The 215,160-nt window shown below is 37.8% G+C and overlaps 17 protein-coding genes and 3 long non-coding RNA genes across 25 annotated transcripts; 11 read left to right on the top strand and 9 right to left on the bottom strand.

Annotated features, from left to right (window-relative positions):
- The first annotated feature begins 6,526 nt into the window (after positions 1 to 6,526).
- Positions 6,527 to 8,405, top strand: LOC147865690 (E3 ubiquitin-protein ligase SPL2-like). The gene is made up of 5 exons (XM_087318561.1): positions 6,527 to 6,568; positions 6,663 to 6,833; positions 6,924 to 7,048; positions 7,783 to 7,902; positions 8,074 to 8,405. Exons 2-5 carry the CDS (start codon positions 6,723 to 6,725, stop codon positions 8,330 to 8,332), a joined length of 615 nt encoding a protein of 204 aa, XP_087174687.1. The 5' UTR covers positions 6,527 to 6,568; positions 6,663 to 6,722; the 3' UTR covers positions 8,333 to 8,405.
- Positions 8,406 to 14,767: 6,362 nt separating this feature from the next.
- On the top strand, positions 14,768 to 26,534 carry AUG3 (HAUS augmin-like complex subunit). 2 transcript variants are annotated; one of them, XM_087318559.1, is made up of 18 exons: positions 14,768 to 15,031; positions 15,888 to 15,924; positions 16,641 to 16,744; positions 17,151 to 17,346; positions 18,326 to 18,392; positions 18,839 to 18,942; positions 21,738 to 21,822; positions 22,783 to 22,840; positions 23,011 to 23,142; positions 23,363 to 23,432; positions 23,516 to 23,573; positions 23,656 to 23,711; positions 25,189 to 25,341; positions 25,424 to 25,535; positions 25,640 to 25,778; positions 25,856 to 25,931; positions 26,105 to 26,200; positions 26,290 to 26,534. In XM_087318559.1, the coding sequence occupies exons 1-18, from the start codon at positions 14,826 to 14,828 to the stop codon at positions 26,416 to 26,418; spliced, it is 1,878 nt and encodes a 625-aa protein (XP_087174685.1). In that variant the 5' UTR covers positions 14,768 to 14,825; the 3' UTR covers positions 26,419 to 26,534. The 2 variants fall into 2 exon arrangements, with proteins under 2 accessions (XP_087174685.1, XP_087174686.1); XM_087318560.1 differs by lacking the exons at positions 14,768 to 15,031; positions 15,888 to 15,924; positions 16,641 to 16,744 and adding an exon at positions 16,966 to 17,079.
- On the top strand, positions 23,724 to 24,034 carry LOC147865689 (uncharacterized). The gene is made up of 2 exons (XR_015529677.1): positions 23,724 to 23,878; positions 23,922 to 24,034. It is a non-coding gene; the product is annotated as an uncharacterized LOC147865689 (long non-coding RNA).
- Positions 26,535 to 28,683: 2,149 nt separating the features above from the next.
- On the top strand, positions 28,684 to 33,658 carry LOC147865687 (uncharacterized). Of its 2 annotated transcripts, XM_087318557.1 has the most exons (9): positions 28,684 to 29,555; positions 29,655 to 29,744; positions 31,400 to 31,528; positions 31,655 to 31,783; positions 31,950 to 32,045; positions 32,270 to 32,365; positions 32,595 to 32,707; positions 32,816 to 33,128; positions 33,305 to 33,658. In XM_087318557.1, the coding sequence occupies exons 1-9, from the start codon at positions 28,872 to 28,874 to the stop codon at positions 33,467 to 33,469; spliced, it is 1,815 nt and encodes a 604-aa protein (XP_087174683.1). In that variant the 5' UTR covers positions 28,684 to 28,871; the 3' UTR covers positions 33,470 to 33,658. The 2 variants fall into 2 exon arrangements, with proteins under 2 accessions (XP_087174683.1, XP_087174684.1); XM_087318558.1 differs by lacking the exon at positions 29,655 to 29,744.
- A 938-nt stretch (positions 33,659 to 34,596) lies between these two features.
- On the bottom strand, positions 34,597 to 39,626 carry LOC147865686 (uncharacterized). 2 transcript variants are annotated; one of them, XM_087318555.1, is made up of 7 exons: positions 39,456 to 39,626; positions 38,816 to 39,140; positions 37,886 to 38,009; positions 37,660 to 37,789; positions 37,380 to 37,564; positions 36,706 to 37,090; positions 34,597 to 36,360 (listed from the first exon to the last, which is right to left on the bottom strand). In XM_087318555.1, exons 1-7 carry the CDS (start codon positions 39,543 to 39,545, stop codon positions 35,074 to 35,076), a joined length of 2,526 nt encoding a protein of 841 aa, XP_087174681.1. In that variant the 5' UTR covers positions 39,546 to 39,626; the 3' UTR covers positions 34,597 to 35,073. The 2 variants fall into 2 exon arrangements, with proteins under 2 accessions (XP_087174681.1, XP_087174682.1); XM_087318556.1 differs by having other exon boundaries at positions 38,816 to 39,148; positions 39,456 to 39,619.
- Positions 39,627 to 64,530: 24,904 nt separating this feature from the next.
- On the top strand, positions 64,531 to 82,967 carry DEK1 (calpain-type cysteine protease family). 2 transcript variants are annotated; one of them, XM_087318554.1, is made up of 34 exons: positions 64,531 to 65,269; positions 68,637 to 68,890; positions 69,116 to 69,298; positions 69,398 to 69,533; positions 70,008 to 70,138; positions 70,238 to 70,352; positions 70,435 to 71,428; positions 71,583 to 71,693; positions 71,776 to 71,834; positions 71,913 to 72,084; positions 72,275 to 72,548; positions 72,635 to 72,785; positions 74,154 to 74,265; positions 74,347 to 74,512; positions 74,606 to 74,676; positions 74,821 to 74,912; positions 75,006 to 75,168; positions 75,257 to 75,328; positions 76,193 to 76,552; positions 76,634 to 76,749; positions 76,835 to 77,132; positions 77,445 to 77,764; positions 78,488 to 78,839; positions 78,926 to 79,234; positions 79,355 to 79,459; positions 79,819 to 79,947; positions 80,108 to 80,488; positions 80,574 to 80,711; positions 80,788 to 81,024; positions 81,097 to 81,836; positions 81,952 to 82,068; positions 82,155 to 82,218; positions 82,318 to 82,379; positions 82,626 to 82,967. In XM_087318554.1, the coding sequence occupies exons 1-30, from the start codon at positions 65,151 to 65,153 to the stop codon at positions 81,406 to 81,408; spliced, it is 6,432 nt and encodes a 2,143-aa protein (XP_087174680.1). In that variant the 5' UTR covers positions 64,531 to 65,150; the 3' UTR covers positions 81,409 to 81,836; positions 81,952 to 82,068; positions 82,155 to 82,218; positions 82,318 to 82,379; positions 82,626 to 82,967. The 2 variants fall into 2 exon arrangements, with proteins under 2 accessions (XP_087174680.1, XP_087174679.1); XM_087318553.1 differs by having other exon boundaries at positions 82,298 to 82,379.
- Positions 82,968 to 83,736: 769 nt separating this feature from the next.
- On the top strand, positions 83,737 to 86,788 carry LOC147865684 (RNA pseudouridine synthase 2, chloroplastic-like). Its single transcript, XM_087318552.1, has 7 exons — positions 83,737 to 84,103; positions 84,555 to 84,698; positions 84,822 to 85,103; positions 85,189 to 85,391; positions 86,064 to 86,142; positions 86,312 to 86,487; positions 86,597 to 86,788. Exons 1-7 carry the CDS (start codon positions 83,801 to 83,803, stop codon positions 86,691 to 86,693), a joined length of 1,284 nt encoding a protein of 427 aa, XP_087174678.1. The 5' UTR covers positions 83,737 to 83,800; the 3' UTR covers positions 86,694 to 86,788.
- Positions 86,789 to 88,213: 1,425 nt separating this feature from the next.
- On the bottom strand, positions 88,214 to 96,735 carry LOC147865683 (7-dehydrocholesterol reductase-like). Its single transcript, XM_087318550.1, has 13 exons — positions 96,560 to 96,735; positions 94,306 to 94,531; positions 94,167 to 94,222; positions 93,961 to 94,063; positions 93,793 to 93,858; positions 93,504 to 93,617; positions 90,524 to 90,650; positions 90,113 to 90,213; positions 89,841 to 89,966; positions 88,881 to 88,945; positions 88,727 to 88,808; positions 88,554 to 88,636; positions 88,214 to 88,468 (listed from the first exon to the last, which is right to left on the bottom strand). Exons 1-13 carry the CDS (start codon positions 96,718 to 96,720, stop codon positions 88,402 to 88,404), a joined length of 1,377 nt encoding a protein of 458 aa, XP_087174676.1. The 5' UTR covers positions 96,721 to 96,735; the 3' UTR covers positions 88,214 to 88,401.
- Positions 96,736 to 101,791: 5,056 nt separating this feature from the next.
- On the bottom strand, positions 101,792 to 106,978 carry LOC147865681 (NEP1-interacting protein 1-like). The gene is made up of 5 exons (XM_087318549.1): positions 106,161 to 106,978; positions 104,367 to 104,530; positions 104,033 to 104,116; positions 102,679 to 102,852; positions 101,792 to 102,336 (listed from the first exon to the last, which is right to left on the bottom strand). Exons 1-5 carry the CDS (start codon positions 106,489 to 106,491, stop codon positions 102,214 to 102,216), a joined length of 876 nt encoding a protein of 291 aa, XP_087174675.1. The 5' UTR covers positions 106,492 to 106,978; the 3' UTR covers positions 101,792 to 102,213.
- LOC147865682 (uncharacterized) lies at positions 103,503 to 104,026 on the bottom strand. The gene is made up of 2 exons (XR_015529674.1): positions 103,696 to 104,026; positions 103,503 to 103,643 (listed from the first exon to the last, which is right to left on the bottom strand). It is a non-coding gene; the product is annotated as an uncharacterized LOC147865682 (long non-coding RNA).
- A 163-nt stretch (positions 106,979 to 107,141) lies between the features above and the next one.
- LOC147865680 (uncharacterized) lies at positions 107,142 to 107,376 on the top strand. Its single transcript, XR_015529675.1, has 2 exons — positions 107,142 to 107,219; positions 107,287 to 107,376. It is a non-coding gene; the product is annotated as an uncharacterized LOC147865680 (long non-coding RNA).
- A 5,819-nt stretch (positions 107,377 to 113,195) lies between these two features.
- On the top strand, positions 113,196 to 117,604 carry LOC147865679 (pentatricopeptide repeat-containing protein At5g27110-like). The gene is made up of 2 exons (XM_087318548.1): positions 113,196 to 114,487; positions 114,578 to 117,604. Exons 1-2 carry the CDS (start codon positions 114,331 to 114,333, stop codon positions 117,316 to 117,318), a joined length of 2,898 nt encoding a protein of 965 aa, XP_087174674.1. The 5' UTR covers positions 113,196 to 114,330; the 3' UTR covers positions 117,319 to 117,604.
- A 1,188-nt stretch (positions 117,605 to 118,792) lies between these two features.
- LOC147865678 (pentatricopeptide repeat-containing protein At2g33680-like) lies at positions 118,793 to 120,727 on the bottom strand. Its single transcript, XM_087318676.1, has one exon. It carries the CDS (start codon positions 120,725 to 120,727, stop codon positions 118,793 to 118,795), a length of 1,935 nt encoding a protein of 644 aa, XP_087174802.1.
- Positions 120,728 to 123,040: 2,313 nt separating this feature from the next.
- Positions 123,041 to 126,120, top strand: LOC147865677 (transmembrane emp24 domain-containing protein p24delta3-like). The gene is made up of 4 exons (XM_087318547.1): positions 123,041 to 123,711; positions 125,316 to 125,525; positions 125,604 to 125,680; positions 125,796 to 126,120. The coding sequence occupies exons 1-4, from the start codon at positions 123,508 to 123,510 to the stop codon at positions 125,938 to 125,940; spliced, it is 636 nt and encodes a 211-aa protein (XP_087174673.1). The 5' UTR covers positions 123,041 to 123,507; the 3' UTR covers positions 125,941 to 126,120.
- A 2,533-nt stretch (positions 126,121 to 128,653) lies between these two features.
- On the bottom strand, positions 128,654 to 134,292 carry LOC147865676 (rhamnogalacturonan I rhamnosyltransferase 4-like). Its single transcript, XM_087318546.1, has 8 exons — positions 133,909 to 134,292; positions 133,577 to 133,644; positions 131,176 to 131,264; positions 130,897 to 131,062; positions 130,243 to 130,535; positions 129,753 to 129,957; positions 129,312 to 129,469; positions 128,654 to 129,151 (listed from the first exon to the last, which is right to left on the bottom strand). The coding sequence occupies exons 1-8, from the start codon at positions 134,228 to 134,230 to the stop codon at positions 128,920 to 128,922; spliced, it is 1,533 nt and encodes a 510-aa protein (XP_087174672.1). The 5' UTR covers positions 134,231 to 134,292; the 3' UTR covers positions 128,654 to 128,919.
- A 7,570-nt stretch (positions 134,293 to 141,862) lies between these two features.
- LOC147865675 (20 kDa chaperonin, chloroplastic-like) lies at positions 141,863 to 144,718 on the bottom strand. Its single transcript, XM_087318545.1, has 5 exons — positions 144,502 to 144,718; positions 143,582 to 143,761; positions 143,159 to 143,314; positions 142,997 to 143,074; positions 141,863 to 142,231 (listed from the first exon to the last, which is right to left on the bottom strand). Exons 1-5 carry the CDS (start codon positions 144,676 to 144,678, stop codon positions 142,058 to 142,060), a joined length of 765 nt encoding a protein of 254 aa, XP_087174671.1. The 5' UTR covers positions 144,679 to 144,718; the 3' UTR covers positions 141,863 to 142,057.
- A 1,420-nt stretch (positions 144,719 to 146,138) lies between these two features.
- Positions 146,139 to 151,054, bottom strand: LOC147865674 (calreticulin-like). The gene is made up of 14 exons (XM_087318544.1): positions 150,918 to 151,054; positions 149,457 to 149,564; positions 149,151 to 149,343; positions 148,554 to 148,812; positions 148,404 to 148,460; positions 148,249 to 148,296; positions 148,078 to 148,164; positions 147,676 to 147,733; positions 147,487 to 147,554; positions 147,169 to 147,264; positions 147,030 to 147,074; positions 146,563 to 146,604; positions 146,426 to 146,464; positions 146,139 to 146,334 (listed from the first exon to the last, which is right to left on the bottom strand). Exons 1-14 carry the CDS (start codon positions 151,021 to 151,023, stop codon positions 146,323 to 146,325), a joined length of 1,218 nt encoding a protein of 405 aa, XP_087174670.1. The 5' UTR covers positions 151,024 to 151,054; the 3' UTR covers positions 146,139 to 146,322.
- Positions 151,055 to 169,035: 17,981 nt separating this feature from the next.
- Positions 169,036 to 174,291, bottom strand: COP9 (COP9 signalosome, subunit CSN8). The gene is made up of 5 exons (XM_087318543.1): positions 174,140 to 174,291; positions 173,465 to 173,544; positions 173,093 to 173,274; positions 169,670 to 169,777; positions 169,036 to 169,565 (listed from the first exon to the last, which is right to left on the bottom strand). Exons 1-5 carry the CDS (start codon positions 174,248 to 174,250, stop codon positions 169,426 to 169,428), a joined length of 621 nt encoding a protein of 206 aa, XP_087174669.1. The 5' UTR covers positions 174,251 to 174,291; the 3' UTR covers positions 169,036 to 169,425.
- Positions 174,292 to 179,895: 5,604 nt separating this feature from the next.
- Positions 179,896 to 184,010, top strand: LOC147865672 (uncharacterized). The gene is made up of 2 exons (XM_087318541.1): positions 179,896 to 180,376; positions 183,662 to 184,010. The coding sequence occupies exons 1-2, from the start codon at positions 180,210 to 180,212 to the stop codon at positions 183,723 to 183,725; spliced, it is 231 nt and encodes a 76-aa protein (XP_087174667.1). The 5' UTR covers positions 179,896 to 180,209; the 3' UTR covers positions 183,726 to 184,010.
- A 19,585-nt stretch (positions 184,011 to 203,595) lies between these two features.
- On the top strand, positions 203,596 to 210,079 carry LOC147865671 (zinc finger CCCH domain-containing protein 53-like). 2 transcript variants are annotated; one of them, XM_087318539.1, is made up of 10 exons: positions 203,596 to 203,810; positions 203,970 to 205,678; positions 205,858 to 206,070; positions 206,670 to 206,849; positions 206,966 to 207,051; positions 207,167 to 207,412; positions 207,904 to 208,015; positions 208,116 to 208,312; positions 208,429 to 208,493; positions 208,944 to 210,079. In XM_087318539.1, the coding sequence occupies exons 2-10, from the start codon at positions 204,201 to 204,203 to the stop codon at positions 209,100 to 209,102; spliced, it is 2,736 nt and encodes a 911-aa protein (XP_087174665.1). In that variant the 5' UTR covers positions 203,596 to 203,810; positions 203,970 to 204,200; the 3' UTR covers positions 209,103 to 210,079. The 2 variants fall into 2 exon arrangements, with proteins under 2 accessions (XP_087174665.1, XP_087174666.1); XM_087318540.1 differs by having other exon boundaries at positions 203,597 to 205,678; positions 205,891 to 206,070.
- The last annotated feature ends 5,081 nt before the right edge of the window (positions 210,080 to 215,160 follow it).

The following is a 215,160-nucleotide window of genomic DNA, read 5'->3' as shown; positions in this document are numbered from 1 at the left end:
AGCCCCGCACACCATCGAAGGTCAAGGTGGGGCTATTAGATAGTGAAACAACTAATGTTTCCCACGAATCCGGTAAAGTCATAAGTAGGAAGATAGCTTTGAGCTTGTCATCAAAAGCTGGTAATCCTGAATCTTGTAGTTGGGAGAGAGTACCTGTGAATAAAGATAGATGCTCTGTTGCACCTTTCGACTCATCAAGCCTCATACTGACAAGTTTTCTCATCAAATGCACCTGATTCACAGGAGTAGTATTCTCGTAAGTTTTCTTAAGTTTCTCCCAAACTTGATGGGCAGTAGTCAAGCCCTTTACATCTACAAGAATTTCATCAGAAACAGCCATTTTAATATATGTAATGGCTTTCTTATTTAGAGTGTTCCAAGCATCATTTTCCATGCTCTCTGGTTTCTTTTCTACGAGAGCATCTTCACAATCTCTTAGAAAGAGGATGCCCAGCATACGCTCTTTCCACAATTCGAAACCTTTTCCATCAAATCTCTTGATTTCAAAGAGGTTTTTCACTTCAGCTGAAGTGGAGGCCATTGCTCCCAAAATTTTAGACAGATGCCTTCAGAAATTGAGCAGAATACCAATAGGAAAGGGTCTGACAGATTTTTATTTTTATTTTTATTTTTATTTTTTTTTAAATCTGTGTTTTCTGCTGATTCTGAATCTGAAGAAAAACAGCAAAGTAGAGGAAAGAGATTTGGCTCTGATACCAATTAAAGGTAAAGAGGGATGTTTGACGGATCAGCTATTGAGAGATGACGTTCAGCAAACAGGACTGTAGTAGAGATGAGATTAGAGACACACAGATCTTTGGTGTACCCAACCGCCTTGATTGGTACACAAGAAAAAAGAAGGTTATTATATTAGTTAACCTTACATAGAAAGTGGTGTGTTCACATTATAAAAGGAGCGAGTACAGTGCATGCTGTCCACAGCTAATCTCCCTCATGAATTTTGGGGAGAAGCATTAAAAACTGTGGTTCATATATGTAATCGTTCTCCCTGAAAGAATGGAATCCCTGAGGAGGTTTGGTCTGGCAAACCAACCTCATATGACCATTTACGAATTTTCGGTTGTGATGCATTTGTACACATTAGAAGTGAGCTGAGAAATAAGCTCGATGCTAAGTCCACCAGGGGCATTTTTATGGGCTATGGTGATGAAGGTGAAATGAGCTATAGGATTTGGTTACCTCAGTCCAGAAAAATTGTATGCAGCCGGGATGTTGTTTTTAATGAAGAAAAATTACTGAAAAATGCTTGTTCCTCTGTTGGGAACTCTAAGAGCGTTACATTTCAGCAATTACAACCATCAACAAAATCTGAAAATAAACTTCATGATGCTATACCAAAGGTTGAATATGATGGTCAACCGGTTATCTTTGAGCCAGAAGAAGTTGGACAGCAAAGAGATGCTCATGAAGATATTGGTCAACGAGATGAAGGTACTGAAGAACAAAATATAGATGTCGAACAACATACTGGACATGGTTCGCAACAGCCAGAAAGTGCTGAAAATGATTTTCCTCCAGATTTAGAACCAATCCCAGAAAATACTGATCATTGGGTACGTAGGTCTAATCGTTCAAGGAGGCAGGTATATAGATATGACCCCTCTTTGCATTACGTCATGCTGTCAGATGAGGGTGAACCTCTTACTTATAAGGAGGCAATGTCATGTGAACTTAGCAGTAAGTGGGAGCTTGCAATGCAAGAAGAAATAAAATCTTTATATGCAAATGATACATGGGATCTTGTGTCCTTACCTCAAGGAAGGAAAGCTCTTCCAAATAAGTGGGTTTATAAGGTAAAGGAAATTGAAGGGAAACCAAAATACAAGGCAAGATTAGTTGCCAAGGGTTATGCACAGAAGGAAGGTATTGACTTCCAAGAGGTCTTCTCTCCTGTTGTGAAGATGACCACACTTCGTGTGCTATTTGCTCTCACTGCAATGCTTAATTTGGAGTTGTACCAAATGGATGTAAAGACCGCTTTTTTGCATGGTGATATTGATGAAGAGATCTACATGAAACAACCTGAGGGTTTTGTAGTCTCTAACAAGGAGCATTTGGTATGCAAACTAAAACGTAGCTTGTATGGCCTAAAACAAGCACCACGACAGTGGTATAAGAAGTTTGATACTTTTATGCTTTCTCAAGGCTTTGATCATAGCTATGCAGATCATTGTTTATACACGAAAAAGGATATCGATGACAGTCCTATCATACTTGTTCTATATGTGGATGATATGTTGCTAGCTGGGAAAAGAAAGACTAGTCTTGATGCTCTAAAAGATCAACTGAAATTGGTCTTCTCTATGAAAGATTTGGGAAATGCAGAGCATATTTTGGGCATGAGAATCAATAGAAACAGAAAAGACAAATTGTTGTTTTTGTCACAAGAAAAGTACATTGAAAAAGTGCTTAACAGATTTAATATGGCAGAAGCAAAGTCTCTTGGAGTTCCTTTGCCGTCATATCTTAAACTCAGCAAGGCTGATTGTCCAAAGGATGAGATGGAAATCAATGCTATGAAGGGAATTCCTTATGCATCAGCATGTGGTTCTCTAATGTATGCTATGGTAGCTACTCGTCCAGATATTGCTTATGCAGTGGGCGTTGTTAGTCGCTATATGTCTAATCCCGGGAAAGCACATTGGGAGGCTGTCAAGTGTGTTTTCAGGTATCTTAAAGGTACACAGAGAAAATGTTTATGCTATGGGAAGGGTGCATTAAATTTGCAGGGATATTGTGATGCAGACATGGCAGGTGACTTGGATACACGTAAGTCTACTAGCGGGTATATATTTACAGTTGCTGGTGGAGCAGTGTCTTGGTGCTCCAAATTGCAAAAGATTGTAGCACTGAGTACTACTGAAGCTGAATATATTTCAGCTACAGAAGCTTCAAAGGAAGCTATATGGCTCAGCAGACTTGGTGAAGATCTTGGCATGTCTGTTAGTACTCCTGTGTTAGGATGTGATAGCCAGAGTGCTGTGTATCTGGCTAAGAATGCCATGTTTCATTCGCGCACCAAACACATTGATGTGCGACATCACTTTATCAGACAAGTTTTGGAGGATGGTCTAGTCACATTGACCAAGATCAAAACACAGGATAATCCTGCAGATATTCTCACTAAAAGTCTTGGCAAAGCTCAACATGAGCATTGCATACAGTTAGTGGGAGTTACTTGAATGTTCACATCGGACCTTTAAGTGGGAGGTTGTTAGGTGTAAAGGCCCGTAGTTCACAAATTAGGTAATTATTCGTATATGTGAACACATTGTTCACTTGGACAGGACACCTCTTTTTATAATGTGAACACACCACTTTCTATGTAAGGTTAACTAATATAATAACCTTCTTTTTTCTTGTGTACCAATCAAGGCGGTTGGGTACACCAAAGATCTGTGTGTCTCTACTCTCATCTCTACTACAGTCCTGTTTGCTGAACGTCATCTCTCAATAGCTGATCCGTCAAACATCCCTCTTTACCTTTACTACCTTCTTTGCTAGATTGTCTTCTAATCTCTTCATTGAGAATAGAGCCCCGCACACCATCGAAGGTCAAGGTGGGGCTATTAGATAGTGAAACAACTAATGTTTCCCACAAATCAGGTAAAGTCATAAGTAAGAAAAGAGCTTTGAGCTTGTCATCAAAAGCTGGTAATCCTGAATCTTTTAGTTGAGAGAGAGTACCTGTGAATAACAATAGATGCTCTGTTGCACCTTTCGACTCATCAAGCCTCATATTGACAAGTTTTCTCATCAAATGCACCTGATTCACAGGAGTAGTATTCTCGTAAGTTTTCTTAAGTTTCTCCCAAACTTGATGGGCAGTAATCAAGGCCTTTATATCTACAAGAACTTGAATGACTTTCTTATTCAGAGGGTTCCAAGCATCATTTTCCATGCTCTCTGGTTTTTTTTCCACGAGAGCATCTTCACAATCTCTCAGAAAGAGAATGCCCAGCATACGCTCTTTCCATAATTCAAAACCTTTTCCATCAAATCTCTTGATTTCAAGAGGTTTTTTATTTCAGTTGAAGTGGAGGCCATTGCTCCTAAGATTTATGACAGATTCCTTCAGAAAATTGAGCAGAATACCAATAGGAAAGGGTCTGACAGAATTTTTTTTATTTTAAAAAAAAATTGTGTTTGCTGCTGATTCTAAATCTAAAAAAAACAGCAAAGCAGAGGAAAGAGATTTGGCTCTGGTACCAGTTAAAGGTAAAGAGGGATGTTTGAGGGAGCAGCTATTGATTGATGATGTTCAGCAAACAAGACTGTAGTAGAGATGAGAGTAGAGGCACAGATTTTTGGGTGTACCCAACCGCCTTGATTGGTACACAAGAAAAAAAAGGTTATTATATTAGTTAGCCCTACAAAGAAAGAGGTGTGTTCACATTACAAAAAAGAGGTGTCTTGTCCAGGTGAACAATGTGTTCACATATACGAATAATTATCTAATTTGTGAACTACAGGCCTTTACACCTAACAAACAGTGTAGAAAATGGAGAGGAGCCCCTAGCCACCAAAGTCCCCTATCTCATTATGAGAGGTTTGGGACCAATTATTATTCATAAGTAACTTTTAGGTCATTTTGGCATGTTGAAACGCAACCAATGACCAATTGATATAAAAATAATGTAAATGCCTGTAACCCCTTATATTGGGGCCAAATATATAAGGAAAGTATCTCTAGAAAGCTCTTGAAGGGTCAAAATATACTAAAATAGGAGGGTCCTTGGGGCATTTAAACCAAACAGAATTCAATGGAATGGAACACTTTGTGTGCAAATGCCCAGGTTACAAGCACATCGGATGGAAGTATGACGCACTCCTTACAGAGCACACCATTTGGCAGATCATTTATAAGGTTGACCCTTGTAACCTTGGCCAAGTATTGCTTGAGGTTCAGAGGCAGAGGCAATTGCATATTGCTGTCTTCTTCTCTAGGCTTGCACCACCATTGACAATATACAAAGGAGCCCCCATTGAATGAGCAGAGAATGTCAACAGTAACAAACTTGGCAAGTACTAAGATACAAAGTTAATGGGCCATACCAACAGCAGCAGATCATGGAGATGTTTGCTTGGCATGTCCAGTTTGCCAGAGGACACCCATATAGAATTGATGAACTTTGTCATAGCCTCTTCCATGCATTGTAGTTATGCACTTTATGCTCATGCAATCATCTCGAGAATCTTGACTGACCATAAAGCTACATCATGCATTTAGATCACTTTTATTTTTGTATCCATTGATAAGTTGACTTCGCCCATTTTTGCAATCATGATTTGCCTCACTGATTGATTTCGTCCTGTAGCATATGTTATAATAGATCAGTCAATAATATAGATGATGCTCCTCATTCAACTTCTTGATTGCAGTGCTGGCAGTTTCTGTCCCCTAAAGCTATGGGTATATTGTCCAATCTCTACTCTCAGTTGATGAGATCATGTCTGGACTTGCTCTATCATTGTGTGAAGAACGTGTGACGTGTGTCTCCATATACGTCCTTTGAATAATGAAACCATATACGTCCTTTGAATCATGTCACCTAGAGGAGTTACCTACGAACAAGTTACAGTGTTGTCTTGCAAAATAGCTATGAGCTCAAGGACCTCCTCCACCCTTATTATCTCGAGCTGATAAATGCCATTGGGTATCATGGAAGTCATAGGTCACGCTATTGTAACTGTTCTGATTTGGAATATCTAATGATATGTCATTTTGGTTCATACGCTATTTCAATATAGAATATCCAATGTTTGATTGATATGTCATTTTGGCCTTTTGTTAATAGTAGTATTGGCTAATTACATAATTGAAGCAAGAGACAATGTGGATGCTGATATCTAGGTGATTCCCAGATTCGATGGATTCAGGTGATGACCTGGAAAATTGGTTCTGTGACTATTGTGGTCACTCCCAACTCAGCTTTAACTATCTAGTATGGTACTGATGTTTTCCTCCTTATCATGCAGGCAATCATCATAACCGATGGCCTTTTGATCACAAAATAGAGTTGATGGTAAAGGTTCATTCACTTCTAGGGGCTCAAACCATTCATGATGCCAACTTATGGAGCATAAATCCCCATAGCATATCCTTTGGTATCTCAATAGTTTTCAATGGTGGCACTAGTTGAGCTTGCGGTGTCACCAAGAGACATTATTTTTGTTTTAATTTATAATTTTATTTTTACTTCCTTGAACACTTCAAGTCAAGTAAGACTCGATTAGCCACGGTTGTAAGGCCCTCGGATCAGCATGTGATTGGTCCAGTTAACATTAAATTGTGATGTTTGTGGAGGTGTGTGCATCCAATTGTTAATCTTGTGCCTTATAAAGTCACATTAAGTGAGACCGCATAAATTCAGTTTAGAGTTTCAAGTGACAGATATATGCGAGGGTCCTCCCTATGATAGAAACTGGGTAGGCATAAAACAATGTAGATTGCATTCAAAGGCCCATTAACAGGTCACAGTTCTTTACTCCAGTTTGCATTAAACGGTAGAAGTTTGTGGATGGGTTATTTAATGGAAATGAACTGGCAATGTGAAAGCTATTTCAGGGTCACATATTTTGATTTTTTCATCATGCCCACAAATATAACTTGAAAGCTCAAAACACTCTTTGAGTTGCAGATTCCATTTGTGCTTACTGATGGTTATGGGCTTCATGGCAATTCCTTTGCCCATATAGACATGGATCAATCAAAACACGAACTTCCATTAACTACTGTCTATCATCAGCTGATCCCTGTACAAGGCTCGCCATACACTTTGCTGCAAACATTATTTGGAAGAGGATATCCTGTGAGTGCCGTTGCATGAATTTTAGTTTTCATACAGTATGAATGAATTCATTAATATCTCAAGGATCTAGTTCCAATGCTCCATTTGCAGGTTGCAATTTTGGATAAGGAACAAATTCTTCCTCTAGGCAAGGAGATAACAGCTGTTGGAATTATGGATAGAAATGTAGATGGTCAACCAATTATCAAATCATCTACGCAGCTGCCCTATTTCTTGTATGTTCATAAACATTGTACTCAAATGGGTCGTAGCTATGCATATGCAGATATTCATATTTGTGTATATATATTCTAGTTCTAGTCTCCATCTTGTAGATAACAGGTGCCTCTGTGTAAAGTAAGTGAAATTTTGAGATGCTTTGAGATCTGATCTAGTCTCCGTTAGTGAACATAGGTGCCCATATAGTGAGATTCCTCTCCATAACGCTGCCTTAAGTGGGTCACTTTGATTGAGTTCTTGGTGGAATGGTAAGTTCCCATTGAGAAAAGATAACATGAGAGGCTTGGTTTTTGGAAGGTTCTTTGTTTATTGAACCTAAAATGATTGGTAAGGTTCACACCCAAAACATTCATTCAGAAACTTTGGAAGTGCTGAGCTGATGTAGAAAATAATCGAGAAATCAGGCTGGACGATGCTTCCAATGATTTCTCCAGTTTTATTCTATTGAGATATTCAGGGATAAAAAGTGCTTCTTTCTGCTAATTATATCCCAAAAATGACATCTTGATTGAATACTGGTGATCACCACTCAGGTATTCTTGTTCGCTGCATTTTATCCTCTTGAATTGTAACAGTCAATTTAGATGCAGGTTTTTAATGTACAATAACCTACCTATTGAGTGGTTTGTTGTATTTTTTACTTAACTTTGACCACTCCTTTCATATATGTATGTGTGTAAGAGATTCCAATATTGTTCTGGCAAGACATTATCTCTTTATCTCTTTATAGAACTGAATTAACGAGGGAACAAATGGTGATTGAGTTGGCAACAAATACAAAGGTTCTTCTCTGGACTGGCATCATAATAAGCTCATGTGCTGCAGGTGTGCTCAGTTATGTATTCTACAGGTAAATATTTAGAGCTGAAAACACTACAATTTTCATTTCTTCACAACATGTCTCATGTCAATTATGTAGAAGAAACAGGAGAGGCTCTCCCACATTTGTAAATTTGTCTTGTGCTGGAAATAGTCATTGCAAAGAAATTTAGTGAAATAATCAGTAAGCTCTTTTATGCAGGAACTGGTGTCGATACAATAATTGGAAGCTCAACCAAGAGAGAAGGCATGAACAAGAGAGAAGGCATGAACAAGACAGAAGTTTTGAAGATGGAGAACTTTGTATAATTTGTCTACAAAGTCGTAGAGGATCAGCATTTGTGCCATGTGGACACTTGGTTTGCTGTGGTAGCTGTGCACAAAATGTTCAAGATATTAATTCGAAATGCCCTATGTGTCGACATGATATCGATGATATACTTCGTATATATGAGACTTGAACTGTATCTGGTGCTTTATGCCTTACTAATATTCATTCCCCGAGTAAGGTGAGTTTGGACATACTACATCAAATTTGAAGTCTTGACTTCCATTTATGTCACTCTGCACATGCAGTGAAACTTGTATCTCAGAAATTGGCCTTGTACATTGTAAATTTCCGTTCCTCAGTGAGTTCTTGACTCTTTCGAAATGATGGAGGTGAGAATCGTTCAAGGTTCCCAATGCTCCAAAGCCTGTGAAAGGAAAGGACAAATTTCAGGGCGTCTGCATATGATGGAAGTGTTGATATGTGAAATCTAATAAGCGCCAAGTTACGTCAATTACAAAAATGCAGTACTGTTGATCCATACAAAGGCATGTTTGAAAGTGTGTAAAATGTAACAAACATTAGTTGTGTCTATTATACATAGCCAAATATAAAATGATTTACAGAAATACAATACTGTCAGATCTACTATAAATCCCTATAACAAATACCTGTAGCCATGGGATTTAATAGCACCAAATATATATATATATGAACGCTTGTAGCCAAACACAAAACATTAAGTTTCTTGACAATAAAGGTGCTTTCATATTAAGTACTTCTGCATATAGATTGTTGCTTAGGTGTGGTACTTGGGTTTCAATCAAAAGTAGTTCGGATGTGTCATAAATGGCATTCACTTAAAATATGTAGAACCAGTAATGTCACCATGCTTGATTTTATCTTTTCTATTAACAGCATAAAAGAACATGCAACATACCAAAGTACAACCAAACTCGAAAAGGACTGAAGATTGTCTGATATTCAATGATGGATAACTATATACTTTGTATTTTATGCTGTGGGTCATAATACAGAAATTATGTCCAAGGAAAACGTTTTTGTGCTATTGTAGCAATTAGATGTACAGCATAAGAGTAAAGCTTTCCTATATTTTCTGACTATGAGATTTTAAATAATCAAAACAAATATCATATAATGTCCTCGCTACATAGGAAAATGTGTGAGATGAGGTTTTTTCGGTTACATTAACAATACTCTTCATTTACCCCCTACTTGCACTGAATCGCTTTGCTTGTTTGGCACTTAGAAAATAGTGCATTAGTTACTTCCCGGCTTATACAATGCCTCCGCATGCTATAGCTTTTGCATAATCATTTTTAGGCTCCAACCATACCATTCAGACTCCATATGTCTAAGGAAAATGTTTTTGTGCTATTGTAGTAATTAGATGTACCGCATAAGAGTAAAGCTTCCCTATATTTTTTGATAATGAGATTTTAAATAATCAAAACAAATATTATATAATGTCCTTGCTATAGAGGAAAATGTGTGAGACGAGCTTTTTTCAGTTACATTAACAATAATCTTCATTTACCCCCTACCTGCACTGAATCGCTTTGCTTGTTTGGAATTGAGAAAATAATGCATCAATTACTTCATCGACGTTCATCGACGACTTCTCCAAGCACACCTGGATCTACCCTATGTGGGAGAAGAGCAAAGTGTTCGGATGCTTCCAAAAATTTAAGAATGAAGTCGAAAAAACCACAAGTTGGCATGTCTAATGCCTTCGATCGGACGGAGGCAAGTACTTCTCGGATGATTTTTAAGCTTATCTCTGAAAGGAAGGAATTCGACGAGAATTCTCCTGCTGACACACACCTCCACAAAACAGACCTGCCGAACGAAAGAATCAGCACATAGTAGAGGTGGCAAGGGCAATGATGAATGAGAAGAACTTGCCAAAGTCATATTGGGCAGAAGCAGCTAACACAATCGTCTACCTCATGAACAAGTGTACAACCTCTAGGGTACACGACGTCACCCTTCACGAGAAGTTCTTCGGGAAGAAGCTGGATTTATTCCACGTTATGATATTCGGCTCAATTGCTTATATGCATGTTCTCGATCAGAAGCGACAAAAGCTTGATCCAAATTCAGAGAAATGTATCCTTGTAGGGTACTCACTTGAACAAAAGGGGTACAAATGTTACAATCCATCTACCTGAAAAGTTCGAGTGAGTTGTGATGTCGTTTTCGACGAATTGGCATCCTGGTACGAACCAGAGATGATTTTGACGACAACCCCAGTCAACCAAGAGATAGAAGACAAAGATCGACTTAGGCACATGTTTGAAGAAAGTCCGATTACAACCAAACTGAGTGGACCTCAAGAGACGTCGAGTGATCAAAGCACATCTCAGCCGAATTCAAATTTGCACAAAGGGAAGGACAAAATGCCAGAATATGAAGATCTTGTCAACAACAACTCAACTCACTCCTGCGATAGTGAGTTCGAAGGCCTTGATGTCCCGGTTATCCGGACAAATGGAGTTAAGAAAGCCATAATTGCTGCAAACGAGAAGCTTTGTCACTCCACCGGAGAGAAAACCCGGTCAACCGATTTGGTTACAACAACTATATGGCATATCATTATGCCTTTATGATGAAGGTGGCAACAGTCTGAGAACTAGAATTTTTTAAGAGGCAACCAATCCACGATGGATTGAAGCCATGAACAAAGAAATGCAAGCTCTATGCAAAACGAGACATGGGATCTCGTCCCCCATTCCCCGCACAAGAAAGTGGTCGGTTGCAGATGGATATATAAAGTGAAATATAATGTTGACGGCTTGGTCAACCACTACAAGGCATAACTCGTAGCTAAGGGATACCATCAAACGCACAGAGTCGATTATGAGGAGACCCTTGCCTCGGTGGCAAATATGACAACAGTTCGGACAGTAATTGCTCTTGCAATTGCTAAAGGGTGGCACTTCCATCAAATGGATGTAAAGAACACCTTCCTTCAAGGTGAATTAGAAGAGGAGGTCTCCATAATTCAACCACTTGGTTTCGAATCAACCAAGCATCCGACCGCAATCTGCTGACTCAAGAAGCCATTATATGGACTCAAGTAAGCATCGCGTGCTTGTCACTCGAAGATCACTTGGTATCTTCATCAAATCGGTTTCCGCATGTCAAAATCGGATAACTCCCTCTACGCCAAAAGTGAGACGGACAACCCGATTGTCATCATCCTTTACGTGGATGATTTGGTCATTAGAGGAAAGAATCTAACCGACATTAGTAAGGTCAAATCACTCCTATCCAGCAGATTTGAAATGAAAGACATGCATGAGCTCCATTACTTCCTCAGTATAGAAGTAATTAGGACACTAGTCGGGATTATTATATCTCACCGGCACTACATCCTCAATTTGCTCTACAAGTTCGAGATGATTGAGTGTAAACTTGTCTCGACCCCTCTCGATCGAAACCTCAAGCTTGATGCCAGCTCTGGAAGAGAACAATGTGAGTCAACTTAGTATCGTCAACTGATTAGTAAGTTAATCTATCTTACCATCACACAACCCGACCTCAACTATCCAGTCGGTCTACTCGGCCAATTCATGCAGAAACCTCGGGATGTTCATCTGGATTGCGCTAAGAGAGTACTCAAGTACGTATGTGGGACGATGGATTACGTCATCATGTATAAGTCGGACACAATCGTTTGACTCGAAGGGTACACCGATGCCGATTGGGCAGGCTATAAGGTCGACAAACGATTGACCTCAGGGTTTGTTTTCTTCATCAGCAACGGAGCAATATCCAGGAGCTGTAAAAACCAGCCTACAATCGCACTATCGAGCACAGATGTCGAATAAAGGGGTGCAGCCGTCGCTGCATGTGAAGCCGTTTGTCTAAAAAGGATATTGAAGGATATGGGCTTTCCCGTCAAGGATCTGATTCTCTATTACTGTGACAACATGAGCAGTATTCATATGGCTCGAAACCTAGTGTTCCATGCATGCACGAAGCATATCGAACTGCACTATCACTTCATTCGAGAGCGCGTCCAGGTTGGAGATGTCGATTTGCACCACATTTGCACGAATCTTCAGGTTGTCAACATCTTCACGAAAGCCTTAGGAGTGGACAAGCTCTAGCAATTTACATCGAACCTAGGTCTAATGACATCTGCATTATCGAGCTTGAGGAGGGAGTACAATAATCGACGAGTACAATGCATCAACCGAATAATAGTCAATCAGTTGATCAATGGACACAAGCCAACCAAGGGAAGTCAAAGACGAGCCACCATTCGGCCATCGAGCCGAGAAACCCAAAAACATTTTTAAGCCTAATTCTTACATTTTAGAAAAATCTTTAAAATCTAGAAATTTTGAAATTTGAAATAATGAAAATTTTAAAATTTTAAAATTTGAATTTAAACATAAGTTGAAAATCGAAACCACAGTTTTAACGAGTTATTGGTATATCGGTTTGGATTTGTTCTAAACAGTTTCATGGTTTTTTTCGGTTCAAGTTTCAAACATTTTTAACGGTTCAGTTTTGACACTCTCGAACCAAACCGAACCGTTGCCGATCGTCACCGACAAAGAAATTTGGCTTCTAATATATTCTACTACCGTGTAATTAGGAAGTAACCAATTAAATACACGCGTTTTGAATGTATAATTTCTAATCATAGCTACAAGTAATTGTAGTCATGAATGATTTATCGCACCTAATCTAGCCAAATGGTTGATTCAAGATTATATGCTCAAGGGATCTTTTTTTAAACTAAGTTCCTAATAATAAATGGATCAACATGTTGGTATAGTTCTTAACCTTATGATTTGTAACATACCAACCATTATGGTTTGAAGTATCAAGTAAGAGTTTTGATGTTGCATAAGTTATAATGCGAGAATGCTCGAGTTATCTAGTGGTGTCGAAGCATATGGATTTAAAACTTCAGTCTTTGTAACCCAAAGGTTGAAAATAGTGCCTAATACAAGTTCACTAAACCTAGGGTTCCCAACACATTAAGATTTGGGGGTGTGAACGACTAGACAAAGTCATGGAATCTTTGTCGTCAAGCGCATGGACACGATTAGAAATATTGATCTCTCAAAAAACTTGTATCCCAACAAGTATTAGAGCAAGGTTGAATGATCAATCATTGACAATCAAGCTTACACCCCTAGTAACAACAACATTAGGCCAACACCCATTGTGTAGGAGGGCCAAATTGGCAATGTGTATGATTATGATCATGTCACATTGCAAGAGTATTAAAATTTACTCCGGGGGGGGGGGGGGGGGGGGAGGGGTCGTAAGACAATGCCAAGTTATGAGGATGCTTTCAACTCGCTTAAATTGAATGTCTCTCAACATTTACAATTTTTGGGCACGAATGGTGGGATTTAACAAATAAGGGAACTTTGTGTGTTAAGTTTGCAAGCACGTGAAGGGTATCATGATGGGTGTTCCCTCTAAAATTTTATCTTCCAACACAAAGAATATTGTTGAATGGAACTAGTTGCATCGTCAAACATCATCAACTTAATTTCAAGATCCAATCAAATTGCTCGATGACACCATGCCAATGTCATACCTTGAGAGGATGTATGATTATCGATCACATATCCGTTTGCATCACAACCATAACTTGGTCCTTCCCTTCTTAATCTTATAAATGAATCACAACTTTATAGTATAATCAAAACATATATGCACACTTTCGAGTAGGTTGCACATAATAATCTCACAATATATGCATACCTAGAATTCATATGCACTTCCATACACATGGTCACCCATGGAAAGCACCCCAATCTTATATAATACACACACACACACACACACACGTGCACATTTGCTTGGGAATAATCATTCCATAAAAAGCTCATCATCATGTGAAAATTTATCATTACATATGAGAACATTCCATGAACAATAATATAACACTGTCAATGTTGAATCCTCTTAAAAATTATGGCGTAATTAAAAATCTTTGTGTGGCTTGAGATTATATCAATGTTTACAACATGTACATAGGACGGCTTCTCACGAGGGGCATGTTTGTGTGGGTAGTAATTGACCATGACATGACCATGTCTCCAAGGGGGAAGCATGTATACATGCACATCAAGCAATGCATTGCATGATCATTTTTTTAACACACCCTATACTTACCCAACAGGTTTATCTCTTATGATTGATTTATTCATTCTTGTTTTATGATTTACAACTTCCTATAGTTTCCATGGTTTTCACTTGTACTAAAGAAATTTTGAAAAGCTATAGTGGTAGTGTTAACATCCATAACAAAATTCTCACGTCTACATTATTTATATGGAGTCTACGAATTCGGTGCTAGGCATTCGGTTTCGGCTTAAGTGGTTTAGCCAAGTTGATTAAGCCTTAACCGGCTCGGTAACCGGGTTGGCCCAAATCCGTTCAGTGTGAGCCATCCCAAACCGAGCTCCAAACGGTTAAGGAAGCTCAAGCCTAAAGCTCAAGCCTAAAGGAAATAAAGAAACGCTTTAAATTTTTGGATGTTCCTGTTTTTCTGTTTGAAGCCTTGCTTCGCTCAGAAGCTTCGATTCCCCACACACACACACACACACACACACAGAAGCCGCTCTCTGTCTCTCTGTCTCTGTCTCTCTGTGTTTTCTGGTCCCTGCGCGTCTGTCTCTCTTTCTTTGATGGCAGCTGCAGCGATGAGCAGCGGTGCGAGGCTGTGCGATGTTCTGGTGGAGGTGGGGTATGGGAAAGAGAAGGAGAGATGGCAGGACCTGGATCCTGACAGCTTCGAGTGGCCTTTCCAGTACGAAGAGACCCGCCCCCTGCTCCAATGGCTCTGCTCCAACCTCCGCCCTTCCAACGTCCTTTCGGCCACCGAAGCCCTACAGTTAAGAAAAAGAAAACAAGAGGACCAAAATCTCTTTCTGTCTCTCACTGTCTTACTTTTCGTTTCAGAGAGAGAGAGAGAGAGAGAGAGAGAGAGAGAGAGAGAGAGAGCTAATGTCTGTGTGAATGAGGATTTTAGAGAGAAAGAGTATGTCTAATCGAAAAATTGAGAGAGAGGTGATAGTGTAGGTGCGTGATGAATATTTGAGAATGAGAGAGGAGATATATATATATATAGTGTGTGTGTGTGATGAGGATTTGAGAGAGAGAGAGAGAGAGATTGAGGTCTCTTAAGAGGCCAGAATGTTTTATGAAACCCAGCCAAAGACATCACCTTAAAAAATTATATACGTCTGATCTCTTAGATGGACCCAAACTTCAGACTTTGAATGATCTCCTCCATTACGGGCTATCGAAGATGGAGACTGTGTGTATGAGCAGAGATGGATGTAGCTCAGCTGGAAAGGTTGCATCTGATAGAGACTGTGTATTTGAGTGGAGACGGATATAGCTTAGCTGGTGGACCCCCTTATATTCCACAGACGCTTCTAGTAAAGCATTGATATTTGTGAGATTTGACCCCAGTTGCTTAATAAAATTAAGTCTGATGAGACATGAGTTGTTTATATTTTAACATCCTAGGGAATTCAGAAATAGGACCTATGGGCCTATGAAATAGATTGTTTATTGACATATGTTAAACAGTGTCTAAACTAGCTTCCTATAACTAAATGGTTTGAAATTGATAGTTAATATCTGTGACCTTAATTAATATTGTTAATGTTGCATTTTACAGTTCTTTATAAATCTCTATATACCCCATAGTTACTGTATTAAATAGCTCGTTCCTGTCACAGGTACCAAGATCTTTTAGTGGATGGTAAACTACTCGAGGTATGTTTGATACTGGTGCTTAGGAATGTTTGTTGTATATGTATGGATTCTAGATAAATAACAGACAGGAGGAATCTGCTAGGATTTGTGTGGATGCTGGTCAGTTGATTCAAGCTAACTATGTTCTTATGAGGACATGAAGTCAGTGATTATTGAATAACCACGGGGTAAACTTAGGTGAATAGTTAGCTATTGATGGATAGTTGTCATTCCACAAAGCATCTATTGAATCTTCTAGAACATGAAATTAGTCATAATTGAATGGCTCTTGGGTCGAGCTAGATGGAGAATATTGTATAGTTCTCATTCTATACAGTAATAACTGAACTCCTTACATAAGTCAAAGGTCCAAGATAATCATTTTGTAAGCTGACCGAGTATGCACATCCTTTATAGAAGATTGCAATGAATGATACATCTGCCTGCACAGAGCAAAAGTCAAAGGTGCGATATATGCGTGACATTACTCACAAACTGCATTTTAGCTGGTTGTAGGTTACTAGGGACTCTGATATTTTATAATACATACACCCTTAAGGTCTGTTGCTGATCAGTTAGCTTTCTTGTTGCATTCTTTGCATAAACGTAATATTCAAAAGCACACATTACCTCCAGAAAAGGAAGAACATTCATTGGCATTTATGAACATTTATGGATTTGTTTTAAAATTATAAGAAGGTAGGTAGACTTGTTGATTATACTTTAACTTTATTCAGGGGGATGATCTGGATTTTGCATATCACAGTGTCTCAGCATTTTCGAACCGCCGAAGTAATCAAGAGGCTGTCTTGGGTACAGAAGAATCGGTGAAAGAAATTAGGTGAGTTGAAGTCTTCTTTTGATTTTGATTTCATTCAACATGGTCCTATAATAGGAAACTCTCTAGTACCATAATCTCTCATCCTGGCCAGTGTTTTCCTTATCTAGTCAAGGGCAATTTGGGCTTGTGGTATGACAAAGTTACTTCCCTATGGTAGATGTAAAGGATTTTCCCTTGAATTTCTTTGTATTCACAAGCTGATATTGCTTTCACCTCTGTGATCATTATCCTTGACATTTACGTGGTGCTGGGCAATCTCATCAGAATGTTGCTCTTCCAATGTAGCATAATGAGTACACTAAGTAGATCTATGGACATTACCATATTTATCAGATGTAAGTGCACTGCATGAGTTCATATGACTATAATTTGTGCCCTTATTCCCTTTCAAACAATATTTGGTCAGGGATGCAACTTCATCGTTGAAATCTGAGGCTGCAGAATTGCACAAACAGATTCAGCGGTTACAGGCACAATTGGATGTGCTATCAGGACAAGCGTCTACTTTGATTCAAGGGAGGAGAACTAGAAGTGCTGCTGCTTTATCTGCAAATGAACAATTGCTTTTAGTAGAGGAAAAGCTTGCCAATAGGAATGTGGAGGTAAGAACGCATTGGAGAACCCTCTTACTCACTTCATTGTATGTGATTTTTATGCCACTGACATGGATTTGTCTGCTGGTGATGTGATTCTAATGCTAAAAAGCATGAGTGCTCGTATGTTCATGGCAAGATTGAAGCTCTTAATCACAATGATAATACATATATGTATATAAATATTCTTTTTCTGTATTATGTGTGTATGGAACTCAGACTTCGTGATGATATCACACTATATCAATATAGGTATTATGTTAATGTATTATATGTGTATGTGATGCATAGGTGATTATGTATGATAGTGCATTGGTGTTTGTGCCATATATGCTATATGCAAATACAACATAAATGTTCCAGTTCGGCCTCTCAACAATTTTGATATCATATTGTGGACTTTGGCCTCACGTACAATGTGAGATGATGGTGTAGGGTGAGAATAGCTTAGCATTACACGTGTGTTTTAGTTAACAATTTCTTGAGAGTATTTTTTGGTTCTCTAATTTGGGTTGGTATCAAATCTGAAATGGCGTTTTTGATTCTCCAACGTGTGTTACGGCAATTTCTCAAAGGTGTTTTTGGTTCCTTCAGTTGGGCTGGGACCCAACCTTCAAGTAGGGTTCTTGGTTTGTATTTGTGGATGCATATATTTGAGTATATGGTACAAAAACCAATACACATGTATCTATGTACACATGTAAGCATGCACATATATATGTGTGCATACACATAGCTACATCTACATATGCATGTAAGCACAACAGTGTCGCTAGTATCTGTATGTACTTGTAGATGTTTGTATGCAAACATCTAGTGGGTGTACTTGTAAACTGTGAAAATATTTGTGCACAGAACAAACAAAAGAACAAATCTCCACTTTTTTTGAACAAAATGGTGGTAGATATTTGTGTCTTATTCATTTCTGATTGACTTCTGAAGCGTTAACTATCTCTGTGCAGTTCCTTATGTATTTTTTCAACTACAGGTAAATTCAGTTCTGGAAAAGATTTCTTCTTCTTCTCAAGAGCTTGCTCATTATCATTCTGGGGAAGGTAAAGTGCATGTAATTTCCTACTACTAGGAATCTATATATATTGGTAAAGTTTTTTGGGAAGTATGACAGCTGAGCCATAAAATAAAATTTGTGGATCCATAGCCCCCAGCAGTGAGTTCATATTCAGACACCAACCTCTGGATGCCAACTTCTTGACTAGTGATTTTATTTGCATTTTCTTGATGAGGAACATCCAAAATGTGCGCTGTCAGATATGAAGAGTACAGATAGTGTAACAGCAGATGTGACATCTAAATTTTATAATAGCATTTATATTTTCTGATGCATTTATTGCATTGAACATTGAGTCAAGTTTTGATTATAAAAACAAGTGTAGCTGCTTATTTAATTTGATTCTTTTTGCAATATATGATGGCTTTAGTTTTCTGGCTTTTCTGTGAATATATTAATGATGGTTGAATGTATGTTTGATTGTTTTTTCAGAGGATGGGATATATATCTCTTTCATGGACTTGCAGTCATACACAGTTCAAGATTCAGTATGCACAAGGGAACTCAATCAGTGGTTTGTGAAACAATTTGATATAGTGAGTGCTGCTGACTTACAAATCCGTAATTCGTTTTGATGTTTCCTCACAAAATGTGGGGAATTGTGTTATAATCATGCTATACTTGCATAGAGGAGTATTCAAGGAGAGGAAAGAAAGAAAGATATATTGACGTTTTTTAAGAGGCCAAAATGGCCAATAAGACCAAATAAGAGATTACATATTAAGTGTTATCTCGTCTCTGAGAACAACAAATCAAAATAAATTCATGCTACTAAGTAAAAAAAGGATATAAGATTAAAAGAGACTAAGGAATATTTTTATGGGTACATGTAAGTATTTGCCGATGCCAAGGGTGGTGAGATTGTGGTCCATGGGGCCGGGGCTTATGTGCATGATAACTTTCTATTGCCTGATCTATTATAACCCCTTTGTTATGACCTTGTAGGGAGCCCACTTGTGTAGCCCTTGATTGACTTGTAGAATGAGTAGGAGTGATGGGGCTAAAGAAAGTTGTGATTGCTCTTTGTTGATGAGCTTGTGTGGTTGTATTGTTGTCCTTCACAACAACTTTTCCTTGTGTCTCTTGAGTTCTAGCAAGAAAAGCCCTAAGACTGTTGGTCCTCATATTTTATTACCTATGTAGTGGGCCAAAGCCTTACTTAAAGAGGCTATATTGTTGCATTTCCACTCAGACAATCCAAGCTATATTGTTGCATTTCAGGATACCAACTTTGAATATTTGCATGTTCAGCAAGTTGTTTTGATGACATAAATGCGAACCTTGAGTATCTTCTTCTAGGGAGCTCCCAAAACTGTTGGATATAGGTAAGTGATAGAAATAATGCCTTGATGATTATACAGGCTGCTCCCATCTTTGCACAGATTATATCATAGGGCACTGATGCTTTACTCCTTATCATGCGGACAATCAATTAGGCGAAAGTTCTCTTTAAATCTTTCCAATTATTTGCCTTGTTAAGAGTTGGTCCCCATGTTTCTACTCGATATAGAAGAGTTGGTGTCCAAGTATATCAAATAGCTACAATTAGTTATTGTCTCTTGGAATTGCAAATGTGCACGTTGTCTTTTGAGAGCACCAAGGGTGGCATATGCACGAGAAAGTAGGGCACAAGAAGCCTCCCGTAAGGAGAACTTATGTCCTGTATATGTTAATTCTAGGTATGTGAAGGAACACCGTAAGGAGAACTTATGTCCTGTATATGTTAATTCTAGGTATGTGAAGGAACATTTGTATGCCATCTTTTCCCCCCTAAGAAGAATTCTGGTTCTGATCTTGTTACCCATGCTTGAGTGATGTTAAACACTCTCACTTAAGTTTTATCCATGTTTAACAACAATCCTTTGTCCGTACAAAATACCTTTAAGGCGTTTAGATGTCTTTGTAGTTCCTCTGGAGAGTCAGAAATCAGCACAATATCATCAGCATATAGTAGTATTTGTATGGCTAAAGCTGCTAGGCATGCTCCCATGCTCCCGAACCCTTGAATCTCTCTATGTAATGTGATCGGTGGCTAGGACAATCAGAGTAAAACAAGGATGCCTACTATCACCCACACACTTCAGTCTCTATATTTGACAAACCATTGGGAGATCACACTTTTCTTGACACGGGTTCATACAATGCATGAACTCCTAAGTTACATATCTATAGGGACACCAAGGGCTTCTAGCCATTGCCTAAACCGAGCATGTCGCACAGTGTCAAAGGATTTTCAGAAATCCACAAATAAGCAATAAATCCTCTTATTTATGGGCTCTGCCCTCCTCGAAAAGGATATCACCCTTCTGTGTTGGCCAGGACTTGAACTCTGCCCCCTTTTTCCTTACATTGTGTAGCGTTAACTTTTTGATTATAAACCTTTCCTTAACGGATGGTTTCCTTATGCACTGGCTAGGACTTCTCTGCCCCCTTTTCCCCAATTTATAGCCGTAAGGTGGAGAGTGAGTAGTAACATCATTAGGGATGAGGAGGTCCAAAATTGGGCAGAGGGTGGAGTAGACTATCCTGAGTGAACCGAATGACCCCCTTCCCACCAAGATGGCCTGGTTATTGCTGACTTGCATAGCTGTAATTTAATTCTTTTCGATGATTCCTTACAAAAGATAGGAAATTGTCTTATTTATAGTCATTAAATAATTGCATTGAGGAGTATACAAGGAGAGGGAGGTGTAACATCATCAGGAATGCGGAGGTACAAAAGTGGGCAGAGGGTGGAGAAGAGGAGCATCCTGAATGAACCAAATGACCCCCTTCCCACCAAGATGTCCTGAGTACTGCTGACTTACAAAGCAGCAATTTAATTCTTTCTGATGATTCCTTGCAAAGCGTAGGGCATTGTCTTATAATCATGCTATAATCTGCCAGCTTACTCTAGATCTCTGACTCATCTTGTGGAGAAGGATGCCAAGTCAAGCATGGATGCTTGTACCATTGTTTCTTTGTCACATTAATACTCGAGTATTATCTTGCTGCAGAATGGCACTTTTACAAAGATGGCCTGAGGTTCATTATAGATCAAAACACAGCCCCTCATTATAGATTGAAACACAGCCCCCCTGTCACATACATACCTAAAGGTGCTAAATGTCTCTAACTCAACGTCCACGCTCAATTCACTTCCATTTGCTACGGTTCAGTCGTAAACAAAGACGATGAGTAGGTGCACATACAAATACATAAATTCTATCTTTCTGTGGTCTTCCAGTATTGCAAGACAAATGGTTGTTTTTATCTGACATTTATATCTTCTTGGTAGAAGCTGAGGGTGATAAGTTTATCCTCATGTTGATAATGATTTTTGAGCTTCCAGGGTCCCTCACGATTAGTGGCAGAGGAGGGAAAGTCAAAGTGCTCTTGGGTGAGTCTTGATGATGTGACAAATCGTTATGCACGTGGTAAGATTTAAACCTCATTATTATTAGCTGTATTTTTCCAGATATCATAAGTGTTAACTTTGGTTATTGAGATGGACATGATGTTCTCTGCACATTTCTGTCATCATTTCTTAGTCTGCATGCTACATTTTCCCTAGGATGCGCAAGCAAAAGTTTTTTTCATTCATTTTTGAGAGCTGTAGGTGGCTATGAGGACCTATTTTTTAAATGCAGAAGCATTGCTGAAAAACTAGAGCAGATGAAAATTTAGAACACACTAGGCTTATAACCTGTTTTAGTACTCAAGGCTAGCGGCATTAGTATATAAAATAATGGTGTAAGTTCCGACAAATCTGCAAATTTGGATGTAGGAAAAGTACAGTCACAATAGGAGGGGACATTTTTGCGCAGCCAGCCTCTACACAGAAGCAGTATCTGGCTCATAGAACATTCCAGCCTTTAGTGTCCAGTAAAAGGCATTTTGGAAACATTGGAATGACGTTTCTGCTATAAGATATGTCTGCAAAGGTTGGATGATTATTTGGAAGAAATACGAGTTGTAACTTGTTTTCATGCCTAAGTCTAGTGGGCATTGATTTATAAAATTAAGAAAATCTCTCCGCAAATTTGGATTTGGGGAATGAAAGTTACAATAATAAAGTGGACATTCTTGCCTAACCTCGTATAATGCATACCTTGAAGTTCCTCCCAAAAATTTAGACAGAAAATGCTTGCAATTGTGATTGCAACTGTACAAATATGCATTTACGCTCCGCTCCGTATTGCATCCAGATGCTCTGTAGACAATTTTTTTGAGAAGGAATATTAGAAGCCATCTTACCTTTGGGGATACAGTTTAGGAATGCATATTTTGGTTTTGAATGGACATGCTGAAAATCCCATTTCACACAAGATTTATGTTGGAACTAAAAATCTTCTTTTCTTTTTTTGACCATCTTGTTGTTTCTGTGGTTTCACTAGGGGACTTAGAGAAAATGTATCACCATCGAGTTGTGGAGCTCCAACGATTACGATCAATGTGTGTATTCAATGACACTAAAATGATCACTCATTAACTTTTCATGTAATATTCAAGCGTATTAACATTGGAGAACTGTGTCTATCATGCTTGAAAAGGAAATGTTTTGTTAAGATCTCTGTGAGCGAGCAAATGGCTTCCCATCTGGCTAAGTTCTTTTACTTTTACAGCTTCGGAATCAGTGAGAGACAGTGGGTAGAAGCACAGGTTGAAAATGCAAAGCAACAAGCTGTGCTTGCAACGATAAAAATGCAAGCTTCAGCAGATGAAGCTCATGTACACTCTGATCTTCATTTCCTTAGGTAATTTCAGTGCAAAGGTTGTCTTCTGCTTTATCAATTGATAGACCTTTCCAATGAGGAAGTTTAATAGCTTATATATATTGTTTAGAATAAAATATTTATGTGTGCTCTGGAGTGTTAAATGTCTATGCTCCAGTTAAGCAAATGAGGTCAAAGTTTGCGATAGAGCAAGAGAGACATAGGAAAGGAGAGATGTTATAATAAATTATTTTATGCACAGGCGGAGGCATTCTGAAATTGGAAATGAAATGTATACCCTGATTCAGAAAGAAGAGAAGTTTTTATCAGAGGTGAACATAGAGGCTATTTGCAAACTATAGGGTGGCGTGATAGTGCCAAAAAGAACTCTATAATTATTTATATATATTTTCAGGTCATTCCAAAATTGTGCTCAGAGCTTGCTCAACTTCAAGACACATACATTTTACAAGGTTCTGTTTTCCTACCTGAGCTAATATTTTATGAAAATTTGGCCCTATTTATGATTTGGAGAGTAATAAAGTATTTATGCAGGTGACTATGATTTAAAAGTCATGCGCCAAGAGTATTATATATCACAACAGAAACATGTGAGTACTTCAAATATACATTGCAAATGTGTGTGCATAGATATACAAATATGTCTGAACAATGTGAAGAGTAGTCTTTTAAGCCAACAAAACATATGATTTTGCTCTCCAGACATATGATTATGCAAGTTCATTGATAAAATTCTCATTTAAAGCCTTAGACAAGTGTGGTATTGAATGTGTGCCAACTGATGTATTTTGGAAACCAAGAATTTACTGATTGGAAATCTGTATGAATCCATAGGATCCCCATTAATCTTTTCTCTGATAAATTTATTTGGACAAATAAAGTATCTATATTGAAATATATTTGGTGAAATCGTGTTGATCAAACCTGAACTTTCAAATATCTAGTTTTCTTTTTTAGAATAATTTTTGTCCTTCCAAATTTTTTTTTTTTTTCTGGCTCAAAAAATAAGATTTCCAACGGATTTTGCTACACCAACATTCCTGCATTCCTACCTGCAAACACTCCAGATTGCATGTCTGTTCCTGTCACCACTCAGACAATATTCTGCACTGGAGGCCAAAGAAGGAAATTAAAAAAGAATGCTCCGGTGATGTGGCACTAGGTGCTATTACTCACATTTTCGCAAAGATGTCGTCTTCAGTAGCTTCCTGTAGATTAGTTCTAGTTTTTCATAGGCAGCAACCTCTCATATATCAGTGCCCCATCAAAATAGTCTTTCAAACTTCCACTCAATTTCAACAGCTTCATAAGACATTCAGACAGTCTGAATCTCCACGTTTTTTTTCATATTTTCTTGTTCTTGTATGCTGTTTCAGTTCTTTTGCATTCTACTTCTATGACTTCATTTTATTTCCATCTCTATGCATGAGAGGTAGAAGGCATATGCTCATACATATAAAGAAAAAATTCATAGATACATTGCAGTTCCTTAAGCTGGAAGTTTGTGAGGATCTCCTGGAATTGAGATTTTACATTTGATGAGTTTCTGTGAGCTTCAAGAACTATGAGTATGATCTCAAGAATTATAAGGCACTCTGTTAGAAGCTGAATTATATGGCATCGTTCAAAGCCTTCACCTGCCATCATATCAACAAAAGGAGAGCTTCACTGGGCTTCGAATCTCCAGAGATTGGGGTCACACATGCATATTTATTTTCTGGTACAATCATGTGGAAGTTTGCACTTCAGTACACTGCAGTTCGGTGATTATGATGTACAAGTCTGAAGCACACAATTTATGCTAATATAAACTTCAGTTTAGGAAAGCCAATAAAGGAGCCATAGATATGAGATGTCATAACGGTAACGTCAGGTTGCGTTGTTGTTTTCCATGTTCCCTATAAAGCATTTTTCACTCCCGTGATGATGAATTTGTATATTGCACACTCTTGTCGTCATGTATGTTTATAATATTCAGTGTAGCTATCATACATGCTTGATTCATCATATTAATTGTATGTAGTACTGAACCTTGTTTGCCTTCACGTATTTGCTCTTTATTTTCAGTTTATAAGTCATCTTGTGAATCAATTGGCTCGCCATCGCTTTCTACAAATCGCATGCCATCTAGAACGAAAGACAATGAATGGAGCAAATGAACTTTTGAGGGTTATTGAGGCTGAGCTATCATTGTTCACTCAATCAATTTTGGGTCGATTGGTAAGTGGTATCCTTCTCTCTGCAACTTTCGGAAATCAATGGATTGTTAATAAAGATAACTTTTTTGCTGATTTTCTGACAGGAAAGGTGCTCTGCCTTGATCCAAGCTGGTGCAGAGGTTCAAGAGCAAGGTGCAGTTGATGATCGAGACACACTTCTACATAGAGTCAGGGATCTGCTCAACATTCATGCAAGTAAGTCGTAGATCTTGAAGGTTGAATATTCAGAAAAGCTATAGAATAACTGTTCTATATTTTAAGCTGGCGAGTTTTTGTAAACTGTTCTGTTGTGTGTTTAGATGATCAGGGTGCCCCAATTTATGTATCAGCACCAGGACTCGTTCAGCAGATCAACAGCTTACAGACAGAATTACAATACCTGAAAACTGAACTTGACAGTTCTGTACTAGATGAGAAGAACAAGTGTATAAATGAACTGTAAGTGAAATCATAGGATGCACTCATTAAGACCAAGGTTACATGTGCTCACATTAGATGCTCTGTTTTGCTTTCAGTTGTGAGATAATACATAGACTGCAGCAGCTTCTTTTTGCTTCGTCCACCACTGCTCAGCCTGTTCTAAGTCCCTGGGTAACAGTTGTGGTTCTGTTATTTCTTATTTTGTACTAGGAAGTTTTGTAGATACATGCTGTTTATTAATTGCTGACAACAAATCCAGAAGTTAAAACAATGTGATGTTTTCTTCACATTGTACAATCATTTCCTTATCACTACTGTTGAATGAAATGCTGGTTTTCTCACAGCCACTATTAAAAGAGCTAGCAGAGATGGAGAAGGTAAATTCCCAGCTGTCAATTGCTTTAGAAGAGGTTACACGGGAACATCGGGAGAAAGCAGAGGTACATTTGAATTTTTATCATTTTTCAGAGAAAACTGTGCTAAACTTAAATTAACTTCAACTTGTGTGTGATATGATATCATTTTTCAGATTGTAAAACATCACCCTCATGAGGTAGGTCGTGAAAGGCAAGTTTTTGTAGATTTCTTTTGTGCACCAGACCGACTCCGAAACCAAGTCAGAGAGCTGACATCTCGTGTTAAGGCATTGCAAATCTAAGTCCTGCTTCTATTTCTGGTCAAATCTAAATCAGATCATGTACAAGCTATTAAAACCCAAGAACCTCTGGTTGAGCCCCTCTTGTTTGTGTTATAAAGTGCCATGTTCTAATACCATTTTTTGTGTCATTTTTTGTAATACACTAGTAAACACTTTAGTTGTATTGTTACATATTTTTGTTACATTGTATTAATCTCTTTTATGTTAGTTGTAATATCTCCTTTGATTGACTATGGGTTAATATTCTTCATATCCCCTTGTTTCTTGTTTAGCCCTTACACTTCCTAGTTAAGAGAGACCCTTTGCAAGTACAATCAACAAAATCTAAATTGTGGAACCTATTGCATGATATATAGCAAAGAAGAGCAACCCATTTAAACCATGATGAATTGCTCCATGTACAATAGAGGAGTTTGATCTGTGTCTTTTAACCACGGTAAGTTAATCTCAATCCTTGTTAACGTTGACCCTATTGTTGCAACTTGAGCACCATACTTGTTGTTGAAGCAATGCCAATTGTTTCTTCAATGGTGGTGAACACCATGGTTGTGTAATCAATTAATAAATTGTAATGACCCTGGAAGCACCAACCTCAGAGGATGCTCAACAATGTACTATGGTTAATCAGTTTGCAACATCTAGACCACTAATGTCTTATATTAATGATTGAGTGCAAATGAATCATTCTTAAATGCTCTTGTTTATCTTGTGAGAACTACACTGTATGAAGTTGAGATCATTTATGCTCCATTTGAAGACATATTTCCATGCAACCACAAGTTGAAGATGGCCCAATGGAAAGGTGCCATACTTAACTGATGGTGATGTGTTCACCACCGAGTGGAATCATAGTTGTGGTCAAATTATCAAAGTTCTCATACAATGTGCATATTCCACGTTATCACTGGTGGGACAAATTTTAATCCTACCACTATTGTTGATCATAGTTATGGTTAGCTTAGCAAAGTTGTTCTCTGTGCAATGTGTAGATCCACATGATACCTTGTGAGACACAATTCATCCTACCACATGTCAAACTTGAAATCTTTTATGCTGTAGATCAATGCCTTGTCCAGAAAATCTGCATTTCATAATGTGGGACCATAGGTCGAGATGAATGTTGCAAGCCTTGGGTGAGTGTATAACTTTGGGAAATTTAGGTAGGCTCAATCATTTGAAGAATTTTGACACATCTACAAACTCAAGATTCAGAATCTCACAAAGCCTATCACATGGAAGTGAATCATGCATTAGAGATAAGTTGAATTCATTGCAACAAATTCAGTAACATTTGAAGTTTTCGGTGAAGATAGAAAGAACGAGGCATCGTGGGTCAATGTCAACAAGGTTTTGCAACAATGGGGATGAAACGTGACATAGAGGGTAGAAGGATTTCAGCACATCTACAAGACAAGGATAAACATCAAGTGAATTTGCAATATGGAGGTTTATTATTTGTCTCTTCCGGTCAAGGATCCATGGGCCAAGGAGGGTACAATGTGGTGGTGGGGTGGGGTAGCAAGTATTACATACATATACATATACATAGCAATGGGCATTGTTTCGTCTCAAGCCGAATCGAACCTTTAATCCATTTTTTAACAGTTTTATTGGTTCCAAAAATTTTTAATAGTTTGGTTTGGTTTGAATTTTTAATAAACGGTTCGGTTTTGCTCTAAAACTCGGCTTTGTCGGTTTGTAGGTAAAAAAGGTTTGGTTTAAAGGTTTTTTGTAATAAAAAAAAAATCACATTAATGGTTTTTTATTGTTTTAATAAATTTAACTTAAATGTTTTTTAAATTTAATGTATTTTTGTTTATTTAGATTTTTAATTAGTTTGACTTAAATAGTTAGGTTTAAATTTTTTATTAAATGGCTCGGTTTGCAACTTTTCCCTAAATGGTTTGGTTTACCTTTTCTTAAATGGTTTAGTTTAAATGGCTTGAGAGTTCATAAACGGTTTGGTTTGGTTTGGTTTTTTTATTTATATAAATGGTTCGGTTCGGTTTCAAGGCAAAGCAACCGAACCCCATTTGCTACACATACATACACGTGCTCGGTTTTATATAAATGGTTTGGTTTTTGTTTTATATAAATGATTCGGTTCGGTTTAAAGGCAAAGAAACCGAACCGTGCCATTTGCTACATATACATACACGTTTACGTATACATAATACATCTTCATAAATTAGAGAAGGCAGAGTTGTCTGTATGTAATTTTATGTAAATAAACAAAACAAAACAAAACGTCACATCTTTTCTCTGTCTCTATTCGACGAGCCTCTTCATTCATCACTCACTCTGTTCATCCCTCGCTCTGTTGTTTTCCTGTCTCTTTCTTTCTCTTCTTCTTCTTCTTCTTCTTCTTCTCCCCTCCTCCCCCCTCTTTCCGTCTGTGTACAATGCATGTCTAATGCGCCAGGAGAGAAACAGAAGCAGGGGCCAGTGCTTGGATGAAGCTGTTACATCAGCATCAAAGCCCTCGTTCTTCTTCCTCTTCCTTAGCTCTCGAATCATGCGATGGAGGAGGAGGAGGAGGAGGAGGAGGATCCAGCAGCGCCCGCCATTACAGCCACAGACACAACCATAACCATAGCCATAGCCATAGCCATAGCCATAGCCATAGCCATAGCCATAATCACAACCTCAACCAACATAAAAACACCCTCGATTATGACCTCCGAAATGCCCCCTCGTATCATGCTGCTATCATGCACCTCCTCCCTCACACGTCCACCAATCTTCTTCATCACCAGCACCAAATCAATCCTGAACATGGTGGAACCGCTGCCATAAGACCTATGCCACATCAGCATCATGTTGTAGGGCATCGTGAATGCCTTTGCCACAAAGAGCGGAAGCACTACCGCAAAGACTGGCGCCCCGATGACCCGAATGCTGAACGCATTGTGTGCATCCAACCGCCTCATGTGAAGCCACCGCCACCTGCCAATGGCAAATGGCTCCTTTCATTCCACTACAATCATGTGACTATTCCCCAGTGTGAACAGGATGTAATCGTGGAAGAGGAGCCCTTGGCTGATGATGAATCTGAGGCTCTCGAGCCTCAAGATTTGTTTTATTCCCATAAAACATTTGATCCTGGACATTTCAAGTCGTCCACCCTCTATCTCGAGGTATTTAATTACTAGCTTTATATGAACCCATTTTGTGAGCTTCTTTCAGTTTGATCGTGATTCTGAGGTCAGTTTTTGTCATGTGTGGTGGGATTTAAGGTAAAGTTGGCTGAAATGTTGAGTAGGCATAAGCATTCACTCCATGATCCTGCAGTACCAGATGTGCATGACTTTAGAGTGTGTTGGAAGGTAATTCTATGCATATGCATTTCTTCTTTTACTTACGTATGCACACATACATAAATGCACGCGCAGACACACACATGTATGTGTATGAATGTGTGTGTACATCTGTGTTGCATGCTTTGGTTGGCACTGTTTTGCTTACTAAAAGGAATGATCGTGATCTTTTTAACTTTGTTTCCAGTAATTTGATGTACAGTAAGTATGAGTGTGAGATCTGCTCTCATGCAAGTTAATTCCACCTATAAATATTCTTTGTCTGACCTTATTTCTTCATCTAAATGAATATAATATCCCAAATCATCTGTGTATGACAAAAGCATGATAATTGCTCTCCGAAAAGTAACTTCTTAGATGCCTCCTTGTTTTACACATCTTTAACCTTTTGTCACAACTCATCAATTGCCTATGAAACTTAACAAGAGATTACATCTTTAAATGGTTTCTCATATTTGAGAAACAGAGACCTCAATAAATTTACCTAGATTAATAAAACTGACTAAGGTACCAGAGAAGCTTGTTAGTTGAACTGGATCTTCTGCCTTTCATTGACGTGGAGCAAAAATCAACCCGGCCACAAGAAACAACAGAGCAGAAACTAACAAAGCTTTTGCCCATTTCTGACAGTAATAAGAGACTGAAAGATGAGGCCCAGAGGCCCATGTCCTTGTTTCTTGATGAAGAGCAGAACGTTACAATTACCAGATCTATTATAACCCCCTTTTGAATTTTTTGGTCAAGACCTTGTAACACAAAAGAGAGATTGAGAGATTAACATCTACTAGAGCTTATAGTCGACTTATGAGACTAATCATGATTACAAATATGGGTGAATTATTGTTATCCATGCTGAAACAAAAATAAAAGCTCTATGATCATGATTTTAGCGCGCATGAGAAATGATTCTGGAGATTGTATACAATCATGAAGTACGTAACTAATATATATGGGTCGAGTAGTGATGATTGGACATCGTATCCAAGGTTGGTTATTGCAGTGGAACAAGGCTGTGAAAATGTTCAGCAACTGCATTTGGGTGTCCTCATGTGGATCAAAAATAGCAAGCAATGAACTTTGCAATCTGGTGATGGTATGACCCATGTGACTTCTATTCTAGTCTTGCAGTCTACATTGTGGTTGGCAGTACTGTGCTCGCTTTATGGTGATTCCATGGCATGTTGTCAGTCGAGTTGTGGAGCTATGGAAGAAATCAATAACGTCCGATTGCCGGTCCATTCCAGCTGGTAATGAAGTGTTGATTCCTATTTATTTGAAGCTTGGGCAAGATTTGGCCAAATGTGTCATGGGTCAGCCTTCTCCATCATTTTTCAATTGTTATGGAATTGCAGTAGAGGGTGAAAGGCTTCTTTCTGATGTGCTTTTAAGCTGGGCTCGTACACAAAATGTTCCTCGCTTTTGATCTCTCCTTCAAATAATTTGCAATTTCTTTCAGCTCTAGGTATGCAAAGCAGTCATCCTACTTCTCTATAGTTGGTGGGAGGAAACTCTGAGTTGGCCATTTGCTTTGTGAGCACTATATGACAGAGAGAGAGAGGGTCACATTGAACAAAGGCACCACAATTTGCAATGAATAATCTTCTTGTTTCTATTGACTGTAATACAACTGATCGTTTGTATCTTTTCTTTACTTTTGGTTTCAGCTGTTTGGAGAGCTGTCAAAGCAGAAGACTCCTTTTGCCCAAGTGCTTTCAAATATCCACCAAGAGCTTGACAAATCTGTATATAGTACCAATGTCTCTGTCAAGCATGGAGAATCGACTTTTCAACGTGTAAGAGCTGCATATACCCCCTTCCACATTGAGACTTGAGGAAAGAAGTTAAATATTTTTTACTTTTGCATCACCATGCATGAAAATTGAGATTGAACATGTGTATGTTGATCAATGTTTTTTTAGGTGCCATATTTTGAGTTGGTTGGCAAGCTACAGGACCGTAAATTAGAGATTGCAAGTGAAAAAGACAGCATAAAAGTTGAAATTCTATCTCGTCAAGCTGAAATTTTAAATGTTAAAAACGAGATCAAGGTATTATAGATGTTTTTCTTCCCTTAAATACTCTTATCATGAAACATTTGTTATATATCAGTCTACTAATTGTATCTCCTCTTTATGCACTTGATGATGTACGAATTGATAATCTTTTATCTTAGTTTACTAATTGTATCTCCTCTTTATACACTTGATGAAGTAGGAATTAATGGATGACCTAACAACCAAAGAAACTGCGAGAGATATGGAAAGAAAGCTGACTACAGTTGTTGTATCTCTTGAAACTACTATTTCTGAGGTATTCTTTTTTCTTCTCAAAACTCTTAGCTTTTTTTTTACTTATAATGCATTGCTGACATTAAAACAAAAAAAATACTCAAATGGGCATCAAGGTATATATGATGTCCAAAATGTGGAACCTGAACTATTTGACACTGAATTTGAAAGAGTGTTTTTTTTATAATGGATGATGATTATGATTGCACATAAATAGGATGTTCATGTGTATGACTGCTTTGTAAGGTAAGGACTTTGCAAGAAGAGGTGCAGAAGTTAAAAATTAAATTGCAAAAAGCAAGAATGGACCAGATCCTAGCTCATCAGATACAATGTGATCAGGTAGAGTGGTCAATCCACTTCAAAATTTTAGCTTTTATGAAATAAGGAAGAATACTAGATAAAAATAAGCTAACTTTTTCTGGAATCTGAGATGCAAGTCCTTGGGGTCCTCAGAGATGCAAGAGTTGAAGTCTTGACCTATAGATTTTAGGGCAAGGGATCAACCACTTAGCCAACAACACCCTTGATATTGTTTTAACTCTTTGATATTGTTTTAACTCTTTCGCAGATGGCAAGGCATGAGCGACATGCGAAGCTTGAAGAGAATTACAATATCACCCAACAAAACTTGCAAGAAGCTCGTGCACTGATGGACGTACTGCGACATGAAGCTTCGGACAGGTCTATCTTGTAACGAACAAATTCATATCACTTATCCTAAATTTTTCCTGCAGAAAGGTATTAACAATCACTAGTGATTTATATACATGGATAAAACCCTTATTCCAGAGTTCCAAATAAAGAACTAGAAGCTGAAAAGGCAAAGGTGATGGACTTAAAGAAAACCTTGAAAGATTTAGAAACTGAAGGTGCAGCGCAGATTGACAGTTTCGGTCAATTAACACCACGCCCACGTTGGGACGAGCTTCTTGATCTCAAGGGTTTGTCAGGCCATAATCGACATTTGTTGCAATCAGCTACAAGTGGCCACATGTCCACAGCTGAACTCTTGGCCCATGTTTGCAAGCAAAATGCTTCTCTAACACACACCATCTCCAGCTTGCAAGAAGATTGTGCCACTGCCCGAGCTATCGCCTTTGAGGTATAAAAATAGGCATATAAATTACGTTTAGTAATGTTTGTAATGGAAAACTTTGATGTTATATATAACTTTTGTGTTTGGACCTGTCTTAGTATGTAACAGCCTTTAATACCACATATATTATTGCTTGTATTAATAATAATTATATTTTGAAAGCACACTTGTTGGATGAACAGAAGCAACTCAAGGACAAACAACCAACAAAAGGCCGCAAGGGTGGTGTCATACAAAGTCCCAAGCAACCTTTATTGAAATTAAATGAAACCAATGGAGGAAAGAATGACAAAAAAGATGACAAAAAAGGCAAGAACAATACAAAGAGAAGTAGGAAGTTAAAATAGATTAGGAAAGGCTGCATATCCCTGACATTAGGGAAGCTATCAACATCATTGTAACCAACTCGAAGTCTCAGAGACTTGATCAGTGTAATTCATGAGGATGTGATCCCTGTACATATGAGACATCTCGTCTGTATACACCATGTAATACCACATTATATTTTGAATGAAATTTTCGGTTACTACTTGAAACGTGAAGTGCAACCAGAAAACATAACGATGATCCAATGCAATTTTACAAACTTTATTCAATTGTCATACAAGCCAATCACATTGAGCTAACTATGGTGAAACCAACTTCAGATCAAGCTAATTAATTTATGATGTAGGTATAATTAGATCAAATTAGATTTACCTAGCCAGGTTGCATCATACTCTGATTAGGTTGCTTGAAATTTGATAGTTTCACTTAGCTATTACTCCATAGCCAAGAGATAGACCCCTTCCAATTGGGCAACCATCAAACTATCATAATGGGCTACCCTTGGAAATCATTATGGAGCATGCTAGAAGCATAACTTTCCAAGTAAGATTTAGGAGACCTCTACAAGTGAACACATCCTTGCATTACAAATGAAGGCACAAAATAAGTAGGTGTACATATGTTACACAGAGTTTGGCAATGTTACAAAGGATCATAAAAAACATTTTACTACAAAAGAATCATTAAGGAAAGAATCACTACTTAAGCAAAAGCCCAAGATGGTTTGTTCTTAAAGCTCATGGATGTGACTCAATCAAGAAAGATTAGTGTCAAATGCATAACCTCAATCATCAACCTCTTTGATATATCAAAAACACATGGTTCTCACATTTAATTTTATACCACAAAGGCATGCACTTCTTCACTTTCACAACTCGTTCCATAGTATATCATTAGTTGTACCATATGTAGTAATTTGTGTTATAGCCTACACAATCACCTTTCATATGTCATAGGTACTGATAAGTTAAGAGACAAAATCTCACTCAACACCAGGATCTAAAGCTGTACCTTTGATTGACTAAGCCCATGTCACATGCATATGTAGTGAATGAGCATCTTTTCACACCCTTCTATTATAAATACAATAATAGAGACTTCTCGCAGTTCTCTAGCATACATTGTTTTGACTCCAGACTTCATATAAATTTGAAAGATAAAATACCCAGAATATTACATTTAAATTATTGAATTTACAATCTAGAGTAACCATTTACATGTACATTTTATGTATAACTTGGAGCATAAATTTGGAAGTCCCATAAATAATGGGTGTTCACCTACATGTATACATACCTCCTCAATAAATTTCCTTGTACAGACATGCGTTTTTTGTATCTACATGTGCCAATTTCACAAGCAATGCATGATGGAAAGGTATTAAGGGTAGATGAGGGGAGACCCCGGAGATTGACATTCCAAAACATCAGGGCAATGTGCCATTCCTTTATACAATCGCAATCCAATGGTTTCAAATGTAAGAACCCAGCCCCATTCTTGAATAACTCCTAGCATTAATGACCGCAGTATCACCTTGAGCACCAAAAACAGATCATTGATATTGACCAACTTGGATCAAAGGCTAAAGCCCACTTCTCCAACTTCCATTTCAATGAAAATTCTTTTATTTACTCCCGGCATGCCTCGGCCACATCCGTCCATTGCTCTTCAAGCCACCCCTAACGTTCGCACTCATGCTCAGAGCTCGAAAAGGAGATGGGTATCCGTCATCACATGCAAACAAATCTCTGCCCTCAGCTAAGAAAGCATTAGAAAAGTGAAATGGAGATTTTAATCCATGACAATCTGTGGCACTCACAAAAGAGGCATTCCTTTTAGCCAAGTTCTCTCTTCTGAGCTCCAGCAATGTCCTCGAAGAGAAGTGTGGTTGAGCTGGGACATTCTCTGAAACAAGTTGTTTCTTGCCATGGTGCAAAACTTGAGAATAGGAAGACTTCCAAGTACGATGTCGGTATACTGAATGAGGTACAATGCAAGGCAGAGAAGAAACTCTCGGGGAGCAAATTGTGGGAATGTCATTATTAGGGTTACGATTACATTGAACAGATAGCTGGACTGGCATCGACCCAGAATCAAAGTCCCCACTTGTGCCAGTATCTGACATAAAATTTCTCCCCATAGAGTTTGTCGAAGCTTCGTGCTGCAAATTACTTTTAATTACCTCTAAAGCTCCCCTTTTTGCGGCAATATGAATAGGTTTAGCTTCGGCATGTTGAGCTAGTCCTCTGCTCTCTGGCACGGTATTTAATGTATTAAAGGCCCTTTCCCAACCTGTAGGTGTCTCCACACTAGAGCGCGGACTAGCCATGTCAAGGATGAGGGCTTCTTTGATATCAGACAAATCCACACTACTGGTTGCCAAGGAAATCCTTTGTTTTTGGGACAACGCAGCTAGTTGCGCAGCTTCCTGAGCTTTCTTTCTCATGTTCTGCAGCTTCTTCTGCTTCTTCTTCTCCGCTGCCTCCTTCTCCATCTCCTCCCTCTTTCGATGCTCTTGGGCTTTGAGAATTGCACTCTTCACTTTCATGTCAAATGACTGCTTGAAAATATCCTCTGCGCCTGCCAAAAATATATCATAGGCTTTCTGCAAATGTGGATCATCTGGAGGATATATACGATCATAATTCCCGAGGTTCTTGCGTTCGAATTCATCATATTCAGTGATTTTACTATTTTGGTGACTTGGGGCATTTAGAGATGACTCTTCTAGGTCATCCTTACTCTGACGAACACCATATAAGCGCAATTTGGACCCTTTCTTATCTTGGAGCTTGTACCTTGAGACACCTGAAGGGTCCACGTTGAGTAACCTGAGAGTGTCGCTTAGCAAAGACTCCTTGACTTTGAAATCTAGGGGTGTGTCAATCGCAAACGAAGGAGAATGATTGACCTGTAGAGCATAATAACTGAGTTGGTTATGTGTCTCAGCATTCAATACATTGTGCTAAATTTACTTGTGGATGCTCATCAAAAGTTATTTTTTACAACTGTTTATCATGTAGGTCCTAGAAAATACATTTTAAGAAGTTTAATACACATATAGTTCCTTCACAAAGTCAATTTTTACCACTCCAAAAAGTGCATCAAGATTCTAAATGAGAAAATCTGAAATCAGATGGTTTTCCTTCACAAGCAAAACATAGAAATGACAAGCTTGATGAGCTTTACCACATGGAGGTTATACTCAAATATATGAACAAGAAGCAAATATAACTAATAAGATGAGGCTGCATACCTCCAGGAGCCATGGCCTGCATTTTTCATCAAGTAAAACATCCATCCCAAGTAACTCAAAGCATGATCTTCCATTGTCATCCTCGTTTAAACAGTTCCTATAGTTATGAATCAGATGGGGAACAATGGATATGATTGTCATCACAACCATTTTGCGCATCTGCCTTTTGAGCCTTCCAATATCATACCCTTTTGCGGCCAATGCTTTAAATAATGAACTTAATGTCCACTTGCTTCCTTTGTCTGTCTCTGACGAGCTTGAATTGAACTCAAATTTTGTATTATTTTTGTTTACCGCATAGTTTGTTAAGTGCATGCAACTTCGCTTCAAATTAGCTTTCTCTGGCTTCATGTACTTCTCCGTGCAAAATCGGACGAGCCCTTCCCTGTCCATCCAATCATGAACATCATGACAACTTTGAAGATGCGATATAAATTGTACCACAGAACACTAGCAAATCAAACTGAACATATGAACACAAAAAGGAAATCTCCAGAATGAGCTGTCATAGTACATTAATGAGGAGTATATTAGAGAGACGGAATGAAGTGCAGCATTAACATCTGCCAAAGGACTTATGAGATCAGAAAGTTACAGCCCCCATCAGATACATGATATAAGCTTTTGATATAAACTATAGAGAGTGTGTGAGTGAGAGAGAGAGAGAGAGATGCCTGTAAAGAAAGAGCCTCAGAGGATCGCATGATAGAATCAACACATAAATGCGCAGATCAAACTTGAATCCATTGAGCAGCATTGGGTTTGTCAGATATTTCTGTGCAAGCATATTTGAACCAGCCATTCCTCCGATGGCTTGTTTCAAGTCAGCCACATTTTGTACTAGCACCACTCCACGACCCTACAAGATCATTCAAAAACTATATGAAAAATGCAAACGGAGGAATTATGTGAAAGGCCAAGCAAATTAACCACGTTTTTTGCATGCCAAGGTACCTGGCATCCATTGTCCGGTTTGAGAATGTATGTTCGTATCCTATCAGTATTGAGCCTCATAACAAGATCTTGGATGTGGTTGGGGAGGATAAAAGCCCGTGGAAAGAACTTATACTCTGCAGGGAAGATCCTAGTTGCACAAGCCTTTGCTGATTATATAGAGCTTAAAAATTCTAGATGTGAAAAAAAACTGAGTACAAAAAGTTCGTTAGAGAAATTAACTTACCGGCGCATGTTTGAGAGATGTCGTGCAAGAGATTTTTTACGGCAGATTTGAAGCATACCGAGAAAATGATTGACCTTCTGTCCCCGCCTTAAGGTCATCAATCTTTCTGGCCCTATTGATGTGTCTATTAAGAAAAAGAAAGAAATGCATAGCATCAAACAACCTTATATATATGATTTCCAGGCTGCTTACAAGGTCAATAATCAAAAAGATATGGCACCACAATATGTAAAATGGTAACAGCCAGACTGCTTACAAGAATATAGTCTACTTATGTGTCTACTAGAGCAGAGAGTGCACCATACATGATTACACAGCTATATCCAGAGAGTCTAAGAGACTATGGCCTATTGTTTGCCAAATGTATTGCACGAAAGAATTTTGAAAAGCCATAGATCATTGATTGTCCACTAAGAGCAGAAAATGTGCACCGCCAGATCTCCAACAAGTCCATTGCCTATTGGTGTGTCTCTGAAAACCAAGAAGGTGTATAGGTTGTATCCTATTTGTGTGCCAATATGGCATGAAACTGTCTTGGAATGCGGTAGCCTATTGATGTGCCAATATGATGACATGAAACAATCTTGCAAGTTGAAATGGTATAGCCTATGGATATGTCATTATGGCATCAACCAAGCTTACAATAGAATAGCCTATTGATGTCCAAATATAGCATCGTACAAGCTCAGAAGCCTAATGGCCACATACTGCTTACAAGGCCCTAGAATCAAACATGCTTACCAATCCATAGCCTATTGATGCCTCGGATAGATGGTATCAAACCAGAGTAAACAGTCATGGTCTATTGATATGTGAAAATGTTTGGCATCAAACAGCTTACAAGGCCATAGCAAATGGTTCTCGTTATCTTAAGAATGGTTCTCATCATAGACAAGGATAAACATTATCTGAAGTGGAAGAAGAGAATACCCGTCCAGAAGACATGCCACCCCTTGTCATCCACAGCCTCCTGCCATCCCATTTTCTGGATCGCAATCCGCAAAACCTCATACTTACAGCAAGACAGATCAACCCTAACGTCATCTGACCACTTTTTCTTCCTTCTTTTCTTCCCAGCGGACCCTAAACCATCATCTCCCTCCTGCCCAACTTTCTCACTTCTGCTCGTTGATGCTTGCTCTGTGTCGGTATGCATTTTGTTTGATGAAGAGATGCGAGAAATAGATGAAGTGCTGCAATTGCTGGCCGGCACACTTGACGAGCCTCGGCTCCGCGCAGACAACTTCTTCCCTTCCTGGGGAACTTACAGAAAAAGCACCACAAGGGTTTTAAATGTGTTCCTTGCAGGGAAAGGTAATGCAACACAATGCACAACCCTAATCCTAAACCAACATTAATGCAAAACCCTAATCCTAAAACAACCGTAATGCAAAGACTTAACCCTATTCCTAAACCCAAAACAGCAGTAATGCAAAACCCCGATCCTAGAGCAATTGCCTCTCTCTAATCCTACAAAGACATCAATGCAAAAACTTAATTAATTCCTAATCCTAGAAGAAGAAAAACGAGAACCCTAATCTTAACCCTACACGGCAATGTAAAACCCTACCTGCGCAGCAGAGGCATTCTTCGAATAGGGAGGGGGCAACAATCCGAGCGATGGAGGCTTCATAGACTCTGTAGGGCGATTCTTTTTCATTGCAACGATGGGCGGGCGATGGGCGGAATCGAAGTCAGAAATCAATAGAAGATGAGAAAGACGACCCTTCAAGGAAAACAGTTTGGCGCCCTTTCACTAGATTTGAAGGTAGTTGGAAAAGCCTCTAAATATAGAGAGAGTCAGTCCATCATGTATGTATGTACGTATTTTGTACATTCATGTATGTATGTACGTATTTTGTACATTCATGTATGTATGTACGTATTTTGCACATGTATGTATGTATGTATGTATGTACGTATGTATGTATGTGACCATACTTGGTATTGTCCTATTTCTTATGTATCCTTGCATGTTTCATCTCCCTTGTGTAGTAACCCTCCCCCAAATCCTTGCTTGCGGTGACATGGAAGGCCACAATATGTTTGGACCGCATTCTTGTCGAACAAACGTACAAAGACACGAATGAGTGGGGACTATTACTAACATGTCAGATAACCCATATATTGCTTAACATAAAAAGAAGCATTGGAATTAGTTATGTTTCATGCATCCTTCACTCATTCTACCAATCACAATCCTCACTCCAAACTCTTGTATTTTTTGCCTCTCTCTAGTTGTCCTCCTTTGGTTACACTTAAAATGAAGGCCAAATTTTTAGGGGGCTCCATGGTGGTATACTACGACTTATTGCGACTCTATATCAAACTTCACGTGGAACTTTGGGCGAATAGGACCATGTATGCTTGTACTTCCATTGTATGGTTACACCTAAAAGGAGTAATGTGTGTCATTCTCCACTATTTTACATCTATTGGCACGACAATTTGTTTATGGAGCCTACTTTGTCTTCCACCACCATTTCAAAGTGAGTCCTCTTTCAAAATCCGTTATTTTGTGAGGCTTTGCAGCATTTCCCACCATTTTGCAAGAGGAATAGTGTTAAATTGTTTTCAATTCAAAATTATGGAATTCGTTGTAACAAATGAATTTATGAGTGGGCAACTATGGACAACAATATTGAAATTTTGTTCTTTGATGAGGTTCCATAGCATTTGCCACCATTTGTCAAGAGGAACAACGTTGAATCAATTTTCAATCCAAATGTATGCAATTCATTGAAATAAATAAAGTTATAAGCGGGGGACTGCGAACAACAATATTGGAAACTGATTTAAGAAACTCCCCACTACATACTTGTGCAATAAGATCATATCCAAATCCTATGCATGTGGATCAATGTTCTTCCAAGTGGAAGTGTTTTATGCGTTGTCTTCATTCTCATCATGTATAACTTCCATATATAATAATAGGTGAACCTTCATGAGTGAACAAGTGTAAGCTTTGTTGCTCGACAATATCTAGTATTGACCACACTGAGGGACAAGCCATAAACACTAGTAGAAGACTTACATTCTTATTGTTACAGGCATGACCATAATTTATCCCTTAGTAGTTTGTACCGTAGTATTCTACACACGAGGATAAAAGTGTGAGGGTTAACCGAGAGTGTAAAGAAGGGAGAATTACTTTTAATACTAGGCATTGAGATAACCCATAAGGGCAAAGTGTGAACTTGCTTGGGGGCCTTAGGTATGACTATAAATACGAGGCATAACTACCCTCATTAGACGCATCATTCGACTACACCGAGATTGCAATCTCGTGGTGAACAAACTCTTGTAGAAAGTGTGACAATACCAGGTATGACTCGATGCCATGGTGGTGGTATGAGACGTCAATCAAGGCTCAAGTATGTCTCGATGCCTTCGCTTGGGGGTGATCGGGTGGATCGACACCCTTCTTTCTCTCTTTTTCTTTACTGTCTACCATTTATTTCCTTATTTCACGCTTACATTAGAAATAATTTGTAACACTTATATCATCTATATATTTTTCCTTGCCAAAAAAACACTACTTTGCAAATAGAATGCAACAAAGTTCAACTTGAATCCACTATGGGATCAATTTATAAAACATAGAGGAACAACTCCAAAACCAACAAAAAAAACCTAGCAAAACTCATGCGGCCCTTATCCCCAACAAAATTGAAACAAACCCCGACGTCTCTCCGATGTTTGTTACAGATGGTGGATGGCAATGCAAAGTGGATATATCAACCAAACCGATGGTTGTTCCCTCCTATGGTACCAAACATAAAGGTAGGTGCTGAATTGTGAAGTGATTGGAGGGTGTCTTTGTTGAATGTGGGTTGTGTGAGGCTCATGTTGATGGGAGTCAGTCGAGTAATTATGTGACGAGGCTTTGCTGCTTCATTTATACATGATGTTTTCTTGTAGCCTTTTGCAAAGTGGCTTGTAACACATGAGTTGTATATTATTCTATCTACTTTTTCTTAACTAATGGAAGTAGAATTTTTTGGAAAAAAAAAAACTGAAACAAACCCCATTTTCCAGCATATCTGCTCATCCAAACGTACTCTTTTATCAACTATACCTACATATTTTTAAATTTTAAGATATGGAGAAAAAGAATGGTCATGTTGTATGATGTATCTTGGAAAAACAACAATTCAAATGTACATATTTGAATATGATAATTTTATGCTATATTTTTTAGAATTTGAAACTCCATCATGTCATTTATATCACTGTAACTTCCATGTAATAATAAAATATAACACTAGTAGAACACTTCCAATCCCTTGTAATTCGAAATATGGCAAAATGGAATGGATCACATTTATGTTCAAGAAGAACACTTGAAATGTATTTGAAAAAATAAAACCTTATGTGTTCATTTAGTGTTGAAATATACAAGTTATTGCATTTGGGCAGATTTATCTACCAATGAGGGGTTTCGATTAGATGGATCAAATTCCATGAACAATTCTCATTTCACTGGGAGAAAAATGTCAGTGATACAACACATTTAATAGGACCATAGTTTCTTTTGATGTGACATTTAGTTGTATTTAATGGGAGCAAGACAAGCATACGGGGATTTAATGCATTATTTCTTAAAAAATAGCCAATTGTCATTCATATAGAGATGGCAATATTACCTTATGGTCGATGTTAGGGGATCCAACTACTTCATACTTTGTACCTACCAACAAGATGTTGTCTCCTTTTGCTGGATCAAATGATGAATCCCATGCTTTAGACAAAAGACAAATAATTTGAGTTATATCGAGGATACAAAGACTTATTCATTTGTAAATTTATAGGATGTCATTATTTGATTGTAATATATAGAGTTGGCCTAACCATGAAATATCTCAAACATTGTATTTTGCAAGAGTCGACCCTCTTTCAAGCATCATTTCTCTTAGCTTAGAGCATGCATGATTGCTTGCATTTCATTACCTATACACAATTGTTAACGGGAAGCAAACTTCTTTAACTTAGATTACATAACAAACTATCTTTTATTGGTCGTATATTTTTTGTCCCCACCTTTGGACTAGGAAAGTTGTTCATTTATGGTTGAGTATCAAACCTAAAGAAAATACCTTCATTTTATTTCAAATCCATTACTACATGTTTGCTCCAATATTTGCAATCTTTGATGTGGAGACAATGTTTCTCTATTGTTCAACTTTTAGTTTCAAGAATTTGGCATATTCATGTTCATCCTATAGAGAAATATGTTGTGGGAAAAAGTAAAAGGTCATGCCAAATTACGTAACAAACCAATTTCTCCTAAGAGAGCCATCCATATTATCAAACAAATGTTTAAGCTCATCCACCATTTCTCAAGACACATGGTAGATTCTAGGGATTTTCAAGCATTCTCAACGTGATTGAGGAAAGAATAGGTGTTGTATCACCCAACATTCCATGTAATTGTTCTAAGTATCCTCTTCTATGACCACATTAGGTTGTATGAGATTTTAAGGACATGTATGAGAACCAAATAACGTCCCCTTCAACTCGATTATTGCACATCAACGGAGATATCAAGAGAGTATCATCAAACTTGATTGTGAACATTATTGATGATCCTTCTTTGTCGTTGTCATTGAGCCATTGTGTGCATTCAAACTAGAGAAGGTAAAGTTATATAAACCAACCCCTTCATGTTGTGATATAATATTGACTATATAGTTGAATATAAAGTTTATTAGCATTTGATTATCATTGTAATGTTCCCCTAATGCTTAATCTCTCTCTCTCTCTCTCTCTCTCTCTCTCTTGTGAACGTTATCGATGATCCTTCTTTGTCGTTGTTTAGCATTTGATTAGCAATGTCATTATCATTATAATATTCCTGCCTTTTACTAGTCTCAGTGTGGAATGTACGGGTCGAACATATAACCTTCTTGTCTCAAATAGGCAACCTTACCAACTGAACTACATCTATATCCAAAAATAAATAAAAAAATCTCTTTGTCAATTCACTAGATGCCTATGTGGAATGTAGGGATTCAACCCATGACTTATCTCTCTCTTTTTCTTTTTTTATCGTATTTAGCTACACTACAAGCCATTATGTCTTGGGTTTGAAACCTAAATTTACTCACCTCTCTATTATATACTTTATACATATCTCTTAATTCAATAGATGCCACTGTGGAATGTAGGGTTCAACCCATGACCTCCTGGTCTTCATTGGGCAACCTCACCAATTGAGCTACATCCATTTGGGCTCTCTCTCTCTCTCTCTCTCTCTCTCTCTCTCTCTCTCTCTCTCTTATCATAAGGCGTAATTGTCGTGTCACTTCCATTTGTTGTGATGATGCCAAGTATCAAAATAATGGAAATCCACGAGAATATATTGCATTATTTATTACTAGGTGGTACTATTGGACTGATTTCCTGGTTGGAAATCTTTGTCATTCTAGACAATGATTAGATTCCAATACTACCAACCAATTTGAATACAACCTATCTAAGATATATGGTTTATATTGAAAGAATATAAAGTTGGACTAACTTGGAAACATCGGGCATTTTACTTTATACCAACTATCTGGTTTTGTTCTCAGTGCCTGGTTTTATTTTATTAGTATCCATGATCGAGGCTATAGTTCCAACTATGCATAAAATTGCTACGGTCAAGAGACGGGTCACTGGATGTGTTCTCGTAGAATGTTATAGTTTTCAGAAGACCATCGAAAAGATACGCACATGAGAATGAACAAATACAAAGTCGTGTTGCCAAAGGAAAGGAAAGGAAAGGTTGTTGCCAAAGCCTCATTCTATCCGATCTCCACCATAACTTCTTCCAAGGGTACCGGTTCAGTCTCCGCACTAACTTTCATAGATATCGGGGGCCAATACCCAAATGTTCGTAGTGTCTTGCCCATTTTATTTCTTTTTCTATACTCAACAACAAGGTGACATGAAAAAAGAGGTAGCATAGGCTACTTTGAATTAAAACCTTAGCTTTTGCAATTGTTGTTTTCACCCATCATACCTTTTACAAGTAAGCAAGCAAGCAAGAGGTTCAAACCTACAGAAAGCAACAACTGCTTTTAACAAGTATCTGCATTCATAGTAAACACGCAGATTCAGCATGAAGGGCGAAAAAAATAATTGTTTGATATCCACTATATCAACGATCGGACCACATATGGTAGTTGACCCTAGCTTACCCTAGTGGTAAGTTGTTTACACTAGTAGCACTACATCTTGGGTTTGAAACCCAATCTTCTCACCTCTCCATTACTCCATAGATATCTATTATTTCATTATATCCCATTGTGGAATGTAGGGGTTGAACCCATGACTCACTCACTCACACACACACACACACAATACAATACATAACTTATAATCTAACTTAATTTACTCTACCGTGTATAGACAAGATCCTTTGTAGAATTATATTAAGTTAATGTTCTTTTTCCTTTTGTAGATGGTGTGGGTACACTTTGTACATATGCTTTATGTTTGTATTGAGTATTTTCTTTTGATAGTTGTTATATATATATATATATATATATTGGGGGGGGGGGGGGGGGGGGGGGGCAAAGGAAAGGATGAAAAAGAGTATGTAGTGCGAGCGCTAGGTTCGGGTGAAGGTTTGGCGACAAAGCGGTCCAACATCGGGCCCCTGGTCTGTTGCACAATGCAGACAACGTTATGTGGCGCACACAAGTCGTGTAAGTGCCCTGCATGAGGAGTAGCCCTACGCATGCGTTGTACAAGTGCATAAGCTAGCTAGCTAGCTATTATGCATCATATCCCTAGGGCCCAATATTGACTGCAATAAACAAGTTGCCTTGCCCAACTTATCCACACCACCCCCATTGATGTCCCCCATTACCAATTTACTTTATGGGCACCATCACCATCAAGTACTCTGCGTTGATACCACTCCATAATGGAGCCTGTAATTTTAGGAGCTCTTTGGGGAACAATGTCTCTATGCGATCAGTGTGTGGTCGCCATGGACTAGTAAAAAGGTTTCTCGGAAAGACCTTTCTGAATGGTTCCAAGCAATGTCTATTGCCAATCCCCCATCTCCCACATGCATTACCCTAACATCTGAAACCCATAACAACGATAAGGATTAGTCCTACAATCGACACTTTTAGATGTATCTCTAATTTCAACCATTAAGGCTTAAACCATGGGAAATTGAATACTCTCTTGGGTATCTATTGACATCTATCTATATATTTCTCTTAAATTTCTACTTGATTTCATATACAACATTCTTTTTGCAAATCATGTTAATATGAACAAGAGAACGCATCTACAATCACTTATATCATGTATAAATAAGGTTTGTCCACAAGTCCACAAGTGACACTGACACACTTTGAGGTCATCTCATCACTTACCATTTTCAACAAAGGGAGTCATGCTACCACTACTTCTCCCTTTTTGTCATTAGAATTTGGCATCAATGTAGCAATGCTTGGTACCAACCAAGATATCAATGTATGCCACCTTACAAATGTCAATATCCAACGCAAGAATATAGACTAAAACGGGTTTGGGTGAAATGTTGTCGTGAAGCAGTTATGTGGTGGTTGGACGCATCGAGCACAAACTAACGACAACATTCTATTTGTGAATATGTTTTAATTCATCTTATGTTGGGAATATTTTCTTGTATGTTTCTTGACATTGGATGTGCCAAAATAGAGCAATGCATGATAGTTTATCCTAATGTAATACTTTCTTTAACATGCACACAATAATTTCTCTTGAAATATATGGCTTTGAAACATTGAAATCGATATATTTTCCAATACATATAGCAATAATGGTAACATTCCCATTTCAAAGCCAATGCTATTGAAGGGAAGAGAGCAAGGTTATACCATTAAACCTAGCTACAAGTTCTTATTCTTTCCAAAAAGAAGTTACTTTCCCATTAGTTAGGAGATATTATTACATAAAAACTATACAAGGTGGCTTATGCATAAATTGGGGAATCACCCTCCAATTGAGTTCAAGAATACGAGACTAAGTAAATATCCTTCCAAACTGACTACTTATGCTACAAACTTATTCTCTTGTTACATTATGCCCTATTGTTGGGGCTATTTCTTAAGGGTCAATATTAGATATTGACTACTTGTAAATTGTAATCACTATTATACAAGACACTATTGTTTACATATAAACATAAATTGACATATTCGCATTCGTGGCGGTTACCAAACAAATGCATACGAATGCATGAAAAAATATTCGTTTAAAAAAAAGAGAGAGTTCATAAAGTCCCTACCTTTTAGTTTCTTGAATATATCATATATCATATCAGTTATAAACTTATAACTTCTTTTTTTCCCAAAATGAAGCTACTTTCCCATTACTTAGGAAGGATTATTATAGAGAGACTGTACAAGGAGGCTTATACATAGATCAGGGAATCTCCCTCTGATCAGGGTCAAGAAAATGAGACTAGTTACATCGCCTTTCAAACTGACTACTTAATGTAAGTACCTATAGCTAAAAACGATGCCCTTCAGTGATGACTAGTACGAGACACCTCCTGGGGTCGATAGCGAAGGGAGGGTGGTAAGTGAGCCGGAAACAGCCAGCGTGGGGGTTGGTAGTTCCACCTCGAGCCACTTCCTCCTTGTGTCACCATAGGCGTGTTCCGCCATATCAGTTATAACAAATAGGAGTTTGACAATAAAAAAGGGGATGTTTTACTTCACATTAAAAAGGAGACTTAAACGAATAATATTTTTATAATAGATGTAAAACTTAAAAGTATTTGTTTTATTTTTAATAAAAATAAAAATAAAAGGTTCATTAATTCCCCACTTTTTACTCTCACACAAAATCTGATATTTTTAAATGTCATTAAAAAGGGGACCTCACACTAATAATGTTTTTATCAGAGATATAAAACTTAAAGGTGTTTGTTTTATTTTTTCATAAAACAATAAATAAATAAAAGGTTCATTGATTCCTCACTTTTTATTCTCACACAAAATTTGATATTTTTATTTGACATTAAAAATGGGACCTCACACTAATAATATTTTTATAATAGGTGTAAAACTTAAAAGTATTTGTTATATTTTTTATAAATAAATAAATAAAATGTTCATTAATCCCCCACTTCCTAGTCGAATTGTTAAATAAATAATAAATAATATCTATTTTAAATAATATATAAATAAAAAAATGATTCTGTAATATTCTTGGGGTCATTTTGTATTCTCGAATATTACGGATGGCAAATACCACAAATGTCACACATGGGTCAATCTGTGCATATAAGTCATGCCTGTTGACTTTTCTAGATATGTAAGGTGATGATTTGCTAAGGGTTAGTCAAATGTGTACGAGTGATTTGTGGCCATGGATGTCTCATGCAATTGACTAGATACAACTCATGTTTGGGCCATAACTACCCTTCTTTTAATGTAATTTCAAAAGCTCACCAAAATCAGTTTAAAACCCCTTCACATCTTAAAGCTAAAAGAACTTCAATATCCAACCATTAGTGCAACACCCAAATGAGGAAAGTCATATAAACAATTGTAGCAAATAGAATTTGGGTTTGCATTATCCTTGTATAAACTCGTGGGTTTCTATGCTCAACCTTGGCATAAAATTTTCTCAAGGAATAAAATGACAACACACAATCACAATTAAGTTACGATTCTAAATAGTTTCCATGGTGTGTAACACAAACATAAGGTTTTAAAAGAGAGATGCCATAATTACAAGGTTAAGAATATTATTAGCCTCAGGGTTGCAAACGAAAACATTGTATGGTAATATAAACAAATCATCATGTAGACGTTTATGATTATTGTTGATAGTACACACAACTTACAATCCATTTGATATATTAACTTGTAGCTTGTTGACAATAAATTGATTATTGTGGTCTAATGGTGGGAAATAATAATATCGATTCAAAAAAGGCAATTGTGAGAAGGATAATAATCTACAAGTAAAGGCTCAGGAAAGCTATTCATACGATAAGTTACAATTGCTCATCTAGTACCTGAATGAATTTGAAATGGCCTTGAAGAAATGAAGCAACACAAGAAAACTTGTTTGATTAATGAGTTCCACATTGTTGAACATAAACCTGATATCTAGAGAGAGAGGGGGGGGGGGGGGGGGGAGGGGGAGGAGATGGTGCTCAATGAAGCCTTCATAAACTTGAATTATTTCATTAAACTTGAAGAAGTGAAGCAACACAAGAAAACTTGTTTGATTAATGAGTTCCATATTGTTGAACATAAACCTGATATCCAGAGATAGATAGATAGATAGCTGCTAGATTATATTATTGTCTTCGGAGGTCAAATATGACCTATGAGACCAAAAATATTACATTTCACGTGATACATGTGAAAGTGAGTATTGACTCTCGATGTTCAAGAACTTTAACAATGAATATTGCAATCGAGAGTGCACATTGTGGTTGTGAGAGGAATTCATGCAAGGATTGGGTTCATTCAAATAGATGTGGAAAGCATGGTTGAATATGATCAAACGCAAAGCATTGTATCAAAGTGTGATACTCAAACTCGCGAACTTGTTTAGGGCAAATTGTGCATAACCGACCACTCTCATCACTTGTGCCCCAACGCCATGTCTCACATCGTGATGCATGTGAGCTAAGTTGCATGGAAGCAATGGTTCAAATGGTAGATAACGGTATGGGCGCTAACATGTATCAATGTGATGTGTACGGTTTCCCTGTTTCGCAAAGAATATGGTTTTGTAGTTAGGTGCAACATGTGTAGTATAATGTGTGAAGCGTGAGCCTCCACATTTGTCCCATGTCATGATACATTGGCGTTGCAAAAAGGCCTCATTTACAAAGGAATCTAGTGATGCATCACGAAGCAAGTGTCTCACATCCCATCTACCAAACCATTTTTCTATATCTAGCATCCAACCGGAACACAAAATTGTCATTTTATGCGTCTTTTGGATATTTTTGCGTGCTTCCCATGCAATTCTAGGAAGTCGATTTAAGGGACTTTTTTGAACCTTAAGCATGTATTCAGCAACCCTTTCCATGGCCATGATCTCAATGGGAAGCGATCCCGTCTCATGGAGGAGGAGGGTGTAGGGCGTTTGTTTCTTAACTTGGAAAAACTTTGTAAGAAAATGGTTTTGGACATTTTCAAACTCTTCTCATATAGATTTAGGGATGGTGCCACCCCATACTTCCACCCCATAGAGAAGAACCGGTGTCACCAAAGTGTAGAAAATATATTTCTCGAGGACCCAACACTTAATATCTCAAAGATTGCATGTGTTCTCAAATGCATAGTATGCTTACCCGCCTCTAAGCGGCGTGTAGCACATTCATTCCATCTATGATTTGAAGGAACTTCAAGGCCAAGATATTTGAAGCTTTCCACATATTAAAGTGGCTCATTGTTGTACGTAATGCATGGCTTATCTCTTTTTTGGCTCTTCACAAGCATGATCTTTGTTTTAGAGCTATTGACACTTAATTCAGTATGCATGCAAAAAAAAATCAATGCCTTCATAAGCTTTTATGCATCTCCTAAGGTATTTGCAAAAAGCACTACATCATTTACATATAGCGAAAGCATAATCACAACATTCCCAAGAGTAACTTATTCAACACATTCTTCCTTTGCAAATTTGGTAACCATTTCTTCTAATTCATCAATGCATAGACCTGAATGAAGCCTTCATAAACTTGAATTATTTTATTGAAGAAATTCACAAATATTATGTGACAACTTGAAAGCTTCCCAATATTGAAGTCTCAAAAAACCCTAATACCAAAGAAAGATGCATTTGATTTAAATGATTAATCAATACTGATAGTAGAACCCATAAAATGTCAGTCATCCATTAATATTTGCAAGACACATTTTCCAAAAGAGGAAGTTGGCCCAAATTAGTTTCACTACAAACGGAAAGACATAAACCACATTAACTCCCCAATTCTCGAATATATCATTGTTTGTCTCAAATGTTAATAGAAAACAAGGTTGACATTGGCCAATAATACTTTGCAATACTAGAGAGGGTACCTTTTTTTCATTGTTACAACTTACACTTAATATTGCAGGTTATAGCTAAACTCTGTTGTATTGTATTTGCTAACTAACGCGAAGTAGTGTTTTTTTGGATTTTTATTTTATTTTAGGTCATAGCTAAATTTAAAAATGTGTACATTATAGAACTATTTATAACTAATTCGCTTCTTTTTCGGATGAATTAGGGCTTTCATTATTGCGGAATAACGTTCCTAAGGCGCATCTCCAACTTAGGTGGGTGAATCTACAAAATATTTTTTGAATTTTTTACATTGGTAAAAACTACATTTCTACTCTAACAATCAAATCCTAAAATGTCACATTTCTAAAGAGTAAAGGTACAAATCACACCATGTGTAAATGCATCCCATCCTCATTGTAAATTTTATACCAACATTTGAAGGCCTACAAATTTGTTCATATCCCAATGATAGTTGACAGAGAGAGAAAGAGAGGATGTCATAATAGTAAATGTAGACAGTTCAGTGAAGCTGAGATCATGCATTCAACCCTTACATGTTGAGGGACGTCTAGAGAAAAGAAGAAGAAAAGTGTGCCTTTATTTGCCAATAATGTGAACCTTTGAGGTATGATTAGCTACTCTCTGTCGTGAGATGAATAGATAGAGTTATTGTTAGCATCCACAAGAAGCAAACATATGATTTGTTGAAGCCAATGCTAGACTATGAGATGATCATATTATTTAATTTTGAAAGTATAAATTATCCCGAGTGACACCAAATCTCTCTTTCCCCCTTTCTTGAAGAGAAATAGGGGGATTACTTTCCTCTTCAAACTTGCTGGTGGTAAAGCATATAGATGAAAAATGAAATGTTGTGCTTATAACTTCAAAGAGAAGATTTGTGATAGATAGACCAATATATTTTAATCTCATGACAAATATTACGTATTGACCAAAGTGACATGGTTTTGTCATGTAGTTTATATAACAATTGGTAAGCAATTCTCAGTATTCAACAACTCAGCCTAGAATTAGGAATGCATGTCGTGCATGAGAGAGAAATTGTGACAAAAAGAGATATGATTGAGAAAGTGGGTACCTAGGCTCAAAAGTGATGGACTCTAGAACTTGTAGAAACAATATACACAATTGATGATTCTCTTCATTTTGGACCCCATTGCCACATCTCACATCAATAGTTTTAGTTATTAAGAGAAGTAAATAAATTTGTAGATTTGTGCAACATATGTGATGTTTATAGTTTTGTAGTTAGTTGAGGTTCATATGGCAAGACCATTGGTTGGATCGTCTAATGATTGGTTAAGTTACCCGAATCCACACGATCTAAAAGATAGATGGATTTTGTGGGTGTTGGATATGCATCCTTTGGTGTGGTTATTTTGGAATCCTAGAGATTTTGTCTGGAAGGAACCACTTGCATTGAAGAGTAAACCGATTAATTTTTTCAATACTCAATAAAGTTAGGTAGATATATTATTCCCAATAAGAATCATAATAGTTTTGGCTCAATTGCTTATTGGAATTTTGTAGGGTTTTTTTATCATTTGTTGAGTATTTTTTTCGGCCAATTGCTCAAAAAAATTCAGCTTTCAAGTGATGGTTGGTTTGTCATAGAGTTCTAGTTTGTGTATGGTTACTTCATGCACAAGTAGTTTGTATGATTCATCAATCACACAAATTGCTTTGTCATTGTTTTTGGGGGTGTATATTCGTTACACAGTTTTGGAGTAGGTTTTTGAATGTTGTTGGTCTTTCTTCCATGGGGCAATGTAGTATGGAGTTTATTTGATAACTTGGTTTCTTCGTATGAGATGGAACCAACGTTGTGATTTCAAAATTAACAATTTGGATATTGGATTCTTGAAATATCTAATGTCGGATTGAATGTTGTTTCACAATTAAAGGAGTTATGGGATAGATTGGCACCAATAGTTTGCATAGTCTTTATGGAAAGCACAATGTATGCAAATGTTTTAAGGTCACAAAATGCCAATTCAACAAATCATTGCTTTTGTTTGGTCAAAATCGATGACATTAGTAAAAGTTGAATAGGACAATATACCCACACATATGTATTTTGGGTGGTTATTACAATTTGCATTTCTAAAGCTTTGGAGTTGCTTTACAGTTGTTGGGTTGGTAAATTGTAAGATGATCTAGCACTTTTCTCCCCATTGGTTATTCTCGAGTACTTTTGATGTATATAGATTCATCTACTTAGCTCGTTTAAAGGGGGTATATTTTGCTTGCCGTTGACTTTCACAATGGGTTTAAGAAGTATTGTGGCCTCTTTTCCACCTACTTTGTATGTTGTAGCCAACATGACTTTTCTTAACTAATGGGAGGATATTCTTTTCTGAAAAGGAAAATGAGAAAGAAAAGAAATTTGATGAAACTTACGAACTTTTTATGTCTCCCAAATTGCGATACATTGACATTGCAAAAATATTTCATTAGTTGACCTAAATATTGAAGCATTTGTCAAAGATGTCGAAGGTTGGGACATCATTGTGCAATCATACCATCTAAATCGTTACTTCGTTGATTACATTAATGTATAACTTAATCTTTTGCTTTCATGATACTTTTGAGTTTAAAGATTTTGTGCTTTTTAAATCACCAAATCATTTGCATGTAGCAAATGCATGAATCATGTATTCCCAATGGCAATGCCATTAATTCCTTCCCATTGTGCCAAGAAGAAAGACCTTCAAGACTTATTTTCTGGTTTGTTGATTATATCAAAAGAAAATATGGCAACATGGCTTATCTGGAATTTTGCTCTTTGAGTAGTAGAAAAAGGATAAGAAGCGAATTCTGAAAACTAGGTTTGGAACATGATCTTGTAATCACTAATATGCTAAGTGATATGTATGTAGAATCCCATTTCTTCTTATGACATGGATGGAGTCATTGAAATAGATGGGGGGGGGGGGGGGGGATGCTCTTATGTATGCATTCGGAAGAAGTCCGTTTTTCCTTATGTGATGGATGGTCATGTCATTGTTCTTCAAATCTTACATTCAAGATGTGATTTTCATGTTCAAACACATTTGAGTTAAAAGAAAGGAAAAGGGTCTGGAACATGATCTTGTAATCACTAATATGTTATCTGATATGTATATAGAATCCCATTTCTTCTTATGAGATGGATGGAGTCATTGAAACAGGGAGGGGGGGTGCTCTTATGTATGCATTCAGAAGAAGTCTGTTTCTTCTTATGTGATGGATGGTGTCACATTCTTCAAAGCTTGCATTCAAGATGTGATTTTCATGTTCGAACACATCTGAGTTAAAAGAAAGGAAAAGAAATCCATATTGTCATCACTCAGATAGGTATCAACTTGAATACGCTCATTAGAACCATGGTTGATTTGTATGCAACATGTGGAAGTTTATAAGATGCATACAAACTGTTAGATGAGCTGAGATCCCGTCAAGTGGGTGTTGATCACATGGCTTTACATGAAGGCATGTTCATACATGCTGGAATCATGGATCGAGGCATACAAAATGACCTATATACCATAATGTTTTGCTTGAGTTTTACATTGAATATGGAAAATAGAGGATGCTTGGTCATTGTAAATGTGGTTGTATATTGAATGCATGTGATGACCCAAATGTGGTATCTGGATATGTTGAATATGAACATGATGCAGAAGATTGATTTGGTTTGAACATATGCAAATTCATGGTACGTTTCAACTATTGAAGAAGTGCTCAATCACGTCTATCGAACGAAGGTTTGATGGGTAGCTATTGTCTTACACAAGACGGGTTGGGGAAGGATAATCACTTCCTTTCCATCATTTTGTATTTTGTAGTTGATATGCTTTTTAAAACTAATGGAAGGATATGCTTTCTTAAAATAAATAAAAACCTTCCCATTGTGCAAAATCCAAAACCATATCAAAACAGAGTATGTGAAAGTGGTATGCTCAACGCCAAAGCAATTATAGTAGTTCTTATGTGCATCACTAAAGATACTTACAAAGCACCATATCAAGTGTTTTAATGAATAAACTTTTATGTATGCAAGAATAAACGTATTATTAAAAGTATCACACTTACATGCAAGTGTTGCATGTTTTAGCATCACATCTTTATATATCGTCTCACCAATCTTAGCACCTATGTTTGTTAAAGGCTTTGCCCGGTAATGATGATATCGTGTTAAAGGTTGAGTCCATCCATAGCTTTAAGGTGTATGGATAAAGTCATATTATCCAATTCCAAAGTCCATTGACCAATTATAAGTTTGAGGCACCCATATTTGTTGAAGTCTTTGCCAATAAATGATGATATCTCACTGTGGTCGAACTTTACGAGGTTGAGTCCATCTATATATTTAAGATGCATGCGTAAAGTCATATTATCCAATTCCAAAGTCCATAGATCGAATATAACTTTGAGCATATGTTCCAATTTACCTCCGTAAGTACTAAATAGTCAATCATGTTTTCTACGTGCGAAGCGTGAAGCCATCAATGTCATTCCATAAGTATTCATGTATTCCAATACTACACATGTGTATAGCTGACTTTTGATATTCATTCAACTTTTTTCTACCAATTGATGTTTGACCATAACTATGTTTATCCTGTGGCATCCTCGAGATACATGGCATGACATATTATTTTGTGTCACGTTGCAAAGTTCTTATATGTGCATTCATGTCACCAAAGACAATAACCTCTCCCGTGGTTGTGAAGTAATTGGTGTTGTATTCTAGCTTGACAAAATGATATTTATAGAAACAAAAATAAAAATTGTAATCATGGTGAGATGCAAGTAGGAATTTCTTTGGTACTCGTACTAATTGATTATAGAAACATAACCTCCAAATCCACTCTTAGTCAAGCATGATACACGTCTTTGTTCTCTTTAGTGCATTGGATTTATTTGTCCATCTAAAATAACGTCATTGTATTTATCAAACCTTGAAACTTTTGAGTCATTGTGTTCCCAAGTTTCAATATTAAATATCATACCATTTAAAGAAAAATGTATAACAGATAAGTAATTTATTTATGTTTATGAGAGATCAAATACGGTATTATGGGTGTGATGCAAATTAATGCAAATAGTGGGGTTCGAGAATTGAATCTTGGTGGATAGATGCAAAGTTTTGCAATTGGTGAAACTAAGACTTTTATAGGTTAAATGCAATATTTTTGAACTTCATGGATTATATGGAAAGTAAAAGAAATAGTGAGACATTATCTTTGAAGGATCAGTTAGTAAAAACACGGCTAAATAACCGAACTATTATTTTAATATGCTCAAAAGCCTATAAGAACAATAAAAGTACATTCCAACGATGTCAAGCACATCATCTCGTAGAATAGTTAAAAGGCCATACTTTCCTAGGGTGAATAGACCAAGTGTTTGATTGTTAGTATCAATTAGGGGATGTAGGTAGCTTTGGTTGGCCATACATAGAGAGGTGGATTTCGGGATTTACAAAAGTATGAGTTGGGGACAATGGTCACAAGTATAAAAATGCTACCATAATAGGGTCATTGCCCTACACGGAGGGCACCTACATTTCATTTATAACCTTTGCATAGGAGAGATCCAATGTCAATTCTCTAGTTATCTAACCATCCCTTTAAATGGGTCATGGTTTCCAAATAGTGCCTATGCATAAACCAAGACACAATGTGGCAACATATTGATCCATTGCCCCCATTTTGATGTTCAAGCATTGTGCAAACACCGGACCCACAAAACAACATGGTCAAGCACAATTGCACATTCTACTATGTGAGGTTGGAAGAAGTTTTTCATGGGTCTCCCTAGAGTGGCGTCAAATTCCTCCACAATTAGATGCCTTGTCAAACATGCTCCATGGGATGTGATCCTATTTTAAATCCATTGATGTCATTGTTGATTTTATGAAGTTATGTGCATCCAAGAACATCAAGAACAAATCATGTGAATTACACCATCTCCTAGGCATGCAAATAGCCTAAACCAACAAAGTTGTGGTGGTGTTGGTCATGTGTCCTATATGTTTACGTGGAATAAGTTAGGGATTCTCTCTATGAGCAAGATTGTTGTGTATGACTACTTTTGTGTGAGATGTGTAACGAAGAGACTAAGATGTAAAAGATCAATAATATATCAGAAAACATGTGTTGGGAGTATGTGAAACTGAAATTGAATGTACAGAGTTTGGTGACTCTTAACAGTGTGACTCGTGAGAGAGAGAGAGAGAGAGAGAGAGAGAGAGAGAGAGAGAGAGATTAACGTTTCTAAGGCCAAAATTGGCCCATCAAACAATTGGTTTGCAACAAAATGGGATATTTGCCCATTCATCGAAAGTAAAAATAAAATAAAATAAAAATACAGCTTAAGCTATATAGTTATAGTAAAATAACAAACATGTTCTACAATGGAATGGCTTTATACTAGGCCTAGTTTCATTTCCATCCAAGTGTCTCGAAAAGAAGCGGGAGGTCAAAGGGTTTCAATGTGGATGTGGCCCCCCGTGGTCCCAATGTAGAAGGTACCCCAACCATAGCTTCTAGTCGGCGTAACTCACGTTCCCTTATATTCTTAATTGTTTCTACTCCACGTCGAGTTGTTTTGAAGCCCAACATCTAAGGGCGTTTGGTTGTTCTTTGCATTTATGTTTTCTCAAGAGAGAGGCCGAGTGGTGTAAGTGTAACCACATTCATCGTCTCCCCTTGTTCCTGAAAAATTACACTACTGACATGTCGATGAATATTAAAAGGGTTATGGTTAACACTTTGTAGCTTATTCTCCCTATGTTGTTTTAGCTCTAAGTGTAAAGAATCAGATACGATTCTTATGCAGCGGAAAGAGATGTGTGTTATGTGTATGTGTGAGAGGAAAGAGAGAAGAGAAGAGAAAACACAATATAGATAAATTAGATTGAATGGAAAATCGAATACTCAAGAAGAAGGTGTATATTCACAAGTAGAATAACAAATACAAAATGTAGCATTACGAGGAGTCACAACCGACTTTCTATGAAGTAGGAGAAGGGTGCTTTATATAAGGTCACCCTCTCTTTTCATTAACTCACTACAACAACTACTCTCTCTTGGGGAATGTGAAGAATCATAGTCACAGGGAATATGGAACTCATTAGTTATGTGTCATAGAATATGATTCTATGACACATAGTTAATGTGTAGAGAGTAGTGGTGTGACTCTTGACCTTTGAGTGATCATATATTCGGGGTATCTAATAGTTTAGAGAGGGTGGGAGAGGGTCCTAATATGTCTTAGTATTCTACCCTTATCTCGGCATAGGTTGGACACTTGCATGTAAAGTGATACTCATCCTCTATCTCTATGTGACATAATGTACATATCCTTTCCTCTCTAGGGACTCTATTAGCCTGACCATTCTCAATCTCAAGTTGGTGAGATGATATCCTAAGTTGTCCAATGACCACCCTTAGTGCATTTGATAAGAATGTATCTAGATATCTTGGTCGTGTAATAAAACCTAACTTAGAGAAGTGCAAGAAGTGTTCCTTATAGTACAACATTTTAGATGGGAGTGGCTCTCGTGGGGTGATCCATGTATATCGGGTGTAAATTTGCCATATTTTTTGGCATATTACTTATTACGGTCTTCATGAGATATTAAAGTTTGATCAGTTCCACGGTTGTACTTAAGGGGAGGTAGGTTATTAATGTTTATGTCATTTGCAAGTAACCAACTCACTACAATGCTATACCAAGAGCTAGTGTCTCTAGATGCATATAGGGATCGGGATGCCTCAAAGGCTCGATGGGAGATCCTATCTTGTGGTTGACTATGTATCCGATGAATAAAAACTACCACTTGGAAAATTGCTTCTACTAACATCGAGGGCAAACTGAACTCTACTCTAATATGTCATGTGGTATTGTCGATTTGCCTCGGAGTTGACGTGATAGCATCGTTACCAAAGGTCTCTCTAATTGCGTCCACATGAAAGATGGTAGACCTGGAGCCCATACTACTAATGCATACACGAGGGCAGGGGTCACAAATGTGTCAAAGAGCCATCCCTTAGTCCGTGACTCTTGAACGTATGCCTGGTGGCATTGTCTCTCTAAGAGTGAGAGGGATACATACCCTCTCGTTAGCCTATCTTTGGTTGCCTGGGTCATTGAGAATTTACCTGAACGAGCACTAAAAGAGACTCCCAAGTATACATATGATCCAACTACCTCAACTAGTTTATGAGAGAGGATCAGGTGACATTTACTCCTATCTCGGGATGATGTATGAAAGATAAGGACTTTAGTTTTCGCTAGATTCACTACCAAGTCCTCGTTGTGTGCAAAAGTCATCTAGGGCATTAAGATGCTTTTGTAGGTCGTGTTTAGACTCTGAGAGCAAGACGATGTCGACTACGTAGAGTAAGAGACTAACTTGCGTACCCCCAATAACTATTCCATTGCTTCCCTTACGAGCAATAAAATCAGTGATCTCATCAATGTAGATCCCAAAAAGAGTCGCTAATAGGGGGCAACCCTGTTTTACACCAATGGTGCTGGTGACGCAATCAGATAGGCCACCTGGGCATCGTACACACCTAGAGCATAAATGGCCCAGATCATGTCATTTGGTATCTCCAAGCTTTTAATTCTATCAAACAACCTCTCCTTAGGAACTGTGTCAAAGGCTTTGCGGAAGTCCACAAAGCAACAATATAGTTTCTTCTTACGAGCCTTCGTCTGGTCAATTAAGCACCTAAGTGTGAAGATATGGTCAATAGTGGAGAAGGCTCGTCTAAAGACAACCTGCTTAGGTGCTCGAAGACTTAATGTTTTCATATAATCGTTGAGCTCTACTTCCATTACTGCACCATATAGTTTAGCGAGCGTATGACCTATCATAATGGTCCAATATGTATTTGGGTCCATTGGGCCCCCTCCTTTATGTGTAGGGGCCATTGTGTTTATGGTCCATTGTGGTGGAAAACCCTCGGCGAGGGCACGGTTGAAGATTAGAGTGAGAAAGGGGGCTAGGTACTATCAAGCATATATGATATGCTCGACTCACAATGTTGTGTGGTCCATGGATTTCCTATGTTGTAATTTTTTTATGACCTTTATGACCCTTGAGGTCGTGAGAAGTGTCCCTATGGTAGGTCGAAGTGTGGAAGGCATTGGAACGGGTGGTTGGTTCGGGACATGGTAGAGTCTTTCTGTATATGTGTGCCAAATATTGGGATCCTCAATGGGTGTTTGTGGTCTCGGTTCCTGTAGTCTCTTCCATGCAAAGGCGCAATCCCTACTCATGAGCATGTGGTAGAGTTCCCAATATTGAGATGCTTCCCAAGCTCATCTTTTATGACGTGTCATCTTGCACATCTCTTTGCGAGCCTGTAGTGAGGAAATAGTACCACTAAGTCGCGACACTTTAAGTTGTCCATCCAAGTCTCTACAATCCTCATCATACCACTTGTTTTGTGGCATATACCCTATTCTACTGTGATTGAAGTGTTTCGTGTATGGGAAGCTACTAATAGTTGCAGAGTGAAGGATGTGTGTGAGTTCTGTAGTGAGGTTCTCTAAAGGCAATGAAGAATCAAAAGAGGAGAGATGGGCTTGAACATGTTGGGAGTAGATGTCAAAGAGCTCATGCGTGAAATGTATTATGGTGTGATGGTTTGGTTGACTGGAGTTGGTGGCGTTGGAGGTGTCGCATTTTAGCTCAAAGTATAGGAAGCTATGGTCTGCACCAATAGGGCATGGGGCCACCCGGAAGGAGTTAACCATGTGGGTAGCTTCAGGGTGTCCTATTAGGCAATCAATTATGCTTTCCCCTCCTCCATGTGGGAAACATGTGAGCTCTTCTGAGAGAGAGAAATTGTTTAGTGGGAAACCTCAAGCTCATTCCTCTTTTAGTACATTATAGTAGCAAATAATGCTCATAACGTTTACTGGTAAGAAATGGCTATTGGATCCACAACTGATAGCTCCTTTGTGGGATACGATTTGGTTATATGCACGACAACCAGTTAATAGGCTGATGTGGGACCCAAGGGGATGGTTCTGGACCAGTCCCATGATGGATCCATTACAAAACGTTCTATTCTTTCAGTACACTGGGAAATTTGGTAGAACCTTACTCATGTCAAATAATATTCCAACTCTTCCAGCTCAAAAGCACTGGAATAAGTGGGGTGTTTCAAGCATTCATTTGAAGGCTTATTGGAAATGGATTTGGTCTTTTAGGGAACCAACTAAAGATATTCTCTTAAGATGACTTTTACTACATGCAACACTACCAGTAGGACAATCATTGAAAGGAAATGTGGCAACTGTTCTTAGACAATGTTGTTATTGCAGTGACTTGCCAGAAACTACCAAGCATTCTCTATGGTCCTGTTCACTAGCCCAATAGGTACAAAATAAAGTTTTTTCTTTATTCCTGACAATTAATGCATGTTGCCTCTTCTCTTGGGGATCGGCGGTATGGAGGGGTTCTCCATTCTAGTCTCTTGTTGTATGAGGCAGATGATGCTCCAGAGGCTACAACAATCATCAACAAGCATCTAATTTTTGTCTCCCCTTTTCAACAACCTCGAAAGCAAATGCATGCAACCCATGTATGGAAAACAATATCTACGGTTACATTATGGAAGTATCATTGTAAAAGACGATATGATTCCATAATTCCTCTTCTATCATATATATTGCCGGAATTATGGGAGAGCTTATTGGCAATAGTGTGTGGACAATATGACAATATGTGGGGCTCTTCAGAGGTTGTTCTTAAGAAAAGGAAAATTTTACTGTAGTTATGGAAGAAGTTGCCTCTATTCATGGTCTCCTCTCAACGACCAATTTAGAAGCCCTTGCCTTGATCATCCTTTTTGTATATAACACTCTCTAATTGTACATTTTGCAGCCTTCCGACGTTTTTTCTTAATACTAATGAAGGAAATGTTTTTTGGAAAAGAAGAAGAAGAAGAAGAAAAAAAGTAGCAAATAATGCTCAGACTTTTTTGTGTTTTATGCAATAAAGGAGGGGGGGTGCAATCCTTGTCCTTATGTGCATGCATGTACATATGTGATCCCTCACTTCTCCCTTCCCTTGATACGAAAATCTTTGTTCTCATTCTTTGACCTAATGAATGTAACGTTGTCCAATATCCATGCTTCAAACTCATTTTTTAATCGTCATCATTAAAATGTATGTATGTGTTTGCCTATACCTTCAAATGGAAATTTAGTATATTGTCACAAAATTGTAGAAGTTCACTTATTGATAAATTAATTCCATCATTGTTATTGATTGCTATTGATCGACAATCTCCCAATGTGTTAATTTTCTTTCTTGGTATTACGAATACAATGTGCGTCTCGACCAATCTTTCAAACGTTACTATTTTTAGGCTTCTTGAAAAGCTACAAATCAATGTATCATATTCCACTATGTATTATTACGAAATGCCATTGCATAATGTAGAAGAATTGCACTCATACTTGTATGCATAATAAAATTAAACCATGTGCTAAATGCATGAACATGATGTTGTGGTGGTTGGGGTGATGACTAAAGTGATGGGCCTAATGTTCATCCATTGTGAAACACATTCATGTTTATAGTTCAAGGTAACTTCGATAATACTTTGTCCTAAAAAAATGGATGAAAGTTATAATAATGACAAGCCTACTATAAGTCAATGCCAATAAACCTATATGGCATTGTTGATGAGACACAAGTGATTACATACTAACATTTGTACCATACTCCATTGTAATAAAATTACGAGCATGCAAAGGATCAACAACAAGGTTTGTAGAGTCATTGATTGAAAAATGAAACATTTATGGATTTTACTTATATTTGTGGCCAATGAGCATACCATGGCACATGCTCACCACACCAACATGTTATTCATGACAATATAACACTTAAAGTTACACATGAGATATGAAACTTTACACCCATTAATGATTAAGATGGTTGGAACATGAGTCTTATTGAGCATGCAAGTTAGACAACTTACAATGTTGGACTATTTCAACAAAACACGTAGCTTTGTATGGATTAATGTGAAGATTTGTAAAGGACGCAAAAATAGCGTGACTTTTGACATTGTATTGAATGTAGATGATATTTATAGCACGATACATGAAATATCGCCAATAGATGACTCAGGACAACATAATAACTTGTGAATATCATAAAATCAATATGTGGCTATACATATATCAATCGCGTGACATGTTTGTTGGAGGAGAGATCAATGCCAACATATAAATTCGCACTTCACGAAAGAAACTATGCATTATTATAAACATTTGCTTGAGACGAATGTAGTTTTTAGCTAAATCAATGTGGTTGATCATCAAGAAAATAACATAATAACTAGTGGAACCCTCTCATGGATTTGAATATTGTTTTTTTAGTGAAGTGATACATGGGAAGTATCAAGCTTGAGCCAGCTCCAAAATGCTAGACAAGGTAAAGGTAATTTGGAATGTAAGATGGAACAATACCCTTATCCTAAGTAATAAATTCCGAAGGGTAATAAACAACTCAAGCCTAATTTGAAACATAACAATTCCATGCAATTTGGATTGGGAGGCCAATCTCATATGTTGTGATAGTCAAAAGCACAAAACAATGGCAAACAACCACAAAACAAGTCATTATGCAACCCTCCTCATATTGTGGACATTATTGCAAAGGAATGTTTCCCCTTGTGATCTTAAATCACACCAACGAATTAACGCAACAACAAGGAAGCCCAAGTGTAGTGTAAAACGGGAGCTTTATGATAGGCAATAAGCTCACAATATATGATCAAACAAAAGCCCAATATTGAAACAAACGAGGTTCCAATGTAAGTTGAAGTATGGCTCATAAAACCTGTTGATGAATTCCTAGTGTATTTGGAAAGGGAAGGCCAAATGCTCGAATGTTTAGTTCCAAGCCAACACATCCAAAAAGAAGAGCCTACTGGACATAGATAGAAAAAAACAAACATGGGGCATGAATTGGAAGCTGGCACCATCATGAAAAAGCATGCATGTACGCGAGGGATCAAGAGCGAGAGTAGGCAACTGACGTAAGGTCGATCAAGGTTGGGAAGTGTGAATTGTGGTGGCGGTGAAGGTGTGGGAGAGGCATGGAAGGCCAAATGAAATGGCCAGGTTGATCGAGAGAAAGAAAGAAAGATATATTAACGTCTTCTAAGACCAAAAAATTGGCCCATGAGACCAAATTTGATCGAGAGTAGGCAAGTGACGTAAGGTTGGTTGGGTGGTGTCAACCGGTTGTGATGGTGGTGGTGAAACTATTACGGGAGAGGTGGAATGGAGTGGAAGGCCAAATGAAATGGCCGGGGTGTGACACACACACACACACAAAGCACAAATACGGCCCCAAAACAAACACCACACACACCATTTTTTGCTGGGTTATTTGTCCAAAGACGAACAAAGACGGAAGTAACGGCAAGAGGCTAACGGCGCCGTTAAGGTTAACGCTCGCTTATTATTATTATTTTTAGAATTTAAATATATATTTTCAATTTTTTAACTTCCATTTTTTCCTTTCCTTCCTCTGTGTGTTCTATGACTGACTGTGACTATCTCTGTTACTACTTACTGTGTGTTTTCTCCCTGTGTGTTCAAAATTAGGGTTTCAAAGCTCAGAGCTTCTAGCCATACCTCTACAGATCTGCCTTTCTACCTCTTCTTTCGTTCTTCCATTATCTACCTCTGTTTCTACCTCCCTCCCCCCTCCCCCGTTTCTTTCTCACGCATTCTCTTCACCCCTATCTTCCTAGAAAAATTCATTCAGTTTCGCCTTCCTTTTCTTCCTTTCCCCCGCTTCTTTCCTCTTTGGATCCATGGAGCTCAACTCTACAGGTCTTATGTAAGGGGGAAAGAATCAAAACAGAATCTGCAGGGGAATCGAGACAAGAAGCCGCTGCATTTAGATCTGCAGGAACAGGTAAAAACTATCTGTAAGGTTTTTCTCATTTGAAGGAAGACAAGGCTCAGGAAGATTGTGCAAATAAGGAAGGAAAGTAAGGAAATAACTTTCTTGTCGACTGCAAAAGGAAGTTTTCGTTTTGGTTTCCTACGCAGGTATGGGTACATTCTTAGATTCTGGAACAACCTTAGATTCCCCCCTGCCACCACAAAATATCTGTGAGATTCCATTCCTGCTGAGGAGGAGGGAGTGAATGAAGAATCTCTCTACGTCTTTGAGAAGTGGGCATCACCGGCAACGGCCATGGACCATCACGAGCTCCTAGTGACTTGCATCGTGTATGGATCCACCTTCTCGCTATGCAGTGTCTTCTCTGTGGCGATCCTCTGCATCGTCAATTGGAGACCATGGAGATTGTACAGGTTAAATGAATAAACTTGCTTTATGAGAGAGAGAGGGTGAGAGAGTTTTCAACTTGTCATCTGGCAAACTGTTTTAGGGTTTAAGAAATCCTATCTGTAAAAGGATAAATTATTCCAATGAGACCTTAGAAATTACATCAAGCTGGGATGTCATGACAATGATGGCAATATATGAACACCTGCCCAATACTAGCGACAAAGCATTTTTCTGAGCCTTGCTTGTCGGGGATTCACAATGATAAAAGAAGATGTAAAAGCTGAAATGAAGAATTGAGCTAATTGCCGAATTTTACTGGTTTGATTTTCCACGAATTTGGTTCTGTAGTCAGAGTTGTAGGCAATCAAAGAGCATGCTTAATGTTGTCGGTGATGGTTCCATCTTTCTGAGAATTTCTGGAAACCAGTAAAACCTTGTAGGTATTCCTGATAATTGTATCTAAGGTCCTTATATTAGAGGCATTCCAAATGGACATGTTTGTCTGTTTCAGGCATTAAAAGTGAACATAGATCACATATTCTCTCTCTGTGCTCAATATTATTTTTTTCCCCAATTTCTTTTTTCAATGTATGTGTGCACCAACTCTGTGATGCACATTTCAGCCTCTTGGGCATGAATGTTCCTTCTCTTATCCCTTTCGTTTCTCTACATTGACATCCCAAAATTCTTTAACTCATCATTGTGCAAACTATTTTATTGGACCCATCTGTATGAAAGAAATTCACTTTCTTCAACTTGCCATATTGCAAACCATTTCTGGATGTCATTTCTCGATATCATTTCTATACTGCGCATCCAATTTCCCATTTGGACTTGGGGAAGCAACTTCAAGGCACTCTCTCAATGTGTATGTGGACTTGGGGACTTTCAATGTGTATGTGAAATTTTTTGAAGGGCAGAAAAATCCATTGGACTTTTTCCAGATTCTAGAAATATTACAGAATGGAGGGTGGTCCTCTTAGTCGCAATGGTGACCACCATGACTTCTCTCGTGTGACATATTGACTGCCAGGCCACTATGCCCACAGAAAGTATGTACAGTATCTATAAGCTTTTTGCTGTCTCAACTTAGCCTATGCTAAAATATGACATCTCCAACATAAATCAGAAGCAACATTTGTGAAATGCCCACTGACAGGTTTTTCCTCATCTTCTCTTAAGGCTTCTTTGATGAACTCTTCTAGTTGCCCAATACATAAACTAAATGGAATAGTTTATAGAGGGCATTCTTGTTGCACTCCTACAGTGCTCATGAAGTATCCTGGACAGCCTTTCTTTGTCTTCACTCTTATGCTATTAACACCTTAAGTTGATGTGTGTTGGTACACCAAACTTTTCCTTTCTTCCGCACAATTTTATCCTTGGAGGAATCTGCAATGCAGACTTACAGTGGTTTTTCGTCAAAGGGACTCTTTTCCATTATAACCCACAAACAAATAAGATGATCAATGGTTCCATGTTTGCATTTGAAACCTGCATATCCCACAACACTCTTGCTTTGTTCTCAGCTCATTCACCGAGTTGATGTTCAGCAGTGCTACTAAGTTAGCCATACAAGATACCATTTTAATTGTGTGACAATCGTTGATCTGATTTCTGTTCCCTCCTTTTTAAAGTATTTTGATCCAATTACATTTCCAATCTCAAGGAAAACCTTTTGTTATTGTGGCTTAGTAATGTGAATCCATTGATTGGCCACTGGATCATTTTGTTTTAATGCTTGTGAACATATTTGAAGTGCATTACAGCCTTGCTATTCTGAAGTTCTTTTATGCTTTTCATTGTGGGTTTATACTCAAAAGCTTCTATGGGTATTCCATAAAACATGTTGGTCATGGGCCTTTTGTACTTCATGTAACATTGCTCACACGTGTTCAAATTTGGCCACTGGATCATTTTGTTTTAACGCTTGTGAACATATTTGAAGTGCATTACAGACTTGCTATTCTGAAGTTCTTTTATGCTTTTCATTGTGGGTTTATACTCAAAAACTTCTATGGGTATTCCATAAAACATGTTGGTCATGGGTCTTTTTTACTTCATGTAACATTGCTCACACGTGTTCAAATTTGGCCACTGGACCATTTTTGTTTTAACGCTTGTGAACATAGTTGAAGTGCATTACAGACTTGCTATTCTGAAGTTCTTTTATGCTTTTCATTGTGGGTTTATACTCAAAAACTTCTATGGGTATTCCATAAAACATGTTGGTCATGGGTTTTTTGTACTTCATGTAACATTGCTCACACGTGTTCAAATTTGAGCTTAGGAGGAATATCCCTTTACTTCTATTGTTTTTTCTTGATGGCTCTCCATACCCTTTTTGGAGCTTTTTAAGATACAATGTATCTTGCATCACTTTATTATGTCCATATTGCCTTCGTTTCTTCTTTTTGAGAGTATTGTACTGCTTTGTACATGTGTCAATGCATAGCTTGTTTCAGGAATGACCTTATGTTTGGGGTTTTCAGACTTACATTTATCATTTAACAATACATTATCAGGTTGTGCTTTACACATACTCTTTATGCCAACCTTAGTAAATTTGCAATCTTAGCCTTCTCTATATTCCCTGTTTGTCTGTGGTTACGGCTTTTGAATACATTGATAAAGATATTAATGTCCTCATTCTGGTTATAGTCTTGTATGAAAATGGCGCAAGGAAGATTAAGGCGTATAAATGTCTTTAAATTTCAGATTATAACTGTACTGGTGGAGGTAACACTATTTATAATGGTAATAAAAAGGTTACCTCACTTCGAGACTTGTATAAATTGACTTTATAGCACCAAGAGAAAAAGGAAAAAGTAAATGTGACTTCAAAGGTTTTTGGCATTGGAAACCTTATGTAGAAAGAACTTTGTAGCATAAGAAAATAAGAACAAATGGAGCAAGAATTTCAGAGACGATAGGTATTAAAGCACTAGCACTATAGCTACATAAAACATGTAGAATAACAATGGCAAGCACTGGTTTTACTGAAATGCCAAGATCTATTATAGAATAATGATGGGTTTACCTAAGCTTCTAAATACTGCCTATTTTGGATGTCCCATGTTTCTATTCTTAGGATAGCATAGGCATGCAAATTGAAGATATTGGGTTTGAGTTAAGAAGTTGAAACGTTTTTCAACCTGTACCAATATCATAGCTAGATAAAGTCTCTAGAAGAGTTCATTTTGCCACATGTCTTCTAGAATAAAATGATTACTGATTGCCAAGTAAATGCTAAAATTAATGGCATTGAAGTAAGAGAGGGATGCATGTAAATATTAGGCTGATTTAGTCTGCTGTCTTGCCATTCTGCTATTAGTTCTTTTTGGTCTTTGATGCAGGATTTTAATGCGAATTTGCTATGCTATTGTGCAGTTATGTTATAATGCGGGAATGGCCAGTTTGTATAAAAAGATTTTGTTTGCTAAGCATATTATCAGGGATCATGTCCTATATTGCTTGGGCACTGGTTGTGTCTCCATTATTGGTGCTAATATTGTGGGGTGTAAGGCTGATTGAGATTTTGGAGCATGATACAATTGGTCTTGCTGTTCTCCTGCCTGGGACATCCCTTCTACTTGCCTGCTATGCTGTTATGCTCTGGTGGCGGACCCGGTGGCAAAGCTCAAGTAAGTTGAAAAGATGATTCCTTAATGTATATGTGTGTCACCTATTCCATTCTCACCCTAATTCTGCTATTTATCTTGTCCATTCAATGTGCATAAAATTTACTGAACTGTAATTTTATGAGAAAATTCTCATTTTGTTTGTGTACATGTGTGAATGCATTATGGTGCCAAAAACTTAAATAATCCCACTTATATTTTAAGCATTTTCGTGTCACTTTGGAGCAGGAGCTGTTGCAGTGCTTCTTTTAGTGGCTGTATCTCTGTTGTGTGCATATGAGATCACAGCAATATATGTAACTGCTGGTAGACAGACATCAAAGCAATATTCAGCATCTGGATTTTTTTTCGGTGTCTCTGCAATTGCTTTAGCAATAAATATGCTCTTTATCTGCAAAATGGTTTTTAATGGTAAGGATGTTTCTGTTGTCTTCTTGCACTTCTAATACATATTTTAGCTATATAAATGATGAAAAACTAATGTATTTCCTTTAGCTGCAAATTTTTTAGGTGCTGGTTTAGATGTGGATGAGTATGTACGAAGGTCCTATAAGTATGCGTATGCAGATAGTATTGAAGTTGGGCGTTTAGCTTGCCTTCCAGAACCGCCAGATCTCAAGGATTTCATCTTATTCGATGCTGGAAGGTTAGGTGTTCTTCATTATTATCTTGGACAGTACTAGTAAAACAGGAATTCTTGATGTATCTATAGGTTCTATCATTTATTTGCATCTGTGGGAATTGATACTTGTAAGGTTTATTATATTGCTCACGAGAAATCTCATGAAAACATAAGGCGTAGAAGGGACTATTATTCAGTCTAGGAATGCATCCCCATGCACTTCAACCTATTAAATGTCATTGTGACCATTTAGTGCTGATACACTAAGTTGACAAAAGACAATTTAACTCAATGATGACAACTGAATGCAAGGGAAGTGCTCAAATACTGTATTTCTTTCACAGCTCCTACCATGAATCTTCTCTGACCACAGTAGGGGACACTCTGTTATGGCTTTGCCTGTTCTATGCATGTTTTTGATGTTCTGGTAGTTTCTGAACACATATGGCTTCAGGTAATGATACAAACACGTGATTCAGTTTTTATGATATATTTCAGGACCACTCGCCCAGCATTATTGTACGTGGGTTCAGTAGCTGTACTTGCTGTGTATTCTATTTTATATGGTTTTACAGCCAAAGAAGCTTGCTGGCTGGGGGGTGTGACCGCTGCCTCTGTATTTATATTTGGTAAGAATTGCCAATTAATATGTTTAATTTCTTTGAGTAATTTCAGCAAGCTAGGTCAGCAATTGCCCTTGTGCTTAGTCTCTGATTTTGGCACCTCAGATGCAAATATTGGTGCATGCTTATTTGGCTTTGAGCTTTTAAGGAGTCGTGTCTTGGCTCTTTTTCTTGCTGGAGTTTATCGAGTGTTCTTAATCTGTTTTGGAGTTCATTATTGGTATGCTACATTATACAGCAATAAATTAAAATAGAACCACTTTTATTTGTAATGCAAGTAACTCTGAGTTGCTGTGTGACAGGTATCTGGGTCATTGTATTAGCTATGCTGTGGTAGCATCTGTTCTTCTTGGAGCAGCAGTTAGACGACATTTTTCAGCTTCTAATGCTGGAGCTGCAAGAAGAGCTTATCTGGCAAATGCTAGGGTTCGACTGAGAGAAGGCTTCCGCAGAAAGGGACCTGGTAGTTGCTCTAGTTTTTCTGAAGGCCATGGCTCAAGCGTTAAACTTAGCAGTAGCATTGACCGTAGCCAGATGTGTGTGTGGCATACAGCCGCACCTGGTCGTACTGCATCTGGAGTGGATGAAGTGCATGATGGTCTTAACAGTGGAAGAAGTGTGGATAGTGGTGCCCTGAGTGTTGTCTTACCAGGTAGTTCAAGGCATTTTACCGTTCAAGAGTCGGATGGTTGGAATTTATGCAATGGTAAACAATTAGTAGATAAAGGAAGCTTGGAAACTAGTAAACGGACATTTCAAGCCTCAGCCATTGGTTGGGATGGTCATAACTTTGATACTAGCGGCTGTGGCACTCCAGTCGAGCCAAATAATTTAGATGTAAATCCAGCTTCTACAGCTGATCCAGGATTATTAGCTATTAATAGGCATAGAATGAAACATGGAGAGCAGGAACTAACAACACTCTTGCAAGATAAAGGGCTTGATCCTAATTTTGCTATGATGTATGAAGAGACAGGCATTCACCCTCCACTCCTGGCATTATTGAAGAGAGCTAGTCTTGATGCTGACAGGGACCATCAGGATAATACGGAAGAAACAGCCCTGGAGTTATCTCGATTGGAAAATGAACAATCTCAAGCTGTGTCTCCCTGTGATTGCCAGGAAAATATTCAAAGAGAAAGTGGACTATGTAGATTCCGAAAACTTTGTACTTTTGTTGCCGGTACACCTGAACGTGCATGGGGACTTTTCAGTATTGTGTTCATAGGTGAACTGGTTGCTGTTTCCATTTTCTGTCCAAAGACAGTGACTATCTTAAATACGACTCACAAACAAGTTAGTACAGCTCTGTGGGCTTATTCCTCACGCATAATCATGTTTGTAGGAATAACCATTTCCTCATATTACTGCTAGCTATCATACTTGACTCATGTACAATATGAAATCAAGGTTCTGATAATTTTTTTGCATTTCTTTTATCAAATTTCAGATTGAGTTTGGTATTTCAGCACTGCTCCTTCCTCCAGTGTTTTGTACAATTATGGCCTTCTGCCAAGCTCTTCAAAGTGAAAACATGGTCCTCTCTCCTAGGGTGCAGAAGGTGGGGTTTGTAGTTAATGGAAATCTATAATGATGAAGCACATGACCTCTAACTCAACCTACATCCGTTTTTACTGTCTTAGTTTGGGCTGACAGCGTGGACATTGAGTACCATCGTGGGTCTTCTTCTTTCTTTTTTGAGGTATAGTGTAAATTACTGGCTTGAGTTATAATGTAGCAAATTGTTCTGTGAGATACTTACATTTTACATTTTTTGCAGCAAATCTTCACTAGTTTTGGCACTATCTTTGACTGTTCCTATCATGATCAGCTGCATGGTTATCATCATACCCATTTGGGTCCACAATGGATATAAATTCTGTGAATTTCAGATTGAATCACGTTCAATTATTTCATCATTCAATCCCCAACATTGTATGAAGCTTAAAGAGGTATGCTTATCTCTATAAAATTCAATCGGTTAATAATAGGTATAGATTGCCGGGGAGTTATAATTATCAAGGCATATGTACTGTTTGAAGCTTCTATCATATTTTGATTTTCTTCAACTATTTTTAGCGCAAGTTTAAGTTTGATATTTTACAATATTCCTAAACAAACTTATCCGCTATAAATTTGCAGGCTCTAAAAATTGTTATCTGTACATTTATTTTAACTATTAGCATAGTTGCACTTGGGACTATCATTTCATACCAACCTTTGAATCATCTCCCATATCGTGGTTTGAGTTGGGAGAATACTCCCATATCGTCCCCATATGGTTCTTCGACATATATTGGCTGGGCTGTAGCATCTATGTTTGCTTTAATCATCACTGGTTCCTTACCAGTGGTGTCCTGGTTTGCAACTTATCGGCTCTCTTTATCTTCAGCAATATGCCTTGGAATATTCATAGGTGAGACTTGAGACTTGCCTGAGTTTGCAGCTCCCTTCTGGTCTAAAATTTAAAAATTGAAGTCTAACTTTATGCGTCTGCTTTAGTTGTTTTGGTCGTCTTCTGTGGACTTTCATATGTATTCATTGTACGCTTACGGGAGGATCAAGTTCCGGCTAAGGCAGATTTCTTGGCTGCTCTCTTACCTCTCATCTGCATACCTGCCCTACTGTCACTTTCTTGCGGGCTCTACAAATGGTATGGTCTTTTCCAGATTATTACTTGTTCTGTGTAAGACTATTTAAATTGTATTTGCTCTATGCTAGGCTTTATTTTCATCAACTTGTGGTTCTATGCATGTTTCTCAATATTCGGAATATTTTGAGAATTTAAACATTATGGACATGGTTATTCTTTTATATTGGTGACCATTTTAAAGAAAAACAAATAAAGAGATTTCCAACATGAAGAAGCTACAAAGTTGACCAGTAAGTTTTTAATGATACAAATATAGCCCTGGACAATTGCTGAGATTAATCTTGCTGAGATGTAATATCTTTAGGACAATTGACATGCTAAAGTGCTACGTCTTTGTATCGCCATTGCCGTTAGGAAATCTAGATTCTTATTTTGTAGCTTGAACAGAGCATTTAATTTTCACATCAATATATTCAATGTACAGGATTTGTAGCCCAAGTAAAGTTTAGATTCCCAGTCGTCTATTATGGTGTCTGTACTGATCTTTGATGGGAATGTAACTGCCTACCAAAGTTTCTTGTTGGTCATCCCTACCTTAGGCAATTATAGTGTGATGATTGCAAGATGAAGAGAACTTTGTGATGTGAGTCTTTGAAAAAGGACATAATTCTTTTACAGTTAGAATAATATGTTACTAGGATTTTACTGTACTTGTTGATGGAATGTCTGGTTGACCAGTTATTGGAATCCATCAAAATGTCCTGATATTTGACAAAAGGTGCTTAGTGAAGGAGTAAAGAGCTTGGAGTCAATGATCCTCTATTGGTCATCCATCCCTTAGTTTTTTTGTAATCATGAATGTTAACGGTGCATTTCAAGGATGCGAAGGCTAGAATGAGGCTAGAATTTAAACATGATAACTATAGAAATCTTAAAGGCTGTGCATATGTGATGAATCGAATTTGAGCACTAAAATGGCCTATTATAATACATATATGACATGCTGTGAGAGTACAATTGAATTAACAGATATTGATGTTCACATGATCTGTACAATTGCACAAATTGCTTTTGCATGATATGAAATGTGAGGTGGATGCAGCAAGGTTAACGTTTGGATTGGAGAGAGTGTCCTTATGGTCTTGTGTTCGAAGTTTATTATTCATGTGCTGCTTATATATGGTTCGGGCAAAACACTGTTTAATACCGGAATCTGGGTGAACATATCTTCGTCTCTCAGAGTAGTTTGGACAAAATCCCACGTTTGATCAGGTTTCTGTTATGAATGACTCCATGGGTAATATTGGGAGGACAGATGCTCATATCTTCAAAGTTCTAATGCATAAATTACCTTTATCTTTTGTAAAGATTTAATCAAAAACAAAAAAATGAGTATATATTTGTGACCAAAAATGTTGGGTTTTGTAGGAAGGATGAAGGGTGGCAGCTTTCACGTGGAGTGTATATTTTCTTAGGTTTTGGACTCTTTCTTCTTCTTGGTGCAATAGCTGCAGTAATAGCTACCATAAATCCATGGATGGTAGGACTTCATGTAAAACAAAAATCTTGTTCTTTCTGGATTTCCAAAATAAAATCTGAAACATTGGGGTTTGAGTTTCAGGTTGGTGCTGCATTTCTTCTCATTCTACTGTTGCTGGTCTCTGCAATAAGTGTTATTCATTACTGGGCATCCCACAACTTCTATCTAACAAGGGCGGAGATGTTCCTAGTTTGTCTTGCGGCATTTGTTCTAGCACTTGCAGCTTTCCTTGTGGGTCTTCTAGCAAGTATGTAAAGTCTTCAGTATTTACACCAATGCATTTACACATTTTCTCATTCAGTACAATAACCCTCACTGAGTTTTCCATGCTAACTGTCAGATGAACCTTTTGTGGGAGCATCTGTTGGCTATTTTTCTTTCTTATTTCTTCTGGCTGGGAGAGCATTGACTGTAAGTCACACAGACTTGCCAGCTATTCTTTCATAAAAAATATTTCTGAGATGTGCATGAATTAGTTTTCTATGGCATCACTTTAATTTGCTATGATTTTCATGGTTATAAAGAACGTGTTGAATATATCAATTTAATTTGTAGGTTCTACTTTCTCCCCCTGTTGTGGTATATTCACCACGTGTCCTTCCTGTATATGTTTATGATGCACATGCTGATTCTGCTAAGAATGTCAGGTATAGCAGATTGCCTAAAGATAAATGTTTGCATAGTCTTGCTTAGCATAATGCACTCTTACTCATTATCAGACTGTTTGTGTTAACCATCAGCGGGGCATTGCTAGTTTTGTTTGGAGTTGCTGTAGCGATGGTTGGCTGGGGTGTCGTAGCAAGCTTGGAGATTTACCCCCCTTTTGCTGGAGCGGCTACCTCAGCCGTTACTCTTGTGGTTGCCTTTGGCTTTGCTGTTTCTCGTCCTCCATTGACATCAAAGGTTGGGCAATGTGTTTACTACTATTATTGGCATTGTGAGAAATTTAACTTGTTATCATAATAACTTTTAAAGATATATATTGGCTCAGATGGTGGAGAATGCTGTGCAATTTCTAAGCAAAGAAACAGTTGTCCAGGCGCTTGCTCGTGCAGCAACAAAGGTTGGTCGATTTTAGGTTTCTAACCGTTTCATCAATCCAGAGAATGCACAGTTGGTGACAGTAGTTGGAATCTTCCTTAGAAATGAACTATTACAGTTTGTATCTTCAGGGATAAGATTGCATCCTTATTCTTTAGTTTCCTTAGGGTGCAAGTTAGAGATCTGCTATGAATCACTCAGCCAAATATTCACATAAGTGTGTCTATGTTTTGTATATTCAATGTTAACTCACCTATTTTATATTAGCACATAGTATTTGTTTCAAATATTGTTGTCCTTAATGTTTTCACGTAAATGCTGCTAAAAGATCTAATCCCTAAACAACCTAGTATGTGACGAATTGAGTGAAACTTCTATATTTTAATGTAATATATTGTTATTTTTTTTCTAAATATTGGATGTATAATGCAATCATATCCTCCAAATATACCATGTTCATATGATGCATAGAAACTTTTATAACATTCCTTGCTGTGTTTATCAAAATTTCATAAAAGGCATTTTTTATGCTGCCAGTTGAAATTAGACTGGCTGTGTTGAGTTGTCCTTTTTTTAATTGCTTTTTACTTTACAAGCACCAAATCATTACTTGTTGCTTCCATGTTTGTGACCACAGCAATAAATCATATTCACCTAGATAAACCATATTTCCTGTTTGGATGATAGCTTATGAGAAGTAGCATGGCGATGGGGAATTTATGTGTTATTTCAGCCTGAGCCAAATTGAATCTGTATTTCGTAATGCACTATTTATATTTCAGCTATAAACTAATGTTTTCTGCTTGGTCGAAGCAATATTCCTTTACAAATGAGTTTGTTGTTTACATGATCAGTTGCTAATGATTGAATTCTGTTTTTTCGCCAGACACGCAATGCTTTGTCTGGCACATATTCTGCTCCTCAAAGATCAGCAAGCTCTACTGCCCTTCTTGTTGGGGATCCAAAGATGGGTCGTGATTATGGGGGGAACTATGTCTTGCCACGGGATGATGTCTTGAAGTTACAGGAGCGTCTGAACAATCAGGAACTTGCTGCTGGTCTTTGGTGCTGCATACAGAAAGAGAGGCAAATATATTATCATGAGAATTCATCAGACGCTGAAATTCATGCAAAAATATTTTTGCTGGAAGAAGCGCTGGACACTGAATGGGTCTATATGTGGGATAAATTTGGGGGTTATCTCTTGCTACTACTGAGTCTTGCAGCGAAGGCAGAAAAAATTCAGGTTGGGAATTGTCAAGTCATCTTCTATTGGTTTTGGTTTTGCCAAAATAGTTTACTCACAGAAACTTCGTTTCCTTAAAAGGATGAGGTTCGTCTGCGACTGTTTTTAGATAGCAAAGGCTTTTCAGATTTGAATGAGAGAAGGATGAAGAAGTGGCAAGCTGAAGATTATCGTGAATTTGAATTAATGCAAGAAAGGTTAGCTTCTTTGATAGATTGGTTTTGGTTTGCAGATATTTTTACTTGTTATGTTGTAAATTTTAATTTCCTGGCAACTTCATAGCTTCATACGTGAGAAAGAGATGGAAGATGAAGTAATGGTACAAAAACGAGAAGAGGAGGGAAAAGGCAGAGAAAGACGGAGACTGCTTCTTTTAAAAGAAGAGAGAAGACGCAGAGAATTAGAGGCCACTGTTCTTTCTTCTATTCCAACTGCTGGAAGTAAAGAAGCTGCTGCTGTAGCTGCTGCAGCTCGTGCTGTTGTAGGTGATACTCTTTTTGAAGAGGGTAAGGTTGGAGAACAGGTTACAAGCATTGCACAACGTGTGTTATCTCTACAAAGAGCTGAGAGGGCACAGAAGGTAAGGCAGAACTTCAGATTTCTTTATCTAAGTCCAGAATATACCATTTAGTTATTTTAATTGAGGTTTGTTGTTCTTAAAGATGAGACAACCTTTCAAGATTTAATATCCTGTTCCATCTTATATGCTGTTTCAGCCTCTTAAAAGACATTAATGTAGCTCTCTTTCTCTCTCCGGTGTTATAGGCCATGTTGTTTGCTTAAGGCGTTCATATAGCTTTCTTTTGTTCTTTCTCTGCGCGGTTCATAATGTTATTTGACTGCAGTGACATCAAAAGTAATTGTGTTAATAATATTGTTCTCTCTTTCGCAGACAGGCATAGAAGGTGCAGTCTGTATACTAGATGCTGAGCCACAGAATGAAGGAAGATGTTGTGGAACTATGGATCCTTCTGTCTGTGGTAGTCCAAGAGTCACTTTCTCTGCAGCAGTTCAGGTGGAAGTAGAATCTGGTCCAGTGTGTTTGCTTGGTACAGAGAGACATGGCCAATTCTGTTTGGAAATTTTTGTGTCTGGTGCAAATTTAGCTTTTGATGGCGGGCAAGTAGGACTTCGTCTCGTTATGAAGGGTGATAAGCAAACAATGATTACAAGGAGCTGGAATATTGGTACTCATAATCTTGCTGATGGAAGGTGAGTGTTAAGATGTGAGCTTGCCGTTTTCAATGCATCATAATGTTTTTCTGCTAAAATGTTTATTTATTACTAGTAAAATGCATTTGAACACTTTGAAACACTGAAATTCATATCATTCATTCCTTTCCAATATTCATGCTGTTTTTCCTGCTTTCATAGCTGGAGGTAACACTGAACTCTTTTTTTTCCGAAAAAACACTGTACTCTTTTTGCATGTAGGATGTTTCCAGTAAATAAAAACGAAAAACTATAATAGATTGCAAATGCATACAATCAATGCATGCTAAAGAGTATGAACAAAGTCAGCTATGGAATTTGTTGGTTAACGTTAGGATTATAGCGATTGGATGGGCATGTAATAAATAATTACCTTAAAGCCCCCTACTTTTAGATGGGTTGGAACTCTAGGATAGCATTAACATTTGGTGGTGCTTAATAACATCTTGAGTTGGTATTGTTAAGGTTGTGGTGATGTTAACTTTATAACCGGTCATCGTTTTACATTGTGAGTTTCCTACACTTGGACCTTCAATTTTCCTTTGCGTCTAGCATCTTGGGTTGTTATTGTTAAGAGTGCTTATGCATGCCTCTCGATAATGTGTAATTGTTGTGCTTTGTAAGTTGATAGAAACAGTGATTGTAATTTTCTTTTCTAAGATTATATTCCATCTCTTTATAACTATATAAATACTGCTCAAATTTTTTTTATCCTATTCGTAGGTGGCACACAGTGACAGTGACAATAGATGCTGAAGCTGGGGAGTCACTTACATACTTGGATGGAAGGTTGGATGAACTACAAACAAGTTTATCTATTCCAACAGAGCTGGGTATTTGGCAGGAGGGGACTGAAGTTTGGGTTGGAGCAAAACCTCCAATGGATCTAGATGCATTTGGTAGATCTGATAGTGAAGGAGGAGAACCGAGGATGTTCATAATGGATGTTTTTGTCTGGGGAAGATGCTTATCTGGTGATGAGATAAAGATAGTGCATAACAGTTCTATGGTAGATGAACATCTTGCAGAAGAAATTCTTGAGGATGATTGGTTGTGTGATGAGTCTCCTTCAAGGGTACACCATACTCTTGAAAAAACTACTTTGTTTGAAAAATTAAACTTCAGAAAGTGCCTTCAAATTCTGATACCTTCTTAATGCAGGCTGAATCAGGCACTGACCCTGAAGACATGGATTTATATATGCGTGACGATGAGGAGGAACAATTTCCTAGTGGAAGAAAGCGTCGTGCTGAGAGGGAATTTGTGGTGGAAATGGATCATATGAATCGTCTTCCAAGGCGTCCTAAATTGGAGACAGATGTAGAAGTGATTCATCGAATGCGGTTGGTTGAGATGGCTGTCAAGGAAGATCTTGCTGCAAAAGGTGAAACACACTTTACAGATCAGGAATTCCCTCCGACAAACCAATCTTTATGTATTGATCCGGACAAACCATCTATTAAGCTTCAGGCAAGGATTTTAGCACCACTTTAGAGGTTTAATTATATAGAAAAATATTTGGTTCATGACATTAGTGGAGACTTGAGAGTATGTACGATATAAAATTTCCCTTGTTTTTAATTATTGCAGATGGTCAATGAATGGATGAGGCCAAAGGATCTCTTGAGGGAAACAGGGAATAACCATGAGCCCTGTCTTTTTGCTGGAAATCCAAATGCTTCTGATGTGTGTCAGGTAACGTGATACGTTTTATGTCTGTGTTTCATATATAGAATCCACAACAAGATAAGGGAATATCCACTTTGGTGGATTTTGTCATTTAGAAAGCTGGGGATTACTAATACTTCTATCTAGATAGTTGGTTGGTAGTGCTCTCTCTAATCACTGCTGATAAGTTTCAAAATGAGAACTGTGATTGGTTTATGGCAAACTGATAAATCATACTTGAATTTTGATATTTTGGTATTAAATAATTCCCTAATAAGTATTATGCTAAGTATCACATACTAAGGTTGCTGTGCACTATAGATTGTTTTTTTAAGAGAATGACTTTGTCCAATAATAATATTCCTTCCCAATTCCATTTAATGCAGGGTCGCCTTGGAGATTGCTGGTTTTTGAGTGCTGTTGCTGTTTTAACCGAAGCATCAAAAATTTCAGAGGCTATTATCACTCCTGGGTATAATGAAGAGGGAATATATACTGTTCGTTTTTGCATTCAGGTACGCTTGGGTCAGAGTTGTTTGTTTATATAGTTGGACATATTAATTAAATCGCTTACAATTAGAGGTCTGATTTTTGGCTCATTCGTTTCTTAGTCTCTATGTTTTGTTTTGTGGTTGGACAATGTATGTGAACTGATCTATACTTGTTCATGGTTAGGGTGAGTGGGTGCCGGTTGTGGTGGATGACTGGATTCCTTGTGAGGCAAAGGGCAAGCCAGCTTTTGCTACCAGCCGGAAAGTTAATGAATTGTGGGTTTCAGTTCTGGAGAAGGCCTATGCCAAAATACATGGGTCTTATGAAGCTCTGGAAGGAGGCCTTGTCCAAGATGCGCTTGTGGATCTAACAGGTGGTGCTGGGGAAGAGATAGATATGAGGAGTGCACAAGCTCAGATTGATCTATCTAGTGGGAGACTCTGGTCACAGCTGTTGAGCTTTAAACAGCAAGGCTTTCTTCTAGGAGCTGGAAGTCCTTCAGGTTCTGATGCTGAAGTTTCATCTAGTGGTATTGTCCAAGGGCATGCATATTCTGTTTTGCAGGTACGACTTAATGACTTCTGTTGCTGTTGTATTTAGAATGTATATCAGGGTTTTTAAGGTTTAGTTTCCCTACTATCAACTTCAGGTTAGGGAAGTGGATGGTCACAAGCTCATTCAGGTACGCAATCCTTGGGCAAATGAAGTTGAGTGGAATGGCCCGTGGTCAGACTTATCTGGTGAATGGAGTGACCGAATGAAGCATAAGCTAAAATACACACCCCGGGTATATTCTGACCTCTTGAAAAATTATCTTTACATTGCTGATGCAAAATTTAATATCAATACTCGCACTTTTGCAGGCGCATAATGGTGTATTCTGGATGTCCTGGGAAGACTTCCAACTTCACTTTTGTTCAATCTATGTTTGTCGTGTTTATCCTCCAGAAATGAGATATTCTATTAGAGGGCAGTGGCGAAGTTATACTGCTGGTGGCTGTCAAGATTATCCTACCTGGCATGATAATCCACAGTTCCGCTTGAGAGCCGTGGGACCTGATTCAAGACACCCCATTCATGTTTTTATCACGCTTACTCAGGTATGCTAGTATGAATGGAAATTGTATTATTGGCCTTCCGTATATTTGTTGACCCTTTTACCCAAATATCAGGGAGCACATTTCTCATCCCGGAGACGATCAAGCTTTGGCAATTATCAATCAAGTGGTGATTCATCGAAGTATTTCATTGGGATGCGGATACTTCAAACCCGTGGAAATCGTGCCAAATTCAACATATTTTTGCATGAATCAGTGGGTGGAACTGACTATGTCAATTCAAGGGAGATAGCCTTTGAGATGGTTTTGGATCCTGATCCAAAAGGTTATACTATTGTGCCTAGTACTTTGCACCCAGGCGAAGAAGCTCCATTTGTACTTTCAGTATTCACAAAAGCATCCATCATTTTGGAGCCTTTGGGTTAGTGCTTTATCTCGACTGCATGATGGCAAGGGATCTATATACACCAGTTTGCAGATAATGAGCTAGAGATGGGAAGGTATGTATGTCTACCTCCAAATGTGGCACTAATTTGAATCAATGGTAGAAACCGACAAAGTCAATTCAAGTGGGAGGGATTTTGAGACGGTTTTGGATACTGATCCAAATCCAACAGTTTGCGAGTACATATGTATACCCCTCTGAATGTGGCACTAGTTTCTGATCATGGGAAAGAAAGACCAATTGAATATGGCGAAGAAAACTATCTGTCATGCAAGAGAAAGCCGATTTGGTAATGCATCTATATCTCTGTATGTGTCCGTTGTTTCCTACATGATGGCATTAGAACTGTTCCTTTGGATGTGGCCTTAATTTCCTGGTTGCGGGGGAGAAAGTGTATGAAGACAAGAAGGTATGGTTTGGTTTTGTTCTTTCAGTGATTATGAGCTTCAAACCATGCAAATTTTCAAAATGCTTAAAAGTTCTTTTCTATGTACTCGATCCAAAACAGTTGGTAATTCTTGCAGGAAGTGTAGTGCCTGCCACAGGTTTGAAAATCAATGTGCATATCTATGGATGTGACTTGGAAAGAGGAAACGAAGATGGTGTCCTCTCTGAAGAAGACAACATGACATAAAATTTAGGTGCATATTTCTTTTCGTATATACGGGCTAGTGCATGAAAATTTATTGCTTGATTGCAAAGTGACAGAGGTTACTGTTGTCATTAGGCTTCTTTGATCTGGAGATATGTGCTGAGTATACCGACTATATGATGGGCACAGCATCCTGCATGTAAGACCTTAAAACTATATATGGATATTGGTACTTATGCAGTTGCAGGGTATTATTGTGATTTTATGAATATAACGAGGTTGCACTCAAGTATGGCAGGTTGAGTTGGACGTAAGAAAGTGCAAATTGATGATGGCTTGCCTCAATAAGATTCCGAAAAGGTAAAGAATAATGGCATTGTTAATTCTTTTCTACATTTCCAATAACAATTATTCTTCCAATATCCCTGCTTAATATTGTTCATGTGCTTCCTATGCATATCTTTACATGCTTGATATATTTCACATGGGGCCAATGACAGCCATCAATATTTTATAGTAATTTCATGAGGTGTATTTTATGTACCAAATAAACAAAAAATGTGGTGTTCACTGCATATGGCTTATTGTTCTTGTAATGTATTACAGGAGTAAAAGCTTCCTGCAGTGGAGGGAGAGAAGAGTGATAGTATTCTCTCTGCGTTTGTAAGACTCTGCTCAATTTAGGGTTTGAGAAATCGATTTAAGCAGCTTCTGAGAGACGTTCAGATGGCTTGATTGTATCAGTATGGTGTGAACACTACTGGAGTAATCAATTAATTGTAGTATCGACTTATGAAATATAGCACTTCTGGGCTAAAATCTATTGTACTATAGATGCGGTTGGTGCTTAGTCAAAATCACCCATCTTCAAATGTTTTGATTGTAGTGTGAACACTACTGGAATCAATCAGATGTATTATCATCTTAAGAAATATAGCACTTCTAGGCTCAAGTCTATTGTACTTTTGATGGGTACTCTTTGTAACATTATATTGCAACCCCCCCCTACATCAGTTGAAATTTAGTTTATGCATGAGATTGCAGGGCTGTGGTTACGTAAGGGTTTGAACATGGACAATGTGAACAAAGCTTTTTAGAAGTATAACAAAATAACCAAAGATTTGGAGGCTGACAGTGACTACTGTGTTGATGAATGTTCTGATCAGTGAAGTAGAATATGAATGTTTTGATTATTGTACAATAGCACCATGATCAATAGCTAATGTAATATTATTGATAGTGATGCAAATAGCAAAAATGACTGACAAAGCAATGTTAGCAAACACTATATTTCTCGACTGATAAAAAACATTATTATTGTTGTAATGAACTTATGCACAAGCAATGTAATGAAAAGATATTAGTGTCTCTTGTAAAGAATCAATATATTGTTCAAGAATTGAAAATGACTAGTTTTTTTTTCCAAAAAACGAAAATAACTAGTTGTGTCAGTTACGAAAATGACTTGAAAATGGGTTGGAAGGACTGATATTTGGCAGCAAGCTATTGTTTGAATGAAAATGTTTGACAATGGCTGACAATGGCTTACACTATTAATATCTGAGACTGGACAATTTTTTCGAATGAATGAAGCAGGGGTGGTGAGGAAAAGGAGCGATATCCTTTCTCATCTCATACAAGCAAACATTGGTGGTGTAGAAACTGGTCAGATCCCTAAACCTATTGATTATTGATCATATAGCCACAAAGAAACAAATGATTCTAACACCAAACCTACTGCAAAATAAATTTCGGGATTACGAACTAAAACCTTATTGGCAATGAATAAGCTTACGCTCACAACAGGGTTTACGAACCCTGCTTTCCTCCGATTCCCTAGCAATGGTGTGCGATTCCGTCTGTGGCGGTTCTCTTCTTCTTCGTTAACGTCTTCGTCGTCTTCATCATCATCATCAACACCACCAGCTTTGCTAGGGTTTGATGGCGTGGTACAGGAACAGGGAAACAGGATGAGGCTTGATTCATGGCTTTCTTTGCAGCTTCCCGATCACATAAGCAGAGCTCGAGTTCAAAATAGTATTCGATCCGGATTGGCTTATGTTAATGATCAGTTAGTGAATAAGGTAGATATTTGGCCATTCATATTGATGTGCGGTTCAAACATCCATTTCATTCTAGGTTTCTTTTTGCTCATTTTGTTGATTTTATTATGTGAAGAGAACCCATTGGAATTCTATTTGTTCTCTTATTTTTCTTTAATCAGCTACAGAATTGCGTTATGTTTACCGGAATATTTGTCTTTAATCAGCTACAGAAATGCATTATGTTTACCGAAATATTTTTCTTTAATCAGCTACAGAGACGCATTATGTTTACTGGGATATTTTTCTCTAATCAGCTATAGAAATGCATTATGTTTACTGGGATATTTTTCTCTAATCAGCTACAGACATGCATTATGCTCATCTTGTTGTGATAAAGACATTCATATTTATGTTGGTTTTCGTTTATTTTAAATGTTCTGTTTTAAAGCTCTAATTTCTACATTTCTGAGACACTACATGATGGTTATAGGTTTCATATTCTGTGCGCTCCGGTGATCATGTGAAATGTGCAATTGCTGCATTGGTTCCCTTGAAAGCTGACCCTGAGAATATTCCACTGGACATTGTATTCGAGGATGATTATGTAATTGTTGTCAACAAGCCAGCGGATATGGTTAGTGGCTATATTCAATTTAAAAATGTAAATTGTACTTGACTGATCAAGAAGAAAAAGATGAGGCTTGGGCATGAATCAAAAACCTCCAGATTTATTTTATTTATTTTTGCCAAGTTTCAGGTAACGCACCCTGCGCCAGGAAATTGGAATGGCACACTTGTTAATGCTCTTTTACATCATTGTGATCTTCCAGTGATGAAGAACTTATCGAAACAGGCGGATGGTGAAATGCCTACTGCGAATGTCCAGGATGAAAGTGATGCTAGTGATGATGAAGAAGTTGAAGGATTCGAAGACTCAGATCCACTAGCTGGCATAAATGAAGGGCCTTCTCTTGCAGTGAGGCCTGGAATTGTGCATAGATTGGACAAAGGCACAAGTGGATTGCTTGTAATTGCCAAGGTATTTTTGACTTAGGAAAAATGCAATACCAACATTCTCGAGTGACTGGTTTATTCAAATTTCTATTTTACTATATGGTTTTCAGGATGAACATGCACATGAACATCTCTCCAAGCAGTTTAAGGACCGGAGTATTAAGAGATCCTATTTGAGTTTGACATGTGGTGTGCCGAGTAATAAAGAAGGTTGTGTTGATGCTGCCATTGGACGAGATGTCAACAATCGAACACGAATGACTGTTATAAAAAACAACAGTACTAACAGGAAATCGCGTGTTGCAATTAGCAAGTAAGACCTTGTCGTGACTTGAAAGAATGCGTTTCTAAACCATTGGCACATTATAGTTTATCCGTAATGAGATATTCTAGGAGCAAACTTATGGAATTTTTTCTATAGATTAAGCTCCTTTTCATCTTTAGCTTTATTGGTGGTTTACATGTTCTTAAGTTCCTCCTTGTTTATAAGGGGGGTTTACATTTTATTTTACTCTTGCCATTATCTCCTGTCACTATGTCCTGCCATAACGATTGCTTTCTCACATTGGAGATCTCTCCATTATGGATCAACCTATGCTAGAGATATTTTGAAGACAAAAGTTACAATATATTTATGTTGTTTACTCAGTAACATTTATTTTATTTTCATTTGTTGTGAGAATCTTACATGTACTGATAATAAGATTCTTTAGTCTCTTTTTATCTTATTTACTTTTATGTTTACTTAGTAACATTGTTTTTTTTATTTGCTGTTCTCAAAGACGAGACAATACCTAAGATGTAATCTCTTGTTTGGTTCTATAGGCCATTTTGGTCATTTTGTATTGTCTCTTAAGCTGATTTTGGCCTCTTTCTTCCTCACTTCTAATGTTAATGGACAACACGAAGTATTTTTGTTCTTGAGAAGCTTGCAAGGTGATACATTATAATTGCTTCATAGGCTTTTGGATTTTTGAATTTGCAGCTATAAAGTAATCCAAGTGCTAGCGAATGGGGGCTCCGCATTGGTTGAATGGAGACTTCAAACAGGGAGAACTCATCAGGTAATATAAATATCATGGTGATATTCTGGCTTGATTAAGTTGTCTATTTCCACAATTGACAAGCCAAAGAATGTTCAGGGGATTTTGGAAGTTTTGTAGGCTTTACTTAATTTTTGTTTTTGGAAGCTTTTTCTTGTATCTGATCTGATGAGAAACAATAAAATTTCAGATTAGAGTTCATGCCCAGCATCTTGGCCATCCATTGCTTGGTGATGAACTGTATGGTGGTACAAAAGGAGCTGCCTTGTCTTCTATCCTACCAAAAATTTCATTATCCAATCATGGAAATATCAGAAAACTAATGGGTGATTTGCAGAGACCATATCTGCATGCCACCAGCTTAGGGTATTTGAACTTTAATTTACTCTAAAATTTTATGGTAAAATAATGGGAAAATTTATGGTAAAATAAGTGATGCACAAATGGACTGAATTATAACTTGTCAACAATGTAGGTTCATACATCCCCGGAGTTGCAAAGAGTTGCATTTCACGTGCCCATTACCAGCTGACTTTGAAGATCTTTGGGTGAAGCTTCAAAAGCTTCAATAATGCACTCCATAAGTAATGATTGTAACATCTAGCTAACGTTTTGCCAGACAGATGATCTCTCCCATCAACTTGAAGGTACTTCTGGCGTATTGGAAAATGGTTGTTGATCGATCAGATTGGATAAACCTTTCTCGAAAATTCATTGTATAGCCCTTGGTCAGTTTTGAGAAACAATAACTATTGTATCAATACTGATCCATCCTTGTGACCTCAACTACTTGAGATCGTTTTCAAGGAGAGTTAGTACTTTTTCCGAACTCATTGTTTACGTGCTTTAATTTGCAACCAAGCATTAAAAAGTAATGGAATAGATGGATTCGGCATCTCTCAATGCTTGTTTATGGCAACCCCCAAAAACAAAACTTGTGTTGTTTATTCCTTGAATTCAACCTCTGTAGAGCCCCAACATAAAAGCCTACCCATTTAGAAGTCAACAAGATTTCTATTCTATAGAAATCCAATTAATAGTGGCCAAGATAAACATTTGTAGGTCCAATGTTAACAAACTTGACCAACAAAGCACATTAAGTAAAGCTGATAAAAAAAGTTTAGCTTGATCTAGTATGTTTATTGTAAATGCAATTCCAAAACATATTACTAACTTGTTAATGAGTGTCTTCATGACGACCTTATCCATTGTATTGTTGCAGCTCTTAGTTTACAAATGCCTTTATTTGACTTTCGCAACACTCCTAGAACCCCCCTCGTGTACATATAAGAAAATGACTTTTCGAAAAAAAATTATGTTGAGTCTTCCACTGTCATTGAAGGAAATATTCTTTTTGGAGTATCCAACACAAAACCACATTATTGAATTGGAATTTCCTTTTCCACGTTTGGGTTATTTCCCCCAACGTTATTTCTTTTCTTCATCTTTCCAACAACTGCTACCATCATCCAATGACAACCTCCAAACTATGCATCTACATCGCAATATTATCCATTACTATTTCTTCCTGAATATTTTATATTTACACAATCTGGTCTAACCCTTTCCCAAAGAGATAAAATTGCGTCTTCCCAATTTTTTTGGCATTTCCTCACGAATTTTTTTTAGCTTTACTCTGCTCACCAACAATGTGCTCAAAGAACTGTCAAAAGTAAGTCGACAAGGGGCTGATGGTGGAAGCCATCAAATCAAAGGAAGAATATAATACGCAGAGATGCAGGAGGCAGACGGAAGCAACACAACGTCCTTACTAATGACTGAAGGTGCAAGGAGTCCACGAGGGAGATGGGATCACTTGCAGGATGACGACAAAGCAGAACAATAGAGGAGCAGCATAGATCCAGAGGCAACGATCATCCTTAATTTATTAAGTACTCCCAATGAAAGCATATGATCTCTTAAAACAAATAACTTGCTGATCACTGATAATGATAACATTTGGATATTCTGTTTCACAATGTCAACATGAAATTTAAGGGGAATGAACAAGGTAAATTCAGACTAAGAAAATTCATACTTTCGTAATCTATGTTTCAGTATTCATCATTTTACACATTTTAATTTCAATAAATTTGTACCAAAACAAGAAATTTCAATATTAAAAAGGAACAAAATCAGAAGTTCTCTCATACATGAAGTTATGAAGCACCTTGCAAATAAACCCAGCCTTCATAGGAACGCAAGTTATAAATGTATCATCAGACTAGTTCAATCATTGTCGTTGGTTATTGAAAGTTTAGAGATAAACCAACGAGTTTGCTAATATACCCATGGAATGATTTTGTATGGAACTTTCTTACAGTACATAAGCCAATATTTTCCATACCTGCAGAATATTATAAAATTAGTGGGGTTAAAGGAGCAAAAAGTACAAGCACCTAGGGACTCCCAACATAGAGAAGAAACATTACTTTGTTTTACAACGATAGTCATCTCTCTTTGAACGATCGAAGAGGAGGATAGTCAGAAAGACAACGTAGAAGTAAGGCAAGAACTGTTAAATACGAAAAGAAGTTAGCAGCTTTTATGTAACTAACTCAAGAAATATAGCTCGAAGTCTGCAAATATCTGGTTAGATTTGTACATGAGAGAACAATGCAGGTACACTCCAGAAAAAAGCTGCTAGTATCTCCCACACATAATGAAAATGTCGGGACATACCCCACCTGCAAAGAAACTTTCAATTAGCAAAATACATGGCAAAGACTCTGATTATACATCAAAGTTGCGATATATACCAGCCAGAACATAAAAGCAAGCTTGATTTAGTTTCTCCGGTCTCTGTAATATAAGTTGCTTCAATCTGCAGTTCTTTCCATATTGTGTTAGCGATCTGACTATAGAATATGCCTATCCAAACCATCCCCAGGTTTCGTTCTAACTAAATGCTTTAGTATAATGATATTAACCAACCCTAACAAATAACTTATATCAGAATCAAACCTTTAAGAAATTTTGAACCTTTTATATGCAAAACCACATGAGTATTAAAATTTAATGATACCATATATCACTAAAGTCCATGTTCATTCATTCATCATAGCAATGTAACATGTGAGAATATATGAAGTCTATCAATTAAGGATGCAGTACATACCAGCATATTAACATCATCCACCATAGCATATGCATGAACATTGCATATATAGAACACTTGGCATTTGAGATGCATCAAAATGAACTTAATCATCATGGTATGTATGCACAGTAAAAACAGCAAAGGCTCTCAATTTACTATTGCAATGGCATATTAAATCGTATATCTTCTTAGATGCTGCAAATGATGCTGAGTTTTTCGCCAGCTTCTCCCTAAAAGAAACCTTACTGCTGGGCATAGTATGCTTCCAAAAAATTTATACATATATGATAAGTATAACTTCTCAGTATATACATGAAGCTTTGGAGAAAGGATAAGAGAATACTAATATGGATTCCTTGACTTACGTGAAGCAGAAATGAGAGATAGGGAAGCAATTTGTCCTCACAAACATGATGCTGAGTTTTTCACAAGCTTCTCCCTAAATGAAACCTTACTGCTGGGCACAGTATGCTTCCAAAAAATTTATACATATATGATAAGTATAACTTCTCAGTATATACCTGAAGCTTTGGAGAAAGGATAAGAGAATACTAATATGGATTCCTAGACTTCCATGAAGCAGAAAAGAGAGATGGGGAAGCAATTTGTCCTCACAAACCTTAGAAGCTGGCTTCCCCCAAATTATACATTTTCCATTCTTCTCGCGGAAGTGTTGCCTTTGTCTATCACAATCATAGTTAATGTAAATACAAAGCAGCCCTGCCAATAATATACCGAGTGCCATCTGAAAACCACACACATAGTTAATACAAAATTTTAACAGCAAAAATGTCTTTGCAAACATATATATTGGCAGAGAAATGAGAATACAATTGAACAACATGTAACGAAGGTACATATTCCATGAACTTAATATCAGACGGTCAATACCTGAGGACCCAGATTGACAGGATGGTTCACGAGGTACATCCCTGGTGATGTGTAAACAGATGGAACCCACACTAGACAACCCCAGCAGATATAAAATCCAGCTGCAACAAATAATAAAAATTTGTCAAGAACCGAGGCAAAGACGTCTTGTTACTTATGGATTCTCAAGATTGAATACCAGCATAAGTGTATGGAAAAATGTTTCAAGCATGGTTTGCAATCCCAAGGGTAAAAAATCTTATCTTCTTAGTACAGTTATTGTCTTTGATGATCTGTTTTCATGTGCTTCAATTTCATGATCATTTCTACTAAGGAATACAAGTTAATTTAGGTGTCAAAGAATGAGTTTAGTGTAAATAGGATAGTGTCCATTGCTTTGTGGAAGATCATTTCAAAGTCAGCATTATATACCTCGATCATGTGCAATATCCATCGTGTTCCAATAACCTGCTTCCCACCAGAAAAACTTCGTAATGTAGACCAACATCAGGGCAGTATTCACGATCAATGAATCAGCCACTGTTCCTGTTGCCTCATACTACAATCAAAACCAGTTGATCTCAACGTTTTTGTATCACTTGGGTATTGCAAAATTATAATTGGATTCCCACATCTCTGTAATAGTAAACTTGAAAAAACAAATCTTCTAGATTTCAATGGCATAACATGAGTATCAGATACTCAATTTCTTAAACTGAATAAACCTAGATCCTTAACATCTCATCTTGTTTCATATGACTGCATACTAACATCCGAAGCTTGGTTTTATCTATTGGTAATAAACAAGAAACAACAATGTACATGAGTCAAAATATGTGATTGAAGCACATGGGAAGCAGTGAAATGTCCTAATAATGATCTGAATACATGCAGATAGACCTACCCGAATGATACAACAGACACTGAAGAACTCCAGACAGCGCTTACAACTTTCATCATACTGCACACACCCCTCCCACCCACCTTTTCTCATAACAATTTATACTGGAAGCAATAAGAACAAGCTGCGGTATAAAACAGTTTGGCATTGTCCAAGCAAAACTGGTTAAGGCTTAACTGGTTTGGAGGAGTTCAAACTTTAACCAAGCCCAACCAAGTGCAACACTAAACCAATTAAGCCGAACTAAACTTTAAACCGGTTAAGCCAAACTGAACCGAACCAAACCCTGAACCAGTTACTGATTTTTTGGTCGTAGTTTTTGCTCCTTTTTTACCTGTCTCAGTTTTAGGACACCGGGGATGTGATACCTCTAGAAGAAGGAATTTGCCAACTGTGTGATCAAGGAGTGGAATCCGAGACCAGTGTTTGTTACTATAGTATCTTTTATGAAATAAGACGGAGATACAATTGCCTCTTTAAACAAGGCTTAGGCCATGTAATATGAGGACCAAATGCTACAAATTAATCAATGGATACATAAATGGGCTCCCGACCAAGACATAACAATGGGGTTACAATAGATCAGACAATAGCAATTTGTTGTGCACGTAGGCCCCGCCCCCACGGACCACAACCTCAGCCCACTTGTATCGACCTGTGCTAGAGATCTATCGAAGACAAAAGTTATAATATATTGAACTTGAGAATCTCAGATGTGCTGAAACCAGATTCTTTTGTCTCTTTTTATATCATTTATTTTTATATTTACTTCGTAATATTTATTTTATTTTGATTTGTTGTTCTCAAAGACGAGACAACACTTGAGATGTAATCCCTTGTTTGGTCTTACAGGCCATTTTGGCCTCTTAAAAGACGTTATTATATCATTAATAATTCTTTTTTTTCCATAAATCTTTGTTTGTTATTAAAACAATATGATAATACAACCCTTGCTCTCTTCAATACTTTGTTAGATGCAAGGTGGTAGTCTCATCTTCCATTTCGTGCAAAGGTGTTTCTTTGGCATGCAATAGTTGGTGGGTTGCCTTTGACGAAGATACCCAATATACGTTCATTACATGTCTTGTTGCTAAAGCCATTTGGGTGGTTATATCACAAATTTGGGCATCAATAACAAGAAGTATTTTGTCACCTTTTAAGTGGGTTTTTATTGATGAAGATAAAGCTATACCCGCACCATCATATAAGGTCATGTTTGACTACCTTAGGTATTGGGGGATGTGGTTTAATTGGACCATGAGAAATGGGTTCTTGTATGATGGACTTCATGGGGTAACACAATAACTCGGTAGGATGAACAGGAAGTTGATTTGGCAAGTTTCACAACTATGTCATATGGGGACGTTGTCCAAAGATGAGGTAGAGTTATGTCATCTCGTATTACAACACTTGAGAGGGTTTCCCTTGCCGTATCACTACTATCGTTTAATCTCTCTCTCTCCATAATTTCCAAATTGAAATTGAGTATCATCCCAACAACTTGAGATTGAAAATGTTCATGCTAATGGAGTTCCCAAAGAGGAATGGATATTTAGATTATGTCACATAGAGATAGAGGATGGGTATCATTTTACACACTTCGAGATAAGAGAAAAAAATACAAAGACACACTTGGACCCTCTCCCACCCTCTCCCAATTATTGGATACCGCGAACAGAATGACACTATGTAGGTGTATCTTAAATGGCATAGATAGAGTAAGCTTTCTAATATTCACCAGCACATAACCACTGAATTCTTTAAGGGACGGGGGGGATGATAAACGTGGACACACCTGTACCCCCCAAACTCTCCCTCGCTGAAGTAGAAAACCAAAGAGCAACCAAACGATGAATGCAGGGCTTTAAAGTCACTCTTTGTCGTGCAAAAGGCATTAAGAAGATAAGGCTACATAAATTACCCCACTTAGAAGCCATGGTCCGGATAACATCTACATCGAGATCACAGCCTCATCGAAACCCTTCAACCCCCACTACTTTTCAAGGGACTTGCATGGAAATGAAACTAGTCTCAGCACATAGCCATTCCTTTATACAACGTACCCATAACAATTTTGCACCACGCTAAAACCTATTTATTTATGTTTTCTTTTTCAATGATTGGGTACACATTCCATTTTTGTAATCATTTCTCATGCGCTAAATTTGGTCTTAGAAGACGTTAATATATCTTTCTTTCTTTCTTTTCTTCTCTCTCTCCCTCTCTGGCCATAATCTATTCACATATAACAGGAAGCGTTGCGAAAGTCCATGCAGGAACTGAACCAATGTGATTTTACCCTGACATCGGTATTCTGGCTTGTGGAGAAGAGATGAACTGCGGCCTTCTTCAACCAAGCGCCTAACCAAAATTCAAATGTTGCACTGATGCCCACGAGTGATCACGTTAAACAAGAGATGAGAAAAATATGTCGTCTAACCTCAGCCAAAAGATAGAGCAGCTTTGCCAATTAACCATAAGATATATAAGCAATCTTTTATTTATCTGAACCTGCTTAAAGCAATACGTGACAGCCAACACAGCCCAGGCCATCATCCCGAATCTGCAATTGGTAAAAACCTTGATATCAAAGTGCTTCCCAATTCGAGGATAAAGCTCCATACCCTGCAGATCATAAAGCATTTTAGATAGAAAAGCAATTCAGGATTGACAAAATGTGGCTAGGCCGATCCATGGACCGTGATAATGTAGTTCGACATATTCTTTCACACAGTTGCATCAAGATGCATGGATGGAAATGGCAGCATAATATATTAATGTGGTTGCAGAAGTCAATTACCCAGTAGAAGTCAATGATTGGATCACCGGCGGATCCAGAATCTGTAGATGAAGGTGCAATATGACCCTACAAATTTCAACAAGAGGCATACAAATGGTTATAAACTTAACTTTAAGCCAGGCTCTTATTTTGCAATCCAGTAAATGAAGAGACAAAGGTGTTTCTCACCTTGATATATAGAAGGATACAAAAGATGATGCTTCCCACTATGAGTGCTGAGAAAATCTCTCCCAAGTGATCATATACAAGCGCGGGGTTAAACACTCCAAGTCTTAAAAAACCACATGCAAAAAACGTTTCATTATGAATAAACAATATGAAAAGCTCCACTTCGATCAAATCAAGTTAATATTATTCAAGGAATATGGTTACACCTCCAAATCAACACATAGACCACAAGTGTGCAGATATAAGCAGCAAAACCATTATCCTGCATAAAGTCATTTACACATTCATGAATGGAAAAGAAAAGAGAGTTAAGAAGCAAAGAATATCTTATGTTGCATGTCTTACTTTGTATACTGGACGGTTTCCCATGGGTGATATTGGTCCGTACACTTCTTTTCCTGGTAGAAGTAGTTGCAGGGCAGCTTCAAAGGCAGCATAAGCACCTATAATCTTCCATGCCACAGGAGAATAAGGTACAGGCCAAATGCTAATTAGTCCTTGAACACCATTCTGTCTCAAAAAAACCCACGTCTTTAGCAAAGATCCATCTTTGTGCACCAAAGTGTACCATCTGCAATCAACCAAACTATGTTGTTATTATCTATCCAGATGCATCGAGATGGTGAAAGTGGTGCCAAAATCAGCTGACATCAAATCCTTAAAGATGACAATTTACCCAACTTTATGGACAATGAATATTATGCTCAATATAAATTGGAGTTACCTAGAGCATTATAGAATGGAGGCCCCATCATTTTAAGATCCAAGATAAGATTGTGTAAAACTATCACATCTTAAAGTGTTGAGTTGCTCCAATGATCAAGCCATAAATAAGCTTGATCCCAAATCCAAGAAGTGCACTTTCACACGATATGGTGAGAATGGGTATGGCTACCACACTTAGAATAATGAAATCAAGAAAATGATCCATAATAAAGATGTGGATGATTTCAATTCAAGGAGTGGATTTCAATTCAGGGAGTGATGTACGAGGGCAAACATAAAACAGATGCATCACTGAAAGCAAAGAGAGCCAATATTTGAAGACATATATGATCTCCTACTTCTGCTCCTTATATGAGAAGATCTCCAAAGGCTGATGTACCTTATGGGAAATACATTAACAATATATCCCTAGCCAGAGGGGAGCCTGAAAGTTGTGAGGAAGCATGTCAAATAATAGACATCAGCAAGTGAGAGCTTCCTATAAAAGACGAGATGAAGTTTCTCGTTTCCTATTATGCTTGGGAGCCATTCAGGAGACTGTTCCGTGCGTAGAGGAAAGAATGCATCAAATGTTTAATAGCAAGAATTGCTAAATTCTTTCTTTTGATAAACTGATCGTCTGGGTTAGTGTGAATAAATCATTTTTCTACTCGACAGGGATAGATAAAGATTATATAGTTAGAACTGCTTAACAAACCCAACGAGCCGCTTTTGCTGCATTAAACACTACCATCAACCGCTCTCCCACTTAAGTTGGGATAAAAGAACGATTATTGATGCACCAACCTTCCTCTTACCAGATAGGGTGATTCCATGTGCTTGACCAAGCCCGTCCCAAAAGAAGATTTTGTTTACAGATGTAGATGAAGCAATGAAGAAGCATCTTGATAAGGTTATTCATGCTGACACAGATTTGCTCTTAAAAAGCACAGATCTACCTCTTCGAAACATTTTCTCTGTCGCTTGACAGGAATATATATGATATACTCTTTACACCTGAATGTTTGTAAGACGAAGAAGAGATTTATTGGGGTCCTCACACAGCCGCCATCATCTGTAGCATTGGATAGATCACTCGTTCACCATATCATTATAGTATTTTCAGGCTTGGAACACTGAGAAAAAGACCAGAGCACCCAAAAAAGCGCTAACTCTCCCTGAAAAGGATCTTGACTATCTGAATATACAAGGATCGATTGGTATTGATACAATAGTTATTGCATCCCAAAACTGAGCAAGGGCTCTAGCTCAGTGGTAGAGCACCTTTCAACAGATAATTCTCTTCAGAAACTTCTCTTGACAACCAATGCCTACCCTACCATACATGAAACCATATTATTGAGGTGGAATTGCCTTTTCCACAATTAGGCTATTCCACCCACCCTTATTACTTTTCTTCTTCATCTTACTGGTCAACGTTTACCAATCAAATCCTTAGCCAAACATATTTGACTTTAGCAACGGTCCCAGAACCCTCTCATGCACATCTAAAGAAAGGACTTTTTTTTAAAAAGTATGCGATAATGTACCTCCTCTGGACAAACCCACATTATTAAATAGGAACTCCCTTTTCCACAATTTGCCTATACCACCCGTCTTATATTTCCTCAAACAGAAAAGAAAAAATTAATATTCCTCAAAACTTTTGACATTTTCCTCAGGATACCCCACCCTCACCAAAAACGTTGCTCAAAAGGTAAGTTGAAAAGGGGCTGATTGTGTCGGAATGCCATCGAATCAAAGGAAGAATAAAAGATGCGGGATGCAGACACAGAATCAACACAGCATCCTTGTTTACTAATAATAAAATCGAGGTGCGAGATAAGGAGGGGGTCCACTAGGGTAGGGAGGGAGATTGGGATGGATAACTTACAGGATGACAACGAAGAGGGGGCAAGAGAGGAGGAGTCCCAGCATGGATCCATAGGCGAGGAGAGGAGAGTGGACCTCTGCGGAATGCTCCTTGGCGGCATTTTTAGTAGTCCTCGCAGTTGTGGAAGGTTTCCTAGCAGTAGCAGCAGCAGCAGATCCCATGATTCCTCCTCAGAAAACGAAACTTCTTCGACCTAATCTCCTGCAGAAACAGAGAGAGGAAGCCTCCTTCCATGACAGACAGGGGAATTTTTATTATATACCCTCGAGTTTTGAAAATTTCATTCAGTACCCTCAACATATTAAAATTTCCTCGCAGTCGTCTTCTGTATCTTCCTTCTTCCTTGGATCCAATGACACTGTCGGCCATCCGCCGCCCCTTCCCATCTCTTCTCACCTTTGATGGCGCTTTGTCAGTCATACTTTGCACCCAAAAAAAAATTTATATCCCAACGTAACGCCAGCAGTTCTTTGACAAGAGAGATGCTCATTTCTTTTCTCCTGTTAAGATACGTTCAAAAGGGCTCGAAGATAAGTTTATGTATCAAAGGTTCCAAGCCTGGCCTTTTCATGTAACACCAAAGTGTTGCTGTCAAATATGATGCTTGTGGTAGCTCGTTGATTTCACAAAAATGGTAGCCAATACAACAAGTGTTGTTGCAAATAACCATTACACTGTTAATACTAGTATATCATCAAGCAATGTATACATGGGAGCAATATTATGGGAAGTGATACAAAATAAACCAATGGTATATGAACAAGAGGATGTTGCAGGTGCTCTCTTGCTACAAGAGATGCTTTGATGAAAAAACACATTTATACATTTCAATCCAGAAATAGAAATTGATAAACATGAAATATGGCAATTGGTTAGCAGTATCACAATTTGATATATTTTGAGGGTTCAATGTTTGAAGTCCTCCCAAATGTGATTGAAAGACTTACCCAAATAATTTCTTTTACGATTTTGACAAAGATTGTGCATAATCTCAAAGGTTCTTTGGAATACATAAAAGGTAATTTGCAATTGGTAGAGCTCAAACAATTGGAATTTCATGCCATCCAGTATGAAGGAATACTTTGTAGCCCAATTTCTGATCAGGTCGAGTGGTTCTACTCTACACCGAAGTATTTATTTAAAATTTTAAAGCTAACAATTAGAATTTCAAAAGGGGTTCACATTGCATGTCATGAGAACGGTATTCCAAAAAATTTGCCCATCAAATGACGATTTGTCAAATAAATTGCCCTTCAAAAAGTAAATACATTGAATATACGTACTCAACAATATATTGAATATACCCTTCTATCCTTTGCATCTTTCCAATTTTCATATACACAATCCCATTGTATTTCTTCAATGTGTGGCCCATTCAATGAGACTTACATTAAATCATCTAAAATGTTCTATATTCAATTGATTTCTTTTCATCTCTTTGATGAGATTTTGCTTAGAGAACCCTCTCTCACACGAAACCGTGCTAGATGGAATAACCAAACTAGTGTGCTATAATTTCATCAAATGAGGGAAACTATCTTGCCAATCCTTCATTTTGCAAAACATACGTCAAGCTTCATGCATAGTATAGCCTTCACAATTTAAACACAACGTGTCAACAAACCTATAGAGTTCCATTTCACAAGCCTTTGCATCATGTAAAATTTGAAGACATGCATTGACATCAATGATCAATTATAACTTGTGTGTGAGAGAGAGGATGGGAAAGAAAGAAAGAACAAAGTACAACTTGATTAAAGCAAAGAGCTTGAGAAATAAAGAAAGAAGTACAACTTGATCAAAGCAAGGGAGAGAGTGAGAGAGAGATCAAGAAAGAAGTAGAAGCAAGTGGAAAGAGAGAGAGGGAGAGAGAAATAAACAAAAGAGGAATGGGCTGAAAATAGAAGAAGCCTTAAGTTTCTTTTCACACTATGCATATGTCCGGGCACTTATTCTCGTTTATAATATCATGTAACATATGTTTACACATTTACCCTTCTCAAATAAAACTATATGCTATATATAGCCTATGAATTGTAATTTGTAACTACTAATACATGTACTATTATTTTGACCTTAGCAAAATTTGACGGTATTAACAAATTTTAAACCTTCATTTTTATGTTTTTTGTAAAATATATATCAGTCAAGATTCACATTTTCATTTTCAAATTAACCTTCATATACGATTAAATTTGCCAAAAACGGTCAAAACGACCATCAAAAGGCAACGTTGGGGCTCATTATTGAAAGGCACATCTTTTTTCTCTTTCTTTCTTTTTTCCCAAAAACAAAACTCCTTCCATGAAATTCCAAATCCTAATCGGGATGCGATAGTTCCATCTTATGTGGAGGCCCACTGAAAGGTTCATCTTTTATGTATAGCCTTAGGGTGTTTCTTAATACTAATGTAATATCTTTTGGGAATTGGTAAATTCATAGTTTTTTCTGTATTTTCACAATTTATTTTTTGAGTTCAGAAATATGATTACAAATGATAGCCAGATTCCATCCCCCCCAAAAAAATGTGAAAATACGGAAGAAACTGTGAATTTACCAATTTCCTATCTTTTTTGGGAAATAATAAATAAATACAAGTGTTGCACAACATCCACCTTATATGTGAATTATATGACATCATTAACATATATGACTATAAAATCAGCTCTTGCATGAGTTTTAGGCCATCTAATCCTTCGTCTTTTGCAACAAGTCTTGCACAACATCCACTTTATATGACAATTATATGACATCCTTAGCATATATTAGTATAGAATCAGCTATTGCATGAGTTTTAGGCCATCTAATCCCTCTTCTTTTGCACCAATGGTTATTGTTTCTTCAGTTTATCAATGCATAGACCAAAGAATGTAAGAGAGCGTGGACGCCCTTCCTTGACCCCATTCTTGCTCAATAAGTACTTTGAGAAACCACTATCCATTTACAATTTGCATCTAACTCGCCCATACCTTTGTATAACAACACCACCACATGTTGATAGCATTGCAATGTCTACGATCATACAAAGTTTTTGTGACCTTTTGATGTTCTTAGGCATTTATATTGTTTGTTTGATATTGATATAAATACAAAGACTTTCTATTATGTATGGTTGGGCTAACATCAACAAAAAATACAACTACGTTGGTATTATACATGTGGTAACATTTGGTGTTACAAATTCAAGATGAGAATTTTTTACTTTTCAATAGTTTTTTCTTTTGTTGTTCTTGGATTGAAAATTAGAGGTTTGTCTCAAAATATTATCCTCAAATCACTACTTTGTAATTCACATGATCAAAAGAATCTTGCTAATGTGTCTTTAAAATTGATGTCTAGTATTTTGAAATGGAGTATAGCATCACCGGTTTTATACACGTTTTGTTTTTTTCATCTAAATGTGAGAACTTTCAGATGTAATCTCTTATTGAGTATTATCATGGTCTTTTGAACCTTTTGAGCTTTGAATCCATAAAGAAGTTTGCAACGTTAATTTACATTGCGCTCGTCTTTGTTTCCAATCACTAGTCGAAACATATCCATAATTTATTGTCTAGAAGATCAATCATACAATCAAATATAAAAAGTTGTGTCTTTCAACATCAAAGTCGTAATAAAGCTTGCACTAGAAACTACACTATATTGCTCATTATAGATTTCTGCACTCTTGTGTTGAAGCTCAATTAGTTACGATCGATTGATAAGCGATTGACATTGTTCAAATAAACGTTTCTTTACCCCTATTTATTCATGATTCAAATAGTAAAACATGTAGAAGGTTTATATATTTTTGTTAGTTAGACATGCAACCATCAAGGAAAAAAAGGACGTGCACTTAGTGAATGAAGGCATCTCTTTCTTAAAATATTATAGTAATATTGGCCCAATGGCCACCTCATCTTGATTGTATTATTATGTTTTATTAGTCTCGACTTGAGCTTTTGATGTTTCTCAATATACTCTTACTACATTGGAATTCGTATAGTGAGAAATTGACACCTATTTCCGTATCAAAACACATAATGTTGACTAACATGTCTAAACACATGGAGTGCATGTTGATGATAATTTATTAAATTTATTGCGCATAGCCATTATTATATGCCAAGTTTTACAAAGAAAGTTAAAGAGAAGAAATTTTTACAGTTAATGTGCATACCTGCATTGAAGTATATAGCCAAATACAAGACTAATAAAGTTTTGTATTAACATGTGTTTTAATATGAATTAGATTGCTTTCTAATATTATTTGACACTTTTATGTAGACATAGTGAAGCCATTACCACAATCATGTGTCACTTGCCATATCTTGTTCATATCATATATAATATTACACATAAACGGAACAATAACAATAATGATTTATAATAACCTTATCATGTATTATATTTGTATATTTGAGGAATCAAAGTTGGTTAAAACTAAAGAGTCGTCAAAAGAAAGTTGCGAGAAGCAAAAGAAAACATTTCCATGTAGGCCTAGAGCATATTATTGGGCATGGGGTCAACCCTACATTTCTCAAGTTTATCTTGTAAAACTGTAAATTTGGGACCCCCAAAATATGGGTTAATGAAAGCACAAGTTATTGGATGCACTAAAACATAATCTGTGCTGACACAACCAATCTATAAATCTTTTATAGTGGAATTTGGTGCTACTAAATCTATAATCTGTACTACTAAATCCCTCTTTTCATCATATATCTACACATTATCTTGGATTTCTTCTCCTATTCAAACTCCTCCTAGTTAGATTGTATATTGGAAGGTAAAAAGTTTGAAGGAAAACCCTAATTGGTGACCCTTAGGCATGCGTAAGGGGTGCAAGAAATGGGAAACCAACCCTTATTACGGTGTTCCTGTCAGAAGAAAAATGCTAGACGCAAAAAAATCCCTAGATTGAGAGCTAAACCTTCACAGGTTATAACAAATATTAGAGCAGGCACAAATTGAAAAGCTGAAACACTACTTCCTGAATAAAGAAAGGGATGGCCATAGAAAGAAATGGATAACAGAACATTAAACATGAATCAGAGAAATTGGAAGTAAGGACCTAAAACTGATAGAAGGGCTAATAGCAATAGAAATGCAAAGATGGTCTACACCATAAACAGGCATTGCAGCAGCAAAAAATGGAAAGCATAGCCCTGAATGCCAATGAACAGCAGAGAAAGAAATGGAATGGAGAAAACGTAAACGCTAAACAGCAATAAGAAATGGGAAGCAACCAGGTTAATTCAGAAAAAAATCAATTTAAACAAGTGCAGAGACAACATAAGGACTGATTATCTTAGCCAGTAGCCAATTATTGAGGCCAGCTTAGAAACAGCTTTAAATTAGCAAAATTGCCCAGGATGCAGAGGGAAACTACCTGTTTTATGAAATACTGCCATGGAAAACAGATTTTGTTACTAGTCCTATACATATAATACTTTATATAGAGGAAGGAAAAGCAATCATTTGATACAAGTTGATAGCAAATTCCCCCCTCCGTTCTTTGGAAAGCTGTACAAGGGCTTCTTCTTTCTTTTTTTAAGTTACAATCCAGCCAAATATTCCAAATTTGACCCACCTGAATGTTGATAATGGCTGCATGAAGATACATTAAAATGTATCAAAAGAGAATATATCCAAGAGTTTGTTAAATCTTTGCTTCAAATGTCTTTCCTGCATATAGGACATGAACCATGCCTTGAAAGCCATTTATCTACACATGACATATGAAATACATGCTGACAGAGAGGCAATCTTCGAGCCATCTCTCCAAGCTGTAGCTCCTGCATACATGACCACAGGGAGAGGCTTCGGTTCATCATGGGGAAGAATTATAGTTCTAAATCACATCAAAACAAAGGAAAACATAACCAGTATATACACCCAAATTAGCATGCAGTCTATATTGAAACTCCTAAACAAATGCTACATATCATAGCTTAATATATATAGTTTTGAAACAAAGGAAAACCTGGACCAAATTAATTGATTCCAATATAAAACAAACGAGATAATGCATTATACGCACATGATGCTTACATGCATATATTGACCTCAGACACATTCAAAACAAAAGGAAACCCAGTGAGATACACTGTCATCAATTGGCTGGCTATATAACTGACCTGTAAACAGATCGTACATGAAACTTTCTCCCCATGCATGTCCATTGAGTTAGCTTCTGAAACCATGAACCATGGTAGTTCCGATATGCATGCTTCTGAAGCTCCCTTCATCCTGCCTTCCCCAGGTCCAAACATCTCATACAAATCTTCATAACTCATTTCTGCTATATTTACCTAACCGAAAACAAAAGTAGAGAAGGTGAATGCCATTACAAATCACTTTTCTTGCCGTTTAGTACAAGATAGGCGCACATATCAATTCTAACTACAATGTCAAGCTTGAGAAAGTTGCAACCAGCTTATTAATAAATCAAAATCGCCAGACATCAATGTATTCAACCCACAAGTTACTATTCTGTATATATATACAGCGAATTGAGGAGACCCATCACTCTTACCAAAATTGAAACTTCCAAATCCTTATGAAGTTCATACCTCACCATGCACATTGTTTTCCAAATCTCAATCCATGGAGCAGAAACAGTGTCTAGTCAGACTTCATAAGACTAAACTAAGGTCAGCATATGTTTATGCATACACAACCTGCAACTTCATAACATTACATTAATTGAGAATCAGATCACTGAGAGACCCATGGCCATGTGGATGATCACTCAGTCATCCAGTATCTATCAATGGCTATAGTATGGACATACCTATGATTAACTTCCCATATCTTTTACCAAGGGTACATCTCTTGAACATGCACGCCATAAGGTATGCATCTGTTGCTCCATTGCCATGGTAATCCGATGGGTGTGGAGTAGATCTCTTGCCTACTCTTCCATTAACTTCACTCTAATTTGTTTTTACTTACTCATTAATTATTTTTTGTGAGCCAAGATGCATTGGAATTTGATCCTAATAGCCTGCAAATTACCAGTGGAGGTTCTCAACTGAAGACCCAAACTTCCTGGCAGTTATTCAAAACTGAAATACAGATTCATTGGTCCTAACCCAAACTTCTTGGTAGTTATTCAAAACTGAAATACAGATTCATTGGTCCTAACAAATCACGTATGTATCACTCGTCAAGGCATTCGATTAAAACCCCCGACTTCTAGGCAGTTATTCCAAAGTGAGTACTCCTTAATGAATTAGTGAAGACATCAAAATCAGAGAATCCAAATCCCGAACTAATCCTCTGAATAAATGCTAGCCCTCTACTGTAGGATTAAGACAACAGTTTCAAACAGTTCATAGGCTAAAAGTAAGTTATAAAATTAGATACGCATAGGGTAGCTAGTCTATTATTCAAGAGGCACTTGAATTTATGAAGGTTAATATAAAGTATTTCAAACCATCTCATAGTAACTTAGGCATACTCTATAGAGAAACAACAGAAATGAAGCACCTGCCAATGATTTGCATTTAGTGTGGAAGGAGCAACTTGGTCTTGAATAAACCTCCCATTCAGGAAATCCTCGATAAATTCTGCCTGAAACCCAAACAATCTATTAGTCCACAAAAAAAGTATCTCTTGTTAATAGCTAGAAGCCCCAAAAAAGATGAATATAAAAAAAGTGATTAAAAAAATTCACCAGACATTTTTAATGAATAAAACCCACAAAAACGAAGACTTTCATTGAAAGAATGAAGTTCTTTCAAATTTTAGTATTTCACAGATAACCTCATGAAAGAATATATCTCTGTGTAGCCATTTTAACATCATAGAGCTAGAGATGTACCACTGAAGGTGAACGCTCTGAGTACCAATAGGCTCGTGAAGCTTCTAAAAGTTCAACAGAAAGTACTGCACCAGCAACTGCACCTAAACCAGCTCCTCTCAGCAAACCGCTTTCTGTTGCTCGGCCAGCTAAAGCCCCAGTAACTGCCCCCGTGAATGCTCCCACTGTTGTATCCACGAATTTGGAACAGAAGAAGGACAAAATTGAAATTAGTAAACCCTTGCATCAATCATATAAAAGCCCTATGAGGAACACCTGTTATTAGCAAAGTCATAATTGCATATCCAACTTGATGTTGTACCTCTATTTACCGACATTGAAAATAGTGAAAACCAAGGAGCCCCAATTTGATTAATCATAAATACTAGCAAGAAAGCCTACAATTAATATAATTAAAGCCTTGCAACATGATGTATGCATACATAAACTCAATCAAATAGTAACTAGAGAAACTAGTGAAAACCAAGGGGCCCCAATTTCATTAATCGTAAATACTAGCAAGAAAGCCTATGATTATTATTATTAAAGCCTTGCAACATGATGTATGCATACATAAACTCAATCAAATAGTAACTAGTAAAAATGAAGGGGATTGCTGTATCTGTGTATGACATGCTGAAAACATAGGACCCCAAATTTGACCAATCATTTGTATAGCAAGAAAACACGGTATTACCAAATGCATCACAATGCATAATAAAAAGCCATTATAAACAAATGCAAGATGCATCATTCACGCATTGTGACATGATGCATAAACACTTTCAGGTTCATAAGCAAATGCATGCTAATGATGCATCAGTAGCACATTGCACATTGCATCATGACAAATAAACACATTCAGGGTCATTAGCGAATGGATGATCATGATGCATCATTAGTATGTTGCAACATGATGCATAAACAGATTCAGGTTCATCAGCAAATGCATGCTTATGATGCATCACTAGCACATTGAATCATGATGCATAAACACATTCAGGGTTATTAGCAAATGCATGATCATGATGCATCATTAGCACATTGCAACATTCAAGTTCATCAGCAAATGCAAGATCATGATGCATCAATAGCACATCGCATAAACCAATTCAGATTCATCAGACAATGCATGATCATGATGCATTGTTAGCGCATTGCAACATGATACACACATGTATATATATTATGTAGCATATACTTGGCATATAGTAGTCAAGCCCATTATAAGTGTGTGCATGTGTATAAACCTTTAATACATAGAATCCTGTAAAGAACTGGTTCCAATTTGAAAACATTTGTTCAATGTGATGGGAAAAATCTATGACGCATGTGGCTATATATGTTCATGTATACTTTGAAACACTTGGAATAGCAGGCATACCCATTACTAGCAAATGCAATGCAATTCATACTGCCTTCATACTTTAAGACATGGAAACCAGAGAATTTACAGTCTTGATTTGAACAAAGAGGTTATATATACATGGCAATGCATTAGACTGGTTCATACTGAACCGCATAGCAGGAAAACTATTAACGGAAAATATACATTACAAAGGATGTTGAAAACATGGAAATTCAAGAAGAAACGTATCAAATTAAACAAATATGATCATAGAGAAACCGATATTAGCAAACACATATTCACAAGTATATAGGTGTCGAATGCCGTGCAATGTATGTTGAAGGCATAGATGTCAATGGGAAAGTGGCAACAATTTGAACTTCACACGATGAGAGAAATGTGAATTACAGTTAAGAGAAAAAAAAAAGATAAGGCAAAGAAGAGAAGCTGAGAGAAGAGGCACATACCGACTGCAAACATACCAGTGACGGCACCCGAAAGGGCACCAGCAAATATCCTTGGAAGTGTACAGGTAGATAAGGAGAAGGAGGACGAGGTCCCATTGATGTTTGTGAGATTGTGGAGGGTTCTCGCAGAGAGTGTGGTCCTGTGAGGGTGAGGATGCTGACGATAAAGGAAAGATGGATGGTGATGGTGATGGTGATGAGGAGTGATGAGGTGTCTCTCCTCGGAATCACACATTTCACATCTCCTGGAATGGAGCATCGACCCTGATCCTGACCCCTCGTTGTTGTTGAAATAGGTGCATGATCGACATGTCCATGATCTCTCGCCCATTTAGGGTTTATGGGTCAACAGAAAACAAAAGAAAAACAAGAAACTAGCTCTTAGGATTTTCTTGGTATATTAGATTTTTTTCCCCTCTTTTCTATTAGGGTTACTTTTCCTGTCTATATTTTACTAATTCAACTTTTGCTATCTGCAGGCAAAAATAAAAGGGAAATGGAGAAGGGAGGAGATTGGCCTGTGAGTATTACTATAAGGTGAAAGAAACAGATTAAGGTTCCTATATATTATTGAAAGGAGGAAGAAACAGAATAGGGTTTCTCTGTATTAGGGAGAAAAGGGGATAGAGAAGAAAGAGGAAATTTGGGGTTTTCCCGGTGAATTAGAGTAAAAATGAAGAAAAGAAACACACTACGGTCTATTTCATGTATTCGTATAAGGGTAAAAAGAAGAGGAAAATAGAATAGATTGTTTTTCTTGTTTCAAGTTAAAGAAGATGGTAGCGGATAAGAAGCTGTGAAGGGTTTATTGTATATTACTGTGCATTAGTGTAAGAAAATGCAGCAAATTGATTATATTATTATTCTACTTCCAGAGTAAAAGATGTGGGATATGGAGGAAAACTTATTAGGGTTAGTCTAAGAAAATAGGCATTCACATTAGGGTTTCTCTGTTCAAGGATAACATAATAAAGGAGTAGAGAATTGGAGTTTTGTATATATTAGGGTAAAAGAAGAGGAAAATAGGACGACATATATATTAGATTTAGAGTTTTCCTTGTATCAAGCCAAGAAACAGAAAAAAAAGGGGGCTTTGGGTTTTCCCTGTATTCGGGAAGAAGAAAAGACAGAGAGATAGAGTTAATCAGGGTTTTCCCTGTATTGTTACAAGAAAAGAAGCACAAGATATTACAGTTTTCCCCTCTGTTGATGGAGAGAATAAACAGGATAGGGCCGTTTGCGCATGAGAGTGTAAACAGACGAATGTGATCGAACAATGGATTAGGTTTTCGTGTATTAGGATGAAAGAGGAGGGTAAGAGTAATATAGAAAAGAAACAGATTAGGTCTTCCGATGTATAACTGTAGAAATATAGAGACACGCGAAACAGTTTAGGGTTTATGGTGCATGATAGAGCAGAAACAGAACAGAAGTAGGGCGGGCTTTCCGTGTATGACTAGAAAAAAGAGAAGAAACAAGATTAGGGTTGGGGATGGAAACGGAGAAGAAACAGTTTGGATCATAGGGTTTTTTTCGTGTATGAAGAAGGGTGGGAATATATAGAGAAGAAACAAAGATTAGGGTTATGCTAATCCATGTAAAATTAAAGAAATAGAGAGAAGAAGCAAGAAGGGTTAGGGTTTTGGGAGTGATGAATATATATGTGGAGGAGGGAGGAGGAACAGGGAACAGGAAACAGGAAACAGGAATTAGGGTAATTGGAGAAACGGGAGAGTGATTTGTTCGTTTGAAGGATGAAACATAATAATAATGGGAGGAGAATAGGGGTTCTTGTGGGAACAGAGAGACAGAGAAAGAGAAGCACAAAATAAATCTACAAAGACACAAACCCTAGAAAGCCATGGAACAGACAGACAGACAGACAGACAGACAGGGTAGGAAATGGGATGTATTTTATAACTTATGTAATGTATCCTATTTATGTGTTATATAACTTAATGTATGTATGTATGTATAATGTACATATGTGTTACATATGTGTATATATATACACATGTGGGTGTGTCTGTGGGCATTTCTTTCTCTCTCTCTCTTTCCCTTTAGGAAACTAGTACCCAAGAAAACCTGGTTTTTTTATGTTGGGAGACCTCCCCCCCCTATAGACTTGGTCCTCCTTTGGGTATCTAACTATGTATCTATCTATCTATCAATGTGCCTATCCATCTATCTATCTATCTATTTATCCATAGTCTCTTAATCCTTCCTTCACTATGTGTGTGTGCGCCTCTCTCCCCATGCATTCCTGTGTCTCGCCGCCTCCATGTGTTCCGTGGATCGTGTATCTGTGCCCTCGCATGTATCTGTATTCATATCTCGCTATCTATATTTGTATGTGTGTTGTTGTGACTTCCTTTGTATGTGCATTGCATCTTGGAAGCTATGCCCCTTTATAAATATATATCCATCCATCTCACCACTTTCACTTTATAAAGTGTTTCTGATATTTATCTCCGTTATCATCACTTGTATGACGTATATCGTTTACTCGTACGTATACATACATGTGATGTATAATGTACATTGTGTGTGTGTGTGTGTAGCTATATGCATATGCATGTTTGTGTGTGTGAATATCAATCACCATATTGTTGCAATGATGCACGATTAAGGAAAGAATTTGGGCGCTTAACTACATTAGACACCCTTGAGGCAAGGACAAGAGCCACATCTCAAACTCCATCAGCCTTCCCATACCATAAAATAAGGCCTTAGTTGCCTTGGAAGACAAGTCAATCAATGGATTCGAATACATGACATATTTTTGCCTCGATGGCTATGTCTCAACTATGCGTTTTAAATGTCTTGTTAGTTCCCTTTATATATAGTTTAATTCTTAGGCTTCCATGCCGCCACATGATTTCATTTGTCCTCGGCACTTATGGGTTTGTCTTGAGTTCTAAGATAATCGATTTCCTCTAGATATATAGTTGACACTAACTCCTAGACTCTCCCGAGTTCCACAGGTCCCCAAGTCCTAGGACAATCAATTGTCCACTTATCCTACCCTTAAACAATTAGAATTGATTCGCAATACATATTGATATGACTATGCACTTATCATACTTCCATATATAAAAAACATTGCACCTTTGCAATGAAATATCATAATCGTGGAAGGTAGATTCAAGAATGTGCTCTTTCTCACAAGTGGCTTCGTGGTATAGTTCAATCGAACCATTTAAACTTTAACCCTCGCTTTTGTTTAGTTTGAGAATAGGCTCGTAAGATTAATCTTGGTGAGTTGAAAATCTTTAATTATTAATATATTGTCGTCAAAACCCATAATTGCTCTATATTGATCACTATTAACAATATATTGCGCATTTTTGTAACATTTCTTATATATCCTTGGAAAAACTTGCATGGTCTTTAATTCATCTTGATGACATTTAACATCGATTAAGTATTGACGTTTAAAATTCATACATTAACGTGAAATGATTGTATCCCATCCATGTATGCCTAGTGTTATCATATGCAAACTCTAATAAAAGGGAGATATGGATCCCATTTTCTAGGCTTCTTTGTGACATATACTTGAATCGTATCCTCATCAAATTGATTGATTTGTTTAGTTTGACCATTGAACCGAGGATGATCCAAAGAAATCATTCTTAAAGTGGTTTTCATTTATTCCAACGAACATGTAAGTCAATTATTGAGTTATGAATGTGTTTTTAGTTGACAACCTTGCCAAGTTTGTTGAACAATCAACAAACATCCTTATAAAAGTCAATGCTAATGATAAAATCATTAACATGCTTTATTATCATGAATTATATCCATTATGTCATAACTTAGGGATAAACATCCAGAATGTTGTAGGTTTTAGGGAACTTAGACCCACGACAATTTGGATGTACAAGTTAAAACTCTAGCCATTATGTTATCATCTAAAATATAATAATTATTAGGGACAATCTTAATGTTGTCACACCATTGTGATTCGACAATAATCTCTAGCATAACCATGTAGCTCTTATTTTGGTCTATAATGTAAAGAACTAGAAAATATATTTCTATGAGAATAAATAGATTAAGATACCCTTTTATTAGGTGGCAGTGGAATTGTAATCTAAAACAGACCCTTTTATGGTTTCCACTTGCAAAAAAAAGCAAAAGCTGTCGTGTAAAAGGGGCCATTGGGTGCTACCTTTTGGTCACCATTCTCTCCCCTTTGTCTCCACTAAGAGCCATTTTCGTCCATGTAGATTTTTTTAATAAATTGAGATATATATGTTTTTTGACTTGGCCATTTATCTATTTAGTTGAGATACCTCACATGTTTCTTATCTAGTAACTATTTATTTAATCATGACAAGCATGTTTCGTATTTTGTGTATCAATTTGGTATGGATTAATGACAGTTTAACTTAAGAAACAATTGATGCTTCCACAATTGCATAGAGGGAGAGGTAAGTACTTTTATGTGCTCAAGTATGACATGATCTTTGCCATCGAGGCCATTGCAAGGAAGACAACCCCTTAGAATTTCATAGTGATCATTGGAATTGCAACTTTCCAAAGTATGAGTCACATTAGCCCCTTTGGGGAAACCATGATTCAAAATGTGTTTAAATGCATTGGTTAATAATTTTGTCATTTATCAGTCAATCCTGGATATGTTGGAAATTAACGTCTCTAGACATGATACACCCTCAAATGTAGTAGTAATGCACCTCAACATGCTTCATGCACACGTGGAACACCCAAAATTGTGCTATTTGGATATCACTAAGATTAAACAAGGATTTGATTGAGCCACTTGATAAATAAATATGTTACTTGTCAGTCGATTAAGATATGTTGGAAATCAACATTTCTAGTTATGATACACTCTCATGTGTAGTGGTAATGCTCTTCAATCTGCTTCATGAGCACATGGGACACCGAGTTTCATGCTAGTTCAATGCAACAAAGGTTAATCGTAGTAGAATGTACCAAGCCACCATTTGGGATGCTACCATCGTCGAGGATCCTCTTGATCCACACCACTTTGCAATGTTGCACATGTAAACTTTGTCGTTGTGCCTTTTGCTACTCTAGGAGACAACATCGTTTTTCCAAAGAGAATGCAAAGCCCAATGATGTTCATTGATTCCACACAACTTGATTGACTTTAGTGTAGGCTTCATGGAAGCTTGGCGGTGTCGTGATTTCTCACCTTGTTGCTCTTCAATGAAGTGCTGAGATTGTGATCGAGTCTTGTATAAGTCAAGCATCTATTTAGTTGTGCCTTATTAAGTATATTGTATAACTATTGATCAACATTAATAATCAAGGGTTGCAAATATCTTCTCTAGGACAATATAGTCATATGGGTAGGAAATATAGGCATATTTTAGATTTTTTAGTGTACCTTCAAATAATTTTACATAAAAGCTCTTTCAAGTAGGCACGAACAATCACTCACCCATGACTCATTCTTATCGCGTTGAGACATCTTGCGAACACTTGTAATTGTGTCTACCATATGGAGTTGTAATGTGACTTGCTCCCTATGAGTGAAGCTCTCATTATTAACCATTGTGTACATAAACTCTTGAATTGCCTTATCTCATGGAGTTGACTCATAACAACTTACACGTTCCCATCGTGTAGACAAAGTAGAGTAGGACCGTCACATGGAACTATAGACAATTCCCATCATTTTGTTGCGGTGACCCCATGGTTTCTAAGAAACAATAGTTTTCTGCCAACCTAGAAAAGGTAAACAGCGTTGACATTTCATTTGTCGAGGTTCACAAGAACCCATAAAAGGTTTGTGCATAAGAACAGAACATTGGGTAGAGTTAATTGTTATACTACGAAGAAGGTTGGTATGTCATGTTATTGATGGTCATTGATCATTTAAATGCTCAAAATGTATTATGGTTCAACAAATAGTGCACTTTTAGCAAAGGATTTTAGTATCAATGAAATAGAAACCACCCCAAGTATAGAAAACATATTAACACTCTATCGACAAAGGTGCCCACATCCTCACAACTATTATTTTAGAGGCATGGAAGCAAGTCGTGGTCTTTACGATATTGCGTAGTAGGTTTCATATATGTACCTCATGGATATGGCTATATTTGGTGATTAGTAGTTGCAATGCCCATTGTAATGGCCCTTGGCTTAGAATTTCATTAGTAATTGCATGTGAGAGATATATTTTTAACATCCACATGAGACCTATTGCGATATATGAGAGTTGAATGTATTTTAAGAGGCCAAAATTGCCCATAAGACCAAATGCGTGTGTGTGCGTGCGTGAGAGAGAGAGAGAGAGAGAGAGAGAGAGAGAGAGAGAGAGAACAAATATTGATATGGAACAATAGAGAACACTTTATACAAGAGAAGGGACTTGGGTTTACATAGAACTTTTATGCAAGTACACATAGAAGTTAGGAACAATATAGTAATGTCGAGTATTTAAGATATTTACTTCATTCAATGGAAAGGTATCTCCCATTCATTAAGTGAATGGTTGGTTTTAACACACCCATGGCCCAAGGGGTGTGTGTGTGTGTGTGTCTCCAATGTCCATATGTACATAAGGTAGGTGTGGGTGGTTGAGCTCTTTATCTTAACAATTGACACTCTTTATATTTGACGCTTTGAAGCACTTGTGTTTGATTGACACTTTGTACATTTCTCTTTATTCCTTATCGAGTTCTGCCTCACATTGAAGTGTTGGGACATCGGGAAAACGACTCACAAACAATGTACATTTTTTTTGCTCCGAACAAGTTTGTGAGGGAGAGTTTCTGTACGAGTCTCTAGTGTAAATGCTTCAATAGTTAGAGATTGGTTTGCCCCACATTTTCAACAATGAAGTGAAGTGAAGTGACCATATCTTCCAAGACAAAGAGGGGGATGATGAATGAGAGAGCCTTAGAAGAACTGTCCAATCCAAATAGTAATGTATACATATCTACAAAGAAAAACTGTTCAATTCCAAAGCTAAAGAAATGAAGGCGGCTCTGCCCAGGACAGGAGGAGGAACTATGTCTCACGAAGAATCCCCCCCATCAGGTCGGTAAATCCCGTTGATCTCATACCAATACTGAAAAAGGAGTTTCTTTATCTCTAAATATGCATCACTTTATCAAGAATTACTGCCTGTGGTCATCACTAGCTTGATAGCCCTCGAAGGGACACAGAAAGGAATCATGGCTGCTTGTAGAAATCGCCACACTTTGCTTTCCTTACATGAAGCAAAAGAGATCCAGTTTCCTGAGCTTGTTTGACCTAATTCTATGTGTATGGATTGGGCATGTTTCTTACAGAAATGAGTTACCTTTGTGTCCTTAGAATGAAGCAAAGGAAGGGCGCGTTCAATGTCCTTCTTTGACCTAATGTTTTTATGGTTCATCTTGCTTGCACATCACGCTCCTTTTATGTCCTTACATGAAGGAAAAAAGAACATGTTTATTGAGCTTGTTAAACCAAATTTATATGTCAGGGATGCCATCATACATCCGCATGTCTCATCAGGTGGTTAGGAGAAGACCTTGGAATACTTTTATGGTACACATCAGGAAGGCATTCTGCTTGCATACCTGCTCTTTTTGGGTCATCGCATGAGCAAAAAAGACAAGTTCAGTGAGCCTCATTAACCATTGAGAAAGCTTTGAATTGCGTATGGGGTAGATATGAGAAGAGTTTGGAGTCCTTTGTATGATGTGCAATGCAGCAGGATTGCATCGAGAGAGAGTAGTTTGCCTGCAGAGATGCCACGTTTGGCTCCCCTTATAAAGCAAAAAAGGATATTTTCAGTGAGCTTCTTTATTTTAGTGTATACGTCTAGAATTCCGCCATAGTACATGTAACCACATGTCTAATCAGGCGAATATGAGAAGGATTTGAAGTGCGTCTACGGTATGCAACAAGATAACACTAAATTGCAAGTAAGGCTTGCATACATACCAGTTTTGGCCCTTCTTCAATCTAATTTATTTGCCTATCATACATGCACAAACCTCATCAAGTGAACATCATAGAGCGGTTCCATGGTATGTAACAGGATAATATTCAATGACATTGTAAGGAAAATATTGCTCGCAGACATACCTTTTTTGGATCCTTTGTTTGTATGTCTGGGCTGACACATACAGGCACATGGTAACACCACCTGAATATCAGGAGTCATTGGGGTGGTTCTATGGTTTGCAGCAGGATAACAGTCAATATCACAGTAAGAGAGAAGTTTGCTTGCACATTTGCCACTTCTTTACATGAAGCAAAAGGCAGGTTTTCTGATCTTCTTCAACCTAGTTTGCTTGCAAAAAATGGTATCATAGAGGCACACGTCTCATCAGGTGAATATGATAAGGCTTTGGAGTGCTTCTATTGTATGCAGCAAAAAGGTGTCATTCCTGACCAGATCACTGTCTTCAATCTTTTGAAAGCATGCATATCAGTACAGTCCATCATATGGGCCAGGCTGATACATGCAGAGGTATTGCGAAGAAAGCTCGAAATTACGCCGAGCTTCAGTAACATCTTGGTTCACATGTATGTAAAATGCAATAACATTGATGATGCTTGGAAGGTCTTCAAAAAACTGGCTTGTCCAGATATCATTTCGTGGGGCACTATAATATCGGGATGTGCAATCCATCAACACAATATTCAAGCTCTTGATTTATTTGACGAAATGCAAGAAAAGGGCATATCTCCTAATACAGTAGTGTTTCTAGGTGTCTTGAAAGCATGCATGAACCTGGAAAGCTTAGTAATGGTCATGCAATCACATCACCAAATCATGCGAACTGGCATAGCAAGCAATGTTGTATTGATAAGTACCCTTATTGATATGTACTCAAAGTCTGGATGTCTAGGAGAGGCACAATATCTCTTTGACAAGTTACCGGAAAAAAATGTTGTATCTTGGGGGTCAATTATTACAGGCTATGTGCAACATGGAGATGGTGTTTCTGCTTTAAGGCTCTATGAACAGATGAAACAAGAGGGTTTGAAACCTGATAAATTTGTACTTTCTTCAGTGTTCAGAGCATGTGCTAAAGTTAAGGCGTCTACACATGGAAGTCTCGTCCATATTCAGGTTATGTTCTGCAAATTTCAGTCAGATATTGTGGTTGGAAACAGTCTAATTGACATGCATGCAAAATGTGGTAACTTAGAAACAATGCTAAGAGTCTTCCATGAAATGGAAACTAAAAATGCAGTTTCATGGGGGGCAGTCATTGCAGGGTATGTTCAGCATAATTACTGTGAGGTGGCTCTAGAGCTTTACATGAAAATGGTGCAGGGTGGCATCAAGCCAGACCTCCTTACATTATCTTGTTTAGTAAAAGCATGTGGCATCATGGGCATCTTACAAGAAGGCAGGCTGCTACATGGGCATATTGTCAGGCGAGGTTATGGCGATGAATTGATCACTGGAAATGCCCTTCTTGACATGTATTCAAAATGTGGAAGCCTTGAGGATGCAGAGATTTTATTTGACAGTTTGCAGTACTCAGATATGGTGTCTTGGGGTTCAATAATAGCAGGTTCTGTGCAGCATGGAAAGAGCCATAATGCCCTCGAACTATTTTCAAAGATGGTGAAGAAAGGGATTGAGCCAGATAAAATCACATTCCTGAGCATTTTGAAAGCTTGTGGGAGCATTGTCGCCATACAAGAAGGCAGATTGATACATGATCAAATTATAAGGAAAGGTCTGAAATCTGATGTGATTGTGGGAAATGCACTAATAGACATGTACATAAAATGTGGAAGTTTAGAGGAAGCAAGAGCAGTGTTCAATAAGTTGGATAAACGGGTTGTGGTTTCTTGGGGAGTTATGATTTCTGGCTATGCTCAATTTGAACGTATCACTTGTGCACTCAAACTACTCTATGAGATGCACAGTGAGAATATAGAGGCAGACAGTGTTACATATTTGTGCATCTTGAGTGCATGCAGCAAAATGGGAGCCCTAAAACAAGGCAGGCTGATGCATGATCAAATCATTGTAAATGGACTCAATATGGATTTGGTAGTTACCAATGCCATCATTGATATGTATGCAAAGTGTGGGAGCTTAGGAGAGGCGCATAAGGTGTTTGACGCACTGCCAGATAGAAATGTTGTGTCCTGGGATACAATGCTTACCGCCTACATATATCATGATAATGCTAGTTCTGCCCTTGATCTTTGGAAAAAAATGTGTAAAGATGGTATAAAACCAATAAGAGTATCATTTATATGTGCATTAAAAGCTTGCTGTATTGCAGAATCTATGAAAGAAGGAAGATTATTACACTATCAGATCATGCAAAGTGGATTTGATAAGAGTATTTCTGTCAGCAACTCTCTTATTGATATGTATGCAAAGTGTGGGGGTCTAGATGATGCAGACCATGTATTTAGACAATCACCGAATCAAGATGTGGTATCATGGAGTGCAATAATTTCAGGGCATGCTCGTGTTGGAAACTATAACAAGGCTAGGCAGTGTTTGGAAGTCTTGCAAGACCAAGGATTAAAGCCAAACAGTGAAATTTTTCTTGGAGTTTTGGGTGCCTGCAGGCAAGCTGGGCTTGTTGAAGAAGCTCGCCATTGGTTTTTATTGATGACTGAAAAGCATGGCATTTCACCATGCATTGAGCATTATAGTTGCATCATTGATCTTCTTGGTAACTCAGGTCTCCTCAAAGAGGCTATAAATTTCATGGAAGCAATGCCTTGTGAACCTGATGCCATAGTTTGGACATCTTTACTAACAAGCAGTGGATTGTATGGAAGTGTGGAACTAGGAAATTATTGCTTTGAGAAGCTTGTGGAGTTGAACCAAGATGATGCCTCAGTTTATGCATTAATGGCAAAAATCTATACTGATTTGGACATGATACAAGATGCGGATAAAGTTAGAGCAATGCAAAAACGTGCAATTACTGAGAAGATGAAGCCTGGATTACCTTCGATTGAAGATATTGAGGTACAGGAGGTCATTGTAGAGAGGAGCTCTTGGTATAACGAAAAGGAGACCTGTCAGAAAGTGAATAGATTATATCATCTCATCAGAGGAGGGCATGTGCCTCAGATAGATTGGATAATTGAGCTCGAAGATTTAATTTACGATGGAAAGAAACTACATGAAGAGCATCATAACCAGAATGTTAATAACATCATAACACTGTAATCTGTATGTATGTGTTAAAAAATCTGTTTATTTTGCTGGATTCATTGAAGCAAAGATTCCAAATAAAGCTTCATGAATATGGTCACAAGATGTTGCTGTTTGGATGTATATCTTGTCCATCTTTAAGTAGATTATTCATCCTGCTCTCTGCCATTGGAGATTAACCACCCAACCTTAGCCTTTTTGTAGTCTGAACACCAGCGTAGCTGATATCCTAAATATAGCAATGCACCCCGACGTGAAGCTTATGTTATGAAGCATTGGGGTAATCTAACATGATTTTTTTTACAACGAAGCTTTGTTTTCCTTCCATGGGTTGTGGAAAATTGCTTCAGAAAACCATATTTGCACTGCACCATATGTTAAGAGATGAAGGTTAGATTGCAAGAAGCTTTGTAGTGAAGCTAACTTTTGTAACATCGAACTTGTGACTCCTGTGGCATCTTGCTAACTGGTATCAGTTTGGTTATTCATATCCTCTCATTAAATCAACCATAAGAGAAAATATATAACATACCCAATAAAGTTAGATTTGCAAGGAAATTCTGCATGGCTTACGATGGCATTTTTAACATTGTGAAGGCGGCCTTGTTTGGTTCATGGACCACAGATACATTGTTTTGGTGTTGAGTTGGAGATGGTGTTTGTTCCTCGTATTATCGTGTTTTTGCATGCTATTTTTTTTGTTTCTTTTGTAACTTCTTACATTGATATCTAGTTGAAATCTTCTCAATAGTGTGCTTATTAGAGTTCATGTTTGCTATATATTGTATTCAAGTTTGAGGACTTTCAACTGTACTAGCCATGTCACTAGTGCCTGTCAAGAGATCATAATCACTTGATCCTGAAATACAGAATCAGTACCTATAATGAGTTTGCATCGAGTGTTGCACTACATCATCGAGTGTGGCTTTGGGCATACATAGCTAACGTCTTCACGAAGTTAGCATCCTTTTTAGATGTTTGAGCATTTTCAAACAATGCCCAACACTTGAGATGTGTGCATGCAACATTGAAATATCAGCTGTGTGTTCACGCAAATTTCTGATGAGAGCTTCAAGATGGCATGATCTTGCTCTTTGAGCTGGTCTTTCCATTTCTTGTATGTGAGACAATAGGAAGAAAGAGGGTGGCATCCTTATCATCCAAAGATCTTGCATGTTCAAAGGCATGCTTTCCAAAGAATGCAAACATGCACTGAAAAAAGCATGCCACGCTCCAAGAGTAGGAGAAACTGGCATCTTTTCTTACAATTTCAATGTCCTCATCAAGTTGCCTGGCCCCAAGAAGAAGTTCAACCATATAGTAATGATGTTCGAATCTCAGAATAATGACATGCCTTTTGATTATAACCACGAAGTATGTGTGGTTCTTCTCGGATGAAAATGTTCGATTGCATGCATTACGAATACTAACAAATGTAAACGCATCTGGCTTCATACCTTCTTCTTCCATTTGGTCTAAGATCAAGATGTTATGAGCTTGCTCTTTGAGCTTGTAATTCCATTTCTTGGATGTGAGACATTAGGACGAAAGTGGCAGCATCCTTATCATCCAAAGATCTTGCATGTTCAAAGGCGTGTTTTCCAAGGAATGCATTCCCCCAATTGGTGCATGCACTTAAAAATGCATGCCACAATCCAAGATTAGGAGAAATTGGCATCTTTCGGATAATCTCAATGGCCTCATCCAGTTGACCAGCCCGACTATAAAGATCCACCATACAACAATGATGCTCAACTGTCGGAATAATGCCATATCTTTTGCTCATAGCCTCAAAGTATGTGTGGCTCTTCTCGGATGAAAATGTTCGACTACATGCATTAAGAATACTAACAAATGTAATCGCATCTGGTTTTATACCTTCTTCTTGCATTTGGTCAAAGATATAGAAAACATTTTGGCTTTGTCCGATTTGAGCATACCCAATGATAAGTGGTGTCCATACCACCAAATCTCGAACCGGAAGTTTATCAAATATGTGCTGTGCTACAGTAAGCATACCACATTTTGCATACATCGCTATCAGGTTGTGGTTAAGAGCCATTTCTCTTCCCAAAAGTCCCTTCCTTTCAATTTCAGCATGCATTTGATACCCCTTATCCATAGCCCCACTGTCACAACAAGCTCTCAAACTATACATAAATGTTAAAGCATTAGGAGAAACTTCGCATTTCTGCATCTTTTCAAAACATTGGAGAGCTTCCACTGCATGCCCATTCTCGGCATACCCGGCGATTAGTGCTGTCCATAATACCACATCTTGAGGTAATATCAAGGTATGGAATACTTCGTGAGCTCGTTCAAGGAAGCTACATTTGGCATACATATCCACAAGTGCACAATTAATTGTTGGGTCTCTTTCTAGCAAGCCACATCTAGCAACTTCAGCGTGCAATTCTCCACCCTTATCTATGGCTCCGTTATTACCACAAGCTTTGAGGCCACAAATGAATGAGACCAAATCAGGACGAATGCCTTCACATTGCATAGTTTTCATACACTCCAGGGTCTCTTCTGAAAACCCATGTTCAACATATCCAGTCATCAACGCATTCCACAACACAAGGTTTCGATTATGAAGCTCATCAAATACATGCTTAGCTTTGGCAAGTGCACCACATTTGGCATACATATCAACCAAACTACTTGCGAGAATAAGGTTATTTCTTAGAAGCCCCTTTCTTTCCAGCTCAATATGGATTTCACATCCTTTGTTTATGTTTCCAATGTTTCTACAAGCTTTCAAAGCACAAACGAATGTGACCACATCAGGGCAGATACCTTGAAGCTTCATATGTTCAAAAAACACGAGAGCTTCTTCACCATATCCATGTGCCACATAGGTGGACATAAGAGTGGTCCACGAGACCACATCCCAGACATAAAGCTCATCAAATACATGCTTTGCCTTGCTAAGGATACCACATTTAGCATACATATCCATCAAGGCACTCCCAAGAATAGAGTTTTTCTTCTCCAGAGAAGCACTTCCTATGATTCCGACATGTATTTCTTGCCCTTTTTCAACATTCCTTATGCTACCACACGCTTTCAAGGTACATACACGGCTGATGGCATCAGGACATATGCCTTCTTGCTTCATTTGATCAAAGCATTTAAGGACATTCATACCATGTCCTTCAGATTTTGCATACCCTGTCATTAGGGCATTCCATCCTACCACGTTTCTATACAAAAGGGTATCAAATACATGTTGTGATGCATCAAGAGAGCCACATCTTGCATAGAAATGGACCAACATTGCACCAAGAAGAAGGTCCTTATAGAGGAAACCATGGCTGGAAATCTCTCTATGTATGTGAGAACCTTCGTCAATATCTCTGGACTCTGTACATGCTCGTAGCCTGGCTATGAAGCTGTCTCTATGAGGAGAGGAGTGCCCCATTCTTTGAATTGTCTTCACTTTCATCATGGAGATGAATCATTCAATAATCTTGTAAATGTCCAATCGACATTAACCTCTCATGTGGGCAACACAAACTAACTACCCAATGGCTCCCAATATTAACTAGAATTACTCTACGTTGAATGAAATCGACAAATGTAATGCCGAGGCGTAGTTTCCTTACCCAAATTAATGAATATGCCTTAGAGTCGTGGTCCATGATCAACTTGCTCGGGCAAACCCTCAGTGCCTCCCGGTATCACTCGTGTGATCACCTAATCACTTAATACTGACCAATATTACTCTATGATGATTGTAATCGATAAACATATGTAAGGGTAAGTCGAAGTTCTCTTGCCTTGATGAATATTCCTTGAGCTGTGACAAATGAAGTCACTCGAAGAACTAGGAATGTTCCATATGTTCCACGTTACCACATAGAGGTCCAAGACACCAACCCTAGATCAAGATTGTTCATTCTAAACATAAGCAACCATCACCTAATAAAAAATGGATAGCAAGGGCCATGTGCACAATATTACTTTATCCATTTACATAACCCTTTGCCCATTAGTATTGTGCCTAGACAACGTTTTGCATCCAAAACCATAATGCTCAAGATCAAAGGTTCATTCAATTGTCGATTCTATTCTTCATTGGCTCGTAATTGCATGTTACACATGCAACCACGTGTATGCTTGTAACAACCATAGAGCCGCAACTCTTGTTTTGCAATGAATGTGAGGAAGCCATATAGGGCACATGTCATCTCAGGCATCGAGGTTTGAGAGTGAAAGACAAAGGTTAAATAATTCCCCCATAAGCTTGTTGCATTGCTTTTAGAGCATAAAGCTGAAGGGGTTAGGGTTATGCGACTAGGAGGGGTAATGTGAGTTAAATTTTCATACTAGGAGATGGAAGTTTTGAGTCATACTACACTTGTTCTCCTTCTATGTGAGGAATCACGGCATACATTATTAGTTCGTTCATTCTCTCTCCCTCTCGGATCTCCCTCCCTCTCTCTCTACTCTCCTTCTTCATTCCTCGAAACAAACCCAGATAGCTGTAGATTGAATTCAATTTGGGGGAGAAGGACATCCACTCCTAGAGTTATACCAAAATATCCAAGAAACAAATGAAGAACAACAACTTCAAACTTAAACTTATATCACATATGTACAGAGATTCATTTTGTGTGCAATATATCGTATATAAATTATAATTTAGGGAAAAGTACCAGGATACCGTTGGAAGTTCGTTTATTTACCAGAATTCCTCGGGAAGTTCCAAATTTACTAAACTACCCCCTATGTCCAAAAAAATACACTTTATAAAGTAATTATACACTCAAATCTACAAGCCTTATTTACTAGAGTACCCTTAAATCTAACCTTATTTACCATAATGTTACTATATACCTATTTTGACCAATTTATACCACTTTTATTTTTCAAAATACATCATAAATCGAACTAAATTATCAAAATTATATTGAAAGGTCACCTTAAAATCCAAATCTATGAATTTGCACCGAGTTACACTGCCTTAATCCCATAAAACCAAATTTTGTGATTGAAGTGACCAAAACTTAATCTTAAAACCAAAACATTTGATTGCACACCAAATTTTACCATTGGGATGCCATTTTGAAGCCAAATTCCATGAATTTGCGGATTCACAAACAATTTGCGGCCAAAATGTCATTTTAAACGAAATCTTACATAACACTTTTCTATTAAAATGCCAAACCAAGTTTGATGATTTTACACTAAATTTTGTTAGTAAAATGCAATCACAACTAAATCTCCTCAATTTAAAAAATACTTGCAAACCAAAATTAATTATTGAAATGTAATAATTACATGTTAATTTTGATCCGTCTACAAAACCTGTAATTCCAAAAATATCCACAAAATCAAATATATCTATCGACTCAATAAAATATCTAATAATGCACAAGGTAACTCCATATCTTGATGGTGAAGACGATTGATCAACCCAACGAACAAGAAAGAAAAGAAAGACTACACTGTTAGCTACAAATAACCCAAAGAATCGCTTAAGTAAAGAAATTTGTGTTTGAAGGGTATTCTGGTAAATAGGGCTTGTAGATTTGAGTGTATAATTATTTTATAAAGTCTATTTTTTTGGACATAGGGGTAGTTTGGTAAATTTGGAACTTCCAGGGGTATTCTGGTAAATAGACGAACTTTCTGGTACTTTTCCCTATAATTTATTACATTATCCGTGTCTCCGTTCATTGATGAAATGTCGACACTTTGATTGATTGAGATTAGTTGAGAGGAACAATTTTGTAAAATAACGAAACTATTTCCCATGCATTTAAAGAGATTCCGAGGCTGAGACCCATGAGAGCTTGCATCTGTCAAACACTGAAATTAGGGTTTCTCAGGATGTGGGGCATGCTGTTCATCTCATTCAAGGGCAGAATTTAGGGCTAATCCTGTTCATCTCATCAATGGAGGCTCATCTCCTCCCAAGTAAAACGTAGGGTTTTCAGTTAGTGGATCATCTCATCAGAGGCAGAAATTAGGGCTTTTGGCAGTGGATTCATCAATTCAGAGCAGGAATTAGGGTTTTCAGGAACTTGGCCATCTTTTTCATCTCATTAGACACAGAAGTTAGGTTTTTTTTCCGACGAAATTAGTGGTCTTAGGAAGTGATTCATCTTTTCATGGGACCCGAGGCACGAATTTAGGGCTTTGAGAAAGTGGTAATCGTATCAGACTCCAAAATTAAGGTTTGCAGGGGGGTAGGCTATGGCTAGAGCGATGAGATTTTTTCTAATAACCATGTGGGCCATGGCCGCTGCAATTTTTCTTTTCAGTATTATCGTCTCCTGTATCCGTTTTGATATCGATGCTTCTGATAGCAAATGCTTCTCAGAAGAGCTCAACCTCAAGGGCGTTGTCCTTGCCAAATACCATGTGATCTCTGACACCACTCCGAATATCTCTGCTAGGGTTAGTGCGTCCTCTTTTACTTAACTTTTGCGTTAATGTTTTTATTTATTTATGAACATACAAACAATGTTTGTTCTAACATTAGGAAGGCAATCTGATATATGAAACTTTCGGGTTTCCTACTTTTATTTCTAGTATTATGGGTTATTGTAGTATATGCGATTGTGGTTTCCTGACCATTGTTTTTAGCATTATGATCTTTATATTGTTTTTGTTTTTCTGCCAGTACTGTCATTATACCCTTACTATTAAGGGGCATTGTATCACTTGAAGGTTTGGTCTTCTTCCTGGTCATTGACTGCTTTCTCAAATGGGGGGTTACTACTACTTCATAATAACTGTATGTCAGAATAATGCATGGACATATGTGCTCACCCGTCTTGGTGAAGATTTGAATGAAATTTGAATTATAATGCCCGCCTAACAAGTTATCAGAATTCTTGTGAATTACTTTATATGCTGAGCATGCAAGAAAGTAAGTGATACTCATCCTGCTGTTGGTTTTCATTACGCACCTTGCATATCTTCAACCTAACTTTTGTGACTGAGTTTGAAGAAGTGGTGAAGCTCTCCAAGAGCCAAGGTTCATGGGGATAGTAAGATATGGTTGGATATGTTCTGATGTTTTTTACCTTGTATTAAGGCTAACATTTGCAATGTACTATTCCAATTTTGACAATTTAGCATGTTGCTACTTCATCCTTAGTTCCTTTAGTCAGCTATCCTCGAGGATCACATACGCCATAGCATTACCTTAGAGTTCCAATAGACTTTTTCTCACATCTTTTAAACCATTTCATAATGTCAAGCAACTAGACAGATGAGAGAATTTTGCTCTTATTAGTTTTTTCCATCTTACATCCTATATTTCAAGCTAGTTTTGGCAATTTGTGATCAGGCATATTCTTGACTTTTGTGATATACTTGTATATCTTTGAATGGCGAGTACCTCTATGGGCTGAGCACCTGTTTCTAATAGCACGAAATGATAGGATGTTGAGGATTCAATGCCCAATTGTCTACATAAAAACAATTCTTGAATTTTCTCTATTTCATTCTACATACTACGTGAGATAATGCTACCCCATACTTCCACTCCGTAAAGCAATACTTGGACAACCATAGGATTGAATAACATCAATCTCACTTTCCATCCTTGAGTAAGACAATGGTTGCGTGTTTCTCAAACATATAATAACTATCCCAACCTTCTTGAAGTCTAGACTAATAGTATACATTCCATTTATTTGTCGATGGGACATTAATAACAGGGTATTTGAAGCTTTGCACCAATTGGTTTTCCCTTGTATGTAAAAATGGGGTAGTGTCTTGGTCATATTGTCTTTATAGCGATCATTTTTGCTTTGTTCACATTAGGAGTTAGACCGCTTATTTGACAAAATGTTTCCTCGTAAGTGTTGCATATCATCCAAAGTATAAGAGAATAAACACATCATTGGCATATAGGAGTAGAAACATAAGGTCTTGCATGAGTTTTTTCCATACGGTTCTTCTTTTGCAGCCTTGTTAGAGAGAGAGAGAGAGAGAGAGAGAGAGAGAGAGAGAGAGAGAGAGAGAGAGAGAGAGAGAGATTTTGTTGATAGGTAACAACCCCCTATGGTGGTACAGTGCATTCTCAAGAACGTGTAAGTGAAGGAGAATTCGCATTCACTGCCAACGAGGCAGGTGATTACACAGCATGTTTCTGGATACCCAATGCCACAAAAGAAGACAGAGTGACTGTTGATTTGGATTGGAAAACTGGCATTGCAGCTAAAGACTGGGATAGTGTTGCAAAACGAGAGAAGATTGAGGTATAGTAACTTTAACATCCTTTTCTCATTGTTTTACTGTGGTGGATATTGGTTCATAATTTGTTTTTGGCGTTACAGGGCGTTGAGCTTGAACTGATTAAATTGGCAACTGAAGTGAGGACTATTCATGATAATATGCTGTACCTGAGAGATAGGTAAAAACATTGTATTTCCCATGTCTCAGGGACTGTCTATCCAGCATTTTGGCATCGATTCTTTTACTGATAGTAAAAAAAGTCATAATAATTCGTTGTCTTAAATTTACTTCAGGGAGGAAAAGATGCGGCACGTCAATGAGGTTACCAATTCTCGAATGTCATGGTTCAGCATATCATCACTCTCGATATGCTTGATAGTGGCAGCTTTACAGCTATGGTACCTAAAGAGCTTCTTTACGAAGAATAAACTATTATAGGATTGTGGATGGTTTTCTTTTTCTTGTCCATTTGTTGCCATGAAAAGTGTCATTGGCCATGATGGTCACAAACTGTTTGGCCATTTTCATACATCACTACATGTCTGTATGGTATGTTGTTAAGAAATGAAAAAGCAACTTCAGCTACCTAAATCCTAATGGTCTATTGGAATTCCTACATTGCATCTCTTGGAGACTTAAAAAAACTGAAGTCTTCACTGGATATGCATATTATGCATAATAAATAATATAATTATACCCCTTCTTTGTTATAAGTTTCTCTGAAATTGTTTTCCATATTGAGCCATACCCAAAACATTACGACAATAATCGTGGAAGGCATGGTCTAACTAGATGTTGAACATACAACTATGGTTCTAGAAAAGTTATCTTTGAACTAAATGTACTGAAGGATTTAGTCTTGCCTATGAGGTGAGGATGAAGCAAAGCCTAAAAGCATTATGTTAAGGTTTTACAGCGAAGTTTAAAGAAGTTGCTAAAACATGGCATGGTTGTGGAGAACAAAAATAAGGATATGATGGATATATGAGGCTAGGAAACGTGATTATTCAACAAAGCAATAAGAAAATTCATTATTGATGCTCATCAAGAGCCTGAAATTCTGGTTTTGAGACTTTTTAAGCAAAACCCTAGTTAAGATCTATAACATTGTGCATAATATATCCAGGCAGACAAGACTACCAAACCAAATAAAATTAGTAATTCTGGTTATTTTAATGGAAGCAAGAGGGTGGACAGATTCTATTTATTATCGTGTACTTCATGTGGTTGAAATTTTTTATCGCAATATCATCAAGAGTTATTCTAGCATTATGTTGCCTCACACAAAAGTTACACAAAAGAATCAACCATTTACATGGAGGTGCAATTGAGGCATTTGAAAATGTCAAACAAGAACCTACATCTAGCCAAGGACTTTGGTTCTTGCTAACCTAGCCAAGCCCTTCATCCTTCAGGTAGAGGCTAATTGCACTTTAGGTGTGTCTTGTTATTTATAGGAGACAATGGATAGTGGCATCCACTTGAATTTCAATTGTACCAGTTTGACGATGCTGAAATTACTCTTGAGATTAATGAAAAAGAATGTTTGACCATTGTGGTTTCTTTGGAGTAATGTATTTTAGTCTCCATTTACTTCCTTTTTTATCCTTTCATTATTAAGAGTAAGATGCAGTGAATTATCTTGCATTTAGTTTGGTAATCATTTAGTATTCTACATGCTCAATAACGTCAGCCAAAGAACAAATACTATCGGCTCAATTAGGGATGCATATCAATGTAATCTCCCAGTCCCAACTATATACCAAAGATTAATCAATAGAGATTGGATGTTCAAAAAACACCAAAGAAATTAAAGATGTCAACTTCAATAGGTGTCTAGGAGAGATTCTGGTTTCCAAGTTAAAGATTGTTTACAAATATTGAGAACAATCACGAATGTGTACTAAGAATTTCAGTAAGTAATCACAAATGCATTAGATTAAAAGAGTATACTTTAAGCTTATTATATTATATATTATACATCAATCCTAAGTTATGAATGAACCAACAGTTGCTGATATGAATATCTCCAACTATGCATCACCAATAATTCCATAAAAATATCCTCACACAATCGAATTAACTCATATTCATAAACCTGCATTGTTAACCTTACATGTCCATGAAAACAGGTGTAGGGTAACAAATGCATGTTATAATGCTGGACACAAAGTGTGCAGGAATCTGAATATATTTAATCCAACTTGGTAGCTTGCTCTAACATGTTCTTATTTAAACGTATTGGAGATCGAGGATATTTTTAACTGTTATTAAAAGCTTTCCGTGCACATGATCCGAACAAGCTATCATTCACATTCTTTTCATACTTTAAATATATCAAGGGTTGACATACTAAATCTTTCGTGAGTGTTTTAACTATTTTGAGAGCATTAATAAATCAAACGCTTTTGTAAAAAACAGTGTTAAATAGAACTTTTAAAAGTTAGTAGGTATGTCATAATAAACATCTCTAGCCAAGTCTACTCAATTATTCAAAGTGATATGAGATTTTTATGCTTGATTGGGTTCGAATCCCACCTAGCCATTTTGTCCTGAACTGTTTAGGTTCTAGCACCAATATGCATCCTTCCTCACACCATCTTCATGCTTAAAAAGTAGATCATTCTAATTTAAGCTGTTTTTAAGTGTTTCATATTAAATTCTATGATATAGAAAACTCAAATTTAAAAACCTTATGGTGCATCCTTCCTCACACCATCTTCATGCTTAAAAAGTAGATCATTCTAATTTAAGCTGTTTTTAAGTGTTTCATATTAAATTCTATGATATAGAAAACTCAAATTTAAAAACCTTATGGTACATTTCCTTTCTTCATACTATTAAATTATGGTGGACATGCTTCTTACTGTTACTTTGTAATTCTATAGTCTTGCTTGACATTTATCACATCTAGATGCCTTCTATTTCTCTCTGAATTAACAACCAATAAAATAAATATCAACGTCTTTCCGATCCTAAACTGTGGGTCAAGATGTAAATACACCTTATTCACGGCCTAATTGGGAATGAGTCTTCTTTTCTCATTGCTTATAATGAATGTGAATATTTTGAGGCGCAAAAACCTTTCACTAATACAATTCAAGCAAACCCTTCACCTTTCTTTTTTTAAATTTTCATAACAGCTCCATAATGATGATGATGATACATACACTGTTATTTATAATTTCTTTTACAATTTTTTCTCTTCTCCCCCTTCTTCCCCATCACAAACAAATGAATTGAATAAATGCAATACAAAAGAAATAATGCTTTTGTTTTGTTTGTGTTCAAAGAATGAAACACACAACAAAAGCACAGTGTTTATTTTGACGGGTAGTAGAGAGGAACAAAAGAGAAAATGATACAAATATGTATACATATTTACATACCATTCCTTATGGAAACTTGCGTTGACAATCACATCATCATAGTTGTTAGACATTCATGTGGATTTGCATAGAAATAATCCTCTTCTTTAGGTTTGTCAAGTATTACCCTTCTCTTCGTCGGGGCACCCATACGACCTTTGTGAGCCTCTCGTATGTCAGACGAGAATGCATCCCATTGCAATGTCCTGTTCTGATACGCATCAAATAACTCTGCTATCCTCTTCCGATCCAGGAGTATCGTCGTCCGATAACCCAAGTATCTACAATCATTCGAAATGCAAAGAACTTCATTCAGGATGTCAAAAAAACCCATATACGGTGAATATATATATATATATAGAGAGAGAGAGAGAGAAAGAGACAAACTTAGGCTAAGTTTTATCATGAGTCCAATGGTTATTGTTATACTGTATGTATTACCTCCGATGTCCTTCAACTAGCTTGGCCATATTCCCATCGTATGTAGGCACAAAAACATCACTCTCAATGGCGACCATGTAATCTAAGGCTGCCATTTGCGAAGAATGGTTTTGAAAATGTCTCAATTCATCTGGACTCAATAGCATTTCTTTTCTTACCTGAGAAGAAATGTATAGGAATGGGATGAGTGAAATAAAAAAAGTTAAATCACCAACCAGCATCGTGTAAATATAGCTAGTTGCTATGAACCTGAAAACAGGAAGTTTAACACGTGTAGTTTCAGGGTTTACAGCTTTTGGGTTTAGGGTTACACATTTCATCACAAGTTCATAGGTGATTAATTGCTTTCATGCATGAACAACTTGTTCTTAATACGATTTTTTATAGATAATTTGAAGGAGAAGGGTGGTTTTGATAGATAGTTTGAGAGATGATACTCACAATGTTTGGATAAGCTGCATACAAGCCTTCCATTCTTCTCTCACTACCATAGATCTCTCCAGCAGCAATATATATTTGGGTATCCTTATCATAACCAAATGCTTTCAATACCAATACAGTCTCCTCAGGAGTTAGTGGACAAAGTCCATCTGATCTCTTTCGTTCTGAATCGATCACTTTCTCTTTCCACCAAGGGTATGCATATCTAGTGGCAAGAGATAACATTTATGTTCATCGGTGTGATTAGAGAACAAACATTTATATACATATATATTTATGTATTATATGATGTGATAACACAACAAACTTTACATGTATATATGTATTGTATCATGTGATTACAGAACAGAAATCATACATATACATACTCATATCATGACATGAGGTAAGAGACCTTAAACACATGCACACATTAGGCCAAATTGGCAGTACAATAATGGGTGTTGCTACATATCATAAACCTAAATTTTGTTTTAAAGCTATATCTTACCTCAATTTTGTGAGTTCTTCTTCCTCCTCTTTTGTACAACCATGTGTGCACCCAGAGAAAGCCAACATGTCCATCTCATACCTCAAGTGTAATACCAAAAAAGTGCCCTTAGACTTTAATTGCTCGATCAATTTCTCTCCCAATTCCCGGATATGTTGGGTGAACACTAACGATTCGTAATTCACACGGCATCTTAGCTTCTGGAAATCATCAGAGAGCCCACCACCATTTGCAACACGTGCATCGGTTTTGTTGAATTTAATAATTGCATGTTTCTTTACTAGTGGAAGTATCTGTTCAAAGAGATGGTGTACAATCTTTTACTTTAGAGATCATTAAAACACATGTAAAACTCATAGGAATAAAAAAACGAGTTAATATATATAGCACTCTTTGGGAATGTGAAAAAACCCACATAGGTAGGACGGTAAAAACTTTATGGAAAAAAATCCAGAAATCCAGAACTCTAAACTCATTATGTAGCAAAACCATAGGAATGTAGAAACTATGAATAAAACTAATAGGAAATGAATGTTAAAGACAATAGAAATGCAGAAACTACTATGTATAAAAACTCAAATAATTGACATCAACGAAATGAATTTATTACCACATTATGAACTCATGGAAATGGAAAACAGATAAGAGTCAAACCTGGTTCAGGTAATAAGATTCATTGGACCAACTGATTGGTGGCAATGACAAGACCAAGCCTTTCCTCACATCGGATTGAAGCTTCACAGGGACTTCCTTAATAATCCTTACTTCATCTCTCAAGGAGGTAATGAAATGATTGGTATCAAATATATCTCCAAAATCGCTAGCAGTCACGGCATTAAGTAAGTTCATGATTAATTTAAAAAATAAGAATTTACATGCTAAAATAAAAGCTACAGGTCACTCTCATTTCAGCATTAGTTCCATCAATATTACCTTGGATCATTCCAGAAAGAGGTCTTATCAAGATCTGGAACAATGAGGGTCAAATTCAGAAGCTTTGCAACAGCAACCATGTCACATATCTATATAACATATGTAACAATGAAGGTCAAGTTCAGAAGCTTTGCAACATAAACATGTCACATATTTGTATAACAAATGCTATATTGGCTTAATATTTTGCATCATATACGTAGACAGACATATGCACATACATATAGACATAGACATATCTAGAACCTTAGATATAGAACATAAACATATACATATACATTGAACCTTAGGTATAGAACATAGACTTAGACATATACATAATTATAGACATACACATAACATGACCCTGCCACCAATCTTAGCCAAAGCATGGGTATGCTATGACAACTGCAGCTTGAAAACACCACAATTCATGAACCTCTGAACGAGATGTGATTTATCACACCTCAGGCACCAAGTCACTAGGAGCAAATCATCCTCGACCTCATCACATTCCTTTGACATTCTATCATCCTTGGTCTACCACGGCTCAATTCTGACAATCCGATTGTGGATTGGTGGGCTCACTCCATTAGTTTCCCCTAAGAATGTGGCCGACCCCAGGTCTCTTCCATGCCTATATCCCAAGTCCACTTTGAGTCTGCTCCTATCACTACACCATCAATCCCAAGAAGGTTCTTAAGCTCCATTCAGGTTGATCTACAGACTCTCCAGCCTCAGCTTGAGGCTAGTTACACTTATACATTGATGAGAATCTAGGAAAAGGTCTCATCCGCCATTCCAAGTAACCTGTTGGGGTACCCATCTCATTCCCCAAGGAAAAACTTTACCGGGGACTGAATTGCGTAAAATTATGAGGAACCGGTATCCTTTACCTTCGATCCATGACCTTTGCTACTGCCTAACAAATGGAGAGAATATTCTCAAAGATATATCTATGGGACACCTATACATTAGTTCACATCAAGCCTGGAGATGAGTGCTAAAACAAGCATAATCACAAAATCACTAGTGACCCCATCAATGGAAGTTGGACATATGATACATACACCCGCTCCAAAGCTCCCCCATTATCAACTTTTGCAATCTTTGCTAATTCCTGTGCAACCTTGGTCCTCGATTTCGGTGATCTTCATCACTGACTTCCCTTTAGTTAACGTGTACAACTACGCGCTAGTCATAATGGATCGATTTACCAAGATAGTTCATTTTATTCCTTTGTTCTAAAGCCACAGATCTTATATTAGCAAATGTAGTTCAACTACAGGCCTTCCAGACAACATAGTTTCAGATTGTGGGCAATAATTCATCTCCCAGATTTGGAAATGACTATTTTCTGCTCCTCATGATCTCAAACAATCTGTTCTTGGCGTTTCATCCTCAAAGTGATGGGATAAGAGAAAGGATAAATCAGATCCTTAACCAGTACATCCGGTAGGGTTCAACTCTTAAAACACTTCTCGGAGTTCACCAACAAAACAGCATACAGTCTTTAATCAGTGCAATGCCATTCTTCGCTAATTACGGTTTCCATCCGAGATTGCTAATTTCAGTGCCATTTTTTCTGAGGCCACTGAGAAACCACTCTCAAGAATGTGTAAGATACAGGTGGCCGGGGCATGATCGAAGTCTGCAGTTATCAATGTGCAGGCACATATATTAAAGGTTTATTTGAAAGGGGCAGTGGAAGGTTGTAGGCTGACTGACGGCTATGTTAAGAGTTAGAGTTAATGGAGAATTGACAAAGGTAATGGGTCGTAGGAGGGCCTGGCATAGATAGATTGTCATGCATCACTCTGTGGTTCTTACCCTACAGTTCCTTTAAATGAGATCAAGACTAATGTTAGGACTAAGACATGGTACTTTGCCCTATTTTTGCTAGTCCATTCCAAGTTCAATCTTTTCCTTCCTGTCTTTTGTTCTGGATTCCTCTTGTTTGTTCATACTCTTGTGTACCTCACACAAGGCTGCTCCTCATAGAGTAGCTCAAAATGGCCGAGGCAAAAAGGAGCCCATCCATCTCTCCATATAGGATAGGCAATGGTTGAGAGACCAAATGTGTTGGGTTTGGGGTAGAACACTGCTCATAAGAAAGGATAGTGTTATCTAACTTTAGCCCCCTAGGGTAATCATAACAGCTTCGTGTCTGTCAGTTGTGTGTGCAGCAAAGAATTGGTGAACAGAAATAGCCACTAGTATTTATTATAGGGCAGATCAGCATAAATAGCCTACACCCCACGGCAAAAGTAGAGAGAGAGAGAGAGAGAGAGAGATCTGTCAACAAAATACATTCACAGACAAACAGACATACACAATACATACATACATACATACATACATACATACATACATACATACATATCATTGGGTAACCATTACAGGTCAACAAAAGAAAACATACTGCAGCTCGCATTTGATTGAGGCCTCCATTGCAGGAAATAATCAGATAGCCATTGTTGTTGTAGGATCCTGCATATATGACACACCATGCCATTGTCAGCTCCATTTTACCTTATTTTTAAAGTTTCCAGAGCACATTTTTGTGATTTGATGGATTGAAGAAATGCCTGAAATTTGCAATGTTATACACTCGCAAATTGATTAATATGAAACGATTGAAATAATATGCAATAGATTGATAAACACGTGAAAAAGGACGGATGGATTGGAAACGGACAATGTGGTAACTGTAAGCATTCAGAAAGGTTAGCAACAGAAATTTGGCAAACTTACGAGGAATTGGAGGAATTGGAGTAATTCTTCGATTGATGCGGTCATGCAAGAGGGAGGGAATGATATCTTCAGTAGAATGGCCACTGAGGATGGATTGAGGGAGGGCAGACAGTCCTCCTCCATGGGTATGAGGCTTTTTGTGCTGGAACTGGAGATGGTCATCCAGGAAGCAATTGATGGAGGAGGATCCAGGCCATCTATGGATGATGATTCGGTGGCTATGGTGAGGATCATTCCATAGGTGGCGGCACAGTGCAAGAAGCTGAAGGAACACCAAAATGACTGTGAGGATGCGGAGCATCCAAGCTCGCACCTTTGACATGTATGTATGTATGTATGTATGTATGAGGGCGAGGTCCCCCTTACTACACAACTTCTCTCTCTCGACAAATTTCCCTTCTTTCTTTCTTTCTTTCTTTCTTTCTTCTAAACGATCCTTTGGAATGGATCCACTTGTACTAACCAATGCATACCACGCCTCTTAATCTACTCTTTTCTTCCTCCTCTCCTCCTCCTCCTCCAAGCCAGAGAATGGATGGATGCTTAAGTGTTGGGCTGCTACTGCATTTTCATGTTTTCCATTCATGCCTTCTCTCTCTTTTTTTATATATGTCTGCTGTTCCTAGATTTGTAAACAGAATGCCAGGGCAATGGTGGGTATCTTCTCCTTTCCTCTTGCCTCTGCACTCTCTATTAGAGAGAGAGAGAGAGAGAATATAAATCAAAATGTTAATGCACTAATAAGATTGCAGAGAAAGAAAGAGAGAAAGAGGAGAGGAGCAGGGGAGGTGTGTATGTACATACATACATATATGATATGTATGTTCACATGTAGAGAGAGAGAGAGAGAGAGAGAGAGAGAGAGAGAGAACAGGGGAGGGGTGAGAAGAGAGAAATACAGACAAGGGGGAGGAAGGTACATACATATATGTACATATGTATATATATATATAGTATGGATTGAGTGCTTTTAATTAAGAGGAGACAAAATGGACAAAAAAACCAAAGGGAGAGAGTGTAGTGGAGCAGGGGACAGAGGAGCAGCTCTTGTTTGTGGAGAGAGAGAGAGAGAGAGAGAGAGCCGGGGAGGTTTTTAAGAGAGAGAAGGAACAGGGGAGTTTCTTTTTTAGAGAGAGAGGGTTGTGTTTAGTAATGAATCTAAACTCTAGTGATCTTCTTGATCACTTCATCATTTCTCATGAATCAATCTCTCTCTCTCTCTTATCGTAATTAGCTTGCCCTAGTGGTAACCCGTTTACAATACTAGTAATTAGCTTGCCCTAGTGGTAACCCGTTTACAATACTAGCACTAGCTCTTGGGTTTGAAACCCAAGTTCCACTCGCCTCTCTATTACTCCATAGATATCTCTTACTGTACTAGTTGCCATTGTGGACCTCCATTGGGCAACCTTACCAATTCGATGTGGAATGTAGGGGTTGAACCCATGACCTCCATTGGGCAACCTGACCATCATCTGGGCTCTCTCTCTCTCTCTCTCTCTCTCTCACACACACACACATAGGAGGATTAAATCTTGTGGAGCTTCTACCAAATAAATTTAGTTGTGTGCTCTCTCCAAGTCCTCATCTCTGTCTCCACTAAGTCTTATTTCAGTTGTACGGGTTAGAGTACGTATTTATGTACATAGCTCTAGAATATGGACTCTGAGACACACTCAATGTGCTTCTACATATTCAGTGCACATTAAGTTGACATGCATTTGCAAAAATCAAAGACGGCAAGGACCTCTCAAGAAAGATGCACTCAAAACAAATACAGAAGGCCCCTAAAGGGCGGAGAGGCATTTCAGAGTATATTTCATGAAACAATAACTCGTTGCAAGTGTATTGCGTATTACGCACATGCAAAAAGAGAAAGAGAGAGTGAGACTGGTCAACCATCATTGCTCACGTTCTCATGGTCATTGGGGCAATGTTTATTCTTCCAATTATAAATGAATAGAGTGCCTTTTATGAAAGCTAGGAAACACATATGCACACACACACACACACACAATATAATAATATATCTATATGTTGTAAGGAACCTTGGTTGTGTCTCTAAGTCATATATGCATAAGAGATCCACTTGTGCTTTCCTTCTACAAAAACTTTGCTTGTTTTTTAAATTTATTTAGCTAGCATTCACACAAAGTACGATTTTATATTAGAACGATCTTATATATTGGAGCATGATTTGCAAAGCACCCATGACTATGCACTTTTCTAACTTAGAAAGCCGCATATCTCACCCGGTGGGTCAGGCAGGTGTTATCGTTCAACTTGGGGGTTTAGATCCAAATCGAAATGCTTCAAGCTTCGTCTTGATTAGTTTCATCTGAGGAAGGATGATTTGCACAACATTTCGAAGGACCACGTGCTATATAACTACTTCATGATCTAGGGGTGACTAATTAAAAGGGCGATGACCAAATATGCCATGGAAATTATTTTATGGAGCACATGTTGCTCAATTTTAATATTTTCAACTTGTTGCTACAACAATATATATAAACAATCAGGTACTACATGTGCACATATTAACATAGGAGGTTATAACTTATTATTTTGCACATAAATGATTGAAAGAAGTCTATGTAAACCTACATCGAAACATTTATGCATGTACATAATAACTTTACAACATATAGACCTCTAATTTCTATACACTTATTAAGAAGTACATTGTCACAAGCATAGGCACGTATGTTGCAATGTCATGAAATTAAAGTATGTACTTGTGCCTATTGCTAGGCAGTGCAACTTAAATATATGCACATATGTGGATGTCATAAATCTATTGGATATTCATGTTCTCGCATGTGTATGACCAATTTATTTGCATAGTTGTAATGATGTAGCCTCATCAAATAAACCAACCTATACCTTGATGGCATGAAATTGTTGCATCATGTCTCTGTTATCCGTGGGACAAAATGCAAGATGTGTGAAAAGAACCTTAAAGGAAAAGTGTGAAAGCGGAGCGTAGGACAAGTGTGAAAGATGAAAAGAGCCAAGCAATAGCAACCGAAGGGGAAAGTAACCAAAATACAAGCAACCAAGAACAAAGGCCGAGGATCAAGAGGAAGTAGTTGGAGCGCGCCAGGAAGAGAGGAAGCTATATAAATCGTAAAGTGATGAAGGCAAGGGGACAGAGATACCTATTCAAAGCCAGAGTGAGTAAGGCCTAATCCTAGGCTTTTATCGAGTGAGTGAGTGATACCGATTATACTTGGTTTTGGACTATGATTACACTGTTTGTTACGTAATCGAACACCTATACTTTTTGGGTCAATCTTTGTGCATGTCATGTTTCAAACCTATTTCTACTTGTGTTGTCTGTTTTGTAAGTTGTGATTACGAATCGGTTGTAGCCGATTCGCAGAGTGTTCCTAGCACCAGGGTGTAACGTTTTGCCCCCTACTTGGCCCTACCTTTATGGGTGGAGTAACAATCTCCATCATGGATGTGGATTGGGTCTACGTTTCTATTTGGCCTGAATTTATGGTTGGACCTTGAAAATAAAGTAATCAACACCCTTGGTTCTTCACTTGGACTATGATAGTTTTGATCAATTACTATTTGTTTCATGCGAGGGACACTAGAAGAATGTGTAGGGTAAAATAAAAGCACTAGTTAGAGGGGTCCCAAAAATCAAAATTTCGAAGATAGGTCTAGTCACCTCCTTGAAGTTCAAAGTTCCATTATGACCATCCATTAGTGGGCTCATGACAGCATAAAGATTTACATACGTGCATGTTTGCCTATATATATTTGAAAAACATTTACATATTTCCTTAGAAGAAGCCATTAATATAGGGATTTTAGGGCTAATCAGAGGCCTAAATAATTTGTCTTAAAACCAAGGTCCAATTAATCAATTGTATTTCAATGATTACCTTCTTTTTAATATTTGCGTAGGGTTGGTAAGTGATAGTTTGTCTCAATACATGGTATTTGTGAAGTTACATTTTTGTCCGTTCTTTTGGCTATGTGATATACGTCCATATACATGGAACATATTGTGCTTGTTATTTTTTTGCTTCATCGAAATTTTGAATCCGAAAACTAGGCACCCAATTATAAATGTTTTGTACCGTAATGGCACACTGTGAGTTGTTTAATTCTCAAGTGATCGGTCTATAGGAGGAGTGATGTGGAGATTCCAAGCAATCTATTCTAGAAACACATGTGAATAATTCCAAAGTAGATTCAAATGGCGAGGACAATGCTTTTGCACAAGCACGTGAGAAGAGAATACAATTGTGGGGCACGATCATGATGCTTCAATTCCTACACATATCCTACATCTCAAAAGGTTCAAGGGAAAGCTACATACCACCAACATTCACCTCCAATGACAACACCATGGCCAACTATCTGAAACAAATTGATGACAAAAATGTGTCACAAGATTATGCTAGCATTTCTTATGCCTTGAATGCAAACATTTGTGATATTTTCATGCATATTATCTCGTTAAAAGAAAAGAAAATTAAAGCAAGAGCTCAACCTATAATTCATGGTTGTCCTCAAAAAGGTTGTCCATACGAAAACATGTTGATGTGTGACAATAAAAGAAAACTTGTGCACGAAATAAAATCGATTCAATAGAGATTGCTTGATAACTGAGAAATGACATGAAGGGTCCAATCGTAATTTGCTTGGGGGAAGTTCTATGCGTAGGTTGATTGAGGGTTTTTGTTAAGAATATGAAGCCGACCACAACTGGTCAACACGTACAAAATGAGAGACACAAGAACCAAGACAACCAAGAAACAACAGACAATAACAAAGTAGAAAGTACAGAGACACATATTTTATCGTGGAAAGCACTGAATGGGAAAAAACCACGAGAGTCCACAAACTCCAAATTATATCACTATGATAGGTGGAATACACAAGAGACTCTAAGGCAACAACCTTAAGCTCCTCTTCGTTAGGCGACAGTTACAACAGAGTTACAACACTGACACACACTCCCTCTCTCCTACTCTCTAGTTACACCTTCTAATGCACTAGATACAATGGCTTCTAATGCACTAGTTACAATGGTTGACACACACACCATAATTGCTTGCCCTAACTATATTTATACTCATATACATATATGACTATTTACAAATATAGCCCACAATAGGCACATTGAAGCTATTTACAAATATAGCCCTGAGTCGGCTTTAGTAGATTCGGCTACTAGCCGAATTGGTTATCAATCGATTATCGGTCAATTAATTTTTCGGCCTCGGCTGAGTTAGCTATTGACTGATTTGGCTTATCTCTTCAATCGATGCTTAATCGGCTCCTGACGATCCGGCTCCTTGTGCAATATCCAAATTGTGTTCTTCCTGTCCAGAGGAACCAGTTTTCCCAACATTTTTTAATTGAAGCAATATTCTTTTACATTCTTTTAATGAGTATTGTTCGGTTTTTTTCATGTTTCCCATTTCCCAATATTAAGTGACATGGGCAAAAATGTGGTTAATTTATGATTTTTTCCTAGTCAATGCCAAAAGTTATGAAAGCTGGCACAAGCTATCAAACCATGCTTTGGGAAATCAAATATTTGAAGGGATCATCTAACCTTGCTTTAGAAGAGAAACCATGTCCCCCTTTTAATTTATTAAGTCGAAGATTTCGCTTGGATGTAGTCCCATGTGCCCACAACATTTTGATAGCATAACAAAAGAATTATAAAAGTGTTTGTCACTAGCCACACAACTCGAAAAAATTCTACATTCTTACCACACCAAAATTTAAAGGAGTCTTTGGGCAGCCCATGTGTCCAACATGTTATAATAAGACGAAAAAATATGTGCATTGTAGTCTCATCCAATTTTATAAAACGTTCTATTGTTTTCTACATTTTCTTTCCTATTCAAGAATCTAAATCGAATGTGTGCAATATGTTATAATAAGGCAAAGAAAATATGTCCACTATACACTGTAATCTCATCCAAGTTTAGGAAAACGTTCTACTGTTTCCTACATTCTTCTTTCTTGTTCTATACACCGTACCAAAATTAAAAGTGTCGTTTCGCAACCTAAACTTTCGACATTGAATTATGACCTATATCTAGATTGTAGTAACCCGTCATTTGAATATTTTTAAAAACCGAGCTCAACATGAAATGTCAAGTTCATGATTGTTTACGAATTTATGAAGTTTCCAACGAGACCCTTGAATGAAAATAGATATACACTATGGATTTGCATCATGTCATAGCAACTCTATGTACAATTTTAAGGTCAAATTGATATACAATATACAATGTATGCATGTGAGTCCATACATGCATAAGAACAATATTCTCATAAAGGACAACCATACAACACTACACATCTCCCATCTCCCATCTCCAACCACTCTAGTATCTACATAAAGCTTTTTTCTTGATAACAAAAGTGACCAAACTATCAAATCATTTTGAAAGCCAAAATGATGCATGCTTTTTTTGTGTAAATGTCTTGCCAAATTAATACTTGATTGATTGTTTCTTGACACTTGTACAAAAATACTATTGAGAAGCTAAGAGCATTTCTAGACCATATGTTTCTAGCTTTTGGGGGAACATCGAGATGCTCAAAGAGCTTTTGTAATTTAAGATCTCCAACGGGTTTTTCTCTTTTTCTTTTGATGATGTTACTATCGAATTGAGCCTTAAATCCTCAATCATATGTGTTTTTTAGGTTCTTTTTATAAGGAATTTCACAAGTTGTATACCCAACCACAAGCTACTAAACCCCCACTTCTCTCCACAACTTATTAATCAAATGCATCCATACAACTAGTTCCTTATGTGCCACTAAACTAGTTGTGGCCTCTAAAAATCCATCAGCTCCAAAGAGGCACCTCAACTATCACAACCAAAATGCCATATCCATGGATCAAATTAATATCTCCCATTAGCCCCATTGTTGTTGAGTTGCTCTAACTAAGTACAAGGACCACTTATGGACAACTTTTAAGTTGGACAAACTGGCACAAAAAGAAAGCTACATCATAAGTGAAATTTACAATATGACGTACACGCCAAAACCTTAGAGACTTCAGAGACACATTGATAGCCATGACGCCCAAATGCACTTTTCCAATGTACAATGAGAAGGACCTCTCACCTCCTACTATCCTATAGACGACCTATAACACCCATCACACACTTTCCCACCAATTAAGGGCCCAAACAAATCTTGTCAAAAAACGTTTGTCCAAAACTAGGGACAGAGACTTGGCATGGAGGTTTCAACATTAAAGTCCCTAAAATTAACAAATCAATATTGGACCTTGCCATATTCTCGTGTCCATCATGATAACCCCACAATTGCAAAATCATTTATCTAAACCTCAAAGATGTGTTTCCAATTGCAATGCTCATCACAAAGTTTAAGAAAATTTGGACATTCCCAAACTACATCTATCAATTTTTCCAATTGGAACCAACAATGATTCCATTGATGGTGGCTACACATTTGGAGGTAAAGAATGCTTGGTGTTAGGGAGATAACACGCAATTTTGGTGTATTGACAACATTAAAGACAACTGCAAACTTGGCATGGGAGAAAATTCCCATTTGAATAAAGAGAGAAGAATAAAATAGTCAAAAAAATACAGAGCACAAGGCAACATACTCTTTAAACTATTGATTACACATTTGCATTGGAACTCTTTAATGGCTCATTCTGCTGGACATTGCCAGACTTCTCAACATGATTATCTCACGCCCCTTCAAAAGTTTCAGGGGGTATACCTTTGCAGAACAGGGATAGATATATTGGTCACTGAAGTCATAAGGCAAGGATTCATTCACACAATCTTTGTACAAATGTCATCATCCAAGAATAGCTCAAAGTGAAATTTCACATAGTAACATATTACAAAACAATTTTTTGGATTGTCCAGTACAATTTTAACATATTTCAGGATACCCAGGACAATTTCAAGAAGTTTTAACATACATTGCAAAAATTTCATTCTTTATCACTATAAATTAATACATGGTGGAACAATAATAAAACTTTGCTTCTTGTCTAGCTCTCTATGGGTTTAGGGTTAAGGATCTAGCAACAAGACCATATCAGTGTAAGATCTAGCAACAAGACCATATAGTGTAAAGCCGCATACTACTTACTAACTCCAATACTCATCACTTAAGAAAGCAGAGCTAATAAATCACCAGCTTTCACAACTATGTATTGTGTACCATCCTTAGATTTGTAGTCACTACCCGCATACTTTGAGTACATCACACTGCTTCCAACTGGAATCTCCAAGGGCTTCCGATTGCCATCCTCACCATATACACCAGGTCCAACAGCCTTAACCTGCGGAGTAGAAACAGGGTATGATATAATAATATGTTCTCTGTGGACTGTAAAATATTAGAGTCTATGAACATTATCCTTAAAACAGAAAATAAACTGGACGTAGAATAGGGGGATTGTTACATGGATGGACCAGTAGGTAGGAAGTTCGAATCATCTGAGACAAGGGGATGGGATTTAGAGTTAACAATCATGGTTTAGGAAGTTTGAATCATGTGAAACAAGGTGAGGTGTGATATAGAGTATAACATTTCATGGTTTAGGAAGTTTGAATCATGTGAAATTAAGGGTGCATATTGAAAATCACGATCAACACTGTTCCAGTTTGGTCTATATCAGGGTGAAAGGGTTTAGAGATTTTAACAATTGAAGTACATCCCATCCTACCTTCCGGGTTTCTCTACTATGGATTTCAGCTTTCAGAGCATAGCATATACATTTCCTATCAGGGAAAGGAACACCACAGTCCAAAATATAGGTTTCTCTATAATGGATTTAGGAAGCAACCACGGCATGCAAATGGCAGTTAACTGTGAATCTTGACTTAAGATATATCAAGCAAGTAGTGAATTCGACAGCCGTGATATTTCCATTACTGCTTTTCCATCACATGCTTTTAAGATTTTAGAAACTATAAATCCATACCAATCATCTAAGGGTTTCTCTATCATGGTGTTTAAAGCATTTAGTATTTTTAAACTTGTAAGGATACTTGAATCAAATCGCCCATCTCAAACAAAACAGTCATGTAGACATAATACACACCGTTCCAATGACAGGTTTCTCTTTTGCGGAATCCGTTAGCAAGACACCACCAGCTGTTTTATCCTCTGCTGCAGCAACCTAAAAGATGACAATCCTTCTGGGTCAGTATTAGAGAAAACAAAATCAAGGGAGGGAAGTTAAGCATTCCAGTGAAAGCCAAACCTCAATAAGCACTCTGTCATTCAATGGTTGCAAGTCTTGGATATCATCGGTCTCAAGAATACCTACAATGTCATCCTCCTTCAATAAAAGATGGCTAACTCCATTGAAATCTATCTCTGTTCCAGCATACTTGGAATACACTACATTCTTTCCTGTCTATAGAAGAAAAACCAAACAATGTTATTAGTTACAACAATCTAGAAAATAATTGCGTATATGCATGCAACATAAACATACCATACATACACACCTTACATACATATATGCAATATAGTATACACATAGATACATACTACTATAGAGTGCACCATATATACTATACAAGCTGCATACATACACATACATGCTATACATTCACGAAAAACAAACAAATATACATGTATTGAAAGAGAGCATTGTATGTATATAGAGAGTACAACAAACCTCAAGGCTCACTTCAATCTTCTTCTCGCCAATCAATCTACCTTCACCTACAGCGACTACTTCTCCACCTTGAGGTTTTGAAACAGCTGTCGAGGGAAGCAAAATACCAGCAGTTGTCTTCTCTTCAGCAGCTTGAATCTTAACTAACACTCGGTCAGCCAAGGGTTTCAATGTGGTGAACTGTATACACAATGTTTGACAACACCTCATCAACAATGGAGATTGTGCTAAAACCTTTTGTACAAATTGATCACAACCAAAGTACAAAGCCTCCTTTGGATCAAACTTGGGTACAATAATGAAAAACAAGGATAACATCAACAGCATAGAAATTATGGCCATGTAGAAACCGTCGTAATTAAAACATCAAGAAAAAGATCCTTGCATTCCTCGTAACTCTAAGAATTTTGTGGTAATTCCTAACAACTTGCTTCTACTTCAGGCATGGGAAGCACTGTAAACTGCTCACGACCAAACAACCTCAAGCTTATGGATTCACCAAGTAGAGTTTCAGAACTGATGAGCAAAGCTCATAGTGAGGGGCCAGACTAGACGTTCACAGTAGGGGAAGGGGGGGGGGGGGGGGGGGACTGTAAGAGTTAGGGATCAGACTAGACGTTTAAACCCCCACAGCAAGCGTTCAGAATCACTGAACAGACCCCAAGAGTTAAGAGGTTTAGGCTAACCCCATAGACACGCGAGCTAAACCCTGATAGCTAGGGTTCCGACTAACAAGCGAAAGACGAATAATAAATTAGGTCGGCTCCAGAATGACTAGATGAACCTCAGAAGCACGTTAGGGTCTTAGGACATCCTAATCGATATTAAGATTTCACAGAAACGCCATCCTTCACAAGATATGAGATTCACCAAAAATCCACGGAAAAATTGGTTTCTTTCACTCTTTTTAGGGAAATTACCTTGTTAGCAGCCACAGTCGAGGCAGCTCTAAGTCGGCCGAGGTGTAGAGGCTTTGTTCGAACAGGAAGAGAGAGCGAGGAAGAAGGAAGCTTGAGTCCATGGAAAACCTTGCTGTCTAACAGGGAGGACGCGCCCAAGTGCAGAGAAGGGGAAGAAGAAGAGGAGCAAGATGCCATTGCAGATGAAGAAGGAGGAGGAGAATACAGAGAAGGAGAGGAGAGATGTGATGATGAAGGAAGGAGCTCTGGTCTGTCTGTTTTCCAAAGCTGAAGAGTGTGTTTGATGGAGGAATTTGATCCAGAAGAAGGAAGGATCTAGAAGGTGCCTGCTTTCACACTTGTCCGCCCGGACATATATAGCCAGCCTCTTCCTTCCGGAGACCATCGATCAATCTCCTCGTTGTCGGCTCTCAGCTATCTGCTCTGTGCCGGCCCTTACTCCTTTCTTCGCCCGCTAGCTTCTTCTCACCACACCCACCACCAACATACATACATACATACATACATACATACATACATACATACAGAGACAAGACATAACAACAACGTACTTCTTCCAATCGTTGCACTTTGTAATAAAGTCTGCCCATTACGTCGAGGATGAGACTTTCTTACGGAGGACACCATATGTATGAGTTGCTTTGTCCTTCCTCTTTTTTTTTGGGGGGGGGGGGGGGTTATTTGGGTTCTTACTTGGTTCCCTATAGTAGTTGAAGAACCCGACATCCACATTAACTGGTCAGTTAGAATCTGCAAACAAATGCACGAGAGCATTGCAAGTGCTGGTAATCCACGTGATCCTCCATTGTCCTTTTCGAAAATGGTTTTCATGCCAATTGTGTTTCTTAGTTATTGAGGAACATTTGCGTGGAGAGCACAATTAGATTAATGCTACCTAACTATTTTCATCAATGAGGTAGCATTTCAATAGGGATGCTCTAGATACCCACATATGCACAATTTCTCACATAAATATGTACGTTAGCTTGGTATTTGATGACACGCTTCAAGCTCATTTGCTTGCTCTATTAAGATATTGCATCCCATTTTGTTCTCTTTTGACAAACTATCCTCTACCAGATTAAGTAATGCAAATGTTCACATTAAAATTTGAAGAGCAAGCCCCACTCATACATTTCAACGTTTCCACGCAAGATTTTGGCAAAAGACAAATAGCAAAATTTTAGGGCTATAAATACATTGGCAAGCTATAAACAATTCATATCAATTAATCATATGAGAATTAAGAGTCCCACAACTCTTGTGTTTCCTATTCCCAATTCAAATCTATTGATACACATTCATAGGAACATTGTTTCTTCACCATAAGAATAAAAATAAGGCCGAATAGATATTCATATTAATCATGCTGCTAGCAATACAATGCAACTTTTCTATAGATCAATATACAACTATCTACAACAAAATTTGTTTGGGTTATGAACTAAGACCGCATGGGAAGGAATGAGATAGAAGGGCACACAACACAGTTGACCACATGGTTTTCCTTGAATAAAAACCTAATATATGGGCAATTTACCAAAATGCCACTCCACCACAATCCAGTCTTGCTATAATTCTCATACTCATAAAACATACCATATAACAAATGAAGATATAACAAAGGGAGATGATGAATTAATTGCTAGAGTGCATTCCATTTCAAAATTTGATAGTGCAATTGAATGCACAAACAAAAGTGTTCATTGCTCAATACAAAAGGGTTTTCCCCATTACACATGTCCTTTCATTCCGAAACTAACCAACCATCCGCAACATCGTATTAAGAAAGTCGTGTTTCTACCGTGTCAATTGGAAGAATCATAGCTCATCCTGTATGTAAAGAAATCCCAGTAAGTAATAATTCGATGTACATATTATAGAATGAAATCAATCAAAATCAAACAATGATTAATTATCTTACATGAGCATCTTCCTCATCTGACCCAGAGTCCTGCTCATCCTATGATCCACATTTTGCATCAAGAAATTGGTTAGTGTCTGTAAAATGAACATACAAGTAAAACGCTGGCAATATGCACATTCAAGGAGGGCACTTACATCAATGTCCTCGTCATCAACATCGTCGTGTTTCTTTGTTTCCTGAAATTGGATGAAATAGTGTTAGTAAACCAATCAAGCCTCATTCAAACACATTCAAATTGGAACGTTGAACTTGCATGGTGAATGTTCCAATTAGAATGTGTTTCTTCAGCAAATGTTTTGATAGGGAGGTATTGGAACATTTAACATTGACAAGGAGATATTGGAACATCTTAGAATTTTGAACGGAACGCAAATTAATGATAGGGAGATATTTGTAACGGAAAAAATTCTGATAGAACCTATATGTGTGTGTATGTGTGTTCTTCAAACTAAAATGTTAAATGTATGATGATAATAAATTGTACTAACAATTTTGTTTATTTCTTGTTAAAGCACAATTTGGTGTAAGTTAAAGGTCATAATCATGTCAAAACTTAATGACTTTTAATGTTTAAAAACATCGCAATAACAAGAAACCCCACCTCATCCTTGGCCTTTTGTGTCTCATCAAAGGCTTTCTTCTCAAGCTGTTACATCAAGCCAGTGAAAGGATTAAATGAGATAAAATTAAAAATAATACATACCAAAGTTTAAAAAATCCACAGAGATGATAGAACTAACCTCCTTATTCTTGCCCCAAGTTTCTTCTGCAAATGTTTTGGCATATTCGATATCATCGGTTACCAATATGTTATCAAACAGTGAGCCTGCTTTGACCTACAGAGAACGATCACAATATCTCAGCATGAAGCCATTAACTTTGAAGATTCTACAGATATGTCAAAGACCCTATCATTATTTTGTATGAACATGTTTGTCCAGATTGTAGAGGAACTCTAGAATTTTTTGAAGAATAATGATGATGTCCTGCAGAGAAGCTTCTCAAATGATGATGTGAACATTCTAAAGTAAGAATATAAACATGGAAAAAAGTTATACCTGCCACAGCTCGAATCCCACATACTTCAAATTTTGGAAGACATAGAGTTCAGCATCATCCTCGAAATCTAGTAGTGACCATATGAATGCAAACAGTCTAACTTTCAATATAGTTCATAAAATTGCGCAAACGATTCAAAAAACATTAAATAAACAAGAAAAACCCTGGATAAAGAGAAATAAGTTTACCAGGATTATCAATCAATGGAGCTTTCCACTTCCCTTTATAGGCAGGGTTCTTAATTTTCTGCATCCAATAAAAAATGAGAAAATTTATGGACATAAACTATTAACACATGTCCGTTTTTAGATGACCTTCATATTATAGTCTACATAAATAAATGGATGGACGGGTTTCATGAGTTCTATGTACTTAATTGTTTAAAATTTTAATCTTGCAACAATCCCTACTATATGATGTTGAGTAGAGACAATGCAGAACTAAATCTTAGAAATTCCAAATCTACAACCATTCATTTGAAAGTAGAAGATTTTCAATGACCAAAACACTTTTAATAAAAAATACATTCCAGTAAAATATTTACAGACAAAATTTTAGAATGTCAATGTGGAAAACGGATTTATGTATACCTTAGCCTTCCATGGGCCCTTATACTCAGGATTAGGGATAGTCGGAGCTTTCCACTCACCATCCTCCTCATCTTCCCAGTCCTCAGGCTGATCGAGAAACCCATATCATGAATTTGAGCATCAAACAATTCCACACATTACTCTAGAATATTCATCAAAAGACGATACTACCTTTGTGGCTTCGGGATCAACTATTTCAGCTGGAATATCATCATACCCCTGTCAATGTTCAGAGCAAACGCACATGAAACTGACGGTTTTCATGTAAAGATATCACTCTGGGGCAATGAATGGAAATTCCAAAATAATCTGAGCATAAATGTCACCTCTGGTTTTGTATCTTCAGGATCCTCAATGTATTCATTGTCATCCCAATCCTCAGGCTAAAACCAACACTTTTACGATAAGCAAACACATACAACTTTAAAGATAGAGAGAATGGTGAGAACAAAAAAATGTGAAACTCGCTCACTCACTTTCTCAGCTTCAGGATCTATGATCTTTTGTGGAGGGAGCATTTTCCAATCTTTGAATAAACTACCTGATTGCTTCTCTTCATTATCCACCAGCACAACATAAGTGTTGTCAGGCTTTATAATGAGGGTATAAACATGGGTTAGCTGGTCAGTTTCACAAGGAATGTCTTTCTCAATGGGATGGTTTTTCCCCTTGTAATTCAGAATGACATGAACCTTCTTGGTACTGTATCCACAGATGTCAGGTCCAAACATGATGCTGAAAAAACAAAAAAGAACCACATATATTTCATCAGCACTAAAGAAAGAAAGGATTGCTATAGGACTTCATTTCAAAGTTTCAACGAAACATCTCAAGAACATTTCATATAAAACTTCCATGTTTTTTAAATTGTGTTCACACTGTAGAAGGATTCAGGCGGAATTTCAGACAAAGTTTTGATGAAATGTTATTGTAACAAATAAAAAATAAATTTGTTCATGTTTTCTCATATAGACATTCTTTTGATTATAATTTCTGACCATTCATTATTAAACTTCAAATCATTCATTATAAAAGAAAAAGAAAAAAGTATTTGTGTTTTCCTAGGTTAGGACCTGTAAGGTGTATCTCCACCAAATGAAGACTGATCCACATCACCACTCAGCAACTTTATATAACCACCACCACAATCAAGATTTTGCTCATGCTTTACGGAGAACTGAAGCACAAGGTTCTTCCCCTTGTTGCTGAACTCAGGAAATTCAGCAGAGATGGCAAAAAATCGAGAATCCGGAGAAGTTTGAATACCTGACAGAAGCGAAAGTTTTAAAACTAAAGAAGAAGATGATGAATGCATTGGATCAAACAGTTTTCTGTACTCAAAAAATAATGTTCGCTACAAGAGAGAGAATGAATACTACCTTTGTCATTTGAATCTCCATGCCATTTTCCAGCAGTGTGAACCCAATCTCCAGCAGCGTCCTCACTTTTTTTCCAGTCTGACTTCACCCACCGACTCTCCCAGCCATCTACACAGTGCACGAAGAAAGGGTTTATCACCATAATAACCTAATTGAAAGAAAAAAACGTATTTTCTCCACAATAAACGTTTGCAGAAGAATAAATATATTTATTCCCAATAATACTTATTAGAAGAACAAAAGGTATTTTCTCCACAATTACATATTCTATGCGCAAGAAATACATGAGATCTATTGAATTATGAAATCATTGAGACACAAATTAGATAACCAGATGATATGGCAAATAAATATAATAATTATACATGCTAGATTCAACATCAAATTCTCAGTAACAACAAGGTGATAAACAGATGCTGCGACAAACATGAACTACAATGTGATTGGCTTCCTCATCCATAACCACAAGTATGAACTTTGTGAAAGCCTATAAATACCAAAACTTTTATTAAATCTTAAATAAAAAACTGGTTCTCTTCCAGAGGAGATAGATAGATAGATTTATTTTTCGCATCCATGGAAGACCAATTGTGATCTATGATACGAAGCCTAGCCCATGACGTGGATCAAACTTGGGTTCTCTCAATTAATATGACTTTCGATGATACAGTGTAAACTACCAAGCCAACAGCCAGAGAGAGTGTCAGTGTGTCAGTGTGTGAGAGAGAAAGAGAGAGAGATTGTCAAATACCTCAAGATGCCATAACTTTACACCAAATTCACATCATGATTATTTCTAGATCAAAGCCACGAAGATAGCACTGTGTGAATATCTCAAGATAATAGATCTGAAAAGAAAATCACACAGAAGCACCTTGACGGAATCCACAATGAGGACACTGTGAAAACTAAATCTGATATATGAGCTCTCTGATGTGACTCTCAATGAGGATGATTTGTGAATACTAGATCTAACATCAATCTCACAGAGAATGGCCTTAATGAAAGCTACGGTGAGATCTAAAACTTGTAATTCATGCTATTAAATCTGAAATCAAATTTCGCTGTTACTCGGATCCGCCAAATATTACAAGATCTGGCAAGCATTCTTTCTTGATCTGCTCTCAGATTTCTCCAGTTACAAAAAGCTCATCTCTGCAAAACCTAGGGGTACAAAGATGTGATGTTGTATTTCTTGATTGATGATGAGGCCAAACAACAGACATTTTGAGCTACAGGTCTACAATTGAGAGGAAGAAAAGGAAATGCGAAAAGGAATGAAACTAGAGAGAGAGAGAGAGAGAGAGAGAGAGAGAGAGGAAAGTTGAGAACAAGAACAAAGAGAAGAATGAGCGATGGATCCAGATCTCTTGAGAACCAAGCAAAAAACGGGAAGGAAAGGAACGAAACGAGAGAGAGAAGGAGAAGAAGAAGGAGAAGGAGAGAAAGAAGAACGTCTACCATCGAATTTCTCCTGGAAGTAGTAATTCGGTGATGCAAATGCGGAGGAAAGGGAGAAGAAGAGGAGGGAGAAGAAGAAGGAGGAGGAGGAGAGTGCAGACGCCATGGCTATGGCTATGGCTATGGCAATGGCTATGGCTACTACGTCGCCTTCTGCTGCTACCTCTTTCCGTCTACAGAGGGGACGAGTTCACGCTCAGGGATTTATATACATATAGACAGACGAAGAAGAAGAAGGGGCGAGAGAGAGAGAGAGAGAGAGAGAGAGAGATTAACGTCTTCTAAGACCAAAATTGGTCTAGCAAGGATTCGAACCCTTGACCTTATGGACCTAGACTAGGCTTCTTATGATTCATGAATTGAGAGAGATAGAGAAAGACATTAAGAGAAGCTCATATGAATGTAGGTCAGCAAGTAAGGTTGTCCTATCCAATTGGAGACCAGAAGGTCATGGGTTCAACCCCCACATTTCACAGTGGCAACTACCAAATTAAGAGGATATGTATTCTATGGAGTAATAGAGAGGGGGAAAAATTAGGTCTTGAATCAAAGACTACGTAGGGCTTAAGTAGTCTAACAACTTACCACTACGGCAAGCTAGAGAGAGTAAATGGGTATGGGTGAGTTGACAACTAGACCGTCCAGAAGTTCATATGTTCAACACTTACATAATACATTCCACATTGGCATCAAGGTGAGAAATTTGGGTTTTTAACCCAATACCTTGAGAGAGAATACGAGAGACAACTCTAGTAAAATGAGAGAAAGCGTAGAGACCCATGTGTCATTCATTATGGGCATTGTTATAGACACGTTGTGCTTGAGCCACGACAACATTTTGCCTCTAAAAAAGTCGTGTCAACGTAATCATCAAGAGCTCATAGACATGTACTAGGAGTGGGTGGGGGTCAATCGACTACGAGAGAAATTGAGGAGAAGGTGATAATTTCCCTCAACTTGTATGCAAGGCAGGGCATGCCTTTGAAAGAATCACATGTGAGTAATTATCGAGGAATTGTTTTTCTAAAGCCTCTTCTGCCAATCGTCTCTGATTACGACCAAGTACTTGCGACAATGATGCTTCCAAATACTCTACAATGCAACCATTATTTGATATCTTTCTCTTTACCTCTCTCTCTATCTCTTTCTCATTATCAACCTAATGACTGCATCCAATTGTAAGCCTTGATATTAGTAACTCATACACTTGGTTCTAAATTTCATTGGCCTTGATACGTTACTAGAATATGTGCCCTTCTCTTATGGTGATATCCATCAAACAACCTTACTAACTAAATTTTAGCCTTTGAACTATGTCTCGCCCCAACATGCCATGCTTTTGGCCTTTTAGAACGCTGAAATACCATTATCATGATGTTTCATATAAATGGGACATCACTGTTTGATCATATTGCTAACAACACGCATATTATGAGTAGGTGGAATTTATGGAGTCTTGTTTTGATTTTGGTTGTATAGTTAGGTTGGGAATTCCATGCAACCAACAATTGCCAAAAATTGTTCTGAATGTTTATGATGTACATTTCATGCTTCATGGCTTTTACCTTGGTGGTAAAGTATGTTTTTATTCATCGATGCATTAGGGTTTCAAGCCTCACTAACTACATTGCTTTGCTTTACTCCATGTCTTCGTGATTTGTAGGGATCGAACAAATAACATGGTGGTAAATTTGCTCTAAATCCCTTAGTGGTAAAGTATGTTTGTACATACCAATAGGGATCAAATACTTGGCATAAGTGTCAAATTCCTCTTCCTTGGTGTCTTTTAGCTCACAAACAATTCACATGATGGTCAAATTCCTCTTAATCCCTTAGTGGTAAACTGTGGTTTTACATACCAATAGGGATCAAACCGTTGACATAGTGGTCAAATCCCTCCTAATTGCCTATACCTTGGAAGTAGACTATGATGCACATATCATTTGCATTGGGGTTCAATTTTCACTAGTTTGTTAGATGCCACTAAATGCATGACACTTCGGTCTCTCTCCCTCTCGTTTTTTATGTGAACATGTTGAGCCTTCATTGACTTCAATATTTGACTAGGACTCTATACATACTCTTGGGATCAAATGCATGACAACCACAATCTCTCCTCTAAGCCCAACAGTTGTGAGCAATCCATGTTACTAGATGAGCTTGTTTATGTAAGAGTTGACCACCATTGTGCAATGTAGGGGTTGAACCCATGAACTCCTGGTCCCCATTCTCCAACCTATGGGGACCAACCTTACCAATTGAGCTACATCCATTTGGGTTGTCTTTGTCTCCCTCTCCCTCTCCTCGTTTGCACTTATGTGAATGCAGTGTCCAATGTGACGAATGTGATATAATCATGTTCGATGAGTTTTACCTTTTCCTAGGAATGTGTACCACCATTGTTAATTAATATTGCCATGCATGCGCTTCTCATGGCTCTTCCATGTGACTTTTATTAGCATTTATGCATCGAATATACTATCGATTTGTATGGATATTTACATGCATACACATATAGAAGGCCCTGTATTCCAAATAACTCATTTGCATTTCTTGGAAACTATAACAACATTATTTTATTGATTCTTGTACCTACCGTTTTATGCAACCACTTTTAGTTGCTTTCATTTTCTCTTTGAGAAAATCAAGGAGATCGAGCTGAATCTCAAAATATTTCTAAGCTTAAAAAAGGTCAACATCATGGATTGATGAGAAATTTGGAGATGGAAATTGGAACTTTTAAAAAGCCAAAACTTTTGGGCTTGAAGGTTAACACAATACTTATCCTTAGAGGACCAAGATAGTTACTCAAGAACATTATAAGATTAGAGATGTAGCATCAAGCTACAAAATGTTACATATAATAGATTACAGGCATGTCATCCAACAATTATACAATCCTCTCAAATTGAATGAGGTATCGTATTCGAGAAGGACAGTCTTCCTCTACATTAACATTGCAAATTTTGACAACGAAATAACGTGTCGATACAAGGGGGGGGGGGAGAGAAAGATATATTAACGTCTTCTAAGGCCAAAATTGGCCCATGAGACAATTGGTTTACAACAAAATGAGTATTTATCCAATCATCATAACTAAAATAAAATAAAGTAAAAATAAAACTTAAGCTAAAAGAGTTCTAGTAGTGTACAAAACATGGTATACTCGATAAAGGAAGTGACTTTACACTAAGCCTAATTTTATTTCCACCCAAGTCTCTCGAAAAGAAGTGGGAGGTCAAAGGGTTTTGGTGTGGGTGTGACCCATGGTCCTAATGTAGAGAGTGTCCTAGCCATGGTTTCTAGGCGGTGTAGCTCACGTCCCCTTATTTTCATTATTCCTTATGCACCACGTCAAGTTGCTTTGAAACCCGACACCTAAGGATGTTTGGTTCTTCTTTGGTTTTCTGCCTCATCAAGGGAAATGTCGAGTGGTGTAGGTGTGTCGACATTCGTTGTCTCCCCTTGTTCCTGAAAAACTTCTTTTGTTACATGTTGGTGAACGTTAGCAAGATTATTGTCAACATTTTGTAACTTATTCTCTCTGTGTTGTTTTAGTTCTAGAATGTATTTGCCTAATTTCTTTATATCTAAAGTATCTAATAGTTTGGGGAGGGTGGGAGAGGAACCAAGTATGTCTTGGTATTTTGCCCTTATCTCGGCGTAGGTTGGACACTTGCATTTAAAGTGATACTCATCCTCTATCTTTATGTGGCATAACCTACATATCCTTTCCTCCCTAGGGTTTCCATTAGTACGACCACTCTCAATCTCAAGTTGGTGAGATGATATTCTAAGTTGTCCAATGGCAACCCTTAGTTCATGTGGTAAGAATACACTCTAGATATTTTGGTCGCGTGATAAAACCTAACATAGAGAAGTGCATGAAGTGTTCCTTATAATACAACATTTTAGATGGGAGTGGCTCTAGTGGGGTGATCCATTTATACCAAGTGTAAATTTGCCATATTTCTTCGCGTATTACTTTATTGCGGTCCTCATGAAAGATTAAAGTGTTATCAATCGTGTGGTTGTAACTAAGGGGAGGTAGGTTATTAATGTCTAGACCATTCGCAAGAAGCCAACTCACCATCATGCCATACCATGAGCTAGTATAGCCAGACTCATACAGTGATCGAGAGGCCTTAAAGGCTTGATAAGATATTCTATCATGTGGTTGGTTATGTATCCTGTGAATAAAGACTACAAGTTGGAAAAGTGCTTCTACTAACATTGGGGGTAAAGTGAACTCAACCCTAATAATTTCATGTGGTATTGTCGATTTGCTTCGAAGTTGGCTTGATAACATCATCACCAATGGTCTCTCTAATTGCGCCCACATGAAAGATGGTAATCTTAGAGCCCAAACCATTGATGCATACATGAGGGAGGGGGTCACTACTGAGTCAAAGAGCCACCCTTTAGTTCGTGGCTCTTGAAAGTATACTTGGTGGCATTGTCTCTCTAGGAGTGAGAGGGATGCATGTCCTCTCGTAAGTCTATCCTTTGTTGCTTGTGTCATCGAAAATTTACCTGAGCGGGCACTAAAAGTGACTCCCACATAGACATATGATCCAACCACCTCAACTGGGTTATGGGAGATAGTTAGGTGACACTTAGCTCTAACTTGGGCTGATGTGTGGAAGATAAGGACTTTAGTTTTCCCTAGATTCACAACCAATCATTGTTGTGCGCAAATGTCATCTAAGGCATTAAGGTGCCTTTGTAGGTCGTGTTCGGATTCAGAGACCAAAACTATGTCATCTGCATAGAGCAAGATACGAACTTGCATATCCCCAAGGACTACTCCCTTGCCTCCCTTACGAGCAATAAAATTCGTGATCTCATCAATGTACACCAATAGTGCTAGTGAAACAATTGGATAAGTCACCTGGGCATCAGACACACCGAGACACTTGTTCATATAATGCGTAGATGGCCCAGACCATGTCATATCGTATCCTCAAGCTTTTAAGCCTATCAAACAATCGCTCTGTAGGGACCGTGTCAAAGGCTTTGCGTAAGTCCACAAAACAACAATATAATTTCTTCTTGTGAGCCTTAGTTTGGTCAATTAAGCATCTAAGCGTGAAGATATGATCAATAATGGAGAAGGCTCATCTAAAGCCAGCCTGTTCACGTGCACGAAGATTTAGAGTCTCCATATAATCGCTAAGTTCTACTTCCATTACTACACCATATAATTTAGCAAGGGTATGACCTATCACAATGGTCCTATATGTATTTGGGTCCATGGGGTTCCCCCCTTTATGTATGGGGACCATTGTGTTCATAGTCCATTTTGGTGGAAAACCCTCCGCAAGGGCACGATTGAATATTAGAGTTAGCAAGGGAGCTAGGCACTCTCTCGCATATATAATGTGTTTTGCTCGCAATCCTGTGTGGTTCATGGACTTCCTATGTTATAATTTCTTTATGACCTTCGGAACCCTAGAGGTTGTGAAAAGTGTCCCCGTGGTAGGTCGGGGTGTAGAAGGCATTGGAATGGGTGGTTGTTTTGGGATTTGGTAAACTCTCTCTATATATGTGTGCCAGGTCTTGGGATCTTCGATGGGTGTTTTTTTGGTAAAAGCCTGATTGCCTGACGAAGCCACTCCCAGATCAATACTTCGGAACGTTAAGGACAAAGATGGGATTGCGACAAGCGACCGAGCCGAACAAGGCCGAACAAGGAGCAGAAGGTAAGTCGAACCGATCGACTCAGACAAGTCAATTTGACTGACTAGTCGAACTAGGCTAGACATTGAACACATCATATTGAGAAAAAACCCATTGTTGAGGTCTCAAACAACAACGAGTTAAAACTTGCCAAATGTTTGATAAGTACTTCCAAATGGTACACGCTATAGGACATTTAATGAACCTATGTGTACTATCCTCCAATGGAATGGTGCAAAAGAAACAAGTACCAAACCCTAGTCCTCGTCTCTTCAAGGCCGAACCTAATGGGAGCCCACCAATCATGACTCTCCATATGAATACCTTTGCATGAAATGGTAGATGGGAATGTCAACCACGTTGTAATATTTTCACCACCTTGCATCTGACTTATATACATTCCACAACTTCGTTGCTTTGAGAGATAGCCAAGATCATGATGTCATCGCATGATGATACAATATATTTGTAGTGACTTGTAACAAGTGTGTACCATCTTGTAACCACCAATCTACCCAAGGTGCAAATTTGGTTTTCAATGGCAAAGATCATCGCAACAATGGTATATCATGTAATTTCTCCCAAATAAATCCATAATTTGGGGGAATATATAACCATCTCTTGGCATCTTCAAAATCCAACAACCTTTGAGATTCTTTATCAACCACATCTTCCAAATGTACAATCCCCAATCAAAATAAACGATTGAATTGAGATCTCAACTTCTCTTTCCCATGCCAAAACAACAATCGAGAAGAAACAAGCAATTCATTTTGTAATGAATTACAATATTATCGATCACTTGATGGTCCCCATTCAAAAAGAGATAATGCATCTTGCCACGATCTTACCAAATGTTGTCCACATATAGAATGTCGAATCTTTAGAGGAATACTTCCATTTAGTAGTGACCACCATGATGCTTGAATCTTTGTTTTCCCATGCACCAATCCTTCATGCTCAATAAAATATTGCATCATAGATATCCATGGTTGAGCTTGTTGACATATATCTTGTAATAATGTAAATCTACGAGCCATCAAATGCCATTCCAAATCCAATATTGTTGCACCACCTAACCTTTTAGGAGTAGCCAAATGGTCCCACGAAATCCATGTAACTCCCATAATTTCTCCATTCCGCCACAACATGAACCGAATAGGTTGTAACATGCTTTGTAATGCCTTCTTAGTCCAAGGAAGTAAAGGCAAAAAATATAATAACATGGGTATCAAGATACATTGCACCACTTTGAGTCGTACATGAAAGGGCCATAATTGAGACTTCCAATACATAAATTTATCCCTCAATTTACTACCAATCCAATCAATCAATTGAACATTTGTAACATCAATGCCCAATGGATAACCCAAATGTCGATAAATTGAACCTCGTGTAATCACTAACCCTCGCCATCCCAAACATTCCAAATCACTCTCCGTACAAGAAATAAGGTGAGACTTCCTCCAATTTATATACAACCTTGAAGCCAAAGCAAATTGATCCCAAACTTGCATACTCCTTTTAAGATTTTCTTTTGAGGCTTGTAAAAACATAAAAGAATCATCTGTCAATGCTTGTGACACCAATTGTCCTCCAGAAGGAAGATGCAAACCCACAATATTACCATTGGCCACAAGATTTGACAACATTACTAACAAAGGATGTGTAACAATAGCAAATAACAATGGGCTTTGTGGGCATCCTTGCCGCACGGATCTAGTAAGAAATACTTTCGGAGTGACTCCACCATTAAACATCACAAGGGAGGTTGCATTTTGCCCTAGCAAAAAGATAAGTCGACACATACGAGGACCAAACCCCATATTATACATCACACCTGAGAGGAAAGACCAATTAACATGATCATATGCTTTTTCCAAATCTAATTGCACCACAATCATTTCTTGATGTGTATGTCAAGCATAATCGGTCGCCATTTGAACATTCAAAACATTATGCAATATATTTCTACCCGTAATAAAACCATATTGAGATGGATGAATAAGTGGAGGTAAGAACTTCTTAAGTCAGTTGGACAATATCTTTGCAAACACTTTGTACAACCCTCCCATCAATGAAATAGGCCTCCATTGATGAAATGACTCAGGAGATGGTACCTTTGGTATCAATTTGATTAAGCCCACCTTCCAACTCTCAAGCATGAAACCAGAATCCCAACATTGTTAAAACATTTGCGTGAATGGACTCTTAAGCATGCTAGCATACTTCTTAAAAACTTCATTTGTAACACCATCCCAGCCATGGCTTTTACCATTTGGAAGATGTAACAATACCTTTTCCACCTCAACTTCTTCAAAATCAGCATCTAATTCTTGACAAATATTTGTATTCACGACACTCCCAATTACATTATAAAACTCTTGTCATGCTTTCAAGACATCCTCATTAATAATCAACTCTGGCCCAATCAAATTCTTAAAATGAGTAATACATAACTCAATAACCTTGACTGGGTCTACAACAATGTCATCCCCTATCTTAATTTGTACCACATTTGAACGAGCATATGATGGTCTTAATCCTTGAAAAAACATATGAGATTGTGATTGATTATCTATAAATCCCTCCTTTAATTGACGTAGTCTTGTATGTTGATAACTTTGACACGACAAATTCTTCACAATGTCCTGTACTTGAACTTGAATATCCAAAAGCTCCTCATCACGTGGATTATTCATCAATAGTACATTGCACCATGTAAGAATATATGAAAACTTATCAATCAATTTCTTACGTCTTTTAGCATTAATCATATCATACATACGATGAAAGCACACAATTATATTAATTGTATGTAAAATCCACTTAGTTACAACACTTATTAGTCTCCTCTACCTATCATATGCCTGTGTAGGGAGAGGGAAGTTCTGTAATGCTATTAAAAAACCCGAATATGCATTTGAGGAAATGATCCCCACATGCTCTAACATCCAAAAATTCCACATGAGAATACCTTTCAGCTTCTTTATATAGGCTTTCACCCCATGTCTATTATCAAACATGAAAGCATTACGCATATTCCAATTGTGTTGGATGTTTGTACAATTGTTGATCGCTCTATTACACATATAGTAGTAACCATCATAATTTTGTCTTGAGAATACCTTTCAGCTTCTTTATATAGGCTTTCACCCCATGTCTATTATCAAACATGAAAGCATTACGCATATTCCAATTGTGTTGGATGTTTATACAATTGTTGATCGCTCTATTACACATATATTAGTAACCATCATAATTTTGTCTTAAGCTAGAATTTGTATTTGTGTATCACAATGCCAACCTACCCTCTTCCTCACCCCTTTTTGAAGTGTTAGGCGAATCTCTTTTTGAAATTCCTTTGGCGGGCAAGTTTTAGGCGAGTTTCTTAATTCAAGAGGTTAGCTTTTTTAGACAAAGACAAGCCCTTTCACTTGTTATTTGTATGGCCAACTTTTAAAGGTATGAATTTTCATCTCTATTGTTTATCCATGAATCTTGCTTGTACAAACCCATCAAAAGATTTGAGGCTAATCTTCATACGATGATAACCAATCCAAATTCTCAGTAACTCGAGATATGAAATGTAATAGCAAACTTACTTCATATCAAATAACCAATCCAACTAAGGCATTTGAAATGTTATTGTGAAACATATGGAAGATTCTAATTCAATCATTGTGTAATATGTAAACAAAACTCATCTAAATTACATAATAAAACTCTTGATATGAAATTTTCAACATTTAGTGTAGTAACAAATGATAGTGAAGCTTCCATGTCCATTTGCACATCGTTAATATTGATCCAAATTTACACAATAGAACTCTTATCTAATAATTGGCATTAAACAAAACTAAATCTTCATATACATAATTAGAACTCATCTAAATAACATTAAATGTCAATGATAGTGCACATAAACCAAGTCGTCATTGTGTGTAGTATTTTGAACATACATATTACATACATGTAGATAACAATTGACAACACCACGGTTTAAACGGTTCGATTTGGTTTCAACAGTTAGAAACCGCGGTTTAAATGGTTCAACGGTTTTTTATTTTTATTTTTAAATTTAAAAACTTGGTTTTAAACAATCTTTTCATTTTCATGCCTTATTCTCACATTTTAGGAAAATAATTAAAATTTTAAAAAATTTTAAAATGAAATATTTTAAAATTTAAAATTTGACCTAAGCTTAAAACCGAACCGAACCACGAAACCGTGGTTTTACCGGTTTAATGGTTTTGTGGTTCGGTTCAGGTTAAAAAAAAGTTTAAACGGTTTGGTTTGGACCCTCTCGAACCAAACCGAACCGTTGTCAATTGTTACATGTAGAATCATAGTAAAAGGTCTACATGTAAAACATCCTTTCACAATGTCGTGGAAAGCCCTTGCCCACCCTTATATACGAGAGGCCTTAGCCACCCTTAAGTAACAAGTGGAGTAACCTACCTACAACCTCTAGTTTTTAGTGAGAACTTTTGCTAGAACTTGTTGCCCCAAAGAACCAAAAAATGGATGAATTTACCTATGAATATTAAAAAATAACTCATAAAGTTGCTAGAGAGATGGTGGGCTGCAATTTTGGGGAAACAAAATCACAAAACATGTGTTTGGTCATTAAATGAGTGAATTATTTTGTTTAATAGACTTTTAAACTTCACATACATATATAGACTAACAACTTATTCTATATAGATCAAGTTACTTAGCTTATTCAAATTCTTGTTGTTTTGGGTTCTAACTTGTTGGTTTATTTAAGGGTCCATTATAAAAATACCCACGATTTTTTCTTTATTTCTCGAAATAAAGGCCACAAGTTTTTGTTATCTCCCCACACGATTGCCGCACACCCCAAAAAGGGATGGATTGACCTTATGCTTTTCTCTTCTAGCATTGGGAAAAAGGGGAGAAATTGACAATGTAATCATCTTCACAAATTACAGATATAATTGCAAATTGGAGGAGTGACCAAGGGCATTGGGGAAATAAATGGAAACTTTCCACAACCCAAGTGCTAAAAACAATTGTATTGCATTGCCATGACACAAATGATGCTAAGAGGGTGGTGAGTTGCAAGGCAATGGATGCACGTTAACTTGAGTTTGATGGTTGAAAGAGAATGTATGTGATGAAAGTGTAGGAGGCAATGGATGAAGGGAAAACAATTTAGGTTAAATGATTACGAGAAACCATGATTGAAATGGAATGGAGGGACATAATATTGTAATTTGCACGAGCAATGCTCAATACTAGAGTTAATGCCCCAAACAACAGATACTAATGTAGTGATGACAAAAGGTTTCACAATGATCTTTGCCATACATAATGGAAAGGTCTTCTTGGTCCAGTGAAAGAGATGGTCAGATGCAAAGAAAGGAGAGAGCACACAACACATAAAGAGAGTGGTGTTCAATCTTTACACTACGTGTGGTATGCCCCTAGATTATGGGGTCTCCAAACAACGCGAAAACACGATTGGGACAAGATGATGATTTATATTGCATGAAAGAGATACAATATTACAACAATCCCAAATTGGGACAAACCAAAAAGATGATGAAGGACTAGAGAGCCTTCAAGATTACAAAAGGAAAGAGTAGAACTCAGAGGTTGAGAATGAATCAAAATGAGGTTGTTGGGCTTCCCAATTGGGATGGGGACGTTGGCAGTGTCCCAATTGTGTTTGGGACAACTGGGAACCGCCCAACCGAAAACCTACTTGGGTTTGTCCCAACTCTATTTGGGACTACTTAGGTGCACCAAAATATGTACATGTATTTTACAATAGGTTACTATTGGATTGTTTATAACATGGAACATGACTATGAATCACTCAACCAACACCACACACAAAAAATTCCACCTTATATATATATATATATATATATATATGTTATGCCCCTAGTTTATGGGGGTCTCGAAATGCACACAAAACTCGATTGGGACATCAAAATTGGGACACAAAAGAGGATTTATATTATAATCTATATCCAAGAGAAAACACTCACAATACTCCCAATTTTGGGACAAACCAAAAACGGGGTTGGAACGAGTCGGGATGAATCGAGACTTAGGCGAGACAAGTCAGGACAAGAGAGAGAGAGAGAAATTCAATATTTACAAGAGGTGAGAGTAGAACACATAAGTTGGGAATGAATGAAAATGTGGAGAAGTTCCTCAATTTATAGGCCAAGGGGTGGTTGTTGGGCTACCCTAGTCGTTCGGCCCAAAGGCGGCGATTGGGCTCCCCTTTGTGATGGCCAGACGTTAGGCTAAGAGGTGGTTGTTGGGCTACTCTTTAACTAGTTGTTGGGACTGTCCCATCTGTGTTTGGGGCTCCTTGGGAGTGTCCCAACTCTCTTTGGGACACCTTGGGTCTATCCCAACCTAAACATTGCTTGGGTTTGTTCCAACTCTATTTGGGACTTCTTGGGTGCACCTCCAACCCAAGGTGCCCACCTTCTTTGGGACTGGGACTGGGCCCCTTGGTGAGTCCCAGATCAATGTAGGAGTGTGTCCCCGTTGGGACAACCTAGGGACACCATATATATATATATATATATATATATATATATATATATATATATATATATGTATATGTATATATATGTATAATGTATATATATAGGGTTCGAGGGTTCACACTAGTCTAGCCCCAAGGTGGTAGTGTTTGTAAACGAACTCAACAAGCCATATGATTTGAAATACGATCATTTTAATGTTGATAGCGTTACCATAATACACCACAGATATTGGTTTGAGGATCTTATTTATCCAAATCATTTATTTGGGCAAATGGCTATCAGCGTGAGGATCAAATAGTGAGGACAACTTGGTTGAGATCATCTTGGGGAGCTGAAATAGGAGCTTCTAGAAATTTGAGATGATTACATGAACAAGAAGACTAGTTGGGACTCGATGGAGATGGAGAATACACTAAGTTCATACATTACAGGTTTACATGATTATATGAACAAGGCTATGGATTAATGCATGACTATATGAACAAGTCAATGAATTAATACATGATTATATGAACAAGTCAATGATTTAATACATGATTACATAAAGAGACCATGGGATCATGATGTCCCATGGCATGTAGTCATAGTAAAGAAAAAATACTGATTGATTATCAATATGTGGGTTGATTCATAATTTGGGGATTATCAAAATGTTTAGCCCTTCAAATGTCTTTGATTGTTCCTAAATGTCACCTATTTCTTATCTTCTTAGGCAAACCTCCATTTCACAAAGAAATATGTAACGTGATCATCATTGTATGCAAGCTATACATTATTTAGTACAAGTGCCCCGAGTACTAGTGCAAATTTAGTGGACGTAGAACATCCCGCCCTTAAACCCTAATCCTAGGAACCCAAAAGATTCTCCGTGAGCCATATAACCTATAAACTTAAGTAAATTCTACAATCTCATGTCCAACTATTTCCCCACATATATCTGAATTTCCCGATATCTAAGTCCACTTAATCCAAATGACTTAAATTACATCTCCCGGAACACTAACTAAATTCGACACGTATATAGATTCTAAAACATCTCCTTAAACCCTAGATCCTAAGAGCCTAAACATACATTTAAACTCATTATGCGATTTTGTGTCCTCCTTTCCGCATTGGGAGATCAACAAGATATTGTCTTGTACATTGGTGCTGCACACACCCTATAAGACAATTAATCTATACATTATACATCATATCCTAGGCATCATACAACATCTACAAACCCATTAATCTTTGTCGGATTGACATAAACAAACATGTTTATATTAACGTTCTCATTGAAGTCATTGGAATTAGAAGACAATTGACCCGAATCAAAACCATAATCAATCAAAAAACTTATATTATACGATGATTAAACCTTTTGTCCTCATAAATGAGATTATATTAGTGTAGTTGCACAAAGCTCAATAATTGAGGATTCAGCAACACGCATTATGCTTGCTGCATTCTCTCTCTGTGACTCTGTTTTCCTCTATTTCACACACCCACCCACACTCTACCTGTGTCTAGCCTAGTGAAGATCTAACCATTTTCTTTGACCTAACCTCCCATTCGAGTAGCACGGACTCCGCATGCTATAGTGCTAAAAATCTTGATCAACAACTTGACCAAAGGATGCATTACAAGCGATACTGCAATTTGATCTTGCTTGTTATCTACTTGTAATTGGGTGGTGGTGGTAGTGGTGGAATGGTCATCTGTAGTAGCCATGGTTGACAAAGCATCCTCATATAGCAGAGCATCTTCATAGTCATAGGAGGCATCATACAAAAAGCTATCGTAGTCATTGGTAGAGGAACCATAGCAGCTATCTTGAAGCTCAGGATAGGCTAGGGTATCAGAAAAGATATCTTCATCTTCATCTTCATCTTCATCTTCATGTGAAGACGCCATGAATTCTTGCTTTTCTTCAGGGTCCTCTTTAATTAGCTCATGGCCATTAGTTGGTTCCATTTCAAATGTCATACAAGAAGGTGCATTGGTGGTTATATTGTCATGATCGACAGAGTTGTGGTGCCGATGATCGCTACATCCTGATTCCGAATCCTCAACTGCTCCAAATAAGTGTGCCTCTCCTCTATCATCGCGGCGGATCGGACGAGCATCACGTATCGCATCGTCATCCTTGTCTACCTCCTGACATTGCAATAAAGATGGGGACTTGGAACAATCCACAACATTAGAGCTTTTATCGGGACCACCGTCCGCCTTCTTCGTTTTCTGCATATGCAAATCGGTGATGGCCTTGATTTGATCCAAGCTCAAGACCCACTTCTCCCAGTCACCCCGCCGCCTCACTTTGTCGGCTCTGACCTCGACGACACGGGAGTGCGTGCGAAGGACGTGCTTCACGAAGCCCAGGTGGACGCCAAGCCTCTTCACACGATTGAAGCTCGTGATGAGGGAGATGCGGACGAAGCCTTGCGAATCCATGTGGGACCTCAGGTACACATCTTTGCATAGATTCTCGACGCTGAAGTAGTACTCCACCTGCTGAAGGACCAGGAATGCGGTGGCATCGGCATTGGGATTCGGCATCGTGTCCGTAGTGGTGTGCCCAAGAGGCATGATGTGGGTCCTATCGAACGGGGCCGGAATCATCATGGATGGGTGGTGGTATAATTCACAATTGGCATGATGGAATGGGGTGGGCCGAATGTCGGGATTGAAAGGGCCCGGGAAATAGTTATAATGTGGGTGAGCGGCGGCGGCATGGGGAAGAATTAGGGTTTGATTTGGAGTTGGAGGAGGAGGAGGAGGAGGAGGATATAAGGTGAATTGGGTTGTAATGGCGAGGAAAGGATCGGGCAGGAGAGGGGGCAATCCATGGTCATCATGGAAGAACAGGGGAGGTGGGGGTGGAAGGGGTAACAGGCCATCTGCTATACTACCCTGTTTTCTCTTCTTCAACCGGCCTTCATTATCTCTGCTCATACTCATTGATCTCTCTGTCTCTGTCTCTCTGTCTCTGATGCGTCGGATTTCTTGTTTCTTCTGCTGAGATCGCCTGCAGAAGAGAAACAGAGAGGCTCTGCAGAAGAGAAGATGAAAAAGCAGAAAAATGTGTGACGGACTTTATTTATATACATACATACATACATACATACATACATACATATATGAGTGCGGCGAAAACGCAAACTCACACACACACAAGAAAAAAAAGCAGCCCAGAAAAAAAGCAAACCATAAACGAAACAAAGGGAAAAAAAAAAACAAAACGAGAATAAAAGAAGTGGAAAGAATGCAAAAAAAAAAAAAAAAAAAAAACACATCAAAATAAAAAGCAACGCATTCCAATTTCTAAAATGCAGAAGAAAAATTGCACATAAAAAACTTGGAAAAAAAAAAACAAAAACAAAAACAAAAAACGAAAAAGAGCAAGAAATAATAATAATAATAATAAAGAAACCCCAAAAAAGAGAAGGAAAAAAAAAAAAAAAAAAAGCTAAAAGAAGCAAACGCTCGAAGAAGAAGAAGGCTCCTCTCAAAAGATGGAAAAGTTTAGCTTTTGTGTTTTTTTTTAGCTATAAAGAATAGCGTACCATTCTTATGGAAACTATATATGTATCTGTAAATATGTATATGTACATGTATATGCTAAGATTAGAACACAAGTTCCTTCTTTTGGGGAAGGGTTGTGGGGCACCTAGTACTTACATATGTTGGGTCGGCACCAATCACATCTCGCCTTAATGTTGGTGCTCCGGCTCCTCAACAAAATACACATTACCATGTTTTCTTTGTCCTCTAGGGTTTACAGGAATGATGTTATATTATCTTTCCTTATTTGCCAGTTAGCTCGTTGGTTAACTACTTCAGAATGACAAATCCGATGTGCCACGCATTGCCCTTATTGCTTTAGGTGTGCATATGTATAAGGAACCACAATCTTTATAGGATTTCCTCGATGTCTAGGTTTAGGGTTTAGAATAGGAGTTGTTATTAGTACCACATTGTTGGCCAAGACCAATTATTAGTTTATCCAATCATATGAAATGCTCACCACTATAAAAGTACATCGTGTATGGGTGACTTAAAACTCACTCCATAGGCCATGAGGAAGGACAAATCAAGAAAATTTCTTTTGAAAAGTATGAACCTTGTTAATCACCTACTGTCGGTTCTCATATACAAGAACGTAGACAGTCATATTCCCATGTGGCTTCAAACGAGTATAAGTGCAATCAAGCGCAACCAATGAATGCCTAGGCTTCTCATCTTCCTTTTAAAACTACCGATGAATTCCCATCAAAATATTCTATACAATCTAGCATTGTTCATACTTTAAATGAGTTAGTTGTTGAGCAACATTATCCATGACTTAGTTCTCACATTGTGCTATTGCTTCACCTCTTAGCACATCTAATAAATCAAAACAACTCTAGTCCAAGAGATTTGCTTGGGAATAGTTTCTATGACTTGCCAATGAGATGACTTCCACAAACAAAGAGACAATCTTGAACTAACATTCCAGAACAATACTTGCTTGTCTAGAAATTTCTAATGAAAATCAAATGGCTAGAATATATTAAATATGTTAGTGGAGCTGGTTCGGCCACAACATCACCCTTCTCTAATGACAAATTTTACAAGATTATCAATTTGAGTACATTCCCATCACCATGTTTTAAGCAATGCCTTCAATAATTTATACCTTCACCATTTGTTTTTTTCTATAACTTCCACCATTCAATCATAATGTTTTGGGATGGGAAGTTTATTTTTCTTCTATCTATTGATTCTTCTTTTATAATCAAGAAACATAAGCTAACAAATAATTGTGATTATTGGGTTGCGAAACATGATTCCATCACAAAACAGGATCATTGGGTTTGTGTATTGAGTCATGAAACTTGATTTCACGGACCCTAGCAAGGTTCTTGAGTCCTAGACGGTACTCTCTCCCATGAAACATGTTTGAGGTCCCACACGAGTATTTTCAATCAAGACATGTGAGTCATGACACAAGTGTGGTTATTGGGTCACAAAACATGGTTTCCAATAACCATCTAGTCATGGGTCTTATTCATCTCCAATGCATTGTACAATGTGCTAAATTCTCTTCCATTAAAGCTCATCACTATCATAAAACAAAGTGGCTACATATCAACATTGTAACACACTTGAATACCAAAAATGCAATCATGTTTGTAACTTAAACATACCCTCACACATAGTTGCAATGGGAAGAAGCAAGACATTCTCATTGTTAGCCATGCACATTTTATGAGTTATGAACTGCAACATTTTCACTATTACCTTTTATTTGCAACCAAACATAATATTCACAGTTATTCACCTCAAACCTGTTTAATAAATAGAAAATAGAACAAAATATAATATCTAAGATAGGTTGCAAGTTTAGGTTCAAGGACAATTCGAATATATGATTTTCATGATTTTAGAAGCAGGTCCCACCCCTTTTCAAACCATAGACTTCAAAGAGAACTGCATGGCTATTTTTACAAAAACTCAATGGTAACTATGAAGCCAAAAAATAAGGAAAAGATAGACTCTCGCTCATAGTTGCATACACAGTTTGGAAAAAACTGCACGGATGCCAGAAATCATTTGGAAGAACTATACAGTTGTTTAAAATGGTTTGTTTGCTTATTAGCTTGACTAGATAACAAGATCCTGTCTAATCATGTAAGGTTTTCCACACTTCATTTTAGTGATGAGTTCAAAAGATCTTCTTGGAAAAGAATAGTGCATCCAAATGTAGCGGGATTAGAACACCCTACTGTATATAAGTCTTCAAAATCTTTCACCTATTTTATTTGCATACTTAAAACATAGGCTAATATCAGAAGATCTCATCTAGTGTATTCCCAAGAATTTTACAGGTATTGTAAAACAGAGACAAGAAGATTATTCAGGGTAAAACAACACCAATATATAAACACAGAATGTAACTTCAGCACCTTGAAATCGCATAAACATGTCAAGATAGCAGTTATTATAGCCTGCAGCCTTTTCAGATTCTTAGAGGTGTGGGAAAGCCACTATCACACAGTTCTATGAGTGCAGGTCTATCTAGAGCTATGGAAAAGCTTTTACTAGAAGCCTATTGCATAGTGAAGGACGAACTAAAAACACTAAGAAGAGTACAAAATTTGGATTTGAGCCCCATGAACTCGGGTCTGACTCCAGCGGTACAAGATTCTTCATTTTGAAACCATTAATTCCAGGTCCCAGATCTTGGAAATTACATCACATATTGTTGAACATGCTATATATTTGCTAGCAGCAAAGGCTAGAGAGGAATGTCATTACTAACAGTTCATTCAGTGTTCAAGATGGAAGACATACTCAGTTAAGTTTTGAAGCTTGCTAGAATCTAGCTTTTGGGCTACTAAAGTTGTTGCTGGTTGACAAATGAGCATGTTAGAAATAGAATCCAGTGTCCACCCTGCTTGATTAGTGCCTGCATGCAAGTACCCATCTTTACACAATGAAGTAAAGCAACATTCTTTATATGCCCAAATAAAGAGAACTTTTATGCCAGAAACCTTCTATGGGAAGCCTTACATTTCACAGTCTCAACCTCTGTTAGCCCAAGAAACTTAGAAGCATCAGCAACACTTATAGTTGAGTATGCAGTAGACAACAACTTCATATTTTTTCTCCGATATTCCTCTGAAATTCCAGAATATAACATGGTAGTTAGAAATCAAATCAATTTCTCAAGAATTCTTCTGAAATTCCAAAATGACACATGGAAATGTTTTTCCTCAAATAATCCTCTGAAATTTCAGAATGGAACATGGAAATTGGATGGTGAATAATTTTGTTTACATATTATCTTTGCAGACATACAAATGCCAATAACAGCTGTCCCATAATAAAAACGAGTATCTCAATAACGATCATGCTCTTCCATTCACTTGCTTTTGTAAATTATCATTGCTGTTCAAAATAAAGTCTAGGTTGTTGATTTCAGGGCTACTTTCTGGAGTTAAGGTACTCCTGAGCATTCAGATGTCTACACTCTCACTATATTACAATAGTCTGATGGAAAGTTCCAGAACGCCATTACAACACAACGTATTATTCCATCAACTTAGGTACCTAGGGTTAACAGAAACAGGATTGCACACATTTAAGACCTAGCCCCATTGTACATTACAATCACAAGTAGTGAGAGCGCATTGTATATTTGCAAATGAAGGATAATCCAAAACCTTCAAGAGAGAACTTGTGATAATAAAGTGGCCATCCGCATCATATTTCTATCACCAAAACTAAGACTGCAAAGCTGATCTCTGATTTTCTCCACATATCCGTGTCAGAAATAAATCTCTCCAAGAATTTTCTCCAAAACCTGTGTTTATTTCTGTCAATATCCCTGATGTTCCCTTGAAAATTAGAGCTCAAGATCTAATTGAAATGATTACATGAAATCCTCCAAAAATAAATAGCCTCCTCCATTACTTCCCATTCACCGATTCTAGAATCACTAAGACCTTGTTTCCAACAGTTTGTTTCATTCATCATATGTGGGATACAGCAGAAGATATGCTACAAGATTCACTTTTACCTTGTCACAGCAGTTGGCAGCTGCAGAAGTTCAAGGAGTTCGGAACTCCCAGGTGACTACATGGTTTAGTTTACAAGCCCCTCCTTACTTACAGAACATTGGTGGGGCAACGTGATTAGGCAGTATACCTTTAGATTAGATATCTAAAGGACTTTGGAGTGACCAATGAAACCTCTGGAAATGAAAACAGATCCTATAGAGACCATTTTCTGATATTGATAACTGATGGTTTTCTAGTTCAAATATACCTATACCTTTCCCACCATGTCAGAAGCATGATTGGCCACCTTTATACATCATCATGTCAGCTTACAATGGAGACAGGTACACACATTCATCAAGAGCGCTGGTCCATTGATTCTTTGTCTTGTGCCATGGTGCGCCAGATACAGAGAGACAGAGGAGAACTAGATATATGGATGACTGGCATACCAAGACCATTGCACCTTTATAGAGCTCATGAGATCCTCATATGGACACCGTTGGACTCTTCTTATAAGAGCTTCATGTGGGTTCATGTCGTGATGTGAGTGTACAACAATCTCAAGTAAATTATGACTTCCATGTACGTTTACATGTGCAAGGCATGTTGGTAAACAAGAGTTATTTGGGAAATTAGGAAGGGGGTCTAAATTTATGTGGGTAGGGCCTTACACAAGAGCAGATAGTCGTCCCTACACAGAGGTTAATTACAGACTACTTTGGCCCCCAAAAAATTTTAGCTCCTGCTCCAGTAGTATTCTCAAATCCCTTTAAAAGTGGCAGTGGGATTATGAGTCAAGACCAGAGTGTTAACAGCGTTGCCACAACTTTGCATGTTTTGGCTAAAGATAAATAAAGAGGACTTGAAAGCCATCAGAAAACAAGATTGAGGGAGATTGGTAGAGAAATTCAGATTTGGAGAGACCTGGTAAAGAGGTTGATACTTCATTAGAGTGACTCATAAATGAACTTCCACGTACTATTCATATAATTCCTACAGCAGTCGGGAGGTTGATACTTCATTAGAGTGATTTGCAAACAAACTTCTATGTACTGTCCAGAGAATTCCTATCCTTCTTGAGTAGTTGACTCATTGATTGATTAGAAGTATGAGTGTGAGTGTGAGACCGGGCCACAAACACCAAAGTAGTGGCATGTGGCATTGTTAATGACGTTGTGCCATTTGTTAGTTTGACTCCACATGTACTGCAATTGTACTTTATTTTCTCCTACTTTGCTTCCCTCTATGGTAACAAAGTGTCTGCAGCCTGCACCGGAACAATGTTTTACCCACCCTAGACTGTCCAGTCAACTATTGCGCCTCAACAAATTTCTCAGAGTGACATTTCATCCCTAGCGGCAAGTCATTCACTGATTTTTCCAGGTCAATCGGTGCAGACCTCCACTAAGCTTTACCCAAGGTTCATCTTAGTCACATATAGATCACCCAAATTCGGGTTTATAGCCAATGACAAACATCCCAATGAGACTTGTTTTTTCTCTGTCTCAAAGTGCTCCCCATTAATGAGCCCATTCCCTACAAGTTGCTGACTCATTCTTCACCAGGGGTGTGGATCGAGATTCAATACTCCTCTCACTGCTTAGGAGATCACAGTTTCATGCTCTGTTTACTACTTCACTACCGGTCATTCAAGAGTATCTAGCCTTGTAAGGTGGCCTTGCTGATTCATACAGTCTTTCAAGTGCCAGGAATCTACGCATTCCTTACCAATGTTTGGACGACTATCTCTTGAGCACAAGCTGATGAATTTCGGGCTGGATGTGAGAGACAGAACCTGATAACATGTATTCATGGACCAGGAACTACAGGATCATTCTCATCATTTGACATTTGCCTCTAATTCTGCTCCTCACCCTAAGAGATTTTGTCCACTTTCTTCTCCCATGAACCTACTGCCTGAACTCTTAGCACAACCCTATTAAACCTGTTTTATAGCCTTTTGAAATTCTACAACTATTAAATATGGAAATACAATTGGAAAACAGATGTATTATGCTCAGAAATAGACATATATATCAAAAACAAAGTTTACACTTATGGATATGGAAAGGGAAAAGAGATAGGGAACAATACTCTGAGAAACTTCACAGTAGACTTAGATCAATTCTACACCGCTGAGGTGGAAAAATGTCTACGAAAAAAAATGTTTCATATCATGCATAAAGGTTTCAGGACACTTTTAACACTTTCCTTAATTTGCGATAGAATCTGCATAAGTTTAAAGCATTATCGAGTGTTTTAAATGAACTGCATAACTCCCATCAAAAATGCCTTCATAAAATGGGAAATTTAGATATTCGTTATGCATGTTTTCATAAACTATCAGCATGTAAACAGTTTATGAAGGCATTTCTTTTATAACTAATCAGGTAATCTGATAACACATGATGCCATTTGACTCATAACTAACCTCCAAACGCAGTCACAATTCTTTGCACATATGGGCTCCACGTATAACTCTGAAGTGCATCATGAACACCAGCATAATTGTATGTCCATAAGCATTGTCCAATCTTCCACACAGCACTTACTTCCGGGCAGTTCTGTTTTATTGATCCAGGTATACGTTTCCACAAAAATCTAGCATTGTTCCTGTTGTATGAAAGAGAGTAAGGCATAATCATGCATACCCTACATGAGTAAGGACTATAAAGCATGTGTGAGCAATATACACATGTATCGAAGTTCTTGAATAAATCATCAGAATTTTGACCACTTTAATATAATTGGTTTTCAAAACATGAGATTTCAGAAAGAGAGGCAATATCTATAGAAAACTTACAGATCAGAAACATAGATAAATCCAAGCAAATGGATAGCATAAGGCCAATCATCAGGCTTCTCCAAACCCTTAGCAGCAAGCTGAAAGTAAAAAAAACATGAAACGCATCCATTACATCCAAAACAAACAAAAAAATACTGTGAACAAAAGGTTCACTACAGTACATGGGAGTTATGTAAGAAGGAAGAAATTGTGCGGTAAGACAAAATAAAGGTTTAACTGTGAAACCAAAGTATCATCGTCTATACTATAGACTTATAAAATGATGCAGAAAAAGGAAGATTTTGTATATAGAAACTGAAACAGATTAAATACTTGGAAAGAAGGTCGGATCGAGGTCTAGTTCAAGGAATTCACAGATGAAGAAACATTTATTCTTCTTCAATGCACAGCCAAGTAAAATGTATGTTTTTCTTATCTATACCGTAGAAAATGGCGATGAATGGGGGAGAATAAAAAGAAATAGACGAAATATGTGAAAAAGAAGGAAAAATAAAGAAAGAGAAACGGGGGGAAACGCGTAAAAGGGAATGTCGCACATAAATCGAAGGAGGTAGGATACAGAAAGAAGGAATCTTTTGCACGGAGAAATGTGGAAACGGAGAAGAACACGAAGACGAAGAATTTGTCAGAGATCTCCGTGAGATATCGACTGAAACGGAAGAAGAAGATTACCTGGAGCTCGAGGGACTCGCAGAGATCAGAGATCTCGGTAAACCGTGATGAATCAATCGCGTCTCGCACTGCGGAGAGGCCTGTGAAGACGCCGTCTGCAGAGAACGCCATCGCTCGGATTCTCTCCTCGTTGGTCTTGTCTTTTGCTCTCTTCTTTTCCTTCTTTTTTGCGTTTTGCTTTTTGCTTTTGCTTTTTTGATTTTGTGTTTTTTGTTATTTTTAAACGATTTTGTTCATTCAGGTTTGAGCTTGGTTCATTTGCCAAATAATCGGTTCAGTTTGATTCAATTCAAGTTTGAAAACTCCCAAACCAGTTAAGGCTTAACCAATGTTCGAGCCAAACCAGTTAAGCCAAAACTGAACCATTGTTGATTCCCATAAAGCAACCTAGGGGAATCAGAGAAGCAAAGGCGACACATACTATGGTAGCATGCAACCAACTCATCAACCAATATATTACTAACGCAATGTTCTTTTTTTTTTTCTTTTTCCAATAAGATTTCCTTCATTAGTATTAAGAAAAAATGCCATAAGGCTACAAACTGTACAATTTAGAGAGTATTATATACAAAAAGGATAATCAGGGGAAGGGCCAGGGATGATGATATTTCCAGATTGGTCCTTGAGAGGAGATCATGAATAGAGGCAACTTCCTCCATAACTGCAGTAATTTTTTCCTTTTCTTAAGAACAACCTCCGAAGGGCCCGACATATTGTCATACTGACCACACACTACCGCCAGTAAGTTGTCCCATAATTCTAGCAATATATTTGAGAGAAGGGGAACTATGGAATCATACCATCTTTTACATCGATACTTCCATAAGGTCCATAATGTAACTGTGGATACTATTTTCCATACTAGGCTTGCACGCATTTGCTTTCGAGACTGCTAAAAAGGCGAGACAGATATTAGATGCGTGTTGATGACAGTCTTAGCCTCTAGAGCATCATCTGCCTCATACAATAAGAGACTGGAATGGAGACCCCCCCCATACCGCTGATCCCTAGGAGAATAGGCAACCTACATTAATTGTCAGGAATAAAGAAAGAACTTTATTTCATACCTGTTGAGCTAGTGAACAGGACCAAAGAGCATGCTTGGTAGTTTCATGCAAGTCACCACAATAACTACATTGTCTAAGAACGGGTGCCACATTTCCTTTCAAAGATTGACCTACCGGTAGTGCTGCATGTAGCAAAAGCCATCTGAAGAGAGTGTGTTTTGTTGGTCCCCTAAAAGACCAAATTCATTTCCAATAAGCCTTCAAATGACTGCTTGATACACCCCACTTATTCCAATGCTTTTGAGCCGCAGGAGTTGGAATATTCTTAGACGTGAGTAAGGTTCTACCAAATTTCACAGTATACTGAAAGAACGAAACTTTTTGCATTGGATCCATCATGGGACTAGTCCAAGACCATCCCCCTAGGTCCCACATTAGTCTATTAATTGGTTGGCATGCATATAACCAATGCATATCCAACAAATGGGCTATTGACGTTTGTGGATCCAGGAACCATTTCTTACCAGTTTTGGCAATCACCCTAATTGGAACAACAAGTAGGTTTTGTAGCAAATTATCAGAGGGTAGGGTGTATAAGGCTGCAATTTATTATCCTGTTGAATATGGAAATAAAAAATACACCCGTCTGTAGAAATTCCCTTAACAAAGAGCATTATGCCATTCGTTAGGCAACCAAACCACATATGCTACTGCATTGGCTGAAGTCGCGATGAGGCCTGAGAGAAGGCTGCTGAAATATCCATTGTCATTGTCTTTGCCCCATATATCGAATGTAACTACTTAAGGCGATCCACTTCTGGCATCTGCAAAAAATGAATCCAGGATCCTACTGATGCTGTTGGCCCATTATCAACAAGACGAGGTCTAAGGCCCAATACATTTCCAATAGAATCCCAAACGAGAGAATTAGCCAAAAGCGGTTGATTCATCCAACCATCCCATGTGTTAGGCATCTCCTTGCGTAAAAAAATCTTGATTGCATCCCATGCTCTGACGATCCCCAATAGAAATCTATTGGATGTTAGATTCCGTCTCGGTGTTTGAATATTTGTCAAAAACATTCATTTCAAAGATGACAACCAGTTTCCTCCCGTCTTGGGATATAATTGCATTAGCTAATTAAGCAACATACCCTTCCATGCCTCTGTCCCTGGCAACAATCCTCTGACTACAAACTTTATCAAGAGAGCTCAAGATTGTATCAAGGGATCTAATAGAGCCAACCCCCCCTGACTTTTTGGCCTAATCAAAACATCCCATGCCACCTTGGCCATTGCATGAGATCCATTTTTTCCACCCCAAAGGAAGTTACGTACGAGGCTTTGAACTTTCATGATTGCCGATCGAGAGAACAACCAAGCTGATGTGATAAACCACATTGAAGCCAACAACACCGAATTTGCAATGACAACCCGACCTGCAAGGGATAACTGCTGCGAGTCCCAATATACCAACTTACGCTTAATTGATAATAGCAATGGTGATAGCATCACTCCGGATGGTAAATCTATACCAATAAGACAACCTAAGTAACGAATCGGCTCCCCATGATTTAGCCAACGGAATGCAGGGCCTAGATACCATTGTGGACGCGGTTCATCACTGGCCCAAAGGCCTACAAATTTATTCCAATTGAGAGAGGCTCTAGTAGCATCTGAAAAATATCTGTAAAGCATTATGTACCCGATCAAGATTAACAAGATCTCCGCGAATATAAAGAGCATTGTCATCTGCAAACTCTGCATCAAGAATTGTTGAGTTTACAATAGGTAAGGCTATTCCTTGGATGGCCGCCATCGAGGATCTAAGAAAAGCTGATAAAACTTCCCCAAATAAAATAAAAAGAAATGGTGCTAATGGACAACCTTGTCGAACAGATCTGGAAATAGGAAATAATGTACCATTGCCTCCAAAAAATAAATTTGAGCTAGACGCGTGTCTATATAATGCAGACACCCCTTTTATCCATGCACTTGGAAACCCTAATCTTGATAGAACTGCCTCCAGAAAGTCCCAATCTACTTTATCATATGCTTTATCAAAATCTAATAATAGTATAGCAAGGGACTGTTTGTGATGTTGAGCCAATGCAATCATCTCCCAAAAAAGGAAGATATTGCCAAAGATGCTTCTATCTTGAAGGAATCTTGATTGTGTATCATGTATAATCGAGGGAAGCAACGGTCACATTCTATTGGCTATAGTTTTTGCTACTATTTTATAGATGTCGTTAAGCAAAGTTATTGGATGCCATTTTGATATTTCATTACATTGAGCATCTGATTTCGGGATTATGTATATGATTCCTTCAATCCATTCTTCGGGCATATTCCCTGTTGAGAAGATAAAATTAACTGCTCTAATAAGAGTAGGCCTCAACAAGTCCCAATAGTGCAAATATGATACCACTCCTATGGCATCCTTTCTAGGACACACATTTTTTCCTAGGGATTTAGCCGTTGTCCAAACTTCAATGTCTGTAAATGGTTGAAGCAACTAGGAAACCATTACATGAGTGACCTTCTGCTGTACTAACGCAATGTTCTTCACAATGCTAGTGTGCATTATCTGGATATATATATATATATATATATATATATATATATAGAGAGAGAGAGAGAGAGAGAGAGAGAGAGAGAGGAAGACACACACACACATTGAAACTCTGTAGTGAGCATGACTAATCCAAATCCTTTGGTCAAGGGCAAGTCCATAAACTTAAATTTGTGAGGCATGATCTTACCATCATGATTAAATTCAAATATTTAAGCATTATGACGAAGCAGCCTCTCCAATGTAAAGGAGGTATTATTTTTTAATTCTTCATGATGTTCAAAATTCAAATTCTCTTTTGCGTCATATAAAGGGCAAAGTTTTGGCGTTGTGATTTAGCATGATGTCTTGCCCCTTTTTTTTTGTAAATCAATGTTTGTTATTAAAACAAGATGATAATACAACCCTTGCTATCTTCACTACTTCATAAATAGTGATAGTGCAAGGGGAACCCTCTCAAGTGTTGCAAAACTAGATGACGTACTTCTATCTTCTCTTGGGACTGTCTCACTCTTTCTTCATATGTTTAAAAGGAAATCTCAAGCTCTTTGAAGTTCTCAATATTTCTAAAGTTTTTATACAACACACTTTTATGACCGCTTGCACATCGACAACTCTTTTAGATGTTGGAATGAAAGTCTTTAGCCCATAAGCAAGTTTAAACTTTCGTTTACTTCTATTAAGCATCATTCTCATTATTTATGTTATTGAATGTTAATGACTCTTCAAATACAATAGTGTGTAGGTAGCTAAGCACTTTGTTGAAGTTACCTAATGATCTCGGTTTTTCCATTTCTTAGGAAGGTTGCACATCATCACCTTAGTCATAGACCCCAATTATGCCCAATTTTGAAATAAAACCCAAATGGCTTTAGCAATTTAATAGGCATGTTGAGAATCTTTGCAAAGTACCTTCCTCAATCATTGTATATGAAACACATGGCCCCATTTAAACATCCCAATATATTTTAAGTTACTGCCAAAGCCAACTCAACCTACTACTTGTGAGATTGCTTGCTAAGGAAACACGTTCACACAAAATGGAACATCATATGTCCATCTTGTCTGCAACATTAGGCATTAGATGCTACCATGTATTCCAATTACCAAGGGCCCACAAATCTATTGGTTGAAAGGTCATATTGTATCGTGTCATAAAGTTCTCTCGAGGGGTTGAAGATTCTTGACAAATGTATGGTTGCAAATGCCAAAGATGTTGTATGCATATTTATTGTAATGTAGAAGAACAACACGAATAATGGGGCATCAATTAATTCACACCTATCTTGTTAAATCCATGATCAAGTGTACTCTGGTTTCGTTTTGTATTTGCGAGCTCACTTTGACAATATGTTCCATTAGTTGGTGTGAGACATAGTAAGGTGATGCTTCGTTTGGTTCCATAAGCGGCCATCGAGCATCACAATTGCAAAGCCAAAATCGGGTAAATGTTCCATTCATTGATGTGGACCCTCTCAAGCTTCATGCCCTTTTCGCCTCCACAAGCCCTTTTTATCACAATTGTGAGTCCATTTCAACGAGATGTTCCCTTAATTGATTCAAGCTCTCCATGCGTTGATTTTACTCTATATTTTTTCATAATTGAACTTATCCTAGCGGTGATTTGATATATAAGAATGACAACACAAATCCGTAGGTTCAACGCATGATATTTACACCGAGATCATATATTTTGCCTAATCTAGTAGATAGAGATGCCACTAAGGAATGAGGGGTTGAATGCTAATTACTTGATGGGCTCTGCAGGACACCCTTACAGAGCGAGCGAGTTGCAACCAAATGGGAAATAATTTCCTTGTCTCTCTCTCTATCCCCCGTGTGCCGGAGACATTGGGAAATAATGAAAGCACGGGGGTATTTTGGGAAAATAAGGAGAACTGAAAATAAAGAAAGAGAGCAGGGAACACATGAGATCATGTGTTTATGTATGTATGTATGGGGAGAATGTAGGGTTATTTTGGGAATTTACATAAATTCTTACATCCCGTCAGAATTAGGGTTTGCAAACCTGTGAAGGGTCTCATCCCGACAGAACAGAGGATTAGGGTTTCTGCAACGCGAAATCATTGTCAGTACATCCCGTCAGAATTAGGGTTTGCAAACCTGTGAAGGGTCTCATCCCGACAGAACAGAGGATTAGGGTTTCTGCAACGCGAAATCATTGTCAGTGTCAGTGCTCTGTGGCGAATCTTAGCATCGTAGAAGCCCAGAATCAGGCTTCTAGGCAGTGTTCGTCTTCTTCTGTGAAAACCTGGGATTTTTTTCCTGACATTCTCTAGAGAATTTGAGTTTCTGTTCTTCGCAGCAGCAGAGAAAGCAGAGAATTAGGGATTCTGTGGAGCAAATCAACTCAGGATTATTTGATAAACTGCAAGAGGGCTGGTGAGGTTTAAGCACTCAGGCCTGGAATCTGTCAGAGAACAGAGAGAAAAGAAAGCAAAAGAGGGAGAGGGAGAGAGAGAGGATCCATGGCGCTGAGCAATTTTCTCTTCACTGTGGTAGGGGTGGGAGCGGTCTGGCTTCTCGTGAGGAGCGACCTTCGGAACTCATCGGCTGTGCTCAGCAGGAATATTCGCCATGTACGTAGCTGGCTGGAGAAAGAAGCTGCTGCCAGCTCAGCAGCAGCAGAGAAAGAGTATGAGCCTTTCTACTCTCGACATGGTTTTCGTGTTTTTTTTAATGTTGTATATATTAGGATCAGGTTTATGAGTCAGGGTTTAGGGTTTTGGATTGGTTCCAGTACTGGATAGAATTATGGGTCAGGATTCTGTGTTAAAGATTGGCCTGAGTGACGGATAGAATTAGGGATCACCGTTGCCTTGGAAGCTTCACATATACTACCGTACTTTTAACATGGAATTTTATTTCTGTCTTTAGTTTCCATATATTAGGCTCAGGGTAACATTCAAGTTTAGGCCTAGGTTTAGGGTTTTCATTGTCATCGAGCTAATACTAATCTGTCTACCTGTCTACCTCTCTTATAATACAGGGCCAGTAGATTGGATGGAATAAGGGCATTATGGTTACCTCTGGATTAGGGTTAGGATTTGATTTCCTCTTACTGTTATTAATTGCGGTTATGAATAAACTCAGAGTTTGTCAAATTCGGTAAAATTTAGAGTTTGAATAAAGTTACAGTTTTCTAGAATGTTGGTCAAATAACGGCTCACCAGACCATAAGTGTTGTACTGACCCTAACTGTGGTCCCACCGCAGACCATTTCATTAGCGCCTACAGAACCTCTGATCATCCTGTTTTGTGCAGTCATTCTCAGTGTTCAATTTTGAACAATGAGGATGCCCATAAAGGCAGAATTTTGAGCTTGCTTCTAAATTCTTGATGAATTGCTTGGATCAGAACCTTGCTGATGTCCTTGCTCCCTGGTCCCTGGCTCAACTGTCTCTTCAACCAGCATGCCCCTAACATAAGGAACTTGCCCTTAAAACTCTATCTTATACTAGCTACAGAAGTTCATACTATCTATCAGCGTGCTTCAACTTCATCCTGTTCTCTCTATTTCCATCCTTCTTGGTATCTCCTTTCATAGGGTGTTCAAGCGTTGATCATCCCATGATAATGTGATGGTGAGGATATTTCTATGCTATAGATTCTATTGCACTGGAGGAACAAGCTTTAGGGAACCAAAGAAGGTACAACTGCTTAGCAAATGTGAACTCAGGGAGATGCACGAGAATTAGTGCCTGCACTTATGAGAAGCGGACAGAACACACATAGACACACCAATTGATGGTCCTTGCAATTCGAACAAGAGCTCAAACGAATTAGTGGCAGCCGATTCGGAAGAGTTGTTTGATTCAGAGGAACCGAATCAACTGAAGGCCAAACGGACGAGAAGGCAGTGGAAGTCGACGCTGACACGGAGGAACCGACAGGTCGAGAAGCGCCGAAGTCATAGCAGCGAAGGAGCTGAGATGGGCATTATGAGTAGACAAGCCGACCGAGAGGGTCGAGGTGCGCGGAACCGGACGGGTCGAGGAGCATGAGCAAGGTGTGAAGACGCCAAGAGGAGCTAGAGGAAAGGACCGACAAACACTGACACCACGATCCGACCTCAGGTTGAGCTTGAGGGGGAGTGTTGAGTGAGCAAGCTCAACATGATCCGGATCGGTTGAATAAGCCGAGAGCCGGATCGTTGCCTAGTGTGGTTTGAATCTTATATATTTATTCACCTGTGGTAAGTGATTACTAGGCCATAGATATTGAACCCCGAACCCACTTTATGTGCAATTTGTTCTTGTATGTCGAATTAGAGACCTTGCCATTTGTCCAATTGCATGTCATGGCAAGGTCCGTTGATTTGTGTGCGGTCAGTTATTGATCATCGTTTGTTGCTCTTTATAAATGCATGTACTGCATCACATTTTCATCTTTACTCCATGGTTTTCACGCTTGTTGGGGGATGGTGCATTCCTTGGATCTGGCTGTTGCCTATTGCTACATGTAACATGAAGGTCAATGTCTTCTTCCTGTACCTTTTGATCTGGCTCCCAATAACATCCCGATCAATCCTTAGTCTCTAAGCATGGTGCAGAGTCTAAATGCAGTTTGCCACCATAGCCACTCATATGTTCTTTGGTTCTGTGAAAACTTCGAGAACCTGTCTCCCTTCAAAATCCTACGTTATGTAGGCATTCGTTACTAATAGCACTGGGAGCTGCACTGGCCCATCAGGCTGTGTGCTTGATGATGCTCTCACAGCAAAGGCAGATATCTGAGCTTGCATCTGAGAGCCCTGAGTTTGCATATGGGGTATGCTATATTATCTAGATCTGACCTCCCCAGCTTGTAGCCTGGTAATCTGGCCTGCTGGAACACACTGGTTCTGTTTCTCTGCCATTCAGATGCTCACCTCGAGGTGTCAAACAGAGGAGATATTTTATGCAGAGATCTTTAACAGAGGTGATGCCCCAGATTCAGGGCAATCACTCTTTCCTGCAGTAACATTCCTTCCGTATGGTTCCTCTTCCGCCAGAGTGTGATGATGATGGATCAGGATATACACCTGAAATTTCAGCTTTAGTTTTATTTTTTTCTATTATTTTGTTACGTCTCTTATTGTTTGTTTCATTGCCTTCTTTGGGGTTACGTGCTGGGGAGCTCTTTTTTTAGAACCCATTGCAGCTTGTAGCTCAGACACTCACATTGCATATTTTTTAGGTTTCAAGATCGTCTCCTCAACGCATCTACTACGTATGGTGATGCTCTTAATTGGGAAGTCATGAATGAGGATATACTTTCTTTTCACGAATATGGCTAACATCAGCATGAATCTGATGATTTTTCTCTTCAAGGAAAAGTCATCCCATATCTACTTAGAATGGAACATGAGCTAGCCACCTCCTGTATAGTAGTCTATTTACCTTTCGTTCTTGACTATTTTGAGAAGATAAAGGTGATTTGGAGTGACCCTGTGGCCAGCGAGATCTTGACCCTCATCTTCTTTGATCTTTTAGAGATGTACCAATCCGTTTCTATACCTTGGCAATGTGAAATTCGTCAATTGCATCTAGCTGGGAGAACCAACTCATGATTACTGAAGGCAGGGGAATAGCATCATCGAGATGAATAGGATCTCAGTGAGAAATTTTAGATATTTTAACTAATGATTAGCTATAATTTTGCTTGTAAGACTAGCTTAAGTTCCTTAAATAAAGAAAATGATCGATCCTGTGATCAATATAACTTATCATTTTGGCCATAATTCTTAGTTACCACTTCACGTAATAATAGTGTGTTGACTATATGTGATGCTCAGAAATAGTCATCTGTGGGGCCTTTGCCATGTTATTTGATTAAGTTGTGTGCTTTTTAAATGTATTAAGATTAGAGTGAGATAAGCTTATGTGTTTTCTATTTGTGTATATTTCCTTCATATTCTTTTTATATGATCTCCTTTCAGAGCTGAAAAGCTAAAGCCCAAGGAACTAGAACAGAAGGAATCTCTGAAAGAAGACAAGAACTAAAGCTGGTTGGGGGCAATCTTGTACGCTTATCCAATCCAATATACAAAATGTTTCTTTACTCATTTAAAAAGTGAAGTCCGGCTACGATACTTGTTCAATGCAATACAATGGGAGCATGGAACATAGTTTGTTCTATATCCTATAGAATGAGGATCTAATAGTATTTCAACATCTATTTTCCTCCCTGATATATTTGGGTGATGTTTTCCCTCGAGTAATAAGACTTTATTGTAGAGTTATAGTTTCTGTATGTGCGTATAATTCTTAATGGAGTTTTTTCATCTTTTGTCTCTGTGAAGGGATCTTGTGTGTAGGGTAAGAAAAATGCAAAAGATGAAGAAGGGAAAATCCAAGAGGGTAGAGGAGCTAAGTTATGTGAGGTCTTATGATATTGGAGTAGGTTTTTGGAAGCCTCTATAATGAAGGCCTTGTTTGTGAATACTTGTTATTAATAAAAATTTACCTACTACCTCAAACCCTTAAAGTTTGTACCCTTGCATACCTGCAGATGTATTTGCAAATGGTGGTAATCTTAGGGGGATCATGAGATCATTATTTTCAATACATGTACATGCAGATCAGTATTCAAAGGGTCTACTAGGTATGTCCTTATGATATGTAGTCTATGAAACAAGCAAAAAAATTTGTCAGGCTTGCTCTTTAGCTTAATTGGTTCTTGTGGTCATGGAACATGACAGGAACTTAATAATGAGCAATACATAACAAAGTAACATTATAAGAAAAGAGAGAGAAAATGGGATCTGTTGAATGTGATTTGAAGATAAGTATTTTGAGAGAACATAAATTATGGCAGGTGTTGTGAAGTACAGTTGATTATTAGAAGTTAATGATACCCATCTCGATTATAAAGACGAGTAGAGACATTAAAAATGTTATATGTTTAACAAGAGAATATAATTCCTCTATTGATATATTAAGATAATGTACACAGCTATTAGAGATTTCATATTATTATAGGATATCCACAACATCAGGTGATAGATATTAATGGATAAAGTGTACATTAAACCTTTGCATTATATCACCTTTCAAAGAAAAGTCAAAATGTTTGAGAATCAAGTAACGAGAAGGAGACATGCTTTGTTGGGGACATTTTGGATGGGCCAAAGCTTTTAAAACTGAGATTTTCCAATGCATGATCCACTCATTAGCCATGTATTGAATAGTCGTAATCAACATGTGTGACCTATGCTTGCCCCGTCCACTTGATCCATCCATAGGTTGAAAATCAATTTTCGTACTATAGAACTCGTCTGAATCTTAAACATACAAAGTTTGATGTTAAGAAAATTTACAAAGTAGTCAATCAATTTGATCTCACATATAAACTAACTCATCGAAATTACATATAGAACTTTTCATTTGAAGCAATTGATATTGGAAATGTGAGAGTAAAACAAATTCAACTTTCCAAGTTAATCCTCGATCCATTGTGTAACACTACAACAGAATTTGTCACAATGTGATTGTCCATAATGGCTGATAATTCCAATCATGACACAAATCATTATAAACTGCACTATTAATCACATTATTGACCATATTTATTATTTTATGTACTTCTATCATCCATGGGGGGTCATGGATGTGGCAAGAAGGAAAACCTTGTGTGGTTGAGTGGATTCAAAAGAGTAACGAGAAAGACAAGTTGGCGTGGATGAGTGGAATCAAAGGAATTGCACAAATGAAGTGAAGTGTGGATTAGTAGACTAGAGGAACAAAGGGATATTGACATCCTAATTATCTATATCCTCCATCAAAACAAGAAGGAATGAGCAAAGACACAAGTGTCTCAAATATGTTGAAATAAAGAGAAGCAAATTTGTAATAAAAAATGTAAATTTAAATATAACTATGTATTTTAGGAACAAGAGATCGTGAAATGCCATTGTTATAATCTCCACCATCATGATGGAGGAATAGTATGTCAAATGAACAAGGAAGCAACCATGGTGTAAGCATGTTGTTAACATGAAATTAACAATGCCCCAACTAAAGAGTTCAATCACCAAATTACACAAAGGCAATGCAGAATATACTTAACAAATTCATACTAGATGCAAAGAGAAAGCTCTCAACGAAAGGGAAGTGGAGCAAATATGAAGTTTATACTTGATGCAAAGGGAAAGATTTCAATGAAAGGGGCATGGAGCAAATCTGAAGTGGGAGAAAATATCATCAAAATTCTCTCTAAGAGAGGTAGAGAATCATACACCTAGAGAATACTAGGAGCACCATAGAACACCTCAATAGAAACATTGAGGTATTCTAGTACCAATACTTAAAAAGAAGAAGAAGAAGATACACCTTAGCATATTACTTGAGAAATGTACATATAGAAAATAGAAGGAGACATTTCATCTCACCTTTATTGTGATACAAAGGCTAATACCAACATCTGATCAAACAGATGATATCATATAAGAAACAAGTGGAGCACAAACTACAAGCTATGCAACAAAAAAGAAGGTATGGCATAATTCCACCTGAGATTATAAGTTGTCTCTGAAAATAAGTGAAGCCCTTGCCATCATTTCTTAAAGTCCACTTGATGTTGCCATAGAACATCAACTAACCCTGTAGATCATCATATTGACCACGTAGTTTATGGACAAATAACAACCAGAATTCAATAAGCATTGTGTGGAGATGATGCGAGCATCAATAAAAACGACATCACATCTCGCTTTCCATATTATCCAAAGAGCTAATGACATAATAGTACGCCAGATAACCAAATTTTCATTTCTAAACTTTGGAATAGAAGATGGAAATGACGTGAGATAGAGGTGCCCATGGGGAAAATGAAAGACATGAGAAGCATGCCTACTTTCATACTTCATAACATCTCCATGAAGGAAAATAGAACAAGAATAATGGTGCCTTAGCAATAAAAACATCTTAGTCCAAAATTGCTTGGTCCTGGGACATACCAAAACAAATGCAACATAGATTCCATAGATGCACCACAATGCATTCCACAATGCATTCCACAAGCATGTGGCTGATCTTTCCTCAACCAATCACCAACAAGAAGAGCATAATGCATCAAAAACCAACGAAAACAAATCACTTTTTTCGGCAACTGCATACTCCACAACCATTTCCAAAATTTGGTAAGTTGCAATGCATTCACATTATTTGTAGTCTAATGCTTCATGGTAGCAGAGCATTTATACTTTGATTGTAACAATAAATTGCAAACCTTGCAACTACTCGAATAGCTGAAACATTGGCAGACATCCACACATTTGATGCAAAAAATACATGCCACAACTTACCATCATCATCCACATTAAAGTATATAACATCATCCGCAATGTTAGTTACTTTAGCTCCTAAAATAACTTTTAAAGGAGAGAAATAATGAAACCAAAATTGATTGTTAGAGGGGGATCATGAAGCCATAAATTGTCCCAATGCCACTTGCATATCATTGCACATAATAACATTTCCCCGAACTGAAAGCATCGAAAAATATGTAACGGCTGATTCATAACATAGCATCCCCATGATAGAATATTACTTGCTACTAATGCATCCAAAGAAGCCCAATTCAACCGAGAACGACTACCAAGCAGAAAACCCCTTGCATCAGAGAAGATAAAATTCCATGTCAAAGGCTATCTCAACAAGTCATCTGTTGTCAAAGGCATCTTCCGAACTCAAAACTTTTTAACATCTGACCAACTTGTGAGAATTCCATTTAAAACGTTCTGATAAGGTTGTTTTAAACAAAGGAAAATTCTAAATAAAGGCCCACTGTAATGAGGGTTGCCACATTCCACTTATTGTCAGACACATAGTAGACAACCTATGCATCATGATTTGACTCCAAACACCTTGCATTGGCAACATAGCTCTACACTCAAATTTAGAAAGCAAAGCTTTACATTGTGCTTCTAAATCCACCAACCCCAACCCACCATTTTGTCGCAGAGCAATTAATACTGCCCAAGCTACTTTAGGCCTTTTATCTTGACCTGTTTTTCCTCCCCAAATGTAATTGCGAATGAGGTGTTGCACTCGCAAAATAAATGATCTAGCAAACAACGTGGTAGAAGCAATATACCAAATAGTAGCTAGAAGAACTTGGTTAGCTACAAGTACACGACCTGCAAATGACAAGTTAACCGAATCCCAAAGCAACAAATTTCCCCTTAACTTTACAAGTTCTAGTACCAATACTTACATCTCTAAGCTCAACCTTGAGAAAAAATTTGTACCATGTTCTAGTGAAGTACAAAAATACACGAAATAGTATGTCTAGTGATAGAAAAAGGTATGGCCACATGGATAGACCTAGGCATCTAACCATGTTTTTCTAATACACCATGATGGAGTCTTAGAGATAGAAATAGGAAGCAATTGGATGAGAAGCAATGTAGATTAATACAAAACGGGCTCTCAAAGATATGTGGAATAATCGAGGGAGGGAAAACTTTGGCATAAACAAAGGTAAAAAGAAGAAAATTAAATGTGGATAGGAGTAGGGTATGCTCTTTGGACCATGAGGCTCCAACACATGTGGAGCTTGCCACATATGTTTATATAACAAGCTCAAACACACACACACACTCTCTCTCTCTCTCTCTCATAGGGATGTGTGTTAAATCCCACCATTCAATTAATGAGTGAGAGATGCCTTTGTATTGTTCCTAACTTAGATATCAAACCCACTTTATCAATCATTATTAGATTGATCCTTACTTTTATATGTACTTACATTGAAGTTCTATATAAACAGATTAACTTTTCATGAGTGTTTTTATCACAATGATCTTCATCCATTTACGTGCTAATATATTACTCTTTTTGGTGTAAAAATCTCTCTCTAAAACAAAGATTGTTGATTTTCTTTGCCTCTGCTTGAAGGTTCCATGGAAAATATTGGAGCACCATCTACCAATTCTCATTGGCTCGTTCCTTATTGTGGTCTTGTGCGTGCATGTCACACTTGTCATCGTGTTTCCTTTTCAAGCTTAGCTTTCCACCTTTGTTGGTTGTCAACATTGGGTAAATGTGCACTCTGTCTATAACAGAAGGCTAATGGATCCTCAAGTGTGTTCTCTCCTTTGAAAACAATGTTTTATTTATTTATTTAAAGAAAGTTACACCTCAGTATGTTACTTGAGAAATGTACATATCGAAAACAGAAGGAGACATTTCATCTCACCTCTATTGTAATACAAAAGCTAATACCAACATCTGATCAAACAAATGATATCATATAAGGAACAAATGGAGCACAATCTACAAGCTATGGAATAAAAAAGAAGGTATGGCATAATTCCACTTCATACCAGAAGTCGTATTTGAAAATAAGTGAAGCCCTCGCCACCGTTTCTTTGAAAACAATGTTTTCTTAGCGATTGTTGGTCTGTGCTTTATCTTGTCCCCTTAATCTTATGTCACGTGCCTTCTTCCTTTATGTTGTCAATGAGTTAGCTTTGTAGTTCTATGACATGAATCATGTATGTTTGCCAACTATTTGACAATTTATCACGGTCACCAAAAGTGTTATCATTATAGTTCTTAATTAGAAATTAAGATTTTGACGAAAAATATCGATGGAATGAGTCAAATCTTTAAAAAACCATCATCCAATACTATTTTTCCAATTGCCACATGTAGATGACAGAACCCTAACCATTCTTCGCCTCAAATTGTTTTTCCATGGCTCCCCACTGGCAACAAACCATTCTCCGCCTCAAATTTCCCAAAAAGGCCTTACATCGCAAAAGAGGGTCAATCAATCCAAAACCACCCTCTTCCGTTGGAGTTGTAACAACTTTGCAAGACACTTTGGTTCTAACATATGAGCAATCTTTAGATTCCCAAAGGATATTCCTAATAAGCCTTTATACTTGTGATAGAGCCGAACGCAAGCACAACCAAGCTGACAAAATGTATCACATAGAAGCCAACAATACTTGATTTGCAATAGTGACCCTACCTGCCGTGACCCTACCTGCCAATGACAATTTAGCAGTATTCAACAATTTTGTAGGGGTATCATGAAAGCATGATAATTTGGTCCAATCTTTACCATTATGTGTAATGGAGGAATGGTTGTATCAACCCTTCATAATGAACCCACTATTTCTTAAAGAGAACGGAGAAATGTTAGGGAAGAGAACTAGGTTGAAGTGGGCTGATTTTGATAATCTAGGAGAAGTTGGGTCAATAAGGAATTTGTTGACTTTTTCTTCTTCAACGGTGAAGATAAAAAACCATGTTTGTAGAGCAATTTGGGGAGGGAACATTATGCATACAATGATGGATACAGTGTTTACGATGTCCTCCTTTCAACCTTCTCAAATTTGTCTATGTTGGTATGGTATGTTTTCATCCTTACATGTCTTGTTGGGGGTCATGGGTTATAAAAACTCTCATGAATGTCTTGATGTTTTTCCTTATGGACGACTTCATTCTATCTTTAAGGAAGATGATGTAGTAACTCAAGGGAGTAAGGTGCCTATTCGAATATTGTGGAAGAACAGTAAAAAGTGGATGTTCAATCCACATCCAAATGATATAAATAGTTAATCTGAAGTGTGTGTTTAGGAGAATAAGCCCCATTGGTTAGCTTCTTTGGGATCTAGGTGAGTGGAAATGGCAAATCATATCAGCACATGGAATATTGGGTAAGTAAATTCAATTTTTCCAGTACCCTGTAAAAGTGGGTAGATAATTGCTACGGAGGAGTTTGGTTATTGAGCCATCAACTTATAAAATTTACAGATCTAGTAATTTACAAAACTCTTGGTTGGGTGCTTAATGGAAATGGTTGTGGGCCATGCAAATTCCTAAAAAAGTTGTATTGTTTAGATGGTTGTTGGTACATTATGGGATTCCTGTGGAGTCATGGATGTGGGGGCATTGTCATGATTTAAAATGTGATAGTTGTGATTTTCACATTGAATCAGTTCGTCATGTCTTGTGGATATGTCCTATTGCTAGAGCGGTTTGGAAAAGAGTGTTGAGAATTTTGTATCATGTTTAAGGTAAATAGATGTACACATGGGGTATTGTGAGATGGGGAGGCTTGCTGAAGAAATACAGAATTATGAAAAGGAGTGTGTTGATTTTCTTCTTCTCTCTATTGGAAGGCAAGTATTGGATGTCTCTTTGCTACACCAATCCATTGTTTGGTAGAGAACAAGGTTTGGTCTATGATATCTTCTTTAGAAACTTGGGTAATGTGGAAGGCAAGATGTAAATGTGTAATTCATAAAGTCAAACAGAATGTGACTAAGTTTGTCAAGGAGATATGGTTGATGCTTCTACATACTCTAAGAAGTCAATATGAGGCAATAACAAGTGAGCATAATGTGTTGTGTTTCCTAAGCAACAACATTTTCTAGAAATGTGGACAAAGGTTCACCTCTTTTAGGGAGAGAATAAAGTGGAGATATGCTCCACTAAGGTGACATTTTTTGGCTCCATTATGGAAGGATCCCAAATTTAGATGTGTAAATGAAGTTTCTAAGGTGGTTGCGTGAGGGCTTTTGCTATTCGACATGTTGGTTGATCTAGGTATGGTGGTTGTGTTTTCATGTATGAGTTCGTTGTAGCCTTTGGACATCTTTCCATTCATACCAAGGTGAATCTTCAAAAAAAAATACAAAGAAATTAAGATTGAATTGCAATTCAAACACAAGAATTGAATGACACTATTGAAAAGGATAACCATATCTCATTTACATTATGATTAGAAGTACCTTTTAACTTGGATATCTTTGAGATGCTTATATAGATTTAAATTTTTTGAATGAACTCTTTGTCATGGATACATATACAAATGTTGTTGCATATCCTTTCCTAACTCATACCTATCAAATCCTACTCATGGTATTTGGATATGTAGACATCTCTATATGATCTATTTATGTATCTTCATTTGCTACATAGTATGTATATTGTTCATCCACTAAGTAAGTGGATTCACTAATCCTATTAAGGAACAAGTGTCCCCTATGTCTAGTCATGATTTTGTTGTGGAACACATGTCAAGGTTGTGGTCCGCACAAGAAATTCCCAACACTTTCCTGTTGTGTTTCCCACATCGTAATCGATTATAAGGAAATGATGTTATGAGCTTTCCTAGGTGTCACAATAACCTATGTGGGTTTGATGGGGATAGTAGGATAACTCCTTGCCACCCACCACACCTAGCTACATATGGAGCCTTTGTGTATGAAACGTCAATTATGATGTTCACAACGTAGGTTGCCTTTTGGGGAAAAGTGGGCTATTGCCCAATAGGGAGAAATATATTAAACAAAAAGTTTGACATGGTATCATGTTCGATATGATAGTATGATACTATGGATGATCTAAGGTTCCTACTATCACATGTGTAGGTAGTAAGTACATGTGACCCATATGTATATGTGTAAAATTGGAAAAACATTTTTCAACTTGATATTTTTAGTTGAACTTACATATGCACAAGAAACAGACGTGGAAAAGAGTGTTATGTAACCTTCGTTACTACCTAGGTTTTTTGCAATTTTATTTTCAAATGAATGTTAATGTGGAGAAAGATGACTTGTTTTCCTTATTTTTCAAATTATGTATTGGTATGAGAACTTGGTTTCATGGGGGATTCATAAAGAATAGATATTACTAGTTGGGGACATGATTTGATCATTTCATAAACCTTCATAAAGATAAGCTCCAATGCAAAGAAGAATCTTTCTTGAGAAACTTAAAAGTCGCCCCCTTGTCCTTCAATCATTATGCTCAATTATTGTATTAAAACACATGAAGTTACTATGGAAAATATGATTAGACACTCTAGAACTATTCATAACACTTTTCCTTCTCACCTCCTTTCTAATACAAAGTAAACTAGATACAATATTCAATGCTATAACACCAAAAATCGAAGATATGAAAGACATTTATTACAAAACCTTCTCAAAAATGTTTGTGGGACAAATCAAATGAGTTATAGTTTTCAGCTATATGCTTCAAGGTTCTTAGTATTGAGACTCTTATTATATCCGAACAAGGCATGGTAATTCAAGTAAAGAAGGCTTGTGTCAGATTTTCGATCAATTGTTGCAAAATAAAATATTCGAATTCTAAGATCGCAATATCATTTGCACGTTGCTAGCGCCTCAATCTTGTTTAACCAATATCTGACCGTTGATGTTAACGTTTAAGAGCGTGATCTATGAACTTATTTAATAACACGATTACATGCGAAGGCGCACAACTTTATATGCTTGAAAATGCTCCTCTAATGCTTTTCAATTTGTAGTGGTACTTAAAGTAATTCGTTCATTAGTTTTGAATTACCATTTTTATCATCTCTTTATGATTGTCATAGAAGATCTCAAATAATGATAACTATGAGGTCATTACAATCCAGTGGCGGACATTCATTATAGTGTCAACGTCACATGTTTATTTCATATACGTTATTGTTTTATCATTACTTTCCCTCTACTATATTTTCCATATGACATGTCCCCACTACAACTATTTGGCAATATTGGAGCCAACTTCAATCAGTGAAGTCCTTTGAGGTGTATGTGCCTCCCTTTCTAGTGACAATGAACCCTCATTATATTGTTGAACAACTTCAGTTGTTTTGTAGGAGAAATTATTTTTAGTTCTTTTGCATTTTGCATTCTGATTTTCAAACATAAAGCAACCACCAACGTAGGTATTCTTTTGGATTTGATGTGATGGATTACATCTAGACCTAATGATAAACATCAAAATTATTGTTTCTATTTTCACATGTTAACTCTTTTTAAAAATTTGGTTTGCATTCAAATACTTAATCAAAATTTCTTGAGAGCCAATTTTTTTTGATAGGTAGGAAATGTTTATTATCTTAAGACATCTAAATTTTGACATTTTATTGATATAGTGCGCATACAATGATTGCAATTTATCCGGAAAGAGAAGAAGACAATTTTGTGTTTTAATACAACATATGCAATATAATGCGTAAAGCGTCAACCTCTAGCACAATGCTACCATAATGTCATATGTGCCCCTTGTGTGTCGCCTTCCTTAGTCATCTTCTTTCATCTTCCTCATTTTGTACATGGGCCAATGTCTTCCCCTTGCTTGTTCCCCTTATTCATCAATGATCATTATGCTAGTTTGGCCCCTTTGCTTTTTGTTCTATTTTCTTCTTTCTATGGCTTCTTCTTCTTCTCATGTCACTACATACGTTTTCTTTTCCTATTCTTACTCTTCTTCCCCATCTCATTGCTCATATGCGTCCTTTTTCCTTCACTTCCCTCATTCTTCTCTCTTCATCTCTTCTTCATACTTTCCACTTCATCATTTTATCATTCATCTCTTGTTTTTTTGTTGCTTCGTCTTCATCTTCTATCATTTCTTGTGGCAATGGAAAATTACTCTCATTCCTCGAGTATAATGTTATTGTTTCTTTGTGGGTTCCTTGTATTTGATCAGAAATTGATGCTCGTTAAGGTTCTCTAAAGCCACTTTTATCACCTCCTCATTTGTGGTCTCACTTCTACAAGTTGATTCAAATTTGCCCCGGGTTTGCTTGGGCCTCCGTTGCCCTATGTTTGTCCATTCATATTTGGAGGTTCATGGTCTCTTCTTCGTATATCTTCACATTCCTTGTGTACCTCCCTAGAATTATACACCTCCCTTTGGCTCCAAGTTTACATAGAGTTTCCTTTTGCCGTTCGTGATTAGTGCCCAATCCTTGTACCAATCATACTTAAGCTTTGCATCTCTCGATCATATGGTTGTTTGAGCAATAGGTCCCTCTAGGGCTTGCATAGTAGGAATTATGATTATAAACTTCATGAAGCATGGTACTCTTTTATCATAATCAAGTGTTGCACCATAAGAGTAAAGTAGAGTAGTAAAACTCGATAACATGTGTAAGAAGTGTTTTGACTATGTTTCTTTCATGACTTGATGAACTTTTACACTTCATAAAACTTTGACATTTAGAAATTTATTCAAATGTAATGTACAAAGTTGTATCTTATGCATCTTATGGGTATTTGTGAAAAGTGAGCATCTTATATTTGTAGGAGGCATATACGAGAATGTGAACTAGATAAAACCACGGCAAGCTTCTTGTAATGTGTGATGTACTTTCAAAGCTTTTATTTTAGGAAAGAACAATGCCCTCAACATAGATGGATCTTGTGGTAGATGGAGAAAATAATAACGTACTTGCGATGTTAGAGAATACTATTGAATGATGAACTTTAGTGACCCATTTCTGGTGGGCCTTTTAAATACTTTAGTTTGTTGTTTCATGACACAGGTGCAGGCCCTCCACATGTAAAAAGACTGGACAATGAGTTTTGCAAATGAAGATGACAAAAGCAATGCATGTAGAATATGGGAGTTTTGCTTTTCTTATTTTAATACAAAAATTCGATGTTACTTTGATCAGGTAGCAATTAGTAGGGCATTGTCACGAGATTGAAATGGCAGATGAGTGGGACACAACATGTGTATATAAAGCTTTTATTCAGCAATACATTAATTATTGTTGGGAATTCTAAATGTGAGGTGAAAATCCAAAAAAACCAAATGACGGAAAAGGATAAAAGACCAACAATATGTCATTTTGTATATGTGCAAACTTGTGGCATTCAAAGAAGTGGACAAACATGTTTATATGTTCCTCTCTTTTTTGAGACATAACAAAACTGTAAGGATTGCCAAGACAAAACCTAAATATATGGTACGCATTGGAAATATGTTGAGTGTAAAGGAGTCAATTGCAAGATATCTACATGGTCAAGAAATCAATGAAAATATAGATGGTAAAGAGCATAATGTATGTTGCCAACTAGCCAAATGAGCCTTCAAAACTTATGAAATGGAAACCATGGAGTGATTTGTTGCAGTAAATTAGTTGTTTTGAGGACAAATCCCTATGCACACATCCATATATCCAAAGGAAATCCTATAAGAGTGTGGCAACACTTCTATGGGGTGAACCCCAAGCAAACATGTCCAGAGGAAGAAGTGATCCTATTATGGCAATGAACTCATTTATATTGTTTGTATAATTTGTTTCCATCTTTAACCAATATTACTTTTGTATGTTCCAATTTCCAAATAACATTACAAGGTTGAAACCCAAGGATAAGCTATGTAGTCCATCCTAAATGTTATTTTGTTCAATAGGTCAAAATGGGCCAAACATGATTACAACAGAGATGACAATCCTGAAGGCAAACCTCTTCAAGCAAAGGTGGCACGTTCATGTAGGTCCTTAAGATGGCATGGGTAGCTTGCGACGTAGGCCTATGGTGTAGACTCTCCAAATTTTGTAATAAATTTGTTCACATCTTGAATAACTCATATTCGTTTTTGTGGCAGGGAATATACCCTTCTATTGGTACAATTTGGTTATATTTAAATATATACTTTCATGTAACGCGGGATTTCTTGATTATCATTTCTTGGTTATCTTATAGTGTAAGGACACCATGGAATTACAATGGAGATATTCTAAGACCATAAGGTTAGTAATAAGTATGGATATAATTTCTTGGAGATATCATAGTCTAATTTCAACATTGTTTCATATGAAGTTAGCATGAAGTTTTAGGAAAGCACATAAAGTTTTCTACGGTAACATGTCTTCTTTCCTAGTCAATCAATGCATGTATGAAAGTGTGCAAATGCAAAAGGAATTGGCCCTTATGAGCATGGAAATCCACCCAAAGTAAAGTGTGGGAGAAACCCTACATACCTAACACTAAAGGCATAGGGAATACAAGTTCTCATGCTCACCTCTTCCTGAGGTCTCATACTCACCATTTGTGGAATTTCAAGGCATACTCTATTATGAATCCCACCTATCGAGTCTTACAGGCCACCTCGTTAGTATGGGGCCATCATGCCATTCATAGGTGCCCACCATGTCACCCTTTATTCTAACAACACCTAAGACACATAGAGCAAGTTAGCTTGGAGTGAGATTATTGTTGTGTGTGACGAGATGTCTGAGCCCATAAGAACCATCGAGATCATGGTTTGTGCTGCATGGACATATGATATATGACCTCCTCTTATCTTTACTAACGTTAATGCAAGAGCGATCTATGAGTTGGGAATTTAGGGATGCTCACTGCTAGCAATAATGCTATCGAGAAGGAACTCATTGCCACTGAGAGTTTATTCCCACATGAAATGACTGAGAAGCCCTATGACATCAGGAGGGGCAAAAGTCAAAAAACCTTGAAACTTGTGTAGGAGGCAACATGTGCCATGCACAATAGTCGGTTGCCAAAATGCCATCTATAGGTGTGGGATTTTGCCCAAGAGGCCCATGCCAAATTTATAGTCATGGAGGGCAAATAGTATGGTAGCCACACCAACCAACAAGACCCAAGATGTTCTCGATCATCCCCTTTGGTTCGCTACATGACATGCTTGCGAGACTTGTTCATTAGATGGTGCACTCATAGTCATCCCAGAGATCGTTTGGTTTTCTTGCCCAACAATAAGCATTGCAAAACCACTTCCATTTAGATACTCGCATGTAGCAATGGGCACGGTTCGTTTCGGTTCAGTTTGGTTTCTTGGCCTTGAAACCAAACCAAACTGTTTAAATTTGATGAAGCCATTTAAACCGAACCGTTTAGCGCCGAACCGTTTATGAAAATATTAGAACCAAACCAAATCGGTTTATCATAAATCAAAACCAAACCAAACCTCTAAACCTATAAACATTTAAACCTTCAAAACTTTTAAGCCAAACCACATAAGCCGAAACCGTGAAATTCAAAACCAAACCAAACCAAACCGATAAACTGCTAAACCATGAAATTCAAAACCGAACCGAACCGAAACCAAACTCGATCATAATATTTGAAACCAAACCAAATGGTTTATTTATCTTTGAACCAATAAATTGTTAAGCCATGGCTTAACGGTTCGGTTCGGTTTATTTATCATGCCAACATTGCAACCCTAGCTTGACATGTACGAGGGAAGATTATGTTCCAACAAGGATTGCTAAAGTGATCCTCATCAAACCTGAAAAGTGTTTCACCAAATTGTCATTTAGGACATACCCCCTCAAAGTTACTGATGTGTACATTGTAAAGAATTAAAATCTAATTCTATTGATGATCAAGTATATGTGCAATGGAGATAACTTAGAGTATATGTATGAGATTAGAAAGAGAGAGAGAGAGAGAGAGAGAGAGAGAGAGAGAGAGAGAGAGAGAGAGAGAGAGAGAGAGAGATGATGCACTATGTTATCAAAGGTAATGTATTAGCCAAATGGGGATAAATGACAAAAATTAATTCTATTGTATTACTCACCTAATACTCAAGGCCTAATTAATGATAATCAACACTAGATTCAAGGAGGTGTCTTGGTTTTTATACAACATTGTATATGTATTTGCTCTGAAGTCTATATAAGTCTATATTGATGGGAGACTAAGCAAACTGTAAATTTAGCAAAGGGGGAAAAACACCCAAGCTACCATAACAAGTTGCCTAGGCAAAGTTTAGGGGGAATTTTTGCTATTATGGGATTTAGGGTAAAGACGGTGGTTGTGGTTCTTCTTCTTTCTAAATGTGGGTTTTCGGTAGAGGGATTTCAAACATTGTCTTCCATGTAATGTGTTTGAGGGTTGCAAAGGATCATCAAGTCATACACGCTTGTTTGTCTTCAATCTTATTGAATTTGGTCCTCATGTCTACCTTAACCTAATCTAATTTTTATTATAATTGCAAGGTTTTATAATTGCCTTCTTGGTTACTTTCTTTTCCTCAACTGACTAAATCTAAGGGGATTGTAAATGCAAGTTTTATCGCCTTCTCGTCCTCGTTCCTTTTTTACTTTTCACACATTGTAATCGTTTTTCTTAATCTACTCAATCATTATTTTCTACTCATTGCAATAATATATTAGTGTTCTGAGTTAAAATTCTTTCATGAATATGAGTGTGTTGATTGTCTCGAATTGTTGCGCAAGTATCCTCATTTATGTATTAACCAACTGTATGGATCATATTAATGGAACCAAGCCTTGAGACTCCTACTGACAAGGCCCAGACAAAGACTCCTATTGACAAGGCCTAGTGAAGAGGACTCCTACTAACAAGGCTCTGAGAGGAAGACTCCTATTGACAAGGCTTAGAGAGAGGACCATAAAGCAACTCAAAATTCGGTGCACCATAGGCATTTTCAAAATGAGAATTCTTGTAAAGGGTCCCTATCATGCTACAATTTATTATGCATTAACGAATGTCATGTAATAATGGGCATTCCTAAAAAAGGGACAACATGAGCATGTTTTTATATACATTTGGGACTATATTGATATATGAATGGAAATATTAAGTCTCTAAGGGATTTAACATGTGGAAGTTCAAGATGTCCACTATGTCAGATTCTTATGAGCTCCTAAATGTTATGCTTTGTTAAGTATCAATTGGATATCTAACCTTCAATGCTATGGTCTAGGGATCCATTGAAGACCTCCTTATAGAAGTAGCATATTAGATAGAGGGCCTAACATATAATCGTAAATATATGTTAAGGAGTGTGTGGATAAGGGATGGGGGGTAGTTATAGAATAAAATAAGTTGAGGGGTGTGGAGTAGTTTAGGAATTTTAATTTTTAATGGGTGCTTTGGTTTTTGGGCTTGAGAGCTATGAAAATTGGTTTGATTTCTAGGCTCGACATCGATTGTAGGGCCGTTAATAGGTTTCGTGAGGTATTAGGAACTGGGTCTCAAGTTCAAGACATTGCCCCCACCCCTAGCAACAACTTTATGTGGATCAACATGCGATAGATCATTGAACAACAACATGAGATGCAACTCTAAAATTTGGTGAGACACGAGAATTGAACCTCATGATTTAGCACTCTCCATTTTGACCCACAATCATTGAATTCACCTTATCCTCTATGCAAGAAGAGTTTCCCCATTCTCCAAGAAAAATAATTTGGTGTGGCCATTTGAGAACCGAACATTAGGGTTCCTTTCAATGTCATGTTAATTAGACCCATGATGGAACTCACTGAAATTTATCATGTGGATTCTGGAACTCAACACAATCGAACTTGTTCTATGATGCAAAGCTCTTGCACATGATGGAACGCTTTTCTCCAACGCTTTTGTAAATCATCACGTATGCATCATTTTTTTGTTTCAATAGCCTTTTGTAGGTTTGAACCCTTGGCTCTTTCGTTATCATTGGCCAAATATTATTATTTGAGCCTTATCTTCTTCTTCTTCTTCTTTTACCGATGACAACTTCAACTAGAGCCCGAGCCACTCTACTTACATTAGGAAAACAATGGTTTTAGGGTGCTCGACCACACTTATCACCTTTGAGTAAAGGAGAAGAACAAAGATTGATGTCCCATACCACCAAATATTACCCTATTTTCTACTTTGGATCCAATTCTGTAAGTCGTTGGTAGCAATGTGCCCGTAACAATGAAATTTGTAATGCCTTAAGAATTCCCATAGAAATAGTCGAATATTGTCTTAAGGATGGATTTGGGGAGGTGGACAAAATATTGTCCCAATGAGGGCTTGTGAAAAAATCAGCTTCTGTAGGTGGATCAAACTATCATGGATTGGAGAAATGAGCTTGGATATACATGAACACAACAATGGACAATATGAAAGGAATTGTCATGTGCATATATGTATAGATGCAGGGAAGTCAAGTGCAATAAGGGAAGCCCAAACAAGAGGATGATTAGAGGAACAAAAGATTGAAAGTGGGACCTTGGAGAAGTAGATGAACGGACTCATAGAGGATTGGGAGGTCAGAAGAGCCCTCATGTGAGAGGAATCAGAGGATAAATAACATATATAGGAAGGATTTTAGGAAAGAAAATATAACTAGTCCTATGCACTTAGATTAGATTTCACAAAATTATACACTTCCATATCAAAGTTTACACATGATGTTGACAATCATGGTCATGACACATGCATTGTTATCTTCCTTCCCTTGAGTTCACTCTTAATGGGGATTACCCTTCCCTTTGTCCCTTGGTGCTGATTACTCTGGTACCACAAATTTCCTAGGACAATGATCATTGAATGGCTGGAGTAAGCATCATGCAACCATTAATTTCTAACCAGTTCATCTAATAAACCATTTCAGAATTCTTGAACCCAATTGGATGAAAGATAATTGCTTTTTAAGGTTTTTTATGGTATGTGTCCAATTTCCCATGGAGTCTTAGAGAGGTGACTTGAAATCATAATTTTTTTTCAATAAAGGGCATAAAGTTCAATTGACCTTCATTTGGTTTGAATTATGCTCTTAATGTCCTAAAGACAATGAACATTTTGTATTCATAATTTATCTATTTTAGTCCATTACCTTATTAGAATTTTTCCTCATGCACCTCAATTGCATAATTGGTGTCTTCTTACTCTTTGAGTTTGAAGCATACCAAGAACTCGTCTAAATCATGAATACATATACCAGTAACCAAATAGATTAGGACATCTTTGTGTTCCTCCCACTAGGCTCATGAAGTCTCTAGAAAAGCCGTTGTCTTTTGATTAGCTTGCATCTTCCTTGTTGGTAAATAATCCCAAAATCATTGATTTGATGCATGTTTGTACCTTACCTCTTGTCATTCTTTCATACAACTTTGCCTAGAGATTTTGTTGAAAGCCTTCTTTAAATATACAAAACAACATTGCAATGATCTACCTTCAAGTAAACTCTTCTCCAAATGTGCCCCATTGACAAATGAGGAACCCACAACCTGCTTGTCCTAGAACTATCTTATTGTGTTTTTCAACCCATTCACTTAGTTGATGTTCAACATTGTTGCCTCCAAACTTATCCATACAATATCCCACCATAATAATGTTATAGTTGGTGAGATGAAGTTGTTATTCACTCGTTTGTATAATGTCTCTTGATTGAGAGAGAGATGGTGATATTTTACCATCCTTGTGAGGTTGACCAGAGGATGTAACCACATGTTGTTCATGTTGTTAAGATTGTTCTTATGTTTAATGGTGATTTTTTGGTAATTAATGATTGAAAATATTGGTAGATGAACATGAAAGCTTCACATGACAGTGTGCAATGCTCCTTGTCCTCTATCTCCCAATTGAGGTAGAGAAGAGAAGGCTATGCATGTGTACACACCATGGTGATTCTAATGAAGTAAAATGCTTGAATCTAGTTGGGAACATGGATGACAAAAAGTAGCTTAGCACTAGGCACAAACCTAATAGGGAAAATGTTGAGACCAATAGAGTATGAGTTCAACTTGGACTTCATATCGATACTTGTAAATTGATGGAAGGATTTGAGAAATAGAAATATTGTAAATTGAACTCAAGTAATAGCCAAAATAAATAAAAATAGAAAAATGACATAGAAAGAGAGATCTTTTGCATGCACATGAGTGACTAATAATTGTGATCTATGAGACAAAACCTGACAAGATTCTACATTCACCACATTCATAGATTGGGGATATTTGAAGTTTTAACTCACACCTCCAAATGTATAGCCTTAGTAAATATATGAGAGAGATAGGTAAGTAGGTAGGCAGGTAGGTAGATAGATGTAAAGATTTATTGTCAATGTACACCAGAGAAACATATGCCATTTGTTGAGCTTAAGGCAAGGATAAACTTGCATTATCTCAAATTTGTTATGACCTTCGATGCTTACAATGGAAGCTACCAAGAAGAGAGACATATAAAAAGATATTACTAGTGTCATGTCAAGACAAATAAGATCAATGGGATGGGCCCGAGCTAAGAGAGATCGACGAGATATATATGATGGGATAAGGCCGGCATCTACGATGGGATAAGACCGGCCCCGTAGACGGAGAGAGAGAGAGAGAGAGAGAGAGAGAGAGACCAAAAGAATGTCGTGTGTGCAGACCCACCCCGTCCCCCTACATTCCGTAGTGGCTAGGATCTATAGCAAAAGGAGAGAGCGTAGTGTTGAGGTTCAGGCAGGGGGTGAGTGAACTGTGAGAGGTTGGATTAAGGAAAGGATCGAGCACCATTATGTGTGTGTGTGTGTATATATATATAAATATATATATATATATACAAAAAAAAAAATGTAGTCAATGCCATGTCTGTTTCTCTCTTTGTGTGAATCCCTTCTTCTGAAAAGAGCGTGTGTTAAGTTGGGAGGAGGAATCGAGCCCACGACCTTGTGGTCTAGCTTTTTAAATTGAAATGTAAAAACGAGCCATCCTCCTCTCCTTTTCACACCTTTTTTTCTCCTCTTTCTTTTCTCTGGTCGGGTTTCGTGGGGTCAAGCAAGACATCCACGTGGCTAGATCCTATTGGCCAGAGTGCAGGTTAGAGATTGGGATCCTGGATTTCCGACCAATGAGGGCGGGTTTGGGGGGGATCTCCGTAGGAACTGGTGGGGCCGCCGCTAAATTTAGCGGCAGACTGCGATGGGACGCTATGCAAGCTCGCGTTCACACGACGAAGCCCGCTAAACCTAGAAGGCGCCTTCAACGCGGGGCTCCGCTAAATCTAGCGGCGCTTTACTTGCGAGGTCCTCCTGACTCCTCCTCCCCCACCCAAAGACCTAGCAAGACCTAGCTCCTCCGCTAACGTTAGCGCGCCTCGTCATTTGGAGGGTGTATTAAAACCTCCTCTAAATTTAGCGGCTCATTTGGAGCTTCTCCTTCCCTGTTTCAACAGGAGACAGCTGTATTATACTAGCAGTACTCTCTCTCTCTCTCTCTCTCTCTCTCGTCTGTCTCTGTCGAGCTCTCTGGCTATGGCAATACCCCCACAGTAAAGTGTAAATTTCTCAGCAAAATCTATCTCTTCACTCTTCACTCTCTCTCTCTCTCTCTCTCTCTCTCCGACCCCTTCTCTCTCTCTCTCTCTCTCTCTCGCAGTAAATCTTTCTCCTCCTCCGCTCTCTTTCTCTCTCTACACTATCTTCTTTGTCTTTCTCTGCTCACTCCATGGCCTCCCCTACCTCTCTCCACTCCCCCCCTCCTGCCAATCCAATGCGGAGCTCCTGCTTCTGCATCTGCTTCTGCAGCCCGCCTTTCTCTGATGATCATGTGGCAGAGAAATTAGGGTAATTATGTAATTGATCTCCACATTCATTTTTCCTGATCTTAGCCCTCTCCCCAACTCTGATACTAACTCCATTTGATCTGATTAATTTAACCAATTGATTAATTAATTTATTGATTGATTCATGTGTGGATCTGATTAATTAAGATGAACTGATCAGATCGCCATAGCCAGGAAGCTCTGAGGCAGCTTCAGGGATACACAGAGAGAGAGAGAGAGAGAGAGAGAGAGAGAGAGAGAGAAGAAGAAGAAGAGAGAGAGGAAGAGAGAGGGAGGGAGGGAGAAACAGAAAGAAACTCATATCCTGCAAGCTCAACCACAGAGACGATAAATCCGTAGACATATCCCGGAACTCAGCGACAGAAAAAGAAAGAAGTAGAAAGGCATAGCCATGGATGCATACGAAGCAACGAAGCTGGTGTACTCGAGGGTACAGTCACAGGAGCCAGATATGGCGTCTAAAGTGATGGGCTACCTTCTCCTCCAAGACCAAGGCGAGCAAGAGATGTTCAGATTAGCCTTCGGCTCAGAAGCTCAGATCCAGAGCTTGATCGCCATAGCCAAGCAACAGATAATCATACAACAACAGTCCTCATATTCCTCCTCCTCCTCCTCCTCATCGTCTTCGTCGTCGTCTGCTTCTTCTTCATCATCATCATTATCATCGTCTTCTTCTTCATCTTCTTCTTCTGCGCAGAGCTCAGCTGATCCGCCATCGTCATCGCCACAGACTATACCTGCGAATCATCATCTCTCCCGACCTTTGCCTTCTTTCTTCTCGGCCATAACCTCGGCTCCCACACCGACTCCTCTTATTCTCCCATCCGAGCCTTTTCCTGCAACGATGACCACCATTACAACAACTCCTTCTGCAACAAATAGCTACTTATACACGGAGCATCCAGCTGAAGCCCTAAATTTCAAAGAAACCCTAAATCTCAGCTCGCAATCACCGTCCTATCACCATCACCATCACCATCGCCATTTCTCCTCACCCAATTTCATGACAGATCATAGCAGCTTATTCAACAACAACAATAGCAATTCACCGCATCCCCATCCACAATATCACGAGCTCATGTCCCCACAGCAGCAGCAGCAGCAGCAGCACCTGCACAGCCACCATCGTGAGGCGGCAGCCATTTCTCACCATCATGACATTATCATGCCTGCGCCGCCCCAGCACCATGACCTAATTTCGTCCCTATTGGCGGAGAAGCACGCGATCTATGGGAGCAACAGTAATAACAACCATAACCTGCGTGCTGCGGGCGGTGGCACCGGCACCGGCACCGGCACCGCGGCCATGACCCCACGGGCGAGCTACAATGTCTTATCCCTCTCGGATTCTCCGGATTCTTCCGCATCGGCGGCGGCATCGGCATGGAAGCCCTGCGTTTACTACAGCCGTGGCTACTGTAAGCATGGATCCAATTGCAGGTTCCTCCACGTGAGCACCCCCCCGACCTCGGCATCATCCGAACCCGGCTCCCCTTACTCCTACTCCTCCAATTCCAACTCTATTAATGCTGCCGCCTCAAATCCTCCTCCTCCTCATGTATTCTTCGGGCCACGCGATCACCCGAGCCCCCGCAGTGGCAGTGGCAGTGGCGGCGGAGGCAGCGATGATGACGGGATGTCCGTGAACCAGGGATCCCTGGAGAGGCTGGAGGGGGAGCTGGAGGAGCTCCTTCGGGGGAGGCGGGCACCCGTGTCCATCGCGTCCCTACCTCAGCTCTATTACGAGCGCTTCGGACGAACCCTCCAGGCCGAAGGCTACCTCACCGAGTCCCAGCGCCACGGGAAGGCCGGGTTTAGCCTCACCAAGCTCCTCGCCCGCCTCAAGAACACCGTCACGCTCATCGACAGGTACACATATACACATATGTATGTATATGTACACATACACTCACATACCACAAAAACAGGCACATTTGAATTACTCCTCCCCTCCCTTCACTCTTTTGAGCATTCTTTTGGAATATGTCTGATTCTTTCTGAGCATTTTCTTCTCTGATTCTTCCTTCCTTCCTTCTTCTCATCATGAGTCCTCACTCAAATACCGAATTGGTAAAACACAGACCTCATGGCCAGCATGCTGTTGTATTAGCTGAGGATGCCCTCAGGTTTACTGCTCACAGGGGTGAGCAACGGGATATCGACCATTTGAGCATTGCAAACTCCGCCGGCTCCCGTCAGATCTACCTCACATTCCCCGCCGAAAGTACCTTCTCGGAGGAAGACGTCTCCGGATACTTCAGGTCCGAAAACCTCCATACTCTATACTCATTTGCTCATTTACTCATTTGTTCATTTGCTCAATCTCAATGGATTGATGAATGTGGATTGATCAATCAATCAATCATTTGCCTATGAACTTTCGGTCGGATCGGAATCTCAATGTTAATCCGATCAGAAAAAGTGTTGATCCTAACCTAATTGACCCATCAGATCAGGTAGAAGTGGTTGTGGAAGACCAACACATCTGATCCAATCTGATCTGATGCAACCATTCATGGGTTTGATGTGATTCGATGACTTGTGGAATTCGATCCAATAGGTTGGTTTTCAATCCGATTTGATTTTGACAATCTAGGGATGATCCCTCTGATCCATATTGTTTGAAGTTAATCATGAGAGATTGTGGAGTATCAAAAGAATAATTCCAATCCGATCAGACCACCCGAGTGAGGGGTTCAATCAATCTGATTCAACCACTTTCGGGATCCCATCGCATCCTAAAACTAGGGACTTCGATCAAGTTTCCGTTTGCGCCTATACTGAATTTGCAAGCAATGGCGTATCGAAATTAACATCCCATTTTCTGTTTCTTTTCCTTTTTTTTTTGGGTTCTCAACAGGGGATATGGGCCTGTCCAGGATGTGAGGATCCCCTTCCAACAGAAGAGAATGTTCGGCTTTGTCACATTCATGTACCCCGAGACAGTGAAAGCCATCCTATCCAAAGGCAACCCTCACTACATCTGCGGGGCTAGGGTACTAGTGAAGCCTTACAAGGAGAAGACCAAGCACAATGACAGGTAACAATGAATTGGCTCTTTCACAATCTAACTTCTCAGCTCATGCTTCTACTCAAAGAATTCATCATTCTCTGGTACTGTATGATAATGGCTTCTTCTTCTTCTTCCTTCTGCAGTAATCGCCGGGTCGTGGAGAGGGATCACTCGAGGTTTCTGCCGAGCCGTAGCTTCGATAGCCGTGATTTCCCGCACTCCCCTACAGGTTCTTCTTTCTTTAACAAGATTAAACTGTCTGTGTCTTCTAAGTGTTCACTTACTTAGGCAATGATAATGCAAAACCTGACACAAAAATATCTCATATCCATTACCGCCCGCAGGCATTAACTTCCTGGATGACCACAATCTATTGCGCCGCCACATTAGCGAACAATCGTCTCTGGAAGCCGAAAGACTGCGTTTCATCGATATGCACTTCAATGATTCGCCCCAAATGTATATGGCAGGAGGGACGATGGCTCTGGGTCCGGCTTCACCAGCACCCATACAAGGCCCTCCTCCCTATGGCTATGGCTCCAATGGCCTTTCTTCATCCTCTGCTAGTGAAGGAGCCAAAGGAGCTGATGGTGAGTGTCTTCAAATCCATAAGAAGACATTGCATTGTATTGTATTGTATGCTAAACAAGCACAATGGTGCAGCATGTATTGTCTTGTAGAGAAGGTATTGCCTTATATACGTCCCTAACAAGTTATAACACCCATGACAAGTCCCGCCCATTGTGCATGCCCGCCCGCCCACCCACATACGATTTGAAAGCATTGTCTTGGCACGACGTTATCTTGGGCATTTAACGTGTAACTGTATTTCATGTAAATCCGATGACCCCGATCCATTCCATTCCATTCGCTGAAATGGATCCAAGGATGAATTCATTCCCTTGGAGATGTTGGATTGTCTTGAGTATATGAAGCATTCTAATTGCATTTCATCTCGTTCTTTCTGGTGAATGACAACAACACTCTTGTTTCTAGGGGCACAACAGAAGTCTTGCTAATGTCCACAAGCTTAAACAAGCTATGCCTATTCATTTCTAACCACCAGGGTTATATGTTGCAGACCTCAATAACATTCAAGTTTCTAGTGCGTTTGGCTACATTTTGGATGTCTTGGATGGGGATCCAAGTGAGAATGATGTACCAAACGATAAGTGGGACGATAGTGAATTGAGGTAGTATGGATTTTGTGTTCTGAGTATATGCACATTCAACTTTAATTCGAAAAAAGTGCTAATCTTAAATGTTTGGTTGGTTTCGACTATGTCTTTCCAGCAATGTGCACAATCTTCCGGACAACCTCTTTGCGAGCCCAAAAGCCAATGAAGAGCGGTCAAAGACTGAGATCGCCTTAGAAAACCCCATGACCTTTTCCTCAACTATGCCGTCTCTATTCTTACCTGATAGCCATGTCCCATCAGTCTATTCAAGTTTCAACGATGACAAGGAGTTGACATGCTGGATTTGCAAGGGTAACTAACCCATTATCCTTTTATATGCATATATATAGTCCATTTGATCTAAGATTACCCACACAGCTCATCTTGAACTTTGGCTAAAACCGTCATGTTTTTGTGAACTCGATCAGGTTTCATTATCGATCCGATTCGGCTTGATTGCAATCACATGTTCTGCATAAATTGTATATTGAAGGTAAGGGAAAGGCAAACAAGCATGTGTGAATGCAAGATTACCCTTCCATGTTGAGTGCTAAATTGTAAAGTATTGTTGCATGTTTTAAAAAACATCAAATTATACTCTTGGTCAATAACGGACAAAGTAATTATTACTCCAAAGTTTCCACATTAAGCATTCAGCATTCGTAGTGACCTCTGTAAATAATAATTACTTTTTCTCTCTCGTACTATGGTCATAAATTGATCATTTTAAAGGCTGGAAGGGTACAATGCCTTTGGTAAAATCATTCATAACAAAGGTATTTTTTAGTGCATGGATATATGAATGTGTGAATGCATGATCACATGTTTGTAACTTTATGTGTGCATGTGTGCATGTGTGCATGTGTATGTGTATGCATATGGGTGATGTCCATAACCCGTTATCTAATGGTTCATTGTACAATACCATCATGTCCGTCCACAGGTGATCCGAGTGTCGAAAGACGAATGCCCATTGTGCCAACGGCATATTGGGACACAAATCTTGCGACTTCTCGAGAGTCGAGGCATCCCAGTGATTGACCCATCTCTTACAAAGTCAAGATTGGCGGCCATCTCAAACCAGAAGATCACAAGTTGGTAGAGCTTACCCTCCCACCCAACCCCTAAAGAAGGGAAAGATAAAAAACCAAAAAACCGATGAAAAGAGGAAACAAGAAATAAAGAAAGCCAAAGTACTAATGAATGAGAGGACCTCAAGAAGTATATAGAGATACTTGTACACCACAATAGAAAGCAAAAGTAGGTTGGAACTCCTACCTTGCCCCACCCCACCCCACCCCACCCCACCCCCACAAAAAAAAAAATCACTATATATAAGTAAGTACCAAAGAAGAAGAAAAGAGCTAAGTTATTGGGTTATAAGGGAAGTAAAGAAGCTAAGTGTAAATATAGTCAAAAAGTTGAATTGAATGATGTAGCCTTATCAAAGAAAAAGAGGGTACAATATATATATATAGCTAGCTTTGATGTGTAAAGTTTGTACGCACATTTTGCATAGCTAGCATTGATGTGTGTTTGTGTGTAAAGTGAGTACCCCACATGCTTGATGATAGATGATGATAATACATTGCTTTTGGATATCTACCTCATAATATAGTGCATATATATATATATATGGATATTTGCCTCATAATAATACTATAAATGAAGCCATTGTAATTGTGGGAAATAATGAAGCTACCAAAGGTAAAAATGAAGAGGGCAGATAGGGCGAGGAGGGATTCAAACCCCATACAATGCCTTTTTCGTCAGGATAAATGAATGTCTTGCTATAGGAAGGCAACAAGTGATAGAGAAAGTCCAGCTAACTTTCCTCACTTATCTTAAAGAGCCCACCACAAGTGACAAAACACAAACAAAATGTCTCTATCTGTTTAATTTTCTTCCCCCTCCCCCGCTTGTTTTTCTTCTTCTTCAATTGGAGAGTCGTACCCATTTGTCAAACCTTAGAGCCCGGTATATTTTTCTTTCGTTTAGAAACAGGTGGCGTCTCATGAAGAAGCCTCTTGTTGTATAATTGTTCAATGGAATAGAATCTTCAAGTTAAAATTTTGATTTTCTTTGTGTTCCCAACTTTCTATGGGCTATTTATATCTGTATTTCCCCTTTGCACCATACATTCAATCAATGTGGAAAATGGGAAAAAATTAATCTCTAGAACTAACTTCCTAGTGTTCTCAACCTTTTTACGATACGAATTGGCTTGTTTTTGTTCTTTAAAAACTACACTTACAATAGGTTTATTAAACATGGGAACTGTCCACACCTTACATAACACATGTTTCGGAAGTGCGTAAGTTGCATACATGTCTAAAGTGATGGAAACCCTTAAACCTTGTTGAATAACTTTAGGATGACCTTTTCTTTCATATCCCTCATAATTTATGATGATAATGAAGAAACTACTTAAAGTTGTTAAGTATGGACAATATCTTCCCAAGTCAATTTATGTTATGTTTTTACAACCAAGTATAAAACGTGAGGGCAATTCCAACTTACATGTAGAAAAGAACCTGATTGCATAACATACTTTAATGTAATGGAGATGTCAACATTGAGGTCACAAAAGAAAATATTTGTCATCAATGTGCTGTAGGCTTAGGTTATATATACATATATATAATATCTCTTTTGAAAGCTTTGGATGACCATAATCAATAATTACCATATCATTGGATCAAGATCAATTGCCACCAAAATTGTAACTTCAGCATGAAAGTAGCGATGAAATCCACATAACCAAGGTTAGTTAAGATTGTGCAGGACATGTAATCGCTCCAACAATGCAATGGAGGAACATTGGGCCTATTGCAAGCATCGTATGTATGCACTTATACTTTGATGGGCTCCACATTGTTGGACATGAATGATCTTCATGTATTTATGTATATCCATATATGCACACGTATTCATTATAAAGGAAAATGGTTCTTGATGCGTCAAGTATAAACCTACATAAAATCTAAAACAATGTGAAGTATTTTCATAGACATTACTATGGAATACAAATAGCTTATTGGTATCAATGAAGTTCCTACTCTCTATTCTTGTTTTTTATTATATTGCATCTAAAGAAATGAGCTAATAAAGTGAAGATGTGGATTCCAATTCACGGGCACTAAAATTTAATTGAAAATGAAACATGCAAAATGAACAACTGTCGAGTATGCAATTTTAGACCCAAAAGTCCACACTATATGTTACATAATTATATTAAATGTTGGAAGTATGTGGAAGAAAAGGGAAAATACCTTTAGGTAGTCAAAGATTACTTTTAGCTAGTTTCTTAAAACTTTCAAGGTAGTAAGTAGTCTTGGACTACTTTCCAATATCTTCAAGCTTCAACCATAAAAGTAAAAACTAGATTACAACTTCAGACTTCAAGCATAAAAGTCAAAAACTAGTTTATAGCCGATTGCTCATATGAGTGGAGTCGTGTACATTGGAAGGTTCCTTAATGGTGCAAGTTGACTCCAAGTTTATTTGGGAAAAGCAAATCTAGATTTAAGGAGAAATTTTGAGGTTATGGAATTCCAATAGCTACTTTTGGGCCCACATATACCTCAAGATCCAAAAATTTAAGCATAACGTGCCCATTGGTTATTGTTTTCTCCCAAGAACTAATCTGTTTTATTAGTTGATTTGAAGAGGTGCGTGTTTCTCCAATGTTGCACGAAGGTCATACTTGAGATGTGAATTCAAAATATATCTAGTTATGGTGGATGATGAAAGTGCAATGGGAGATCTTGGGAAAGTGCGTAGGCAGAACGTGTCATCCTCATCCCATGAAGTATTAGGCAATTAACCAATTTTTCTACTAGTGTTTATCCTTAGTATGTTAGGTTTTATTACCTAAATCACTTTGACAAGTTAAGCCCTAGATTTGGGAAAACCAATTAGGAGGGTGGTAAGTTTGTTGGTTGTTGCCAAAACCATGGAGGATGTGAGAGCAACTTGTGAATATGTGGATTGCTCCTATTGGTGTTGCTGTCTAATTTTGCCTTTGGTGATCTCATGTGGCCTTAATGCTTTACTCACACAATATAGGATACACACATGGGGAACGGGTTTTACATGTGCTCCCATCCATTGTAATACTCCTTTTCATGTAGGTTACTTTCTTCTAAAAGAAGTGGTCTATACATATGGTGGAGTTATGGTCCCGAATGTCTAATTGAGATACAAGTGTGGGTGTGACAATAATCACAAAAAGTTGCAACTTGGTTCAAAGAGAGATATGGTTGTTCAAGCATAATCCCCAAGTAGAGCCACTCCCAAACATAGTTCATGGGTGCTTCTCCAAATATATAGTAATTCCCCAACTTTCTAGCTCACATTACTAGGATGTTCCACATCGTCACTTAAGTTTTTCCAATATTCAACATGAGATTTTGTCTTATCTAAAACCCCACTTTCGTTTTCTCAAGATTCAACATGAGATTTCTATTTGGCATGATGAGCATCTAGGTGCTTTAGAGAGATGTTAAACACTTTAGAAAAAATATAACCACGAGTTTTTATTATTGTCTTTGGATGTCAAATATAGCCTATGAGACAAAAAATATTGCATTTCACGTAATACATCCAAAAGAGAGAGAGAGAGAGAGAGAGAGTATCATCCACTTCTAGTGAATTAAGACATATGTATGAAGTATATAATAGAGGAGAGAAAATTGGGTTTCGAACCCAAGATGTAGTGCTTATAGTATAACAACTTACCAATAGGGTAAGCTAATTACAAAAGAAAAGATAAACATAATTTTCAAAATGTGATTTTTAGTGTGATTGATGTGCTAACAATCTTATTAAAACAATTTGAGGTCACACTTCTAAATGTTTATTGTGAAATGATTAGTCTAAGTGTCGTAAATGAGTAGTTCTACTAGCATTGTTATACATATTATTGGATGATTCTTTAACATCTTACTTCTCAAACTAAATATGATAGAAAAATCATATAAATATTTTAGAACTCCTTGTACGCATTCCATTAATGAAGAAGAAGGCGTGTGTGAGTGTCTCTCAATCGGTCAATGCAGCCTATGAGACCAAAACAATATACTGTATAAAGCGACTACAACTTACAATGCACAAATTATAAAAGTTTGAAAATACTTCATTGTGGTGCCATTACTTGGAATATCTATATTCTAATGTCACATAAGGATTCTTTAACATGAAAACCTATAGAAATGAAACTTGTAATGGCCTTCGTTTCACATGCATTACATGTTTATTTCAAGCCTTACCTTGGGCAATTTGTCTCTCACACCACGACATTAACCAAGCAAGAGGAACCGCTTCACCTAGAGGTAATATTTTCTACCAATACTCCCTCAATCACATAATGGTGGGGTGTAAGTGTAAGAAAAATGGAAACATTACTTCTCTCACACCTAGTTCAAATGCCAGTCTTAAGAAATGTGAGACTTCCTATTGAACAAGAACATATACTCCCCTAGTGCGAACCTGCATAAGGTAGAGAGAGATCACAATGATGTTGAAGATCTATTATTGTTCTCGAGAAACTACTAACATGACCTATGGAGTTTGGTAAATGTGTTGTAAGAGTCGTTATGTTTACAAAAGTTTGTTCTAGTGCTTGAACAATGAGCAAACGCAAGGGCCTAATAGGCGAGGATCTTAGTGAGTATTTCTAGGATTGGTATGAGATTGATGCATCAAGTGATCGAGGGTGGAAATTATTCTCAAATAGTCATAAGCTTCTAGTCAAAATGTAAAGTGTTCTTCGTGATCATTGTTTTGGTTATGTGAGTTTTTAATCTTAAAAATGGCTACAATGCGGGTTCCCAACCAAGAAGACCTAGATATTGAACATCTTAGTTTTAGCATACATTGGAGTAAGTCCTTCTAGCATATTTTTGGAACATAAACATACATTTGGTTGCTCATTGAAGAAGAGGATTATTGACACAATTTCCTTGCTTATTCGTTCCAGATTCTTTAATTGGAGTGTTCACTCTCTACCCCATTTGTCACAATAGCTAATATTTTGGTGCCACATCATTTGCACATTCACCTTTTCGTGTAACCAGCCTTGATTTCACACCATGTTACGTTCGTGGTTTGTTCGCCATTTTGGTTGCCTGTCCACACCTTAGTGTTGATGCATAGACAACCCATTTTCTACACAACATCAAATTTAGCTCAAATGATCTATTTGATGTATACTTTGCGGCATGTTAGTGCAAGGTTTATATGTGACGTGCGCAGGCAATGCAAATCCATTTGCATTGTCTCCGAGCGTATGTTCGGAGAGTCACTGTGTTTCTCTTCTACCATTTCTTGCTCATTTACTACAACATTTCTCTAGTGTGTAGTTGTCCGGACAAAACTCATCAGAGTGTGAACACCAAGCGGACCTTTCTCTTTTCTAAAAATAGCTTCAGCCCTCGGTTTTAAAATTCTTGTCTCTGCTTCTTCCGTGTTCTGAGCTCGAGCTCGAGCTCGAGCTCGCCATCGCCTTCGTCCCCCGATCGTTTTTCATGCGATTCCAGGTTCCCTGCTTCTTTCTCTCTCTCACCATTTGAACCTTTCATGTTCTTTTTCCCACGCTAAAATCTGTTCTAGATTCTCCACTCTGATCTTCAAACACCATAATATGTTTTTGTTCTTCATCATGAACGATATATCTGATCATATTTCTGAGAACATTCTTATTATATATCTTAACAGTGGTTCCTGTGTTTAATTGTATGATCTTGATGATCGAGCAATATGACTTATAGGTATATATATTTTGAGCTTCCTTGTAAAATGTACCTGTTGAAGATCATGTAGTCATAATATACACAGATTGATTCATTCCATACTTGTCTCTACTGTTATTGGATTTAATAATAATTGCGCATGATGGATTTGATCAGAAGTAGACTTCCAGAATTAGGCAACTGATATCAGTGGATATGGCCCAGTCTAGATACGTCAATATATATTCTTCCATAATGTATTGAACAAATTTGAATTGTTAACAAGGTGTCCATTTGTTTGTTCTATCCTTGAGTTTGCTTTTCATTTATGACATGTATATTTGTGAGAATCTATGTTCTGTGTGCAGGAGTGGTGAACTCTCAAAGATTTAGAGATTTCTGTTCATTCTTCAGTTAGCATAACCTGTG

The sequence above is a fragment of the Azolla caroliniana genome, unplaced genomic scaffold (genome assembly GCF_043228905.1).
Source record: "Azolla caroliniana isolate FFs.n. ecotype wild unplaced genomic scaffold, voAzoCaro1.0.p SCAF_4, whole genome shotgun sequence".
Taxonomy (NCBI): Eukaryota; Viridiplantae; Streptophyta; class Polypodiopsida; order Salviniales; family Salviniaceae; genus Azolla; species Azolla caroliniana.
This window is presented reverse-complemented; position numbering and strand designations above follow the sequence as displayed.

Coding starts and splice junctions, on each gene's coding strand:
- LOC147865674 (XM_087318544.1), bottom strand. CDS start 151,023: ATGGCGTCTGCACTCTCCTCCTCCTCCTTCTTCTTCTCCCTCCTCTTC. Junction 148,297..148,403: donor CTGAAGATACAAAACCAGAG/GTGACATTTATG, acceptor GAACATTGACAG/GGGTATGATGATATTCCAGC. Junction 146,605..147,029: donor CACAAAAGGCCAAGGATGAG/GTGGGGTTTCTT, acceptor ATCCAATTTCAG/GAAACAAAGAAACACGACGA.
- LOC147865677 (XM_087318547.1), top strand. CDS start 123,508: ATGGCTAGAGCGATGAGATTTTTTCTAATAACCATGTGGGCCATGGCC. Junction 125,526..125,603: donor CAAAACGAGAGAAGATTGAG/GTATAGTAACTT, acceptor TTGGCGTTACAG/GGCGTTGAGCTTGAACTGAT. Junction 125,681..125,795: donor ATGCTGTACCTGAGAGATAG/GTAAAAACATTG, acceptor AATTTACTTCAG/GGAGGAAAAGATGCGGCACG.
- COP9 (XM_087318543.1), bottom strand. CDS start 174,250: ATGGCGTTCTCTGCAGACGGCGTCTTCACAGGCCTCTCCGCAGTGCGA. Junction 173,275..173,464: donor TTTATCTATGTTTCTGATCT/GTAAGTTTTCTA, acceptor TTCATACAACAG/GAACAATGCTAGATTTTTGT. Junction 169,778..173,092: donor AATTGTGACTGCGTTTGGAG/GTTAGTTATGAG, acceptor CTGGAATTTCAG/AGGAATATCGGAGAAAAAAT.
- LOC147865683 (XM_087318550.1), bottom strand. CDS start 96,720: ATGGGATCTGCTGCTGCTGCTACTGCTAGGAAACCTTCCACAACTGCG. Junction 94,532..96,559: donor CCCCTCTTCGTTGTCATCCT/GTAAGTTATCCA, acceptor GGTTGATTGCAG/ATGGTACACTTTGGTGCACA. Junction 88,946..89,840: donor GGGGGAAGCCAGCTTCTAAG/GTTTGTGAGGAC, acceptor AAAGAACTGCAG/ATTGAAGCAACTTATATTAC.
- LOC147865686 (XM_087318555.1), bottom strand. CDS start 39,545: ATGAAAAAGAATCGCCCTACAGAGTCTATGAAGCCTCCATCGCTCGGA. Junction 38,010..38,815: donor GTGGCATGTCTTCTGGACGG/GTATTCTCTTCT, acceptor TTTTCTTAATAG/ACACATCAATAGGGCCAGAA. Junction 37,565..37,659: donor AACCGGACAATGGATGCCAG/GTACCTTGGCAT, acceptor ATGATCTTGTAG/GGTCGTGGAGTGGTGCTAGT.
- LOC147865671 (XM_087318539.1), top strand. CDS start 204,201: ATGGATGCATACGAAGCAACGAAGCTGGTGTACTCGAGGGTACAGTCA. Junction 206,850..206,965: donor AAGACCAAGCACAATGACAG/GTAACAATGAAT, acceptor TTCCTTCTGCAG/TAATCGCCGGGTCGTGGAGA. Junction 207,413..207,903: donor AGGAGCCAAAGGAGCTGATG/GTGAGTGTCTTC, acceptor TATATGTTGCAG/ACCTCAATAACATTCAAGTT.
- LOC147865690 (XM_087318561.1), top strand. CDS start 6,723: ATGGATCAATCAAAACACGAACTTCCATTAACTACTGTCTATCATCAG. Junction 6,834..6,923: donor TATTTGGAAGAGGATATCCT/GTGAGTGCCGTT, acceptor CTCCATTTGCAG/GTTGCAATTTTGGATAAGGA. Junction 7,049..7,782: donor ACGCAGCTGCCCTATTTCTT/GTATGTTCATAA, acceptor ATCTCTTTATAG/AACTGAATTAACGAGGGAAC.
- LOC147865679 (XM_087318548.1), top strand. CDS start 114,331: ATGGTTTGCAGCAGGATAACAGTCAATATCACAGTAAGAGAGAAGTTT. Junction 114,488..114,577: donor AGAGGCACACGTCTCATCAG/GTGAATATGATA, acceptor ATCTTTTGAAAG/CATGCATATCAGTACAGTCC.
- LOC147865681 (XM_087318549.1), bottom strand. CDS start 106,491: ATGGGCGAGAGATCATGGACATGTCGATCATGCACCTATTTCAACAAC. Junction 104,531..106,160: donor CACTGGTATGTTTGCAGTCG/GTATGTGCCTCT, acceptor TGGATACAACAG/TGGGAGCATTCACGGGGGCA. Junction 104,117..104,366: donor CAGAGCGTTCACCTTCAGTG/GTACATCTCTAG, acceptor TTTGGGTTTCAG/GCAGAATTTATCGAGGATTT.
- LOC147865672 (XM_087318541.1), top strand. CDS start 180,210: ATGGCGCTGAGCAATTTTCTCTTCACTGTGGTAGGGGTGGGAGCGGTC. Junction 180,377..183,661: donor TCAGCAGCAGCAGAGAAAGA/GTATGAGCCTTT, acceptor ATCTCCTTTCAG/AGCTGAAAAGCTAAAGCCCA.
- LOC147865687 (XM_087318557.1), top strand. CDS start 28,872: ATGAAGCTGTTACATCAGCATCAAAGCCCTCGTTCTTCTTCCTCTTCC. Junction 29,556..29,654: donor CGTCCACCCTCTATCTCGAG/GTATTTAATTAC, acceptor GTGGGATTTAAG/GTAAAGTTGGCTGAAATGTT. Junction 32,366..32,594: donor ATCAGATACAATGTGATCAG/GTAGAGTGGTCA, acceptor ACTCTTTCGCAG/ATGGCAAGGCATGAGCGACA.
- AUG3 (XM_087318559.1), top strand. CDS start 14,826: ATGGCAGCTGCAGCGATGAGCAGCGGTGCGAGGCTGTGCGATGTTCTG. Junction 15,032..15,887: donor TCGGCCACCGAAGCCCTACA/GTTAAGAAAAAG, acceptor TTCCTGTCACAG/GTACCAAGATCTTTTAGTGG. Junction 25,779..25,855: donor AACAAGTGTATAAATGAACT/GTAAGTGAAATC, acceptor TTTTGCTTTCAG/TTGTGAGATAATACATAGAC.
- DEK1 (XM_087318554.1), top strand. CDS start 65,151: ATGGACCATCACGAGCTCCTAGTGACTTGCATCGTGTATGGATCCACC. Junction 69,299..69,397: donor CTGCAAAATGGTTTTTAATG/GTAAGGATGTTT, acceptor CAAATTTTTTAG/GTGCTGGTTTAGATGTGGAT. Junction 71,694..71,775: donor TCTCTCCTAGGGTGCAGAAG/GTGGGGTTTGTA, acceptor TTACTGTCTTAG/TTTGGGCTGACAGCGTGGAC.
- LOC147865678 (XM_087318676.1), bottom strand. CDS start 120,727: ATGGGGCACTCCTCTCCTCATAGAGACAGCTTCATAGCCAGGCTACGA.
- LOC147865684 (XM_087318552.1), top strand. CDS start 83,801: ATGAATAAGCTTACGCTCACAACAGGGTTTACGAACCCTGCTTTCCTC. Junction 84,699..84,821: donor TCAACAAGCCAGCGGATATG/GTTAGTGGCTAT, acceptor GCCAAGTTTCAG/GTAACGCACCCTGCGCCAGG. Junction 86,488..86,596: donor CTGCATGCCACCAGCTTAGG/GTATTTGAACTT, acceptor TCAACAATGTAG/GTTCATACATCCCCGGAGTT.
- LOC147865675 (XM_087318545.1), bottom strand. CDS start 144,678: ATGGCATCTTGCTCCTCTTCTTCTTCCCCTTCTCTGCACTTGGGCGCG. Junction 143,762..144,501: donor CGACTGTGGCTGCTAACAAG/GTAATTTCCCTA, acceptor TTGTGTATACAG/TTCACCACATTGAAACCCTT. Junction 142,232..142,996: donor AGAAACCTGTCATTGGAACG/GTGTGTATTATG, acceptor TCTACTCCGCAG/GTTAAGGCTGTTGGACCTGG.
- LOC147865676 (XM_087318546.1), bottom strand. CDS start 134,230: ATGTCAAAGGTGCGAGCTTGGATGCTCCGCATCCTCACAGTCATTTTG. Junction 131,063..131,175: donor TCTTTCTGGAATGATCCAAG/GTAATATTGATG, acceptor CGTGACTGCTAG/CGATTTTGGAGATATATTTG. Junction 130,536..130,896: donor AATCTTATTACCTGAACCAG/GTTTGACTCTTA, acceptor CTCTTTGAACAG/ATACTTCCACTAGTAAAGAA.